The 288,358-nt window shown below is 42.0% G+C and overlaps 2 protein-coding genes and 1 long non-coding RNA gene across 3 annotated transcripts; 1 reads left to right on the top strand and 2 right to left on the bottom strand.

Moving 5' to 3' along the window:
* Positions 1-94,563: 94,563 nt before the first annotated feature.
* Positions 94,564-95,363, bottom strand: LOC134474590 (serine/threonine-protein kinase PRP4 homolog). Its single transcript, XM_063243037.1, has 2 exons — positions 95,178-95,363; positions 94,564-95,020 (listed from the first exon to the last, which is right to left on the bottom strand). Exons 1-2 carry the CDS (start codon positions 95,289-95,291, stop codon positions 94,628-94,630), a joined length of 507 nt encoding a protein of 168 aa, XP_063099107.1. The 5' UTR covers positions 95,292-95,363; the 3' UTR covers positions 94,564-94,627.
* A 38,306-nt stretch (positions 95,364-133,669) lies between these two features.
* Positions 133,670-165,954, bottom strand: LOC100736076 (pseudouridine-5'-phosphatase). Its single transcript, XM_063242749.1, is given in 5 exon segments — positions 133,670-133,845; positions 142,428-142,491; positions 142,493-142,666; positions 165,435-165,649; positions 165,945-165,954. Coding segments are annotated over 5 exon segments (639 nt in total).
* Positions 165,955-199,790: 33,836 nt separating this feature from the next.
* LOC111754799 (uncharacterized) lies at positions 199,791-269,582 on the top strand. Its single transcript, XR_010045365.1, has 5 exons — positions 199,791-200,437; positions 230,998-231,123; positions 232,295-232,581; positions 262,483-262,573; positions 266,271-269,582. It is a non-coding gene; the product is annotated as an uncharacterized LOC111754799 (long non-coding RNA).
* Positions 269,583-288,358: the final 18,776 nt, after the last annotated feature.

Below are 288,358 nucleotides of genomic sequence, written 5' to 3'. Positions count from 1 at the left end.
AGTGCCTCAGGAGCCTGTGATCCCTCCCTGCTTGCAGAGATATCCACAAACCTCCAGACAAAGGAAGGGCCTCCTGCGGGCACTCCGGATCTACCCCGCTCCTCCTCTGCACGCAGATGGCTATGCGTGGCTGGGCTCAGGCCGAGGTGCCTCAGGAACCCGGGACCCCTCCTCCTCCAGACAAAGGAAGGGGCCTCTGCAGGCGGCTCCGGATCCGCGCAGCTCCTCCTCCGCACACCGATGGCCAGGCGCGGCTGGGCACAGGCCGAGGTTCCTCAGGAACCCGGGACCCCTCCTCCTCCAGACAAAGGAAGGGGCCTCTGCAGGCGGCTCCGGATCCGCGCAGCTCCTCCTCCGCACACCGACGGCCAGGCGCGGCTGGGTACGGGCCGAGGTGCCCCAGGAACCCGGGACCCCTCCTCCTCCAGACAAAGGACGGGGCCTCTGCAGGCGGCTCCGGATCCGCGCAGCTCCTCCTCCGCACACCGACGGCCAGGCGCGGCTGGGTACGGGCCGAGGTGCCCCAGGAACCCGGGACCCCTCCTCCTCCAGACAAAGGAAGGGGCCTCTGCAGGCTCTCCGGATCCGCGCAGCTCCTCCTCCGCACACCGACGGCCAGGCGCGGCTGGGTACGGGCCGAGGTGCCCCAGGAACCCGGGACCCCTCCTCCTCCAGACAAAGGACGGGGCCTCTGCAGGCGGCTCCGGATCCGCGCAGCTCCTCCTCCGCACACCGACGGCCAGGCGCGGCTGGGTACGGGCCGAGGTGCCCCAGGAACCCGGGACCCCTCCTCCTCCAGACAAAGGACGGGGCCTCTGCAGGCGGCTCCGGATCCGCGCAGCTCCTCCTCCGCACACCGACGGCCAGGCGCGGCTGGGTACGGGCCGAGGTGCCCCAGGAACCCGGGCTAGAATCTCTTTCATTTCTTTTATCATTTCTTCTTTTATCTGGGAGATTATTTCGAGTTTGAATTTCTTTAAAGCTTCCTGGAGTTGCTTGTCAATTTCAGTGGCTATTGTGTCCGATATATGAGGTGGATGGGATATATTTTCTTCTATATACATCGCTCCTAGGGTTTCTTGAGATGGGCTGGAGGTTTGAGGTTGTAATTTGGTCTTTCGTTTTGTCATTTTCCTATATTTCTGTGTTTCAAGTGTTATTTGAAAGCTTCCTCAGGATCTGTTGAAAATCCCCTTCTATGTTTGGAGCTACTGAGACTCTGGCGCCGTGCTACCCCAAGCCAGTGGGCCTAGAGAACCAGTGGCCCTCCTGTGCCTGCTCAGAACTCCGCAGTTCCAGACAAGCTGGGCCTCAGGGACACTGTGCGCCCACCTGCCCCTTGGAAGCTCCACAGTTCTTCAATCGCAGCCGGGTTAGGGTACTCACCACAGGCCGCAGTGCCTCAGGCACCTGTGGACCCTCCCTGATTGCAGAGATATCCACGGTCCTCCAGACACATGGAGAGGCCAATGCACGCACCCCAGATCTTCCCAGTTCCTCCTCTGCAGACAGATGGCCAGGCGCGGCAGCTAAACAGGCTGGGCTAGGCTGATAGCATGGGCCCGCCCACCCGTCGGCAGCTCAGCAATTCTCCAAGTGTAACCGGAATGGGGAGGCTGATGTGGAAGCCTCAAACCCACCTCTCCCCTTCACTGCACCTGGAAGCCTGGGGGAACTCCAGCAGTCTGGGCGGAGATATCCAGAGTCCTCCAGACACGCAGAGAGGCCGGTGAGGGCACCCCAGATCTGCCCAGCTCCTCCTCTGCAGACCCATGGCCCGTGTAGAATTTTAAAATGCTGAACAATTCGTGTTTGTGGAACATACTTTTGGAGTTAAAGTCTGAGCTCCAAGATGAAAAGGATGCACATTAGCTGCAGATTCAATATATTTTATTCCAACCACTTAGAAAATTAAGAGGACCTCAAATTTTAGTCCAGCCAATAAAACTTTGAGATTTAGTGAAGATCTTTCTTAAAATCAAATTACAATCCTGGGAGTTGTGTTGATTATGAAGGCCCTGTGTGCAATACCCTGTACCATGCACCCAAAGATATTGGGAGCATAAATGGTAAACAATTAATATGTATTGACATTGGAAAGTGATTTATCAGGTGATGGTACTACTTTTCTCAGAACATTTTGTATATGGGAAATCATACACTAATATGAGGCAAACAGCCAAAATGACTAATTTAAATCAACTGAAAACACTTAAATACATTTCAAGATAAACATCTTGCAAACTCAAAAATTCACCAATTTAGAGTAGTTAGGGAAAAGACCACAGATGTCAATGTTTAGATTTGAAACAATTGTAAGCCATGCACCATTTAATTTATAAATGTGTAACTTCTCCTTTCCAACACATATCTATAAGCATGCAGATTAATGTCAGGTTGTTCACATTGTTTGTATCTGCTTACTGCTACAGTAAGTGACTTAAGTTTCTTTCCCACAGTTTATAGTAACTATACATTTATATTACCACAAGCAATAACAATTTCATGAATAATTTGTGTGAGTATCACGTCAAAAGTCAACTGAACAGTGGAGTTAAGTTTAAGACCTGTCTTTAAATGATTTTTCTAACCTTGTGTGTGATGTGCTTTTGCTGCCATATTTTGGACAAATGGAAGAATAATTTTGGAAGTGGACTGATGAACCAAAATTATGGCCCCTTTTTTGCTGCCACTGTAAGTTATATGCCTTTGCTGCCATCTTGTGGCTAAATGGAAGAACGCATTTGAATGTGAACGAGGCTTTTCCTTACTACTGTATTTGATGTGTATTCATGGCCATTTTGTGGCTAAATGAAGAATGCATTTGTGGGCTGGGGATTTAGCTTAGCAGCATAAGCGCCTGCCTTGCAAGCAGGCAATCGTGAGTTCAATCCCTGGTACTGATAAAAAAAAAAAAAGGAAAAAGGCAAAAAAAAAAAAAAGAATTCATTTGAAAGTTAATTGATAGGGAAATGGAAGAATGCCCTTGAATGTAAGTTCTTTTACTTATTACTGTATTTTATGTGCCTTTGCTGCCATGTAGCTAATTTGAAGAAAGCAAGCATTTGAATGTGGAATGGTGCTTCTGCTACCATCTTGTAGCTAAATTGAAGAATGTATTTGAATATAATCCCTTTGTTACTAAAGTAGTTTTGCTCTTCTGCTGCCATCTTGTGGCTAAATTGAAGAATCTATTTGACTGTAACAGCATTTTTCCTCATTAGAGTCCTTAAGTGCTTTTGCTGCTGTCTTGGGGCCCACTGAAAGAAAATCTTAATGTGAGTGAAACTACATGTTTTCTTCACATGGTGAAAAATATATTATTTTTAACTTTTATTCATTAAAGATAAATACATGTTCTAAAAATGAAATTTTGAGCATCAAAAAAGTGAAAAGAAATCACAATTACACATGATCTCACTTTATCATTGATTTGAGAGTGCTCTGGAGCAGGGGCCTCATAGTTCGTGGTGCTGCAGTTCTTTCATTATGAAATCAGGTTTTCTGCCACTTTGCTTAGTTCTAATGCATAATATTCTCACTTTGGTTAGTTCTAATACATAATATTTCAGTGTTTATTCAATCTTCTTCATATATACAACTATGTAGTAGTTTCAGTTTTATGTCTCTGTTGGTTTAGTTTTTACTTCATCCTCCTTTTCTTCATTTACTTTACTGTAATAAAAATGTAAGTGAGTGACAGTGATTTCAAAATTATATTGTAATTTTCATGACATACATTCTAGTCAATGCCTTGCTCAATGGTTTCACATATTTATAAATTCAATTATGTGGTCTGAGTTAGCGATATGTGCTGGGACAGTGGGGCCTGCAAGAAGACTGTGCACCTGTGCTCTGCACTTTCTCCATTGTCCCTGGGATGGTGGGGCCTGCCAGAAGAGTCTGAGTGCAGGCTCTGTGCCTCCAATTGCTCCCAGGACAGTGGGATCTGGAGAGAGTATAAGGGCTCATGCCTTTGTTGGGTGGGCTGACCAGAACCACAACACAGTAGCTGGTCCCTGGGTGCAAAGGAGCACACATGTTTTTGGAGAAAGGCATAAAATCAGCAAGACTACCAACACACAAGCATCTTATGCAGCAGCTAGGAATGATCAATTGGAATCTGGAATACTCCACCATCAGAAGACCAGTCCCAGCATCCATATGCAGAGGCCAAGATCAACTTCACACCCAGCATATTTCTGAGATCAACATGGACACTATCACAGCACCATAACCAGGAGAGGTATTTGACTACTTTTATTTTTCCTTGTTTGTCTGATTGACTATCCTTTTGCTGTCTGGCTGGAAGTTGTCTTGTTTCATTTTGTATTCTGTAAATACTTAAGCTTTTGGGATTTTTTTCTCTTTAATCTCTTTCCCTGGGCTTCTTTTTGTTTATTTTTTCTTTTTTGTTCTATTTATCTTTGTTTTCTTTTTCACTGTTTAAGTTTCTTACCTTTACCTTTTATTGTCTTCTATTGATCCTCTTTATTTCCTCAATTGCTTCTTGAAATTAAACTTTCAAGTAAGTAATCTTCTTTCTGTTCTCTCTGATTACTTTGAACTCTATTTCTTTCCTTCCCGTGTCCCACTTTCCCATAAACTTAGATGATCATCCTGTGACCTCCAACATTGACTCCACTATATCTGAACACATTCATCATTTTAGCCTATTCTTTGTCCACATTAAGGTCATCCCCTGCCCCCTCCAGAAGGGTATACTGATTCTACTACCAGAGAAGTCTCTGCATGAAAAAGCATAGCATACATTTGATTTTGTTATATCACCTTTGAGTCTGCTGCTGTGAATGGAGGTAGCAGGTTAATGGTTACCATACTTTATCAGTAGTTAAGTTGTACTCAAAACTACTGTTAATACTAACTTTACTACTTTAGCTATGATATCATACATGTTATAAACAGTTTTCCCCTGTATGATAACACTATTATGGTATAGGGTCATAATCATCACCATAGCCCAGTACCAAAGGACTAGGAGCTGGACCAAATAGTAATTTTGCATCCTTTACAAATTGGGAAGGTAGGTTCTTGAGATAGCTATAAAGAGCTGTAATATGCTATACATCTATAGCACATCCCTGAAGGGCAGAAATCTCCTAGAGAAGCCTCAATACTAGGGATAAGGCTACATATCACACGAAATAAGCAAGCATCCAACTAGAAACATAAAAAAAGAAACAGATCAACTATAAAAGAAAGACCATCAGAATTATGGCAGACCTCTCAACCCAAATCTTCAAGTCAAGAAGAGCTTGGAGTGAAGTATTTCAGGTCTTGAAAGAAACAACTTCCAATACTGATTGATGTACCCTGAAAAGCTATGTTTCAAAATTAATGGAGATAAATGATATTTCCATGAGAGAGAACAACTGGATAAGTTCATGAATCCCAAACTGACCATGAAAAGAGTACTGAAAGATAGTATAAAAAGAGATCAAACGTTCACAATTCCAAAAACAATAACAGGAAAAAAACCCACCAAGCAGGGCCAACAATTGAACGGGAGTGGAGAGGGAGAGACAGGGAACCCAAATCAGGAAAATACCGTGACAAGAGATAAACCAATACATATCAGTTACAACCACCAATGCAAATGACCTCAATGCATTGACCAAAAGAAACAGACTGGCAGAATGGATCAATAAACAAGATCCGAATATGCTACATAAAAAACACATTTAATTCAAAAATAAATGCATGGAATGAAAGTCAAAACATGGAAAACAATCTGCCAAGTTACATGAACCCACAAAAAAGCAAGGGTAGCTATTCTATGTGCAGAAAATTGGAATGTCAAACCAAGAATGATGAAAAGAGATAAAAAAGGTCACTACACAGTTATTACGGGCAAACTTCAAGACATAAGAGATAACAGTCATAAATATGTATGCATCAAATATGGGAGCACTCAAACATATCAGATAATTAATAATAGATATGAAAAATCAAAGAAGCAATACCACAATTGTAATGGGAGACCTCAATAGCCCATTGTCACAAAGAGATCGATCAATGAGACAAAAATTAACAAAGAACTATCAGAACAGAACCAATCCAGGGGCTGGGGATTTAGCTCAGCGGCATAAGTACCTGCCTTGCAAGCAGGTGGTTGTGAGTTCAATCCCCAGTACCAATAAAAAAAAAACAGAACCAATCCTATGAATAAATGCAATTAGATGTTTCATCTTTTCCACTCAACATCACCAGCATACACATTCTTTTCTGCTGCACATTGAATGTTTTCTAAAATAGACCATATACTAGACCATGGAACATGCTGAGGTCAATGCAAAGGAAAAGATGCTATCCCATGCATGTTATTTGACCATATAGTGCAATGAATTTGAAAATTAATGGCAAAGGAAAGCACAAAACCTCCATGAACACATGGAAATTAAATTATATCCCTCTAAGCAACCAATGGGTCATGGATGAAATAAAGGAAGAAATTAAACAATATCTACAACTAAATGAAAATGCAGATACAACATACCAGAACTCATGGGACACAATGAAAACAGTCCTAAGAGGAAAACTTTTAGAAGTCAATTCTCACATCAGGAAAACAGAACAAACAAAATCTAATATTACATCTCAAGCTTCTAGAAAAAGAAAAACCCAAAGCCCATAAAATGGAGGAAATTATCAAGACCAGAGCAGAAATTACCCAAATGGAGATCAAGAACTCAACAAAATGAATTAATCAACTGAAGAGTTGGTTCTTTCAAGGAATAAATAAAATTGACAAATCCTAAGCCAACCTTATGAAAGAAGAAAAATGACGCAAATTGCATAGGATGAAAAACACAGAAGAAATTGATACCTTCCTAGATACATATGAATTGCCAAAGCTGAACCAAGAAGATATCACAATTCTGAACGGTCCAATATCAGTTAATGACATTGAAAGTGTAATTAAAGATTTACCAACAAACAAAAGCCCAGCTAACATTGGATGAACGATTGAATTCCATAAGAAATTTAGAGAAGATTTAATGCCAATAACTCCTCAGATGTTTTAATGACATTGAAAGTGAGTAGGCAGCCCTTAGCTCTGTGGGCCTTGGGCCTCCTACATGCTGTGTTAGTCTTGGAAGGCTCCAGGCTCAGGATCAGTGTGAGGCAGCTCTCTTGCCTCTCAGACACCTCCCTCCCTTCTCACACACCTGCCTGTTCCCTTCTTTCCTCCCTTCATCAGAGAGAAAACACACACTCATTCACAAACACACAAAAAAACACACACACATGCTCACATTTCCCAAGAGGTTGCTTTCATTTCTACCACCACTTCAAATTGTTGATAGAAACTTTTCCCAAGTACCTCAATGGATATTTCTGGAGACACTGTGGGTAGCCATGTGTTTTCTGTCTTCTGGTCCCTGGCTTCCCAGATCACTGCTAGACTTAGGTGGAGGGCAGTCCATATACTTTGTCAGCCCTCTCCTTTCTTCCATTTACCAGAGATGGAGGGTACTCTGGGGGTGCTTTTTTCTTTGAATTCCATTGAAGGGATTTTCAAGCCTTTCCTGTTTTCTTGGGCATCTGGAAGGACATGAAGCCATCACAGGAGTAATCTGGTTTGGGGAAGATTGTGGACCAGGGAGAGGAGCAGGGGCTTCAGGAGAAGGGGTAAAGTCTGCCAAAAAGGTAGGAGTCTTGAGGAGTGTCAGAAGAACAAAGGGAGGAGCTGGGATGATCCACTCACCTTGCCCTTGAATCCAGGTGTAGGAGCCCCTCTCTTGTCCTGCACAAGTGTGCTTGGACCTGCTTGTGTGGCATCTGCACTCAGAGCTGGAGATATGAATCCAGGTGATGATGGGACTTTTCTCTCCTCTCTCATGAGAGAGCTAATAGTAGCTAGCTAATAGTAGCCATCCAAGGAGGGCCGTAGATACCACAGAGCACCATCCATTAGTGGGGAGGCAGGGAACAATGATGAGCCCAGCATGAATGTGGGAGAGGGGATGGATCTGCTCAGCATTCACTTAAATCTCTCTCACAGGAATCTTGTACCCCTCTTATCTCCCTAAACTCAATACCAGGAGATTGTGGAGCAGGAAAAGGGTGATTCCTCCACAAGACACTCCTATCAGTGGTACATTCTTTCCTTCCCTGTCTCCACTATTGCCTGAAATTCCTCCCTACTAACCTGGCCACACTTAAGACCATGTGAATATTTTCACATCCTTCCTTCCTACAAATGTCCAAAAAATGGGAATTTTTAAGGAGGCTCATAAATATGAGTCACTTGGGGTGATCTCAACAAACTGAACTCACTGGACTGAATCAACATCTCACTGTATTTGGTTCTATAGTTCTATTAGAAAATAATATCTACCTGCTCTCTCCATCCTCAAACTTCAATGAAGGGGGATCCCACCTTCCTCCCTTCTCATGCCCTCTCTTGCTGGTCCCTTCCTCCCTTGTATGCCCTTTATCTCATCATTCCTCCTTTCCTCTCCCCTCCCTCCCTTCTTTCCTCCCTTTCACCCTCAAATTTCAATAACTGAGAAGAGGATCCCACCTTCCTTTCTTCTCACACCTCTTCCTGCTGGTGGGCCTCAAACCATCTCGTTGTTCCTTTCCTTCCTTTCCTCCTTCTTTCTTGCTTCCAGCCTGCCTTCCTCCTTTTTTCCTTCCTCCCAGCCTTCTTCCCTCTTGTTTCCTTTATTTAATCCTCCTCCCTTCCTTCTTTTCTCTCCTCCTTTCCTCTCCCCCAGTCTCCATCCCTCTTCCTTCCTCAAATTCCCATCAGTGGAGGGAGGATCCCACCTTTTTGCCTGCCCACCCCCTCCTGTAGTTCCCTTCCCTCTCTCCTTTCTTCCTCCTCACTCCCAGAGAACACACCACCACACATTCACAGGTTCATGAAGGTAGATTTTATTGCCACCATCACTGGACAGTGTTGGTGTACAGTTTTGAGGCTACCTCAGTTGTTCAATTTCGGTACACAAGTTACAAGCTCAATGGAATCAGCTGATACTCAGGTTTGTAGCCTCTGCACCCATGGAGTTGTGGCATCACCTTCTGTGGGGTGGACTTCCACAGCTTTGGGCAGATCTCCTACCACCCACCCTAGAGCTCTTTCCCCTGCAGCTCCCTCTTGGACTGGCCTTTCTGCAGCAGCACACGTGGAGCTGGACTTCCTTAGCATTCCTGGGATGAACTCTTGCTCCAGGGCCCTTGGCTGGAGTTTATCTTCCTGTGGGTACCAATGACCAAACAGCGCTGACTCTTCCACTCTCTTCAGATCACCAGTGCAAGTGGGAACATCCGGGGAGACATTTTCCTGTGTGTTCAGGGGCTCTCAACCCTGTTTGACTTCTTGCTTGTCCTGAAGACACAGGGAGATCACATAGAAGCATTGGTTTGGGGGAGAGGGAAGCAGTGATGGGAACAGGACTTTCATGAGAAGGAGCACAGTCTGAGGACAGGAAAGGGTCTTGGAATGGTTGTCAAGGGGACAAGGGCAGGAGTAGGTTGGTCTACTCAGCTTGCCCTTCAATTAAGGCACTGACATCACTCTTCTTTTCCTTCTTTGGAGGGTTCTTGGTCCTGTTTTTTCAGTTGATGTAGGCAGCCTCCACCGCCCAGGCTGACATCTGGCCTTCCTTCTCAGATAAGCTCCTTCCAGCGGTTTGCGCAGGGTGGGCCTGAACCCCCTTTATATACCTGTCCCTGAGTGGCCACACCCTTGGGCTTTCTTTGGTCAGCAAGACACCAGCCAATGGTAGCCCTAGGTGGGCAGGGAGGCTTAGACATCACAAGACACCAGCTGGACAGGTCCATGGGGAAGGGACAGGGTGCGATGAGTCCAACATGGTATAGTTAGAGAAGGGAAAAATTAATTCTCAACCCTGAAAAGCTTTCCCAGGCTGGTCTCCCACCCCTTCCATCTACCTGGGCTCAGTTTTCATGGATCACATTCCAGAGAGAGGGTTTTCCTTCCACGCTCTTCCAAAGGCCACCCCCTTCAGTGGTACATTCTGTTCTGTCCCTTTTCCTACCCCCACCTAATGTGTAACTTACCTGATCTTTCCTGTTAATGGGGTCAGATCTAAGCCTATGCAGAGATGTGCACCACCCTTCCCTGACACTGATTTCTCTCATGCACTTTGAAGGTTACTTACTTCCTGACAACCTCAGTATTGTTCTGATTCACATTTCTCTAATGGCTAAAATGCCAAACATTTTTAATATATTTATTCATCCTTTACATTTCATCTGTGAATTCTCTGCTCCTTAAGATTACACACTTGACCAGGTCTTTCATTTGGGAGCAATAATGAATTTTTCAATATGTTTTTAAAACCTGAAGAGTTAGGTCTGACATGAAATGAATAAATGACATTTCTTTGAGCTGACAGCAATGGAATCATAACCTATTATTGCCCATACTTTCCATATATTGCTAATCTCTGTGGAGGTGGTACTGTTTGTGACTGGTGTTAATTTCCTTTAGGAGTGGCCTTGGTCTTTTAGTCACTCAAACATGTTATCTAATTAATTGACCATTTGAATTGGAACTAAGTGTGAAAACTTGCACAAAAGGGGATGTGACAGTTTTTAAAAATTACTATTTACTATAAAGTACTTGTTTTATGTTATTTCACCATATCTTGCTTCCAATTTTCACACTTATCTCAATTAACATTTCCCTGGAATCACCTTTGCACACAGATGTCTGGTACATGCCAGCTCTCATTTGAACACAGACTAACTACACATTCTCCTGTTTTAGTTCTCAGACCATCCTGAGCAAGACTCAAGAACTTTAGTCTCAACCAGGATAGGTGTTTCCATAACAGGAATCACAATAAACTCCTGCTCCAGAGAATTTACAGTGATTTCTATTAATTCTCTTATGTTGTTAAGTGCTTTATTTATAAACTGTTACTGCAACTTTACAAATGTCTTCTGAAGTTGATATTGTTACCCTCATAATAAAATGCACTCTTACAGGTTTAAAGACTTATCTGAGGCCACTCATAGTAGACTAGGAGCCAGAATTCCACAACAGGCTGAATTCTGTACATAACCTTATACATAGTCTGCAGTGTCACTATGTTAGGAAATGACCACTTGTGTCCTCATTATAACCCAAATTAAACATGGATGTATAGATAAAGCCCCAGGTTAATGGTACCCAAATGTTTATGTATCCATACCTGAAATTAAATTTGAGGAAAAGTGCTGTAATTGTCTGCACCATATCTTCCTAGTCTCCTGTGGCCACACAATCAGGTAACACACACACGCATTCCTGCTGGGACAAGTAAGTCCAGCAGAGGCAGAGAACCCTGTCCCAACCCAGCAGAACTCTCTTCTTCACCTGGGGGCCAGGCTCTGGCTTCCTGTCAGGACGAGTAAGCCCAGCAGAGGCAGGGAACCCCATCCCAGACAGGCAGAACTCTCTTATTCACCTGGGGGGCAGGCCCCAGCTTCCTGTCGGGACGAGTAAGTACAGCAGAGGCAGGGAACCTGGTCCCAACCCAGCAGAACTCTATTCTTCACCTGGGAGCCAGGCCCCGGCTTTCTGTCAGGACGAGTAAGTCCAGCGGAGGCAGGAAACCCGCCCCATGCCAGCAGAGCTCTCTTCCTTGCCTGGGGGCCAGGCCCTGGCTTCATGTTGGGATGAGTAAGTCCAGCAGAGGCAGGGAATGCTGCCCCAGTCCGGTGGAACTCTCTTTCTTGCCTGGGAGCCAGGTCCTGGCTTCCAGTCAGGATCAGTGAGTCAGGAGAGGGCAGTGAATTCTGTCCCAGCCTGGCTGACCTTTCCCTCACTTGGAACAACACTCGAAGCTCAAAACTATAGGAAAATGACAAAACAAAAGACCAAAATGCAATCTCAAACATCCAGCCCATCCCATGAAAGCCTAGGAGCCATGTGCTTAGAAGAACATATATACCACATACTGAAATACCTGAAGTAATAGTAACTAAAATAAAGAAGCAACTCTGGGAAGCCTTAAAAGAATTCAAACCAGAAATAATATCTCAGGTAAAAGAAGAAATGATAAAAGAAATGAAGGAGATGCTGAACATATCTAAAGAACACAGTTAAAAAATTGGAGGAACTAAACAAAAAGATAGAATCCCTGGATGAACAATATAAGAAACAAACAGAATATTAAAGCAGATGGAAACAGACATATAGGAAATCAAAAACTCCATCGAAAATTGTAAAAACTACCTCAATGAATGTGAAGATAGAATTTCAGACCTCAAAGACAAGATTGCAACAAGTGAACAGGAAAGGAAAGATCTTTTAAAAATAACGAGAAATCAGGAAATAAGAATTCAACACATGCAAGACGACACAAAGAGGAATAACATAAGGTTGATAGGGATAATGAAAAAGAAGGGGACAACATAAAGGATGTCAAGAGGATATTTAGAGAAGTAATAGCTGAAAATTTCTCAAACATGAGATTGGAAACTGATATCAAGATTAATGAAGCATGTAGAACTTCAAATGGCCATAACCAAAATAAAATTACACCCAGACACAAAATAATGGTCATCCCAGAAATCAAACAAAAGAATAGAATATTAAAAATATTAAAAGCTGTCAAAGACAAAAGACAGAATACCTATAAAGGAAAAACTATCAGAATCACAGCAGACTTCTCAGCACAAACAATAAAGTCCAGAAGAACATGGAATGAAGTATTTCAGTTCCTAAAGGAAAATGATTTCCAACCTAGATTGATGTACCCTGAAAATCTGTCCTTCAAAATGGATGGAGAAATAAGATACTTCCATGAAAAAGAACAGCTGAAAAACTACATGATCACCAAGTCAACCCTGCAAAGAATACTGAAAGACAGCCTAGATACATTTAGGAAAAAAACCACTAAACAAAGCAGACAGTTAAACAGAACCGAAAGATAAAGATGCAACAGCAGAAACATAACATGTCAACAATAAACCAATATATCACAGTTATAACCATTAATGTAAATGGTCTCAATGCACCAATTAAAAGATACCGACTGGCAGAATGGATCAAGAAACAAAATCCAACCATATGTTGTCTACAAGATACCCATCTAATACAAAAGTATACCCACAGACTGAAAGTCAAAGGATGGAAAACAATACTTCATGCAACTGGAACCAAAAAAAAAAAAAAAAATAGCGCAGGTGGCTATTCTGTTTCCAGACAGTGTGAACTTCAGGCCAAAAATGATCAGAAGGGATAAAAGAAGGTCACTATATACTGGTTAGGGGAAAACTCAAAGAGAAAGAGATAACTATCTTAAATATATATGCGCCAAATACCAAAGCACCCAGTTATATGAAACAAGTACTAACAGAAATGAAAATACAAATGAACAGTAACACAATTCTAACAGGAGATCTTAACACACTATTGACACCAATGGACCGATCAACTAGACAGAAAATCAGCAAAGAAATAAAAGAACTGAATTACACCTGTGAACAAATGGACTTAATAGACATATACAGAGTATTCCACCGAACAACAACATAATACACATTCTTCTCAGCAGTGCATGGGTCATTCTCAAAGATAGATCATATATTAATTCACAAAAAATATCTAAATAAATGCAAAAGGGTTGAAATTACCCCTTGCATGCTATCGGACCATAGCGCTTCAAAATTAGAAAGTAATGATAAAAGATACTACAAAATTCCCACAAACACATGGAAATTGAATAACACACTCTTGAGTAATCATTGAGTCAAAGAGGAAATTAAAGAAGAAATTAAACAATACCTACAAGAAAATCAAAATACAAATACAACTTACTGGAATATGTGGGATGCAATGAAAGCTGTCCTCCGAGGAAAATTTATTGCACTGAGTTCACACATCAGGCAAAAAGAATGAATACAAATAAATAACCTGATGTTACACCTCAAACAACAAGAAAAAGAAGAGCAAGTCAAGCCCAAAACCAAAAGAAGAGATTATAAAAATCAGAGGAGAAATCAATGCAATAGAGACTTAAAACAATCCAAAAAATCAATGAATCAAAGAGTTGGTTCTTTGAAAGAATAAGTAAAATTGACAAGCCCCTAGCCAACCTTATTTAAAAAAGGCAATAAAGAGCTCAAATTCATGCAATAAGGAATGAAAGAGGAGAAATCACTACTGACCTATAGAAATACATAAAATCATTCACACCTATTTCAAAAACCTCTACTCTCAAAGGTTTGATAACACAGAGGAAATGGACAGATTCCTACAAGCATACGAAGTACCAAAGCTAGGTCATGAAGATGTAACCTACTGAATAACCAACTTCTATTAATGAAATCAAAAATGAAATTAAATCCTTACTTACAAAGAAGAGCCCAGGCCCAGATGGATTCAATGCAGAATTCTACAAGAAATACAAAGAAGACCTCCTCAACACTTCAATGTAATTGAAAGACAAGAAATCCTTCCTAAATCGTTCCTAGAAGCAAATATTACTCTAGTACCAAAACCTGAAAAGGACTGAACTGAAAAAGAGAACTACAGACCAATCTCCCTAATCAACACAGATGCAAAAATCCTCAACAAAGTATTGGCAAATAGGATGTAGCAAATCATCAAGAAGATCATACACAATGACCAAGTGAGATTCATCCCAGACATGCATCCCAGGTTCAATATACGTAAATCAATAAATGTAATACACCATATCAATAGAGCCAAAGGTGCATTCTCCCCCCCCCAAAAAAAAAGTAATAAGCACTAAGGAGTAATGAAATCTAAAATGTGTGAATTTTGTTGTAAAAAAGAGAGGGGAAAAAAAAAAGAAAAAGAGCTCTAACGGATATAACAGCAAGTGTGTTTAGGGGTGTTAAATAGCTGACTGTATCAATGTTTTTGGATCATTGAACACAGCTGTTTGCAGTCTACCTGTTTGAATGTCCACCTTGTATTCTTTGATACTGTGATTTGAGGAACTATTTTCAAGATGATAATATGTAATATACTAACAGGTGATTTCTTACTGTTATGTTTTTTTTTGTTTGTTTTTTTGTTTTGTTTTGTTTTGTTTTGTTTTGTTTTGTTTTGTAGTTCTGTATTACGTGTACCCTTACACCGCTTTGGTTTGTTTTGTGTTTTCCTCTTTTTCCTCTTAAATAAAAAAAAAAATTGAAGGTGTCAAAAAAAAATCACATGATCATTTCTATAGATGCAGAAAAAGCTTTTGATAAGGTCCAACATTCATTTATGATAAGAACCCTGCAGAAAATTGGAATAGATTGTCTTTACCTCAATATAATAAAGGCTGTCTATGACAAAGCAACAGCCAATATCATACTAAATGGCCAAAAATTGAAGGCCTTTACTTTAAAATCAAGCACAAGACACGGTTGTCCCTTATCACCACTCCTATTTAATATACTACTGGAAATAATAGCCAGAGCAATTAGACAAGAGAGAGAAATAAAAGGCATAAAGATAGGAAAAGAAGAAGTTAAGCTATCATTATTTGCACTTGACAGGATACTCTATATAGAAGATCTCCAAAACTCCATTGAAAGACTCTTAGATATAATAAATAAATTCAGTAATGTAGCTGAATATAAAATCAATACTCAAAAAGCAATAGCATTCCTATAGACTAACAACAAAGTCACAGAGAGAGAAATAAGAGAAGCCACACCCTTCACACTAGCAACCAAAAAAAATGAAATATCTAGGAATTACTCTCACAAAAGAAGAGAAAGCCCTGCATAGGGAAAATTATAATACACTGAAAAATGAAATTGAAGATGGTCTCAGAAAATGGAAAAACATCCCTTGCTCATGCATAGTAAGAATAAATATTGTGAAAGTGGTCATTTTCCCAAAACTTTTATACAGATTCAATGCAATCCCGATAAAAATACCATCAACATACCTCATAGAACTTGAGAAATCACTCCTAAAATTCATCTGGAGCAAGAAGAGACCTAGAACAGCAAGGACAGTTCTAAGCAGCAAAGGCAAGGCAGGAGGCATCACAATTACTGACTTGAAGTTATACTACAAAGCAACAGTAGTAAAATCAACATCGTACTCGAATCAAAACAGAGCCGAAGATCAGTGGAATAGATTGGAAGATACAACCACAACTACAAACACACTCAACCACCTTATCTTTTATAAAGTGGCCAAACGTGTTCACTGGGAGAACGACAGTCTCTTTAATAAATGATGTTGGAAAAACTGGCTCTCCATATGCCAAAAACTAAAATTAGACCCACGCCTATCACCATGTACTAAAACAAAATCTAAATGGATCAAAGATCTGAATGTTAAAACAGAAACAATAAATCTATTGGAAGACAAATTGGGTAAAAACCTTGAAGACATAGGAGTAGGTAGAGAATTCATGAATAGGACTCAAACCGCACAGGAGACACTTCCCAGAACCAATAACTGGGATCACCTCTTATTAAAAAGTTTCTTCATGTCAAAAGAAATCTCCACCACAGTGAAAAGAAAACCCACAAACTGGGAAAAAAAGTCTTAGTGAATTGCCCCTCAGACAAAGGACTTCTGTCTAAAATGTATAAAGAATTTAAAAAAATCAGACCCCCAAAATTCAAAGACCCAATCCAAAAGTGGGCATCTGAGATGAATATACAATTCTCAGATGAAGAAATACAAACAGCAAATAAATATATGAAAAAATGTTCATGATCACTAGTCATTAGAGAAATGCAAATTAAAACCACACTGAGATTTCATCTCACTCCTGAAAGAATGGCCAAGATCAAGAAAACCACCAACAACAAATGCTGGAGAGGCTGTGGAGAAAAATGAACTCTCCTGCACTGTTGGTGGGAGTGTAGACTAGTGCAACCATTGTGGGGGTCAGTCTGGAGATTTCTCAGAAAACTGGGACTGGAAGCCCCATTTGACCCAGTTATACCATTTCTAGGCATATTCCCAGAACAACTGAAAGCAGCATACCACGGTGATATACGTGCACCATGTTTATAGCAGCACAATTTATAGTAGCCAGATCTTGGAAACAAACTAAGTGTCCATCAACTGAAGAATGGATAAAAAATTTGTGGTATTTTTACACAATGGAGTACTACTCAGCTATAAAGAATGACCACATTGAGACATTTATAAATAAATGGACACAGCTTGAGACCATACTCAAAAGTGAAATAAATCAAACTCACGTGTATAAATACCGAATAGTTTCCCTAGTGTAAGAAATGATAAGAATACATAAAAGTATGTGGTAATCATGATTCCCAATCATATTGGTTTGAAGCCATATAATGTTTTCACTCATTAATTGCAATGGTTTTAACCTGGGTTGTTAGATTTTAGTATCTGTGATAATACAAATAGCTATTTTGAAGAAAACAACACAACATAAAAGCTAGTGCTGATTCAATATCATCTTGTTTTGAAGTCGCATCAAACTGAAGTACATCTGTTTCCACTGGTTTTAACATGTTGTATCTTACTATATTTCACTATGTGCAATAGTATAAACACAATTCTTTATAGGCAAAGAGATAATATAGAAACTGTTGTTCGTTTTCTATTAGTTGGTTCTAAATTCCCTGTAATTCTTGCATTCTCTTGAATGGCTTCACACTGTCTTGATATGCTTGATGCTATAGCATACGAAGTTACCCTCAGTTTAAATAAAGAGGCACTATGGCGACTACTATTATGTTAGGTTATCTGGTGGTGAAACACAATGATGCTTAAATTGTTTGGTTCTGACCTGCATGGTCCTGTTACAATGTCCTCTCTTATCTCAATCACCCCCCCTTTTAAAATTAATCTATTTTCTCTCATTTTTTTAATTAAGGGTAAACTAAACTTAAAAATAGTGGGACATATTATAGTAACTTTCTTTGTTTTCCTATTAACCCTATTTGAACTCCAGGATTGTTCTCCCCATCTTGTTCTGTCTGATTATTCTATATTCTATTTTGTTTGATAGTATCAAGTTTGAGGGTATAGGCAACCACTTTGAAGGCAATAAGATATACGATGATGCCCATTATGGTTTGACTATTATCCTTTTTTTTGAAGTCCTGTAAGTTCTCCAGTGTAGGTTTTATTGGTCTTGTTCTGTTCTGTTTTGATCAATTCTGTTATACCTGATGATATAGGCAACTCAATTTAAAAATAGCAAGAGGCACAATGGTAACCACTTTTGATTACCTAGTATTCTATTTTTGTGTCATATACTATGCCCACCCTTCTGTTCTAACTCTGTTTTTCTTAGTCACATTTGGTTTTATTCTCTTCAAAAAAAGTAATAAGAACTGTGGGAATAATAAAACCCAAAATGTCTAATTGTTATTGTAAAAAAGAGGGGAAAGGAAGGTGGAGTAAGGGATATAACTGTAGGTATGTTCAAGTGTGTAGGATGGAAAACAATATTACTGAGCTTTTGTTGGATCATTGAATGGAACTGTCTCCAATATCACTGTATGAATGTCACTTTATATGCTTTAATTTTGTAATTTGGACAACTGTTTCTGGTAAGATAATATGTAACCTATTAACTGGTGATTTCTTACTGTATATTCTTTTTTCTTGAAATTCTGTGTTACTTGTACCCTTTTACTGCTTTGTTTTTTCATTTCCTTTCTTTTTTTCTCTTTAAATAAAAACAAATATTACTCAGCTGTAAAAAAGGATGATCTTGAGGCCTTCATAGGCAAATGGAGACAACTTGAGGTTACCTTCATTAGTGAAATAAAAAAGAATCATAATTATGTGTCACATTGTGTCTCTAATGTAATAGTAATAAGAAATGTAGGAGTAATAAAACCCAAAATGTGTAATTACCATTGTAAAAAAGAGAGGAATAGAAAGTGCTCTGAAAGATATAATTGCATGTATGTTTAAGTGTATAGGATTGATAACCATATTCCTTAGTTTTTGTTGGATAATTGAGCAGAACTGTTTGCAGTCTCACTGTTTGAATGTCCACTTTGTATGTCTCACTTTTGTAACTTGAACAGCTATTTCTAAGAGGACAATATGTAATTATCAACTAGCAATTTCTTACTGTTTATTTTTTGAGATTCTGTACTTTCTACCCTTTTTCTGCCTTGTTTTTTTTCTTTAAATAAAAAAAGATTCGTTATTTTTTTACTCAGCATAAAGTAAAAATTCAGTTAAATTGCATGTACAACTTCTATGTCTTGTTACTTAACAATGCTATGTCTTATTAACCAGAGAATGTTTCTTTTCTCTTTTTCCTTTTTTCATTGTTTAAAAAAATCCTGATACTGTGATTGCCCCCAATGATGCTGTACCACTAAGCTGATTTTTTACTCTTTGTTATAGTTTGTGTTGGGATGCCCCCAACCCCAAGCTTCATGCAGTCATGGATGCAGATGAATCCAGCATTCATGATTGGTTCGTTGTCTAGCACTGGGATTCGTAGTGTGAGGGTTATACTCCCTAGGGGCAGAGGCAGTATACAGTGTAAGGACAGGAACAAGGTATGTCTTTTCTCTTTTGTGCAGTTGGCTCTTGCTATTTTGCGGTGGTCATGAATGGCAGCCCTACCATGCCACCCTGCCTTGGAGCCAGGTGAGTAAGGACTGTAACCTCCAAAACTGTAAGAAATGAAACTTTCTTTCCCTAATTTTGGGTGTCACATAGTTTGTCTGAACAATGAGTGAAAAGTAACTGAGATACTCTTTTTTTATTTCTTTAAAGAGAAAAAAAGAAAGGACATAAAAAAACAAAGCAGTAAAAGGGTACAAGTAATACTGAATTTCAAGAAAAAAAATGTACAGTAAGAAATCACCAGTTAATAGGTTACATACTATCTTCCCAGAAACAGTTGTCCAATTTACAAAATTAAGGCATATAAAGTGGACATTCATACAGTGATATTGGAGATAGTTCCATTCAATGATCCAACAGAAGCTCAGTAATATGGTTTCCCACCCTACACACTCGAACATACCTGTGGTTATATCCCTTAGTCCACCTTCCTTTCCTCTCTTTTTTACAATAACAATTAGACTTTTTGGGTTTTATTACTCCCACAGTATTTATTACTTTTTTTGAAGAGAATAAACCAAACATGACTAAGCAAAACAGAGTCAGTTAGAACAGAAGGGTGGGCATAGTACATGATGCAAAAATAAAATAGCAGGTGATCAAAAGTGGTTACTATTGTGCCTCTTGCTATTTTTAAATTGAGTTGCCTATATCATCAGGTATAATAGAATTGATCAAAGCAGTACAGAATAAGACCAATAAAACCTACACTGGAGAACTTACAGGACTTCAAAAAAAGGATAATAGTTAAACCATAATGGGCATCATCGTATATCTTATTGCCTTCAAAGTGGTTGCCTATACCCTCAAACTTGATACTACCAAACAAAATAGAATATAGAATAATCAGACAGAACAAGATGGGGAGAACAATCCTGGAGTTCAAATCAGGTTAATAGGAAAACCAAGAAAGTTACTATAATATGTCCCACTATTTTTTAATATAGTTTACCCTTAATTTAAAAAATGAGAGAAAATAGATTAATTTTTAAAAAGGGGGGACATTGAGATAAGAGAGGACATTGTAACAGGACAACGCCCATCAGAACTGAACAATTCAAGCATCATTGGGTTTCACCACCAGATAACCTAACATAATAGTAGTTGCCATAGTGCCTCTTTCCTTGAATTATTTGAGTGTAACTTCTTATGCTATAACATCAAGCATATCAAGACAGTGTGAAGCCATTCAAAAGAATGCAAGAATTACAGGGTATTTAGTACCAGCTAATAGAAAACGAAAAATGGTTTCTATATTCTCTCTTTGCCTATAAAGAATTTTGTTTATACTATAGCATATAGTGAAATATAGTATGATACAACATGTTAAAACCAGTGGAAACAAATGTACCACAGTTTAATGGGACTTCAAAACAAGATGATATTGAATCAGCACTAGCTTTTATGTTGTGTTGTTTTCTTCAAAATAGCTATTTGTATTATCACAGATACTAAAATCAAACAACCCAGGTTAAAACCATTTCAATTAATGAGTGAAAAAATTATATGGCTTCAAACTAATATGCTTGGGAATCATGATTACCACATACTTTTATGTATTCTTATCATTTCTTACAATAGGGAAACTTTTTGGTGTTTATACATGTGAGTTTGATTTATTTCACTTTTGAGTATGGTCTCAAGCTGTGTCCATTTTTAAAAAAATTTATTTAAAAGGAAAAAGAGAAAACACAAAACAAAGTGGTGTAAGGGTACAAGTAATACAGAACTACAAAAAAAAAAACAGTAAGAAATCACCAGTTAATAGATTACACATTATCATCTTAGAGATAGTTGCTCAAGTCACAGTAGCAAAGCATACAAAGTGGACATTCAAACAGTGAGACTGCAAACAGTTGTGTTCAATGATCCAACCAAAAACATTAATATGCTCATCTATATAACACCCCTAAATACACTTGCATTTGTATCCTTTAGAGCACTTCTTTTTCCTCTCTTTTTTACAACAAAATTTACACATTTTGGGTTTTATTACTCCTTAGTTCTTATTACTTTTTTGGAAGAGAATAATGTCAAATATGGCAAAACAAAGCTGTCAGTCAAAACCAAGGATAGACATAGCATATGATGTAAAAACAGAGTACAAGGTTATCAACAATGGTTACCATAATGCCTCTTGCTTCCTTAAAAAGAATTGTCTATCCCATTAGGTATTATAAAGTTGAACAAAACAGTAGAGAACAAGACCAATAAAACCTAAATCTTGCAAACATTACAAGACTTCCAAAGAAGATAATAGTTGGGTTTCAAAAATGGAGGCTTGCTAGGGGATTGGTCGGAAAGTCTCTCTGGAGAAATCGTATTAGATGCTAGAATATGACAACATGGAGAGGGCCAGAGGAATGGATAATGATTCTTATTAACCAAGACAGCGTGGCTGGAGGATTTAAAGTCGTACTGAGACTGTGAAGGCTGATAACGGGAGGCTCCAAATCCCGCACCTTTAATGAGGTAAACTGACCAGTGGACCCAATAGAAAAGCTGTACTGGCTTTTGGTGACTGCTGGAAATTGAGACTTGGGACCCTGCGAAACAGCCAGGACTGCCCTGCTGCACCAGAGGAGATTGTGAAAAGCTCTGGAGCTCCAAAGCCGAACGCCGTGCAGTTTTCTGACCATTCCACACTGTGCTGGGAATGGAGTGAAGGCAAGTGGCATAGTATACAATAGACTCAAGAGGAAGACCTGCACTGAGCCCTGGTGAGTACTAGGGAATGGGTCCCGGGGCTGCTGTGGTTGGCCAGAAGACATCTTGCAGTTGGGCAGAGCCCACCACCACAGTGACATCAATAACACAGAGAGTCTGGTGGAAGACATCTTAGAGTTGGGCAGAACCTGTGGATCGGTGACATCAGACAGTTGCCCCTGGCGTAGAGAGGTCTGGTGGAGGACATCTTGAAATTGGAGAGAGCCTGGAACCATGTTGGCTTCAGCGTCATAGACAGAACTAGTGGAAGACATCTTGGAATTGGGCAGACCCACTGTTCTGGTGCTCCTGGCACAGAGAGGTCTGGAAGAGGACAGCTGGGATTTGGGCAGAACCCTATGCCATGGTGACAATAGTCAGCTGCTTCTGGCACAGAGAGAACTGGCAGGATCTGCTGGGGCTGAACCAAGCCTCTGCTTGGGGCCCAATAAGCAGATACAAAATAGTCGCAACTCTGTGACATCCAGAAAGTACAGCCTAATTTACAGATTGACTGGCACAGAAGCTGGAGGCTAGCCTGCACCGTCATTGCATCCCTGCCTACCCCAGATAACAGCAAATTGGGGAAGACAGCAAAAACTCAAGTCAGCATGCTTCTGAAAGGCCCTAAGAAGTGCGGAGAGGGCCAGAGACCTCCAGGACACTCCAGTCTGAAAGAATCCAGAAACATGACAAGAGATAAAAATAAAAAAAAAATCTCCAGCTGTCCAACATGAGAAAATAAGCCCAGAAGAAGTAAACACTGAAGAGAACAAGCACAGTAACCATCCAATACTGGACACAGCACCAGCTGAAATTAAAAAATACCTCCATGACCTCATAGATGAATTTAAAGCTGTACTCCTGATCCAAGTGAGGCAAGATATAAAGAGATTAACTAAAGAAATGACAAGCATCGCCCAAGAGAACACAGATGGAAGAACTGAGGAAATCAGAAAAGAAAGAGAAACTTCTGAAGAAGAATTTAAACATAACTTAGAATACATGAAACAGATCCAAAGAGATTACCAGGAAACTAAAAACTCCATTGAACACTGGCAAAATGCCTTGAGAGAAACTGAAGCCAGCCTTCTGAATCTTGAAGAGAGACTTATGACATATGATCGTGAAAGAAAAAACCTCTTAAAAATAACAAGGAACCAGAAAGAAACAATTCAAAGGCTAGAAGATGACAAAAGGATACATAACTTAAGAATAAAGAATGTGAATGAGGTAGCAGGAGCAACCAAAAATGGAATACAAAGAATATTCACAGATATATTAAAGCAAAATTTCCCATGTATGGCAAAAAGAAATGGTATCCAGATAAAAGAGGCATACAGAACACCAGCTACCTACAACCAAAACAGATCTACGCCTAAACATATAATAATCAAGATTCCAGAAATCCACCAAAAGAACAGAATATTAAAAGCAGCCAGAGAAAAGAAGCAGATTACCTACAATGGTAAAATTATCAAAATAATAACAGACTTATCAACACAAACTCATAAATCAAGAAGGGAATGGGGAGAAATATTCCAAGTCCTGAAAGAAAATAATATGCAACAAGACTCATATACCCATCAAAACTCTCTCTCAAAATTAATAGAGAAATAAGATGCTTCCAAGACAAGAAGGAACTGTGGGAGTTCATGGACACCAATCCAACCCTACAGAGAGTGCTGAAGGACATTCCAGAGAAAGAGAGGAAGAGATACCAGGATTCCAGCAACAGTGGCAGAGAGGCCTCAATGAACAGGGAAGACAGTGGAATGAGGGAATAAGGTGGACAAATTATAGCAGAAAAGTGGAGTAGCAGACATGAGGCAGAGACGGTAAGCTATAGTGTTTAGTATAGATAGCTCTGAAACACTATAAAAAAGGCAGAGGTCATTATTAATAGTGTATCAGGATTTAAAAGACACAGTAGTCTTATCATCATGTTTAGTTTGAATTTAATTTTTTCTGGTCTGGCCACTTATGTGAGATTTGAGGGCACAGACATCTGACCCAAAAATAGCATGGTTATACCATGGTAACTATCCTTAATTTCCTATTAACTTAAACTGAAATCCTGTATTACTTACATTGTCTTATGATGACTCATCTTAATTGAATCTGATTCATAAGCCCATGGTTTTGCCTTGGCTGATTTTATTTGAATTTGGTATGCTTGTTAGTATTGACCCTAAAAGTAGAGGCAACTACTCTGAAGATGACAAGATGTAAAAGATATCCATCCTGGTATTAATTATTAACAGCTCTCAAATCCTACAATGCTTTCAAAGTAGTGTTTCTATAAAATAGGTAATACTATGTTTAACTATATTAAGCAAATGATGTGGACAAATCTATTGAAAATAACAAGAGAAAACATAGTAACTACGGAAGATCACCTATATTGTGGTCTTATATGTCTTATCCATTGCATGTTTTTCTAGGAATTTGTTTTGCTGTATTGTTATGATTTGTTTTTCCCTATAATACAGAGAGGATAGATATATATGTAGAAATTCACACATGAGATTTTTTAAAAAATTATTTACAGGAACAGATTATATAAGGCAAGATGTAATGAATAGATACTCTGAAGAAGAGACACTGAGAAACCCAATGCTAATTTTGTAGCATTATGATATAAATTCTAGCAATACTATTATTCACTGATCAGAATGATATTGGTCTAGTCTCTTAAGTTCAATTTCAGCATATATAAAGATAAGGACAGCTACTATGAAGAGACTGAGAGATGTGATGATAATTATTATTGTCTTCCCCACTGTTAGTTCTTGAAGAGCTAAAAAGCCTTCATCATCCTGTAATGATTTGATTAGTTCTATAATATACAATATGTATTTAATGTATGTGAAGATGGGGACAACTATTTGTAAGAAACTGGAGACAATTCATAAGCAGGGAAGATCTCCAGTGGAAGTGCTTTGAAATCTGTATGTCTTTAAATTGTTTTTTAAACTGTTTTGATATGTTTAATCTTACCCTCTTTGAGATATAGAACAAGTATGTAGGACTGATAACCATATTACTGAGTTTTTGTTCGATCATTGAGCAGAACTGTTTGCAGTGTCACTTTTTGAATGTCATTTTACATACTTTAATTTTGTAACCTGGACAGCTATTTCTAAGATGACAATATGTAACTTATCAACAAGTGATTTCTTACCGTTTATTTTTCTGTAATTTTGTGTTATTTCTACCGTTTTATCTCCATGTATTTTTTGTTTCCTTTTCTTTAAATAAAAAAAAAACAAAGAAGATAATAGTCAAACCAGAATGAGCATCATAGTGATTCTTATTGCCTTCAAAGTAGTTGCCTATAACATCAAACTTGATACTATCATACAGAATGGAACAGAGTCTAATCAGTCAAAACAAGATAGTGAAAGTGTTACAGGACTTCAAATCAAGTCAATAGGAAATAAAAAAGTTACTATAATACATCCTGCTATTTTTTTGTATTTTTCCTCTTAATTAAAAAAATCATAAAAAATAACTAAATAATTTTTTAATGAATAAGGGAGATATTGAGATAAAAGAGGACATAACAACTTATCAATACAGGTCAAAGCATGACAGTTTCAGCAACCTAGTGATCCACCACCAAATAACCCGACTTAATAGTAGTTACAATAGTGTCTCTTTCCTTTAAATATGTGAATATAACTTCATATACTATAGCTTCAAACATATCAAGTCAGTGTAAAACCATTCAAGTGGATGAAAGCATAGTAGGGTATTTAGAACCAGCTAACAGAAAATGAACAATGGTTTCTATATTATGTCTTTGCCTATAACAATTTTTGTTTATACTATCACATATAATAAAATCCAGCAAGATACATCATGATAAAAGCAATGGAGACAGAAGAGCCATAGTTTGGTGGGGTTCCAAAACAAGATAGTAAATCAGCATCAGCTATTTTTATGACTTATTTTCTTCAAAATAGCTATTCATTTCATCACAATCAATAATATCAAGCAGCCCAGAATAAAGCCATTCCAATTAATAAGTGAAAAGTTTATAAGGCTTCCAGGCCACATAATGGGGAATCATGATTACCACATACTTTTATATATTTGAATCATTACAGAAGGGAAAGTATTTGGTATTCACATATGTGAGATTGATTTATTTCACTTATGACTATGATCTCAAGCTGCACCCATTTATTGATAAATATCTCAAGATGATCCTTATGTATAGCTGAGTAATACTCCATTGTATAGAAATACCATGACTTTTATATCCATTCCTCGGTTGATGGACACTTGGGTTGTTTCCAAGATCTGACGATTACAAATTGTGCTGCTATAAACATAGGTGCACATATATCACTGTGGTATGATGCTTTCAGTTCTTCTGGGAATATGCCTAGAAGTGGAATAGCTGGAATAAATGGGACTTCCAATCGCACCTTTTTGAGAAATCTCCAGACAGACCTCCATAAAGGTTGTACCAGCCTACACTCCCAGCAATAGTGTAAGAGAGTTCCTTATTCCCCACAGCCTCAGTGGAGCAGACCTGTGAGAGGTGTGGCTGACAAATGTGTCCTCTGAATGACCCTACGTGACTCATTGCTGGCCCAAGCCAGGGCAAGGCCATGCCTTGGAGGCTGCCCCCATCAGCCTCTATGACACTTTCCAGCTGAGAATCTGTTTCTCCATCCATGCTGCCTGTGTGTGCTAGCTAACGTACAAGGTGCTGGGCACACAAAGGCACAGGGAATATTTATACAGACTTCTAGCTCTGAAGGTAATAAATAACAGAAAAGAGAAAAAGAACATTATTCAGTAACATGTATATTCTGCGGTGGAATATTGCACAACTATTCCAATAATGCAGGTGAGGAATACCATAGAGTGACACTCAGGCACACTGTCTAGTGGATGTGTGCAATGAAGGCACAGGTCTCCTCCAGTGACATAAGTGCTCAGTAACTTGTCAAACTGAACACATTTACATCTTCACCACGGCCCTGGTGTCCCCAGTTGTCCTTTCAGATATCCACAGATGAGACACTCACAAGCCCCTTTGTGGAGAATCTCCAGACGTGGCTTTCCACTTTGACACCACTGGGCATCTTCCCTTGCCATCTTACAATTCTCCCAGTTATTCCCTTAGTTTCCTTGCAGAACTGTTTTTGGAGAAGAAAAAAAGTTTTCATTGACTAAAAAGTGAGAAAACTGCTGCATTACATGCTCTATAAAAGTTCCTGTGTTCTAAAAATAATTCTAGGAAGTTTAGAATGTCAATTAATTTATAGAGGCAAAGAAACAATATAAGAACCTTGAAGCAAAAAAATACTTAGATGATTATGCAAGACACACGTTCTTCCTTTCAAAATCATAGAATAAAATTCACATTAAAATACTTAAGAGCCCAACACTTAGCCAAGGCCTGTGATGTAGGACCCACTGTCCTAGTCTTGCCTCCAGTTCCTTTCGCTGTAAGTCACCCACCCTTGATCCCGGCTCCCTTCATCCTAGCATCCAGTCAGATCTGGAAAAAGTCACTGTGGTCACAGTTTCTTGGTCCCTGACAAGTGGCTGATGACCACAGGGTCTGTCCCACACTGCTACCCTACATGGCTTCCCAGAGCCTGCAGCAAGGTGAGCCCCAGCACCTGTGGCCATGGAGGTGAGGGCAGTGTGGCTCAGCAGGCAAGAGCAAGAATGGAGAGGGGATTGGGTAACCTGCATGTGGGGCAGTTTCTCCTTCCTCATCCTGCTGCCTTCATAGCACACAGCAATGTAGAAGCCGGGGCTCAGAGGTCCAGGAGAGGCAGGCCCATGGGATTGGGCACCAAACCCAGGAAGCAGCTAACTCCAGGGTACTAGGATTACAGCAGCCAGAGAGGAGAAGGCTGGGGCCATCCACGGCACTGGTCACCTGCCGCACGCTGGCCAGCGAAGGCTGCAGGACAGCCAGGCAAGTGGGCTGGTGTGCATCACACTTGCTGACTGCTGAGGCCCCAGGCCAGCTGGCTCCCTCCAGCAGGGCCAGGCAGAACCCAGCCAGATGGGGGCTCCTCAGTAGGGGTCTCACTCATGGGAGCCACCAGGGTGCCCAGGTGCAGTGTCTCCCCTGGGAATCACCTGTAGTAGGTGCACGTCAGCCAAGCTGTCCACTGGACCGGCCCTGTCCGGGGTGAGGATGGGCAGAGGCAGTGCAGGGAAAGGAGCCCCACATGCATCCCTGCCTGTCCAGAGCACAACCCCATTTGCTGCAGATCTGGTCACTCTGGCGCCCCTTGTCTGTGGTGTCAAGGCAGGGGCAGCGGCCATAGCAGCACAGCCAGGTGACCTGGGAGCCAACATCAGCGGCCTAGTGGTCTCTAGCTGCCACGTGAGGGTACATGCTCTGCTTCCCACACACCCTTTACGCGGAGTACCGAGGGCAAGGAGCAGAGAGTGGTCACCCAAGTGCCCTGCCAGGACAGCTGGGGGCTGAGAGCAAGGCATGGGAACCCCAGCTGTGCTCCAGGAAGGAGCCTGCCTTTCCCATGACAAGCTGTCCCAACCCAGACCTGGGAAGGGCAGAGGGAGCAGCAGGGCCAGGGGGCACTGTGTCCACGGAGACCCCTATCCCTTTGCTCCCCTGGGCCTGGCTTGTGGCAACCTATGGGGGCAGTATTGGGCGGGGCTTTGTGGGCCTTTTTGGGCAGGGCTGTTTGGGGTGGAACTTCTGTGGCAGGGCTGTTTGGGGCTGTGTGGTGTGGAACTTGTAGGGTGGGGCTATGTGGGGTTGGGCTGTGTGGGGCGGGGCTGTTTGGGGCTGGACTTGTAGGGTGGGGTTATGTGGGTTGTGGCTGTGTGGGTCTGGGCTGTTTGGGGCGGGACTTGTGGGGGGCTCTGTGGGGCAGGGCTGTTTGGGACTGGGCTGGGTGGGGTGGGGTCTGTTTGGAGGCAGCTATGTGGGATAGGGGCTGTTTGGGGAGAGCTGTGGGCTCCAGGCAGCCTGTGCTGGTAGGTGCACCTGTGACCTAGCTCCACAGGTGCACTGGGCCCTGGGCTGAATTGAGATAGACTGGGGTGTACAGGTAGGGGAGTCCTAGAGGCAGCATTCAAGGAAATGTGTGTGTGTGTGTGTGTGTGTGTGTGTGTGTAATTTGGGGTGGGGTGGACAGTAACCTCGCTGTGGCCTTCTTTGCATTCCCAGGATGTGCTCCTCTTGGAGACCACCCCTGTGCCTTCCACCTGCCCCTTGGCCCCACCCAACTGGCCTCTTCTGTTCAGGAAGCCTTGCCCTGCCAATATCTGGTTGAGATCCTTTGCCTGCAGCTGAAATTGCTGGCAATGCTAGTGACCATGCTTCGGCCCCGGTGCCCTGAGGACCAGGAGCCGACCCTGCAGCCCATGGGCCACTTTACTGTGCTGGGCAAAGTGTTCCAAGGAGAAGAGGGTCTTGCCGCTGTGGCCCTCATCAGGATCGACTTGAAGTCAGCTATGCTTTGGTCTCCAGGGAAATCCCAGGCACCAAAGGCTCCCTGAACATCGGCTTTGTGCCCCAGAGGTTGGGTGAGGAGTTTCTGGGTTCAGACTTCCACTTGCTAGAGCAACGGGGGCTGATGGCATGTGTGGCTGATTTCCCTGCATGTGAATCAGCCAGGGCTGTGCTGGCTCTGATCCATGAGTCAGGAGATCCACTTTGCCTCAGAAGGTGAGGGACAGCACTTGTGTGTGTGTCCCTGGAAGGGGCTCCTGGCCCTGGAGAAGGATCTTTAGAGGCCTGTTTAGACCACACCACTGACATGCTGCCTGTGCGGCAGGAAGGCTCAGAAAGGGAGAGCAAGAGGAGGCTGATGAAAGGCTTGCACGGGGCTCCTGGCCGAGAATCCCCCAGAACTTCCTGGCAGCCCTCATCCGGGTGATTGGAGACAATTGGCCCAGGCCAGGCCATCTGACCCAAGTGTTTCACTGCTCAGCAGCAGTCAGGTGAGCATCTCTCACCCTCCATGTTGTGCTTGAAAGTCACGCTGCAGACAAAGCCATCCCCGAAGGGCCCTGGCCCTGACCTCTGCAGAACACATGCCCTGGAGGCAGGTGCTCACCAGAGCCAAGTTGGCTGAGCCTGTGAATGCAGCTCTGATGAGGATGAGAGCAGTTGGCAGGCCTCAGACATTTCTAGAGATTCTGGGGCTCCCTAGGGAGTCTGAGGCATAGGAGGCCATTCTTGCTTGAAGCAGGAGAGCCTGGGTGAAAGACAGAGCCAGCGCCCAGGCTGGATGTGAAGCCACGGATAAGGCAGAGGAAGAGAAGTTGGAGGAGGGAGAAGAGGGGAAGGAGTAGGAATGCAGCTGGTGACAGGCTCCAGGCTGGCATGGGCTTTGCTGGCTCCCTCTTCCCATCAACCCTCACTGCCCAAGGTCCTCCAACAAGTGCCTGAGCTCATCTCTTTCAGCCCTTTGATGCCTCTGTGGTCAAGGCTCTGATCCCTGTCCCAGGTCCTGAAGGTGGGCATTCTGCTCCTTGCTGCCAGCACTGGGCTGCTCAAGACATGGCTGCCACCAACACCTCACATGCCTGTCTGTCTAGGCTGCACTTGGTGACATAGCCTCCAGTGTGTACCCCGAGAAGCTGTTCTGTGAGGACTCAGGCTGTGCCTTTTGTAGCCATGACCAGCAGGACTGGCCCCTGATCCAGGCAGTAGATGACATCCAGGAGAAGCCAAGTGACTCCCCAGTCCTCTCAGAGATATGGGGGAGACTGGGGCTCTGGCCTCAGAGCAGCCCTGCAGGCTATGACACTGGGGCATTTCTCAGAAAGAGTGTGCAGCCTGTGCATCTGGTCACCTGAGGAACTAGAGTCCCTGGTCCATGCATCTTCATCCTTTCCTTCTGCGCAGACACAGCCTCCAACCACACTTGGCTTGCTCTGCAGACCTGACTAGGGCGAGCAGAGGGAAGTAGGGGTGAGGACCCAGGGCACCTGGAAAGATACCTTGGCCTGGTGAGGGGGCTGGGGTGGCACGCCTTGTAGGATTCAGGGGCCAGGGTTCACAGAGAAGCCAGGGGATGAGCTCTGGGGGTGAGGGTGGAGTTGGTGGTGGGGATGGGGATCGAATCCACATAGAACAGCAAGGTCCTCTGTTCCTATGGTGGAGGAGAAGGACCATGAGTGTTTGGCACTGAGTGTTTGGCAGGGTTCAGGCAGGGATCCTGGAGCCTTGCCCTGTGGGGCAGACCCAAGGAGGGATGGTGGAGGATCCGCTGCATGCAGGGCGGGGAAGGTCCTTCCCACAGTCTTTTCTGCAAGTGGACCTCATGTGTGGGAATGTGGGTGGGTATTGAATGGGAAGGGAATTCGCACTGAGCTTCCAAGTGTGGAGAGCAGCCACCATCTTTGATCAGGGCTCCTTCTTGAGGGCACCCTTGTATTGTGTGTGCTCCCCTTTACTGGGTGCAACCCCAAGTACAACACCCAGATACGTGAGGGAGGAGCACAGAGCTTTTATTGTGAACACAGCCTCTCTGTGCACAGATCAAGAAGGGGAGCGGGCTCCCCTCTAGGGTGTGGCTGCAGACTTAGGAGGGGTGCAGAGCAGCTCCTTGTTGGCCCTGGATCACTTCCTCCTCCTCCTTATGCTGCTGTCTAACTCCTTTCTCTTGTGAGCATGTACATAGGGCCCACTCAGAAACTTCTTCTCAGCGCCCTGATAGTCGAGGCCCTCCAGTGCAGAGATGGAACAGATCACAGCCTCCGGTAGCAGAACCTCCAATGCAAGCCTCACCTTATCCACCTCACGCAGAGCCAGCATGGGCTCCTTCATGTGCTCATAGAGGCACTGCACATATTGCGCCACGAGGAACACCTGGTCGTCATCCTCCAGGTAGGTCTCTACGCAGGCAAAGTACTTGCGCTCTTTCAGGAAGGCCTCCAGCCAGCGGGTAGGCTTCCTACCCTGCATGATGTCTAGCAGGTGGCGGTCGCTGCCCTTGGTCTTGATGATGAATTCCACTATCTTCTGGTTGGAGAAATCACGAGAAGCCTGAGGGGCTGGGGTGCACTCAGGCAGCAGCCAGTTGTGGGTCCTGTCCCCATCTGGAGACGGGAAGACCCTCCTGCATGTCTTGTCCTCTAAGTCCTCCAGCTTGCTATGATTAAGCTAGGGGAGCAGGAGACAGCCTTTGGTTACTAGGAGTTGTGCCATGAGTAAAGGGATGTCCTTAATTAAGCAGCAGGGAACAGAATTGTGACACTGAGGGGTCAAATCAGAAAAACTTTGGGATCTCAGCCATACACACACAGGTGACAGCTCCCCACAACAAATGTGGCTTCAGGACAAGTTGGGGCTGGGGCACAATGGCTAATGGTGTCTTCCACTAGCCCTTCATGAAGAGACACCAGTGTCTCTCATGCCCAGAAGAACGGGACCCCTCCACACCTGACACAGACCACATGTGTCAGCACACACACACATACACAGGGACGGTAGCCACCTACTTGTCACAATATGATATTGCTACAATTACTCTTTGCCTCACGTCTGTCACTATCTCTGGGAAGTGTGCCTGCCTCTGGAAGGCAGGAGTGGTTTGTTGTGATCGTGATCGTCACAGAGACCAGAATGTCCATGCTGCCCGCATTCTCTGGGAACCAGGAAGCTCTGATGCAAACTGACAGGCGTGTGCTGCTCTCTGCCTCTATCAGCTGCACAGTGCCCAGCCCAGTGAGGGACAGGGAGGGAAGAACAGGATGCTCTGCTGCCCCATCTCCTGTAATGGAATTTTGGGGGTGGGTGTTGGGGATGGACTGTAAGAGGACAGCATGCTCTGCTCTTCCCTGTGATGCATATGCAGCTCGCTGGTTTGAAAAAATCCACTTTCCCCTCCCAGGCAGGACACGGGCAGCTGGCTGCATTTGTATGTGTGTCATCCAGGAGCCCTCCACATGTAAAGGCAGCCCGGGGGCTGGACATGGAAGCTGTGCCCCAGAGGAAGGCACAGTTCCAGCTAGTGTGAGGGCAGCATCAGAGGACTGGGTGTACATGGGGACCCAGGCGTGACAACGGGGTGCGGAGCACCCAGGTGTGGCTGAGAAGGGGAAGGGTTCCAGCAGGTGCATGTGCCCTGTACCTAGCTCTGTGGGGAGGGTACAAGAACCTCGCATGTGTGGGCTCTACTGGGCAGGCAAAACTGAGGGCCTGGGCCCATGCAGAACCGGATCCCAGGAAGGCCTCCTGTGGCTGGAAATCAGCAGTCACTTCCTTCCCCTCTTCCCAAAGGAACCTTTTCCGGAGCCCCTCCTGGAGGGCAGGGAATTCGCTGCCCAGTTGGGCAGCATGCACAAGGCTTGTCCCACTGCTTGGCCTGAGGGCAGTGGGCTGCAGGGCAGTTTGGAGAACCCAGGTCTGGCCTGTTCAGTGGAGCTGAAGGTGACATTCAGAAGTGCAAAGCTCTGTTCCAAGGCTCCGCATTTGCCCTGTGTTCAAGAACACCCCCCCCCCCATGGCCAAGTGACCAGAAGTAGGCTCAAAACCATAGGAAACTTTTAGAAATTCAAGGACTGCTTTAACCCCCTAAAATCACACAATATTTCTTTACACTAATGGGATAATTTAAGATTTTCAAGACGCACATGGTTGACTGAAGGGAAATTTTCACAAAGCATAAGTCACCATGGCCTCAGGAATGCCACTGTTTTGTGGACTCTTTGTTTCCACGTGCCCCTTTTCTGTTAGTCACTGCTGAATCCAGGACCCATGGGCTCCTCCGTTTTCCTCGACCCAGGCCTGGCAGCTGCTCAGACTAGAAGAGGAGACTCGAGTGCTCAGCTCTGCTTCCTGAGCTCCTCCTGAGCCCACTGCATACAAACTCAACCGTACCATATGTGACCTGGGGCATCCGGCCGTCCACCTTCCAACAGGTCCAGAGCTGTATTCCTCCCAGCAGTGAGGTATTCTGCAGTGTGGCCTCGCCATGTCTGCTTGTCCCCAGCAGGGAGTGGGATGACACATCCACTCAGAGTGCCTCCTTGTGGTGCCCTCTGTGACCTGCACTGCTGTGGCCTCCTGACCCAGGCATGTGTTCCCCTGCTCCTGGATACACTCACGGGTGTCTGTCACCTGCAGTCCATAGTTGTGCATTTTTTTTTAACTTGGTGAGCACTGCAAATGCTTCCCACAACGACTGTACTGCTTTAAATTAATGTGACAGAGTACAAGGCTCAAGCTTGTTTCACGTTCTCAGCCACTCTCGCTGCACCTTTTCTTGTGTAGACATTTGGAGGGGTTTGGATTCAACAGGAAGGATTGTACTTTTCTTTGCGTTTTCCTGACAGCTGCTGAGGTGGAGCACATGTTCTGTGCCCTCATGCGCTGCGGCAGCCTGGGCCATCATGTCCCCTCCTTGTTGATGTGTGGAACTCCTAGTCATACATCTTTGAAGGAGAAACTCTCTAAATGTCAGTTGCACCAAGGAGCCGTGCTGCACATGGACAGGGCAGACAATGGCAGAGCCATGGTGGCCAGTCTGGAGCTCAGCCTCTTGGGGTTGCTCTGTGTCTCTTCACACAGATTTCTTCAGACCAGTGGGTGCTGTGCTGCTTCCAAGTAGCTCCTCCCCAGAACATCACTGCTTTCCCAGTCTAGCTAATGTGTCTACCAAGGTAGGTGGCAGCACCCTGCGGGCCACAGCCAGCCTCCTTGTGCTTGTGCTGTCCCTCATCTGGACAAGTAGTGACTCAGGCCCAGAGCCGGCTCTACTTCCCCACCCTCTAAACCGAACACAAATGGCCCCAGAAGTCCAGTGTGGCGAGGAAGAATCAGATCTTCATCTAATTTACTAATTACACATGTTGCTCTCATTGACAGGGAAAATGTGGAGAGTTCTGACTTTGATTCTTTCCTTTTTTGGTACTGGAAATCCGACTCAGGACCTTATAATTGCAAGGCAGGTGTTTGTGCCAGTGAGCTCTATCCCTGGCCCAAAATCTGATTCACCTGAAGAATGTGGGAAGGGATTAGCAGACCTCAAATGACAGTATTAAATCTGAGGGAGTTTTGTGTAGAGATGAACTGAGATGACATCCAAGATTGACCATGATTTCCTCAAACATGGCTTAAGAATATCAGACGCTAAAAACTCTACCTTGAAAGCAAGAGGAGACTTTAACTAGAAATAAATGATTGGGATGTAGAGTGGGGATTGAGTTTGCATTTGGCTCACCAAGTCCATAAGGCCATGAAACAGTTAGATAACATAAAATACTTCCATGGTGCCATTTGCATGTACATTAGAAGGGACTGCCGTGTACTACTGTAACTCCACCCTGTGTTGTTCTGCAGTGCTAATTCAGTGTGACTTTCCTCTGGGTGGAATTTCCCATGGTTAAACTATGAGAACTGAAGACTGTTCCACGCTCTCTGTGGTCCTCGATTTAATGTTACATTTAACATTCTATGTAGTAATTGACATGTGCCAGGGCAACAGTGGACCCTCCAAAAGGACCACAGACATAAGCACCCTGGGTAAGTCTTACCTTTCCACAATGAAAGGGAAGGCATTTCCTACCACCTGTTGTGTTTAGAAAAAGCACTGGATTCATTTAGCTAAACTAATTCTACAGACTAGAATCCTGTAAACCTCAATGAATTTCCAATTGTTGTTTTCAAATATCTATATACATCGAATACCTTTTACAGTTAAAAACTGCAGCCTGTTTGGTAGATAGAATTACAAACCTTTACATTAGGAGCCAAAACCAAATCAAACATTTGGGGAATTGCAGATTGGAAGCTAACCTATATTAAATTTTCAAGAATTTTATACTTTTTTCATCAAACTATGAATGACAATGGCTGCAAATTTAATATTAAGATGCTCCCTGCACTCTCGTTCGCATGGTCCCATGCTGGTGCTCATGCATCCTGGTATCTAATAGCAAAAGAACAGTCTTGATAATCCACCTTAGTTTCCCCCATCTTTAGAAACACACATTTGAAAAACCAGATGAAATATATCTGAAGCTGTTGTGTGTGAAGGAACACTCCCCTCGTGAATGCTGCACATCCGTTTGGACTGTATATTGTGTTTGTGTATTTGTGCTTTGAGTCCCAGCAGTTGCTGTGCTAAGTAACTGAAGTAATCATCTAGTACCCAGTGTCTTATAATTATACAGAAGAAGGCCGTTTATTAGCTTCCCAGTGGAGGCTGGCACTGAATATTTATCTCACTGCTAGCACCATTGGTACAAGCAGTTCATCCCAGAGCATCTTTTTAGAATCAAAACAAAGTATAATGATCTGGGGCGTCATCACATACATCAGGTTTCATATGCTTCTAGGGGAACTGATAGGACCCACACTGATTTTACCACAAAATGGATCCAGAGTCCAGCTGGCTTTTGGTGCCACAATGGTCATAACATGAATAATTCAGTCATGATAATTCATGGAGCTAACACACCATTCACGTCTTCTGTTCTTTACTTCTTTCTTGGTTTTATTTTCACACATAAATGGTTTATTTTAAATTTTTAAGTATAGGATAAACAAACATCATCATTATAAGTATTACTTACAGAATTAACAGATTTATATTGTGTATATTTCTAAATGCAAAGAACAGGAAGCTGTCTATATGTCTATACATTGTATAAAATAAAATGAAAATGAATTCAAGCTCAAAAGATGAGGTCATTTACCTAGTTTTAAATTGTGATCATGAAGACTTCTGAACTATACACATTCATGCACACTGCACTATCTGGAAAATAAATTATTTTTAAAGGAACCCAAGGGTTGGGTCCATGGAAACTTTTCTAGCATTACCTGATGACTTGCATGGTGAGTTTTTGGCAAGCAATCTTAACACACCAACAGTCTCCCAGTCTCTAGAGAACGCAACATGGTGATGATTTTAATCACTGTTCCATTGATTTCCTTCTGTGTTGAGGAAAGGTGGAGTGGGAGGGAATTTTGTTGTCTATATCTGGTCATCTAAGCAACTATTTTGAATATAACATGCAACATTACGACCATTGCTAAATTCTTATCATCTTGTCTTGAAAACCTATCATATTACTATTTGGGGTCATTTGTTGTTCTTGTAGTTGTTTGTATATCTCTGTTGTTTGTTTTTCTTTCTTGCTTTCTTTTTTTTTTTTTTTTATACCAGGGAGTGACTGAACTCTGGACCTCTTGCTTGCCAGTCAAGTGCTTATGTTGTGGAGTGAAATCCTTGGCCCTGTTTTTCTTTTTAAAATTAAAAAAAAATCATGTTGCCCCATGCTGGGCAAGGACCCTTACAGTGTCCCAGGGACACTGACAGTGGTAACATTTTCCCACAGTCAGTAGGCTCTGATAAAGTCCATGTAGTCATAGACAAACATTGCATGGCTTCCTCAGGGCCTCCTGTGACAGTCACCCAGCCTTCTGCCAGCCTCTTCTCTTGGGATCCCTTTGTTGTTCCAGCTGCACGTCTATTGTGATGAGGAGAGTGAACTCACAGAACTATGCTGCCTCAGTCACAGGTGGTCTCTATGACCTCACTCACAATTCCCAATCCATGCTCTACCAGAGCCAGGCCTTCTTCCATCTCCCCAGCAGTTTGGCCAGTCAAGTCCCACAGTGCATTGCAGCTCCTTCTGCCTCGAGTGCCATACAATTCAAGTGGCAGGTATAATCAACAAAAACACATTTAATCAGCTGGATTCTTGCCAGAAGATTGTCATTGTCAAATGAGTTCATAAATTACAGTGTTCATGGATCATCATTTCCAAGTCTCAATATCACTCAAACAATCAGTTCTCAGGTAATCGAGTTTCTCTGTGTTTGCCTAAATATTTTACCATTTCTCTGGCTTCATTAGACAGTATAGCAATATATAGATTCCAAATATTGTGAACCATGTGCTGTGTGAAATTCCAGCTAGACTTCTACCCTAGGATCTTATGGAGAAGCAAGATATGAATGAGTTTTCCATGATATGAAATAAAGGATACCTTGGTGTCATTGTTCACAGTAGAGATGAAGACAGAATGAGTGAGTCTGTAGGACTACAGGATGTATCTATAAATACATGTTATGGGCCATGTAACAGCAGCAGTGGTGGAGGCAGCAAACTTAACCTGTGTTGAGTGTGTGCTGAAAAATGTGGTGGGTAACCCTTGTATTGCTCTGTGTGACATCAGTCAGAGGATGACAGCATTTCTGCTCCAGTTTCAGAGGTGGGGATCTGGGCAGCAGAGTGAAATAACGAGGCATGAGTGCACTGGCAGTGGCTATCTAAGGAAAACAGCTGTGCCCTGCTTGGATCAGTGAGCCCTGGCACTGCACACAACAGGAGAAGTATATGCTCCTGATATTTACAAGCTAGGATCACAGATGCTGCTGTACATCCTGCAGTGCCCCAGCATAAAAGTTGCCCCCCACCAAAACAGCCTCTGGCCCATGCCACTAGCACCAAGCATGAGAGTCATGGGCTCAGGGCAGAAGTGAGATGTTTGTAGGGTCATTTGCTCTTGCATTTTCCACAGCAGCAAGGCTAGAATCTAAACACAGCCATTTTGCTCCCAATCCACTGTGCCTCAGCCATACTGGAATTCCTTTCAAGTTTTAAATCATCTGAACTGGAGCTACTGAAGCTAACAGGAAATGCCATGTGCTTGTCTATCATGTACAGTAGTAAAAGCACAATTACTTCCACGATATGATATCATTCTACCAAAATTTTTTGGGATAATAAATGTAAAATATGTATTCACTCATTTCATTGCAATATTGGAACTCAAGCCTAGGGCCACTCTAGATCAAAGCTATACCCAGAGTCATTTTTATTTTTTTTTATTTTGAGAAATGGCCTCACTGAGTTGCCTAGGCTGACCCCAAAATTGTAAATGTCCTGCCTTAGCTTTCCTTGCTATTGGGATTCCAGATATACAATTCTGAGCCTGCCAAAACAAAGGAATTTTGTCCTAGCAATTATTGGTGGACATATTTGTAAGGCGGAAATGAATGGCAGTGTGTGTGTCCAAGTCAATATAATACATTATTCTTATTTAATTAAGAAATAGGAATACATTTTTATCATGAGTAGCCAGTTGCTTTGACATACATATAAATGGTGTAATGGCTAAGCCAAAGGAGTCATGTATATGACTGCACACTCTTAGCATATTTTTGAAAGGAAGAGTTAAATCAATGCTTACAGGAATTTTCAGGAACAATTCTTAAGACCATATTCAACATGTGCAGTGAATGTCTATTGTTTATTTCTTCTAATTAAATTTTTGTGACTTTTGACCAACATCTCCCCTAACCAAACACCATGGTAACCACTATTTTCCTCTCTAATTCTCTAAATTATAGTTTTAGATTCCACATGAACATGAGATTTTGTGGTATTTGTCTCTATATCTGGTTTACATCACCAAGTAGTAAAATTTCCTCTTGGATAATCCAAGTTACAGCAAATGGCAGAATTTCCCACACATTTAAAATTTCGGTTTTATTAGTGCATAATAATTATGACCATTGGGTTGTAACGAGGCATATTCACACACACATGACATTCCCTGATTATTTTCATCCCAGTTACTCTTCAGTCTTCTTATCATTCTACACTTCCTCCTCTCCCTCTCTCAAAACTTAGCTACTACTTCAATATGCTATGTACAGGGCTCTAATGGACTCTATTGATTGAGGAAAATGGTGGGGGTATTATATCATGACTCAAAGTATGACTGTATTCTTATACTAAGGAAGATCTTTATGTTGACGAGAATGGTGGGGAGAGATGCCTGGTTACCAGAGAGTCTGTCCTTTTCCAACATGAAACACTTTGCTTATGACTACTCAGCTCTCAAGGAACCAGGATGCCTTCAGCTGATGCAGTCTTGCCCATGAGCACCATAGTAGCACTAGCTTCAGCTGTGAACAGAAAAAAGCAGGGAATGTCTGTGTTTTATTCAGGCTTGATGGGCAGAAAGAAGACAGCCTTGGACATCCTCTCGATTCAATTTATAATCTGTGGTGCAAAAATTTACAAAGAAGAGACAGAGAGAGGCAAATTGGAGGGGGAGGCAGAGGGACTGTGCCCAGAAAGATGTTATAAACTTTTTTAAGTAAAAGTATTGTGTGGAGAATACTATAGAGATGCAGTTTCCATGCCTGTGAGAATTAAAGAAAGGATAAGTGACACAGGCTTATGCAAAGACACAGAAGATACACAATGTCTATATATGTAGACAATACATGTTGTCACCTCTAGGAAGTGGAGAGAGGACTGGGACACAGTGGGGACCCACATCCTCTTTGTCTTCTGTTGCACCTGAGAAAAATGAAGTGCTTATTACCTAAAATGACAGAAGCCAGGCAGAAAAGATCCAGTCCTGCATGTATCCCCTCACAGGGTCCCCAGAGAATGAACTCCAGAAACACACAGAAGGTGGAGGCCAGGCCTTGGAGACAGAGCAGAAGTGGACGGGGCAGTGCATGGAGACAGAGTTTCCCATGGGGAAGGTGGGAGTGTCTGGAGATGGATGGTGATGGCAGTCATGTAACCATGGGAACACACTTAGTGCCACTGAGATGTACACTGAGAATTGCTTACAAAGGCAAATTGTAGGTTATGCTTTCTATCACAATTAAAAGAACAAGTATCATGAAGTACAGGGACCCCACTAACCAGGGTAGGTTCTGTTGCAACCCAGCCATGGGGCAGCAGGGTGACCTGCTCACTGGGCCAACAGGGCAGGCAGACATGGCTCCACCCAGAATCCTCTTCAAGCTGGTCCAGGAGCCTGGAGCTCTCATCTATGAAATGGGCCAGGCTCGCAGTGCCAAGCCCTTCTTCTGCAGTTTCCATGGTGAACACTTTTTCCCCTTCCCCTGTTTCCCCTTCCCCTGCCTGCCAAATTCTGAGCTGACAGCTCACCACAACAATGACACCTGTCCTCCATATTGGCCTTGGAACTCACTGTGAACTCTGCCTCTCTGGAAGATTTGAGGACAGTATACTTACTTATGGACTAGTGAGAACCAAGCAGTAGGCTCTGGTCCGTCTCCTATTTGTTTGCCCTCAGAAACAGGTCTCCCCTCATCACATGCCTGTGCGGACATTGTAGAAAGGCACTGGCATTGTACAAATATGAGGATTATCAGAAGAGGTACCCAGCTGGACAGGATTTCCATGTGAAAGGCCACTGATGCACAACACACTGGAACAGATGCTGTTCCCTTCAGGGGAAATGAGCCCTTCTGGTTGGGCCTTGACTCACACTTGCTGCAAGAAGGTGCATGTGGTAAAGACAGGGACATCATGTGGCCAGCACCATCCTTTATTAGGCGCTGGCATGCTAAGTTTGGGGACAGAAACTTTAGAAGTAGCCTCTGTAACAAACGGAGCTGCCACAAACCAAAGGATATCAACCTAGTGTTACCTAGCACTAAATGTCACTTGAAAGTCACAATACCAGTGCAGTCCTTATGTTAATGCACTTCTCTAATGAAAAATTTCTTCCAAGCAAGAGAGCGGAGATGTGTACAGAGATTTGAGTGCCAAGTAAACAAAATGAGCTTACATCTGGGACAAAGAGGAGCATCCTAAAATGCATAGGAAGCATCCTAGGCAATACTTTTATACTCCTAAAATTGGAAGTTACACACAACCTCAAACTCATGTTGTACATTAAGAAAATAATTCACAGTTTTGCCAAGGAAAACAGAGATTTCAAAGATATGTGATTATAATAATCCTGTTTATTTTGTTTAAAATAAAACAATTGAAGAGAAATAGAAGCAGACATAAAGATGGAAGGAATGAAAGAGGAAGCAAGGATGGAGGAGTGTGGATGGATGCGGGGCACGCAGGGCTGTGAGCATTTGGGGGTGTGAATAAAGCAGGGTCCTGGGGTGGGTACATGATCCTGCCGGTGCTTGGAGATCCTCATGTCCTCAAAAGGGGCTGTGGGAGGGGGCAGGAAGATGGGAATCCAGGAAAGAGATGGGAAAGCGAAGAGGGCTATGAGAATGGTAGGAGGGTAAGCTGCAGGGAGGAAGAAACGGGAGACATGGAAAGGGCAGTGCTAAGAAGCCAGAAGGGAGGAATGAGCTCTGTTTCAGAGCCCAGAGAAAGGGTGCCTGGGATGCTCTGTTCACTCCTTGGCTTCAGCTCAGTGACACCCACACATTTCAGATTACTGGGCTTCTCAGCAGTCATTCCATAAATTAACTTTTGGAGCAGAAAAAATCCCAGAGATGCAGGAATTATCCTCTGCTCTCTGCAGCCCTGTCTGTGGTTTCAGCATACAGTAGTGCCCTGAATCCCATCCTCTGCAGACACAGGGGCTGCTGAGGTCACAGTGTGCATGGCACTTCTGTGATGCTGATCTGGGGTCCAGGCATTCACGTGCTCACTTACCACAGCGGCACATTTGCCATGACAGGAGAGACCACAAGGTTCAGAGAGTTCAGATTACCTGCTCAGGGTACACAGCTAGGAAGTGACAGAGTGGCTTTACTCTCAGCAAGGTGGCTCTGTATTAGTCAACATTGCAGCAACTGTAAACAGCCAGAAACAGACTCATTATGATTAGCATAGTCCTTTTTTACAAAGTACAAATGCAGAAATGTAAGGAAAAGGAAAACGAGACAGAAATAGTGAACAAGGATGTGTGGCTCAGAGCAGAGAGGACACTCAGATTGGCCCCTCCTTGCCCTGTGTTAGGTGCCTTGGCCTTCTCCACCTCAGTCCTGGTTGTCACCCCTACTTCCTTGGGCTGTTCCTCCTCCTCTTCTGGCCCCATCCCCTCCTCTTCTCTTCCCTCCAGCTCCAACACCCTCAGCCCCCACCTGGAGCAAAATCAGCCTTGCAGCCACCCCGCTATGACCCCACTCAGGGGCAACAGAAGTTTGGGCCCTGGTGAGAAGCTTCATCTCCTTCCCACCTCTTCTCCCTGCTGCAAGGAGTGGAAGCACCACAGTAGCTTCCTGCCAGAGCCCTGAAGTCACTACACTGCACCTTCAGTATCTGCCTTAATCAACACTGCCAGCTGTGCTGCCACCACCTCTGCTGACACAGTCACCACCACCTCCCACACTGACACCACCCCCACACACCCATTCATGCAGCTGAAGAGCTAGAGCCCATGAAAGGACCCCCCAGGAATTCAGCTGGAGGCCTAGAGGCCAGGACAATGTCTCATGCAAGCCTGTTCAGGCACCACCCCCTCTCCCCCCACCTTGCCCTGGCCCCCTAGCCCCAAACCCCAGAGCTAAGCCCAGTTGACTGCAGCCACTTCACACCCCTCCCCCTGCAGGTAGCAGCAGGGTTTGGGGCTGTGGAGATGCAGCTCTGTCTCTTCCTCACCTTCTCTCCCCACACAGGAGCAGGAGCAGCATGGCAGCTTCCTGCCAGAGCCATGAAGCCAGTGCTCTGTTCCCTTAGCCTTTGCCTCTTTTGTTTGCACAGCCTGCCATACTGCCACCACCATCTCCACTGCTGCCACCCCAACTCCATGAGTTCAACTAGAGGCCCAGAGCCCATAATATTGTCTCACACAAGTCTGTCTTAAGAATCTGCACTGGGAAGCCCCAAAGGCTGGTGGAAACAAACAGTCGGGTCTTTAAGTGGTTCACAAGGCCAGAAAAACCACTTAAAGACCGGTCTCAAACTGAACTCCACTGTGAATGGTTCAGTTCACTTTTGACATGGTAATTTCACAAAATATTCATGAAATAATAGCTTCTGATAAAATAAATTTATAGTAATTGTAAACTCTGTGAGACAAAAACCCAAGTCATTTACTGTAGCAAGCGTGACGTGCTTTTGCTGCCACACTGTGGACAAATGGAAGAATACTTTTGGATGCAGACTGGTGAGCTGCAGTTATGACCTCTTTTTGCTGCTACTGTATTTGATATGCCTTTGCTGCAATTGTGTGGGAGAATTCAAGAACGCATTTGTATGTAATCGTGTGCTTTCACTTGCATCTTGTGGCAAAGTAGAGTGCCTTTGAATATGAACAATGCTTTTCCCTACTACTGTATTTTAGGTACTTTTGTGGTCACTTTGTGGCTAAATTAAATAATTCATTTGAGTGTGAAAAATGTGTTTTATGTGCCTTTGTGGCCATTTTGTGGCTAAATGGAAGAATGCAATTGAATGTAAACCGATAATGCTTTTCCATAGTGCTGTAATTATCTGCTTTTCCGCCATCAGGTGGAGAAATGGAAGAGTGCCTTTCAATGTAAATGCTTTTACTTACTGCTGTATTTTTATGGGACTTTACTGCCATATGGCTAAATTGAAGAAATCATTTGAATGTAAATTGATAATACTTTTCCTTACTACTGTAGTTATGTGCTTCTGCTACCATTTTGTAGCTAATTTGAAGAATACATTTGAATATATACACTTTGTTACTAGTTATGATGTTCTGCTGCCATCTTGTGGCAAATTTGAAGAATGCATATGAATGTAGACACGATGCTTTTCCTTTACTCTAGTTTTGCAATTCTGCTGCCATCTTGTGGCAAATGTGAACAGCACATTGAATGTAAAATATTTATCCTTATTAGTGTCAAGTGCTTTTGCTGCTGTCTTCTGGCCTGGTGAAAGAAAAATCCGTTAATGTGAATGAAACTACAAATGTATTCATGACATAATGAATAATATATTATGTTTAACTTTGATTCACTCAAGATAAATACATGTTCTAAAAATAAAATTTTGAGCATCAAAAAAATAAAAAGAAAGCACAATTTCCCTAATTTCACTTTATCATTAATTTGAGAGTCTGGTCTGGGCAGGACCTCATTGTTCATGATGCCGTATTGTTTTCTTGATAAAATCAGGTTATCTTCTATTTGTGTACTATTGCTTTGCTTAGTTCCGATACATAAATCTCTCAGTGTTTATGTATTTGGCATTCATATATACAACTATTTCGTAGTTTGACTGAGTTTCTATGTCTTTGTTTATTTAACCTTTACTTCATCCTTCTTTTCTTCATTTGCTTTAGTGGAATAAAAGTGTAAGTGTGTGACAATGATTGCAAAATTATATGAATATATTTGTACAACATAAATTCTAGAAAATGACTTACTCAAAGGTTTCAAGTATTTATAAATTCCATTATACAGTCTGGACACATGCTGGGACAGTGGGGTCTGCACAAAGACTGTGAGTCTGTGCTCTGTAATTTCCCCATTTTCCCTCGGGTAGCAGGGCATGCCGGAAGAGTCTGAGTACACCCTTTGGGTCTCCCTTTGATCCTGGGACAGTGGGGCCTGGAGAGACTGTAAGGGCACATGCCTCTGTTGGGGAGGCAGACCAGAAAATCAAGACCAAGGAAAATAGACAGGTCCTTGGTGCATAGGAACAGACGTGCCTTTGGATTGTGGAGTAGTCTGTGAAACCAGGAGTGTGAAAGCATCTTAAATAGCAGTTAGAAGTCAGCACTTAGATTCTGGAAAACTCCACCCACAGAAGACCAATCCCAGCCCCCATATCCAAAGGCCAAGATCATCTCCATACCCAGCACACTTCTGGGTTCAACATGGACATGGTAAACACCAGAGATATTTTACTACTTTTATTCTTCCTTGTTTGTCTGGTTGGCTTTTGAGTTCCTGTCTGGATGGATGTTGTCTTGTTTTGTTTTTTATTCTGTTTATTTTTGAATTTGGGATTTTTTTCTCTCTTCTCTTTTGCTGGTCTCTTTTTTATTTCTTTCTTTTGTTTTTTACTGTTTTATTCTATGTCACTTTGTTCTTTTTCTCACTATTTGTACTTCTTAACATTTTTTTTGTTCTCTACTCTTGAGCCTCTTGTTTTATTCAACTATTTCTTGAAGTTGAATTTTAAAGTGAGCAATCATTGTTTCTCTGGAGAAATAGAATTACTTCACATTCTATTGCATTTTTTTCTTTCTGTGACCTCCAGGTTCACAAAACTCAGGTGATCATCTTTAACCTCCCAACTTGAAATCATTATATTGGAACTTATTAAGCTTTTTAGGGTATTCTTTACCCATCTTAATGTACTGCTAACCCACAGGAAGGTAAAATCATTGTACTGAGGTGGAAGTCTCTGCATGCAAGTGTGTGGTATGCATTTCATTTTGTTTCATAACATTACAGTTTGCTCCTGATGATGGAGGTAGCAGGTTAATGGTTACCATAGTCTCTCCACAGTTAAGACATGCTTGAAATTATTGTTAATAGTAAGTATAATGCTTTATCCAGGATGTCACACATATCATAAATAGCTTTTCCCCTCTATGATGACACTATTATTGTATGGGGTCAAAAGCACCACAACATCCCAGAACAAAATGATCGAGACCTGTGACAAACAGTAATTTCGCATCCTTTGGAAATTACCAAGAGATGTTCTTATAGTAGTTATAAAGAACCACCTATATCTAGAGGAAAACCCAGAAGAATAAATTTCTCCTAGGGAAGCTTTGACATTAGTGATAAGGCTATATATCATAAGCAATAGAAAAGCTTCAGCATAGAAATATAGAAAAGATCACCTATATAAGAAAGGACACCAGAACCACAGAAGACTTCTCAACACAAACCTTCAAGTCAAGAAGAGATTACAGTATTTCACGTCCTGAAAGCAAACAACATCCAATCCACATTGATGATAGTTGAAAAACTATCTCTTCAAATAGATAAAGAAGATACATCCATGACAAAAATCAGCTGAAAAATGAACCCTATAAATAGTACTAAAAATTAATCTAGAAAGAGACAAAGATGACTACAGTTCCAAGAACAACAACATAAAAAAACATGTTACAAGGGAAGGAATGAAGCAGAGGGGAAAGGCAGAAAACCAACATCATGAAAATACCATTGCAGAATAAATCAATATATATCATTATAACTGTCATTGTAAATGGCCTCAATTAATCAGGCAAAGAAACATTGGCAGAATGGATCAAAAACAAGATGCAACAGTATGCTACATGTAAAAAACACATTTAGCTCAAGAGAAAATTCATAGACCGAAATTGAAAAGATAGAAAATAATCTGCCATACAATAGGAATACATAAAAATCAGGGCTAGCTATTTTGTTCACATAAAATGTGAATGTCAAACCAAGAATGATGAAAAAAAGGTAAAGAAGATCATTACATACTTGTTAGGGAAAAACTTATATGTAAGTAATAACAATCAGTAGAAGGAAGGAGGCATGTCCATTAGACTCAGCAGGATCTAAGCAAGATTTTGAAGCCCCTGGAAGTGCAAAGAGAGATTCTAAAAATAATTAAGGGGTAGTGGGTGACTCGGGGTAGCCCCTGAGTCAGGACTCACTGTGTAGGAGGAGTAATTAAGTCCTGTGGACACATGGTGACTGCTGTCAATTCCAGAGACCTCCACAGAGAAAGGGTTTAATACAATTGAATAGTGGAAGTGATGAACTTCACTGGTTGGTGAGTTCATGAATCTGGGCATCCTACAGCAGAGGCTGATCATCCCTGAATCAAGATTCAATGCCAGACATCCAGTTTACTGAAGGCAAATGCAGGTGGCTATGAACTCGGAAAGTCTGAAAGGCACCTACCTGGCCTCTCTGAGTTGGTAACAGCAAAGCAAATTGATGAAACTCTAAAAAATCCAATCTTATATTATTTATCAAATAGCTAAAGAGGTCAGGACCACAGTTGGAAACATCCTTGGTGACTCTACACTGTATACAGATAAAATGAATAGAAGAGATTAGGAAAATGATAGAAACCATGAATGCTGAACATAGAAAGGAAATCGAATGCATAAGACAAATTGAGACAGACATACTAGAGAATAAAAATTCTCTCAATAAAAAGTGTCTGCAGCAGAATAAACCAATGTGAGAGCAAACTCTCAGACATAGAAGATGGGCTTTCTCTAGTGATTATGGAAAAAGTAAGAAATGGGAAAGGAAAGAATGTCAAATTATGTACATTTACAGATGATGGGATCCTTTACCTATGACAGTGATTCCCCAAATATTTCATACCATGGAGCAGTATCAGTGGAGAAATTGTCATCACTGAAGGGGATTCGTGCTGGAGTATACTAAATTTGGGACAATGCAAGGGCATGACTTTTTTCATATGCTATTTATATGATTTTTACAGAGTAATATGCAATAACATAATTATGCAACTCATCATAATGCAGAACCAGTAGGAATACGTATGTGTTTTCTTGCCACTGGATAGTGCCATTAGGCACAGGGAGTGACAGGGTTCAGTGAATTCCAGGATGTTGCTTATGTCCAGTCTGCATTCTAACCTTAATTTGATTGCAATTACTGCAGAGAACACTTCATTGCAAAGATAGGATTTTGCAAATGAAAGAAAGATACTCTGTAGTTTTTATGGAAATCTCAGGATACACAGTCTTCAGTTTAGTCTAGAATATAGAGACATTTGAACTAGTCTCAATTATACATTTAAGGCCACCCCCATCATTTCTGGCCCATGGAATATGACAAAATACAGCATACTGTGTTCTATAATTAACATGCACTAGTTATAAATCAATTAGAAGTGATGGAGATTCTGACATGTTTGGTAACAAGGCCAATCCAAGAGGAACATACTGGTAGGTGAAAAGAGCCAGCCACAGATAAAAAAGCACCACACAATTCCACTTGGAGGTGGACTCGAAAACATTTGAACCTATAGAAGTAGAAAGGAGAATAATGGCTACTGATAGCTGAGATGAAGTGTGATGTTGGCTAACAGGCAGACATTATTGAATAGAAGAAACTAGCTTTAGTAGTCTTTTGTAGAGGTGTCCACTATAACTAATAAGAATTATTCATGGAATTGTAAAGAGTAAATTTTAATAGCTCTTCCACAAAAGCATCCTAAGTACATGAAATATTGTTTATAATTAGTTTGAATTACTCATTCCACAAATACATATATTAAAAAACCAATTTTTACAATTTTTAATGCCCTTAAGTATGTGTTTAATTACTGAATTAAAATAAGAAAAAAATAAACTACAAAATGAATATCACACATAATTTTCAATTCATGACTTTGTGCCTGCCAGGCAGGCATTTAAGCCCCTGAGCTAAATCCCTTGGCCTAAATATTTTATTTTGTTGCATACACTGTTGCATGCTTGTATTCCAATCTCCCGGAGAGGCTCAGCTAAAGGGTTCACAAGTTGGAAGCCAGCCTAGCCAACTTACTGGACACTGTCTCTAATGATTTACAGAGGACTAGAAAAGTAATGCAGTGCTAGGATGTCCTTTGATTGTATTCCCAGAACTGCAACTATATACATAAATACTTTTTTCTTTTTGTCATTGTGTACATATATTTAGAGAAATGAAATGAAAGCATGAAGAAAACTGTGTATTTATATGATACATGATGCACATACTGGACACATTCCTCTTAGACTATGAAGGTTCATTTTGTGTTTCTTAATATCCAACTGGAATCCTAGAGTGTTTGATGCAAAGTGGACTTGGGAGCACACAGTGTCACTGTGGATGATGAAAGAGTAAATGACTTTACAAATATGTCACTTCTCCTATGGCAGCAGGCTGGTCTTTCATGCTTAGTGCTATAGAAATTTGGGGCCACATAGTTCCTTATGGTGGGGAGCCCCGAAGATGTTGAGTGGTGTCCCTACCCCTATCCACTAGGTGCCATTAGCACACATCATACTATTGGGAGCATGTAAAAGGCCTAACCTTACAAGATCCTTAGGCAAGCAGGCATACACTGCCCTCACACACTGTAGCCAGGTTCACCAGTGCTTCCTGGGGCACATAGGTGTGCCAGCGCCCTGCACCCACATCAGCATGTGGCTGGTTTCCCTCCCCAGACAGTGACACTGTACTGAAGGTTGCTTATTTCACTCTGCCTTATGATCCTCACCTGTGAACCTGGAGCAGAAATGCTGCTCTTCTCCTGTGATTGTGATGAGATGAAGTGGTACAGTGGATGTTGGGCCAGATTTCTAGGCAAAATTGAAGCACTCAAGGAAGATTAGTTTTTGCAGTTGGCACTGCAGTTTCTGGTACACAGTTCACAGATGCATTTCTGTATCCCTATGCACTTAAAAGATGTGGCTTCACTCTATGGTGAACAGTGCTGACCACACACATTTATTTCACATTTTGCTGAGTTCCCATGTGGCTTGCTTACTCATAACAATCTACACTAGAGGTCTAGTTAGGTTTCCACACAGGTTATGGAATATATTTCTTACTCTAATAGTGGAAATTCTGTATAAATAAAACAGAGAAGCTGTAACTTGATTTTGCAAAGATCAAGTTGGAAATCTCTGAATGTGACGATGAATAAATTTAAATACAGTCATCTTTCAACCAGGATGTGGTGGTCCATGTATGCCTAATAAATTCTGTGGGTAATGATGATCATCCATACCAATGTAAAGTTTTCTACCTACTGCTTTGATTGAGCTGCAAAGGAGGCAGGAACTGCATGGAATTCTGGGATGTGAGTTGCTGAACGCCTGGGGAACAGGAAGAGGGCTGGGCTGTGGTAGAGAAAGCCTTGGGAGTCATGGATGCAGGCACAGAAACTGTCTATGACTGATACAGCAGAGTCCTGTGAGGTCACTTTCCTCACCCCCCACACCAAGACTACAGCTGGGCTGTCAGAGGACCCTAGAATGGAGGCTGACAGAAAGCCCTGTGGATGTGGTAGGGAAGTCTGGAGTATCAATTCAATGGATTCTTGTGGCTGCAGGGATGGCTCCAGATCCTACTGGCTATGGACAGAAGCTGCCACTATGAGCATCCCCAGAGCACTGCCAATGCTGGGCATCAGCCCTTGCTCCTACTAGACAATCAAGATCCTTCAGGACAATGACATTTGAAATTTGCATGGAACTGTGGTTGCTACAATTCAGATAACAATTTTGTTTTTTCCCCTACTCACAGCAATGACACTGAGCACTGGTTGATCCCTCTGTCAATCAATGCTTACTAGAAAACAGATTTAATGCAAAGTATGCAAATTACCAGAATATATAAAGCCAGGCATGGTGGTACACACCTGTATTCCCAGCACTCAGGAGGCTGAGTTAGGAGGATCACTGCAAATTCAAGGCCAAGGTAGAATACATTAGTAGTTTCAATGTCAGCCTATATTACATGGTGAGAACCTATCTCAAAAAAAGAGACTATAGAAGATTGACTTACAATGGCAAGCATAGGAAAGACATGAAAGAGTACAAAATATCTGTGCCCTAGAAACTCAATGCGTCTAGTTAAGGCCTGGAGCTCAGTGTGGCATCCAGTCCCATGTGAGTTTGTATCAAGAAACAATAGTATCTGAGATGGCATCTAAATAATGTGTGCTGGAACCAGGAGGTAATGTCCAAGGTGAGGGTGTAGATGGGAGCTCCTCTGAAGTAGCAAGAGTGAACCTTCTTTCTTTGTCTCCTTTATTTCATTCAGGCTATAAGCCCAACCAACAAATCTCAGCAAATCCTGGTAAGTCCTCTCAGCCACACACAGAACTACACTCATCCAATTCAGTTGGGTGTTTTTTACTCAATCTGACACAAGCAGTTCACCGTCACTCCCAGGCCCCATATTCTTGATGTCTCAGCTCACACTTCTGTTCTCATTGGCATCACAGGTGCAGGTAGCTCAGAAAGGCTCTGCCTCAAATGAAAAAATGCCTAGAGATGACACACATTGCAAAGGCCCTAGGTTCATTTCCAAGAATGAAGAAAAAGATCAGAATCAAAACAAAAAGTGGAAATTAAAACATAGTGGAATATAATACTCTAACATGGACAGTGGGAAAAAATAGACAAAAGTGTTGAATGGACCTTTGTGTGCTTCAGCTGAGGGCTTGAGCAGTGATTCCCGATGTACCCCTGAAAACTATGAAAGAATACCACTTTCTGAAAGGATATTTGATATCTGCTATATTTACAAATGCGTGTAGCCTGTAAACAAGACCTCATTTGGAATTTATACAGCACCTAATATTTATATAATTTGAACAAGATTATAATACAAATACATTGTTTAATGAAGTAGATTAAAGGACTTGGATGACAATAAACTTAACTCTATTGAATGTAGCCACCCCACTAATGCTTTGCATGAATAAATCTTTGATCATGGATAAAAAGAGCAAGACTCAAAAATCATATTAAATCCTTTCAATGTTACTCAAAGAGCAGAAAACTTGCCTATAATACTGAGAGAAAAACAGCATTGTAAATTTTATGATTCCCTTCTAGAAAAGAACTGAGAATCTGGCGTCAATGATAAAGTGTAATTATGACTTTTTGAATTGCTTTTACTTTTTGGATGGTCTCATTTTATTTCACAAACATTTATCTATCTTTCATAATCAAAATTATATTACACAATGTAATTTTATCAATATGTAAGAACTGTGCCTTATATGTACTTTCGCTCTACATGAAAAAGCATTCTTTTGATTCCATCCAGGGTGCTGCAAGTGCACAAGGAGATTCCAAGCACATGAAGCAAGGACTGAAACATCCCTCCCAGGGGGTCAGATCACCAGAAGATGCACAGCAGTTCCCCACAGGCCTGGTTGGGCCAGGACCAGTTTCCTCCAGAACATCCCTGGATCCATAGACGAGGGAGGAGACTCCCAGCACACAGGGAAGATTTACACTTTTGCTGAAAAACTGGAAATATAGAAAAATGACAAAAAAGAACAAAATGGAGTTTCAAATCTCCAGCCCTACCCAAGCAAGCCTAAGAAACTTGTACATAGAAGAAATTGTAAGCCATATACCTGAAATCCGTGAAATGGTGACGACTGAGGTAAGGAAACAACTTTGGGAAGTGACAAAGAACTCAGATCAGAAGTAACCTTCCAGGTAAAAGAAGAGATGATATATGTAGTGAAAGAAAAGCTGAATACATCTGAAGAAGACATAGTTAAAAAATTAGAGGAACATTGCAAAAAGATGAAAATCCTGAATGGACAATGCATGAAACAAACAATGCATGAATCAGATTCAAGGAGTTATACAGGATGTCATGGTTTATGTTTGTGTCCCCCAGGCCTCATGAGTTTGCATTGTGTATTTGTGATTGGTTCGTTGTCTAGTGCTTGGATTGATGGTGTCAGTGAATGGCAGTCCAGCCATGCCTGCCTGTCTTGGAGCCAACTGAGTGTGGACTGAAACCTCCAAAAACTGTAAGAAATAAAACTTTCCTTTTCCAACTTGGGTATCAGGTATTTTGTCTCAGCAACGAGTAAAAAGTAACCAAGACAGAATTTGGTACCGAGGAGTGGGGTCCTTTGCTGTGACTATACCTGGCCATGATTTTCAAGAGGCTTTAGAAATGGCTTGTGGGTAAAGTTTGGAAAGTTTTGGACATGTTGCCTGGATGCATAGAGCTGGAGCAGCTTAGGTTGTTCTGTAGAGGAGATTCTGGTCAGAGCTCCGGAGACCAGAAGGCTGATAAATAGCCTCATGTTAAAGACCAGGCTTGGGAGATTTCTGCTGGGAAGGATGCATTGGTTGTTGGACTCCACATGATGTGTGTTATGGCTTGGAAGAAAGTTTGTCTGCATTTTGCTTCTGCCCAGAGACTTTGCCTAAGATTGAGACAAAAGGCAATGGACTGATTAATCTTGAAAAAGAAATTAAAAAGCAATCAAACATTGAGGCTATGGCCTGGCTATGATTGGGGACTTTCAGCCAGCTTTATGTTTCAAATGGAGAGCAAAGAGCCCAGAAGGATAATTTACAATGCAGAGTTTGGCCAGAAGGAAAATTCCAGGAAGGCTGTCGATTATAAAGACAGAGTTGAGATTTTGATTCCTGAAGAGAAACAGAGAGATAAGAAAGAGGGCCCTGGGGCATCCCAGGAATCAGGTCCCCACCCTGTGCAGCCTCAGAGCAAAGGAGGAAAAATTTGCTCAGGGTGAAAAGCTGCAGAGCTCCATGTTCCAGAATGGCGACAGCGGCCACATGAGGTTCCAGAATGGCGGCAACATAGAAAAGCTTTTTCTCACAATCAGGTAAACAGAGCCCTGCAATCCAGGCAACTGACCCCTACAGCCAAGAGAGAGAAAAGCCTGGCTACTGCTTCAACTAGCAGCAAACCTTGGTGGCATCCACAAGGTGCTGATTTTAGGTGCAAGGAAAGTACACGAATTCTGAGGGTAAGATGGCTTCCACCTCCATTGCTAAGGGCCTGACTGGCCAAGCAGTGTGCCCCTGAGAGGGCAATTTGTGAAGATATAAGTGTGAAACCGAAGGTACAGTGGAGACCCCAGAAGTTTGGAAAAGCCAGGAATGTGGATGATCCAAGGGAAGCTGCAAAAATTGAGCAGAGAAAATTTAAGAGAAAATCTGTGGGAGTTGAAATTGCCAGAGGAGCCCTCACCCAAGCCTTTTAGAGCTTGCAACCACATTGCTTCAGATGCTGAGTGTGGAACTCTAGGACTTAATGTTTGTCCTGCTGGATGTTGGACTTGCTTTGTTTCCAATGCTTTCTATTCCCCTATTGGTAACTTTTGGAATGGTAATGTTTATCTTGTGCCTTTGCATTTCAGAAATGTTTAACCTTGTTTCATTTGTACAGGGGCTTACAGTTAAGAGTTTGCCATAGATCTGTCTTGGAGGAGACTTGGGACTTGAACAGTTAAGCAATGCTAAAACTTAAGACTTTGAAAACTCTTGGAGGTGGACTAAATGTCTTTTGTATAAAGGATGTACATGAGTCCTGGGGGCCAGGGGTGGAATGTCATGGTTTATGTTTGTGTCCCCCAGGCCTCATGAGTTTGCATTGTGTATTTGTGATTGGTTCATTGTCTAGTGCTTGGATTGATGGTGTCAGTGCTCCACCCACCTAGGAGTGGAGCCAGGATGTGATGTAATGGCAGGAAGAAGGTATGTCTTTCTCTTTGCTGGTTCGAGCTTGCTGTCAGCAGCTGCCATGAACTGCGGTCCAGCCATGCCTGCCTGTCTTGGAGCCAAGTGAGTTTGGATTGAAACCTTCAAAAACTGTAAGAAATAAACCTTTCCTTTCCCAACTTGGAAATCAGTTATTTTGTCTCAGCGAGTAAAAAGTAACCAAGACACAGGATATCAAAAATTCCATTGAAATTTGGCAAAACTGCCTCAAAGAAAGTGAAGACTGAAATGCACCCCTTGACCACAAGATTGTAGCTAGTGAACAGGAAAGGAAAGAACTTTTAAAAATTACAGGAATCAGGAAATAACAATTCAGCAGCTTCAAGATGATGCAAATCAAAACAACATAGGATTGATAAGGATAAATGAAAATGAAGGTGACAACACAAATGATATCAACAGGGTATTAACAGAAGTAATAGCTAAAAATTTTCCAAACATGAGAATGGAAACTTACACACAGATAAGTAAAGCATGTAGAACTCCAAATAGCCATAATCAAAATAAACTACACCCAGACATATAACAATCAACATCCGAGAAATCCAAATTAAGATCAGAATATTAAAAGCTTTTAGAGAGAAGACACAGATCACCTATAAAGCAAAGCCTGTCAGAAACACAGCAAACTTCTCAACACAAACAATGAAGTCATAAGTGCATGGAGTGAAGTATATCAAATCCTAAAATAAAATGACTTTCAATCCAGACTGATATACCTTGCAAAACTGTCCTTCAAAATTGATGGAGAAATATGATATCTCCATGACAAAGAACAGCTGAAGAATTTCATGACCAATAAACCAACCCTGAAAAGCATACTGAAAGACATTCTAGACAGACATAGTATAAAACCACTAAGCAAGGAAGCAATTAAACAGAATGGAATTGTAAAGAAGCAACAGAAGAAAGACAGCATGTCAACATTAAACCAATATATATCAGTTAAGCCATTACTGTAAATGGCCTCAGTTCACAAATTAAAGGAAACAGACAGGCAGAATGTATCAAAAAACAACATCCAACTATATGCTGTATACAGAAAATCCATGTAACCCGAATGGAAACTCATACACTGAAAGTCAAAAGATGGAAAACAATACTTCAAACAATAGGAACCAAAAAAAAAAAACCCATGGGTAGCTATTCCATTTGCAGATGATATGAAATTCAAACCAAGAATAATCTAATGACATAAAGAATGTCACAGACACTAGTTAGTGCAAACGTCAAGAAGAAGAGATAACAATCTTAAGTATATATGCACAAAATTTGGGAGCAATCAGCTATACAAACCATATATTAACAGAAATGAAAAATCAAATAAGCAATAAAACAATTATAACAGGGGACCTTAACATACTATTGACATAAAGAGACAGATAAACCAGACAGAAAATGAGTAAAGAAATAACAGAACTGAATCACACCTGTGAATGCACTTATACAGAGTGTTAAACCCAAAAACTGCAGAATATATGTTCTTCTCAGCATCATATGGAACAGTCTCAAAACACACCATATACTAGTCATCAGAACCTGATTAAGTAAGTGCAAAAGAATTGAAACTATCTCATGCATGTTATCAGATCACAGTGCCATAAAACTGGGAATTAATGATAAAAGAAATTGAAAGACCCTCACAAACACAAGGAAATTGAATAATACACTCCTGAGCAAACACTGATTCATGGAGGAAATTAAAGAAAAATTAAGCAATATCTACATGCAAATGAAAATAAAAACACAACTTATGAGAATCTGTGCGATGCAATGAAAGCAATCCTCAGACAAAGATTTTTTGCAGTGAATTCGCACATCAGGAAAACAGAATGAACACAAATAGATAACCTGGTGCTACACCTCAAACATCTAGAAAAAGAAGAGCAAATCAATCCCAAAGCCAAAATAAGTGAGGAAATTACAAACATCAGAGCAGAACTTAATTGAACACAGAATAATACAATGAAGAATAAATGAATTAACGAGTTGGTTCTTTGAAAATATAAATACAATTGATTACAATTTTAAAAAAATAGGCCATAGCCATCCCTATTTTTAAAAAGTGAAGGAAAAACTCATCTTCATGCAATAAGGAATGAAAAGGGTGAAATCACCACAGACCCTAGGAAATAAAGAAGATTATCAATACCTATTTTGAAAACCTCTACTCTGATAACCTTGATAACACAAATAAATGGACAGATTTCTAAAAACATAAGAATTACCAAAGCTGGGTCAAGAAGATGTAAAACTGCTGAATAACTCAATTTGAATTAATGAACTTGAAGATGCAATTAAATCCTTACCAACAAGAAAAAGCCCAGGTCCAGATGGAATCACTGAGGAAGTGTAAAAGAAATTCAAAGGAGATTTAATGCCAACACACCTCAAATTCTTGAATGAAATTGAAAGGGAAGAAATTTTCCATAACTCTTTCCTGGAAGCAATTATTACTCTAATACCAAAACTTCAGAAATACCCAATGAAAATAGAGAACAACATAAGGCAAATCTCCCTAATGTACATAGAGGCAAAAATTCTCAATAAAGTATTGGCAAATGAAATGCAGCAAATCTTCAACAATATTATACGCCATAACCAAGTGGGATTCATCCCCCATGCAGGAATGTTTCAAAATATGCAAATCAATAAATGGAATCCATCATGTCAAAGAGACAAAAATAAGAACCATATGATCATTTTTATAGATGCAGAAAAATGTTTTGATAAGGTCCAACACTTATTCATGATAAGAACCTTACAGTAAATTGGAAAAGATGGTCTTTACCTCAATATGATAAGAGCCATCTGTGACAAACCAACAGCCAGCATCATATTAAATGGGCAAAAAGTGAAAGCCTTTACCCTAAAATCAGGAACAAGACAAGGGTGTCCATTATCACCAATCCTATTCAGTATAATAATGGAAATATGAGCCAGAGCAATTAAACAAGAAAAATAAAATGAGTAAGAATAGGAAAAGAAGAAGTTAAATTATAATTATTACAGGTGACATGATACTTAGAAGGCCCCCAAAACTCCATTGAAAGACTCCTAGGTATAATAAATAAATTCAGTAATTAAGCTGGATACCAAGTCAACATTCAAAATCCTACAGCATTCTTGTACACTAACAACAAAATCACTGAGATAGAAATAAGGGAATCCATACCCTACACAATAGCAGCCCCCAAAATGAAATACTTAGGATCAAATCTAACAAAACAAGTAACAGATCTATCCAGGGAAAATCACTAAACCCTGAAAAAGAAATCAAAGAAGTACTCAGAAAATGGAAAGTCATCCCTTGTTCTTGGATAACAAGAACAAACAATCCTGGGAAACAAGTAACCAGAGGTGATTGACCATGCACTATCCAGAGCCCAGGGATTTTGGGGCCATCGCACTGGTCAAGGAATTTCCCAGCTTCCTGCCACACTCGACTGGCTCTGCAGGTATTAAAGCTGCCTGTGCCAACTTCCCAGCTTCCTTCTGTGCTCAACTGCCTCCAGGGTGGCCTTGTGCCTTCCTGAGTCCTCAATTCTGGAAACTGAGTGGCTGGAATTTGGGCCTACCTGTTCCACACCCAGTGACCCTCTCTCAATCCTGGGAAGTGGACAGCTGGAGGTGAATGTCCATGCACCATCCTGAGCCCTGGTAGTTTGGGATCATCACACAGTTCAGGAAATTTCTCACACTTCTGCCACACTCGACTGACTGTGCAGGTCTTGGGCCTGCCTGTGCCAACTTCCCATTTTCCTGCCATGCTCGGTCAGCTCCTGGGGGTCTTGTGCCAGCCTGTGCACTTAATTCTGGAAACTGGGCAGCCAGAGGTCTTGGGCCTGCTAGTCCCACACCAAGTGACCCTCTCTCAATTCTGGGAACTGGGTGGCTGGAGGTGAGTGTCCCTGTACCATCCCAAAACCGGGGAGTTTAAGATCATCCCTCCCACTGGCCAAGGAACTTCCCAGGTTCCTGCCACACTTGACTGGCTCCAGCTGCCTGTCCCATTCCCAGTGACCCTCTCTCAATCTGGGAAACAGGGCCACCAGAGCCCCAGGAGCTGAGGGCATAGAGGATGATTTCCAACAGGCCCAAGGGAAGCCTTGGGACAACACTTGAAACACAGAAATATAAGAAACGTAAGAAAATGACAACACAAAAGACCAAAATACAATCTCAAACCACTAGCCCATCCCAAGCTATGTACATAGCAGAAAATATATGCCATACACCTGAAATAATAGCGATTGAAATAAAGAAGCAACTCTGGGAAACTTTAAAGGAATTCAAACTAGAAATAATCACACAAGTAAAAGAAGAAATAATGAAAGAAATGAAAGAGATATTGAACACTTCTAAAGAAGACACAGTTAAAAAAATACAGGAACAAAACAAAAACATTGAATCCCTGGATGAACAATATAAGAAACAAACAGAATACATGAATCAGATTCAGAGAGATGTACAGGAAATCAAAATCTCCACTGAAAGTTGCAAAAACGACCTCAAAGAAAGTGAAGACAGAATTTCAGACCTTGCAGAGAAGATTACAGCTAGTGAACAGGACAGGAAAGATCTTTTAAAAATAACAAAGAATGAGGAAATAAAAATTCAGAAGCTGCGAGATGATGCAAAGAAAATCAACATAATTTTGATAGGGATAAATGAAAAAGAAGGGGACAACACAAAGTATATCAAGAGGATATTTAGAGAAGTAAAAGTTGAAAATTTCCCAAACATGGGAATGGAAACGGACATCAGGATCAGTGAAGAATATAGAACTCCAAATAGCCATAACCAAAGTAAAACTTCACCGAGACATATAATAATCACCATCCCAGAAATCCAAAATAAGAATAGAATATTAAAAGATGTCATAGAGAAAAGACAGATTGCCTATAAAAGAAAACCTATCAGAATCACAGCAGACTTCTCAGCACAAACAAGAAAGTCTGGAAGAGCATGCAGTGAAGAATTTCAGATCCTAAATGAAAATGATTTGCAACCTAGATGGATGTACCCTGAAAAACTCCCCTTCAAAAATGATGGAGAAAAAACATATTTCCATAACAAAGAACAGCTGAAGAACTTCATGATCACCATGCCAACCCTGCAAAGAAGACTGAAAGACAGTTTATATACACTAAGGAAAAATCCACTAAGCAAAACAGACAATTAAACAGAATGGAAAGATAAGGATGCAACAGCAGAAAGATAACATGTCAACAATAAACCAAAATATAAGTTATAACCATTAAGATAAATGGTCTCAATTGAACAATTTAAAGAAACAGACAAGGAGAATGGATCAAGAAACAACATCCAAACATATGCTGCCTACCTGAAACCTGTCTAACACAAAAGGATATTCACAGACCGAAAGTCAAAGGATAGAAAACAATACTTCATGCAAAAGGAACCCACTAAAAGTGGGGTAGCTATTCTGTTTGCGGAAAATGTGAACTACAAACCAAGAATAATCAGACTAGATAAAGAAGGTCACTACACACTGGTTAGGGGAAAACTTCAAAACGAAGAGACCACAGTCTTAAATATATATGCACCAAATTCCAGAGCACCCAGTTATAAAAATCAAGTATTAAATGAAATGAAAAATCAAATTAGCAATAACACAATTATAACAGGAAACCTTAACACACCATTGACACCAAGGGACAGATCAACCAGACAGAAAGTCAGCAAAGAAATAACAAAATTGAATCACACCTGTGAACAAATTGACTTGCTAGGCATATACAGAGTTACCATCCAACAATATCAGAATACACTTTTTTCTCAGCAGTACATGTTTCTTTGAAAGAATAAGTAAAATTGATAAGCCCCTGGCCAACTTTATTTAAAAAAAGGGAAGAACAAGCTCAAATTCATGCAATAAGGAATTAAAAAGGCAAAATCACTATAGATTCTGTAGAAATATAGAGGATCATCAAGACCTATTTCAAAAACCCCTACTCTCATACGTTTGATAACACAGAAGAAATAGACAGATTCCTAGAAACATATGAAGTACCAAAGCTAGGTCAAGAAGATGTAAAACTGCTGAATAACTGAATTTCTATTACTGAAATAAAAATGTATTTAAGCCTTTACCTACAAAGGAGAGTCCAGGCCCAGACAAATTCACTGTGGAAATTGACAAGAAATACAAAGATGACTTAATACCAACACTCCTCAAACTCTTCCATGAAATTGAAAGGAAAGTAATCCTTCCTAAATCATTAATGGAAGCAAATATTACTCTAGTACCAAAACCTGAGAAAGACCCAACCAAAAAAGAGAACCACAGGCCAATGTCTCTAATGAACACAGATACAAAAGTCCTCAATAAAATATTGGTAGGTAGGATAGAGCAAGTCATCCAAAACATTATACAGGATGACCAAGTGGGGTTCATCTCAGGCCTGCTGGGATGATACAACATATGTAAATCAAAAAACGTAATCTACTATATCAATAAGGCCAAAAGTAAGAATCACATGATCATTTCTATAGATGCAGAAAAAGCTTTTGATAAGGTCAAACATTCATTCATGATAAGAAATTTACAGAAAATTGGAATAGATGGTCTTTACCTCAATATCTTAAAGGCCATCTATGAGAAACCAACAGCCAGTATTATACTAAATGGCCAACAATTGAAGGCCTTTACCTTAAAATCAGGCAGAACACAAGGATGTCCCTTATCACCACTCCCATTTAATATAGTACTGGAAATATTAGCCTGAGCAATTAGACAAGAGCGAGAAATAAAAGGCGTAAAGGTAGGAAAAAAAGAATTTAAATTATCATTATTTGTGGATGACGTGATACTCTGTATACAAGATGCCCAAAACTTCATTGACAGACTGCTAGATATAGTAAACAAATTCAGCAATGTAGCTGGACACGAAGTCAATACTCAAAAATCAATAGCATTCCTATACACTAACAATGAAATCACTGACAGAGAAATGAGAAGCCACACCCTTCACACTAGCAACCAAAAAAATGAAATAATTTGGAATTATTCTCACGAAAGAAGTAAAAGTCCTATATAGGGAAAATTAGAACACACTAAAAAAGAAACTGAAGATGATCTCAGAAAATGAAAAGACATTCTTGCTCATGGATAGAAAGAATAAATATTGTGAAAATTGCCATTCTCCCAAAACTGTTATACAGATTCAATGCAATCCCAATAAAAATACCATCATCATACCTCATAAATCTAGAGAAATCACTGCTAAAATTCATCTGGAACCAGAATATACTTAGAATAGCAAAGGGATTTCTAAGCAGCAAAGGCAGGACAGGAGGCATCACAACCCCTGACTTGAAGTTATACTACAAAGCAACTGTAGTAAAATCAACACATTACTGGAATAAAAATTGATCTGAAGACCAATGGAACAGATTAGAATATACAACTGCAACTACCAACATACTCAACCACCTTATCTTTGATAAGGGGGCCAAACATATTCACTGGAAGATCGACAGTCTCTTTAATAAATGATGTTGGAAAAACTGGCTCTCCATATGCTGAAAACTAAAACTAGACCCATGTCTATCCCCATGTCCTAAATTAAAATCTAAGTGGATCAAAGATCTGAATATTAAAACAGAAACACTAAATCTATTGGAAGATAAATTGGGCAAAAACCTTGAAGATGTAGGGGTAGGTAGATAATTGAAGAACAGGAATCAAACCTCATGGGAAATACTTCTCAGAATCAACTTGGATCATGTCTTATTAAAAATTTTATGCACTTCAAAAGGAATCTTCAGCATAGTTAAAGAAAACCCACAAACTGCGAAAATAGCTTAGTGAACTGTCAGTCAGACAAAGGACTTCTGTCTAAAACACAAAGAATTTTAAAAAATCATACCCCCAAAATTCAAAGATCTAATGCAAAAATGGGCACCTGAGATGAATACATGAATGTCAGATGAAATGCAATGGCAAATAAATACATGGAAAAATGTTCATCATCATTAATCATTACAGACATGCAAATTAAAACCACACTGAGATTCTATCTCACTCCTGAGAGAATGGCCAGGATCAAGAAAATTACCAACAACAAATGCTGGAGAAACCGTGGGGAAAATGGAACTATCCTGCACTGTTTGTGGGAGTGTAGAATGTTGCAAGCACTATGGAGGTCAGTCTGGAGAAACCTCAAAAACCTCGGATTGGAAGTCCCATTCAACCCAGTTGTTCCACTTCTGGGCATATTCCCAAAAGAACTGAAAACATCATACCACAGTGATATAGTTGCACCCATGTTTATAGCAGCACAATATGTAACAACCAGATCTTGGAAACAACCAAAGTATCCATAAACTTAGAAATGGATCAAAACCTTGTGATGTTTTTATACAATAGAGTAATACTCAGCTATAAAGAATATTCACATTGGTATATTTATTAAAAACTGGACACAGTTTGAGACCTTACTCATAAGTGAAATAAATCAAACTCACATGTATAAATACCAAATAGTCTCCCTAATGTAAGAAATGGTAAGAATACATGAAAGTATGTGGTAATTATGACTCCTCTTGAAGGCTTATAAGGTTCTCATTCATTAGTTGGAATGATTCTATTCTGGGTTGTTTGATTTTATTGTCTGTGATGGTATGAACAGCTATTTTGAAGAAAACAAGACATTATAATAGCTAGTGCTGATTTAATATCATCTTGTTTTGTAATCCAAACAAGCTTTGGTTCTTCTGTCTCCACTGTATTTATCATGTTGTATCTTATTAAATGTGACAATATAAACAAAATTTTTTATGAACTGGGAGATAATATAGTAACCATTGTTCATTTTCTGTTACTTGGTTGTGAATAGCTTGTCATACTTTCATTCTCTTGAAAGGTTTTGTACTGTTTTGTTACATTTTTTACTATAGTATATAAAGGCATATTTGAAATTTCAAGGAAAGACACTATGGAAGCTACTGTTAAATCGGTTTCTCTAGTGGTGAAACACTATGTTGTTTAAATTATTCTGTTCTGACCTGTTTCGTTGTGTCCTCTTTCATCTTAATCTTTTTTAAAAAATAAATGAAAAAATAGAACAACAAATACTGTGAAAACAGCTATTCTTCCAAAATTGGGCATCCATCACAGGTTATAGAAATCACTCTAAAATTCATCTGGAATGAGAGAAGATGTAGAATAGCAAAGGCAATTCTAAGCAACAAAGGCAAGCAACAATCACAATCCCCGACTTGAAGTTATACTGCACAGCTAATGTAACAAATCAGTATGATACTTGTATAAAAACATACCTAAATGTCAGTGGACTAGATTAGAAGATACAACTATCACCTCAAACACATTCAGCCACTTATGTTTGATAAAAAGGCCAAACATGCCCACTGGAAAGAAGATAGTCACTTTAGTAAATTGTCTGGAATAAATGATTCCCCATATGCCTAAAACTAAAATAGACCCATGAATATCACCATGTACTAAAGTCTAAATGGATCAAAGAGCTAACTATGAAAACAGAAACACTCAAATATGTTGGAATACAAAGTAAGTAGAGATCTTAAAGATATCTGAGTAGATACAGAATTCCTGAACAGGAATCAAATTGCACGTGAAATACTTCACAGAATTAGATTACATCCAATCAGAAGTAGATGACACAGAACTGGATTACACAAAACTAGATTACACAGAACTGGATTACATCCTATCAAAGAGTTTGTGCACATTGAAAGAAATCTGCAGCATAGCCAAAACAAAACTTACAAATTTGGAAAAAAATCTTAGTGAACTGTCCCTCAGACAAAGGACTTCTGTCTAGAACATATAAAGAATTTTTAAAAATCAGATCCCCAAAATTCAATGAGCCATTCCAGAAGTGGACATCTGAGATGAATACATGGCTCTCAGATGAAGAAATACAAAGGGTAAGTAAACACATGAAAAATGTTCAGCATCATTTGTCATTAGAGAAATGCAAATTAAAACAACAGTGAGATTCCATCTAACACCAGAAATAATTGCAAGGATCAAGAAAACCACCAACAACAAATGCTGGAGAGGCTATTGGGAAAAAGGAACACTTCTGCCCTGTTGGAGAGAGTGTAGACTGGTGCAACCACTGTGGAGATCAATCTGGAGATTTCTCACAAAGCTGGGATTGGCAGTTCCATTTGGCCCAGCTATTGCACTTCTGGGCATATTCCCAGAAGAACTGAAAACATCATACCATAGGGATATATGTGTACCCATGTTTATAGCAGCACAATTTGTAATAGCCAGAACTTGGAAACAACCTAAAAGCCCATCAACTGAAGAATGTATGAAAAAGATGTGGTGTTTTTATACAACGGAGCACTACTCTGCTATAAAGAATGATCACACTGAGGTATTTATTTGTAAGTGAATGCAACTCAAGACCATACTCATAAGTGAAATGAACCAAACTTACATGTGTAAATCCTGTATAGTCTCCCTAGTGTAAGAAGTGGTAAGGGTACATAAGATGCAAAAATCTCAACAATTTCAGTGAAATGATAAAAATCTGCTTAATGGAGAAAAACAATATCTGAGGGAAAATGAAGAAGAAGCAAAAGTATCTAAAAATATATAAATACGCAGCATAGCTGAGATTGTTGTCCTGCAAATTCTAAGTTCCTGGAACAAAATAGTTAAAATTCATAGCATTGGAACAATTTGCATAGTATTGTATGGTGATCTGAGGAATTCTTGCAGATCATAATGTAAAATAGCAACCCTAGCTATGCTCATACACCGTGTTTTGAAGGCCTATACTGCCAGTATTTTGGGCTTTTTGCTACTATTATTTATTGTCTTTTTTGTTTTGTGTTTTTCAAGGAATATATTTTGTCTTGCTTTCCCCCTAATACAGAAAGGATAGTTATACATATAGAGACTCATAGATGCATAGAAGCTCTCCTAAACAGTTTATGAGAATTGATTATATAATTCATGAGGAAATGAACAGCTACTTTGAAGAAAAAGAGACACTAAGGTTCCCAATGCTGATTCTGTAGTGTTATGCTGTGAAATTCAGCAGTACCATCGTTCTTTGTTCAGAGTGATTCTAGTCTGTTTTGTATTGTTTAATTTCAACATACATGAAGGTATATATAGCTATTTTAAACAGAATGAGAGACATTAGGTCAGCCATTGTTGACTTCTCTGTTGTCTGTTGTCTGGTTTTGAAGACCAAAAATGCTTTCATAAACCGTTCTGATCAGTTTAATACCATTTTGTTTTGTATGAATTCATTGTGTGTGAAGGTATGGACAATTATTTAGAAGAAAACAAGAGACAATATGATAGACAGTGAAGATCTACTGTTGTCATGCTTTGAAATCTATGTCTCTTACATTGTTTCATTCTGGCCTATTTTGCTCAATTTTGTTCTGTTTAATTTTACCCTCTTTAAAATAAAATTTTAAAAAATCAGAGTGCACTCATATGTATTTTAGACAAATTGATTTACAGTAACTTTTCACAAATTTAGATTTTGTAATTAGACTAGTCTATATTTTTTATGTGTCAATTAACAGAGATCTCTTATTAAAGAATTTGGAAAGGACAAAATATTATCTATAAGTAACATATTTTGTATTATATCTTAAGAATACTAGTAAATTATGTGTTTATTCCCTTCATTAAACTTTGTGTTTGGCTGTCTCTATACGTTCTTATCATCTATTTAGACCTTTTCTTTTGTTTTGGTTCTTACCCCCTGGCATCCTGGGTTAATTAAAGTTGGTTTTATCTTCATCCTTTTCTGTCATTTGTGGCATGGTTCCTGAGGCATCACTGTTATAGGACTGAGCACATGCTCCTGTTTTTGCATCTGCTACTTGAGAGGTGGAATCAACTACTTCTCTGGGTTCAGATACATGGTACAGTCAGACAACACACTCTGGCACAATAGGCCATTTAGTATTTCCTGAAAAAACATAGGCATAATGTCAACCCCAAAACAGCACTTAACTGTGTACTTTTATTACCCACTATGAAGATCTTTCCAAAGGATTCTTTTTGCCTTTAATTGATTGCATTATCTCTGTGCTGTGGTAGCTACATCTTTATTAGAATTTTAAAATTTTAAATGGTATACACTGTCAAGTGAAATGTATTATGAGTTGAACTCCTTTTCATTTTTTGAAATTTAATTTGTGAGCACGTTTAACTATTTTTAGACCTGAAGATTATAAGGAATTTTTGTGGCAAGGTATACAGAAAAAACTGCATCTTTTATTTAGACCCCTGGGATCTCTCTTGCCCTCATGACATGCAGGTTATGCTCTGGCCTGGAGGTGCTGCTGTTTTGGGGGATCCAAGTGCCAGTGTGGTGAAAAACATTTAATGCATAAAGCACACCAGAGCCTTGTCCCAACTCTCCGGAGCCTCGACCCACCTTCACAGCTCCAGGATGAGTACTGCAGCGCTGTCAGTGGGCCAGCTATTGAAAGGATTGGCAGGCCTCAGCAGAGTTTGCTCCTCAGCACCCAGAGATAGGACTGAGAATCCCAACTCCTTGGCACAGGTCTCAATTTACCAAGCCAGGCCAAGAGAGACCACCCCAGGGAAAGCTCTGTGTGCCTTACACCATTTATATGTACTTTTAAAGGCAAATTCTTCAATAGTTTTAGATCCTGATGACTAGAAATCAAATTTAGGGGTGTTTCTCTCACCCACTGAAGGAAGTCTCTTGCACATCCTTAAGGCTACTATTCCAAATTGGTCATAAATTTGTAACTCAAAACACGTGACAACAAAGACACTCTTTGTATCCCTCTAGGTTAACAATTTGGGAATTTTAATAGGGTGAGAAAGTTGCTCACACCCTGTAGATCTGTAATTGTCACAACTAGATGTCATGCCGTGGGTCAATAGCATTGGGCAATAGTTGAAGCATTTGTTCCAGTGTCTAAAAGCCTTTTAAATGTTTTTTCTTTAATTATCAATTTTATCTCAGAGTGATCCTGCTTAATCTATTGAACCCACTAAGTATCAGAAGACCCCAAACCATTAGATTCCCTTTCTTTATTTATAGATTTTCCAATTTTTGTCAAGGGAAGATTCAAAAATTGAGTAGTAGTAGGACCTGGGGAGATTTGAACAGTGTTTTGAGGAGATTGATTCATCACCTTGATTTCCCCTCGCATGTGAAACAAGCAACATTGTTTCTCAACCTTCCTTGTCAGTACCAAGCTCTAGCCTCAGTGGGTATCTTTGGTGCCTTCCCCCACCTGGGGTTTGTGAGAAGTAGTGAGAGGAGCAGAAAGCAGCTGTTTCTGTCTGTTAACCCTTTAAAATCTGTAGGAATCCAGCTAGATTTTTGTTGGTTTGTATTTTCCCTAGTCTTGCTCTGAACTGTTTCCCATTTCCTCCCAAGTATGTGAATTTACAATTCCTTCTTCTGGATACAAACACAAGAAATTTAACAAATGTGTCGTATGAGTGAATTGACAATTAAAGTTGAATTAAAAAAGCAAAGAGACCCAAATAAACACAGTTACTTTAATTGCGAATTTGAAACACGTATCCATGAGGTCAACAATTTTGAAAAACAATGGAATTTGAGAATTTACACTCCTGTCTATCAAGACTTAAAGTTATAGTGAGACAGCGTTATGCTGGAGCCAGCCTATTTTCAGATCGTAAAAGCCAAATATTGAACTTTTAGAAGTTTTAAAGGTTAGCTGTTGTCATATTGGTTGTTAGCCATTGTCTTTTGTGAGAGTATTTTGTGAACAAAGATCAGCAAACCACAAATCAGGACCTCATTGCCCCCCAACTGCTAGGAGCCTGCCTGGTCAACCAGCCCCCTTCCCTTTCAGGGAAGCTGTCTGAGCTGTAGCACCCTACTCTGTGGAAGGGCTGTTATAGGCCCTGTTGTAAGATTTTCTTCTGTGACAGGAAGGTCTTCCACATCACCTTTGAATTTGTACCAAGTGGCCCAGCGATGCTGTGATGTACACTTTAGACACATAGTAGAATGTTTTGCTGAAGGAACAGATAGTGGCCGTGTTGCTCTCACAAGTGCCACAGCACAAATTTTGGCAAAATGCCCCCTTCCCCCTTATGAAAGAAGTATCTTTTTTTCTTTCTTTCTTTCTTTCTTTCTTTCTTTCTTTCTTTCTTCTTTCTTCCTTTGTCTTTTTCCTTTTTTATCGGTACCAGGGATCAAACCCACAACTGCCTGCTTGCAAGGCAGGCACTTATCCTGCTGAGCTAAATCCCCAGCCCCATTTTTTCTCTTTCTTTTAGGCTGTGAACTGGTGACCTGAATGATTATAACTGATCTTGGACTATTGGGGATTCAAAGGACAGTAACAGAATAGATATTCTGGAAACCCTCCATGTACTCCTCCATCCAGCTCTCTTCTCTTAGCATCAATTTTGAGGGAGTTGGAGAAAATGGCTCTACTCCCTTAGAGGTGAAAATTTTAACCTGTGATGCAATAAAATTTCTCTGAGCTGAAAAAGCAGGGATTGATGCTTGTGACTCAGTTAAGGTTATCAAGGTGGCTGTCATTCCACCATCTTTTTCAGAACTTTGTTTTAAAGTAATGGCTGGAGCCAGTTTGATTTTGGTTGCCTCAAGAAGCTTATGATTATTAAGAACCTGTCTAATCCAGATCCACCACAAAAATGAATACTAGAATTAAGTACACAACAAACAGTTCCATATACATTTGTCATTCTTTTGAATATGTTTGTCCCATTATTAGAAAACTGATATAGTCAATAGCCTCCTTTTGGTGGTAGATTCAGATGGAGCCCTTAGTCTTCTGATACGAGAGACAGAACTGCTTAACCAATGCAGCATATTTATTTAGATACTCAGAAGCATTATGTGAATTTCAAACTTGCTGCCTAGCAACTTATTTCTTGGATTGCCTAGGGGCTTGGTGTTTTAATGGGACATAGCCAATTTTCCATGTGGATTTCCCAAGGCACTCTTAGTTTTAGGGATGGTCATGCTCTGGCTCTGCTTCATCCCTGAACATGTGGTCAATTTCCAGCTTCAGTGGCACTCAACGGACTACTCCATTGTGTCTGTCTCCAGGAAACTTTGGAGACATCAAAACTAAGAAATTTATATTCTGAAGTGAGAGTTAAGGAAAAATGTTTCTCAGGTACAGAGTTAGAAAGGGGAAAATAATACCAGAAGAAAGGTGATCAAGGGACTTTTAAACTCGTATGTAAATTTGCACTTATATTTTTCTCAATTTTTCTTCCTGTTTACTTGCTTCTGAGGTACAAGCTACTATGGTTTGTGATGAATGTAGACAGGGCTCTTTGATCTAGGATGAGGTTATGTCCCAATAAATCCATGAAGGGATGTAAATGTGTCAAAAACACGTTAACACCAAAGCTACCAAGCATCCTAGCTTAACAATACACTTCACTGTAGAGTGGCAGTTGTATTGCATGGAGATTGCATGGCTGACTGGGAACTCACTTGCCAATGCCCAGAATCGCAAGAATATAATTCCACATAGCATGAGTACAGAAAATATTTCCAGTTGGAGCTACCATTTCTACTGCATGAATACCAATTTTGCTCCTTTGTAAACTGAAGAAATTTTAAGTCGAATCATTGTAATCAGGAGTCCTCTGTACTGATTGTCTTTTAAACAGTCATACATGTATGCAAAGTTTTAAAAGCTAGAGCATGTACTGGCTAGCTCTATTGTTGACATGGGAAACAAGTGGTTTAATTACATCTTAAGCTGCTAAACATTTTATGCTGTTATAGTTTGTATCTGAATGTCTCTGCAAAGCCTCATGCAGTAATAGGTGGAGATTTTCTAAGGTGACTGGGTCTAGGGTTTGTGGTGCTGGAATTTATTTATGGTATGATGCCAGGATTAAGGATGTGAGTACTACACTCCTTAATGGGGAGATGAATTCCTGGGTGAGATACAAGGGATGTAAAGAAATGCTGCTTGTCTCTAGTTTAGTTGGTTGTTTCTTCTGCCCGTACTCTTTGTCATGGACTGTTTTTTCTTTGTGACAGTCCTCTGTCACCCCACTCTGCCTTGGAGCCCGCCAACTATGAACTGAAACCTCTACAAACTGTAATCTAAATAAACCTTTTATTCCTTAACGTTGGGTATCAGATATTTCGTCTCATCTACAAGAAAAGTAACCAAGTCACATACAATGGGGAGAGTACACAATAAGGATGGTGGGGCACCACATATCCTTCAATCAGTCCAGTGTCAACATGTGACTATAAGGAGGCCAAGTTGCAGCAGATAATTTGTAAGTGTACAGTGAAGGTGTGATACAGAAGTTATAGCCAAGGATGAATTAGAGAAAGTACACTTCACACAAGACTGCCCTTGTTTTTGACACAAATTCCAAATTCAGCAGATTCTCCCAAATGCCCTTTGGCTTAATAATTTATTTGAAGGACTTTTAGACTCACTAAAATCTTCTACATTCAGTTAGGGAAATGAAACAGATTTAAATCAATCAAGGGAGAAAGAAAGTATTAGGGAAATAAAGATTTCCCACTACTCTCTATGTGTGGAGTCATAAAGGAGTATTATTTTCTCCCTGTTTATGTGTGATCATATATATAAAGCAGTGGTGGTAAATCTATGGCATGAGTACCTCAGCAGGCACACAGAGACCCTCCTTATTGCCATGGAAACCAAAAGTTTGAGTTGTTTTCTCTAAATTAAAAGCTCAGTATTCAGGTGTAACTGCATTGTTCGTAGTTTGCAATAAAGAAGTGGTTTTGGGAATTTCTATTAGCACACTCCATCTCTAAAAGATTCACCGACCCTGGTATAGAGCAATAGAGCATTACCAATCAGGAAACTTGCCTGATTTTATAGACAGTTTTCTGTGAGACTTGGTCACATGGCACCCACATGGATAACCTTTTTTTTTTAGTCCCTACAGTGACAGAACTGAAACTACACATCCCAAAGCCTCCATTGGAAATAATAACATTAGGCTGTCTTATGATCAAAGTACTGATAGTCAAAGACATTACTTTTAATTTTTTATTTAAAAAAAGATTAAGATAAAAGAGGACATAACAAAACGGGTCAGAACAGAACAATCTGAGCAACACATTGTTTCACCACAAAACAACCTGACATAAGAGAAGCTAGCATAGTGTCCCTTTCCTTGAACTATTTGTGTATACCTTGATATACTACAGTATCAAACATAAAAAGCCAGTAAAACCATTTAAGAGAATGAAAGTATCTTAGCATATTCACAACCAACTAACAGAAAATGAACAATGGTTACTAAATTATCTCCTAGTTTATAACAAATTTTGTTTATACTATCACATATAAGAAAAATCCAATAAGATTCAATATGATAATACTGATGGAGTTAGAAGAACATAAGCTTGGTGGGATTTCAAATCAAGATGATATTAAATCAGCACTAGCTATTATATCTTGTTTTCTTCAAAATAATTGTTCATACCATCACAGACAATAAAATCAAACAACGCAGAATAAAATCATTCCAAATAATGAATGAAAATATTATAAGGCTTCAAATCAATGTAATGGGGAATCATGATTACCACATACTTTTATGTATTCTTACCATTTCTTACACTAGAGAAACTATTCATTATTTATACATGTGAGTTTGATTTATTTCACTTATGAGTATGTTCTCATCCATTTACTTATAAATATTTCAAAATGATCTTTCTTTATAGGTGAGTAGTACTCCATTGTATAAAAATACCACATCTATTTTATCCATTCCTCAGTTGATGGACACTGAGGTCTCTTCCAAGATCTGACTATTATGAGTTGTGCTGCTATAGACGTGGGTGCAAATGTATCACTGTGGTTTGATGTTTTCAGTTTTTCTGGGAATATGCCTGGAAGTAGAATAGCTGGAACAATTGGGACTTGAATCCCATCTGTCGGAGAAATCTCCAAACTGACCTCCCCAATTGTTCCACCCATCTATACTCCCACCAACAGAGCAGGAGAGATCCTTTTCCCCCACAGCCTCTCCAGCATTTGTTGTTGGTAGTTTTCTTGATCCTGACCATTATTTCAGGAGTGAGATGGAATTTCAGTGTGGTTTTAATTTACATTTCTTTAATGACTAATGATGGTGACCATTTTTTTCATGTATTTATTTGCCATTTGTATTTCTTCACCTGAGAATTTTTTTTTGTTTTTTTTTTAAATTTTATTTAAAGAAAGACTAAACAAAACAGAAAATAGGTAGAAATAATACATGCATTCAGAGAAAAAATAAACAGTAAGAAATCACTGGTTGATGTTTACATATTGTCATTTTACAAATAGTTATTCAAGATACAAAAATGGAACTTGTAAAGTGAGAATTCAAACAGCGAGACTGCAAACAGTTCTGTTCAACTGTTCAATAAAAACTTAGAAATATGGTTATCAATCCTATACACTTAAACATACATGCAGTTATCCATATCTTCAATTGTGTTGAGATAGAAAAAACCCAAGCAGGCTAATATCACTCTGAACAGAGAATAATACTATTGCTGGGTTTCACATTATGACACACCAGAATCAGCACTGGGTTCTTTAGTGACTTTTTTCCCTCAAAGTATCTGTTCATTTCATCATGTGTCATAAGATCAGCTCTCATAAACTGTTTATAGATTCTACACATGCATGAGTCTTAACATGTATTTCTGTTCTTTCTATATTAGAGGTAGAAACGAAACAAAGCAAGTCAGAACAAAACATATTCCTATAAACACATGAAACAAAAAAGACATATAAGACCATTGTGCAAGGACTTCTACCATAGTTCCTGTGTTGTCTCTTGTTATCTTCAATAGAACTGGCTATATCATCAGACATAGTATAACTGAATATATCAGTACATAACAGTATCAATAAAAACACAACTTTGTATATAGTATAGAACTTCAAAAACTGGCAGTTATCAAACCAGAATGTATATTGTAGGGTCTTGTCTTCTTCAGTGTAGTTGCCTATAATCCCAAACTTGATACTTTCAATCATATTAGTTTTTTTTATTTTATAGAATCTGAAAATGATTTTATAAGTTCATATAAATTGCACAGAATAGTGGATTACATTTTGGTGTACTGCAACTTACATATAATTTACATGGATTTTTTTTGGGGGGGGTATTGGCTTGGCTTCCCAGAGTCCTAAGTTCCAGCATGGCGTGGATCTCAGGAGACACTGCTAGTTCTCCCCCTGGAAGGGCTGCAGTGGGCTAAACTACCGCCGCTTACCAGGGAGGGGAGATGCTGGCTTGGATTCCCAGAGTCCTAAGTTCCAACATGGCGTGGATCTCAGGAGACACTGCTAGTTCTCCCCCTGGAAGGGCTGCAGCCTGCCACCCTGCCTCCACTTACAGGGAGGGGAGATGCTGGCTTGGCTTCCCAGAGTCCTAAGTTCCAACATGGCGTGGATCTCAGGAGACACTGCTAGTTCTCCCCCTGGAAGGGCTGCAGTGGGCTAAACTATTGCCGCTTACCAGGGAGGGGAGGTGCTGGCTTGGATTCCCAGAGTCCTAAGTTCCAACATGGCGTGGATCTCAGGAGACACTGCTAGTTCTCCCCCTGGAAGGGCTGAAGGCTGCCACCCTGCCTCCACTTACAGGGAGGGGAGATGCTGACTTGGCTTCCCAGAGTCCTAAGTTCCAGCATGGCGTGGATCTCAGGAGACACTGCTAGTTCTCCCCTTGGAAGGGCTGAAGGCTGCCACCCTCCCTCTGCTTACAGGGAGGGGAGATGCTGACTTGGCTTCCCAGAGTCCTAAGCTCCAACATGGCGTGGATCTCAGGAGACACTGCTAGTTCTCCCCCTGGAAGGGCTGCAGCCTGCCACCCTGCCTCCACTTACAGGGAGGGGAGGTGCTGGCTTGGCTTCCCAGAGTCCTAAGTTCCAACATGGCGTGGATCTCAGGAGACACTGCTAGTTCTCCCCCTGGAAGGGCTGCAGCCTGCCACCCTGCCTCCACTTACAGTGAGGGGAGATGCTGACTTGGCTTCCCAGAGTCCTAAGCGCCAACATGGCGTGGATCTCAGGAGACACTGCTGGTTCTTCCCCTGGAGGGCTGCAGTCTGCCACCCTGCCTCTGATTACCAGGGAGGGGAGGTGCTTCCTTGGCTTCCCAGAGTCCTAAGTTCCAGCATGGCGTGGATCTCAGGAGACACTGCCCCCTGGAAGGGCTACAGTCTGCCACCCTGCCTCTGCTTACCAGGGAGGGGAGGTGCTGGCTTGGCTTCCCAGAGTCCTAAGTTCCAACATGGCGTGGATCTCAGGAGACACTGCTAGTTCTCCCCCTGGAAGGGCTGCAGCCTGCCACCCTGCCTCCACTTACAGTGAGGGGAGATGCTGACTTGGCTTCTCAGAGTCCTAAGCTCCAACATGGCGTGGATCTCAGGAGACACTGCTAGTTCTCCTCTTCACCTGAGAATTCTGTGTGCATCTCAGATGCCCAATTTTCAATTGGATCCTTGAATTTTAGGGGTCTGATTTTTAAAAATTCTTTATGTGGTTTAGGAAGAAGTCTTTTGTCTGATGGACAGTTCACTAAGTTTTTTTCTCAGCTTTTAGGTTTTCTTTTCTCTATGCTAGAGAGTTCTTTTGACGTGCAGAAACTTTTTAATAAGACACGATCCCAGTTGTTGATTCCGGGAAGTATTTTCCGTGTGGTTTGAGTCCTGTTCATGAATGCTGTACCTTCTCCTATGTCTTCAAGGTTTTTACCCAACTTGTCTTCTAAAAGATTTAGTGTTTCTGTTTTAATATTTAGTTCTTTGACCCATTTAGATTTTAATTTAGTACATGGTGATAGGCATGGGTCTAGTTTTAGTTTTTGGCGTATGGAGGGCCACTTTTTCCAACACCATTTATTAAAGAGACTTTTGTTCTTCCAGAGAACATGCTTCAACTCTTTACCAAATATAAGGCACTTGAGTGTGTTTGTAGTTGTGATTGTATCCTCTAATCTATTCCACTGATCTTTGGCTCTGTTTTGATTCCAGTGCCATGTTGATTTTACTCCAGTTGCTTTGCAGAATAACTTCAAGTCAGGGATTATGATGCTTCCTGCCTTGCCTTTGCTGCTTAGAACTATCTTTGCTATTCTAGTTCTCTTCTCATTTCAGACGAATTTTAGGAGTGATTTCTCTAGATCTATGAGGTATGTTGATGGTATTTGTATTGGGGTTTCATTGAATCTGTATTACAGTTTTGGGAGAATGGCTATTTTCACAATATTTATTCATCCTACGCATGAGAAAGGGATGTCTTTCCATTTTCTCAGACACTCTTTATTTTTCCAGTGTATTTTAATTATCCCTGTGTAGATATTTCACTTTTTTCAAGAGAATGGTTCTTCATATTTCATTTCTTTGGTTGCTAGTGTAAAGAGTGTGGCTTGTCTTATTTCTCTCTGTGATTTTGTTGTTAGTATATTGAGATGCTATTGATTTTTGAACATTGATTTGTATCCAGCTACATTGCTGAATTTATTTATTACATCTAGGAATCATTCATTGGAGTTTTGCAGGTCTTCTATGTAGACTGTCATGTCATCCACAAATAACGATAATTTAACTTCTTTTTTTCCTAACTTTACCCTTTTATTTTTCTCTCTTGTCTGATTGCTCTGGCTAGTATTTCAAGTACTATATTAAATAGGAGTGATGCTAAGGGACATCTTTGTCTTGTGCCTGATTTTAAGGTAAAGGTCTTCAGTTTTGGGCCATTTATTATGATACTGTCAGTTGGTTTGTCATAGATGGCCTTTACTGTATTGAGGTAAAGACCATCTATTGCAATTTTCTGTAAGGTTCTTATCATGAATGAATATTGGGCCTTATCAAAAGTTTTTTCTGCATCTATAGAAATGATCATGTGATTTTTTTATTTAAGGAGAAAAAGGAAAAAAAAACAAAGAAAGGGTAAAAGCAATACAAAATTTAAAAAAATAAACAGTAAGAAATCACTAGTTAATAGATTACATATTCTCATCTTAGAAATAGTTGTTCAAGTTACAAAATTGAAGCATATAAAAGTGCACTTTCAGTGAGAGTGCAAACAGTTTTGTTCAATGATCCAAAAAACACTCAGTAATATGGTTATCTATCTTATACACTTAAAAATATATGCAGTTATAACCTTTAGAGCACTTTCTTTTGTTTTCTTTTGTACCATGACAATTACACATTTTGAGTTTTATTACTCCCACAGTTCTTATTACTTTTTTTGAAGAGAGTAAAACCAAATGCGACATATCATAACAGAGTCAGTCAAATCAAAAGGATGGACATAATAGATAACGTAAAAACCAAATATAAGGTGATCAACAATGGTTACCATACTGCCTCTTGCTATTTTAAGAAGAATTGGCAGTTATAATAAAGTTGAACTAAACAGTAAAGAATAAAACCAAAGCATTGGAGACATTACAGGATTTTAAAAGAAAATAATAGTCAACTGGAATGGGCGTCATAATGATTCTTATTGTCTTCACAGTTATGCCTATACTTTATTGATATGGTGGATTACATTTATTGATTTACATATGTTAAACCATCCCTGCATGCCTGGGATGAATCCCACTTGGTCATGGTGTGTAATCTTGATGATTTCCTGCATCCTATTTTCCAATATTTTATTGAGGATTTTTGCATTTGTGTTCATTATTGAGATTGGCCTGTAGTTCTTTTTTTTTTTAATTTCAGTCTTTCTCACATTTTGGTACGAGAGTAATTTTTGCTTCCAGGAATGACTTTGGAAGATTGGCTTCCCTTTCGATTTCATGGAAGAGTTTGAGGAGTGTCAGCATTAAGTATTCTTTGTATTTCTTGTAGAATTCTGCACTGAATCCCTCTGGGCTCGGGCTCTTTTTTGTAGGCAAGGACTTAATTACATTGTGAATTTCATTAATAGAAATTTGGTTATTCAGCAGTTTTATATCTTCTTGACATAGCCTTGATACTTCATATCTATCTAGGAATCTGTCAGTCTCTTCTGTATTATCAAACCTATGATTGCAGAGGTTTTCAAAATCAGTGTTGATGATCTTCTGTATTTCTAAAGGGTCTGTAGTGATTTCACCTTTCTCATTCCTTATTGCATGAATTTTAGCTTTTCCTTCCCTTTTATGAATAACTTTGGCTAGGGGTTTATCAATTTTATTTATTCTTTCAAAGAACCAACTCTTTGTTTCATTGATTCTTTGGATTGTTTTCTTAGTCTCTATTGCATTAATTTCTTCTCTGATTTTTATAATTTCCTCCCTTCTTTTGGCTTTGGGCTTTACTTGCTCTTCTTTTTCTAGATGTTTGAGGTGTAGCATCAGCATATTTATTTGTATTCGTTCTGTTTTCCTGAAGTGGGCATTCAGTTCAATAAATTTTCTTCTGGGGACAGCTTTCTTTGCATCCCATAGATTCTGGTAAGTTGTATTTGTATATTTGTTTGCTTGTAGGTATTGCTTAATTTCTTCTTTAATTTCCCCTGTGACCCACTGATTACTCAAGAGTGTGTTATTCAGTTTCCACATTTCTGTGAAGTTTTTGCAGTATCTTTTCTCATTAATTTCTAACTTCATGGTGTTATGATCTTATAACATGCATAGGATAATTTTAACTCTTCTGCATTTATTTATGTACACTCTGTGGGCTAATGTATGGTCTATTTTAGAGACTCTTCCATGTACTGCTGAGAAGAATGTGTATTCTGATGTTGTTGGAAGGAACACTCTGTATATGTCTATCAAGTCTTTTTTCTCACAGGTGTGGTTCAGTTCTGTTATTTCTTTGCTGATTTTCTGTCTGATTGCTCTATCTCTTGGTGTCAATAGTTTGCTAAGGTCTCCTATTATAATTGTGTTACTGCTAGTTTGGCTTTTCATTTCTCATAATACTTGCTTTATGTAACTGGGTGATCTGGAATTAGGTGCATATATATTTAAGATTGTTATCTCTTCCTCGAAGTTTTCCCCTAACCAGTATGTATTGACCTTATTTATCTCTTCTGATCATTATTGGTTTGAAGTTTACATTGTCTGCAAATAGTATTGCTATGCCCACTTTTCTTTTATGGTTTCTTGTTGCATGTAGTATTGTTTTCCATCCTTTGAGTTTTAGTCTGTGAGTATCATTTTGGGCTGGATGGGTTTCTTGTAGGCAGCACATTTTGATCCATTCTTCAAGTCTGTTTCTTTTAATTGGTGCATTGAGACCATTTACATTAATTGTTATAACTGTTGTATGTTGCTTTATTGTTCACATGTTATCTTTTTTTATTTTTTTTATTTTTATTTTTTTATTTAAGAGGAAAAAGAGAAAAACACAAAACAAACCAAAGCGGTGTAAGAGTACACGTAATACAGAACTACAAAAAAACAAAACAAAACAAAAAACAAACAAACAAAAAAAAACCATAACAGTAAGAAATCACCTGTTAGTATATTACATATTATCATCTTGAAAATAGTTCCTCAAATCACAGTATCAAAGAATACAAGGTGGACATTCAAACAGGTAGACTGAAAACAGCTGTGTTCAATGATCCAAAAACATTGATACAGTCAGCTATTTAACACCCCTAAACACACTTGCTGTTATATCCGTTAGAGCTCTTTTTCTTTTTTTTTTTCCCCTCTCTTTTTTACAACAAAATTCACGCACTTTGGATTTCATTACTCCTTAGTGCTTATTACTTTTTTTGGTGGGGGGGGGGAAGAATACAGTCAAATATGGCAAAACAAAGCTGTCAGTCAATACCAAGGATAGACATAGCACATGATGTAGAACAGAGTACAAGCTTATCAACAATGGTTATCAACGTTGCCCCTTGTTTCCTTAAAAAGAATTGTCTATCTCATTAGATATTATAAGGTTGGACAAAACAGTAGAGAACAAGACCAATAAAACTTAGGCATTGTAAACATTACAGGACTTCCAAAGAAGACAATAGTCAAACCAGAATGGGTATCTTAGTGAATCTTATTGTCTTCAAAGTAGTTGCCTATGTCTTCAAACTTGATACTACCATATAGAATGGAACAGAGTCTAATCAGTCAAAACAAGATCGTGGGAGTACTACAGGACTTCAAAACAAGTTAATAGGAAATCAAAAAGAGTTACTATTTATATATCCTAATTTTTTGAATTTTTTCTTTAATTAAGACAAACATAAGAAATTACTAAATAATTTTTTTTAAAACAATAAGGGGGAGATTGAGATAAAACAGGACATAACAATATAACAATAGAGGTCACAGCATGACTGTTTCAACAACCTAGTACTTCACCACCATATAACCTGACTTAATAGTAGTTACCATAGTGTCTTTTTCCTTGATATATTTGGATAAAACTTCATATACTCTAGCTTCAAATATTTTCAAATCAAGAAGCCCAGAATAAAGCCTTTCTAATTAATGAGTGAAAACTTTATAAGGCTCCAAGGCCACCTAATGGGGAATCATGATTACCACATATTTTTATATATTTGAATCATTACTTACATTAGGGAAACTATTCGGTATTCACACATGCGAGATTGATTTATTTCACTTATGAGTATGGTCTCAAGCTGCGCCCATTTATTGATAAATATCTCAATGTGATCCTTCTTTATAGCTGAATAATACTCCATTGTATAGAAATACCACAACTTTTTTATCCATTCCTCAGTTGATGGGCACTTGGGTTGTTTCCAAGATCTGGCGATTACAAATTGTGCTGCTATAAACATAGGTGCACATATATCACTGTGGTATGATGCTTTCAGTTCTTCTGGGAATATGCCTAGAAGTGGAATAGCTGGAATAAATGGGATTTCCAGTCCCAACTTTTTGAGAAATCTCCAGACAGATCTCCACAAAGGCTGTACCAGTCTACACTCCCACCAGCAGTGCAGGAGAGTTCCTTTTTCCCCACAGCCTCTCCAGCATTTGTTGTCGGTTTTCTTGATCCTGGCCATTCTTTCAGGAGTGAGATGGTATCTCAGTGTGGTTTTAATTTGCATTTCTCTAATGACCAATGATGATGAGCATTTTTTCATGTATTTATTTGCCATTTGCATTTCTTCATCTGAGAATTGCGTATTCATCTCAGATGCCCATTTTTGGATTGGATCTTTGAATTTTGGAGGTCTGAGTTTCTTTAATTCTTTATATGTTTTAGACAAGAGGCCCATGTCTGAGAGAGAGTTCACTAAAATCTTTTCCCAGTTTGTGGGTTTTCTTTTCACTATGCTGGAGATTTCTTTTGACATGCAGAAACTTTTTAATAAGAAGTGGTCCCAGTTATTGATTCTGGGAAGTATTTCCCGTGCGGTTTGAGTCCTGTTCATGAATTCTTTACCTACTCCTATGTCTCCAAGGTTTCTACCTAATTTGTCTTCCAATAGATTTAGTGTTTCTGTTTTAATATTCAGATCTTTGACCCATTTAGATTTTAATTTAGTACATGGTGATAGACATGGGTCTAGCTTTAGTTTTTGGCAAATGGAGAGCCAGTTTTTCCAGCACCATTTATTAAAGAGACTGTCGTTCTTCCAGTGAACCTGCTTGGCTCCTTTATCAAAGATAAGGTGGTTGAGTGTGTTCGTAGTTGTGGTTGTATCTTCTAATCTATTCCACTGATCTTCGGCTCTGTTTTGATTCCAATACCATGTTGATTTTACTACTGTTGCTTTGCAGTATAACTTCAAGTCAGGGATTGTGATGCCTCCTGCTTTGTCTTTGCTGCTTAGAATTGCCTTTGCGATTCTAGGTCTCTTCTGGTTCCAGATGAAATTTAGGAGTGATTTCTCTAGATCTATAAGGTATGTTGATGGAATTTCTATTGGGATTGCATTGAATCTGTATAAGAGTTTTGGGAGAATGGCCATTTTCACAATGTTTGTTCTTCCTATCCATGAGCAAGGGATGTCTTTCCATTTTCTGAGATCATCTTCAATTTCCTTTTTCAGTGTATTATAATTTTCACTGTATAAGTCTTTCACTTCTTTCGTAAGAGTAATTCCTAAATGTTTCATTTTTTTGCTTGCTAATGTGAATAGTCCAGTTTCTCTTATTTCCCTCTCTGTAATTTTGTTGTTCGTGTATAGGAATGCTATTGATTTCTGAGTATTGATTTTGTATCCAGCCACATTACTGAATTTATTTATTGTATCTAAGAGTATTTCAATGGAGTTTAGGGGGTCTTCTATGTAGAGTATCATGTCATCTGCAAACAATGATTATTTAACTTCTTCTTTTCCTATCTTTACCCCTTTTATTTCTCTTTCTTGCCTAATTGCTCTGGCTAGTACTTCCAGTACTATATTAAATAGGAGTGGTGATAAAGGACATCCTTGTCTTGTGCCCGATTTTAAAGTAAAGGCTTTCAATTTTTGGCCATTTAGTATGATGCTGGCTGTTGGTTTGTCATAAATGGCCTTTATTATATTGAGGTAAAGACCATTTATTCCAATTTTCTGTAAAGTTCTTATCATGAATACGTGTTGGACCTTATCGAAGGCTTTTTCTGCATCCATAGAAATGATCATGTGATTCTTATTTTTGGCTTTATTGATATGGTGGATTACATTTATTGATTTGTGTATGTTGAACCATCCTTGCTTTCCTGGGATGAATCCCACTTGGTCATGGTGTATAATCTTCTTGATGATTTGCTGGATCCTATTTGCCAATATTTTATTGAGGATTTTTGCATCTGTGTTCATTAGGGAGATCGGTCTATTGTTCTCTTTTATAGTTGGGTCTTTCTCAGGTTTTGGTACTAGAGTAATATTTGCTTCCAGGAATGACTTAGGAAGGATTGCTTCCCTTTCAATTTCATTGAATAGTTTGAGGAGTGTCGGCATTAGGTCTTCTTTATATTTCTTGTAGAATTCTGCAGTGAATCCATCTGGGCCTGGGCTCTTCTTGGTGGGTAAGGCCTTAATTACATTTTCAAGTTCATTAGCAGAGATTGGGTTATTCAACAGTTTTATATCCTCTTGATCTAGCTTTGGTACTTCATATGCTTCTAAGAATCTGTCTATTTCTTCTGTATTATCAAACTTTTGAGAGTAGAGGTTTTCGAAATAGGTGTTGATGATCCTCTGTATTTCTATTGGGTCTGTAGTGATTTCTCCTTTTTCATTTCTTATTGCATGAATTTGAGCTTTTTCTTCCCTTTTTTAAATAAGGTTGGCTAGGGGCTTATCAATTATATTTATTCTTTCAAAGAACCAACTCTTTGATTTGTTGATCTTTTGGATTGTTTTCTTAGCCTCTATTGCATTGATTTCTGCTCTGATTTTTATAATTTCCTCTCTTCTTGTGGCTTTGGGCTTGACTTGCTCTTCTTTTTCTAGCTGTTTGAGGTGTAGCATCAAGTTATTTATTTGTATTCGTTCTGTTTTCCTGATGTGGGAACTGAGTGCAATAAATTTTCCTCTCAGAACGGCTTTCATTGCATCCCACAGATTCCGGTAAGTTGTATCTGCATTTTCATTTTCTTTTAGGTATTGTTTAATTTCTTCTGTGACCCACTGATTACTCAAGAGTGTGTTATTTAGTTTCCATGTGTTTGCGGATTTTTGCAGTATCCTTTGTCATTAATTTCTAATTTCAGAGCGCTATGATCCGATAATATGCAAGGGTTGATTTCAACTCTTTTGCATTTGCTTAAATATGTTCTGTGAGCTAATATGTGGTCTATTTTAGAAAATGATCCATGTACTGCTGAGAAGAATGTGTATTCTGATGTTGTTGGGTGGAACATTCTGTATATGTCTATCAAACCCATTTGTTCACAGGTGTGATTCAGTTCTGTTATTTCTTTGCTCATTTTCTGTCTGGTTGATCTGTCCCTTGGTGTCAGTGGTGTATTAAGGTCTCCTGTTACAATTGTGTTACTGATAATTTGAGTTTTCATTTCTGTTAATAATTGTTTTATATAACTGGATGCTCTGGAGTTTGGTGCGTATATATTTAAGATAGTTATCTCTTCCTCTTGGAGTTTTCCCCTTACGAGTATGTAGTGACCTTCTTTGTCCTTTATGGTCATTGTTGGTTTAAAGTTCACGTTGTCTGCAAACAGAATGGCTACTCCTGCCTTTTTTTGGATTCCTGCTGCATGAAGAATTGTTTTCTATCCTTTGACTTTCAGTCTGTGAGTATCTTTCTGGGTTAGATGGTTTTCCTGTAAACAGCATATGGTTGGATTTTGTTTCTTGATCCATTCTGCTAGTCTGTTTCTTTTGATTGGTGCATTGAGAGCATTTACATTAATGGTTATTACTGTTAAATGCTGGTTAATTGTAGGAATGTTATCTCTCTGCTGTTGCATCTTTATCTTTCTGTTCTGTTTAATTATTTGCTTTGCTTAGTGGTTTTTTCCTTTGTGTATCTAAACTGTCTTTCAATATTTTTTGCAGGGTTGGTTTGGTGTTCATGAAGTTCTTCAGCTGTTCTTTGTCATGGAAGTATCGTATTGCACCATCTATTTTGAATGATAGTTTTGCAGGATATATCAGTCTTGGTTGGAAATCATTTTGCTTTAGGATCTGGAATACTTCACTCCATGCTCTTCTTGACTTTATCGTTTGTGCTGAGAAGTCTGCTGTGATTCTGATAGGTTTTCCTTTATAAGTGATCTGTCTTTTCTCTCTGACAGCTTTTAATAATCTATTCTTGTGTTGGATTTCTGGGATGGTGATTATTATATGTCTGGGTGTAGTTTTATTTTGGTTATGACTGTTTGGAGTTCTATATGCTTCACTGATCCTGATGTCAGTTTCTGATCCCATGCTTGGGAAATTTTCAGCTATTAAGTCTCTAAATATCCTCCTGACATCCTTCATGTTGTCTCCCTCTCTTTCATTAATCCCTATCATTCTTATGTTATTCTTCTTTGCATCGTCTTGCAGTTGTTGAATTGTTGTTTCCTGATTCCTTGTTATTTTCAAAAGATCTTTCCTTTCCTGTTCACTAGCTGCAATCCTGTCTTCAAAGTCTGAAATTCTATCTTCACTTTCATTAAGGCGGTTTTCACAACTTTCAGTGGAGTTTTTTATTTCCTGTATATCTCTGTGCATCTGCATTATGTATTCTGTTTGTTTCTTATATTGCTCGTCTAGGGATTCTATCTTTTTGTTTAGTTCCTCCAATTTTTTATCTGTGTTTTCTTTAGATATATTTAGAATCTCTTTCATTTCTTTTATCATTTCTTCTTTTATCTGGGAGATTATTTCGAGTTTGAATTTCTTTAAAGCTTCCTGGAGTTGCTTGTCAATTTCAGTGGCTATTGTGTCCGATATATGAGGTGGATGGGATATATTTTCTTCTATATACATCGCTCCTAGGGTTTCTTGAGATGGGCTGGAGGTTTGAGGTTGTAATTTGGTCTTTCGTTTTGTCATTTTCCTATATTTCTGTGTTTCAAGTGTTCTTTGAAAGCTTCCTCAGGATCTGTTGAAAATCCCCTTCTATGTTTGGAGCTACTGAGACTCTGGCGCCGTGCTACCCCAAGCCATTGGGCCTACAGAACCAGTGGCCCTCCTCTGCCTGCTCAGAACTCCGCAGTTCCAGACAAGCTGGGCCTCAGGGACACTGTGCGCCCACCTGCCCCTTGGAAGCTCCACAGTTCTTCAATCGCAGCCGGGTTAGGGTACTCACCACAGGCCACAGTGCTTCAGGAACCTGTGGACCCTCCCTGGTTGCAGAGATATCCACAGTCCTCCAGACACATGGAGAGGCCAATGCAGGCACCCCAAATCTGCCCAGCTCCTCCTCTGCAGTCCAATGGCCAGGCGCGGCAGCTAAACAGGCTGGGCTAGGCTGATAGTGTGGGCCCGCCCACCCGTTGGTAGCTCAGCAATTCTCCAAGTGTAACCGGAATGGGGAGGCTGATGTGGAAGCCTCAAACCCACCTCTCCCCTTCACTGCACCTGGAAGCCTGGGGGAACTCCAGCAGTCTGGGCGCAGATATCCAGAGTCCTCCAGACATGCAGAGAGGCCGGTGAGGGCACCCCAGATCTGCCCAGCTCCTCCTCTGCAGGCCTATGGCCAGGCGCGGCAGCTAAACAGGCTGGGCTAGGCTGGTAGTGTGGGCCAGCCCACCTATCGGGAGCTCAGCAGGTCTCCAAGTGAAGCCGGAATGGGGAGGCTGATGTGGAAGCCTCAAACCCACCTCTCTCCTTCACTGCACCTGGAAGCCTGTGTTATTTTTTTTTTTTTTTTTTTGTAGTTCTGTATTACGTGTACCCTTATACCGCTTTGTTTTGTTTTGTGTTTTTCTCTTTTTCCTCTTAAATAAAATAAAAAAAGTAAAATTGTATTTGTACATAATATATCTTTTTATTTTTTCCCATTCTCCTCTCTTCCTTCAAACTTTCTTCCCCTCTTCCTTTGTAAAACTTTGTTTCTATTGTTTTTGTTGCATTTTAAAATCTCTTTTTACCCTCATTCCCTCCCTTCTTTTTCTTCCCCTCCCTCTCCCCCTCCCTTTTTCCCCTTCCCATTTGAATATTTTCTTCCTACTTCCCAATATCTATCATCCATTTTGGTCCTTATGTACCCTTGGTGTTTCTCACACAAGACAAACAATGCCAGATTTAAACACACGTATCTGATTTATTTCACTTAAAATTTTGTTCTCAAGGTTCACCCATTTACCTAGAAATGTCTCAAGTTTAAGGGATCAGTTTTAGGTGCAACTGCTTAAATTTTATTAAGATGCTTGAAGTCTCAACTTCAGAGTCCGCTGATTTAGTGACACTGGTAAGTGGTTTAGAATTTGGGCCAAAGTTTGTCTTTTCTGAATCAACTCTATCTAGATTGGGGATGACTAATATTGGACATTTATTATACATTTTGTTCAAACTTATAAACTTATTTGTAATGCTACATAATTTTTTTTCTTTAAATACAACCTTGGAGAGCCTTTGCTAGGTGTATGGATACTGATGAACTTTAGTAGTGAAACTAAAACTTATTTGTTCTATATCATTTCTAAAAATCTGCATAAAAAGAAGTCATCTACTTTATAATGGCATATAATTTGAATACTCTTATGATTCTGATGCCCCTTCTCTTCTCTCTCTCTCTTTCTCTCCTTTCTTTTTTTCTTTCTTTCTTTCTTTCTTTCTTTCTTTCTTTCTTTCTTTCTTTTTTCCTTCTTCTTTCAGTCTTTTTAACTTGCAGTACTGGAGATTGGAGACAGTGTTTTCACACTGATCTATATACCCAGTCCTTTTAATTATTTTCATTTTGAGACAATATGCTACTAAGATGCCCAGGTTAGTCCTGAACTTGCCATTATCTTGCATCAGCATCCCGCAGTGCTAGGATTATAGACTGGGGCCACCACACCCAACTCCTTTTACTTTGAATTAACCCAGATTGGTATTGACTAGATGTTTGGAATTGCTGTATTCTTGAACTTTCTACAGCAATATAAACATTCGGGCTTATACTTATTCAAAAATATTCACCAGGAGGGAATGAAAATTGATGCAGCTGCTGTGGAAAATAGCATGAATGATCCTCAAACATTAAAAACAGAATTATAATATGATCCAGCAATCGTACTTCTGAGGACATGTCCAGAATAAGCAGAAACGTCACCTCGAAGAGACATTTGCATACTCATATCCATTCAGCACCAGTCACAGCAGCCAAGAGTTGGAAGCAAGCTAAATGCTCATTTATGGACAAATGGATAGGACAATTTGGTGCATGCATACCACAGAATATTATTTTACCAAATGTAAAGAAATCTTGTTACATGGTACGAAATAGATGAACTTTGAGGACATTATACTAGGTTGGATAAACCAGCCACGTAATGATACTGCATGATTCCATAACAGTTACATAAAGTAGAAGAATCAAAGAAGCAGGCAGCAGAATGGTGGTGAACTAGGCTGGGGGAAGGGAGAAATGAGGTATAGAATTTTGAAAGGTATAGAATTTTAATATTACAAGAAAAACAATTCTGGAGATCTATTGTGTAACAATTTAAATGTAATTAGTTATACTGATCTTAGAATAAATCTTGGAACCCATTTAGCAATAATTTAGACAGTAAATTTTGCATTTTGTACTATATTTTTTTAATGAATTAATGTTGGAAGGAACGCACCAGGCCTCTACATTATACCATCATAGAGGCTTAGGAGGCAACATGGTATAGTGAGAAGGCACCATAGATGATGGCACTGATAGACCAAGATCAAATGCAGTCCTATCACTTATAGTAAGTATCAAGTTAAAATTCTTTTCTAAAATGCAGCTCTTGTGTCTGTGGCATACTAATCTTGTAAGAGTTTTGATCAGACTAAAAGAAATCAATGCAGTGTCTAGTATTCTCAAAACATGACAGCTACACTAATGGCAATATAATGGTGATGGTGGTAGTGGTGGTGGTGGTGATGACGATGATGACGACGATGAAGACGATAGCAATCTGTTGCAAGGTGCTAAGGGAGAGAGAAAAACTGAAAGACAATTCCCAATCCTAAAGGATTATTAGTGTTTTTCACCTTCTCTATTTGTTTCCATCTAACAGGATAACCTGCATCTTGGCTTAGGATACTGAGGGTAGTCTCTGAAATACTTAGTCATGTAAAATGACAAGCCCCAAATCCACTATTGTCCCAAACTCTTCATTCATTTCTGAGGATCAAAATAACCTCAAATCCTGACCCAATCCAAGATGCTGAGGAGTTATGCAGTCCCTGGCTATGAAAGAGTATGTGCTCAAATGCCAGGAAGAGTACACTGTACACCGCACATCGCCCACGCTGTACTTGGATAAATGCATATTTGTGCTCATATATGTTAGCTGTCTTGCGGCCTGTTTTATAGTTTCTAGTTTCAGATGATAATTTCATGTATTACAGCCACTTCAGCACTGCCTGCAGTATAGATTATTTTAGGATCTTCCTTTTGAAATTTTCATTGCGGGAAAATCCTTTCACAGTGTATCATGATTTTGGCTGTAAAGAATTTTTAATATAGTGTGCTGGGTTCATATAAAATATGAATAAGTAGAAAATGAAAATGGCCAAAGAGCTTAAAAAAGAAAAGTGATGGAGTTGTTCTACCATAAACGATCAATATAAACAAATAAGGTTCTCAGACAAGTTTCAGATTTTGTTTAGGGCAAGGGCTGACAAACTATTTCTTCAAAGAGCCAGGTAGTAAATATTTCAGGATTTGCAGGCTGCACTGTCTCTGACAGAGCTATTCAACTCTCCCATTGAAACACAAAAACAGCCATACACAATACATAAATAAATTAGCATGGCTGTATTTTTGGACACTGAAATGTGAATCTCATTTCAGTTGTCATTAAACATTAATCTTCTTCTGATATTTTTGAATCTTTTGAAATATAAACATCATTCGTAGTTAGCAGACTGCACAAGCATAGGTCATAGGCCAGATCTGACCTTTGGGCTATAGTTTGCTGACAACTGATCTTGGTCAACTACTCTTTAGAATATTAGTACCAAGAGCTGCAATAAACATCCCAAAACTAAACTCCAAACGTCTTAAAGAGTATACTAAGAGACCTGTTATCTGACTCGAGTGTTTCCACCTACTACCATATTCCAGCATTCCTCTATGCAAATACACCACTTTTTCATCATTTTAAGGACTGTCATATCACCATGCATCATCTGCTCCCTTTCATCACCATTTCTACATAGTGAAAGCTCACCTATAACTTAAGGTACAACCCTAGTGCTATGTCCTTCATGAAAAATTCCTTGATACAATTTTTCCTTTGTCAGAACATATATTCCAGTCCTTCTAGTTCACTGCTCTTTTTGTATACCACGTTGGTGACGTATATTAAAGTAATCTATCCCCATTACTGTTGTCCATGTATTAATCAAATGATCATCTCTGTGAGGGCAGAAAATGTGTGTGTTCATCCAATAGCTCTATATTCATTCAAAGTCAATTCCTAATAAAATGGAGCAGGTGTTCAATGAATACCTGCTGCTGAATGGATTTATTAATGTATTCAGACATACAATCAGAGAAGCTTTGTAATATGTCCATCAACACACCTCTCTCCTTGCTTCTTTCCAAACCTGGTAGAAAGACAGAGTAAAGAAGCGTCTTATGAAACGAACAGAATTCCTGAGGAGCCACCAAATATTTGGTATTATAGTCTGAATTCTTACTCCAGCTGGTGGCAAGTGGGTATTGCTTTTGGGAGCTGCTGAAAGAAGAGTCATATCACAAGGGAGCATTTCACAGAATCTTAGCCAGTAGAAATATAGAGAAATTATACAATATCAGCATCCCTTGTGAAATGATTGGATGGGTCTCAGAGACATCACAGAACCCTCTGAAACCCCTCCTGGAGTCAAGGCTGGGACAGAGCAGCTCTGAGCCAGAACAGGTTCAGCTCCACTTGACTGAATATGCATTTTCATTCTTTGTAATAAATACCAAGAAGTGTATTCTCAGTCAAATATAGATGCGTAACTAACTTTATAAGGAAAATAAACTTTTCACAAGTCATGGTACCATTTCACATTTTCATCCCTAATGAATGAGAGATTCAGTTCCTCCCCATCCTAAACATATTTTCTGCTCAGTCCTTTTTTGCTTCACAACTAGGGGTTGATGGATGAACCTGGGGCCTTATCACTGAGCTACATTCCCAGCCTTTTTAATTTTTATTTTCAGATAGGGTCTCACTCAGTTTCTGGAATTTCAGGCATGGGAAAGCACAGCCCATCTCAGTGATTTATTTTGAACCATTCTGGTGAATCTGTAGTGGTATTTAATTGAGCATTTAATTTACATTTTCCTGAGGAACAACATGTTGAAAACTGTTTCATGTGCATACTGACCACACATTTATCATCTTTAGTGAAGTGCCTGTTCAAGGGTTTTGCCCAATGTTTATTGAATTTTTTTTAACTGGGTCATAGTTGTCCTAAATTTGCTGTATTTTAAAAAGAGCCCAGAAAATATAATTCAAATCATTTAACAAGAAGACATGTGTTCTGTTTTATAGTATTTCATTATCATTTCCCCTGTATATATTATTTTTCATTATCATTTCCCCTGTATATATTATTTTTACCTAGCATTTTACCTAGCATTATTTTTACCTACCATTTTCCCCTGTATATATTATTATTCATTATCATTTCCCCTGTATATATTATTTTTACCTAGCATCATATTCCTAAATATTGATACCACATATATTTCTTTGTTCATTAAAATAACACATACTTTCAACGTGCAGGTTCATCTCATGTTGCAGATTACTACAAAAGCTAAACTATTCCAGTCCAATATATGAAACACAGATGTGGAAGACATTAAATTTTTAAATAATGTTATGAAGCCTGCTGATTAAAAGCTACTTAATGATAAAATCCTTTCTGACTGTGGATTAGTATTTACATTCATAAGTTTTCCTATTGTAAATCAAATCAACTAACAAACAGGTCTTATACTGAGTACTCTGAGTCATTTGTACAAGATTTCACATATTAAATTCCAGTTCAAAAACCCAAATCCTAAGGGGTGAGGGGTTTAGCTCAGCAGCATAAGCACCTTCCTGGTGAATGCAATGCTGGAGTTTGATCCTCAGTACCAAAAATCAAACAAACAAAAAACCCCAAATCCTCTTTTGACCTCAATTTTATTTGCTTTCTCTTTGAAACCTGAATTAACTACTTCCATCCTTTTTGGCAGCCATATAGCCAATGAGGAAATCAAATCATTTCCTGAAAATTTAAAGCATCAAAATTCCAGTACAAGTAACTGTAGTAATAACACTAATAAACATTGGTCTTTCAAGATAATTCATAATACATCCGCACAGTTCAATTCTCTTCTGTTTCACTGATTAGGAAATGGCTTCAAGAAGTAAAGAAACACTTCTAAGGAGGGAAAGGTGGCTAAAATATTTCAGTAGCAATAGCTTCCCTACAGATTCACAAATCAACCTTTACAGTAGAAAAAGGAACCAGATGAGGGACCATAAAAAGGATGTATTGTTGAAGAAGGCAGGAAGGAAAGAGTGGGTGATGCTACCCCTCCTCCTACTCCAAGCAGTGTGAACAGAGATATCTACCACTTGGAGGAGGAAGAGGGAATTAAGTCTAGGACTTAGATTTAAAACCCAACTGAAGACCTGTCAAGGTGAACTCTGGTCCCAGCTATAGCCCCACAGCTCCCAGCCCCACACCAATATCCACAGACTGAAGGTGCTGGAGGTGCATCAGCCAGGAAACACACTGCCTCCATGCTACCTCTTCCTGTCTCAGGTAGCACTGGGGGAGCTGCACTCCAGCTGCTGGGTATCAAGACACGGAGGCCAGCACAGGAATTTTTCTGGGAGCTCAATGCTGGGCCTATTGAAGCAAGACTCAAAACCAGGCAGAAACCAAAGGCCCTGTGTGTGGGCCTGAGCAGAGACACTGAGGCCCTAGGCCTGCTTTGGCCCCCAGTGGAGAACTGCACACCAGTGGGCACACTTGAGTTTGTGCCTGAGTTACAGCCAGTCTCCGCATGGACCTGTGGTATCCCACACAGCAACAGATTGCTCAGGTAACTGCAGCAGTGAGTTTCAGGCACAGCTCACCTTAGCATCCGCCTTGGTGGCCATGGACATGTGCACCAACCTCAAGTAGCACAGCTGTCCCCAAGCCAGTGCTCACAGACACGGCCTCTGGACCTGTACCAGCACCAGGAAAAGATGGACTAGTGCCGTGGCCTGCATCAGTGTCAGCTGTGGTGTTGGCCTGTGTGACTTGTACCTGTGAGACTCAGGAATAATTCGCAAAGTTCCGTGTCAGCCTCACTGACCAAGGAACTGCCTTCACCAACACTACCTCCAGCTCAAGAAGCAGAGCCTGGAGCAAGACTCCCTTCACTGAGGCTGAGCAAGGGTAGTTAGCACAGGACTTTGCCTTAGAACTCAGTGCCAGGCTGGCAAAACCTAATGCAGGGCAGATCCTGTCGGCCTCTGTCTCCAGTGCTCATAGATACATCTCTGGAATAGCACTGGTGTCAGGAGGAGTCGTGCTGCCCCCATATCTCAAATTATTCTAGCCAGCATCAACCGTGGCTGGTTGCAGCAGCCCTGGGCCACAAGTCCACCGCAGCAGTAGGCAGCCTTTAACTCTGTGGGCCTTGGCCCTCCCACATGCTATGTCAGTCTCAGCAGGCTCTGGGTTCAGGGTGTGTTTGAGGTAGCTCTCTTGTCTCTCAGACACCTCCCTCCCTTCTCACACACCCACCTGTTCCCTTCCTTCCTCCCTTCATCCCACCCTCAGTGAGCACACAAAGACACACACACACAAATTTCCGAAGAAGTTCATTTTATTTTCTCCATCATTTCAAATTGTTCACGTGGACTTCTGCCAGCTGCTTCAGTAGCTATATCTGCGGACCTCTGGGGCAGCCTTTAAGGTTTGTGGCCGCTGGCCTCCGCTGCCCAGATTACCACGAGGTGTGGTGAGGTCTCGTACGATGCTGGTGCTCTTTTTCTTGGGTTCCCCAGAGCTGGAGCTGGTGGGCGCTCTGGGGGATGTTTTTTCCTCCAAACAGCCTTGGTTTTTTCCTCCTGCCTTCCTTGGTTTCTTGGGCATCTGCAAGGACATAAAGAGATCACAGGAGTGAACTGATTTGAGGAAGAAGGGAGACGAAGGACAGGAGCAGGGGCTTCAGGAGAAGGGGTACAGTCCGGCCAAAAGGTAGGAGTGGTCTTGAGGAGTGTCAAGGGAAGAAAGAGAGAAGCTGGGCCGATCCACTCACCTTGCTCTCGAACCCAAGTGGTGCAGAGGATTTGCGTTTTTCTTGCACACTGGTGCTCGGACCTGCTTGTGTGGTATTTGCGTGCGATGCCGATGGTGAGTATCTAGATGGTGGCACAACCTTTCTCTTCTCTCTAGTCAGGGTGCTTGGCACGGTTTTTTCAGTTTCAGCCGGAGGGACTGCTTGCTTCTGCCCCATCTTCTACCCTTGCTGCCTCCCAGTGGGCTACCCCAGGTGGGTCTGTCCTCTCTGTCTGCCTGGCCCTAGGATGGCCACACCCTCGGGCTTTATTTGGTCATGAAACCACTAGGTCATAGTAGCTATGGGGCGGGGGGCGGGGCTTAGGTACCACAAAGTGTCACCCATGGGGGAGAGGGAGGTCGCAATGATGAGCCCAGCATGTGTGGTGGAGAAGGGAGGGATGTGCCCAGGATTCACGCAAATCTCTCTCACGCTTATCTCCTACCCCTCTTCTCTCCCTAGACTCAGTACCAGTGATCAGGGATCAGGGCAGGGTGACTCCTCCACACTCTTCCCAAGGCGCCCCTTTCAGCGGTCCATTCCTTCCTTCCCTGTCTCGACCTCCAGAGAACACAGACACACAGACTGGCAGGTTCACAGAGCTAAGTTTTATTGATACCATCACTGGAAAGTGGTGCACAGTTCCAGGTCTACCTCCATTGCTCAATAGTGGTACACAGGCCACGGGCCACGCCTCAGGTTGTATGGAGTTTTGTGGCCTCTGCGCACACGGGCCTGTGGCACCACCTTCTGTGGGCCTGGGCCTCCACGGCCTCGGGCGGACCTCCTCCCGCCCACCCTGGTGCTGTTTCTCTGGCGGTCCCTGTTGACCTTGCCTTTCCGGAGCGGCACGCGAGGGGCTGGTCTTCCACGGGGTCTCACGGATGCGCTCCTGCACCGGGGCCCCGAGCGGTTGTTTTGCAGCTGGTAGGTGAAACGGGCCAAACCGCGCTGCCGCTTCCCCTGTCTTTGGGTCACCACCGTGCGTGGGAACGCCCGGGGAGATGTTCTCGCCCTTTGTTGGGGGCTCTTGGCCCTGCTCGAATTCTTGTTTGCCTGGAAGACACCGACATCACACAAGAGCACTGATTTTGGGGAGAGGGGAGCAGCGATGGGAACAGGGCCTTCGTGAGAAGGGGCACAGTCTGAGGACAGGAAAAAATCTTGGGAGGGTTGTCAAGGGACAAGGGCAGGAGTAGGATGGGCTACTCACCTTGCACTTAAATTTAGGCGCTGTCATAGCCCTTGTCTTCTGTCTCGGGAGAGATCTTGATCTTCTTTTAGTGGATCTAGGCAGTCCACGCTGCCCATGCTGATACCGCGCCATTCCTCATGGGCAAGCTCTTCCCAGCGGTCTGCCCTGCCTAGGCCTGGCCACCATTTATATACTGTCCCTGAGGTGGCCACACCCTTGGGCTTTCTTTGGTCAGCAAGTCAGCAGCCAATGGTAGTCCTGGGTGGACAGAGAGGCTTAGACATCGCAAGACACCAGCTGGACTAGTCCATGGGTCAGGGGGTGGGTGGGGTGAGTCCAATACGGTATAGTTAGAGAAGGGGAAAATTACTTCTCAACCCTGCAAACCTTTCCCAGACGGATCTCCCACCCCTTCTATATACCTGAACTCAGTTTTCATGGATCACATTCCAGGGGGAGGGTCTTTCCTCCATGCTCTTAGTAAGGCCACCCTCACTCAGTGGTACATTCTCTTCTGTCCCTTCTCCTACCCTCCCCTAATTTGTAATTTACCCAGTCTTTAATGCTAATCTGGTCATATGTAGGGCTATGCAGAGATGTGCACCATCCTTCCTTCCTACAGATGTCTCTCATGCACTTTGAAGGTTACTTACTTCTTGACTACCTCAATGTTGCACTTTTCTTCAGTGGCTAAAGTTGCTGAACATTTTTATATATTTATTGGTCATTTACATTTCACCTGTGAAGCATCTATTCATTTAGATTGCACATTTTTGATTGGGTCTTTAATTTGGGGGAGGTAATAATGAATTTTTAAATATGTTTTTAAAAACTGGAGTTGGGTTTGAAATTAAATAAACAAATGACATTTGTTTGATTTGATTGCACCTGAATAATAACCGATTATCATACATAACCTCAGTATTTCCCATATATCCCATGCCATCAGCGTTACTTCTACCCTTGTTTAAGGCACGAATACATGAGGCTTTGTCTCCCATTTGTTTAATATTTGAAATAACAGAGCCATTTCTTTTATAGGAATTTTGTTAAAAATGTATTTTTATAATGATATGTATAAATATGCAGTCCTGAGAATTCGGTAACATTGAGTTTTGTTTCAAACCTAGGTCCTTTTACACATTTTTATCAAGCATGATTAGGATAAAAATAATTATAAAATGACTTTCTAACTTCTCTGACTCTGAGGAGTCATCACTATTTGTGATTAGTGCTAGTCTCCTTTAGGAGTGGCCTTGGTCTTTTAGTGACTCAAACATGTTCCCTAATTAATTGAACATTTGAACTGGAGCTGAGTATGAAAACTTGCACATAAGGGTATGTGATAGTGTTTTTAAAATTACTGTCCACTGCAAAGTACTTGTTTTATAATTTCCACCGTATCTTGCTTCTAATTTTCACAGTTGCAAAACTGGCCAACGCTCATCTCAGTTAACTCATCGTTTCCTGGAATCACCTTTGCATACAAATTTCTAGCACACTCCAGCTCTCATTTCAATGCATATTAAATACACATTTTCCTGTTTTAGTTCTCAGAGCTTTCTGAGCAGCACTCAACCACTGTTGCCTCAACCAGGATAGGTATGTGCCTAATAGGAATCACAGTACCCTCCTCCTTCACAGAATTTATAGTGAGTACTATTAATTCCCTTATGTTGTTAAGTGCTTTATTTATAAATTCTTACTGCAGTTTTACAGTATTATTCTGAAGTTCTTATCCTCATGACAAAATGTACTCTTAGAGGTTTAAAGATTTATCTGAGGCCACTGACATAGTAGATAAGGAACCAGAATTTCATAACACTGAATTCTGCACATAATCTTATACATAGTCTCCAGTGTCACTATTTTGAGAAATGACCACTTTTGTCCTCATGATAACCCAAATTAAATATGGATACATAGATAAAGTACCAGGCTGATAGTACCCAAATGTTCACAAGTGTCCCTACCTGAAATTAAAAGTTGAGGAGAGTTCTGTGGTTACAGAAGGTGCTGTGATTGTCTGCACTGCATCTTCCTGGTCTCCTGTGGCCACACAATCAGGGTTCACACACACACACACACACACACACACACACACACACACACTCACAAGGGGTTGATTTCTGTTTCTCCCATTACCATAATCTGTTGATGTCAACTGTCCCATCTACTACTGACTTTTGCCACTGCACATATTTCTGGAGCTTTTGCGGGTACCATTGAGGTTTCCACCCTCTTCTTCCCTGGATCCTTGGCTGGCCAATCCTGGGGGTGGAGTTCCGCACCCACTCTATTTGACTCACTCTGGTGAACTTCACGGAGTGTCTTATCCAGCTGGTGACAATGTCCCAAACTTTCTGCCACCCCCTGTTCTTTGGTTATCAGGACTGTTGCAAGATCTAGGGCAATATTTTCTTTGAACCTGCTAAAGGGGTCTATTTCCTCTCTTTGCTCTCTTTGTCACCTGAAGATGCAGGGAGATCACAGAAGAGCAATGCTTTGAGGGAAGGAGGAGGAGGAACAATGGGAGCAGGGGCTTCATGAGAAGGGGCACAATCTGAGGACAGGGTAGAAGGCTTGAGCAGTGTCAAAGGGGACCAAGCAAGGAGTGTGGATGGTCTACTCACATTGACCTTAAACTCAATGGTGAAAACTGCTTTCTCTTCTCCCTCACAGGATGCTTCTTCAAGATCTCCACTTGGTGCTGGTGGTTAGAATTTAGGTGGAGAAGGAGCCCTTCTCTTCCCCGTCACTAGAATGCCTGGGTCAGCTACTTCAGTATCTGCACAGGGTGCTGCTGATTTTCAGCAAATCTTCACTTACTGCTTCCCAGTGGTCTACCTCAGGTGGGCCTGACCATCCTTTATACTCCTTTCCCAAAAATGGCCACATGCCCTTGCACATTGCGGTCAGTAAGTCATCATCCAATGGTAGCCACGGGGAGAGGGGCTTAGACATCAGGAAGCACCATCTAGACCAGAGAAAGAGAAAGGGGGTATTGTTTTAGGAATCTAATATCAAACCAAATGGAAGACTCTGTACCAAGGAGTTAAAAAGCAACTTTTATTATGCTAGTGGGATGGTGGGAATCAGTTCCAAATCAACAGCTCCAAGTCACTAAAAAGTTCAGTTAAATACGTTTTGTAATCAGTAAGTAAAAGGATGATGGAAGGTTATTATATGGTTGGTAATATGCACCGAGTCATATGTTGTCAAGCAAACTAGTTTTAATTAGATGTATATAAAATGAATGGTTTATCACAAGGTAGGAACGCTCTGGGAAGGAGGGAAGAGGATGGGAGCAGAGCAAGTAGAGCTTAATGGGTCCTTGACTGGGCCAGTCTGCCTCAGACATGAAGTTTTTGAAGCAAGTTGGAAAAACTATATATGACTTCTAAGTAGAGAAAAACGCAAGCATTACAACTGGATGTGGTCAGGCCCATCTAGTGCGTTATCAGGAAGAAGCAACTGGATGCAGAGAGTCAAGGCTGACTGAATTTAGCTGCTAATTACGTGACAGACAGCAGAATGATAGTCACATAGAAGTTTTTGATTTTTAACTTTTGCTATATGATATCTACAACCAAGCCCTTACAGTATCATGAGCAAAACGTACATGGAAGAGAAGGGAGGGATCTGCTTAGCAGCCCCACACATCTCTCCTGCACTCATCTTCCACCCCTCTTATTTCCCCATCCTCAATTACAGGGGATCAGGAATCAGGGAGGTGATTTCTCCACAGTCTTGCACATTCTCCTCCTTGCACGCCTGATCATTTTCCTAGTTTGTGTCTTACCCGAAGCACCTCCCTGCTAATCTGGCCAAATCTAAGATCATGTGAATATTTCCTCATCCTTATTCTTCTCTTCCCCAAATGCCAGAATACTGGACATTTTTAAGGAAGCTCATCAATAATCAGTGAGTCATTCCTGAGGTCTCAAAAGAGTGAGCTCACTGTGTTAAATGAACATTAAAATATCCTTATTTGATTTCATAGTTCCATTAGAAAGTAGTAAGTACTTGAATTGACCCTCAAATCTCAATCAGTTGGAAGGGCATCCCATGTTTCTCCCTTCTCACTCCCCTCCTCCTGTTCTCTTCCTTCTTTCCTATCTTCCACTCTTCCTCTCAAATTTCTATGGATGGGAAGAGGATTCCACCTTCCTCCCTTCTCACACAGCCTCCTATGGCTCCTTTCCATCTTTCCTTTCTTCCACCCCACCCCAGCGAACACACAGACACACATTCACAGGTTGGCAAGAGGGAGAGTTTATTGTCACCATCACTGCAAAGTGTTGCTGTTGAATTTTGGGATTACATTAGAGACTGGGCAGATTGCTGGCAATGTTTCAGATAGTGGAAGTTTCCACGCTGTCTAGGCTTGTGATTTCCAGATCGTTATCCATGGTCCTCAAGTTCCTGGTCATACATAAGACTTCAGTGTGTGTGTGTGTGTGGGGGGGGGATTTCCTCACCCTTTCCTCCTGCAAGCTTCTCCAATGCACTGTGAAGATTACCTGCCTCTTGCCGACAGCCAGTGTGCTCTTCCATCTCTTTTTGCAGTGTTCATGAGGTTCCCTCAGTTTTTATTTTTTCAGTATGAAATCGTGTTTCTCACCTTTTTAAAATTTTAACCATCCTTATTCCTGTTGTAATTTTTCTCTTATGTTCCTCACTTGTTTGTATTTATTGTACTTATTTTTCTTTACAGGAAATGTTTTATCAGTTTTCAAAAATATGCAGTTTGGAGCTTTACTATATATTTTTGCTCTACTGGAGATTGAACAAGGTACTTCATACTGAGTTGCATCTCCAGCCATTTTCTAAATTTTTTTTAATTCTGAGACTGTGTCTGGCTAAGTCCCTAATCTTTCCTTCTGTGGCATGATCTTGAGCTCCTCATGCTTTTGCCACCCTCACAGTTACTCTTACAAGAATTTGCCACCACTGCAGACATTGAACTACATTTAATCGAGAAATTTATTCTTTTACATTTGATAATAAAACAAATGCATTTGCTTATAAGTAGTCTTTCATGGCATTCATTGTTCTTGCCATTTCCTTCATGTTTTACACACTTTTGTTGTCTTTATCATCTCTTAGGTTTTTTCTTGTAAATATATGGTTCTGAATCATATTTTAATTGTACTTTTGATAATACACATTTTTCATCTCTTTGAATTATATTTGTAAGTATTACAATCAGAACTGTATCTACTAATATCTTCATAGGACATAGAAAATTACCATTCCTTTCACCTGTATTAATTTCATTTTAAATTTTCTGTTTCTTTTCTGTGCTTTTTGACACAATTACTCATATAAAACATCGTTTATATCACTGCTTCAAGCATCAGGCTGAAAACCCCCAAATGGCTCACATAGACAATCTCATCATTCTTGCTTTCGTCTGCTCACACCTCACCCTGCCCTGGTCTGAGTCTCAAAACCTCCTTCTCCCAGCTCCTGTAGCCCTATGCCAGCTTCACATGTAGAAAAGACGTAGTTAGTTCCACAATAATTTCTCAGCTTTGTGCCTGACCATTATTCTCTGGTGACTATATAGCATGTTCAAATTTTTTCACAAGAATTTTAATGATTTATTGATTTCTTTCTTTGGTCTTTTCACCTTCACTCTTCAAAGGTAAAGTATATCCAAACTGGATGTTGCAAGAAAACCTTCAGTATTTTATTCTATAATCTAAAGACGGAAAAACAGGTAATTACAACAACATCATTTCTCATTCTTTGCCAAAGCCAGAGGCACATTAGCATAAAAACAGTGCTATCTTTTAAAAACAGAAGTGTATTCCATCAGCGGACACAAGGGAGATGCTCATTAACGTGCACCAGATAACAATTGTACTTAATCTTCTTGGATAAAATTACACAAGATAAACTCAACCAGTTCAGATTTATGCAGCAGGGCCTTTGTGACATTTTTTAAATTAATAAGTTTGTTTTCTCTTACCGTTATTGGAAAGGTTTCTAACATAGACAAGGACTATATTGGAGGGTGATATTCTTTGCCTCCAGACAGAAATGATATTAAAATATTTCATGATTAGTCAGGCACGGGAGCAGCCCAATCAGAATCGAAGTGAGCTGTAAATAATATGTTTAGCCATTTGGGTGGGCATCAGTTGAAAGTCTTGCCCATGAGAACACTTGCTTCATGGTAGGAGACACATCCTGGGCCTCCAGCTCCTTTCAGCCTTTCAAGTCACATGATGCTCCTTCCAGCTGCTGCTCCCTCATCAACGGAAGTACTCATAAGCTTATTTAAGGAACATGTACTGAAAATATATTGGGGAACATTAGAAAAAGTAGAGCTAAAGGAAACAATTGTGAACAAGTATTTGGATTCAGTAATTTTCTGAGTGTATAATCATTATAAAACTGTACTCAAAAGTCAACATCTGGGATTAGAAAATCTACGGAAGAGTCAAACATTTGAGGTTGTGTGCAGAGATACACTAAGAAGATGAGCTACTTGAAAGTTACAGAATGTTCCACCCAACAACATCAGAATACACATTCTTCTCAGCAGTACATGGATCATTTTCTAAAACAGACCATATATTAGCTCACAGAACATATTTAAACAAATGCAAAAGAGTTGAAATCATCCCTTGCATGTTATCGGATCATAGCGCTCTGAAATTAGAAATTAATAATAAAAGATACTGCAAAAATCCCACAAACACATGGAAACTGAATAACACACTCTTGAGTAATCAGTGGGTCACAAAAGAAATTAAACAATACCTAAAAGAAAATGAAAATGCAGATGCAACTTACCGGAATCTATGGGATGCAATGAAAGCCGTCCTCAGAGGAAAATTTATTGCACTGAGTTCCCACATCAGGAAAACAGAACGAATACAAATAAATAACTTGATGCTACACCTCAAACAGCTAGAAAAAGAAGAGCAAGTCAAGCCCAAAGCCAAAAGAAGAGAGGAAATTATAAAAATCAGAGCAGAAATCAATGCAATAGAGACTAAGAAAACAATCCAAAGAATCAACGAATCAAAGAGTTGGTTCTTTGAAAGAATAAACAAAATCAATAAGCCCCTAGCCAACCTTATTTAAAAAAGGGAAGAAAAAGCTCAAATTCACGCAATAAGAAATGAAAAAGGTGAAATCACTACAGACTCTACAGAAAAACAGAAGATCATCAACACTTATTTCGAAAACCTCTACTCTCAAAGGTTTGATAACACAGAAGGAATAGACAGATTCCTAGAAGCATATGAAGTACCAAAGCTAGATCAAGAGGATGTAAAACTGCTGAATAACCCAATATCTGTTAATGAAATTGAAAATGTAATTAAGTCCTTACCTACCAAGAAGAGCCCAGGCCCAGATGGATTCAGTGCAGAATTCTACAAGAAATACAAAGAAGACCTAATGCCGACACTCCTCAAACTCTTCAATGAAATTGAAAGGGAAGCAATCCTTCCTAAGTCATTCCTGGAAGCAAATATTACTCTAGTACCAAAACCTGAGAAAGACCCAACTAAAAAAGAGAACTGTAGACCGATCTCCCTAATGAACACAGATGAAAAAATCCTCAATTAAATATTGGCAAACAGGATGCAGCAAATCATCAAGAAGATTATACATCACGACCAAGTGAGATTCATCCCAGGAATGCAGGGATGGTTCAACATGCATAAATCAATAAATGTAATCCACCATATCAATAAAGCCAAAAGTAAGAATCATAGGATCATTTCTATAGATGCAGAAAAAGCCTTCAATAAGGTCCAACATTCATTCATGATAAGAACTTTACAGAAAATTGGAATAGATTGTCTTTACCTCAATATAATAATGGCCATTTATGATAAACCAACAGCCAGCATCATACTAAATGGCCAAAAATTGAAAGCATTTACTTTAAAATCAGGCACAAGACAAGGATGTCCTTTATCACCACTCCTATTTAATATAGTACTAGAAGTACTAGCCAGAGCAATTAGACAAGAGAGAGAAATAAAAGGGGAAAAAATAGGAAAAGAAGAAGTGAAATTATCATTGTTTGAAGATGACATGATACGCTACATAGAAGACCCCCTAAACTCCATTGAAAGACTCTTAGATATAATAAATACATTCAGTAATGTAGCTGGATACAAAATCAATACTCAGAAATCAATAGCATTCCTATGCATGAACAACAAAATCACAGAGAGGGAAATAAGAGAAACCACACTCTTCATACTAGTAAGCAAAAAAACCGAAATATTTAGGAATTAATCTTATGAAAGAAATGAAAGACCTATGCAGGGAAAATTATAATACACTGAAAAAAGAAATTGAAGATTATCTCAGAAAATGGAAAGACATCCCTTGCTCATGGATAGGAGGAACAAACATTGTAAAAATGGCCATTCTCCCAAAGCTGTTATATAGATTCAAAGCAATCCCAATAAAAATACCATCAACATACCTTTATAAATCTAGAGAAATCACTCCTAAAATTCATCTGGAACCAGAAGAGATGTACAATAGCAAAGGCAATTCTAAGCAGTAAAGGCAAGGCAGGAGGCATCACAATCCCTGACTTGAAGTTATACTACAAAGCAACAGTAGTAAAATCAACATGGTACTGGAATCAAAACAGAGCTGAAGATCAATGGAATAGATTAGAAGATACAACCAGAACTACAAACACACTCAACCACCTTATCTTTGATAAAGGAGCCAAGCAGGTTCACTGGAAGTACCATAATCTCTTTAATAAATGGTGTTGTAAAAACTGACTCTCCATTTGCCAAAAACTAAAGCTAAACCTATGCCTATCACCACGTGCTAAATTGAAATCTAAATGGATCAAAGATCTGAATATTAAAACGGAAACTCTAAATCTATTGGAAGACAAATTGAATAGAAACCTTGAAGACATAGGGGTAGGTAGAGAATTCATGAACAGGACTGAAACCGCACGGGAAATACTTCCCAGAATCGATAACTGGGACCACCTCTTATTAAAAAGTTTCTGCATGTCAAAGAAATCTCCAGCATAGTGAAAAGAAAATCCACAAACTGGGAAAAGATCTTAGTGAACTCCCTCTCAGACAAGGGACTTTTGTCTAAAACATATAAACAATTAAAAAAAACTCAGACCCCCAAAATTCAAAGATCCAGTCCAAAAATGGGCATCTCAGATGAATATGCAATTATCAGATGAAGAAATACAAAAGGCAAGTAAATACATGAAAAAATGTTCATCATCGTTGGTCATTAGAGAAATGCAAATTAAAACGACGCTGAAATTCCCTCTCACTCCTGAAAGAATGGCCAGGATCAAGAAAACCAATGACAACAAATGCTGGAGAGGCTGTGGGGAAAAAGGAACTCTCCTACACTGTTGGTGGGAGTGTAGACTGGTACAACCTTTGTGGAGGTCAGTCTGGACATTTCTCAAAAAGTTGGGATTGGAAGTCCCATTTGTTCCAGCAATTCCACTTCTAGCCATATTCCCAGAAGAACTGAAAGCATCATACCACAGTGATATATGTGCACCTATGTTTATAGCCACACAATTGGTAATAGCCAGATCTTGGAAACAACCCAAGTGTCCATCAACTGAGGAATGGATAAAAAAGTTGTGGTATTTCTATGCAATGGAGTATTACTCAGCTATAAAGAATGATCACATTCAGATATTCATCAATAAATGGGCGCAGCTTATGACCATACTCATAAGTGAAATAAATGAATCTCGCATGTGTGAATACCGAATAGTTTCCCTAATGTAAGTAATGATTCAAATATATAAAAGTAGGTGGTAATCATGATTCCCCATTATATGGTCTTGAAGCCTTATAATGTTTTCACTTATTAATTGGAAAGGCTTTATTCTGGGCTGCTTGATCTTATTGCCTGTGATGAAATGAACAGCTATTTTGAAGTCATCATAATAGCTAGTGCTGATTTACTATCATCTTGTTTTGAAGCCCCACCAAACTATGGCTCTTCTGTCTCCATTGGTTTTATCATGATGTATCTTACTGGATTTTATTATGTGTGATAGTATAACCAAAAATTGTTATAGGCAAAGAGATAATATAGAAACCATTGTTTATTTTCTGTTAGTTGGTTCTATAAACCCTACAATGCTTTCATCCACTTGAATGGTTTTACACTGACTTGATATGTTTGAAGTTAAAGTATATGAAGTTATATTCAAATATTTCAAGGAAAAAGACACTATGGTAACTACTATTAAACCAGGTTATTTGGTGTTGAAGCACTAGGTTGCTGAAACTGTCATACTTTGACCTGTACTGTTATGATGTTATGTCCTCTTTTATCTCAACCTCTTCTTTATTCATTAAAAAATTATTTAGTTATTTTTTATGATTTCTTTAATTAAGGGGAAAATCAAAAAAAAATTAGCAGGATATATTATAGTAACTCATTTGATTTCCTATTAACTTGATTTGAAGTCCTGTAATACTCCCACTAACTTGTTTTGACTGATTAGACTCTGTTCTGTTCTGTATGATAGTATCAAGTTTGAAGCTATAGGCAACTACTTTGAAGGCAATGAGATTCACTAAGATACCCATTCTGGTATGACTATTACCTTCTTTGGAAGTCCTGTAGTGTTTACAAGGTTTAGGTATTGTTGGTCTTGTTCTCTACTGTTTTGTTCAGCTTATAATACCTAATGAAATAGACAATTCTTCTTAAGGAAGCAAGAGGCATTATGGTAACCATTGTTGATAACCTTGTACTCTGTTTTTACATCATGTGCTATGTCTATCCTTGATTTTCACTAACAGCTTTGTTTTGCCGTATTTGACTTTATTCTCTTCCAAAAAAAAGTAATAAGAACTAAGGAGTAATAAAACCTAAAATGTGTAAATTTTGTTGTAAATAGGAGAGGAAAAAAAAGTGCTCTAAAGGATACAACTGCAAGTGTGTTTAGGGCTGTTAAATAGATGCCCATATTAATGTTTTTGGTTGGATCACTGAACACACCTGTTTGCAGTCTATTTGAATGTCCACTTTGTATGCTTTGATACTGTGACTTGAGCAACTGTCTCTAGGATGATAATTGTAATCTATTAACTGGTGATTTCTTACTGGTTTTTTTTTTGCAGTTCTGTATTAATTGTATCCTTACACTGCTTTGTTTTGTTTTGTTTTTTTCTCTTTTTCCTTTTAAATAAAATTTAAAAAATTTTTTCCAACGTATCTATTTATACATTTATTTTAGGCCATTTCGTATTTTTCTCTGGAATGTTTTGCAAAGACTGGAGATAGAATTCACTTGTTAGGTGCTTTTCTAGCCAAGCAAGGAACCTAGAATCAACCTCAGGTATTTAAAAATAATAATATTGTATTGTTTTAAGACATATTTTCTCAAATTAATCCTGGAAGTGTCTATATTGTATGTAATTAAAATGGAGTGGACTAATTTGAATTTTTATTCATTGCTATTATAGGGAATGCTTGATTTTTCATATAATAGTCGGATATGTGTCCTGTAACTTTTAAAGTTAACTGATTAGAATTCTTTTTTTTTTTTTTTTTTTTTTTTTTTTTGGTACCAGGAATCGAACTCACGACCTTCACTTGCCAGGCAGGCGCTTATGCCACTGAGCTAAATCCCCGACCCAGAATTCTTTCTCTTACACATCACTGGGTTTTTTGACCATGTTACCTGTGCATACAAAGAGTTTTATGACTTTATTTGTAATCCGAGAGTGTTTCTGATGGATTGATTTTCCTGCAGTGGATTGAATCTCTAGGACAATATGGAATAGAAGGCTGAAAGTGGGTTTCTCCATATTGTTCTTGAACTAAGAGGGAAAGTGTTCAGTTTTTCCCCTACCAGTGACATCAGCTAGAGGCAACCTCTGTCAGCCTAGTGAAGGTCCTTTCTATTGCTACTTTGCTGTGAAGACTTTACTTCAAGGCGAGACATAGCATTTTTAAAAAATGCTTTCGCTATGAGCATATGCATATATTTTAAGTTTGCAGCTGGATAATACTATGGTTCACATTGACTAGTTTTCAGACATTTTGAAACAATACTATATAATAGCATTCTTCAGGGGCGTGATGCAGCTTGCCCTGGCTGGCTGTGAATTTTTAAGTAGATCAGAAAATCACATTTCATAATCACTCACACAACTGCATTAAAGTCTTTTGTAGCAGAACAGCTCCCAGAATTAAGTGATGGTCATGGAATTAGATAGGAGTAAATCAGCCCATGCAGAAAGGGCTGGCTGCACAATGTTAGCTATATTAGTCCAGTGTGCATCCCAGGATCTTATTCCCTATGACGATTTCTTCAGAGTGTCTTCTAAGAAGGACGATATGCAATGTAATAAAAATCTACACTGTGTTTAAAGTTTAAAAAAAACTAATATAGTAAAAGACACATTGCTATGAACCAGCCTTCAAATCCTCCTCATCCTATGATTGAATACTCTCATCCCATGATTTTTGCCGCTTTCTGCAGCAGCTCTGGGGTCCTCTTTCCCAAGTGTTTTAATGAAGTATGATCAAAAATACAGTGACTTGCTCTGAGCGCCATCTGTCAGAAAGGCCAGCTGAGAAAAACACAACACTGTGTCTTCATCTCATTTTTTTTAAAATCAGATTTGGCATCCTAAGATTTCTGGGTCTCCAAAGTCAAAATGACCATGAAAAGTCAATATTTGGAATCCATCGAGGACATGGAGGCAGCCAGGACAGTGCAGCGAAAGACCCTCAGGAAAGTGCACTCCAGAGCTGCTGCAGGAAGCAGCAAGAAACAGAGGATCAGTGTGTTCAAAACAAGGAGGGGGATTTTGAGAGGGAATTCAAGGCTGTTTGCTCTTTAATGTAATAAGTTCTTAAAATTTAAATATTCATTATAGTTTCTGCTCATATCTCATACTTCTTCCTGCTACTTAGCTCACTGACGCAGCTGTTTTTGTTTTTATTTTTTACCTAGAGAGAGCTTATCCCCTTGTCTGTGGACATCCATGGTTCACTTATACATGGGTGGCCTTCTTTGTGAATGTTAGTCTGTCCAGATTTTTGCACGGATGGATGCCATTCACCAGGACTGCCATTTTCCAAAATGCCAGTTGTGCCTCGACGTCTTCTCTAAGCAAAGGTCTTCTTGACCTAGTGACTTTGTTGATTATAACAATGCACCACGTGGCTCAGGGTTCCACATGCAGAAGGTAGCAAAGGGTCAGTGATAGGAGGATGTGGTGAAATTTAAACAGGCAATTTCTTGTAAAAACTGATTCATCTCTAGAAGACCATTAGGTATAAAGCAATCAATAGATGTTATCAATGTTGACAACAGATTCCCTACTCTTCCATGGGAAGACTTCAGATTTCTTGGGTAAGCAGAGAGCAGCTTTTGCTTTTTATACACCATGCACTGTCAATCTGCATGCTGGGAGTGATATCACTCAGTCAACAAGGAGGAGATGGTGCGCCAGGTGTAGCTCCCTCCATGGAATATCTGCTGAAGCTCCTCATTCCTTGCCTGGCTAGGTCTGTAAGCTTTTAGAGAACATAGAGAGCTATTTTTACATTGTATTGTGGAAACTGTATTGCAGATGGCATCAGAACTACCAATGAGTCTGTTTTTTCTCAGGTTGAATTGCTCTGGGCCATCCTAACTTTTGGTACCTTGACTTTGCAGGGGAAAGGGAGAGAAGAGAATCCTGGGGGGTTCCCTTGTTTGCAGTGAATGAGGGTGTAGTCCTGTTGTGAAGGACACCTATTATCTGGGAACTGTAGAGTCACAGCATCCCCTTGCTAGTCTCTCTTGGGCCTGAAACGATCTCCCACTGTGCGCATGCACACACACACAGAAGGCACAAATGCTAGCATTCTCTGAGCCTTGGCAGTGGCCTGTCTTTGTACCTGAATCATGAGGTTCTTTTTCATGGAAGCTTGGGCTTGAATCCTCCTCACAGTGTGTCAGATGTCCAGTGTCACCACTGTATTTGGGGACATGTGGAGACGACTGGGCTCACTGTTAGCTTTCCTGCATGGAGGAGGGGCTGTTGGCGTGCAGAGAGTGGAGGCCGGGGATGCTGACATACTCCCCACGGTGCAGTGCACAGACTGTCCGCACAATCCAAGATTCTCCCGTGCAATGCCGGTAGCACCCAGCTGGAAATGCCTTGGTCTTTCCAGCAAGGATGCCCCTCTCTCCTCTAGGACTGGGCTCCATCACCAGCTCTGCAGACACAGCCGGGAGGCTGAGGTCTGCTTCTTGCAGCTCTTCCTGGGGGAAGTGATGAGCCTGCTGAAGCTCAAGAGCTGGAGTTTGATTTCCTGTGTTTATTGGCTTCCTGAAAACCCTTTCCTGCGTTGCCTCAGGGATCCGTGACACACAGGCCATTGAGCATGGGGCGTATCTCTCAGGCTGATCCCTTTCCATATGGTCTTTCTTTGGCTTGTCCTCTCAGCCCCTGCTCCCTGGTCCCTGTCCCCAGCAAGACTCCCTCACCTGAGCAGGTTTCACTGAGATAAAGCTGCCGAACCTGCTAGTTTTGGAAATCATCTCAAATGCCTATTGCTTGGATCAGTGATTTTGGTCCAGAATCAACAATACAGGCAGATGCCATCAAATATTCTGCTGAATTTTTCAGAGCCTACTCTAACAAGATGTTTTCACATTTCAGTTGCAAAGAGGAAACATTATGGACATCTATCTATGATCCTACCATCTATTATTCTATAATCCTATCAATCTATCATGCATCTATGATACTATCATCTATTATTATTGATATGATTATCTATCAATGTATTCACCTTACCTTCTGCCATCTGTCATCCTGTCTATTCATCTGTCATCTATTTAGGATCCTATCTATCAATTGCCCTATGAATTCATCTGTCTACCTCCCTCATTCCCTAGCTATAACCTTCTAAAGGAGGAAGATCCATGGCTCCCTTCGACCCAAGGTGGAACCTGTAAGAATGCATTGCTCAGCAAATATATCCAAACCAGACAAGAAAATCCAAACACAGTAATGCTTCGGTTCATGAATGCTTCTGTTTGCAAATAACTCTGTTTGCAAACAAAAGCATTTGGCAAGATTTTGCTTCCATTTGCAAACTCTGTGAGAAACACAAGCATGGCCATCACCCCCACACAAACACACTCACAGCTGGCTTTCCCCTACCTCCTAAAACAAATTAAGTTCACACACTGGGGCCACCGTAGTTGGGAAGGTGTCATACACAATTATAACCACAAAATATGACTGCTTTACAATTGAATCAAACTCTGTCTAGTTCCCAAGATCATATGGCAGGCTGAGTCATGTAGGAATGATAAGAAGCAGTAGACATATTCTGGGGCAAAGCCTGGTCCAGACAAGGACCTGAGATGTCATCCTATCTAAAGACACAAGCTTGCCCAGACAGTGACAGCTGTAGAGTGCTTAGTTTTCTGGTCACAAGATCTAAATGGCACCAGCTACTCTCAGCTGTCAAATGAAATGGGTAAGGAGGGCCACTTGAAACTCACAAGGAGCCATTACTGGGAAAGTTTTGCAGGGCTGTCACCACAAAGACAGGGACCCTGCAGTGAGTGGTTAAATAATAGCAATTTATTCTCCCCCAGTCCCAGGGGTTGCAAGTCTGAGGTCAAGGCGTAGACAAGTCAAGGTGCAGTTCTCTCTGAGGCCCCTCTCCTCGATCTGCAGGCACTACATTCTCCCTGTGTACTTCTGTGGTTGTCCCTCTGTGTGGAATCTGTATCCTCCTCTCCACTTCTCATGAGGACCGCAGGACGCACCCATTCCTTTCACCTCTTTAAAGATCTGTCTTCAAGTACTATTCAACACTGTGGTCTCACAGGCCAGTGCTTTAAGGTATGAACTGCGGGGGAGAAAGTGAGCTTCATCATGGCATCCTTCTAGAGGTTGCTGCATGCTGTGGAGGCAAGGGATATGGGGGACCTGGCCAAGATCTCCAATCTCCCAAACAAGATTGCTAAATTAGGGATAAAACCCTCAATGTAAGGCTTTTTTGGAGAGTTCATATTTCAACCATGAAAACTACTTTAAATGACCAAAACTAGAAGGATAATATAGAAGTTACTCTTAGATAGATAAGTTGCTTCTCTAGGCCCAGCAAAGGGTTAAAATAAATGAGATAAGTGGTATGATTTTAGGGCTCCAGGAGGATCAAGTCCCTCTGCAGAGTTTGAGACTTTGGGGGCTAAGACAAGGAATGTCCCTGGGTGAATTGTATTTATTTAGTTTCTAAGTCAGGAAGGGGTTAGAGTGGAAAATGCAGGAAACTGAGCAGAATCTTGGGGAATAGTTTAAGGACTTTTCCAAGTAACAGATTATGTTAATGTAGTAAAAGATCTCCATGTTGCATTTCACTACAGGAGTGAATGTGGGCAACTACAGTCTTTATTTATTTAACTGGAGATGGAGCTAGGTGTCCTCATCTGTGACCTTATGTTGCCCTTTGTTCTCAGGTTGGCTATGCCTTGGCCATGCTGCCGCCCTGCACATGTATTCAATTTCCAATTTCAACGGCTCTCAACACAGGGACACCTCACCTAGGACACACAGAGACCTCAAAGTGCAGGGAGAGGGTCCTCCCAGGCATACAACCAAGAGGGCAAGATGTGGAATGGGTTAAGGGCACTCAATGGGCCCTGAGGTCATGGGGGTGATGGATGTGTGGCTCCCATGTTTGCCTGGTGACAAATTTTCATTCAGTGCTTCAGAAAAGAGGAGCTTCCTCCAGGTGCTCACATAGGGGGCAAGAAGCTCAAAGTGCTGGAGAGAAATGTACTTGTTTACTGCTGGAATTCGATGGAGCATTTTGCTGGCCACCTTCTGGGCATAACCTGTTCACTACCGTGAAGGAAATCGATAGCCTTGATTTAGGTTCTTAATTGGCAATTTCATCTCACTCAATTTACTCTGAGCTAGGTCAGCTGGAGGGACGGTGGGCTTTGGGGGACAAACTTCTGGACTGGGTTTTGAAATTGTTATTTCAACTGAGATTAATTCGAGGCACTCAAGATCTTGGAAAGATTTGTGTGTTTTGTTTTTGTTTGTGCTGTTTCTGTCTTGTTTGTCCCTCCATAAGGCTCTTGGCAGCCATTCTCAAATAAATGCTTAGATTTATTTCAGGATGTGTGTGTGGGTCTCCCATCTCCCACGTTCCTGCTGAGGGACACATTAGATTTAGAACGCACAATATTGTATTTGTTGCAACCACTGCATCACCTTTGCCCGAGCACTCCTCATTCTAGTTTCTCCTCTAGCTTTCCTCTGTCACTGGAGGCTCAGGAAAACATTCTTGGGAAATACCACTGGCTCCAGAGGTGTGGCTATCCACATGACCTACGGTAGTGTTTCATGTCATGAGGTAAAGAATGGAGGACACAAACAAGGAGAAATGAAACTCACCGCACCCACCATGTGGCGTGTTAGATTCACATGTCTCTGTGTGTGCCCCGACACTGGTCTAGTGCATGCTGTTTAGGTGTTTTGTTTTGTTTTGTTTTGTTTGAGACAGAGTCTCACTCTGCAGCTCAAACTGGCCTTGAGCTCACTTTGTAGCTCAGACTGCTCTGGACTTAGAACGATCCTCCTGCTGCAGCCTCCCGAGTGCTTGGATGACAGATGTGTTCCACCATGCCCAGATATAGCTGAACTGCACAGAACCTGACTGGCAAGTACAAGGTCGTGAGTTAGATTTCCAGTACCAAAATAAAAACAAAAACAAATCAAACAAACACAAAAACCTCACTAGGGTCCGTGTTTTAAGCTGTTTAGATTTTTGATAAGATTTTGATGCAATGGAGACAAAGAAAGGAGAAAAGAGAACTTTATTGTGGGCACAGCCCAGGAGGACTGCAGAACAGAAACAAAGGAGTCCAAGTACTTTTATCAGGTCTGGCTGGGGGAGGAGTCTGGGAGGTGGGCAAACACATATAAACAGCTGATTTGAAGGAGCATCTGCGGGTACTAACAGCAAACAGGAAGATTTACTGGGGGCAGGGGGTGGAGCACTTGGGTGGTTGCAGTCTTGGGATTGGAGAAGGTTCAGCACATACACCAAAAGGGAGAAGGAGGTTTATCTCTGGAACTAGAAGGAGAAAACAGAAGTTACTCTTAGATAGATAAGTTGCTTCTCTGGGCCCAGTACCAAGCTGGGCGGATGTCATGGTAGAGACAGCTAAGCCCCAGGCTGGCGGTCTATCACAAACTAGCTCCTGAGGAAAAGCGTTCCAGGATGAGAGTAGGTAGGAAAAGCAGAGAGGAACCATTGCTTGCATGGGGAAATCCAGGAAAACAACATGGGAGCCTCAGCCTCAGGCTCCCTCAGCTGTGTTCACAGCCCTCCTCGGGCCATCTTGTGGGGTCCATGAGGCACAGATCATGAGGTCAAGAAGAGAGGAAAGAGGAGAGGGTTCTGGCCACCAGCCCAGGGATGGTTCTGATGCACCCTCTGCAGACATCACATGAGCATCATTCATGCAGTCACTCTATAAGCTGTGTTCTTTCATTACCAAGAAACCACTGTAGGATGATTTCTTAGAGGGTTCTAATGTTTCTTTTGTTGTTGTTGTTGTTGTTGTTAGAAGAAAAAATTAATTCTGGTGAATTTGGAAGTTAACACCCACCCACTGACTTCCAAGGTAATACCATACAGAGAATTAACATGGATCTCCAGACACAAAGAAGCTGCCAGATGCTGGTGAGGGTGTGGGGCAACAGGAATGCTTCTCTGTCTTTGGTAGAAAAGGAAATGAGCCCAATCACCATGGAAATCAGTATGGAGATTCCTCAACTAAAACTAGAAATTCCACTTGACCAAGTAATCCCCTTCTAGGTATCTTCTTGAAAGGGTTAAAATACCACACGACAGTGATCCAAGGATAGTCATGTTCCCAGCAGCACAAATCAAAATGGCTAAATACTGAAAGTGGCCTATAGGTATATCAGCAGATAAAAGGATAAATGAAATATGCTGTTTACACACTCTGGAGTACTACCCTGCCATAAAGAAGGAAAATATGAGTCATTTGTAGGAACAAGAATGGACCTTGAGAATGTAGTGTTAAGTGAAGTAAATAAAACACACAAGCTTGAGTGCTACGGTTTGTCTTGTATGAGAAACTCAAAGAATAAATACAGAGCAAAACAAAAGATAGATAATGGGAAGCGGAAAGATAATCTTTCTCAAAGGGGAAGGGATCCAAGAAATGGAGCAAGATGGAGGAAGGAAAAGGAAAGGAGATGAGAAAAGTAATTAAGAGGTGTTATGAACATGCATCAGCTCCACTCAAGGAATGCAACCATTGTGTAATGCAGATGTGGATCAGTAAAAAGAAATTAAAATAGTAATAAAAAGGAAGGCAGCTGCTCTCCCATTCCATTCCAGTATGAGCATCTCACAAGTCCTAAATGTGATCTGCTTTTCTTTTCCATAGCATGAAGCCAAGCAGCTAGAAACCTGCCGGCGTGAAACTCTGTCTTTGAAAAAGTTCAGTTACATTGAATTTCCTGACCCCTGTAGGACCCACCTATGTCCCAGTGAAATTGAATTGGGGAGAAATAGATTTTTCCACAAGTGAAGTTGGAAATCCTGGGTGCTCATATGGTTAAAATGATCTCTGTCCTCTTACCACCTCTCTACATAAACAACAAACTGATATTAATTAAGATTGTGTCTAAATAGAAAACCTGAAACTGAAGTTTCTAGAATGAAATGGAAAAGTAAACAAAGTTGCCTCAGATGAAGACCTAATAATACTAGAGTCTAAAGTTTAACAGATTGCATTTCATCACAATATGAAATTCTTTAAAATAAGCAAAAAGGCAATTGATAGACTTTGAGATCAAGTATAAGTGTTCAAAAGATGTAAAGAGATCCTACAACTCAAAAGGCAAAGCAAAAATCACATGCAAAAAACAAGAAAACAGGCAAAATATTTGCACAGGCACATCCCCAAGTAAAATGTACAAGTAGCTTGGGATCCCACGGAAACATGCTCAGTATTATTGATTGTCATGGTTTATGTCAGTGCCCCGCTCCAGTCTCATGCAATCAAGCATTTTTGATCGATTCATTGTCTAGTGCTTGGATTGGTTGTGTGAGTGCTACACCTCCCCAGGGGTGGAGCCGGGTATGGAACAAAGGCAGGAAGAAAACATGCATCTCTTTTTTGTTGTTTATGCTTGCTATTTGCAGCATGAACCACTACCCATCAGCAATCTCATTTTGCCTTGGAGCCAACTGAGTATGGACTGAAACTTCCAACCTGTAAGAAATAAACCTTCCTTTCCCTGCCTTTGGGTATAAGGTATTTTGTCTCAACAATGAGAGAAAAGTAACAACATAATTGACCATCAAAGAAATGAAAAGTAAAACTACAACATATCAACTCACACACAAGAATTGAGACAATGGAACAGATGTATAAAGTGATGTAAAAGTTGGTTAGGATGTAGACAACTGGAGTTCTCATGCATTCAGGTGAGAAATTAAAATGGTACCACCACTTTCTTAACTTTCTGTTGCTGGGAGAAAATACCTAGCATAAATAACTTATGGGAAGAAAGGTTTATTTTGGCTCAGGATTCCAGAGACTTCAGTCTATGGGTGACTGAATCCAAAGCAGAAGCAGAAAAAGAATGAGAAAGCCAGAGAGGATGGGCTTGGAGACAAGAGCTAACATTTAAAGACATTCTCTGTTTAATTCCATGCAATTGTGAGCCCATCAATGGATTAATCTGTTGGTGAGGATAGCACCCTAAATACGCTAACTCTGGACACTGCTAAATTAGAGATCAAACCCTCAATATAAGACTTTTTGGGGGGGGAGTTCATATTTCAACAATGACAACTACTGACCGGATTACATCCTGGTAATCCGACTCATAGGTATGTACCAAAGAGAAATGGGAATATTTATCTATGCTCTCAAAGACCAGACATAGCCATTCACTGTTTGTAACTATGCTCTAGGCTGAGAAGAACCTGAAGTCTTGTCCATGGACCAATGGATGAACCCTACTTCTACGTAGTCACTTGAAAGAGAAAGGACTCATGGTCCAGTCTATGAATGAGTCACCAAGTGCTAAGCAGAGCCAGGAAAGAGTGAACTCAGAACACTCAGCAGGCAGCCCAGACTTAATTAAGGGCAGATGTACAGAAAAATGCTTAGAGGAACACTGAGGGATATGAGTCCACTGACCTTGGGATTGGGTGGGGAGGACAGAGGAATTTGGAGTACAGGGCAGGCTTAGGGCCAGGGATGGCAGGAAGCCAGTCCTACAGCAACCCTTCCCTTAGTGGGGGAATCCACTTCTGTACCATATCAGACCATGTGAGTCTGCCATTTTGTTCCTTGATGCTGAAGGATCCTGAACAATATGATTGGTGATGTTAATCCCGGAACCAACAGAACATGTCTTCAGGATTTGAGGTGATCCCATTTATGTACAGAAAGTTTATATTTCTATGTGTGGCTTCTCCCACCCCATAGTGATTCCCTAATGAGTTCATCTGTAAGCATCTGTGGAAAGGGACTGGAAACACAGAAAGTTATTTTCTATCCCAGAAATCAAAACATACATCTCTTAGATGTCTATATCTAACTACTGTGGAGTCTTGATGGTGTTTCTTATAGTTTCAATTTATGCAAAAATTATTTCTATATGCATCTTTCTATCATCTATGTAGTTACATACTTCTATTTTCTGTCTGTCCATCAATTTAGCTATGCATCTATCATAATATATATGTAGCAAAACTACCTCATCCATCTAATAAAGCTATAATTGATCTGTATGTCTATATCTATCATTATATCTATCCACTTAATCATCTATCATCAATTTAATCTATGTGTTACTTATCCATTTGCTTCTATTATCTATCAACCTCTATATAGCTATATATCTCTGTATCTATTTATATTTCATCTATATCTATTTATATTCTACGTATGCATGTATATACATACATATATATTTATACATAAATATACATGTATATTTATATTCTGTCTATCTCTATATCTATTTATATTCTATCTATATCTATAGCTATGTATGTATCACCATAACTATTTATATTCTATTGATATCTATTCATCTCTATATGTTTTTATATTCTATCTTTATCTATGTATCTCTATATTTATATTCTATCTATATCTACTTATATTCCATCTATCAATATCTATCTGTATATCTACTTATATTCTATATCTATTTCTACTCTACTGTATTTCTATATTTATAGTCTATCTATCTATCTATCTATCTATCTATCTATCTCTAACTCTGTCCATCTGTGCAACCATTCACCTATACATGTTTGTAGCATGTAAAGCTGAGCATGAGGCCATTCCCACTTCACTACTTTCCCTAATCTTGAAAACAAAATTTCTGGACTCAGGTTTGCAGAACACAAACTGAAGCAGCTCACGTGCGAGGGGCTGACACTGCTGCTCATGGACACCTGCGGCTGGGCTTTTCCGTTTGGACATCAGCAAGTCCAGCTCTCTGCCATCAGATGGCATTTTATTCTTATTAGGAAACAAATCCTGTAGTGTAAGGAGGTTACCAGAAATCGAAGTAAGGCAATCTCCTTGTGAATTAAAGTAGATTATGGGGAGAAGTACAGGACTTTCAGGACAATCACATATATTTTTCTTTTTGGTCTTATAACTTGGAAGAATTTTTTATTAGCACAAATTTGCTACATGTAATGAATATATTCAACTGGGGGGTTATATATATAGTAACTCCCCAGTTGAGTATATATATATATATATATATATATATATATATATATAGTAGTCCTCTTTTCATGAAAAAGTCAAATGACTTGGATTAAGGCATCAAATCTTAAGATGATACAAACTCACAGTCAAAACTTACACTTTGTTTCAGGTTCAATTAATATTGTTCATTGTATTAAAATAAGATCTAAAACTTTACAGGGCACATGTTTGCTTGAGTGGGCAGGACACTCCTTAATATTCTTGCTTTTAGAAAACACACATATCTGAAAGCACTAGGTTTCCTTGCTCTTCTTCAACATTGTTTTGAATATGAGCCTCCAGTCTTGTGTAATGGCTGATAACTTAAGTTTAGAAGCAAAGGGTACAACTGCAAGTGTGGTTAGGGGTATTAAATAGATGACCATATTAATGTTTTTGGTTGGATCATTGAACACAACTGTTTGCAGTGTCACTGTTTGAATGTCCACTTTGTATGCTTTGATACTGTGACTTGAGCAACTATCTCTAAGATGATAATGTGTAATCTATTAACTGGTGATTTCTTACTTTTTTTTGTAGTTCTGTATTACTTGTACCCTTACACTGCTTTGTTTTGTTTTGTTTTTTCACTTTTTCCTTTTATATAAAATTTAAATAAAAAAGAAGTTTAGAAGCTTAACTAAGAGACTCAGCTGGGAGCCAGGATCTTTAGTTTGTAAATATCCTCATTGTGTGCAAGAGGAGGGTGCAGAGATTTTGTGAGTGTTACACCCTTCCTTGGGAGTGGTAGCCTGCCTACAATATAAGGGAAGAAAAGGAGCTTATTCTTCCCACTTTTCCTCTTGCTGCTTTTGCTCTCTTTTGCAGCCTTGAAGTGTTGCCCCTGTGCCATGCCACCCTGCTTTACAGCCAGCTAATTATGGACTGAAACCTCCACAAACTGTGAGCTAAATAAACCTTTCCTTCCTTCCTTTTGGGTATTGGGCATTTTTTCCCAGAAAAGCCACCAAGACAGACTGCCTCCTTGACCCATCCTGTTCTGTGGCTTCCAGTTTCTCAGGCTGAGCATCTGCTAAACTCTCTGATTCTACCCAGTGCAGAGACAGCCACTGTGGAATCTTTTGCCTCTGGTCCTATAAGCCTAGCCTTTCAGTCCCTCCCCACAATTACATATATACTTTATATTGATTGTGTTTATCCAGATAATACTAATACAGATTTTGATTTACATGATTCTTTTTAACAAATGAAATGCATAAATGTTTTAATACTACATTTATTGGGATATCATGAAATTCATAGGAGTTATCTTTGTTCTCCACAATTACAAGAAGTGCTCAACATAGTGGCCATGAGCTATCCCATGGCTATTAGTTCAACAAACTGTTGCTTGCATAACCTTGTAGGATGACTTGTTGTCTACATATCCCCCTAAAGACTCATGAGGTCATGGGTAGGGTTTTCCAGACATGGCTGGAACTACAGTATGCAATGCTACATTAAATATGTGATCATGGCATTAAGTGTGTGATGCTGAGATCAAGGAGGTTTAATTGCAAAATTAGTTCACTGATTGGTTTTGCATAAAGCAAAGGCCCAAACTGGATGTGAGTCTCACTCCACTAAGGGCATGTAGCCTGTATAGAATATATGGGACAGAATATAAGGGATGAGGTCATTGCTTTCTGCTTTGCTGTTTCGTGCCTAGCTGCCTTCTGCCCATCATGGGCTGTTTTTCCTCCATGACGCTCCTCTGCCATGTCATCCTACCTTGGAGGCAGCCTACCATTCACCTCAACTTCTAAAAACCACAAGCTACAGGAAACCTTTCCTCCTTTAACTTTGGTTGTCAAGTATTTTGTCTCAGCAACAAGAAGAGTAACTAAGGCACCCTGGTCACTGAGATTGCTGCAAGTGCATTTTCAATTACTCCACTAAGGTCCACTAAGGTAGTATAATTTCTGCAATATATGACAACTCTTCAGTGCTTCATATGAGGATAATGTCATCTGATGAAAAAACATCATACTGTTTATCTTTTCCTGTAAACATTTTTTTGCAGACTCTCTGTCTATGCATGTATGTGGAGTTTTACTTAATATAAGTTTCAAAGTATCTAGTGGGAGCTTAGAATCACAATTGGAAAATCAGCATCAGTTTCTTGTCACCTTTAGCTTCAACCACATTTGCTGTTTAATTGGTCACATTACTGTCTGCACATGGTCATGGGTGTTGGCATTTATTTCCTTCTCTGTGATCATAATTTCCAGTGATTTAGCACGGTGTATCTTTTAATTGCAGGATGAACGCTTTGGACATGGCTGCTTTTGATGACTGAGGATCCAGCCTGAGTCTGTCTTCTTCATGAACACATAGTTTTTGAGTTTTGGAATTTGCCATCGAATAATTGCTATGTTTATAGCTAGAGCCTTGCACATGCACGTGTACACACACACACACAGAGCCTCATGTGCTCATGGTTGAGGATTTGAGGAAGTGACAATCATAGTTTGTGGTACTCAGCAGGGGTTTTTCCATTGGTGAGTTTACAGCTAAATGTGATGGGAAGTGAAGCCTGGTGAGAAGAGTTGATCAGTGGATGTGATCTGTAAGGTTCTCTCTGGCTCCCTCTCCCTTTATCTATCTGCTTCTTCCCACTACCATGCCATGAACTGTTTGTCACCTGCCATGCTTGGGGTCACCCACAATGGACTGAAACCTCTACAAACTGTGAACTAAAATAAACCTCTTCTTCTTCATATTGTGGGCGTCAGGAATTTTGTCTCAGAAATTAGCAAAGCACCTAAGACACTAGTTGTTTCCATATGAGAAATGCATTGTTTTAAGAAATTCTTTATCTAGTTCTTTCGAGATGCTACAGCAAAGGGTCGCTAAGTGGCTTAAACAGCAGAAATTGAATGTTTTCCAGACTCCAGAGGCTGGGAGTCCACAACCTATGTTCTCATCTCCCTTCTCTCATAAGGAGAGTTTTGAAGGATCTGATAGGAGTGGAAGTTAAGTCGGATTAATTGAAACTTCACATAATAAGAACAATAATAATTTTTCATACCTGGGTCTTTCCCATTCCATGGAAGTTACAGATGGACAAGAGATAAGACACATCTCAGGAAAGGAACCCTATAGCCCTCTGTGTGTGTCTCTGTCCTCCTCTCCTATTTGGAAGGACAGAAGTCCCACTGGAACAAAGCCAACCCCAGTGACTTCATTTTATGTTAATCGCCTCTTTAAGAAGCCACCTCCACACATGATCACATACTGAAATCATGAATATCAAGACATTGACGTGTGTGTGTGTGTGTGTGTGTGTGTGTGTGTGTGCGCGCGCGTGCTGGGGACCACAATCCAGTACTATCATAAGATACTTTCATATTACTTTTCAAAGGACTCTTTCAGTTACTGCCTTGTACCTGCCCTCCTTTTAAAAATATCCGCCATCTATCCTCCATGAGAAATAAAGGGACAGAGGACCAAACAACATTAATCCCAAAGGCATCCGGGTCCCTGAGTTAACCCGAAGTTTTTCTTTTGCTGTAAAATGCATGTGCCACCCATGCCCCAGCCAAACTGCCTGATTTCTCATTTCATAAATCCACTCTAACATAAAGGGACTAAATAATAGAATTCTGCATTCATTTCCTTCCCACCCGCATGGAGGAAGCGGATGGTCACACTCGTTTCTGTTTTGAGCATTTTTTCCATCGCACTGCATAGTGGTAAGAGGAAAATATTGCTGGTCTGGTTATGCTTTCTATTTAGTTTAAATTTACCAAGTGCTTCAAGCAATAGCATCAGTACTAACATCCTCCTCTAATCTCTCAAAGAGACACATGATTTATCCAACTTTACTTGTCTTAGATGATGCTGCATTACAGTAAAATGAAGAGCAGCCACAGTGCGCCATGCTGTGGGCTCTGGGGATAATTTGAAGAAGCCATGCAAAGCGCCTCCCACAGCTTGCTTGTGTGTAAGTCACCAAACCCAAATGAAGCCTTCTCTGCTACTTCCTTGTACAAATCTACAGTGTTTAACTCACCAAAAGCTGTTTGCACAATGACATGTAAAATTTGTACAGGAAAAATATGCCCTACAGACAAAATTGGAAGGAAAGGGAGAAAACAAAAATTGAAGTAAAAACATATCTTTACTTTACAAGGTGAACATAGCCTGCAGCCTGAGCTTTGTATTAGTAATAAAAATGAACTAACACACCCTGAATGAGTCATGCTCTTTCTGCAGTCTCTCAGAAGTGGGCAGGTGTGCCTCTCCAGAGGTTGGTGTTTGCTCAAGCAGTTAATTCAGGACAGGATGTCACCACCCAATACATCCCTGCCACAAACAGAATGCAGCTGGACATCAGCTAATCCACATTATCTGGGCACAAATAGAGATGATGCTTCCCAGGGAAGTGTCCCCAGGTATGGAATGGAAGAGCAAAGGTCTCCTCCAGTGGTTGCCACTCTTATGCTTTGATCTAAAATGCACCCTTGCCTCAAATCTCATGTGTGCAGAGGTGAGACTCATCAGAAAAGTTACTGAATCAAGAAATCTCTAACATCAGGCAGATTAATCAGCGAGTTCATTAACTGCATAGTCTTAATAGGAGGTGGGAATCTATGGGTGAAGCAGGTCACTGCAGGTGTCGCTTTGAAGAGTATATCCTGTCCCCAGACACCCTCACTTCCTGGATGCCATGAGATGAACAACTTTCCTCCCCAAAGCTCCTATGCCATAATGTTTCTTTTTTTTTTTTTAATCTTTTTATCAGTACCGGGGATCACAACCGCCTGCATGCAAGGCAGGTACTTATGCCACTGAGCTACATCCCCAGCCCCTGCCATAATGGAGCTATCCAATCATGAACTGAACCAAACTAAACCTTTCCTCCTTTATGTTCACCTTTCCAGGTATCTGCCATAGAGGTGTGTGCTGATTGTTCCACGCACAGTGGGAGCTTTGCTGAGTGTTCAGAGAGGACAGTGGACATTGAATCATGCAGGAAGAGTACATACTGGATTATGCAGTGGACATGCACTGTTTTACTATGAGGAGGGTTACTGGACACACTGTGAGCTCAGAGGGAAGTTTTCTGATGCCAGAGTGCACATAATCATTCCCTTCTCCACCCCAAAATTAAGCAGCAGAAGCTGGGGTTAGAGGCAATGATGCATGCTGAGGTTGTGCCCTTCCATGACTGGCTCCATCTTTTACTCCCCTTGTTCCACTCCCTTCTTCCTCCCCTCCGGTGACTCTCACCTGTCCATCGCCCTAAGAAGTACACACTCGAGCTCCTTCCTCTCCGACTGCACCATGCTCTCAAGCCTCATTCACTTTTTCCTTCCTTTCCTTCTGCCTCCTCTTATTTGTGTCCAAATGCGATTCTCTCTTAGAAGCAATTCTCAGCAAAAATTGTGCAGGAAGCAGGAAGACCGAATAGGCCAAGAGGAGAGAGAAGAGAGTCACTTCTTGGGAGGATTTGCATGTTTAAAAGGGGATTAATGAACACCTGTGAAGGTTTCTGAACTCCATCTCAGGACAGGGAGGGAGAGGTTTTGGATTAGAGATTATGTTTTAGGTACTTCACAGGCATAGGGCTACGACCTCAGCAGAGCCATAAACAAACATCTCTAGGCATGAGTGGGGTTCAGACAGTTACGCAGAATGGAGACCCAAGAGCTCTTTCGTTTCCTGGCTGTGTTAGCCTTGCAGAATAAGAAAGTTGAAGTCCAAGAATGATGGCACAGCTTGTGGGGACTGCCTCCCTCTGTTCTCTCTACAGGGCTAGTGTGTCAGCCTACCCTCTCCTTCTGCGTCTTATTCCATAAAGGAGAATGTTTAATGCCACCTACCTCTCACCGATCTATCTTACCTTTTGGGGAAGGCTGTGGTGGCTTTACAGGACCCTTCCCCACCAAGAGCTCAGAGGCGGCATCTCTCTGTCGAGGCTCTGGATACCTCACCCCATACTAACCTTTTGAAAAGCGCTCCTGAATTCATTCAACCCTGTAGGGAGAGCCCCATTGCTTGGCTTCTTGATTTGGCAAAACTTCTCAAAAGGTCTTCTCCATCGTGAGCTTCTCCTTTTGACTTTAAACTTCCCCAGATTGTTTCTGGTCTCCCATGAACTGGTCGTGTCCAAGCCATAGGGAACAGATAAATGGTCTCAACAAGTATCCTCCCCTTTGTCCTCGTCTCTCTGGACTTCTCAGCAGTATCTCAAAGCAGATTCTCAGTTTCGTGATGCTTCCTCCTCCTTGGCTCTTAGCTGCCATAATGTGACACTTTGTGGGGATAAGGCAAGTCTCAACGTGAAATTCATTTACTATTCATACCTACCTGATATGAGTAGCCTGAAAGTGACTTTAATACAGAATTTTAAACAATTTTATGTATAAAACAAGTTAAAAATATGTGGAATTTTCTATCAGAGGCACTGTGTGTGTGCTAAAGAATTTTGGATTTTGGATTTTAGGCTTCAGAGTTGCTTCAGAGTTGCTCATCTTGTGTAAACAAAGAAGCTCCTCCTCTTCTGCTTCATCTCCTGGTTCTGAGCAATGGTAGAGATTGCTAAGCAGGCCCCAGATACTAAAATACACACATGTGTTCTATTAGAAAATGGACTAATGGGGGCATCCCAATAATTCCAGCATCCTGGGAGGTTAAGGCAGAGGAATCATGAGTTTGAGCCCAACCTGAAAAAACTTGGTGACTCAGAAAGAATGTTTAACAAAAACAAAACAGAACAGAACAGAACAGAAACAAAACAAAACAAAACACCAGGAGAGCAACTGGAAGAGTAGCACAGTGCAAAGGCCCTGGGTTCAGTACCCAGTACTACAAAAAGAAAAGCAAATAGTGCGAGCCCATCTATGTATGTGACATATTTGCAGTCACTATTCTCCAGTTGATATGCTTATATGTGTCTTGTCAAAATTATATAAATTTTTAAAAATTCAGGAAGATGCATTTAATGGGATTAATGGCAGTCAACTCATTTGGGTGTTGGTAAAGGTAACAGTAACTTTGGACCTTGTGGCATTGCATTCTTTGACAGTGTCTTTTTTCCCCTTTGGGATTATTATTATCAACACACATGAACATCTGTATGGAAGCTTCTATGTGACTCTGTCTTCATTTCTCTTGGGTAAACAGCTAAGAAAGGAATCCAAGGTTGTGTGGTATGTGTGTGTGTTTCAACTGAGAAAATGACCAGGTCAGTTTAACTTCACTGTTTTCTAACTTTACTATTAGCTGTTTATCAGCTGTCTATCTGCTTTGCATTGTTACCACAATACGTCTGAGGATAGCAATGCACAGGAGGAGGAAAGGCTTACTTTGGTGCACAGGTGCAGAGGGTTCAGTTCATGGTCAGCAGGTCCCATCGCTTTTAGGTGGGTGTTGAGGCAGAAATTCCATGGCAGAAGTGTATGGAGGAAGAAAGCTGCTTACAGTATGGTAGTTAGGAAGGAGAGAGAGAAACAGGGTGTTCACCAGCGAGCAAGGAGCTGAGACAAAATACAGTACTCAAGGTCATGGCCCCCGGACCCACATGCTTCAAGCATGCCCCGGTCCCTAAATTCTCATCACCTCTGTATAATGTCATCAAACTATGAATTTGTCAATGACTTTATCCATTTGATGAGGCCGAAGCCCTCATGATCCAATCACCTTCCAAACCTGCCCCTCTGGACATTGCTACATTCAAAGCACATTTTAGATCCAAACCATAATACCTTCCATGCCCTTTCTGCAGTGAGAGCTCCTGCTTGATCCTGTAGGACCTGTACTGGGGGCTGACACAGAGGAACCTAGGAAGCAGGAGCACTGTCCCTTCTGCCAGCAGCCAGCACATGGATAAGGAAAGAAGATATCCCATCCTTTCCATTCAGTAAGCAACCATCTGATGGCAATAATAAAGTTTGAGATGCTAGTAATGGATGTGAAGAAAGAATTTAATGCTTGAACTGTTTAACTTCACAGACTTAAAGCAGGTAGTCCGAGCATCTATTTAGAGGATAACTATCTAACATACTAATGATTGTGGGTATCCTATTGTCTCGTTTTTGCTAATACTGTTCTCATTCTGTTTCATTTCATTTTATTGTTTTCTATTATTCCTTAACAACAACAAAAAAAAAAAAAAAAAAACAAAAAAAAACAAGACCTACACTGAATAAGGGACCACTGCTATTCTCTTCAACTCTATGGTTTTGCTTGGTAGAACAGGTAAAATTTGCCACTGTAGTTTTATGTTAGTGATCACATATTTCCCTGACCAAATTATAAATTCTGCAGGAGCAGAATGGTGTAGCTACTTTTCCACTGAGTTTCTCTTCACCCAAGCAGACCTATAAACACAGGGGATACTCAAAAAACATCAGCCAGGGGGATTGGGTATAAAACGCTTTTCACTACTCCACAATGCTTGGGAAAGGTTTTAAGCTATTCCCTCAGGGACATCCTTAATTAGAATAAGGCAGTGACTTATTCACAGATAAGCAGAAAGGAGTGGGATCACATGGATCTGCAGGTAGTTCAACAAATTCCAGACCTGTCCATTCCTGAGACCTCCATCAGGATATGGAGAAAAAATACACACAGCATGTTCAAGGCTAACTTGCATCACACTAAAGTTCATTTGGGTGTGCATTAGTAAAAAAAAATTATTATCGAGAGAAAATACTCAGCATATCCAACTTAAAGGAGAAAAGGTATCTTTTGGCTCACATTTTCAGAGGGTTCAGTCCAGGTTAGCTGTCTCCAAGGTAGGAACAACATGGCGGAAGGGGAAGAAGAAGTAAACACTCTCACATTGTTGCACCCAGGGAGGGAACAGTCATATAATCACCAAAGACACACTCTCAATAACTCACCTCCTCCACCGGGGTTACACTATCTAACTGCACATTTTGCTATGAATACTGCAAAGTCATGATCCAATCACCTTCAGAGAGTGCCACCTCTGAATGCTTGAGACTTTAGGGGGACATTTTTGATCTAAATCATAGTGCTCACTCTTTGATCTCAAGGCTGGTAATGGTGATGAGGTAGGTAGAATGGGACACTAACATTTTGGGGTAAAGAAATCAATTTGAGAAATGGAAAAAGTTAAAAATAAATCTGAAGGAGAGAAGTGATTGATGAAAAATCTCTGTTCTTAATCTTTGAGTTGACCTAAAACAACAATAACAACAACAAACTACTTGCAATAACCAGAAGGTACCCTTTAAGAAAATTGAAACAAGGCTTATCATTACTTTTTGCACTGTGGCAGAAAGCTCACGCAAATCAAGTGATCAGCATATGTAAATACTAATTAGAAGTGGTTGTTTGTGAATTTTCCATATTTCAGCAACTGTGTTATCTCTTTGCCTTTCTTCACTAGGTAAGCACTTTTCTGCAAGCTGGCAAACTTAGCGCTTTCTGGATTTGCCTTCATGGAAGACACAAAGTCTAGCTCAAGGGGAGATACAAACTGTTCTCTAGGAGTCCAGTCTTCATAGCATTCTGTCCCGTATTTGGAGTGGATGCCCTGGTCCTCGATTCTCTTGGGTCACTGCATCTCTGAATCCTGATACAGAAGACTCCTGTGAAGAGAGTATTGGTCTTCCCTTGGTTAGTAGCAGTAAGCATGGATTCTGGTACAGTTTACAAACTGAAACCTTTTTGGGTGCAAATGTACTGAATTCAAGTTTCCTGACCCCATAAGTGTTTCCATGTAGTGGCATAACCTGTAGTTGGACAAGATGTCAGATGACACAGGCTGCTTAAGAGTTCACCTTTTTGTTTCTGTTTTCTCTTTGGCTCTATGGAGATGACTCCAGAAAGAGAGCCTAGAAATACTTGTAGAGATGATGCTTTGGGCATTTATTAAAAATAGCATAGGCTCAAGAAGACCTACGATGTCAAAACAGAGAATAGGAAGAGAGAACTTTTGCCAAAGGGGATGGGATCAAGAGATGGAGGGAGGGAGGCAAGGAGGGAGAGGGATAATGAAGAAGAGAGGGGAAGGAGATAAACACATTTAGAATGTGTTTAGTCCATGCGCCAACTCCCCAGAATAAATAAGATCATTATGCACTGCAAACATCCACAACTAAAGTAACAAACTGCAAAATCAAAATCAATAAAACAAAAAGAAAAAAGAATCCATTCAAATTATTTACCATTCTATAATCTCAAAAGACAAATTGAGAGAAGCAAGCCACACTTTGGCAGATGTCTCAGGGTAATTAGAAACAGTACTTTCCAAAGTGGAATGGCGGCAGCAATTCTGATTTTCAGTGGAAACTCTTGATAATCAGGCAAGGAAACGGGATGAAAAAAACTGCTCTCAGACTACAACTCCCTACCTAGAGAAAATTCCTTTTAAAGAGGTGATGAGATAAAGATATTTTCAAACAGACAGCGCAGGAGACAGCTTGTCACCATAAGACCCACCTAGGCAAGCATGCGATGGTATTATTTATTGACGAGTCTGTGAATGATCACACGGATTGACAGTGGAAATCTGTTTTTGTTAAAGGTATGGATTCAAGTGCTTCATTCCAAGATGAATAGTGTGAACTGAGACAGAGCCCTTAAGGAAGTAATTAAGGTTGAATGAGGTTCCCAGGATGGTTCAACATCTATGCAATCTTAATTTATTAAGATGCTTCATACACACTGATTCTTTCCTATGGTGGATTTTGCTAAGTGAGTTTGCAGAATAAACAAAATCTCTGTCTTTTTGGCATGGTATTTAAATAAGAAATACATATATATATATATATATATATATATATATATATTTAAATAAGAAAATATATGTATTTAAGACATAATTTAAAATAAGAAAATATATATTTAAATAAGAAATATATTTTAAAATAAAATATATTTAAATACGATACATATTTTTAAATAAGAAAAATATACATTTAAATAAGATACATATTTTAAATAAGATATATATTTTTAAATAAGAAAAATATCTATTTAAATAAGAAATATATATTTTAAATATGAAAAATATATATTTAAATTATATATATATATATATATATATATATATATATATATATAATTGTACAGTTTCCAGGGATTTATGCTTGATAAAAGATGTTAGAGAATATTAGGATTTTCTGGATAATTTATTCTTTTATATAAACTTTGAACTCTGGAAAAGTATACCCTTTTCAGGGATCGAACTCATGACCTTGTGCTTGGCAGGCAGGCTCTTATGCCGCTGAGCTAAATTCCCTGCCTGTGTAAAAGTATACTCTTAACCTCATGGTAACTCTCTGGAAACATTTTCATGAAAAAGTATTCATTTCATCAAGAAAGTTGTGAAAAATCCATGTAGAATTTGGGAGTCACCAAAGGCAATGCTTCAGTATCAAAGCGAGAGTTTTACAGTTTCAGGACAGTGTTATGCCATAGTATTGGGCACCATAAAAAAGAGGAAATGACTTAAATCTCTGAAAACAACTTGGGTCCCAGGATGAAGGAAATAGTCTAGCTAATGTAAGTGACAATCTTACGCAGTCAGGCAGCCCAATGCCATTCCCTGGAATCTCTAGATTTTCATTTGTATCTTGTCAGTGAAATCATGGTGCTGATAAAGGCAGAGGCCTGAGAAGTAGGGGAAGCCAGCTATCCCCATCTGCAGCTGCTGATGGATGGAGTAAGATAAAGTTCCAGACTGTGTGATGTAAATGTAACCAGATTCCTCATAGTTCTGGATGGTTAGAAACCTAAGATGGAGCTGTGAGCAGGTTCAGTCTGTCCTAAAATGGCATGGACAATGCTTCTGATGTTACTCGATGGTAAGGAAAGCAGGCAAAAAGGGGGTCACACAGCACCCACTGGCGCAGGTGAATGGACCCCTTAACAGGTGATCATTGCCCAAAGACCACACAGCTGGCAACACCACATGACAGGCCAAGTTACAGTTTGCAGGTTGAACCATGGCTCCTTGGCCGCCATGTTTTTGGCCCTGTGCAGAGGCAGCACACTGGGATGGAGACCTTGGAGTGGAACAAAGTTGCTCAGCTCCTGGTGGCAGGGAGGAAAAGGAGAGGAGGAGAAGTTGGGAGCCCATAGCCCCTCCAAGGCCATGCTCCTGATACCTAATTTCCTCCCACCAGACACCCTCCAATAGAGCCATAGGCTGGGGATCAACCCTTCACCACTGCTTTAGGAATATTCCAGATCCAAACTAAGAGAACTGTCACTCACAGGGTATGTTTCCCAAGACCCACCAAGAGATGCCCAAAATTATACAGAACCCTATACATACCATGGTTTTTCTCCATGCACCTCTACCTACAAGAAAGCTTAACTTGTAAACTAGATAGAGCAAGAAAGCACAACAGCTAATAATGTAGAACAATTCTAATGATGTCCTGGAAGAGTAATTTAAAACTAATGAGTTTTTTTTAATTTCTGGAGTTATCTATGAAATATTTTGGGGGTGTGGCTGACTGGGGAAAGAGAGAATGTGAAAAGCAAATGACAGGTATTTCCTATACTTTGAAGCCCCTCGCTCCATAATATTTTCTCTTTGCAGAGATCATGGTTCTAGATCACTGGCAACAGTGTTAGGCCAGAGAGGCTTCACTGAAGACCGGGTTGTTTCCATAGCTATGTGTGCAGGAGCTGAGGGCCATGTAAACCACAGGATAATCCCTTATGGAAGTGGTCACTGCACATTTGCTGCTTAAGGTTTTGAAACCCTACTTGAAGCAAGCCAACCAGCGTTGATATCCAAATGCCATTTGCATTGAAAGAAGTGTGAACTACAGTACCCAGATTCCCCATTCCTCTTACCCAGTGGACAAAACCTCAAATGAATAGTAATTAGGTCTTTGAAGTGCTGAGCATGCTCCATGTAAGAGTGGAGGGGGAGAAGAGAGGGACCATGCCATCTGTTATGGATGAAAAACTGGTGGTCAGTTCAACTCCAGCTGAACTGAATCAGCAAGGTGCTGAGTACAGAGGGCCCACCTGAGGAAAGATGCCAGCATACAAAGCAGACGCAGAGAGGGATTGCATAGCTTTGTGGGTTCTCCTAAGGGTTCTTTGGAGCCATTGGTTCTCCTGGAGGAGTGTCATGCTGGCCTTCCTGCTATGAATTCAGCCATTATTATAGGAGGAGCTTGGAACCTTGTTGCTGAGAATGGCTGTGGTTCACTTTGGTCCTCATGTTGAACATTGCTCTCTGGGGTAAGATGTGTGTTGTTTAATCTCCAGGAGAAGCTTGCCACCCTGGCTTCCTGATATGAACTCAGCTGTTATTATTGGAGGAGCTCAGGACCTCACTGTCACTGAGGATGGCTGTGGTACTTTTCAGGGGAGTCCTGGTCCTTATTCTGAGTGTTGCTTCTTGGCTGCAGTGTAGAACCCTCAGCCTACTAACACAGATCCTGCACGCTGTTGGCACAGACTTTCTAGCTCTCACCGCTGACCTTTGGGTCTTCCCAGTTCTTATATGTAAAACAGACTTGCATGGGTCATTGTCGTGGGCTCTGGACCTCCAGTTGGACTAGTAAGAGGCACCGTCATGGGCTCCAAGTCTTTAACTGGACACATGCAGGACATCGCTGTGGGATCCAGATCCTCAAATGGATTTTCTAGGTCTTTAGTGTTGTGGACAGATTTCCTGCACTTTTTTTTTTTTTTTTTTGGTCTTTTTCGTTTTTATCGGTACCAGGGATCGAACTCACGACTGCCTGCTTCCAAGGCAGGCACTTATGCCGCTGAGCTAAATCCCCAGCCCCTTCTTGCACTTTTTAATATTTAACTCCTTGGGTGGCCATCATAAATATAAATTCTGTGTCCTGGATGTAACTTCCCCCTTGCAACTCCTGACTACAGCATCACCTCAGGAGCCTTCCTGACTCCTACGATGCATGAGCAGACATGGTCACTGGTTCGAGCTCGGACTGCCAAATGCTGCTCTGTGTGCCTGCCTAAGGGAGCATGCCTGGAGAGAACCCAGAAAGCAAGGCAACTGCTCTTTAGGCTACCAAGCCTATACCAAGAGTTCTCCTGAGGACTGCTGTACAATTCCTGTACCACCATGAACCCCAGGAGTTAATACAATCAAATAATGTCTAGAGAAGCAACCAGGCAGACGCAGAAAGAATAAAAAGAGAGCACTGGTTTATCATCAGGGTTCTCTCTCTGAACAAAAATGTAAGGATATGGCTCTGCTTGGGTTAAAACAACACACTCAGACAAGGTTTACCAAGCAGGACAATATACCCGGATGTAGACCCAGATATTGAAAATTGTACCCTGCCTTTTCAGCTCCTTCATGTAAAACAGTTAATGATTAGAAGACACCGTGGAAACACAGATGCTTTGGAAGGAAGATACCAAATAAGACAAGAGCCTGTTTCATGTGGAGTGTCTGTGCTGTAACCCAGGACACAATGGCTCACTTACTATGTACCTTTTGGGTAAGAAAAGAAATCCAATGGGCCACAATTATGTTTTGCATTTGTTACACGATTTTTATAAAGGGAAAATCGTGACTTCCACATAAACATTACACAAATGTGTACTACATGAATGTGTACAAAAGACTTTAATTCAAATAAATCAATATGTGAGGGAAGTTTTAGGATATTACCAGTGGTATGGAGGGGAATGGAAAAAACCAGACAAGAACACAGGTAACCAAGAATGCTGAAGTAAATTTAATAGACAATAGGCAGAACTGATCCTTTCCACCAAACACATGGGCTGTTATGTTTACAGTTGAAAAATAACAACAGAACGCGTCAGAGTCACCTGGAAGGGTACAACAAGGCAAAATGGCATATTTCCCTTTGTCCCCATTTTAAACCCTCCAGGATTTTCTGGTAAATGATAGCCAAGTTTCCAAGGTGGAGTGTGTCTATATAAGCAGCTGATAAATATGTGCTGGCTGATTATGCCCAAAATGTACTTCGATCTCTGTTCAAGTAGCGATTTGAGAAAACAACCTATTTCAACACACAAACAAAAAAGTTTTTAAAAAAAGACCATTCTTAAAAGAGAATTTTGGCTGAGGTAGAAAACGTTATTGGACGTGGATAACACACACATTCCAAGTACAACAACTGATGTAACAGCTCCAGGAAAGTCACTGAGCAAAGGCCAAAGAGAGATTCTCAGGGGACAGAAATTAATTTAAGACTAGTTTGGAGAATCATTTTGTTAGGTTCACCAATATCATGGGTTTCCCTACTTGGGTTTCAAAGTTAAGAGATTACCTTCTCAATTGCAAAACTGTGAAATATATATATATATATATATATATATATATATATACACACACACACACACATATACATACATAAATGCATATACATGCATGTATACATCATTTAGATTCACAAAATGTAACTTCAGAAAATCTAAGATGGAAAACGAACATAAATATAACGTCTACAGTGTCTTGGAGAAGGATATCCCTCACGTACAAATATGCACCCACATTTATGCACATTATGTTGCAGTATACACATGTGTGTGCAAACTGCTTCCCAACTTACAGATGCAGACAGAAAAGCTAGATGTTGGCTGGGGCTCCTCCCTGGGTCTTTTTTTTAGCTGGCCTTGATGATTGAATGGCCCAGGCCACTCGGGAATGCTGGAGTGGGCTACAGAGGGCACTTCTGGACTGCGGCTCCTGCTGCCCACCCTCAGCAGTGTGGGTCGTGAAAGCGAGTTGGGGCAGTACACGGGGGCCCGGCCCTCATTCGAAGGTAGGCAGGCCAAACAACTCGGGCTGCAGGTCCTAGAGGGAATGCAGCACCACGGTGGCCGTGGTGATCAAGTCGAGGCTCAGGTTTTCATCAGGAACCATGACAACCTGCATCCCCGCTGCCAGGGCAGCCTCCACCCCATTGGGAGTGTCTTCAAGATGAGACACTGTGGGAAGAAACAGAAAGCTGAGATGGCCTTGGGTGCAACCCAGCTCCCAGAGGAAGTGTGACTACCATGGTCTGGATGTCCAGGGTCTCCAGAAGGGCACACGTTCAAGGCTCTACCCCCAGGGCTGCCGTGCTCAGAGGCCACACTTTTGGAAGGTGGCTTGGCCACTTTCTCATCACTGAGACACAATACATGACCCTGGGAATGAAAAAAGGAAGTTTATTTTGGCTTGTGGTCTGCAGAAGTTTGGTGCATAGCTAAGTGGCCGAAAGGCGTGGCAGAGGAGAAACTCATGGTCTGGAGACTGAAAGCAGACAGAGATCAATGATGAAGGAAGGAAGGAGCCAGACCCCTCCAGGAAATGCCTCCAGGACCACAGCTCCTCCAAAAGTCCTAGTATGAGCAGGTGAGGCTTTGGGGGGACATCTCCATAAAATCCACAGACTACTGTATCATGAGGGCTCTGGCCTTACCATTGCAGTAATTTAACGAAGGCTTCATGTTTGAATGGACTATAGGAAGGGAAGGGAAAAAGAAAGTGGAACCCAATGGAAGGAAGTGGGTGGAAGGGGCGTAACCCCAGGGGAACCTGTCTTGTCATTGGCTCCTTTTTCTGTTTCTGCTTCCTGGCTGCCTTTCCACCATGATGTTGTCACACAACACAAGCCTAAACATACAATGGAGCCAGCTGACCAGGACTGAAAATTCTAAACTTGTGAGCCTAAATAAACCTTTCCTCTTTTATGGTAATGACTTTCTCAGATATTTGTATTGTATGGTATTTTGTCATGGTGATAGACACCTGTCTAACACAGAATGTTTAGGGTGCTTGTCACCAAGGCATTTGGGACTGTCCCCACTGGGGTGGAAGGGCCTTGTATGCTTCCTGGCTGACCAGCTGTGGTTCTGACCCATTCTTTCCCACTGGGATTTCTCGAGAGGAGACAAATTCTGTGCCTTTTAGAGCCTAACTGTGACACCACACAGCTGTGCCTCATGTTGGTATTTTTGGTATGAAACTACTTTATTTAGATCGTAACAATCTGTTCCATCAATAATTGAACATTCAGAGTGTGAGAGGAAATTGTAAAACAAAATGATCATGCTTCTTAAATGTAAAAACACTTCAGAGCTTCTTATACTTCATGTCCTGTACTTAGAGAATTAAATGGTTTGGTGCTATAGTGAAAAAATTCAGGGCCTTATGTGCTGGTGCTGGACATGAAGGCTAAACAAAACAAAATTCATGAGCACTGGATCAGGGGCAAGTGTACGTACCCTGTGGGAAGACCATGGATGGCAACCTTGACAGAACAGTGCAGGGAGGTTACTGACAAGCAGATCTGTGTAATGCACTCTATACCTCTGGGCTGCTCACACAGTGGGCTGGGTCAGCCTGCAGGTCTGCTCACTGTGCATGCCCTCCAGCTCTCACAGGCGGCCCACGTGGAGATGCCTCCCAAGCTGCTGCAGAGACATCTGTCTACTGGTGGCAAGAAGGAGCAGATCTGACTACCACTCCACCTGGGGAAAACAGGCATCCAGCCAGCTTCCCCCAGCTCCCTGGAAGGTGATCCATGAACAGTGAGAATGGGGTATCCCTCAGAAGCTCCTGGAGCACTGCCCTTCCTGCTGTCAGTTTTTTCTTTGTTTCTTTCAGATGCATTCAAATTATAAAGCAGAACAACCACTGTGTTTAGAAGCACCTATCAAAAATGTGCAGCAAGGTTTTGATGCCTTCATTAGGCTACGTGTGTTGATTCCAAAGACCAAATGTGAGTCTTTCGAGGACACCCCTTCCATCGAAAGACCACTCATCCCGGCAGGTAAAAACTGCCAGAGCAGGGCTCCTTTATCTACTGGAACCAAGTACAAATGAGGCAAAGTTACCTGGAAAGAATGCCTGCCAATCACAGGAAATGTAGGCACAAAGGACGAGAAAACAGGGTGCTCCAGCCACAGCTCACAGAGAGTAGTCAGAATATGAGCTTGTTCCCAGGCTGCAGGCCACAGAAAGTTAAGTTTTTCTATGCAAAAGCAGATCTGTCTCAGGGCCGTTTCTGTCACATGTGCTAACCGCCAGCCCTGAAAGGAACAGGAGCCGACTCTCACCCTGGCTGTGCCCTTTCTCCAAGCAGGCTCAGAGACCAGCGGCTGGTGACTGTGTTCTGCCCTGGGGCCCAGCCTGTCCTCTGTCCTTCACGGACTATCCCTTCCTAGCAGCAGATTCATGCCAAGGGCGCCTGGGAACTGAGTGTTTGCACTGTGCTATCTGGGGAGAGAAGCTGCCTTAGAAGTGAGGGGAAGCCAGCTCCTTACTGCAAACACTGCAAGCGGACCGACTCTGCCAGCCCCACTCTATTTTCTGACTTCCACAGGGCCGGGACCCAAGAGGCTGGCTGTTGGATGGGTCTGGGATGGGTTGCTCAGCTGCTGTCCCAGGCCTTTGGCCTCCTGACAGCTCCTCTGACAGCTCTCCCCACTCCTCTGCCAAGCTCTTCTCTTCTCCCTGCAGCAAGCTAAAGGCTGTGATCCATCTGGCTTCTGTCCCCAGGAGAGAAGATGGCCTTGACTCGATGGCAGTGGGAGGGAGTCATGGAGAGGGTGTGACATTTCCTGCCTGGACACCACAGCCCCTGGAGCCACTGGACCTGAGGCTCTGCACAGGCAGAAGCTCCACAGTGACCTCCCTCTCCCTCACCTGGCCAGCCTGTCAGGACCTGCCCTAGAGCAGAGGCTCCTACGCTTTAACTTTCTGAAGATCAAGGACATAAAACTAAGATGTTCCATTTTATAACTAGGGAGTGCCTCCCAGAATATCTGTCTGAGGGCCTGTGACACATTCACAGAAGTCTGGTGAGGCTGCTTCCAGCTGCACACCGAGACGGTGCCACAACTCGCTGTGTCCCTGTGTGAAGGGAGCACTTGAGGGGCCTCTGATAAGGACAGGGACCCCCATCCATGCAGCTTCACCCTCCCAATCCCATGGTCTTCCACAGGCCTCATCACCTGGCTCTTCCAACTCCAAGGTGAGCTGTCAACACACGGCCTCTGGGAGGACATAAATATTCAGTCCATCACCACGGCAGGGGGTAAACACAAATGAGTTTCAGCCCCGTGAGACTCAGTACCAGGCCAGAAACACTGATCCAGGCAACCCTGGGATATATCTGTGCTATCTTTAGGGCATCAAAGGGGCAGCAATTTCTTACAGCAGGGGTGCACAGAGCTTTCAAGATGAATCCCAATGCTAACTGCATCCCACTGGTCTGGGAGAAGCATTGGAAGTCATCTTGGAAGCTCTGTCAATATACCTAGCTTTAGACACAGTTTAAAAAAAAAAACTTTTGGAAAACAAATGTATCCTCTGGCTGTGCCAAGAGCCTTGCAGGTAACAAGGCAAGGCAAGGATTTCCTCTCAAGCCTCAACACATGATAGAGCCTCATTTCCTGCCGCCGACTGTCAGGGTTTGAGACTCAGAATGAGGTGGATGCTTAAGAAAAACTGACCAGCATCCCCAGCATCTCCAAGACCAGCTCCTCCTGGCACAGCAGATAAGCTGTCCTGTCTGGGAGAGAAGCAGGTCACAGGGAATTTGGCTAGTCCTGGGACTGCCTGATCTGCCAAGCTACAGTAGCAAAGCAAGGGTCCAATGGTGTTTTTTGGACAGGTTCAGAAGGATCCTCGTACTGTTAGAGGCCCACCTTTGGAAACCCGTGGGACCATTCACACAGTATTTGTTTGATCTCGGTAATCTGATTCACTGTTCTCTCCAAAGCACCTCATTCAGACAGGGCTTCTTCTAGCCCACTTCGTTCAGTAGTTTTTGGAAAGCCATCTCAAAGGCCTTCTTAAGAAAGGCAGGAAACAAGGAAGGTGCCCACTGAGCAGGACATAAAACAGCTCCACTGTGGAGGAGGAAGTCATAGATAATCTTAAAGGGATATGTCTTCATTGGCAGAAAGGACACCCTGCCCCGGCCACCTGGAACATCAGAGGTAGACTGTAACCTTTCAAAGTCAACACGCGAAGCTTTAGAATTATGATTTACTTGGAGACCTTTTCATTGCACAGAAGAGGGAATACATTTAAGGGTGTGGAGAACAAACAAATGAATCCAGGATAAATAAGACTCTCCCAGACTTTAGCACTGTTTAAACATACCTTCACGCCAACCTCTCATTTTATAAAGACATGAATAAGCGATACTCAGAGTCTGGTGGCGAGGAAGTGCTCCATCAATATCAGCTACAATTATGATAATGGAGATCCATCCTGCAGCTCTTATAAGACATGCACAGAGGAGTTTCATATTGCTCAAGCTGGTCATGGCACTGTGACCAGTACCTTACAGCACCATGACTCCTCTGCGAAGTGTCTCTCCCGAAGCTGAGACATTAATAAACCGCTGATTAGTGACACCTGCCTCTTCTTGTTTGCGTCTCCATGAGCTTCATCAAGCATGGACACGAAACAGCCTGTGTGTAGTAGAGGCTAATACGGGAAACCTCGAGTAATAGTGTCCTAGGTTGCTTTCTATTACTGTAACAAAAGACACAGGGCTGGGTGACCCATACTGAAAGAGGTGAGATAGCTCAGAGTTTTGGGGGTGACTTAGTTACTTTCCTCTCACTGCTGACAGAAAATACTCAACACCCCAAATGAAAGACGGAAAGGGTTATTTATTTAGCTCACAGTTTGTGGAGGTTTTGGTCCAAAATCAGCTGGCTTCAAGTCAGACAGGCATGGCTCAGGGGGAAACACTTCAAGGCACAGATAACAGCAAAATCAGCCAGAGCAAAAGGTGGGGAGAGCCAGCCTCTTCTCCTCCCTTACACTATAAGCAGGCTACCACCCCTAGGGTGGGTGTAGTGCTCACACCATCTCCCTGCCCACTCTTGCACAGGCTGAAGATGTTTACAAAGTAAAGAACCTGGCTCCCTGCTGAGTCCCTTCCCTTAAACTTCTAAGCTTCTCAAGTTGACACAACCTATCAACTGTGACAGGGGCTGTAAAGTCCAAACATTTCCTACAAATGACCACCTGGTAAGCTTCTTTTGCTTTTAGGCAGAGTGGTGCTCCACCCCTTGTTTTCTTTATCCACTCATCTGGGGACAGACAAACATCAGTTTCCTGATTGGCAATAGAAGCGCTGGCTCCTTGGTAGCAGGAAGTCTGCGTCCACTGTGGCTGACCTGAGGGCCATGCCCCCCTGGCCAGTCAGTGCTGTGAGGCCCACAGCCTTATGTTTGGCCTTTCTTGCTCTTCCACCAAGGGGGCTGAGGGAGCCCACTGCACCCTGTCCCATCCCGAAAGCACGATGCGCCAAGCCACAGGGCCCTGCTGGGGTTGGCTAAGAGTGGCCGCCTGCTGCCCAGCAGCATCAGATGCCCCCGTTCACCCTGCAAACCCCCCAATGCACCTGGGCCAAACTCACTGCTTACCCCCACTGTTTCAGCCCAGCTGAGAGCTCAAGCCAAACACCTTCCTCCCTCTGCAAGTCAGAAATGCTGGCATAAAGCCAGTGCTGGGAATCTCCAAGTACCAGGAGCACACAGGCAGGAGGCACTGGAGCTCACAGGTCCCTCAGTCAGTGACAGAGAAGGCAGCTTTCTCCACTGTGAATTACTGCCAGCTCTTTGCTCAGTGAGGGGCTGGAGGCTTAGAGGATTCACCACAATGCAAGCAGGGCGCAGCAGGTATTATCCTTAGTTAACAGTGAAGCAGAGCTTGCAAGGTTGCGCAGCTGCAGTACAGAATCGTGGATGCAGGAGCGAGGTGGTGGGTAGCAGCCTGGCAGGGTAGTGCGGAGTGAGCCGGGAGCCCAGCTTCACGGGGCGGTCACATCACCCAACAGCCGCACTCAGCATGCTGACCCTACTGGCAGCAGAGCTCCAGGTCTGCCACCAGGACAGCTGTGGCGTGTTTAGGCCGTAGTGACTGGGCTCTTCAGAAAGTATTTCTGGAGGAAATTTTGGAGGCCCCGAGTGACAGTTTGGGAGGATGTAATAAATACAGGTGGCGACTGTCATCTTTGGGTTCTGGACATCAGGGAGTGGCTGTTAAGTAAGACAGGTGACAGAAGCATTAGCAGACAGATTCAGCCAGCATGTCCTTGCTGGGGGGACATGATTTCCAAAGACTCAGGCTTTGGCATCGGTAACTATCAACCTTACACACACACACAGGCACATGTACATCATGCATGCAGAACACAGCCACTTGCATGCTTCAAAGCAGGCGCATGTTTCTGTAGCCTGGAGGGGAGGTGACAGATGTTAAAGCCTACAGTCAGCTTGCTGTCACCACCACCATCACCATCACTGCCACCACCACTTTCGGTTATGCTCTGACTCTACCTAAGTAAGTCAGGGCTCCAGGGGTATCATACATCTCTCAGGGCAACACTGGCAGAATCTCTGACCTCTAGGAGGAAGCAGACAGCAGAACTGGCGAACTCAGCTGTGTTCAAGCAGCACCCTTGGTTCTGCATGTCCCAGGCTCAAGCCAAGTGCACAGCTTGAGGGCTTCCAGAAGAGGATCCTCTGCAACCTGCCTCTCCCACTTCAACCAGCAGGGTACACTCTGGGGTGGGGCGGCTGCCACAGCCATGGTAAGGGGGACCCTGCCAGCTCTACAGGCTACAAGAGGCCACCTGCCTGGCTGTGCTACCCCCTAACCCTACTGGGTGTCTCAGGCAAATGGGCTCTCCCTTCTGTGTCTCTGAGGCATCATCCACATGGCAGGGACACCTACATTTCTGCAGCACAGTGCCTGCCAGCCAGCAGAGCCTGCAGCTGACCTTCAGGTCGCCCTGGCTGTGGAATGCTGATGGCAGCATGCAAGGGCCAGCGCTGAATCTAGTGTCCCTGCTCTGTCTGCTGCCCGCTGGCTCTGGGAACTGGATGAGGCACAGCGGTACTTTCATTTTCCTTTGTGCTTGGGGAGGGAGACTAATGACCTCCAGTAGTCTTTAACCAGGGGAAAAGGAAAACAAAAGCCACACCCCTTCCCTCCTGTGGAATTCCTGATGCAGGGGCTGGCCTGAGGGAACTTGGGAGGGAGGAACTGGGAGGGAGGCACTTATGTGTGCAGCTGGGAGCTGGTGCACTGCATGGCTCAGGGCTTGAGGGAGGAGGGAAGGGGGGAGGGAAGGAGGGAAGGAGGGAGAGAGGAAGCAGCCAGGATGGCTCATTCTGCCCAGGCCAGGCCAGGCAGTGTATGGGGCTGTGGACACAGCCCTGCTGCACAGGGATCGCCTCCTGCCTCGGCATGATGGAGGTTGAAGGACGCCTGTCCCCCTTGTTCCTGCCTTCCCAGCCGGGAGCTCCTGAAAGTGATGGAATTTCCCGAGTGAGGACCAAGCCCTTCCTGGTGAGATCTGAATCTTCCATGTTAAGGAGCTGGCCCTTGTGGTGCCCCAAGGTCATGCCAGGGTGGCGTCTGCACGTCACAGAGACTGGGATTGTCGCCAGCAGGCTTTGGTTGTGTGAACTCCAATGCAGGAACAGGACTGGAGCTGGTTAGTGACACCCTCTCACACACCTTGATCATGAGGCCCCCACATAAAAACACTTCAGGGTGGCCAGTGGGGGCCCTGAGGCCAGAGGGCACATGGGGTGAGGAAGAGACCATGGAGGAACTCAGTGCCCACTGCCACGCCTGGTATGGGCATCTGTTCAATCGGGTGGGTCCTGGGTTCTTTCCTCCACAGCAAACCAGCACATGCAACTCTGTACTGGAGTTACCCTGTCTGTCAGGAGTCGCTGAGAGGGACTCTCAAGGGTGCATGCAAGTACTGCAGCATCTGCTGCCCAGGGCGCCCGTGGCCCTGAGTGTTTCAGATAAGAAAGCCCAGGAAGGCCACTGGACTCTGGGACCACAGTGGGATCGATTGAGAACACCCCAGGTGTTCAGCTTTATTTAGAAGGCAAATGCTGGGATCTGAGTCTGGGGCTGAGACCTTCCCCATGTCTCCTGGGAGCGTGTCTCAGGCTGTGAAGAGTCAGTCTGCACCTGCACAAGTGCCTGCACCTGGCCTGCATCAGCACCTGCACCTTCCCTGAGCCTGAACCTGCACCTAGCCTGCACCTGGCCTGCCACTGCACCAAGGAGCAAGCACCACCACTCTACAGCCACAGGGGCCAGGGAATGAGGATTCCCACTGAGCAATGCCTAGGGAGCCACAGTGGCAGACCTCAAGAAGAAGCCTCGCGCGTGTCTCTAGGTGGCCTGCCCAGTCCAGTGGCGGCTGGGCAGGGGGCTGTGGGCACCGCAGGCCACAACCACAAGCTGCTACCTTCCCAGAGTCGCTGCAGCACAGAAACTCACAGGGGCTGGAAACCCACATAAGCAGACACTGCGGCCACCATGATCTCTGTATAAGTGACTGCGGAGGGAGGAAGTAAGCTCCCGGGGATTTGCGTGTGCACTGCAGGAACAGCCCTGGCCACAGGTGTCCCAAGCGGCCCCTTCAGGAAGTCTGAGGCGCATCCTTCCGATCCCTGGGTACCCTTGACAGACCCGCGCTTTGGCGCACCCGCCGCGCAATGCCGGACGCTGCTTGCCCACGCCCAACTCGCCTGCTCCAAGGGCAGCAGGTGAGAGAAACGCCTGGCACAGGCCAAGAAGATGTCGGGGGGCCGGCTTCCCGCTCTTCCCCTTGGGATCGTCCCCCAGCACGATGTGGCTGAACAAGCTGAAGAACTTCTTGTGTCGGTTGGTCTTCATCTCGAAGGGCGCACGCCCCGAGCTGGTGGCCACGGCGAAGGGGACTTCGTGCTTCCGCAAGTGGTGGATGAGCCTCTCCACACCTGGGAAGGCAGAGGGGGCCTTCAGTGTGCTGGGGGCAGTGTGGCGGGAGGGGTGCTGGCGAGGCTCAGTGCCGTAGCTGGGATGTGTGTATGTGGGGTCACTGCAAGCCTGTGTCATCTGCCCCCGGCATGGTGTGTCAGGAGGCCATGGGCTTCAGGAGGCATCCTCCCGGAGCAAAGGAGGTCTGGGGTAACAGCTGAGCCTGGAGGAGGACACCAGGAAACCAGGGTCCTCCTCCCTGTCACTGTCTCTCTCCCTGCTTCCTGCTCATATGGGAGCACACCTCTGTGTGCGGGAACACACCAGGAAGCCAGCATGCCTGTCAGCCCTCCTCCCACTCCTCTTCCTTCATTTCCTTCCTCCCTCCCATTGCTATCATTTCCTCCCTTTCTTCCTCCCTCCCTCCCTCCCTCTCTTCTTTCCTTCCCTCCAACTAGAATAGAGTAACATTTGAGATCAATAATGGGAAAGCTACAACTATCTGGATATTAAACGACACGTTTCTAGGAAGACACGGGTGAAAGAGGAAACCACAAAAGGTCATTAGATAATTCTGTGTAGAGAACAGGAACGCCTTAGCATCTATGGGGTGCAACTAAAGTGGAAGAAGCTGACAGTATTTAATGCTTGAGTAGAGAAGATGGCCTCAACTCGGTGGTCTAGCTAGTCACATTTAAAAAACATAAACTGTAAGACCAGTGATGGGCTATTCTTTCTCCTTAGAAGTCACACAGAAAGAGCAAATCAAATAAAGAAGGGAATAAAAACAGAAGAAACAACAAGAAAAAAGAGAAAACAATACAGAAAGTCGATTAAGCTAAAAGCTGGTTCTTTGAAACGATCAGGTAAATATTGGACCTGTAGCTCGACTGACCAAGAAGAAAAAGAAAAATCTAAATTTATCAATATAAAGAATGAAATGGAGCAACACTACTGATCCTAAAGTCATTAAAAAGGAAAAAAAAGTTATGAATGATTCAATATCAATTTATGTGACAACTTAGATGAAACAGATTAGTTCTTTAAAAGACAGGGAACTCAGGACACTAATAAGCTGAATGGGCCCCTAGGTAGCATGTGTAATTTACAAATCTTCCTCTATCTAAGGTCAGAGAGTCTCCGATGACTTTCCCATACACTCAAGAAATAAGTAACAGGAATTCTAACAAAATCTCAGGAAACTGGAAGGGACATTTGCTAAGTCTTCTTTTGGTATCAAGATTGCACTTCTCAGGTAGCAAAACCAGCCAAAATCCCGAGACCTCCCAAGGCATATAATTCATGAGTACGTGTACCTCCTCACATCAGCAGTTCTCAACCTGTGCAAACATATGTGTACTATGTGGAGCTTGTATGTGTGAGTTAAAAAGATTTCCATGCCTCATCATTGCATAGCTTGCAACAACTACTTCTGAAGATCAGGGTGTATTAAAAAGTATTGGCAAACTTTCAAAATAAACTTGACCTAACCAGCGTGGAGACAGCAAGAACCACTATGGAAAAGAGACTAGTGGCAGGGAGAGATGCCCAGTAGCAAAATGATTTGCACTTGCAGGGGATTTTAAAGCTAGTAGTCACATCTGCCTTTCAAAAGGCAGGACACTCTGAAAAACACCCTCCTGCTGTGGTCTGCCAGACCCGAATATTCATGCTGTGAGGGAGTTTCACTTCCTTAGGGTCACAGAGGAACTCTGCAGGGTCCCGGGACTCACAGGCCTCCTCCTAGCTGTCTCCAGCCTTGCTGCAGGCTTAGGACCCGGCTGCTTCCTGTTTGTCTGTTGTTTTGTGCAGAGGTGCATTGCAGTGTTCTCTCCCTATCCCTCTGCAGGGCAATCCTTAGCTCAGGAGCGGACCCTCTGACTCAGGCAGCAAATGCTGCTCTGAGAGGGACCTTTAAAATGGAAGGCACAGCATGGAGTTAAAACACGCCTGTCTGTCTGCTCCTTAGAAGGGATGCTGGTGACCGAGGTGGACACCCTGCTCCGGGAGTGCTGCTGGGAACTTCAGAAAGGATGCCACACTGGTCCCTGTCTCCCAGCCCAGCTACATCACACAGGGAAAGAGAGGGATTTGAGCAGTGGGGCCCAGGCAGAGAAACAGTGTGAATGGGCAGATCTGTAGTTGGAGCCATTTACAAAGAAGAGGGGAAAGCTAAAGGGTAGGTCCAACAGGTGGCCAGGATTCCACACCACAGACACTGGACAACTTCCCCTTAGAAAGGGACCAGCCCTGGAGGGCAGCGATCCACAGCGTGCTCCTTGACAAGGATTTGAACTCATGTCTTTCAAAGTCTGCATGCTTAGGCACTAAGCAACAGATGTCCCTGCCCAGGCTGTCTCAGGTGCTCTTGGCACAGGGGCAACTCCAGCTGCCAGCTGCGCCCCTGGACCTGCTGGGGAAGGGGCTGGACAGCCATGAGTCCAAAATGGGCACTGCTGTAACGCTGTGCTCCCCGCCCCACCCTGAGAACCTGGCTCCCCCTCTCTATTCTCAGTTCCCCCTGCAGAGGCACAGGCTTCCCTGCTAACTCACAGGGCTCACCTCTCCTCTCCTGCAGGCCTGAGTCACTGATGAAAACCCACGCTGACCACTTCCGCTGGAAACCGTCAAGACTGGACGTCTCCATGCACACGGAGCTCAGCTCGCAACACACAGCTTCTAAAATGGTTACAGTTCATTGGTTTATATACTGCAGAGTTCAGGAAATATGTGGGGTTGGGGATTTAGCTCAGGGGCATAAGCGCCTGCCTTGCAAGCAGGTGGCGGTCATGAGTTCGATCCCTGGTGCCGATAAAAAAAAAGTGTAAAAAAAAAAAAAAAAGAGAATTCAAGAAATGCGAATAAGCATAGATTTTTCATTTTTGTAAGTTTTATGCATTTATCCTTTAAGATGGAGCCATCCTGTAAAAACCCACCAAGTAGCATAAGCACCTAGTGAAGAGTTCCGGATGGCTTTGGCCCCTGTGACCTGCCGGGTTTCTTAAAGGTTTAATTCTCAATCTGGCTAGTCCCTGCTGCTGAGACTCCACCTGTGTCTTAGCACAGCTGGTTTGGGCAGGGCTCCTCCCTCCTTTGTCTGGGCATGTGTGTGAATTCTGAGCTCCTCTGGAAAGGTGTCTGAGGTGCCTGGCTACTGGGGCAGGCTCTTGACCATGGTGATCAGATGCTCCGGAATAATGTACCAGGGGCCCCTAACAGTGGAACCCAGTCACTGAACTGCATCATGGAGCCACACAGTGCCCCGCAGTGGGGGAGAAATGAGGGAGAGAGGGATTGGGCTGGGGGCAGAGGCCTGAGACCCCAGCAAGACCGGAAGCTCCCGTATGTTCCAGGGAACTCACACCTGTGGCTGATGCTGGCACCCAGCTCAGGGCAGTATGATATTTGGGGGTGTCACAGGTCACTTTCTTGTGGCTCAGCCACAATATCTGACACCCATGACTTAAATGGGGCAGGGTTTATTTTGGCTCCCAGCTGAGTTCCAGGCTGGCAGACGGCAGAAGGAAAGTACAGAGGGAGGGTCTAGGGGAAGGTTGTTGCTCACTACCTGGTGGCCAGGAAGTAGGGAGGAGGGTGGCGGGAGGGAGCGGCACTCCTCCCAGTCATGCTCCAGTACATGTCCGGGTGGAGGCAGGACAGCTGGGGTGGGACATACTCTGATGACCGCAGTGGCTTTAGGCTGAACCTGGAATATGCAGAGGGTTGGCTCACCCGCCCCAGGTGCTTCTGGAAAGTTAGAAGGTGGGACCTTGCACAAGGAAGTCAGGTCACTGGGTTTTGACCCTGAAGGTGACCCTGGGTCTTAAATCCAATGAGTTACCTCTTTGTAGGAGACAAGGGGTCTGGTGGGGTGGGGAAACACACAGGGAAGTGAGGTCTGTGAAGGGGGTGCAGAGGTGAGGAGAAGGGAGCACAAAGCCCAGCAGCTCCAGGGATGCAGGCGGCCACCAGGAACGGCCAGGTGAGAGCCCCGTTCTGCCTTCTCCTCCAGCTCTGAGGTACCCTGCTGCTGCAGGCTCACAGGAAAGGAGGCCTCCGGAGTGCAACCCCAGCTCCGTTCTCCTTTCACATCCTATCGGGGCATGGCGGAGCCAAAGGGTTCCAGGAGACGGATCTGTTTTTAAAAGCAGGCCCAAGCTGTCCTCAGAGCCCGGCAGCTCAACCAGGGAACGTGCTGGCTGCCCCAGGACGGCCGGACAGCGGGTGGGTGGTGATGGCGAGCATGAGAATGAACCAGTGTCCCACAAGTGAGGTGACCTCAGAGGGCACTGTTTCTCCTGGTCGCACAGTGTGTACATCTGCTTCCGTCCTTGACAAACCCTAAGCACTGACAGAAGCCAGTAGGCAGAAGGTAAACACAGAGGGGTTCCTTTGCCATCTGCAAAACACAGTCCAGAGACAGTCCGGTTTGTGAGCATCTGGTCGGCTGGTCCCTGGCAGCCCCAGGACCCAGCTCCAAGTTCTCCCCACAGAGTAAGCTGCTGCTTCTGGAACAGCTGGCTTGGCCTCACCACACGCTCTGGCACCTGCCTGGATAATCTCAATCTCCACCAAGACCACAGGGGCTGCAGCAGTGATTTCCGTCCACCTTCACCCCCACAAGTGATAGCCGAATAAAATAAGTGTAGGACGGGGGCAGCCATGGAAAGGGATTTCTCATCTCTCCCACTCCTTTCCTCAACAGGAGGATTGTTTGCTAGTTGTGGTGGTCTAGAACCCCAGTCCTCAGGAGAGCAGCCTGGGCAGCCATGGAGTTCAACACTAACCTGATCATGTAGTTTGTTTTTGTCTCAAAAAGCAAAACAAAACACCCAAAAAAAGGAATCTGAGGCAAGTGTGCTCCTTCCAAGTGTCTTCATGCTATAGCTGCCCCTAAACTTCTTTCTGCAGCAGATTTGCCTCTGGGAACAATGTAAACAAATTCGCCTCTGGACTCTACTACGGTTCACTGATCTTCATCTTTCTTTTTTGTATAGTGACTGTGCTAAGAATGCAAACAAAACACATCTAATTAATAGTACAGGGGTTTATTATTGGTATATAGTAATTTCTTGGGGGCTCAGAAAATGGTACCCCCAATTATGATGCTTGAACCTGGTGCCTGGGCTCAAAGAAAGGATGCCAGCAAGGGGCAGAAGTAGTCCATGACCCCAGCTGGTCACTATCTGTGGCAGATTAATAACTGGTGATCCACTTGTAACACCCAGCTGACCCGAATCAGGTGGTTCTGGGTGTGGAGGGTCCCCCTGGGGATTGTCACCAACCGTATAAAAGGAGAACTGGGAGGAAGTGATGTGGGCTCTCCTGAAGCAGCTTGCTGAGCTTCCCTCCTGATATGAACTCAGCTGTTATCATCGGAGGAGCTCGGGACTTTATTGTCACTGAGGATGGGAATGGTTCACTTTGGGAGGCTCTGGTCCCTACTCTGAGCATCGCTTCCTGGCTCCAGTGCAGCTCCCTCAGCCTGCTGGTACTGATCCCTCACCCTTTCTGGCTTCCCCTCTTACTTTTGGGCTTTCCCAGTGCAGACACATCAAACAGACTTGTAGGAGACATTGTTGTGGGCTCTGGGTCTTCGACTGGACTCATGCAGAGTGTTGCCATGGCCTCCAGGCCCTCAGCTTGATTCTCTGCATCTTGGTGAGTGCACAGATTTCCTGCACATTTTTTGTATTGGACTCTTTGGGTGACTGTTACAAAATCATACTATACATTAGGCATCCTGTAGTACATTGTTTTCTTTGCAAACCCTGACTACAGTTGCCCCTCTTGCATATTTACCTCCCCGACAATGAGACGCAGGAGCTCTAACCCCTGCTCCCCGGGCCCTGCAGTAACTGCAGTCTCTCTCCCCCAGAACTAGCTGGAGAACCTAGCACAGCTCCTCTCCTGCCCCTGTCCCGGGTGTTTGCTTCTGAGGGCCCCAGTCCACTGCACAACTCTGACCTGGCAGCTTCCTTGGACTTCTCTCTCGTTACCTGGTCTTTCCTTGCAGGCGCATGGAAGAGGAAAGAGACTGCAGCTTCAGGACCACGTCCTTAATCTGGGAATTTGTCTACAGTTTCTGCACCCAATGCCCTTGCACTGTATGTGGCACGGGGAACTGACCCTGGATTCCGGTTTCCTCTTTCCCAGGGTGACAAATGCAAGAGCTCGGAATGAAGCCAGCTCATTAATCCCGCGGAGAGGCTGCATCTCCCCTGCAGAGTCCCCCTGCACAGATGCCCCTGTGTGCTGTCCTCGGATTTTAGGTGGGGTACTGACCTCTCGTCCCCAGCAATCTTCCCTTTAGACAGTGGCTATCCACAGAGAGTACAGCACCATGTCAGTGAAAAGTACAAGGAATCCTCAGGGAGCAGGGAGAAGAATGCAGATGGAGGGCTGCCCAGAGAGGTTGAGGGGCCCTGGGGAATGGGCTCCAGACCTGGCCTCCGTGGCCAATCACTGGTGACCCCGCCTCTCTCTTACTGTCTCCAAACACAGACGGCATCTTCCTGGCTGTTCAGAGCTGCATTCTACATGTAGAGGATGGAGATTTGGGGCTCAATTGCTTCACATCTGAGGCTTCACCTCATCTTGCTCAGTGTTTTTAGCCCTTGGTTTTATCCTGCATTCTTTAAAACACATATCTACGCTACCTACTCACTTCTCAATGGAAAGAGAAAAAAGAAGATTCATTGCTGAATCACTGGAGATGAGGTCTCCCTGTGTGCCCAGGCAGACCCTGAAGTCCTAGACTCATGTGAACTGCCTGGCTTGGCCTGCTCAGTAACTATGATTTCAGCTACAGCTGAAGAGTTTCTTGTGCCAGGGGTTTAGCTCAGGGGTGTAAGCACCTGTCTGGTGACCGGCGCAGTCCCAATGAAACAGGAGACGCTCTTGTGGGCGACAGTTAACTGCTGCTTTATTTACATGGGCTCTGGTTTATATATTTGGCCGTGACCAATCACAGGCTGCCACGAGGAAGCAGGGCGGGAACGGGACGCAGGCTTTGGCTACTATATCCAGCTTTGGCCAATCAGGAGTTGCCACAGAGTATGGAGTGAGCACGAAGTGCGCACGGGTTGGCTAATTTAAAGAGGGACGTAGCGCATTGCGGAAGCTGGCGTGGTCCTTAGTCCTGGGTGGGGTATGGTATGTTGAGTGCCTGTGCCCAACATCTCCCCCTTTCTTTATAACTGACGCAGGGTCTCCAGAGGTCGGTGCCCCTCGTGAGGTGTCACGCTGCAGTCATGACAATGCCTCACTACTCGTTGGTGCTCTTTTGGAGGGGGCAGGAGTATTGTTTTATGAGCCCAACCCGCATGCTCACCGACATGGGGACCGGGGTGTCTCCTGGCCAAGGACGACACCCCCTGCGATGCTTTGCTCCACACCTGCGTCACAGCATGGCGAGCCATGCTGCCGGGCTTTGACCAGATTCTACCGCCAGCAATGCTTGTTTGATAATTGCTCTGTCCCTATTCCTTTGTCTGCGAATCCGACAGAGCAGAAGTAGATTGCCGAATGCGGCAAATGTAGTCATGGTAGCCAGAGCCCCTGTTCCTGCCCATTCCTTTATGAAAGCCAGTTGGAGAGTTGGCCCGAGCTGGATCACAGGAAACTCGTCTGAGTCTGCCATAACTGGAACCGGTGCGAACTGGAGTACCTGCATAACCACAGCTGAAAGTGTACTGTTATCCCAACATTATAACATATAACAGGTTGCGGTGGAGCAATTTAGAAAAATCATATTTGTGGTGTTTATGGTGGCCAGGGAGAATCCCCATAATATCTCCTGGGAGTATCCATCCAGGGGGTCACAGGTGGTAAACTGGAGGACCCTTGCCCAGATAGGGGTGCAGAAGGATCCCCGGGGCCTCCGAGCTGGCGTGCCCTTAATCGCGGCGGGCTCGACTTGGACCCCCTGCAAGATGCGGGTCGGGAGGTAGAGCCGTAGGTCTTATACGGGGCGGCCCTGGGATCCCGTACTCGCTTTCATTGACCCATTTACTCTGAGAAATCCTGCGTTGCAGCTCATTTATGGCCTCAGAGTAGGGCCCTCTCAACTGCGTGTGTGTGACTTCCCTCTTTCGGTGGTGTCTGCATCTGCCATTTTGTATACTTCTTCCTCCTCCCCCTCATTATCTGACGAGTCCTCTGTTTCTGGGTTGGGTGTGGTCGCCTCGCCTGTGGCACTGGGCTCGCAAGATTGCTCGCGGGAGGATTCTGCCTGATGGTAACCAAGCGCCATGGCGCCAGCCCTTATATGGTCACGACAAGAGGTGTCTGCGAGGCAGCTTCTCACTACTGCCCAAAGGGGTCTGACTCCTGGCTCCAGGAGGCCATTTTCTGCTGCAAAGTCAAGATCTCTCCCTAATTTATCCCAGCTGGGGATGGTAACAGACCCCGTGGGACCAAACCAAGGTGGTACCTTATTGACCTGATCGAGGAAGTTTTGAATTTGTTCTTGTTTCATTTGTAATCCCTTTTCTCTCAGTAAGTCGCCCAAAGCGACCGACAGCGGCTGAGTAGCGGTGTTACCCATGTTAACCAGAATTTCAAGAGTTTCTTTTTATTTTTATTTTTATTTTTTTAAATTTTTTATTTTTTTTCCTTTTTCCTTTTTTTTTTTTTGTAACAGGGACAGCTTAGTCCCCGTGCCCCTTTACGGCGCCCCCAAAACCTGCCTCTTTACGGCACCGGGAACTCTCTTTACGAGTTCCTCGACCCTTGCGACGCGTCCGCCCAAGGTTGCCCGATAGCCCCCGCCACCCAGCCTGGCAGCCCCCGCTGCCTGTTGCGTAGCCCCCGCTACCAACGTTGAGCAGTTTAACCTGTCAGCCCCCGCCCGCCGAGTAGCCCCCGCTATTGGCGCTTGACGGTTTTACCTGTTAACGTCTCTGTTCCGTCGGAGAGAGAGTCTCGTTCCCCGTACTGTCAGAGAGAGGGTCTCATCGCTCCGGGAGAGAGGGTCTCAGCACTCCAGGAGAGAGGGTCTCAGTGCTCCCTGTACTGTTGGAGAGAGGGTCTCAGCGCTCCGGGAGAGAGGGTCTCAGCACTCCCCGTATGGGCCACCAGTTGACCGGCGCAGCCCCAATGAAACAGGAGACGCTCTTGTGGGCGACAGTTAACTGCTGCTTTATTTACGTGGGCTCTGGTTTATGTATTTGGCGGTGACCAATCACAGGCTGCCATGAGGAAGCAGGGCGGGAATGGGACGCAGGCTCTGGCTACTATATCCAGCTGTGGCCAATCAGGAGTTGCCACAGAGTATGGAGTGAGCATGAAGTGCGCACGGGTTGGCTAATTTAAAGAGGGATGTAGCGCATTGCGGGAGCTGGCGTGGTCCTTAGTCCCGGGTGGGGTATGGTATGTTGAGCGCCTGCGCCCAACAGCCTGGCAATCATGTAAGGTTGTGAGTTCAATCTCCATTAGCGAAAGAAAGAAAGAAAGAAAGAAAGAAAGAAAGAAAGAAAGGAAGACAGAAAGAGTTTCCTATGACATGTGGAAATGAGAATTTCATTCCATCAGGCAGTTTTTGTGGAGCAGAGCCATACCCACTGTCTGTGTATAGTTTCTTGCTCAAATGGCAAAGCTGAGGCAGGAGGGTTACTGGGGAGTTTGAGACCAGCCTGGGCTACAAAATGAGTTCAAGGGCAGCCTGAACTGCATAGTGAGACCCTGTCTCAAAAAGACCAAAAAGAAAAGAAAAAGAAAGAAAAACAGAAAATAAAAGAAACAAAGAAGGCAAAGCTGGAAATTGAGACAGATACTATATGGTCTGTAAAACTAAGGACAAAGATATTATCCTTACTATGATTACCACTGTAGAAAAGGAATCCTCCTCTAGTCTGTCTTCTTCCATCATACAAGTAATTCTCCTCTGGTAATGCTAGGGCTTTAGAGCAAATGTGAGCCCACTACCCAACTGAGGCTGGGAAATTAGAGTAGATACAGTGTACACATATTCCACTGTATAATGAAACCTAACAGCTCATGGAAGAACACACAGCATCCCAGTTTATCAAGGTCTACCAAAAGCTAATGCTGTATTCTTGTACTACCCAGCTACGCCTCATTAGAGCTATTTGTTGGTTTACATATATATGGAACTTTTAACCACCTGCACAATGCCTCGGTGTAACCAGAAACGGGTAGGATTTTCACATTTTCTAACAGTTTCTTAGTTTCATGAGATGCGGCCCACGGCATGTCCAATGACAGAAAAGCCTGCAGACGAGAATTAAATCAATGTGATACCCAACATGCTCGAGACTGCCCTTCCCAAGGTACTCAAAGAACAGAGAAGCAAGGCTTTCCTGACTGAGCTCCACAGGCACAGATGCTCACCTAGTGGGAGGAGGTCCCTTAGCTGCTAGAGTGAGGGACATTTGGGACATGTCCATTTTCCTGCCTTGCTCATCGCGTCTGATGCCTTCCATCTCATTTCTACTTTTCAGGGTCATTCATTTTGGTCCAGGAAGTCCCTGGGTTCAGAAGGAAATGGTGGAGCTTTTCAAGGGATCTGGGCCAGATCTCCTGTCTGCCCCCAGGGTCAAGGCTACCTGCTGGGTACAGGTCCCCATTCAGCTAGGAGTCAGCTACAGACTGGATCCCAGAGCAGGGTGCCTCTGCTTCCAAAGCGAGGATCCGTTAGCTGCCTGTGAGGCTGACAGAGGCAGCAACGAGGGAGGACCCAGCCAAGCTGCACTGTGACAAGGATCAGCAGGGCAGAGGACCTGGCATTCTGTCCCATCAGAAGGGACAGGAGAGCCTCCTTGGTTCCGCCCCATTCCAGAAAGCCCTCAAAACGCAAATCCTTAGGATTTGAAGAGGCTGAGCCTTTCGAAACACTAACAGTTTGGGGAAACACAGTATGACTCTTTCTGGGGCTTCCCTGAGTTTCTGCAAAGCCGCTTTGAGTCACTTTAGAATTGTGGAGTCTAAGGAAAATTACTCCAAATGTCGATGTACAAAATGGCTATTTCAATAGCTTATGATTACCAGATGAAGAGGAAAGCGTGAATTAGAAAACATTAGCTCATTGGATTTTTCAGATTCTGTGATGGCCCCACAGATGACATAACAACGTAATTTAGTCTCCCTGAATAAGCCCTCAGAGTGCTGTAAAACCAAATCTAAAATAAGCCGTTTAATGCACCATAGAGAATGCCCTGGTTCACGCTCAGTATCTGCAATAACCGTGGGTTGGTACATACCCTCCAAGGCCAAGTTTGTGGTCCCGCCTTCTTTCTGTTCCCACCAATGAATCGCAGATCGGACCTAGTCTGCCTCACAGACTCAGGATAAAACTCCCCAGGAAATGAAGATTTCAATTTCCAATTCCCACACAGAAACAGAAATGAGATAATGGGAAGGAGAAGTGTGTTCTCCTTTCAAATAACTCACATTAAAAAACAAGATTCCTTTTAAGCTAGGCATTCAACAATAAGACAAAGATGACTCTGTAACTCACTATGGCAATTCCGAACTAACTTAAAAAGTGTTAGCCCAATTTTGTGAACTCCTACTGTAAAACACAAGGATTTCCCAGTGTTCACTGTGGGTTTTTTTTTTTTTTTTCCTGGTACCGGGGATCAAACTCATGACCTCACATTTGCCAGGCAGGCACTTACGCTGCTGAGCTAAACCCCTGACCCTTTCACTGTGGTTTCTTGTTGGCATTCTACAGAAATTTTAAATCTGGCCAGAATTTTGATTGATGCCGTTACGCCAATAATCTCTAACCTAACACTATTGTGAGTTCATTGCTGTGGCTGAAAAATCCTTATGAGAACTGCTGTCCATTTAGAAACAGATATTGTAGTTCTGTAACTTGAGGAAACTGTGAGAGATGCGGGTGTTTTAATATGTAGGAGCACTGGAAGCAAAGATTTGTATCTGTTTCCTTAGCTAGGATGTCTTCATTAGAGTCCACTAAATGACAGTGAGGCACGAGCAGTCTTTGAATGCAGAAATATCTAAACCAGAAAATACCGCATTACTCACACAGCCCTCACCCTGGGGCTCAGAGCTCTGACTGTGCCAGCTGGAGGAGACCCCATCATCACAGCCTGTGAATGGCCAGTGAGTGGGCCAGTCCTGCAGCCCTGGACGCACTGCCCATAAAACAAACAGGCAAGAGCAAGCATTTTCATGGGTGAGGCTGAGCATACAGTCCCGAAGGGAGACGTAAGACTGTGACCAAGGCCAATAGAAGAACCACAACTCCATGAGCAGATGGACTTGAACACTAGCCCTGAGACCTGAGGGCAGAACACAGGGACACGTCTGGTTCCGGTGGACCCAAGCCCCACACTAGCCACATAAGCTGCCAGGCACACTCCCACATCCCAGTGGGCAGATGTGGCCCAGAGGCTGCATGGCTCCTTGGAAGCATTACGTGAATGTGGCCTTGGTCTGCACTGGGATTCCCCCAGAGCATCCCACCCCCCCTCTAAGAACCTCTGCCTGGAGGAGTGGGAAGGCAAGGGAAAGGAACCCAGGGCTGCAGCTCCTCTGCTGGGTTCCTGTGTAAGCCGAATCCCGAACCTAACAGGTCAGACAGGCAGCTGCCCACCGGGCCACTTGAGGATGAGCGGGAGACCAGTCTAAGGCTGCCAGTGGGCACTGCTGTGCTGTCACCAAGCAGAGGACCAGAAGCTCAGTTCCTGGGCCTCTGGCAGCTGCATCCGCCATGAGATCTGTGTCCCTGCTAAAGCAGATCAAGTGTTCCTTCAGCTGCTCTGGGCACTGGACTGTCTCTGTGCCTGCTGAGGGACCCTCCGTGTCTCCAGGAGCCACTGGGGCCATGCCTGATGTCTAGGGAAAATGAGCCCCCGCTTGCCTTACTTCTGCTGTTTACAAAAACAGGGCTTGCTCGTAAGTAAGCTGAGCCAGGGGTGATGGGGCAGGCCTGTAATCCCAGCACGCAGGAGGCTGAGGCAGGAGGATGGTTGTAAATTCGTGACCAGCCTGGGCTGCAAAGTGAGCTCAATGCCAGCCTGAATTGTGTAATGAGACCTTTTCTCAACCACAAACCAAGCAAAACTAAACTAAAAACAAGAAAATAAAAAACAAAAGTAAGCTGAAGTTGTGCCCTATTCACCCTATCTACGACCTGCTATGAGCTCTGAAGACCACCACGAGCTGCCTCATTCACAAAGACGCAGCATGTGCATGTGTGTGCACACGTGTGTATCCATGCATGCCTGTGTATGCATCTGCAACACATGAGCATCAGGAGAGCGAGGCTGGCCAGAGGCTCCCACCAATGAGCGAGCTGCGATTATGGGGAAGGGGGGCTTCCAGTCTGTGCCATCTCCACCTCAATATTGTATGGACTTGCACAGGGGAGGAAGGATCATATCCTGCTACAAAGGGGTTTCCCCTCTACTTGCTGCCTTACTTTCCCAGCCACAGTGATGAGTATCACGATGGGACAGAGTGTGTATCCCTGGACGACCACCTCCTGACCCTGTGTTGTGGGTGGGAGGGAATCTGAGATTCTCTAGTTCTGCCCCTTTGCAGCCCCTATGCTCACCCTGTGGTTTTGCTACCTCTGCTCTGCTGCAGGCTTCGTGGGTGAGTTGTGATCTAGGCCAGAATCACGCCAGGTGGTGCATGGAATCTGTTGGTCGTCCACGTGTGGACTGAAGGGGAGATTATACACACTGGTGCAGCTTATCAGCCTGCAGAGGGCCAGACTCCACTAACTGTGTGCACACAGCCGTTCTGATAACAGGGACTCCACTGCTGCAGAGGCCAAGATCACTCATCATCCTTGCCCGCTACCTGTACCCAGGAGCCCAAGGGGTCAGTGAGGGCCCAGCCCCATTCTGAAGGCCTGAGTGCCAGGGAGCCAGGCAGGACAAGGAGGTGGGGTGCTGCAGCTCATGCAGGGAGACAGGACTAAAGAGAGGCAGCCTTTCCCCCACCATCTCCCTGTCCTGTTTGGGAGCTCAGGGACGCCAAGGCAGGAAGCCCACTTGTAAGGGGCAGAGTAAGACTCTGGGAAGTGGCTCTGATCAGGCGTTTCCTGAACCCTGGGGCACCCCCTTTTGGTAGGTGCTAAGGATGCCATGATCATTAGCAGCCAGAACACCTGTTTTGTTCCCAGGTCCCCAAATTGGGGAGTCTGGCTTTGCTCACTAGAGAAGAGTGCTGCTTGCCTACTGGAACCTTGCAGGAGTTCTAGCTTCTGCACAAGCTGCCCCCTCTCTTCTGCTTGCACCATTCCTTGTCCCACAGGTCCTGCTGTCCCCAGCTCCTCTTCAGCTTTCCAGCAGGCTCTGTCAGAAGGCTCCACCCTAACCCCGGGCAAGGGCACCATCCTCACCACTGAGGCCCCAACTCTTGGTTGGGTTGACCACTTTTCAGCCCATGAACTCTGAGGTGCACTAGAAGACATCGAGGGGTTTTTGGGGGGAGCCAGGCCGGCTGAGGAGCACAGGGAGGGCTCAGGGGCCACCCTTGCTCCTGCCCTCTGTGCTCGGTCAGGATGGTCACTGTCCAGGCCACTGGACACTGGCCTGCCTCTCCTGCTGCGTGGTGCCCCATAATCTTACGGATGAGGAAAATGTGAGGAGAGAGTCAGAGCACGGGACTGGAGTCCTGATGCAGGAGGGAGGTGGAGGCATCATGTAGGACTGGGCTTGGCCACCTCCCAGTCAAGGACGGGAGGACAGAGTCAGGACAACAGGAAATCCAGGGAATGCCCTGCAGCGATGAGAGCATCTGCCTGGCTACTTCTGGTCCACAAAGCCTACCCGAAACGATTCCACAAAGAACCACATCCCCCGACCCACAGGATGGGTTTCCGTCAGGATCTGCCCAAAATACATAGTGGCAGGGCACAGATTTCATGGGCCGGATTTGTGAAAAAATCGTCTGATCTCATACATCAAGATTTAAAAAAAAAAAAAAGGGGTTGTAATGCTGTCCTGATTGGAAAACTCAGATGTTTCTGAAACAGAAGGGGCTCAAGAGATGGAGGGAGGAGAAAAAAGAGATCCAAAGAGGATGGAGAAGGAAAGAGACACGGGATGGATGTGGACCGGTTTCACGCTAGGCATCGCAGCACCTACTCATTAAAAGGAAATCCTAGGAAACTACTACTTTTCTGGAGGTCGAAAAGCCTGTCCACAGTTCGAAAGTGGTAGGTGTGGGGGCTGCTGCAGTTCACACATAGCCGTAAATGGGCAGGGAATGCCCTCCAGATTCCCCACCCCATAAGATCCCCTCTCTCGAAGGACACCCTCATGGGTCTGTGCTTTCCCAGAGGGTGGCTAGGCAGCTGACGCCAGTGGGGGCGGCCTGTCTGCTGGGGCCTCTAAGCCCCTCCCTGTCCGGTTTGCCCGGGGGCTGGACCAGTGGAGGAAGAGCTTCCTCTGGCATCGGTCAGCAGAAGACACACCTTCGCAGCCCAGTGGGTAGACACACAACCCCTGCAGCAGAGTTAGGCCAAGACAAGTCCCCACATCATAATTGGACATGATTTCCATGGCCACTGGTCCAAGCACACACTTCCCCATTGCCTCACAATCAGGCAGAGATAGGCCATGACTCTGCAGCAGAGTAATCAGGGGTCCTTCCCTGTGACAGGCCCTGTGGCCAGACAGGTCACAGCACTGTACTGGGATGGGGTAGGGTCCCCAGGGAACCTGCCACTGTGGCAGCTCTTCTGGTGACAGAGCCTTACACCACAGTGAATCAGCCCAGCCCTCCTAGCCTAGTCCAAGACTGCTCCGTCTTGCCCTGGGAAATACCATTGCCGCTGGACTGCAACTGATCCCTGCTGGGAGGCTGTAGGGGTGGCTTCAAGGAGGAAAGGAAGGACCAACAGTGAATGGATAACATGCCCTTCTTCCTGGGCGGCTGCTCCTGCGGACTCCTACAGCCACCACCAGGAGAGATTTTTCAGGAAGAAAACAACACATGGACCCAGGGATCCTATTCTCCCTCACAGCCAAAGAAGTCAAAGTAGTAAGTGAGCACAATCATCCCCATGCCAGGATGAGGACCAGGGTCACAGGAAGAGGGACAGAGAGGGCTGCCTGTGCAGGAGTGGGCAGGCCTGTCTCAGACAGAGGAGGACACAGGAGGGACTGACACAAAATCTCAAGGCGAGCCCTGTGAGAACCCCAAGCCGGGACTGTTTTGTTACTCCCATTGTGCGTACTCTACAACAAGAACCCCAGGGAAAGGGCGTTTCTGGGTCACAAGGTTTGGACGGCCTTTTGTTTCCACTCCTGGTGTTTGAGCCTGCACTTTCCTTGTGTTCCTCCCCAGCTCTGGGGGGGAATGTTGATTCCCGATCATCTGCCCCATCCTTACTCCCCTGAGCGTGTTGCAGGGGCATCTCTGGAACCCTGGCTCTGGGTGACCCAGCATCTCCCTTGTGACTTTGAGTTTCTCCTCCCCAGGGTTATCATGGCTTTTCCCCCAGAACCCTGGCTCTCTGCATGTTACAATCACATTCCTATCTAAATACACACCGCTAAGCAAGCGGTTGCATAGATATGATCACGCCATTGTTTTCCAAGGCAGACCTGCTATCTTTGCTAAGTACTAACTCCCAGGTGGGAAGCTAGTTAAAAGTTAAATACACACACACACACACACACACACACACACACACACACACACACAAATAAACTTGTTTAAAAATACGATCTATAGATTAAAAAAAAAGAATGAAATAAGTTGTCATGGTTTGTGTCTGTGGCCCCAGGCCTCATGAGTTTGCATTGTTCATTTGTGATGGTTCACTGTATAGTGCTTGGATTGATGGTGTCAGTGCTCCACCCACATAGGGGTGGAGCCAGGATGTGATGTAGTGGCAGGAAGAAGGTATGTCTTGCTCTTTGCCAGTTCCTTTTTGCTGTTTGCAGACACCATGAAAGGCAGCCCAGCCATGCCTGCCTGTCTTGGAGCCAACTGAGTGTGGACTGAAACCTCCAAAAACTGTAAGAAATAAACCTTTCTTTTCCCAAATTTGGGCTTCAGGTATTTTGTCTCAGCGACAAGTAAAAAGTAACTAAGACATAAGTCCTTTAACCTGTTGACCTGGAAGAGGTTAAAATAAGTGGTAGAGGCCCAGAGAGTGAAGTAAGGGAGTTGTGCAGGACCATGCTGTCTTTGAAGACTGGCTCTGGGCTAGGAGTTGCTCATGTTCTAGGATTTTCGATGACTGGTTCCTTTAAATGAGGTCATCACACCTCCAAGAGAAGTCCATAAAATATACTCATTTAGCAACCTGCTCGATGAGGCTGGACTAGCCAAGTGCAGCGTGGTGGACTTTCAAAACTGAGACTTATGTCTCAGGACACAGGGCAAGAACTGTACAAAGAAAACCAGTACAAGACCTGAGAGCAAAGGACATTTGTACATCCAGTACATTAAGCGTGCTTTGCACGCTGAAAAGCCTGAAAAGGACTCTAGGTCACAAAGTAAGCACGTTACTTGAAAAAAAAAAAAAAGGAAGATGACACAGGTAATTAAAATTAGAAATAAAAAGGAGAAATTACAAGCAGTACCACAGAAACAAGGCTTACAGTGCCATTTCGGGGCAGAATGGGTGCCCTCAAAATGGGTCACTTCCTAAGGCTGAACCATAAAGAAGCAGAGGATCCAAAGAAAGCTTGAAGCCCTAAGATTTAATGATGATAACGGTGATTTTTTTTGTCTTTTTCATTTTTATCGGTACCAGGGATCGAACTCACGACTGCCTGCTTGCAAGGCAGGCACTTATGCCACTTAGCTAAATCCCCAGCCCCGATAACGGTAATGTTTTGATGTTTTAGTTATTTTAGTTTTTCATTTTCTGGATCTACTGAGATGACAATGCACTTAGCAAACAAGGAATCGAAGTAAAGTAATAAAGGTCATATATACAAAGTTCACAGCTTACATCCTACTTAATGGAGAGACTAAAAGCTTTTCTCTAAGATTAGGAACAAGGTGAGATGTTCTGACCCAGTATTAGAAGTCCTCACTAGCAAAATTAGGCAAGAGAGATGATTTTATATCAGATCACACACCGGACTGTAAATCTAAAAAAGCAGTTTAGAAAAGTTAAAAGGAAAATTAAAAATCAGATGCATTTTTATACACAAAAAAATATAAATTTTCAAAGTAATTAACTGACATGATTCCACTCAAAATTACATAAAAAACTAATGTAGTATCTAGGCATAAACATATAAGAACTGAAAGATCTCTGAATTGAGATCACAAAAGATTGCTGCAAGAATCCAAAGAAGACACACGTAAAACAGAATAGAATATAAACAATAAAAACAATGAATGCAATAAGGAAAGTACAGAAAGGCGATAAAACAAAAATGTTCAAAATGTACAATAAATTGTGACATTACATAACATTAATTATCACAATGTAAATTACTTATTTTCACATTGTATGAAATCAGTCCCCAGACTCAATTGCTGATGCAGATAACAAAGCACATAAACATCAAGGAAAAAAATAGATTCCTATAAATGGAAAGACATCCTGCATCCGTGAGATTGCAAATCATAGTACTAGTAAGATCTTCACAGCATATGTTGCAGTCAGGCATTGTGAGGAGAACAATTACATTCAGGACACAATTTGTAATATTATTTTATGATGATCACCCAGAATTAAACAAAAGAAAGTGCAAGAAATCTGTCCACAACACTAAAGACCTAGAAAATTGAGCTGAGGGCCTGGATCCCACAGCAATGTCCTACAAGAGTCCAGCTGGGGGGCTGGAGGTTTAGCTCAGCGGCATAAGTGCCTGACTTGCAAGCAGGCAGTCGTGAGTTCGATCCCCAGTACCAATAAAAAGGAAAAAGACAAAAAAAAAGAGTCCAGCTGAAGTCCTGCAGCCCATCACAATGCCTCCCTTGAATTCTACTGGAGGCCTAGAGCCCAAGACGATGACTCATGCAAGGCAGTTTTATGGATCTGAACTGGGAAGGCCCAAAGGTCAGAGGTGGAACCTAGAAAGTCTATGCCAGTCAGGGGAAGAATCTGTGCCATTAGGTTGAGGGTTCTACACTGGAGCCAAGAAGCACACTCAGAATACAGACTAGGATTCCCCTGAAATCCATCCCGAGCCATCCCGAGCTCCTCCAATAATAATGGCCAAGTTCATGTCAGGGAAGCCAGGGTGACAAGCTCCTTGGAGAGAACCAATGGCTCCAAACAACAGCACCACTTAGGAAAATCTACGCCTTGCTCTTCTTCTCCACATCGCCTTTTATGCCCGAATCTTTCCTCAGGTGGGCCAGCCATACTCAGCACCACTCTGATTCAGTTCAGCTGACGCTAAGTTGACCCCCAGTTTTAATCCGTAACAGCATGTAAGGCAAACTATAAACTCAAGCAGTATGTATCAATGTCTCAGTAGAATTTTGATCAGATACAGTCAATTCTGTCTTGAAATTCATAGGGACTCCATCTACGGACAAGTGAAAACTGACAAGGAGCCCAAGACCACTTCAGTGTTTACAACAGAAAGTTTCTGCAAACTCTATAAAAAAAAAAGAAAGAAAAAGGCAGAGGTCATTGTTAATGGTGTATAAGGATTTAAAAGACATAGTAGTCTTATTGACATATTTAGTTTGAATTTAATATATACTGGTCTGCCCACTCATGCCAGATTTGAGGGCACAGACATCTTGACCCAAAAATAGCAGATTATACCATCGTAACTATCCTTACTTTCCTATTAACTTAAACTGAAATCCTACAATACTTATATTGTCTTACTGTGACTGATCTTAATTGAATCTGAATCATAAGACTATGGGTTGGCCATGGCTGATTTTATTTGAAATTGGTATGCTTGTTAGTATCAACCCTAAAAGTAGAGGCAACTACTCTGAGGATGACAAGATGTAAAGGATATCCATACTGGTATTAATTAGTAACAGCTCTCAAATCCTACAATGCTGTCAAAGTTAAGTTTTTATAAAAATAGGTGATACTATATTTAACTATAATAAGCCAGTATGGTGGTCAAATCTATAGAAAATAACAGAGAAAACATAGTAACTACAGAAGATCATCCATATTGTGGTCTTATATGTCTTATCCATTGCATGTTTTGCTAGGAAATTGTTTTGCTGTCTTGCTATGACTTGGTATTCCCTATAATACAGAGAGGATAGAAATATATGTAGAAATTCACACATGGGTTTTTTTTTTCTTCTTTTTAATTATTTACGGGAACAGATTATATAATGCAAGATGTAATGAACAGATACTCTGAGGAAGAGACGCTAAGAAACCCAAGGCTAATTTTGTAGCATTATGATAGAAATTCTAGCAATACTATTGTTCTCTGATTAGAATGACATTGGACTGGTTTCTTGAGTTCAATTTCAGCATATGTAGAGATGGGGACAGCTACCACAAAGAGAATGAGAGATGCGATGGTAGTTACTATTGTCTTCCCTAATTTGGAACTTGAGGACCTAAAAAGCCTCCAAGGATTTGGTTAGTTCTATAATATACAATAAGTATATAAGGTGGGTGAAGATGGGGACAATATTTGTAAGTAACTAGAGACAATTAGATAGACAATGAAGATCTCCAGTGGGCTTGCTGCGAAATCTGTATTTCTTTAAATTGTTTTTTTAACTGCTTTGTTCTGTTTTGATATGTTTAATCTTACCCTCTTTGAGATGTAAAACAAATGTGTAGGACTGATAACCATATTACTGAGCTCTTGTTCGATCATAGAGCAGAAGGGTTTGTAGTGTCACTTTATGAATGTCATTCTAAATACTTTAATTCTATAACATGAACAGCTATTTCTAAGATGACAATGTGTAACTTATCAACCAGCAATTTCTTACCGTTTGTTTTTCTGCAAGTTTGTATTATTTCTACCCTTTTTTATCTCCATGTATTCTTTTGTTTCCTTTTCTTTAAATAAAAAAAAAAAAAGAAAGTTTCTGCAAGTCAAAAGATCAATCACGGGACTGAAAAAAGTGACCTAGTGAATGTGCGATGGTGTTCCTAAATGACATTTCAAAACCATAAAGAGCCAGGCATGGTGGGACACACTGGTAACCCTAGCACTTTGTAAGCAGGGATAGGAGAACCATGAGCCTGAGACACACAGTGAGTGCTGAGGCCTAACAGGCACTGATGAGAAAAGGGAGAAACGAGCACTGCTAAGCTCTGCTACACACCAAATGGTGCAGGAGCTGCTGAGGTGGTGGGCCTCGGAGGTTTCTTCCAAAAGGTGTTTTTTTAACTCCAAGAGTTCAGGAGAACTGCTGTGTAACCACGCGAACTGAGTCAACACTCACAAACTCCTGCACGTTTAAATCAGGATGACGATGTTACGCTTGATGGGAAACATTTTGTTCTTATTTTACTGAAACCACAATTAAAACTGTATGAAGGGTCTGGCTGTGTTTCAATCAAGAGTCGCCATGACAACTTCCTGTGCAGACCCTGTGGATAGATAAAGGCATATAGATAAAGGTGCAGAGGGCGGTGTACCATGGAGCTGGTACTCACTGAGCCTGCGATGGAGACCTTGGGTTGTAGCAGATACAGAGAGAATAATCACAAGCTCTCTCTCTCTCTCTCTCTCTCTCTCTCTCTCTCTATCTCTTTCTGTGTGTGTGTGTGTGTGTGTGTGTGTGACATCCAAGGACAGACCGTGTGAAGCTCTTGCAGGAAAACTCTAATTCCCAGGAGCATTCACCTGGCAGGTTTGGAGATAATCGCTATCTACGTATAACTATAAATAATAACATGCATTTCAAAATTGTGTGTGCACAATATTAATATAATTTAAAACTAAAATTACCATTGTGAAGCACTGGTTTTTCCTCCCTGGGTATCAGGAATTCTAAAGACAGAAGACAGTATTCTCATTGTCATCCTAGGGGTGTATTTGAGAGCCCATTTTGAGTACTGTCTGACCTGAAGTGCAGGATGTCTGTCTTTCTCACTTTTAGCAGGAAGTATACTTTCTAATGGAACCAGGGTGAATCAGACTGCAGGAACGGAGCAGCTTCTCGGAGGAGACAACAGATACTGAGACAGGCATATTCCATGCAGGACTGGGGCAGTGAGGGTAGCTCAGTGGTAAGCTACTGCCCACCCTGTGTGAGACCTGGGTTCACTCTTCAGCACCCCCAAATAAATAGACAGACACAAAAACACTAAGCTGGTTATCTATGTGATACACAGGCATACTGAAAATAAACTAGGGCTGCAATGTTTTTTTATAATTAAACTCATATGGGGAGCTTTAGCTCCTTATCAATTTATTAAAGTTTGAATAACTGCTGGAATTTTAATTCTGTGTCTGATTTTGCAGAGGAAGAGGTGAAGCCACTTACTAGAGTGCCATATGAAGCAATTGTGACCTGAGTCCAATCTTCATCAAAAGTAAATATAGGGCTGTGGTGTGGCTCAGTAGTGGAGTGCCAGCCAGGGCTGGATTTGACCCCTTGTACCACAAAAACAAAAATCTACATTAAATAAAGTTCAGGTGATTTTTTCACCCCAGACATCTGTGCAACTGAAGTCTGTTCCTTTAAGCTGGTGGATTGAATCTTCATCCCCCAGGGCCAATGGAGATCTCACAGGTGCAGTCCTGAGACTTAGCAAGATGCAACAAGATAAACCACGCATTCTGGATTTTAAGAGATGTACAACACTCCAAATGCTGAGGCACGGGATGTGACAGAGGGAAGAAGAAGAGGAAGGAGGAAGGAGGGAGGAGGCAGGAGGAAGGGCAGGGAAGGGACAGAGGGCACAGAAAATATCTGGCATGAGCTCAGCGGTGGGGAACAGTGCCTGTAACTTCCCATGGCACTCCTCCACCAGCTCCTCCTTGCACATGGGGAGCTGCAGGTCGTCCATGATGACCTGGGAAGCTTCTAACACTGTCTTCCCCATCACCAGTGACTTCACGTCCCAGCCATACTGCTTCCCATAGCGACCGCAGATTTCTTGACACACCACTGAATACAGCCGCTCAGTATCTGCAGAGACAAAAACCAAGCACAAAAGATGAAGAGATTTTTAGAATACGGATCATACATAAAGTCTGTGTTAAGGCAGCATAAAATATATGGGGTAGTCTCTGGTCAGGAATGTGGAACATGTTTAAAGGTCCTGTTTGCTGAAAGGTGCCTAGGCCACCGCCTCCAGGAGGCTGGAATTCAAGTCTCTGCACCAATGACCTAGAAAAGTAGCCATCAGGAGAAAAATGAGATGTGGATGACTGTTCTTCTGTTCACATGAACATAATGGCCACGTGCACTTGAGATCACTGACTGCAACCCATGGCATTTGGCATCATCTTGAATTTGCAGGCAAGCTCAAGAAGATGCACCCAGGGTCTGGGGTGGCACCCACGTGATGACACCCAACTGCGAGGTGCTGGGACACGCACAGAGCTATGGCTTCCAGGTACGAAGACCGCACATGTACTATCACCATCACAGAAAGGCGCCAGGCTGGGCTGACGATGGGTTCCCAGCTTGGGTCACATGAGGAGGATATGTATGGTTTCCACAATATGGCTAACATGTCTGGGCTCCACTCTCCACATCCCCACAAGGTGCATACGCACAGCGCTAATACGACAACTGTGCAGAGAATTAAAGTCCAGGCAGTGCCCAGGGTCAGTCCTTCCAGTCTGGCTGACTAGTGGCAATCAACCAACCACGCATCAGTGTTGGAAACAAGTTGTGGAGACACTATTTCATGGTGTTCCACCCTAGCCATCACAGTTTACTATGGAGCACTGGCACCAGTATTACCAGTTATGGTTAATACTTCAGTCAGCATTAGTGACCCCTGAACAGCACTGGACGTGTATGTGTACAGCTGCCCATTTGGGTCACTCTAAGAAAGATTCCTGGAAAGGCATTGGGCAAGCAGTGTATGCCCATGAGATGCTAGTGTTTTATCTTCCACCTTCAGCATGGCTCTACAAGGTCAGCCCACCAAAAAGCTACCCAAGTGGCCAGCGAGAAGGCAAGACAAGTGACCAGTGAACACAGCAGCTTCAAGACCAGGTAAGCAGCGTGGAGCTGACCATGATCTCAAGGGCCCAGTGAAGGCACAAAGCTTGTGTGTGGAAGCCTCCTATCCAGGGTCTTTCCTGATGTTGGTTTCCTGGAGGCCCTGTCGTGGGCATTCTGCATACCCCAAAAGCAGAGGTGGGGTGGGTCACACACAACTAATGACAGAGTCACTGTACTTGTGTGATGGACACCCAACTCCTGCTCTGATTCTGTTCTAGCTTTGGCATTGAGGCCTTGACTTGGGTCAAGGACCCCCTTGTGGGATGGGTTGTGGAGCTACCCAGCTGGACCCCATGGTTCTCCAAAGAACTGAGTGACTTTGATGGCTTCCAACTGGACTTTCCAAGATGACATGGAAAAATGCAACAAGGGGTGTCTATAGCCTATCTTCTTTCTACACTCAGAGATGCAGTACGGACTCACACAGAGAAACCGTGGGCACTGTATATGCATGCTGTATATGCACATGAGGCATAGAAGCAGACTGGAGTTATTTATCAATATTCTATCAGCATTATGACGTTAATGGTATTGCCTCCAAGTTAACTTCAGTAGGTGGAGGTATATAAATGCAGACCATGCCTGTGTATGCATACAAGCATATATTTGAACCTATGTATTTACATGCTATAGACACATGTACTTAAGCACACGCATGAATGTACAGTATATTCATATGCATAATATGCACATAAACAATGGTGTTTACCTAGAAGTGCCTAAGTCCATTGTGGAAGTTGTCAAGAGTGCAGACCCTTATGGACAGAGACATGGTTTCAGCAGGTGTGAACCCTAAGACACCTGCTCTCCGCAGAGGCCAGTGCTGGGGGCCGTGTGGACCAGATGCAGGTACCAAGTGTCCAGTCCTCTCTAGTCCCTGGGATTCTGGTGCTGCTTGCTGGCCTGTGTGCTTGACCCTTTGCATCTTTCACACAGAAGGGTGAGGACACAGCAGGCTCTGATCATTGCCCTGTTTCCCATCCACTATTTTTTGCTGCTGTTGTGATTTTTGGGTTTGCAAATCCCTGCAGGAACCCAGGTGTAGGCAGTTTTGGCAAGTGGAGCTCTTCTGTACAGCCCTACACCTCTATCATCTGTGCATTTGAGGGGTGGGCTTGGGGTTCCTGCTTTGTTCCTGCCACCTCATACCTCAGGCATGGGGACACCCATATACAACAAACTGTGCTGGCTGAGCCCCTGGAGGGCAGAGCGCCCCATGCTGGTCTTGAGGCACGCTGCACCTGCTGCGGGATCTCTCCAGCTTTCCATTGGGAAGTGGGGCTGAGGCTGCCTCTTGGCCCCCCATCCCTGGTCACCTCAGCCCCTAGACACCTAGCCTGTCAAATGGACGTGTGTGTTCTGCAGTCACAGCAACAGAAAGACAGAAAGCTTTTCTTCTTTCCTGTGCATTTCATGGTGTGGTGCAAGTGCCAGCGGCTGCCTTGTCACGTCAATTTCGTCTTCAGCATTTTGACTATCTTCTTGTGTCTCTGCCACAGAGGCTGTATTTTACTGCAGGGCTGTAAATGAAGGACATCTCAGCCTCTCTACCCTTCTGGATCTTGGAAATTTTGACAGCGTGATTGTGATTGACAGGTTGGAGAAATCAATGACCTTTTATTGAGTACAAGAGACAGGGAGCCCAGGCTTGAAGAGGAGGCCTCCTGGGGTGGTGCGGAGCAGAAGCCGCTGTATGGATCGCAACCCGAGTAATGGGAGGTTTGCTGGGCCCACCCTGCACTCGGCTTCACTAGAGGACTCATCTCTTCTCTTCTGCAGTAGCAGGAGGGCTGAAAGAGCAGGCATACAGGGACGATCACCCACTAATGGGCACCGCTTTTAGTTCCCTCCTCGCGGAGAGGCAGAGAAATGGAGAAGGGCTCTCGGGGCAAGGAGACAGGCAGATTGGCAGCCAGGCAGTGCATTTTCCTTCCTCCAGCAGGTGAGGCAGAAGTGAGTGAGAAAAGCAAAGGAAGGATGAGGGGGGCCAGGTGGGAAGGCAGAGCAACGTAAAGGGAGGGAGAAGGGCGCCGAAGGAACCCCAGCTCCAAAGACACAAAAATAGCTGCATCCTTTAAGATGATTTAAATAGTGTTTATTTAAAGCTTAGAATGTCAGGGAGCTTTTAATTTAAAACAGAGCCGGAGGATTAAAAATCTGTAGGGGGACTACACAGACAGCTGCTTTTCCTCACCATTTAGATGGAAATCACCGAAAATCCTCCTTAGAATAAGGAAGGATCTAAACAGTAATTAAATTCCTCAGACCCAGTGACACAACAGAGCTGGTGGCGGCATACTGGAAATTAAAGGCACCATCTTTCCAAAGGGGGCGCGGAGCTGAAATAAAATACAAGGGCGCAAAAGTGCTGGGCAGATCTAGCCCATGTATATATATATGCCTTCTTCCCTGCTGAGCTTAAAGCCTTCATAAATTGCTTCTGTTTGCTCCACCAGGAAACCCAGATTTTGTTTTTGATAGGGTGTAGCGGGGGAAACCACGATGGACCTCAGGTGAGGACAGAAACCTGCGTGAAGGCAGAACTGCTTCTTGGCTGGCATGTGCGGGGCGCAGGTGGGTGCCTGGGGGGACCAGGTGAACCGTGGTGGTGGGAGGAGCCAGGAGGGAGGTGGAGGGGAAGGTAGGCACAGAACACTGCAGCCAGAGGCCAGGAAGCAACCACACATGATCAACACGAGTGGCAGGTGTGCCTCCAGGTGGATGACACATGTTCCAGATGCAGTGACTCCCTGCCCTGGAGGAACACTGGAGACCAATGCAACACACTCAGTGATGTCTTCTGCAGACTATCAACAGGTGCTGTCAGTGTGGATGCAACCAGGGACAGGCTGGGAAAAAGACACTGTCCTGCCCTGGGCGATTTTTTTGCTATGATTTTTCCCACATCGTGACTATTTACCTAGCATTTCAACCCTGTTAGGTGCTGATTTAGACAGGATTTAAAGGCCACTCCAGGAGGGAGTGCACTCTTTACATGGAAATACTATGCCCACATAAGAGGCTTGAGCGTCCCTGGACTGGGGTCTCCAAGGGGATCCTGGAACCAAGGGTGCATAGATAGTGAAGGAGGACCAGCAAGGGGGGCATTCCTAAAATGCTTGTTGAAGCTGCACTACAAATAAAACCAACACCCACAGTGTGTTTTGATGCACCTGAGCCTGCCCTTTTTCTAAGAGTTTCCAAAGAGCAGGTAGTAGGTAACGGGGAAGTGTGGGATAGAGGAGAACCAATACCCCAGGCTGCTCCTGCCAGGTGGTCCCCACTTCTGTTTCTCCCAGTGTGGAGGGGGCACAGCTATCAGCACACCCTGAGGTGGGAAGCGAGGTCCAATGCCTTGGGACCGAGATCTACAGAACCAGAGACTGGGCCGGACACAGGTGCTATGTGCCCTGCCCAAATGTCCAGAAAAGTGCAGGAAAGAGATCCGCTGAGCCAGGTGTGTCTCTCCTGCACACCCCAACATTCTGGACCCAGTGAGTTAATACACAGAAAAACGCTAACTAACCCCCAACTAAACCCACAGTTTCAATTTAATGTCCAGATTCACGAGTAGAAATAAAAACAACTGAGATGTCGCACTCACCCTGATTTTTACATGTTCCTTTACACCACATCCCATTATCACACACACACACACACACACACACACACACACACTCCTTTCCCATTTCCTCAACCCTGAATCAAATTTACGTTCATGTATTTGTGGTGAAAGCAAAATTTCTTAAATAAGAAAGCATAAAGTTGTCCCTTCCTTTCTAAAGTTAATTGCAATGAATGATTCCAATTAATTGGAGTTCTCAGTTAACCAAGATTAAGTAATGCTGCATCCAAAGAGATGTGAATCACAATCAGAGTTCCACGTGCTCATGGCCACAGGAATACCACTCCTTGGAAACAGATCCCAGTAAGATGGTTTCCATTTCAGAAAGGCGCCTTGGAAGATAAGCAGTAATACATTAATGGAACATACCTTAATGGAACATACTGTCTTTAAAGGGCTGGAGGACTGCTCCATCTCACTTAGACTCAAGGAAAGGAACATCTTCTTAGATCTGGGATCATTAGACCTGAAACAGTCGTGGCCCTTGGTGGCCTTGCTGGGAACTGGGAAGTTCACATACCTGCCATCTATGCATGGTCTCACATGGGATCCTCTTTCGCAGCTCCCTTTCGAACAGATACAAAGGGAAAATAAAGGCCCAGTTTTGAAACTTGATTGGTCAGTGACACAGCCATGTTGATAAGGGAAGTTTGGTTTATAGGAAATGGGAGCCTGGGCCTTGGCTGGAGAAAGGTTTGTGCTTTCCAAACAGATCTGTGGGCTGCTCTGCCTGACCTTTCCACAGCAGCTGGGGTTGTTTCTCAGCTCCCCCAACCCCAAAGGAAGCCAGAGTTTTGAAGGTCACCCTGAGCCACAGTCCTTAAGCATTGCTCCTTGCCCTCCTGACCCCATGTGGCTAGAGGTGGGAAGGCTTGATGTGCCTGCTAGTGTGGCAAAGGTGAGTCACCTACCTGGAGGACCCTGAGAGGCAGGTGGCCTCAAGGGGATGAAAGGCCTGACATCCGGCGCACCTTGACTATGGGGGTGCTGCTCTCAGGGAGCTGAAAGAACTGGCCGACAAAGCAGGGCACCCACACAGCTGGCTTGTGGAACACACGCGATTGTCTATCACAGGCCCTGAGTGGGAAGTGGACAGGAAAATGGGGTAGGTGGTAGGGCTGACCGAGTTCTGACTGGTGATGGCAGCAGGTGTGGCACCCTGGTCTCCTGCCCACAGGAAAGGCCGATGTCTGTATCCCAGCTTTTACTCATCTGCCTGCTCAGGGCCACGTCCCCTCTCAGGTTCCCAGTTCTGCCTGCGAGTCTGGCCAGGGCAGCTCAGGGTGCTGTATGAAGAAGCATGTCTTGTCCAGTGGCCCTGGCCTCTCCCTCCTAGGACACAAAAGATGTACAAAGCCAGGGCCACACTGGCTTGCAGGTCTGTGGCATTCAGGTTGAGTCAGGACCCGGAGCACTAGCTGTACCAGCCAGAAGCATAAGTCCTTAACTTGCCTCCTGGTCTCTTCTTGCCACTCACGACTCACAAGCAAAGCCTTGGCATGGTCCCAGCCGAGCCCAGGTTCCCCTGCTGCCACACCTGGCTGGGCACTGTCCAGGTGAGAAGTCCTCACTATCTGTTCCTAACCCTCCCTTGGTGCTGGCCATTCAGGAGGTGCTATGCTCACAGTACCCACTTATGAAAACTTGGTTATGGGGGCAGGGAATGGGAAGGCAGAGGACCTACTTTCCTGGGGAAATGTCAGGACAGTTTAGAGAACTGTCATCCTGAGGGGGACTGAGATGCCCACAGCCTTGGGTGGTACCCTGTGGCCCTTTCTTGGGGCCTGCCACCTGAGCTCATTCATGTAGTCTGCAGTTTTGGATCCTGACAGGTCACTAGGCAATGACTTATATAAAGCAGAATACGAACCCACCAAAATTTTAATTTTCCCCTGAATTAAAATTCATTCCAAGTTTCTAATGGCTGAGCACAGAGGCTGCACTAGGGCATATTTATAGACTGGGGAATCTTTTGGGTCATCAAGGTATGTGGAGACCTTACTACTGATAAGAATCACAGAGGAAGTCTGTGGGGAGGCAGGTATCAACCTCAGAAACACAGAAATGGCACGTGACTGCCATGCAATGACACTCATGAGCCGGGTGACCGGGGTGCTAGGCACACAGAAGACTGCAGAGCGGGGACCCAACAGCCCTTGCAAGACCAAATCAAGCAGTCATCAGAAATGAAAAGCTCAATATGATTTCCTCAAAACAATACAGGGACACCCAGACCCTTGCATGGTGCATAATTAAGAAAATGCCAATCTAGACATTGGAATGCTGCCCTGATGGGGGACCACGGATATGGGATGTGGGGCCAAGGAGGATGACCAATCATCCAACAACTTCCCTCTGATATTTGAAGTCAGGCGGAAGCTATGGTAGCAACAAAACACAAAACACAGATTCCCAGTAAGTACTAAGCAGAGGACAAGGCAGTAAGAATGGAAGAGGAAGAGAAGGGTAATGGTCCACATTTTCAGCAGACACCACAAGCTCCAAACAGGCTGGCAGCACTTTTCCTGCAGCCAGCTACATCCTTTGTGCTGTACCTGACATAACAAAAGGACACACACAGTCCTTGACTGTTTTATCTTTAAAATTCAGCTTTGCCATTTAGCCTTTAAAACTCAGCTTGCACACAAGGTGTCCTGTTTGGGTTTAGGAGTTTTAGACTGAAATGCAGGATCGATGAGCATGGAATTAAGTGTGTCTGTAATACATGCTTCAAATTAGAGGCCAGCTCTTAGAGAAAAGTATGCAAGGATGGCCCCAGCATGGCCCAGCAGCAGTGGGACAGTTTCCCAAGGGCCCTACAGAGCCAGCAGGAAAAATCAATCTACTGGGGGAAACTCATTGCTTGTACACATTCCTGGTAAATGTTGGACCTTATTATTGTACCTGTAGAGCTCGCTCCTATGGTTAAAGGAGCCAAATTAATAGTTCCCATCTTGGTCAGCTGTCAGGCTGTGCTAATGTTATTGTTACTGTTAATGGTACTACTTCAGCCATGATATCACATATACTGTAATCAGTTTTTCTCTCTTGTATGACCAACACTGTGATTACCTGAGATAACAACCATCACCACAGTCCAGTATGAAAGGCAGATTGTAGAGCCAAATAGATAGCAATCTCCCATCCTTAATATATTGGGAAGGTAGGTTCTTGGGACAGACCTCAAGACTAAGAATCACCTGCACCTATAAGACATTGCTGAGCAATACTAGTGATAAGGCTACCTACCATGATAAACCTATAAGTACCAACATAGAAAACAGAACGAAAAATAGAAAACAGAAAATGACAAGACACAAATGCAAAATGCAACCCCAGGCCTCCAGCCCACGCAGGACACAGAGTACAGTGAGATGGAAGAAATGGGAAGCTACACGCAGGAGTTTTCAGAAATGAGAGCAGAAATAAAAAAAACAAAAACAAAAACAAAACAAATGATGGTGGCTACAGGAAATATAATCTCATGTTAAAAAAAGAAAATGATGATCAAGATGAAAGGTAAGCCCAACAAATCTACAGCACACGCACATTACACAAATAGGGTAGCTTAGGAAATGATACAAACGGTCTGCAACCTCAGAAGGCACACGGTTCTGTCGGTACTTTGTGTTTAAACCCTGAGATGGCAGACCTCTGGCTTCCAGCACTGAGACAGGAAGCCCTAGTTTCAATCACTAGGTATGCAGCAACTTTTTAAAAATTTTTTTTAATTTAAAAGGAAAAAAAAAGAAAAAACAACACAAGTTAAAAGAGTGTAAGGGTACAAGTAACACAGAATTACAAAAAAAAAACAGTAAGAAATCACTGGTTAATAGATTACATATTGTCATCTTAGAAACAGCTGTTCAAGTTACAGGAATAAAGCATACAAAGTGGACATTCAAACAGTGAGACTGCAAACAGCTGTGTTCATTGTAATATGGTCATCTGTCACATGTAAACACACTTGCAGTTGTTTCCTTTAGAGCACTTTTCTTCCTCTCTTTTTTACAACAAAATTTACACATTTTGGGTTTTATTACTCTCATAGTTCTTATTACTTTTTTGGTCAAATATGACAAAACAGCTGTCAGTGACAACCAAGGATAGACACAGTACATGATGTAAAAACAGAATACAAGGTTATCAACAATGGTTACCATAATGCCTCTTGTTTCCTCAAAAAGAATTGTCTATATCAAAGTTGAACAAAACAATACAGAACAAGACCAATAAAACCTAAACATTGGAAACATTACAGGACTTCAAAAGAAGATAATAGTCAAACCAGAATGGGCATCATAGTGAATTTGCCTATACCTTCAAACTTAATAGTATCAAACAAGGGAACAGAATCTAATCAGTCAAAACAAGATAGTGGGAATAATACAGGGCTTCAAATCAAGGTAATAGGAAATCAAAAAAGTTACTATAATATATCCTGCTAATTTATTTTTATTTTCCCCTTAATTAAAAAATTCATAAAAAAATAAATTTTTTAATGAATAAGGGGGAGATTGAGATAAAAGAGGATATAACAACATAACAATACAAGTCAAAGCTTGACAATTTCAGCAACATAACGCTTCACCACCAAATAACCCGACTTAATAGTAGTTACCATAGTGTCTTTTTCCTTGAAATATTTGAATATAACTTGGTATACTATAGTTTCAAACCTATCAAGACAGTGTGAAACCATTCAAGTGGATGAAAGTATTACAAGGTATTTAGAACTAGCTAACAGAAAACAAACAATGGTTTCTATATCATCTCTTTGTCTATAAAAATTTTTGTTTATACTATCACATACAATAAAATCCAGTAAGATACAACATGAGAAAACCAATGGAGACAGAAGACGAACAGTTGGGTGGGGCTTCAAAACAAAATGATAGTAAATCAGCACTAGCTATTATGATGTCTTGTTTTCTTCAAAATAGCTGTTCATTTCATCACAGGCAATAATATCAAGCAGCCCAGAATAAAGCCATTCCAATTAATGCGTGAAAACTTTATAAGGCTTCAAGGCCACATAATGGGGAATTCATGATTACCACATACTTTTATATATTTGAATCATTTCTTACACTAGGGAAACTATTAGGTATTCACACATGTGAGTTTGATTTATCTCACTTATGAGTATGGTCTCAAGCTGCGCCCATTTATTGATAAATATCTCAATGTAAACCTTTTTTATAGCCAAGTAATACTCCATTTTACAGAAATACCACTACTTTTTTATCCATTCCTCAGTTGATTGACACTTGGGTTGTTTCCAAGTTCTAGCAATTGAAAATTGTGCTGCTATAAACACAGGTGCACATATATCACTGTGGTATGATGCTTTCAGTTCTTCTGGGAATATGCCTAGAAGTGGAATTGCTGGAACAAATGGGACTTCTAATCCCAGCTTTTTGAGAAATCTCCAGACTGACCTCTACAATGGTTTGCCAGTCTACACTCCCACCAACAATGTAGGAGAGTTCCTTTTTCCCCACAGCCTCTCCAGCATTTGTTGTTGGTTTTCTTGATCCTGGCCATTCTTTCAGGAGTGAGATAGAACTTCAGTGTGGTTTTAATTTGCATTTCTCTAATGACTAACGATGATGAACATTTTTTCATGTATTTATTTGCCATTTGTATTCCTTCATCTGAGAAGTGTGTATTCATCTCAGATGCCCATTTTTGGATTGGATCTTTGAATTTTGGGGGTCTGAGTCTTTTTTTTTAATTCTTTATGTTTTAGACAAAAGTCCCTTGTCTGAGGGGGAGTTCACTAAGGTTTTTTCCCAGTTTGTGGGTTTTCTTTTCACTATGCTGGAGATTTTTTTTTGACATGCAGGAACTTTTTTAATAAGAGCTGGTCCCAGTTCTTGATTCTGGGAAGTATTTCCCGTGCGGTTTGAGTCCTGTTCATGAATTCTCTACCTACCCCTATGACTTCAAAGTTTCTACCCAATTTTCTTCCAATAGATTTAATGTTTCTGTTTTAATATTCAGATCTTTGATCCATTTAGATTTTAATTTAATACATGTTGATAGGCATCGGTCTAGTTTTATTTTTGGCAAATGGAGAGCCAGTTTTTCCAACACCATTTATTAAAGAGACTGTCATTCTTCCAGTGAATCTGTTTGACTCCTTTATCAAAGACAAGGTGATTGAGTGTGTTTGTAGTTGTGGTTGTATCTTCTAATCTGTTCCATTGATCTTCGGCTCTGTTTTGATTCCAGTACCATGTTGATTTTACTACTGTTGCTTTGTAGTATAACTTCAAGTCAGGGATTGTGATGCCTCCTTCCTTGTCTTTGTTGCTTAGAACTGTCTTTGCTATTCTAGGTCTCTTCTCACTCCAGATGAATTTTAGGAGTGATTTGTCTAGATCTATGAGGTATGTTGATGGTATTTTTTTAATCAGAATTGCATTGAATCTGTATAACAGTTTTGGGAGAATGGCCATTTTCACAATGTTTATTCTTCCTCTCCATGAATGAGCAAGGGATGTCTTTCCATTTTCTGAGATCATCTTCAATTTCTTTTTTCAGTGTATTATAGTTTTTCCTGTATAGGTCGTTCACTTCTTTTGTGAGAGTACTTCCTAAATATTTCATTTTTTTGGTGGCTAGTGTGAAGAGTGTGGCTTCTATTCTTTATCTCTCTGTGATTTTGTTGTCAGTGTATAGGAATGCTATTGATTTTTGAGTATTGATTTTGTATCCAGCTACATTACTGAATTTATTTACTGTATCTAAGAGTCTTTCAATGGAGTTTAGGGGGTCTTCTATGTAGATTATCATGTCATCTGCAAACAATGATAATTTAACTTCTTCTTTTCCTAACTTTACCCCTTTTATTTCTCTCTCTTGTCTAATTGCTCTGGCTAGTACTTCTAGTACTATATTAAATAGGAGTGGTGATAAAGGACATCCTTATCTTGTGCCTGATTTTAAACTAAAGGCTTTCAATTTTTGGCCATTTAGTATGATACTGGCTGTTGGTTTTTCATAGATGGCCTTTCTTATATTGACGTAAAGAACATCTATTCCAATTTTCTGTAATGTTCTTATCATGAATAAATGTTGGAAATTATTGAAAGCTTTTTATGCATCTATAGAAATGATCATGTGATTACTTTTGGCTTTATTGATATGGTGGATTACATTTATTGATTTACATATGTTGAACCATTCCTGCATGCCTGGGATGAATCCCACTTGGTCATGGTGTATAATCTTCTTGATGATTTGCTGCATCCTATTTGCCAATATTTTATTGAGGATTTTTGCTTCTGTGTTCATTAGGGAGATTGGTCTATAGTTCTCTTTTATAGTTGAGTGTTTCTTAGGTTTGGTACTAGAGTAATATTTGCTTCCAGGAATGACTTAGGAAGGATTGCTTCCCTTTCAATTTCATTGAATAGTTTGAAGAGTGTCGGCATTAGGTCTTCTTTGTATTTCTTGTAGAATTCTGCAGTGAATCCATCTGGGCCTGGGCTCTTCTTTGTAGGTAAGGACTTAATTACATTTTCAATTTCATTAACAGAGATTGGGTTATTCAGCAGTTTTACATCCTCTTGATCTAGCTTTGGTACTTCATATGTTTCTAGGAATCTGACTATTTCTTCTGTGCTATCAAACCTTTGAGAGTAGAGGTTTTCGAAATAGGTGTTGATGATCTTCTGTATTTCTGTAGAATCTGTAGTGATTCCACCTTTTTCAATTCTTATTGCATGAATTTGAGCTTTTCCTTCCTTTTTTAAATAAGGTTGGCTAGGGGCTTATTGATTTTATTTATTCTTTCAAAAAACCAACTCTTTGATTCGTTGATTCTTTGGAGTGTTTTCTTAGTCTCTACTGCATTAATTTCTGCTCTGATTTTTATAATTTCTTCTCTTCTTTTGCCTTTGAGATTGACTTTCTCTTCTTCTTCTAGCTGTGTGAGGTGTAGCAGCAGGTTATTTATTTGTATTCGTTCTGTTTTCCTGATGTGGGAAATCAGTGCGATAAATTTTCCTCTGAGGACAGGTTTGATTGAATCCCACAGATTCTGGTAAGTTGTATCTGTATTTTCATTTTCTTGTAGATATTCTTTAATTTCTTCTTTAATTTACCCTGTGACCCACTGATTACTCAAGAGTGTGTTATTTAGTTTCCATGTGTTTGTGGGATTTTTGCAGTATCTTTTATCATTAATTTCTAATTTCAAATCGCTATGATTTGATAACATTCAAGGGATAATTTCAACTCTTTTGCATTTTTAAAAATACGTTCTGTGATCTAATATGTGGTCTATTTTAGAGAATGATTCATGTATTGCTGAGAAGAATGTGTATTTTCATGTTGTTGGAAGGAACACTCTGTATATGTCTATCAAGTCCATTTGTTCACAGGTGTGATTCAGTTCTGTTATGTCTTTGCTGATTTTCTGTCCGGTTGATCTGTCCCTTGGTGTCAATGTTGTGTTAAGGTCTTCTGTTACAATTTTGTTACTGATAATTTGATTTTTCATTTCTGTTAATACTTGCTTTATATAACTGGGTTCTCTGGAATTTGGTGCATATATATTTAAGATAGGTATCTCTTCCTCTTGAAGTTTTCCCCTAATGAGTATGTAGTGACCTTCTTTGTCTTTTCTGATCATTGTTGGCTTAAAGTTCACAATGTGTGCAAACAGAATGGCTACTCCTGCTTTTTATTATTATTATTATTATTATTATTATTATTATTATTATTTTGAATTCCTGTTGTGTGAAGTATTGTTTTCCATTCTTTGACTTTCAGTCTGTGAATATCTTTCTGGGTTAGATGAGTTCCCTGTAAACAGCATATGGTTGGATTTTGCTTCTTGATCCATTCTGCTAGTCTGTTTCTTTTAATTGGTGCACTGAGACAATTTACATTACTGGTTATAACTGTTTTATTTTGGTTTACTCTTGACATGTTGTCTTTGCATTTTTATCTTTCTGTTCCATTTAATTATTTCCTTTGCTTAGTGGTTTTTTCCTTTGTGTATTTAAACTGTCTTTCAATATTTTTTGCAGGGTTGGCTTGGTGATCATGAAGTTCTTCAGCTGTTCTTTGTCATGGAAGTATCTTATTTCACCATCGATTTTGAATGATAGTTTTTCAGGGTACATCAGTCTAGGTTGGAAACCATTTTGCTTTAGGATCTGGAATACTTCACTCCATGCTCCTCTTGACTTTATTGTTTGTGCTGAGAAGTCTGCTGTGATCCTGATAGGTTTTCCTTTATAAGTGATCTGTCTTTTCTCTCTGGCAGCTTTTAATAATCTATTCTTATGCTGGATTTCTGGAATGGTGATTATTATATGTCTGGGTGGTTTTATTTTCGTTATGACTATTTGGATTTCTATATGCTTCACTGAACCTGATGTTGGTTTCTGATCTTATGCTTGGGAAATTTTCAGCTATTACTTCTCTAAATATCCTCTTGACATCCTTTATGTTGTCCCCTTCTTTTTCATTAATCCCTATCAATCTTATGTTGTTTTTCTTTGAGTCATCTTGTAGTTGTTGAATTGTTATTTCCTGATTCCTTGTTATTTTTTAAAAATCTTTCCTTTCCTTTTCACTAGCTGCAATCTTGTCTTCAAGGTCTGAAATTCTATCCCCACTTTCACTGAGGCGGTTTTCACAGCTTTCAGTGGAGTGTTTGATTTTCTGTATATCTCTGTGCATCTGCTTTATGTATCCTGTTTTTTTTCTTATATTTCTCATCTAGGGATTGTATCTTTTTGTTTAGTTCCTCCAATTTTTAAACTGTGTTTTCTTTAAATATGTTCAGCATCTCTTTCATTTCTTTTATCATTTATTCTTTTACCTGGGAGATTATTTCGAGTTTAAATTCCTTTAAAGCTTCCCGGAGTTGCTTATTTCAGTTGCTATTATGTCTGATATTTGAGGTGTATAGCACATATTTTCTTCTATATACATCACTCCTAGGGTTTCTTGAGATGGGCTGGAGGTTTGAGGTTGTAATTTGGTCTTTCATTTTGTCATTTTCCCATATTTCTGTGTTTCAAGTGTTATTTGAAAGCTTCCTCAGAGTAGGTTGGAATTCCACTTCTATGCTCACAGTTTCTGGGACTCTGGCACCCAGTTCCCCCAGGCCACCAGGCCTCTGGATCCCGTGGTGCTAGCCTGCTTACTTAGAACTCCACAGTCCCAAATAAGCTGGGCTCCAGGGACAGAGGGCGCCCACCTGTTTGCTTAGAACTGCAGGTAGAACTGCACAGTTCCCTGAGTGCAGCTGGAAAGAGGAGACAGATGTAGGAGCCTCTGACATGCCTAGTCATTCCACTGCACCCAGATGGTGTGAAGTTCCCAAACAGGCTGGGTTCCAGGGATAGTGGGTGCCCGCCTGCTTGATTAGAACTCCACAGTTCTCTGAGTGCAGCCAGAAAGTGGAGGTGGATGCAGGAGCCTCAGACATGCCTAGCCGATCCAATGCATCCTGATGGTGCGAGGGTCCTGAACAAGCTGGGCTCCGGGGAGAGTGCACGGGGCACTTACCCAAGGACGCTGAGCCCCTGGAACTGGTGATGCTCACCTGCTTGTGTAGAAATCCACAGTCCTCCAGACACACAGGAAGGCAAATGCAGGAGCCCCAGACCCACCTAGCTGTTCCACTGCACCCAGATGGTATGAGGGTCACAAGCAGGCTCTATGCAGCAACTTTTTACAGCACAGGTAAGAGGCTCCCATGTAACACAACACCGAAAGCGCATCTGCAGTTTCTTGAAACATTCGGTCTACAACTGCTATTAAGCAGTAGGAGAGTTGCTGTTGTCCCAGGCTGTTAGTCAGCTTTCTGTCCATGTAACACATACCAGAGGTAAGTCAATATAAAAAGGAGGAAGGTTTATTTAGGCTCAGTTTCAGGTTTAGTCCATGACCAATGATTGGCTTCTCTGCTTTGGAGGAAACACCTCAGAGCTGGAAATCAAGACCTCTGGGACCCAAAGTTCTCATTGAAGATACCCAAAATGACCCAAAGAACTGTTAGTAGACTTCACTTCTTAAAGGTTCCTCCAACCCAAATAGCACCAAGCTAGGAACCAAACCTTGAAGCTATACGTGTATGAGGACCCCCAAGACCCCATGAGTGTTAGCCAATAGAAAAGAAAGCATTTGTTCACATCGGGACCTATGCATAGATATTCATGGTGGCAGCTTCCTCTGGAATAGCTAAAGCCTGAAAAGGGCTCAGAAGTGCTTGGGCAGGAAAGTGGATATTCAAACTGTTGTGTCTTCACACAACGAGCTGCTCCTTAGCAGTGAGACAGAAAGCTGTGGCAGGAACACATGGGACTGGGCTCCTTAGTGCAAGAGAGCAGATGAAAACAAGGCAACAGGCCACCATGGGAACGCCAGAGGCCAAATGAAGTACAAATGGGAGAGGTCCATTTTGTTCATGCTATGGAGGTTCAGGAGCATAGTGCCTTGTGAGATCAGCTCAGATGAGAGGATCACAAAGCCAGGACATCCTATATGTATGTTGAGTGCCTTGGGGGAGGTGATGCATTGCTGCAAGCACCCTATCTCCTGGGAACAAGCCAGTGCCAGCATCTTGAGCCAAACATGAAAGAGCGCATTCCCAGCAACCTTACTCCTTTATGCTCTTTTTAAGGTTCTGTCACCTCAACACTGTGACGCTGCAGGGGGCGGCCAGGCTTGTACCCCTAGGGTTGTCTCTGGGGAGGGGGGTGTCACCTGTGGTGAGAAGCAGGGCACAACCCCAATACAGCCACAGGGTGTCTTAAGGTCCACATTCCATGCCCACACCTTCCCAGATAAAAGCAGGTTCCACCTTGCTTCCTGTATAATTATGGGGGAGGTGGGAGAGAAAGGGGTCATTTAAAGAGAAAAGCCAGTGAGGTACCCTGGCTCCCAGTGGGTGACAGCACACCCTGGACCTGGAGATTGGGGGCTCCTCCGAGAGAAGACACTGTAGGTAAGGGGCTCCTGGCTTGCTTAGTGGCAGGAGGTGTGCCGGGGCTGCCCTGTGGCTTCAACCAAACACTTGTGGGGATCAAGAGTGTCGGATCCAGGTGTGCACAGTCGAGAGGGTCCAAGATGTGTACCTTGGTCTATGCAAGGGAGCATAGTTCAGGAACCTGGCAGGTATGGAATGAAAGGACTGTTTATTCACCTGTAGGAGAAGCTGGCAGGCATAACTAAGAGACAAGAGCTTAGGATGCACTACTGGAGGGTGCCACTGTTGGGGGCATAAGGGTACGCACTCTCTCCGATCCTCTGACAAAGCTTTTTGAATGAAATGCTTTCCTGATCAGATAAGGCTCACCTCATTCTTATGTCTCTCTTCCTTATTGGGCCTCCCTGGAATCTTACACAGCAGAGTGGCAGAAGGTGGAGGAGCCTGCTTATGTGTGTCCTTTAAGGAGGCAGCAGCTATTGCGATAGTGTGCCCGCCTCCTTCTGCATTGCGAGGGGCAGCAGAGAGGCTTCTCCTCATGCAGTCCTGGCAGGCTCCAGGACCAGTCCCGGGCAGCACCTCAAGCCTATGGGGTGTTCCTGCTATGCTCACAGGATGCACTAGGATCTGGAGTCCCTCCCCACTGACATGAAACACTCTAGGAAAAGGTTTGCCTCCCAAGATGGATTCCCTGGAAACTATCACCAGACTCGGACCCTTCCCTTTATATCTTTTAAACTTTCATCAGTCCCTGTTGGTGGCACATAAGGATGACGTCACTGTCATTCATCACGGGGTCATGGTATGCCTAGGTACCTCATCCTCATTCTTTTTACTTCCCAGGTCTTCTCACTACTTCTAGGCCTCCTTCCTGTTTGCAGAAGATCAATCTCCCCAGTTCCTATTATCGAGCTTCTGTTTTTTCTCCTATTTAAATAGACCCTACTGACCCACCCCCCAAAAAAGTTGTAACTTGAAGGTATCACCCCATCAAGATTCGTTACAGACTTTGGGGTGCTGGGGGCATAACTTCATTGTAGAGCACATGATTACTATGTGCAAGACCAGGGTCGATGAGCAGCAGGCCCAAAGTTGGAAGAGGTCTTATCAATTTTAACTTTTGCTTTTTGTTTTGGAAAATACCATCAAGCCAGGTTTGAAAATGCTTTAAAACATAATTCCTTCGGCACATAACTATTTTAGGGGTTTCATTATCCAGCAGCCACATCAAAACAATTTCTGGCATCTTTTGAGTTTTGCTAAGTTACTTACAAAGAATGGCGATGCTATAATTTCCTTCCTTCCTTCATCTTCCTCTTCTTCCTTTACCATCCCCCATCTCTCTTCTTCTCCCTCTCCTTTCCCTCTGGGCCCTAAAGCATTGATTCCCAGCTATGAGTTGATTTTGCCCCTCGAGAGACACCCTATAGAGCACTGTAAATGTGTTTTTAATGAAACTTTTTTTCTATGGGATTTAAAAGAAAAGTGCATGACGTAATGATTGCTAACCTCTATGATGAAGAGGAAAGATGTCATTTCCAAGTCAAGAGCAAAAAGGACAGATGGGAGAAGGATCTTAAGTTACTGCAAGGGGTCTGTGGGGTATTTAAATTAACTGGTACTAATGCAAACTACTCTGCTATAAATGGAGCTGTTTATTGTAATTTGCAGAACCACCGCTAAGCAAGAGTTTCAGAAATACCTAGCAAAAGAACAGCCCAGTGTGAAGGGTCTGGATTTAATCTCCAGTAACACACACCAAAAAAAAGCATTCTGTTAAAACCCTACTGCATCCCCTTTTCTCGCTCTCTCTCTCTCTTTTGCAATTTTTATTTTAAAGAGAATAAAACCAAGCAAAATAAACAGAATAAAGCCAATCAAAACTAAACAGTGTGACACAGAACTTCAAAACAAGGTAATAGGTAACCAACAACAGTTACCATAATGCCTCGTACTGTCTTCAAAACAGCTGCCCAAACCTTCAGACATAGTCAAATCAAACAAAACAGGACAGAACCAATAAAAACAAAACAATGAACACAATAAACAGCTTCAAAACAAGGTAACAGTACATCCAAAATGGCTAGCACAATGTATTTGGTCATCTTTGAAATAGCTGTCCATACCATCAATCGGGCCAAAACAGAATAAAACCAAACCAAACCAAACAATGAAAAAGATATAGGAATTCAAAATATTGAAGGCAATCCCCCATAGCTGTTACACTGCGTATTGTTATCCTCTGAACAGATGATCAGACTACCAGCTTTAGGCCTGCAAAGTCTGCAAAACACTAAACACTACAAGCATGAATTTGTGTTTTACCTCAATAGCTATCATCAAGCCTGTGATTCTCCAGACTGGCCAGTCGCTTAGGGTAGGGGAGAGGACCTTGGCTCTTCTTGTCTCCCAGCCCACACATTTGCGGACTGCTGGGCTGTTGAACAAGAAGCTAGCAAGAAGCCAAGCCCTCTCTGTGAGGTACCACAGTAATCTTTTCTTCATGCAGTAATCTTTTCTTCATTGGGGTTCAGAGCTGGAAGTCCAGGGGGGCAGCAGATAGTTGTTAGCCATTGTTAGAAACAACTCAACAGAGGTGGGGAAGAAATAGCATGCTCAGGCCTCACCATTTCTGCAGAGTAACCTGATAAAGATGAACTCCACTCTTAGCGGATTACCTGGTGAAGAAGGGTTTCTTTCTTTGCATTTTACCCTGTCATGCTATGATGCCTCCAATGTGGGCGATGTGGATCATTTTTGAATTTTAGAAAAGTCTAATCGCAGAACTCCACAGGGATGTGGCCCTGCCCAAAGCCTCTTCTTCAGAGCTACTTTCCAGAGGCCACCACACCTGGCTGGGGGGACCATCCTTTTACTACTACTGATGCAGTCACAACCCCATCTACCAGAGGCCTGTGAGAAGGAACGCAGGGCAGCACATTCAGTGCAGACGTTGCATTTTAAGAAAGGATCGGACTGGGGCTGGGGATTTAGCTCAGTGGCATAAGCACCTGCCTTGCAAGCAGGCGGTCATGAGTTCGATCCCTGGTACTGATAAAAAAAAAAAAAAAAAAAAAGAAAGAAAAAAAATATCTCGGCAAGAAAGGATTGGAAAATGTACATCACTGTGAACCTGGAAAGCATGTGGAGAATGGAAACTGTACTATGCTCCTCTTCTAAGAATGCATCCCAGGCTGCCGCACTGCGTTTTCTGTTGCCAGGGGCGGAGGGATGTCGGAGAGCTCCTGGCAAAGGAGGCAGGTTCCCTTGGGCTGTGCACACACAGTCACTCACTGCCTCCTGCTGGGAGGGAAATGCCAGTAAAGCCTTGTTCCCTATGGATTCAGGCATGTGTTGGCGATGCTTCTCGGTGAGGGCAAACTGACCTCAAACTCAGGGAAGTAAACAATAAAACCAATTCTCTCCCAGTCCAGGAGGCTGAAGCTCCAGGTCCAGGCATGGGCCCGCTCCTTCCTGAGTCCCTCCCCTGGATTTGCAGACATTGACTTTTCCCTGCTATGTGTCTGTGTCCTCCCCTCCTCTCTCCTCTATAAGCGTGCTAGTCCTAGTGGGTCAGGACTTAGTCCCGACCTGACTGCACCTTGATTGCCTCTTTAACAACCCCATCTGCAAAGATAGCCAATGCTGATAGCCCTGGGAGCCTGACCTTTGAAATAGGAATTCCTGACGACCACAGGGCAGCCCACAACTCTGGGCTGTAGACCTTAACCTGCACAGCACCTCTTTCTTAAAAGCACAGGACAGGCGTTGTTTCTTATCACCAAGGGACGGATAAAGGAAATGACAGAAGGAGCAAGGTCCCTCTGCAAACGGCTGTACATTTGCACACTAGGCATTGCTTTGCATGGCTCTGACTTTTAACTAATTGCACCTAAGACTTCTTGAGGGATTCGCAGAGCCTTAAGGGGTGGTTTCCTGCTATGTACATCACTCCACTCAGAAGCAGTCAAGTGGGAGCTGGAAAGATGGGGAGTATGGGGTGAAAACCACAGCTCCCAGCCCCAGGCTTGCACATGAGACACCGCAGCAGGGGCTCAGGAATACCCACTCGCCTTCTCCAGGAGCCCCTGACTTGACTGCATGCTCAGACGGCTGGGGGGGGCAGCCCTTGGGGGATGCCTTGCCCTGGATGGAAGGGCTCAGCAGATGTGTGATCAAGGCAGGTGCTGGTTTGTTTTCAAACCTGTGCCGGCAGTGGGACGGCCTTACACCATGTTTGTGTATGTCAGGAGGATTAAGCTTGTGGGTTATCTGGGGTGCAAACAGACAGTGTGTTTAACAGCTGTCTCTAGGACACGTGCAAGTCTGGAAGTACAAGGAAAGACCGGAAAGCTGTGTGGAGCTCACATGTCCTTGGATTTAGGGGGTACGCTACTTACACAAGCTAAGAAGGGAAAAGATCCAGTCACTAGGACAAGAGCTCGGAGCTTCTCAAGTGGGCGATGCGGCTGCACCTAACAGGAGCACTGTTTGCTTCAACTCCTCACCAGAGAAGCGACCGACCAGCCAAGCATGGTGTTGCATGCCTGTCATTCCAGCATCCTGGCAGGCTGAGGTAGCAGGACTGCAAGCACCAGCCAAGCCTGGGGAACTCAGCGAGTTAGCGAGACTTGTCTCAAAATAATAAACCAAAAAAAAGAGAGGTGGTGTGCTGGCGATGTAGCTCACTGCATAAGCCAGTACCACCGAAAAGACAAACAGAAAAGATGGCCTAATAATGTTCTTTTGTGCTTTTATTTTATGACTTATACTTATGTTATGCTCAGTGTGGGATATGAGGGTAGTAACACTGCAAATGAACTGCTAGATGCCTAACTGAACTATGTGTCCTTGCATTTAAGAATGCATTACCGCACCTATTCAAACAGTTAGAAATCAGCTTGGCTGTTCTTCCGAACCTCACTGAAGAGACTTAGACAGCCACTGACCAGGGTCCGTTGGACAATTCAGGTCACTGTGGGACTTCCTGCAGCCTGGATTCCCATCCCCTCAATGCGCATCCCATGTGTTGAGGGCCTCGTCCCCAGAGTGTGTTGCTATCCGGAGATGACAAGACCTTTTAAGAGGCAGGGACCAGACACAAGTTTCGAGGTCACTGGGACTGTTCCCCGGAGTAGATAAGAGGACCCCCAATCTTTCTGCTTCTTCATTTGCATCGTGGCTGTGGTGTGACTGGCTCTGCGCACCTACACACTCTCACCCTCACGGGCCAACCATGGAAGTACTGGAAATCCCAAAGATGAGAGCCTGTGTAAATAAACTGGTCCTCTTCAGATCTGTGCCACACAGATGGAAAGCTATCTAGGTGCTAAGGAGAAAACAGTACACAAGCTTTACAGGTGTGGCCCAATAGACTAAGGCGGGGATGTTTCCAGTTACAGCCTCTTGAAAATGCCTGCTAACACAGGATAGGTTTGCAAGGAGGATAAGCAAGAAGTAGAAGTTAAAAGGGGAGAGTTCTTGTTTTTTTTAGGAGGGTTACTGAGGATGGAACTCAACTTTGGGTTTGCCAGGCATGCACGCATACTGTTGAGCTAAACCCCAGCCATAAAGGGGAGAGTTTTGAATCTTCAACTTGTGCTTTATATCTTTTTAAAAACCCAAAGTGAACAGAAGTAAACTGAGAACATGAGAAGCCCCACCAGTGGCCTTAGGGCTGGTAATCTGCCACACCAGCTCTCCTGCAGGTCAGAGCTTCTCAGCAGAGTAGACAACACAAAAGAGCCGGAACCCAGGGACCCTGGTAGGAGTGTTGGTGCTGGGGAATGGAATTGTGTTTGTGGAGTGCCAAGCTGGTCCCCAAATGAGATTTCCCATCACAGACACCAGGTGGTCAGGAACAGCCAGGAGAAAAGCCGATGGCAGGTATAGGAAAGTTTTTTGAATAGGGCTGTGTATTTCTTTTTTTTTTTTTAATTTCTTTTTTTATTTAAAGAGAAAAACAAAACTAAATGAAGCAAAACAGTAAAAGGCTAGAATACAGAATTTCAAGAGAAAAAATATACAGTAAGAATTCACCACTTAATAGGTCACATATTGTCATCTTAGAAACAGTTGTCCAGATTACAAAATTAAAGCATACAAAGTGGAGATTAATACAGTGAGATTGCAGTCAGTTCTGTTCAATGATCCAAGAAAAACTCAGCAATATGGTACTCTATCCTACACATTTAAATATACTTGCAGTTATATCCTTTAGATCACTTTTTTTCCTCTCTTTTTTACGCTAACAATCACACATTTTAGTTTCCATTGCTCTCACAGTTTTTATAACTTTTTCTTTGAAGAGAAAAAGAAAAAAGATTTTTAAAAAGCCAAAAAAACAAAAAACAAAACAAGATGGACCAAAGAAAAACCCAATGTGACAAAGCAAAACAGAGTTAGTTAGATCAGGAGGATGGACATAGTATACAATGAAAAAAAAAAAGATTACTAGGTGATCAACAATGGTTACCATTATGCTTCTTGTTATCCTAAAAAAAGTAGCTTATATCAGCTGGTATAAAAGAATTGAACAAAACTGTACAGAAGACCAATAAAACCCACATTGGAGAGCTTACAGGATTCCAAAGAAGATAATAGTCAAACAATAACGGGCATCGTAGAATATCTGGTTGCCTTCCAAATGGTTGCTTATACCCTCAAACTTGATACTATTAAGCAAAACAGAATATAATAAAATCAGTCAGAACAAGATGTAGAGAACAATACAGGGGTTCAAATCAGGTTAATAGGGAAACAAAAAAGTTACTATAATCTATCGCACTATCTTTAATTTAGTTTTCCCTTAGTTAAAAGATACTAAGAAATAAATTAGTTTTTAAAAAAGGAAAGAAAAAGGGGGGGATTGAGTTAAAAAAAAAAGAACAAAGCAATAGAACAACACCGGTCAGAACCGAAAAATTTAAGCATCATTGTGTTTTACCCCCAGATAGCTTGACATTAATAGTAGTTACCATAGTGACTCTTTCCTTGAAATATTTGAGTCTAACTTCGTATACTATAGCATCAAACTTATCAAGACAGTGTGAAACCGTTCAAGAGAATGAAATTATTCCAGGGTATTTAGAACCAGCTAGCAGAAACCGAACATCAATTTCTATATTATCTCTTTGTCTATAAAAAATTTGCTTATACTATTGCATACATTAAGATATAGGCAACTACTTTGAAGGCAATAAGATTCACTAAGATGCCCACTCTGGTTTGACTATTGTCTCCTTTGGAAGTCCTGTAATGTTTACAATGTCTAAGTTTTATTGGTCTTGTTCTCTACTGTTTTGTCCAACTTTATAATATCTAATGAGATAGACAATTCTTTTTAAGGAAACAAGAGACAACGTTGATAACTATTGTTGATAACCTTGTACTCTGTTCTACACCATGTGCTATGTCTATCTTTAGTTTTGACTGACAGCTTTGTTTTGCCATATTTGACTGTATTCTCTCCCCCCCCAAAAAAGTAATAAGAACTAAGGAGTAATAAAATCCAAAAAAAAGATATAATAATATACAACATGTTAGAACCAATGGAAACAAATGAACAACAACTTGATGGGGCGTCAAATCAGGATGATATTAAATCAGGCTAGCTATTACGCTCTTATTTTCTTCAAAATAGTTATTTGTAGTATCACAGACAATAAAATAAAACAACCCGAATTAAAACCATTCCAATTAATAAGTGAAAACATATGGCTTCAAAACAGTGTGACTGAAGGCTGTGGGTATTTCACTTCCTCTTCTGATATCTCCATCTAGGGAAATGTGAGTCCTAACTAGCCAGGCACGGCCCGTGGACATGAGTTGGAGGCCTCCTTTGTTTACACTCTAGCATGGACTCTGATGAATGACATGATCAGATGAAGCCACGGACCCAAGTGATCCATGCATGAACTGGCGAAAACGCATGTGCACGCATAGGAATATAGAGGTGGCTCTGTATGAATATAAATGCCAACTCCCCAGCTTGCCCTTGGCTGTGCTGACAGCTGCAACTCCGGACGTAATGAGAGGATACAGGGACACGGGAAGGGGCAGCATATCCCCAGTACCCTCTCAGCATTTCATTAACGACATGTAATGAATGACACCTGCAGATCACAGGGCACACAGAACCCGAGAGCTTCCTTGTGGGTGACAATCTCACACTCGCCACAGCGCCCTGAAAGGAGGGCTGGAGAGACGGGGGCCAGCTGCTAGGGCTCTGTGGGAGCACCAGTGTTTGTGCACACACTCACACAGGTGTTTCTGCAGTGTTGCTTTCCTGTCAAGGTGCACACCGGGGCGGTGGCATGCCAAGGGCTAAGGCACTTGGACCACACTGTGGAACCAAGGTTCGTCATAGAATTCGTCTTCAACCCCAGAGCGTGAGGGTCTGCTATGTACCCAGCATTCTACATCCCTCCCAAAAAGAAGCCTGGGAGCCCTGCACCTGCTGAGCCAGCAGCTGGGACCTCTGCAGGCGGGGCATCGACTAGATATGGCACAGCACCTAGGATCAACTTTGCCCAAGGCCAAGGAGGAGGATCAACTCTGCCCAAGGCCAAAGAGGAGGATCAACTCTGCCCAAGGCCAAGGAGGAGGATCAACTCTGCCCAAGGCCAAGGAGGATCCCATCCGATGTCTTTCCCACTGATCCTTCATGTCCCTTGGGTATGACGGACATCACCTGGAGGTGGTGAAACCTTTATAGGAAGAAAACTGGGGGTTTAATGTTTAGCACAGAGCTTATCCATGGAGAGAGCTCTCATCCAAGAATACCCTAGGAGGAAGGGGAGGAGGAGGAGGAAGAAGAGGAACAGAAGGAAGAAGAGGAAGAAGAGAAGGAGGAAGAGGAGGAGGAACAAAAGGAAGAGGAGAAGAAGAATGAAGAGGAGGAGGAGGAGGAGAAGGAGAAGGAGGAGAAGGAAAACAGTCATCATCATCTCAAGGTGCGGGACACAAGTTCCAATGGCTGACCTTCCTTCGGGACCCTTCCCAGGCAGCTGCCCAGCTCCAGGTGCTGGGTGCGGGTGCCCACCATCTCCCCTGGCCTCTACTCCAGTCTGCCAGAACTCTCCCTCCATCTCTGTGTAATCGGCCGTCAACTCTGCAGCCAGAGTCAGGCTTTGCATCTTCTCCTGTCAGCCCAGAGGACCTCAGAGCAGGTCAAGGAGCTCTCTGCTCACCTCCCAACTGCCACCACCTTGTTTGGAAAAAGGGTCTTCCCTGATAGGATGAAGTCACAGACCTGGAGCTGAGGTCATTTTGTGTCATCTAAGCGAGGCTCTGGCCGGATGGCGAGAGGCCTGATAAGAGAAGAGCTGGAGACGATGGACGTGCCTGTAACTGAAGCTACAGTGGCAGGCTGAAGCAGGAGGATGGTGTGTTTGAGACCAGCCCAGGCAACTCATAAGATCTTGTCTCCAACTGGGATGGCAAGGGCTGGGGAGAGGACATCCTTGAGCTCCCAGGGCTCCATCCCCAGTGCTCTGCCGGTGGAGAGCGGCCTGCAGACGCTGGAGGCAGGAAGCCAAAGGCCAAAGAGGAAGCCTCATGCAAGGTCTTTTGAGGAACTCTGCCCAGCCTATATTTTGGTTTTGGACTTCAGGCCTCCAGAACTGCAGCCAATGTCCTGGGAGGTACCAGGCTTTGTCTGCGATGCGTCAGGAACCAGAAGGTGGGGAGCAAGCAGGACTCTGGGGGCCTGGGGATAGGGTATCTACCAAGTGGGTACAGAGAGAGACAGGAGACCATGGAGCAGGCATCACTTAAACACGGTTGATGGACACCTACTCTCCATGAATTATTAATGAGGTGAACTCTGCTCTGCAGTGTCACTTTGCCAAAAGCTCTGCATTGGTACCATGCCCTGGGAGGGTCTGCTGAGGCTGTCCCCTGTGCCTACACTTGACATGCATCTCAATGAATGGGACCAGGACAGCTCATAGCAGCCACCGAGCTGGTCCTCTGGAATAAGAGGTAAAAGTGCTGGTTTCCATGGCCTTTTCCAACCAGCTCCCCAGGTGGAGGTGTCAGGGTCTGCTCCCACTCAACTCCAAATCCCAAATCCGATTAGGACCGGGCCCTGGAAAACTTTTGTGATCTCAGGAATGCCATGTTAAAGCTGATAGGTACTCAGGAAAATGTCCACACCAGCAGAGAGTTGAGAAAGGGAATAACTTGACTGGACTCTGATGTTTACCTGCATGTAGGTACTAGTTGTACAAAAGTCTGTGTGTGTGTGTCTGTAAACCTTACTTAACTGTTCTGTGCTGTTACCGGCTTATGCCTAGATGTTCCCTGAAAACCTCATGGGCTCACAGGAGAGGGTTAAAGGGCTTGACAGCTGACTGGCTGTCAGGAGGGTTCTAGACAGCAGAAGCGTGTGCAAAGGAGCGCAAGCTGCAAGGGTTCCTCTCCCTCCCCAGGGCCTCTCCTCATGCCCTGAGCAGCTCTCTTCCACTTTGTCCCCTGACAGCCTGTCCTGCCTTGCAGCCACTCAAATATGGACTGAAGAGAAGTCAGGTACGCAGCCCTTCCTGTAACCCACAGAGGTCAGGTACTGGGTCCAGGGATGAGTACGTGACTAAGACATTAAGATCCATGAGGGAAATAAGGGCACAGAAAACAAATGAGAGTGCACTTAAGGGTTGTACTGAAATCAGTAAAATGTTCGCTTCCTAACGAAAGCCATGCTTATTTGTGGCTGGAACAAAATACAAATAACAGTTTCCTGTTCGCTTTCCATCACAAGGACACACCTGAGGTAACTTCTTTATAGAGAAGAGGTGTGTTTGAGTGTTTTAGAAGTTCCTGTACATGAGCAGGGAGACAGACTGGTGTACCAAAGTCCAGGCACAGGAGAAGACAGGGCTAGGGTCCCACCGCCTGCATGAGGGGCAGGACCCCGATGACCTGAAGACCCCTGACAAGGCCCCAAAGGGGTCCACTACTTCCCGATAGTACCTGGCTTTTGTCCTGGGGTCATTCCACATCCAAGTACAGCAATGTAGCTTCACAAAATGTTTAGTGATGATCAAGCAATTTAAACAAAATGAAACCGAGCAAAGCCTGAAACTCTGCTAAAGCGATGGAAACTGTATCACACACATAGCGAACCCCCAGCACCCTAAGGACAGTGACAAAACAGGGTACCTGATGACACAGGCCCGAGCTGGCATCACCCTGGGAACTGAACATGGGGAGCTCCACGCTCCTCACTTTAGACAAAACCCAAAGCTTGACCCAAGAGTTTTGCTCCTTAAAGGCTCAGGCGTGAGCACACACCTTACGTGGGGCACACTGACTCTATCACAACCTCTTCCAAACCACAGGCCTCTACCCTTACTTCTTCTGACGATCTTTGCACACTTGAGAAACTCCAGGCCAGGTCACTCCGTAGACAGGCACAGACCCTGGAGGCGTCTGACCGCCTCTACCTCTCTTACGTGACACCCAAAGGCTCACCAAGGTTCAAGTCACCTGTGGCTGGTAGCCCTTCAAGAGTTCGCAGGACACGCTGCCCCACTCTCTAGTTTTTAAACAGAACGTCATCAAGCACAGGAGAGTGTGTGCCTTGGTCCAAGTACCAGAACTCATAGAATAAAGAGAGTCAAGGGGTGTCAGGAGCAACCCTGTACACCCAGTGTCAAACAAAAGCCCTAAACTTGATCACTGCTGATGGGCATCGTGGGTCACACCGAGGGAGGGCAGAGGGTAAAGAGCATGGGAAGGGAGGCAGTGACCTACTGTTATGGGCTAGATCTTATGTATCCTGGCAAAGCTCTTATGCTGAAGACTTGGTCCCCACCTGACAGGGCTTTCGGGAGATGGTGGGATCTTGAGGAGATGGAGCCCATGGAGGAGGCTAGCTAACCCTTAACCTTCTCCTTGTCTCTCTGATTCCTGTTCACCAGAAGGGAGCAGCTTTCCACCTTGGGGAAAGCAACCAAGACTGAAGCCACTGGAACTGTGAACCCAAACAAAGGTCCCCTCCTCCTATGGGAATTATGGTAGTCTTTTTGTCCTGCAGAGACCAACACATCTACCCAGCAAACTTTGCTCACAGCAGGCTCATATGATAGCCCACCTGTTCACAGACTGGGCAAAAAAACATACCTCTCTTACTGCATCTGTTACTACTTTCCAAGAAAATCATCAATAGCAACATTAGGGGCACTTTTCTACCTTAAATACTTGTACAAAAACACAAATCCAACCCCACCTCCTTGGCTTTAAAACCCTAAAAGATTGTGACATGTTAAAGGCTGCATTTATTCTCACTGGTAAGCACTTATACTTGATGCGGGAATTTTATATTCAAATTCATCTCAGTGAGGTACACCCCCTTGCCTCCTGCCTACATACAGGCTGTTGTCTTACTTCAGGCTTCTGCTACAATAAAGAGTCTGAGACTAGGTCATCTGCAGACAACAGAAATGAATTGCTTATAGTTCTGCAGGTGGGGAAGCCGCAATCAATGTGGCAGGACCCTCTCTCTCTACTTCATACTTGCTACCTCCTCGCTGGGCCCTGGCATGGCACAAGGACACGCCAGGTTCCACAGGATTCTCTTAAGAGGAAACTCTTCCTATATGTAAGGACACAGCTATCATAAAGAAGCTGCATACTTTTTACCAACCCTGGACTGGGGATCAGGGTTCAGTATACGAGTTTGGAGGAGACACCAGTCATAGAAACCATGCATCGCTTTTTGAGTATCTCATGGAAAGACCTGACAAGTAACCATAACCAGGAAATTTATACGCCTGTATCTAGAAGGAGACTGCTTTGTACAAATTGCTTTAAATCTCTGTCTAGCCCTGACAAATGACAGAGTAACTGATACTCAAATGATATGGAAGAAAAGAATCAGAATAAAGCTCAATCAAGCATAAAAAGGAGACCAGTAAAATCCTCTCCCACCCAGCCTTTCAAGGAGACAAAAGAACAAAGTACTTGCTCCAAAAATAACAAACAAGAAAGTGATGACCACTCTCCTCTGATTCCACCCAGTTTGCATGGCTCAGATTCCAAATAAAGCCACACCAAGAAGAACAGGAAAGCAGGACAAAGAAAAGAAAGAACAAGTATTTCACACCTGCACTCTAAAATCTGCTGACCGTTTCAGTCTCACCCTTTCTCGATCACTGGAAAGACAAGAAGGGTGGTCCTGGGCCACGAATGGCTAACTAGAGGAACACACTTCAGGTTGAAATGGTCCTGGTCCGTGAGAAGACAGAATCCCAAGGATGCCGAGCCCTGCAGGCAAAGCCTTTTCATTCACATAAAACAGCAGCTTGTCCTCTACCTCAAAACTTTCTAGTTTGGGAAACAACACTGCTACTCATTGACCGGTCTATAAGGAGAGGACGCTTTGGATGCCTCTGTTCCAAGTCTGGCCTCTCCGTCTCACTGATCCAGGTAAAATAAAGCCAAGGGAACAGTTAGCTGCCAGGAGAGCAAGAGTAAAGGCAGAATGAGAACCAACCAGGGCTGCTGCCTTGATTTGCAGACCAGGTGCCACAATACAGGCTGGTGTGGGGCTGGGATTTCTCTGAAATCAAGAGCATGTGATTACTGTGTTGCCTTCTACCAGCATTTCTGCAAGATCCCAGGCTGAAAGATCATTCAATGCCTCTTTGACACTTGCCTGCCCGAGAGATACACCAAGATTCTAAAGAGCCCAGCCTGGAATTAACAGCATGATGACATGAGGTGACCAGAACTAACTAATTTGAGCAATACCTCATCTCCATGCTTAAACCTCAGAGGTAGCAGAGGGGTTCAAAGAACGCAGGTGCCTGCTCTTCCCAAAATTCACCCAGGGCTTGGCTGATGTTAAGGAAAGTGACACGATTTGGGTCTTCGCTTTATGATGTCTGGAGGTTGAAAGCAATAGCCTAGGCTAAGTTAAGCGAGCGTGCTCGTGGGGGACCATGCTCACACTCAACCTCTCAGGGCCGGGCACCCTGTCCACTGCATACACCATGTCTCTGGGCCCTCAAGGTGTCTCACACAACCCGCAAGGTGTGGCAGGCTCTTCTATACTATCCAGAGTGCCCACACTAAGCAAGAAGGCAGCTATGTGCCAGCGGAGGGCAGAGAACAGGGCTCAAGCTCACTGTAGGATGCAGAGACAGAACCCTTGGCCAATTACTGCCACGCTGTATTCAGATACCGCATTCCATGGCGAAGCTCCAAATATTACTTCTGCTCCCAGATTTTTCTTATTATGGAACTCAGGACCCTGCACTTGGCAGCCAGGTGCAGTGCCCCTGAGCTATACCCCCCACCTCTATTTTCTGATGATTGTAAAAGGATTTTAAGTAACTGTATCAGACTCCTAAAAAACACACATCTGATGCACACCACAGGTGACATGTATCCAAACTGCAAATTATGAGTATTCATGAAACACCCATCCCACCTCCATCCACCACCCTCGTACTATGGCCATTATGGCATAGATTAGGATTCATGCCCCCCATATTTAAATGTGGCAACTCATCAGATGTGGTGACAGAATACCTGAGATGATGTGCTTCAAGGAGAGCTATGCTAACACCATAAAAAACTGTTTGAGGATCCAGTTATCTAAAACAGGGGTGAAAATTGCATCATTTTTTTTAATCGGTACTGAGGATCGAACTCACGACCGCCTGCTTGGAAAGCAGGCGCTTATGTTGCTGAGCTAAATCCCCAGCCCCAACTCCATCATTTTTTTAACTATGGGCCAGAAAACAGATTTCCGGGAACATTAGGTTAAACTACATCAAACCCATTTCATCTGAATGCTTTTGGCTTTTATATTCACTCTGGACGACTAAGGTCTCTTTTAAAGAAAAACAGCCCATCTTTTGTCGTTTCAGTGACATATAGATTAGCTAATTTTTCCAATCTGGATATTCAGATATTGAAATATCCATCATCTTTTTTCTTCCTTTGAGATCCTGTCACCTTTTTAAATTTCAGTTCCCTTTTCCCACTCTCTGAATGACACTTGAGACACAAAACAGAGAATTCACAGCTGGTTAATTGATACCTTGTGTGAAGTTTAAAAAAAAATAAAGATGACTCTGAGCTGGGTTAGGAGGTGCGTCCCTGTAATCCCAGCCGTTCAGGATGCTGAGGCAGGAAGATCACTATTTCTAGGCCAGCATGGGCAGCCTAGGAAGACCCAGTCCCAAAATAAAAACTGAAAAGTCGGTGGTATAGAGCTCAGGGAGAAATGCTAGTCTAGAATGTGGGAGGCCTGGGGTTAGATCCTGGGCGCAAACCCAAAGATTGAAAAACAAACAAACAAACAAACAAACAAACAAAAAAACCCTGAATCCCAAAGTGTCTTTTCTGTTTAAAAGTAAAATTACTGGCATCATCTATTTCCAAAGCGCTGTGAAGTGCCCAGTATTTTCCTCAACAGGTCTGCTAAAATACCCATTTTACTTCCTCATTTTTATCTGATTAATCGACTTTCCCCTGTAATGTAAATATTTCCCTGTGAAACTATTTTATTTTCAAGTTCACTTCCCTGAGATGCAGGGGGCTGAGGCTATACTGGCCATGACACTGATCTGGGTAAAGGTAATAAAGGTTCCAAAACAAAAGAGAGGGTGCTGAGAAAGAACTCATTAGAAACTGTTAATCTATTGCTATCTAAACAATAGATGCACAGAAGCGCTGGCACACATTGGTCAGTGAAACAAAATAGTGTGTGTTTAGAAAGCTATGTTTTACAGGAGACATTCTGTGCCACAGAGGTTGCAAAGATAAACTTCTGGGGAAGTTCTGTGAGATCTGATCCTTTAACAGGTGCCTAAGGGGTAAGGAAGGAGAAATAAGACAGAAAACAAGGGAACGAGAAAAAAAAAAAAAAAAAAAAAAAGAGGGCCATAGTTTTCTGCCTTATTTTTGCTAGTTGTTTTTTTTTTTTTTTTTTTTCCCCAAATGGCATGAATCAGTTCTGGGACAAGATGAGAGGAAATGGCTAACATTAGTTTCCTGCTTTATCAACCAACCAACCTACTTCAACTGCCCAAAAGACCCTGGCTGGTAGTGACTCCTAAGAAACTCAATGCCAGTTAAGGTCCTCTCTCAAGGGCTTGGCTACATGTGTGTGAAACCCAGGGTCAGGATTCTCCATCAAGCTCGTCTACAACTTTGAAAAATTTACTTGTAATGAGTCATCGAGGTTTGTATTAAAATTCATGAACCTCTTGGAGCAGGTTATCTGGACTCTTCCTCAGTGACTAAGAAATTTATTTGACAATTAAACTTCTTGCCCACCTGAGTAAGAAAATTCACATCTACAGCTCTGCTTATGAATCCCAGCAGCTTTTCAAATTTCAAATTTTGTACCTCCATTAATTGCTCATCCTAATGAGTGATTTCTGTGAGGATTTGTTTTTCCTGCTTGGGAATTAATCTGTTTTTATCTGTATTCTTAAAAGAAAGGAAGAGGCTAGTTTTTGTGTGCCATTAAAAAAATCAGTCTCATTACAGCTGAACAATTTGGAAATGTGATTTTGGAGTCCAAGGTCACATTCACAAATTAAGATGAGCAGATCATTTATTCTTAGCTCTAAATGGCTTTAGAATCACTTCCAGACTATCTTCCTCATTAAGTGCTAGACTTTGGACAAACAGCTTTACAAACTCTCCTGAGTCGCAATCTTTTGTTTTTCATTAGTCAAGTAAAAATATTTCCTCCTACCTAGCAGGGCTGTAGGAGATGAAGCAATCACAGTCATGTCAACAGTGTATAAACAAAGTAGGGAGTCTTGTTTACAGATTCAGGAAGTCTTCCAGTAAAGAGTGAAAGGGTTGCTGACCCAGACCAACACTGTAGCCAGAAAAAGCCTCAGCCAGAATTAGGGAGCTCCTGCCTCCCCCGCCCCTAGAGATTTACGTGTAACTGTATACCCCCCACCCTTTGGAACCTGCCCCTGGCGCCAAACTTGTGCCAATGAAATACCTGTGCATCTCTAATGGCCTTAGGGCACTGCCCTAAGCTTAGGCTACTTATATTCCCACGCCCCTGTTCCCCTGAGAGAGATCGCCAGATTCTAGCGGCCAGGGCGCCAATCCTCTCTCCCCATGTTCTCAGAATAAAGGCCTCTGTTGTTTTATACTCCTCATCTTTTGCAAGTATTTTTCATCCTCTGGAAATAATCCTATCAAAGAGGACGTGAGAACATATGTTTTGAGGCATTTATTCTGTAGAGGCTTTGGGCTGAGATCAACACTTTTGTCTCAGGAGTTTTTCAACTGAGTGTCTTTAATTCTTTGAATTCTGCGTGGATCCCCTTTTCTGGTAAAGTACTTTCCTGCTAGAAGTGATTGAGCTGTGGGGTACATCACTAGGAATCCGTAGAGATCAGTGTTTCTCAAACTTTCAGCCACTTGGATTACAACGCAGATTGGGACTCTGCAGGTTTGGGGATGGGGTGTCCTTTGGGCTAAAACTAAGCAAGGGTTTCTCAATTTCTGCCCTTCTAGGACTGGCTGAATTCCGCTCTTGGCTTCCAGGGCTGAATTTTGCAAACACTCGGACTTCCCTACTTTGGCAGTAACCCCACCTCCTGAGTCCAGCTGTGACCCTGACAATGTTTCCAATCTTGCGCTCCCAGGAGGAAGGCCAAGTCTGCAGCAGGGGTGATAAGGTCAATTGAGAAGAACCCTCTCAGCAAAGGATGCTGCAACCCTCATCCCCCCCCCCACTCCCCCGCAGCAGCACTGGAGCCAGCAGACAGGTAGCCCTGACTCTATTTTGCAGCCGGGGAAACTGAGGCAGTGCACGGATCCCGGTGGTCCCCCGGGTTGGCGGAAAAGGAGCGCGAACCACCGCGAGCGCGGAGAAAAGTTGGGGGGAGAAAGAGGGGGAAGAGGGAAGGCGGCACTGGTACTCTGCAGTGCACGGTGGTCCCCTGGGACAGCTCCCTCAAGCGCTCCCGCCCCACCGGAAGCGAGTGCCGGGGCCGCGTGGAGGCGACATCCACTGGCCGGCGGGAACATGGGACCGAGGGCGCTCCGGGATGCCGCCCCTCCGTGGCCCCCCAGTCCTGAATGCCCACATCCCCGATCTCGCGCCCTCCCGAGAACGCTATCACTAGGGACCACCCACCCAGAAGCAATCCATGTCAAAGAGGAGGTGAGTGGCACGCCACGGCGGGGGCGCGGGCGCGGGCGCCGCCATAATGCCGGAGCTCTGTCACGGTGGGGGCGAGCGAAGAGGCACGCGCACCCGCATCCCCCCCATCAGTTTTGCTCACGCGCAGTCTTCCACCCTGAAGTTACGCGCACGCCAGCTCTTCCGCAAACCCGATATGCGCACGCGCACTTTACCCAGCGCGGCGTATGCGCGCTCCACGGGAGTCTGTGCGCGCCCGCAACGTGCTGCGCACGCGTACTCCTCCCCGTTGGTATTCCCGCGCGTGCCTGGCGAAACTGGGCACGCGCGTCCTTGGGTTTTGGTTGGAGCCACAGAGCTGAGCTGAATTAAGTCGCGGGAGGCGCCAAATAGGCGTCTGCTGGGTTTCACCCACACACCCCTCCTTCCTTTCATGTTCCTTGCTGTGCCGCTCAGCGAAGTGCCTCGGGGAATCTAGTCGTGTACTCTATTTTGGATAACAATAGATTACCGGTTTCTAATGAGTCCTTTCTCATGAATTGGGGAAGCGCGACCGTAAGGAAGGTGCAAGGGGGTTATGGAGTGGATACGAGTTTGCAAAGATGTTCAAAAGTGGCATCACTACGAGCCACCGCTTTGCAGCCAAAAGATCTCCGTCACCTCTAGGAAGGGTTCGTCCAAGCCCCAGGCGCCAGGCCCCGGGCTAATTTCCATTTCAGTTTTGCCCACCGCTTCGCTGCGGCTCTGGACCAAAACCTGCGGGGGAGGGGGAGAAGGTCTCGCTATGCATGCGCAGTAGCTGGCCCGCGTCTGCATCCCTGAGCTTCAAGTACCCTGAGTTGAGCCAACCTGATTGCAAAGGTGGTGGAGAGAGCTGCAATGATTGCGCTCTTCAAAGTGCTCTACCCTTGTTTCCTCGATCTTTCTGGCCGCTCCCTTTTTATTTTTTTAAAAATTTTTCCCACTTTTCCACACCTACCAGAGTACAACCTGCAAACTTTTAAGCATAAAGGTGCAACCTTTGGAGAAGCTAGCATAAAGAAGTTGCAGGGACTCGGGTGCTTTGTGGGTGTATTTTTTGATTAAGGGCCCTGAGATCCGATGAGGACATCCCTGTGTTGTGTAGAAATTCATCTTAGCATCTGTGATCCAGGGTGAATCTGTGGGACTGTTTTTTCTGCATGTGAAATGAACTTCTTAAAGACAGTTAGGCAAGATAGGTGCTTGGTCTTAGGGCATAGTACGTGTCTGATAAAGTTAGGGCTTTTTAGAGCCATTGCAATAAAAGGTTTTTTTTTTTTTGTTTGTTTGTTTTGTTTTTTGTTTTTTGAGACAGGGTCTCACTATGGGCTCACTTTGTTGCCCAGACTGGTCTCGAATTTGCAAACTATTTTCTACCCTCCCAAATGCTGGAATTACAGGCGTGCACTAGCACACCTGGCGATTAGAAATGCTGGACCTTAAGGAAGACAGTTCATGAACAAGGAAACTGTCACCCCAGTGTAGCCATTAGCGGGTTCTACGTTAGTTTACTGAGGCTGCTGTTAGCAACATGCCCCAAACTGGGTGACCTAAATAAAAGAAAGGGATTGGCTCCTACTTGTAGAGGGCACAATCCCTAGATTGAGATGACTGCAGGATTAATTCCCCTGAAAGGCTGTCTGAAAATGGTCTATTCCAGGTCTCTGCCCTTTGCTGGTGTGTGATTGTCTTTAACGTGTATCTAGTCCTATCTTTGCCTTGATTGTCTAAAGAACACTGTCATGTTGAGTTAGGGTTACCTAAAGACCACCCTTCAGCATACAGACCGCAAAAGGTCACGTTCGGAGGTGCTGACAGCTGAGAACTCCAGCAGTGCTTCTCTGGGGGATCCATTTGGATCTGTACCAGGTTCATTCCAGACACATTTGCAGGGGTTCTTACAGTGTGCTGGTATGCTCTAGCTGATGTTTTTAGAATTCTGTTCTCTGGATACACAGATGAGGAGAGAGTTCTTTTTGCATTCTTCCATAACAGTACAGCCTTGCTTATTTGTCAGACAAACAGAGGTTCCAAAAGGGATGCCAAGATGAAAACTAAAAGTCACTGTGGTCACCTATGTGCTGGAATTGACACCCATGTCAAGGATGCCTGGTGCCTGAGACAGAGCATAGGAAGTTGCTTGACTTTCAAAACTTCCTACAGAAATAAGTGAATGCATGGGAGTGAATGATATGATAGAGATATCAGATTTCCAGTATTAGAGATAGTTGGAGAGGGCTACCCTTGCATATTTTATCCATTGCAGCTCAGGGGAGGACTCTTGGGAGAAAATTCACGTTGCTCCCCTTGCCAGGAGTCAAAGTACTGACAAGGGAATTTCCATTAACTGCAGCTGAAATGGCAAAACCACATGGCAGTTGCAGGAGAGAACAGAGAGTGTTCTCCTGGGCTTCGGCTCGTCACAGGCATGAAAACCTGAATCACATCACCATATTGAAGGCTCGGTTCCCACATTCTTCCAAAACATCTCTTGTGTGTACGCGATGGAAGACATTTCTTCTCTTAAAAATAAAACAAACCTGAATATATGAGGTGTCTTGGTTATGAGTTGGATTGGAAAAACATGATACTGTTCCCGTGATATGATTCGTATGCAAGTGACAAGTTATTCTTTAGTCCTTTTGCCTGGTTAATCTTCACTACCACTTGGATTGGCCTGAGAGATGCCTAAGGGATTAGGAAATCACACTACTGTGTGTGTCTGGTTGGGTCTTAGGTTGTAAGTTGGGGTTGTATCTTTTCCCTGGCCACTCCTTGTCCAGCTCCTCCTTCCTCTCTCTGCTTCCTGGCTGATATGAGTCGAGCAGGTGTCCTCCGCCAGATCCTTCCAACATGCTGTTTCTACCTTGGAGCCAGCTGACCACAGATTGAAAATCCCTGCAATGAGCCCACACACACCTGCCCTGCTTTGAGATGTGCCGGTCTCACAGGTGATCCCAGCTATGACTAAGGCAGCCTTTCGCGATTCCCCATCACAGCCAAATATGGGCAGATCCTTCAAAGGAGTAGGATGCATTCCTGCCCACAGAGGTCTTAGATTGTTTTCCCTGATTGTGTTTTCTCCTTAGCACAATAGCATAGTTGTTCTGACGATTCTAAACTGGAAGACAGAAGATCCAGAAAACTGAAGTACAGTGATGTCAAAGAATGTTAACATCACGCTACATTGTTTCTTTCTTTTTTTTTAAATTTTATTTAAAAGGAAAAAGAGAAAAACACAAAACAAAACAAAGCGGTGTAAGGGTACAATACAGAACTACAAAAAAAAAAAAAAAACAGTAAGAAATTGCCAGTTAATAGATTACATATTATCATCTTAGAAATAGTTGCTCAAATCACAGTATCAAAGAATACAAAGTGGACATTCATAAAGTGAGACTGCAAACAGTTGTGTTAAATGATCCAACCAAAAACATTAATATGGTCAGCTATTTAACACCCCTAAACACACTTGCTGTTGTATCCTTTAGAGCTCTGTTTTTTCCCTCTCTTTTTTACAACAAAATTTACACATTTTGGGTTTTATTACTCCTTAGTTCTTATTACATTTTGGGGGGGGAGAGACTAAAGTCAAATATGGCAAAACAAAGCTGTCAGTCAAAACCAAGGATAGACATAGAACATGATGTAAAACAGAGTACAAGCTTATCAACAATGGTTATTAACGATGTCTCTTGTTTCTTTAAAAAGAATTGTCTATCTCATTAGATATTATAGAGTTGAACAAAACAGTAGAGAACAAGACCAATAAAAGTTAAGCATTGTAAACATTACAGGACTTCCAAAGGAGACAATAGTCAAACCAGCATGGGCATCTTAGTGAATCTTATTGACTTCAAAGTAGTTGCCTATACCCTCAAACTTGATACTATCATACAGAACGGAACAGAGTCTAATCAGTCAAAACAAGATCGTGGGAGTATTACAGGACTTCAAAACAAGTTAATAGGAAATCAAAAGAAGTTACTATTATATATCCTGCTAATTTTTTTAAAATTTTTCCCCTTAATTAAAACAAACATAAGAAATAACTAAATAATTTTTTTAAAGAATAAGGGAGAGATTGAGATAAAACAGGACATAACAATATAACAATAGAGGTCAAAGCATGACTGTTTCAGCAACCTAGTGCTTCACGACCAAATAATCCGACTTAATAGTAGTTACCATAGTGTCTGTCTTTTTTCTTGAAATATTTGAATAAAACTTCATATACTATAGCTTCAAATATTTCCATATCAAGAAGCCCAGAATAAAGCCTTTCCAATTAATAAGTGAAAACTTTATAAGGCTTCAAGGCCACATAATGGGGAATCATGATTACCACATATTTTTATATATTTGAATCATTACTTACATTAGGGAAACTATTCGGTATTCACACATGCGAGATTGATTTATTTCACTTATGAGTATGGTCTCAAGCTGCGCCCATTTATTGAAAAATATCTCAATGTGATCCTTCTTTATAGCTGAATAATACTCCATTGTATAGAAATACCACTACTTTTTTATCCATTCCTCAGTTGATGGAAACTTGGGTTATTTCCAAGATCTGGTGATTACAAATTGTGCTGCTATAAACATAGGTGCACATATATCACTGTGGTATGATGCTTTCAGTTCTTCTGGGAATATGCCTAGAAGTGGAATAGCTGAAATAAATGGGACTTCCATCCCAGCTTTTTGAGAAATCTCCAGAATGACCTCCACAAAGGCTGCACCAGTCTACACTCCCACCAACAGTGCAGGAGAGTTCCTTTTTCCCCACAGCCTCTCCAGCATTTGTTGTTGTTGGTTTTCTTGATCCTGGCCATTTTTTCAGGAGTGAGATGGTATCTCAGTGTGGTTTTAAATTGCATTTCTCTAATGACCAATGATGATGAACATTTTTTCATGTATTTATTTGCCATTTGCATTTCTTCATCTGAGAATTGCGTATTCATCTCAGATGCCCATTTTTGGATTGGATTTTTGAATTTTGGGGGTCTGAGTTTTTTTTAATTCTTTACATGTTTTAGACAAGAGTCCCTTGTCTGAGAGAGAGTTCACTAAAATCTTTTCCCAGTTTGTGGGTTTTCTTTTCATTATGATGGAGATTTCTTTTGACATGCAGAAACTTTTTAATAAGAAGTGGTCCCAGTTCTTGATTCTGGGAAGTATTTCCTGTGCGGTTTGAGTCCTGTTCATGCATTCTCTACCTACTCCTATGTCTTCAAGGTTTCTACCCAATTTGTCTTCCAATAGATTTAGTGTTTCTGTTTTAATATTCAGATCTTTGACCCACTTAGATTTTAATTTAGTACATGGTGATAGACATGGGTATAGCTTTAGTTTTCGGCGAATGGAGAGCCAGTTTTTCCAGCACCATTTATTAAAGAGACTGTCATTCTTCCAGTGAACCTGCTTGGTTCCTTTATCAAAGATAAGGTGGTTGAGTATCTTTGTAGTTGTGGTTGTATCTTCTAATCTATTCCATTGATTTCGGCTCTGTTTTGATTCCAATACCATGTTGATTTTACTACTGTTGCTTTGTAGTATAACTTCAAGTCAGGGATTGTGATGCCTCCTGCTTTGTCTTTGCTGCTTAGAATTGCCTTTGCGATTCTAGGTCTCTTCCGGTTCCAGATGAAATTTAGGAGTGATTTCTCTAGATCTATAAGGTATGTTGACAGTATTTCTATTGGGATTGCATTGAATCTGTACAACAGTTTTGGGAGAATGGCCATCTTCACAATGTTTGTTCTTCCTATCCATGAGCAAGGGATGTCTTTCCATTTTCTGAGATCATCCTCAATTTCCTTTTTCAATGTATTATAATTTTCACTGTATAAGTTGTTCACTTCTTTCATAAGAGTAATTCCTAAATATTTCATTTTTTTGCTTGCTAATGTGAAGAGTGCAGTTTCTCTTATTTCCCTCTCTGTGATTTTGTTGTTTGAGTATAGGAATGCTATTGATTTCTGAGTATTGATTTTGTATCCAGCTTCATTACTGAATTTATTTATTGTATCCAAGAGTCTTTCAATGGAGTTTAGGTGGTCTTCTATGTAGAGTATCATGTCATCAGCAAATAATGATAATTTAACTTCTTCTTTTGCTATCTTTACCCCTTTTATTTCTCTATCTTGCCTAATTGCTCTGGCTAGTAGTTCCAGTACTATATTAAATAGGAGTGGTGATAAAGGACCTCCTTGTCTTGTGCCTGATTTTAAAGTAGAGGCTTTGAATTTTTGGCCTTTTAGTATGATGCTGGCTGTTGGTATGTCATAAATGGCCTTTATTGTATTGAGGTAAAGACCATCTATTCCAATTTTCTGTAAAGTTCTTATCATGAGTAAATGTTCGATCTTATCGAAGGCTTTTTCTGCATCTATATAAATGATCATGTGATTCTTATTTTTGGCTTTGTTGATATGGTGGATTACATTTATTGATTTCCATATGTTGAACCATCCTTGCATTCCTTGGCTGAATCCCACTTGGTCATGGTGTATAATCTTCTTGATGATTTGCTGCATCCTATTTGCCAATATTTTATTGAGGATTTTTGCATCTGTGTTCATTAGGGAGTTCGGTCTATAGTTCTCGTTTTTAGTTGGGTCTTTCTCAGGTTTTGGTACTAGAGTAATATTTGCTTCCAGGAATGACTTAGGAAGGATTGCTTCCCTTTCAATTTCATTGAATAGTTTGAGGAGTGTCGGCATTAGGTCTTCTTTGTATTTCTTGTAGAATTCTGCAGTAAATCCATCTGGGCCTGGGCTCTTCTTGGTGGGTAAGGACTTAATTACATTTTCAATTTCATTAACAGCGATTGGGTTATTCAACAGTTTTACATCCTCCTGATCTAGCTTTGGTACTTCATATGTTTCTAAGAATCTGTCTATTTCTTCTGTGTTATCACACTTTTGAGAGTAAAGGTTTTCGAAACAGGTGTTGATAATCTTCTGTATTTCTATTGGGTATGTAGTGATTTCACCTGTTTCATTTCTTATTGCATGAATTTGAGCTTTTTCTTCCCTTTTTTAAATAAGGTTGGCTAGGGGCTTATCGATTTTATTTATTCTTTCAAAGAACCAGCTCTTTGATTCGTTGATTCTTTGGATTGTTTTCTTAGTCTGTATTGCATTGATTTCTGCTCTGATTTTTATAATTTCCTCTCTTCTTTTGGCTTTGGGCTTGACTTGCTCTTCTTTTTCTAGCTGTTTGAGGTGTAGCATCAAGTTATTTATTTGTATTCGTTCTGTTTTCCTGATGTGAGAACTCAGTGCAATAAATTTTCCTTTGAGGACAGCTTTCATTGCATCCCACAAATTCTGGTAAGTTGTATCTGCATTTTCATTTTCTTTTAGGTATTGTTTAATTTCTTCTGTGACCCACTGATTACTCAAGAGTGTGTTATTCAGTTTCCATGTGTTTATGGGATTTTTGCAATATCTTTTATCATTAATTTCTAATTTCAGAGCACTATGATCCAATAACATACAAGGGATGATTTCAACTCTTTTGCATTTGTTGAAATATGTTCTGTGAGCTAATATATGGTCTATTTTAGAGAATGATTCATGTATTGCTGAGAAGAATGTGTATTCTGATGTTGTTGCTTGGAACATTCTGTATATGTCTATCAAATCCATTTGTTCACAGGTGTGATTCAGTTCTGTTATTTCTTTGCTCATTTTCTGTCTGGTTGATCTGTCCCTTGGTGTCCATGGCATATTAAGTTCTCCTGTTACAATTGTGTTACTGATAATTTGAGTTTTCATTTCTGTTAATAGTTGTTTTGTATAACTGTGTGCTCTGGAGTTTGGTGCGTATATATTTAGGATAGTTATCTCTTCCTCTTGGAGTTTTCCCCTTACGAGTATGTAGTGACATTCTTTGTCCTTCATGGTCATTATTGGTTTAAAGTTCACATTGTCTGCAAACAGAATGGCTACTCCTGCCTCTTTTTGGATTCCTGCTGCATGAAGTATTGTTTTCCATCCTTTTACTTTCAGTCTGTGAGTATCCTTCTGGGTTAGATCGGTTTCCTGTAAACAGCATATGGTTGGATTTGGTTCTTGATCCATTCTGCTAGTCTGTTTCTTTTGATTGGTGCATTGAGACCATTTACAGTAATGGTTATTACTGTTAAATGCTGGTTTATTGTTGACATGTTACCTCTCTGCTGTTGCATCTTTATCTTTCTGTTCTCTTTAATTATTTACTTTGCTTATTGATTTTTTCCTTTGTGTATCTAACTGTCTTTCAATATTTTTTTGCAAGGTTGGGTTGGTGTTCTTGAAGTTCTTCAGCTGTTCTTTGTCATGGAAGTATCTTATTTCAACATTGATTTTGAATGATAGTTTTGCAGGTTATATCAGTCTAGGTTGGAAATCATTTTGCTTTAGGATCTGGAATACTTCACTCCATGCTCTTCTTGACTTTATTTTTTGTGCTGAGAAGTCTGCTGTCATTCTGATAGGTTTTCCTTTATAAGTGATCTTTCTTTTCTCTCTGACAGCTTTTAATAATCTATTCTTGTGTTGGATTTCTGGGATGGTGATTATTATATGTCTAGGTGTAGTTTTACTTTGGTTATGACTATTTGGAGTTCTATATGCTTCACTGATCCTGATGTCATTTTCTGATCTCATGCTTGGGAAATTTTCAGCTATTACTTCTCTAAATATCCTCTTGACATCCTTTATGTTGTCTCCTTCTTTTTCATTAATCCCTATCATTCTTATGTTATTCTTCTTTGCATCGTCTTGCAGTTGTTGAATTGTTGTTTCCTGATTCCTTGTTATTTTTAAAAGATCTTTCCTTTCCTGTTCACTAGCTGTAATCATGTCTTCAAGGTCTGAAATTCTATCTTCATTTTCATTAAGGCGTTTTTTACAATTTTCAGTGGAATTTTTTATATCCTGTACATCTCTGTGCATCTGCATTATGTATTCTGTTTGTTTCTTATATTGCTCGTCTAGGGATTCTATCTTTTTGTTTAGTTCCTCCAATTTTTTATCTGTGTTTCCTTTAGATATATTTAGAATCTCTTTCATTTCATTTATCATTTCTTCTTTTATCTGGCAGATAATTTCAAGTTTGAATTTCTTTAAAGCTTCCTGGAGTTGCTTGTTAATTTCAGTAGCTATTGTGTCTGATATTTGAGGTGAATGACATATATTTTCTTCTATATACATTGCTCCTAGTGTTTCTTGAGATGGGCTGGAGTTTTGAGGTTGTAATTTGGTCTTTTGTTTTGTCATTTTCCTATATTTCTGTGTTTCAAGTGTTATTTGAAAGCTTCCTCAGGATCTGTTGAAAATCCCCTTCTATGTTTGCAGCTACTGAGACTCTGGCACCACGCTACCCCAAGCCTCTGTGCCTGCCGAACCAATGGCCCTCCTCTGCCTGCTCAGAACTCTGCAGTTCCAGACAAGCTGGGCCTCAGGGACACTGTGCGCCCACCTGCCCCTTGGAAGCTCCACACCTCTCCAATCACAGCCGGGATGTGGAGGCAGATGTAGACGCCTCAAACCTACCTCTCCACTTTACTGCACATGGAAGCCTGGAGGGACTCAAACAGTCTGGGCTCTGGCTAGAGTGTGCTGAGCGCTCACTGCAGGGCCTCCGGAACCCGCGATGCTCCACCACCTGCAGAGACATCCACAGTCCTCCAGACACACAGGGAGGCCAATACAGGCACCCCAGATCCACCCAGCCCCTCCTCTGCACACCGATGGCTAGGTGCAGGAGGCCCAAACAGGCTGGGTTCCTGGGATAGTGTGGGCCCACCCACCCATTGGAAGCTCAGCAGTTCTCCAAGTGCAGCCGGGATGGGGAGGTGGATGTAGAGGCCTCAAACCCACTTCTCCACTTCACTGCACCCAGAAGCCTGGAGGGTCCCAAACAGTCTGGGATTTGGGCAGAGTGCGCTGAGCACTCACCCTTGGCCGTGGTGCCTCTGGAACCTGTGATCCTCCCCTGCTTGCTGAGATATCCACAGTCCTCCAGACACACGGGGAGGCCGATGCAGGCACCCCAGATCTGCCCAGCCCCTCCTCTCGCTACATTGTTTCTAATGCTCCACTTAAACTGAAACGTGTGTGGCCTGAGGGGAATTTTGATAGCTCTTCTAACCTGACCAGCACCTTTTGGATCTCTCAACTTTCCCTGCCTTGGTTCTGACTTCTCTGTGTATCTGTCCTCTCTTATGCTCGTTAAGCTGCTCCCCTGCCCATGTTAACTCTGAAGTTCATTAGCAAGCACTTGGAAACTTTCTCTAGCCCAGCAGATTTTCTCTGGCCCAGCTTCCAGGAAGTGGGGAGAAATGACAGCAAGCCATGCCAGGCAGTCTGTCACTGGATCACAAAGAGAAGCAAGGGGGCCTATAGGCCCAGCCTGCTTTGCCAAGCTGGCATGCTCTGGGAGCAGTGTGGGACCAGTGCAAGATGATTCAGCACATTTTCTGTCTAGGGTTGATTTTTCAGGGGGTCAGTGTAGGAACATCTTGGGGTTCCATGGTGGTGGGGAAGACTTCATTATTCTTGATTCTCTTTACTATGTGAGTATAATCTAAAGGACCATCCTCCTCCTCTCCACTCCCCTCCTCTATTCTCTCTACCCCTCTCTTCTCCTCTGTATTCCCTTTGCTCCCCTCTCCTCTCTATCCCCTCTCCTCCCCTCTCTATCCCCTCACCTCTCCTGTCTCTTCTCTCTATCCAGTGTGCCCTCCTCTCCCCTGTCCTCCTCTCCCTTCCCCTCCTCTCATCTCCTATCTTTTCCTCTCTTCCCCTCTCTTCTCCTCTTTATCTCCTCTCCTCTCCTCTCCTCTCCTCTCCTCTCCTCTCCTCTCCTCTCTTCTCCTCTCTTCTCCTCTCCTCTCCTCTCATCCCCTTTCTTACCACCTACTCTTTCCTTTCCTCTCCCCCACCTGTATCTCTGTCTCTCTTTTTTTCAGTCTGGGGGTGGCTCAGTTTCAGGGTCTTGGGCTACTAGGCAAACACTTTCCCACTGAGCTCCATCATACTATTTAAGTTTTATTTTTATTCATTTGTTTATTTTTGAGACAAGGTCTTACTATGTAGTGCAGGCTGGCCTTGAACTGGCTGATGTAGCCTAGGCTGGTCTGGAACTCATGGCAATCCTCCTGCCTCAGCCTCCCAAGTACTGAGATTCCAGGTGTGTGCCACCAAGTCTGGCTTTTGCTTTTTAAGTTTTAAACTCACCCTGAGCAAGTGAGATACATGGTATCAGAAATTCCTTCAAAAATAATCAACTGCAGATTTGAGGTCATGACAGGAAACTTTTGGTACCAGGTTGATAGCTTTCATATTTCCACAATGGCAATATTTTTATTAAATTTTTTTTCTGTGATGAAGGAGCAGACTCTGAAAATATGAGGGAATGAGTGAGGCAGGTGCTGAACCCGTGCTCTGTAATACCCATTTCCTCCTGGGGGTTCTCCTTCACTAGGTTAAAACTCAAGGCCTTTGCCTAGGGACTCAGGACCTTGGCATGCAATTCCTACTACCTCTGCATAGCTTCAGAGGCTGAGCAGCTGCTTCTCTCCTTGCTCCCTCTCTTCTCTCCCACCCACTCCCTCTCCTTGCTCTCATCTTTTCCTGTCTTCCTCAATGTTTCCCTGACTCCTGGCCCCCCTTCCTTTCCTCCCTCCCTCTTGGATCTGTTATGGACAGTGGTGCCCACGATGGTCATGATGAATGGAGATTTGGGGATCTTTTCTGTCTCCTTCTCCATTCTGAGAAGCAGAGGAGCTGTGCAGTCTGTGGGCTGAATCTTCCTTCCTTGGCTACTTGCTTGGGCACAGTCACCCGGCACCATCCTTCTTCTGAGTGGACTCTGTGCTCCCCTGAAAGGCTCTGATCCCAGGTGGCCGGTTACAGCCCTGAAGTAGCTGGGCCATAGGTTTTTGGAAGTACCTCAAAGATCATGGGCCAAATTAAAGTATCCAGCATTAAAGTATGATGGGTCATTTGTGATTAAAATTCTCTCCTTGCCTCATAACCAATCATAGCCTTCAGCTCACAAGTAGTACCAGAAATACTCACTTCCTTAGAAATGATCTCTGGTTCCCTCTTCACCACAACTTTGCAAAGTAGGAAGTACATACTTGGTACAGAAGTAAGAAAATGGGGCTAGCTTCAAGAAATCAGGCAGTCTGCCTTAGCACAGACCTCTGAAAATACACAGAAGAGACGGTGGAACATTAGTTAATTTTGTTTCCTCTGGAGCTATTATTATCTCTTTCTATATGTTTAAATTTTTTTCTGATATTTTTGGTAGGTCTTCCAAACTGCAGCATGCAAAGGCAAGTATTAGGAAAGTAAAATACAATATTGATTGTGCAAATAAAGGAAAATGTATTCTAGCAGCATTGGCAAAAAAACTATAAGGAAAACAAAACCTCCCATAAAAGAACAGCAAGAAGAAAACAAAAGCTCTTATACATGAACGGCAAGAGGAAACCTTTTTTCTTTCTTCTGTAGTTCAGATAATGATCTAGCAACCAGGTGGTTCAAGCAGTTTGTTCTGGAATGTTTTTTGTTTATTACACTTGAACCCAAATCCTATGAGTGGAAGAGCAGAAAGCTAATTACACATCCTTAATCTCTAGTTTGAACCAGACCACAAACCCGGAAAGAATTCCATTCCCTTCTAAATGGAAAGGGTAGATTAAAACTCCCATGATCTTGTGATCATGTTTATAGAGGTGGAAATTTCCTCTCCTTACTGGGGACCACCAAATGGCTTCTTGAAAAGAAAAAGTAATATATATTAATATCCCATTGAGCTGAGATCTTAACACCCACTTTACAAATACCTGGTATGTCTTGTGCTGAGGAACCTTCCTGATTTTCAGATTTGGTCTCACCATCAACTGTCACCCTTCAGAAGGAATCAGGGTTTGTGTGTGTGGGGAGAAGTGGCCAAGTCAACAGAACATGGAACACACTGAAATAGCGGGATTTACCTTGTAAAATTCACAGATTCAGAACCTTTTTAAGCACCTCAAACAGTTGAGACTTTAAGAATGGCTATGGATGCATGTAAATATATCCGTCCCGAAGCACACATGTAGAATATATAATTAATTGGGGTAGGTGAATTTAAGAAATATAAAATCCTAGTCCCCTTGCGAGGATGCAGCAAAAGAATCTTAAGTTCAAGCCCAGCATTGGAAAGTTTAGCACATTTATGAGACTCGCAAAATAAGAAATATAAAATTGACTAGAGATATAGTTCAGTACAAGCAATCTGGATTCAATTCTCAAAAAATTGTCTTACATATAATTTAATTTAAATACATTTATTTGCCTATACACACCATGGTACATGGTATATATTAAAAAATTAATGTATGTGCTATCAAGAAATTGAGAACAGTTGTCATTAGGTGTAACTTAGTGTACTTACTTCGCATAGTTTTGCTCAAAGAATTCTATCCTGCTACTTCCCCTAGAAGTTGAAAATATTTTAAGTAAAAAATGCACTCATGGATGGCTGAAGATTTAGCCCAGCAGCACAAGCACCTGCCTGCCAAGTACAAGGTTTTGAGTTTGATTCTTGGTACGCCCCCTGCAAAAAAAAAAAAAATACATTCATTGCACATAATCCACTGAGCATGATAGCTTACTTGAACCTGCCTTAAATGTAGTGAGGGAACGTGTGTTACTAACAGTTGAGCAAAATCAATTTTCTAATAAAGTACTGGCTATTTCCTGTGCTCTCACAGACACAGTATGTAGTCATGCTGGGATATAAATACACAAGACACAGGATGCCAAATAATGCTTGCAACATACCACTGTGTAAAGTGTGGGTTGCTTCCGCCTGTGATCGTGCAGCTGCCGGCTGGGAGCTGCCCAGTACTGTGTGTCAGAGTATAGTACCATGTGTCTCTCCTTTGGGAGAAGACCAAAGCTCAGTCTTCAAAGTATAGTTTTTCCTGAATGTCTCTCACTTTTGTGCCATTGTAACACAAGAAGAACAACATAAAACCTGCAAAAACTTTAACTTTATCTGTTGCATGTGTCATAGTTGTTTTCTCATCTCTGAGACACAATACCCGCGACTCTAAGATAGAGAGGTTTATTTGGGCACATTGTTTGCAGAGGTTTCACCCCCATAGCTGGCTGGCTCCAATGCAGGACAGTATCACACAGAAGAGCAGCTGATGGCTGTGAGCCGCAGAGAGGGATCAAGGGAGGAGGCGGGAGCTAGACCCTGCCAGACCACGCGGCCAGTGACCCACTGTCATGGTTTACATTAGAGGACTCCAAGCCTCATGAATTATGGACTGGATCAAATCTAGCATTTGTGACTGGTTCATTGTCTAGTGCTTGGATTGCTGGTGAAATCTTTCACCCACCCAGGGGTGGAGCCAGGATATGATGTAATGGCTGGAAGAAGGTGTGTCTTTCTCCTTTGCTGGTTTGTTCCTTGCTGTTTTCAACCACCATGAATGGCTGCCCCACCATGCCATGCTGCCTTGGAGCCAACTGAGTATAGACTGAAACCTCCAAGAACTGTAAGAAATAAACCTTTACTTCCCTAATTTTGGGTGTCAAATATTTTGTACCAGCAACCAGTAAAAAGTGACTAAGACACCCACCTCCTCCAACCAGGCTTCACCTTCCAGCATCACATTTAGCTGTAACCTCATCACAAACACATGATCCAGAAACCTCCCAAAAGCCCCACTAGGACCGAATGGGGGTTTGGGGGGACAGCTGGATATAGACCATAACAACATGTCAGGGATGGTCTGTATGTAGATAAACGCTCGTGATTTTAAGAAACCTTAAAGGTTTTTGTGTATATGGTGTGTGTATGCATTTATACACAATTGCATTGATTTGAGAGTTGCATACCAGGTTAAATAAAATAGATAGATCAGACAGGCACAGTGAATGTATTTTTGTTGTTCTTTTGTGGGCACATTGCAACTGAATATATGTGTTGGCTGTTGTGGTAGTAATGTGAAAGGAATAACATTTAAAAACCATATATTTCAGCTCAGTTTCCTAGGGCTATTTAAAATGCTTCAAAAGAATATTAGAGGCAATTAATTTCCATGGCTTTTTCCTCCCAGAGTAAACTAGAATGCCATTTAAAGAAAAGTAATTTACTAGGACTCAGTTTTTGGTTTAAGAATAAAGTTATAACTTCAGACTCTGAGATGTACTTGATCAAGGAGCAAACATGAATAACCCTGCTCAGAAGAAGAGGAAGGGGAAAAAGAATCATTAAAACTCACAAATACCCAAAAGAATTTAGGCTCAAAGTACTCAGAATTTTCCATCTTCCTTCTTTGAGCTGATTCCGCTCATATTAAATGTAGGACATGAAACAGTAACTCTGAGGAGTTTTACCATGTGCTTTTTACTCTGTGCCACCCTGTAACTTTCATTTGTAATCATCAAAGATGGTCCCAAGACCCAAGATAGAACAACATGGCATGTTGTGTTAGTTTCTCCTCATTATAGCAAAGACTGGAGAAAATCGGTTTAGATGGAGAAAAGTTGTGCCCATGGCTTCAGAAGTTTCTGTTGCTTTATCAGTTGACCCTTTTTCTTTGGACTCGGGGCGGGACAGCACATCATGATGAGATTCTCTAGGGAGCACCATTCTGGGAAGTTCCAAACTGCGCCAGATGTGTTTCCATTTCTGAACTCAAGGATGAAGTCGCGTGGCCTGGTGGAGGATGGTTGTGTGTTCCTCACTGCTGAGCTTGTGTCATTGTGGGTGACACACAAGAGGAATCTGTCCACTGGTTTCTGCAGCCCTGGGTTTCCTCTTCCTGCTATGGGTCAGGGTAGAAGCCTTGCCTGAGTACCTTCTTGCTTTGCTCACTGTTGCCTCATTTGCATGGAACTCTTTGTCCCTTGATTCCGGGCCATAATTACCAAGCCCTCTTGGTCTTATCTTATGGCTTGGCTGCGTGTTCGGTCTTGGAGACTCAAGCCTCTGCTTACTGAGCCAAGAAGGATTGCATGCTCCTCTCCCACTATCAGATTTTAGGATTTTCCATCAGCAATGTCTATGTGGGCCTCTTTCTGGGTAAAAGTTCAAATCAGAAAGGCACGCAGGCTGAATCCCAGGTAGGGTCATGGTCACCATGAAAATGCAAACCGTTGGATAGTTTCAACCACAAGCAGGTGCTTAGATCACATGCACTGGTTCACAGATCAAAACCCCTGTTTTTGAAGGTCTCAAAACATAGTGTGTTTCATAACACCTGGAAGCAAACATTTTCTGTACTCTGAAAATTGCCAAAAAACTAATATCTGTTTCCTGGCCAGATCTGAAGACTTGCACCATTATTTCCAATCAATAATCCTGCTTGGAATGTATTCTTCTACCTGCTTATGATAAAAAGGCTGGTACCCCAGGAGGTTAAGCCACATTTCTAAGAGCACTCAGGTAGCAAGCATCAGAATCAAGATGAGGTTCTGGTCTACCTTGGTTCCAGGTGCTCTTTTCAGTAGTAAATATATATATATATATATGAACAAGATACTAAATGGACATAAGAAATGATGTGCTGTGAAAGTATTCTATGTAGGAAATCTCCTATATGGATCTTTGGTCCTGCATAACGGGTATTTAGAAAGGGAGGATGGAGTTTGAGAACACATCTCTGTACCACCAGTTCCCTTACCCCCTTTTTTTGGTGGGTGTTGTGTGATTCTTTTCCCCTCTGGCCAGTAACAAGGCTATCATGAGGGCCTCAGAGAAGTTACCATCTGATCTTGTATTTTTTAGGGCACGGTGATTGAGTGGAAACTTTGTTCTCAATCAAGAGCAGCACAGAATATTAAGAGAGGAGGCCACTAGATAAGAAAGTTTAATGAGGGAGCACGGAGGGCGTCACCACCAAGAAGGCTGTGGTGGCTCTCTGCAGACAAAGGGCAGGTTCTGCCTGATATAGGCTCGGATAGGGGAAGGGCTCTGAGACTTATGTGAGCTGATTTATTTCATGAGAGTGTAAGGGATTGGGTAAACCTTCCATGCATGAGCTTTGGCAGAGACTTTTGGGAGGGAGAATCCACAGGGGCTTCTTGGAAGAAGGAGGGGTGCATTATCAGGACACAGCTTTGAACTTTTGCCATGATGGTTGTGCTGTCTTGGGGGCGGTGTGGTGGGGGATGGGACCTAACAAGAGAAGAGCTGGTATTTCGCTTAGGTCTGATGCAGCTATCATCAGTAGGATCCGGGCTATGGGAATGTTTTGGTATAGACTGCACCCCTAGAATTGTTAAAGAAGTACATGATCCAATGACTGCTGTGCCTGCATGGAGTCTAAAGGGAGGTGTGGTCTGTAGCCCCATGTACTTTGGTTCAGCAAGATGTCCTAGGATGAGGAAGAGGAAAGGGTTAATGGCTGAGAAGGACCACTGTGAGGACAGGGAGAGAGGGATGAAACTGCTTGTATCTCAGGAATTGCTCAGGGGGAAATGCTGCAGGGTGACTTCTAAGAACCTTAAGAAAATGTCACTCCAAGGAAGGGCCAGCTTCTGCTTTGCTGAAAGCATTTCCTGACCAGGCATTGGAGCGCAGAACTTTCTGATCTTTTTCTCTTTCTTTATCTTATGCTCCATCTTGGCCCCTGGGGGACTCAGAGCTATGAGAGACTGCAGAGAGGGCTGAATGCTGGTTTCTGCAAGCCCTCCCTCCTGGGGCTCCCCAAACCATGCCCTCCCTGGAGTGGAGTGAGGAGGAGAAGAACAAATCTTTCGTGAGAATTAGTACTGCAGAGATATGATATTACTATAGACATTTCGTTTTGAACTTTAAAGCATTCAGTGCGTAGCAATCTCTTGAGACATGCTCGTATTTGGACCGCTAGCAGGTATAGGACATTTCTGGAAAGAATAAATTCTATGGAGAAGAGCCTGGGAAGTCAAATGTTGCCTTTGGGTGATGTTTTGGGGCTGGATATCTGGATCATCTTAATTCCTGTTCAAATACATGTCAGGCTTCAGTGTACTCACTACGAAGAATGGGACAGAGGTTAATAGTGGCTACGTTACACATTCATGATGTGGGTGCCTGCACATACCAGGGGCACCCACAATAATGAAAAAGAATCCCAGTGTTGTTGGTAGGAGTCATGCAAACGAAAGTGGAGTTAGGCCGTCTGTTTTTCTTTTGTTCTCCTTTACTTTTTATGTGTACATCTTCGTGAAATCATCAGCTGACACAGAAAGGGTGAGAGTACATAAATCAACAGGTGGAGAGTGAGTTTGTCCTCTGATTTTCCTGCAGGTGTGAGGCTGGAGGGGGGGTGCCCTCCTTCTATATTTCATCGATGTTTCTAAGATACCTCCCCCTCTCCACTCCCCAGAGTCAGCATGGGAGCCCTGGCATTGCTCAATGCCAAGGTGTGGGCCCACAGAATGAATTCCTGGGGGCTGTTTGTACTGCCCTATATGCGTAACTCACTGGGCAAGCAGCCTGACTGGGCTTAGCTGCTTCAGAATGCAGACAGATGATTGCAAACAGCACCCTCCTTGTTACAGCCCTAAGCTACATCCATGGATGTTCTTGATCAAGAGAACAAAAAACAAAGAAAGAAAGAAAGAAAGAAAGAAAGAAAGAAAGAAAGAAAGAGAGAGAGAAAGAGAGAAAGAAAAGGGAAAGAAAGCAAAAGAAAACAAAAAAGAAATAAAGAAAATAAATCGTCATCCCATTGTCCTCCCATTGTAAAGCTCTCCCTCATTGGTGGATGCTACTGTTTCTTTGCTATGTGTGTGTTGGGAATTGCTGAAGTCGACTGCAAACAGGGAAGGCTCCTAAGTGAATGTGTGTCTGTGTGTGTCTGTGTGTTTTTCCAGATCACAAAGTCACCAGGTCAGTAAAGATTAGCATAAAGTATTCAGGACCGGCACACGCGGATCTAGCAGTGTGATTACTGGGTTCTGGCAGGAGAACTTATCTCTGATTGATATCTGAAGCATGTGGGGCATAGGAGAGGGTCAAGTGCGGGTGTACAAGTGCTGAAATAACTTTTTCATGATAGATGCTGCTATGACCCAGTGATAACTCTGCTGGCCACAATGGTTGGTTAAAACTGCTCAGATTCTTCAGGTTTTATCCACACGCCATGAGCTTTCAGGCTAGGGTGTTATCCCATGGGACAAAGGGACTTCTTTCTAAGCTCCTGAAGAGAAAGAAAAGAGTATCCTAGCCTCCCAGCAAACAGCCCTGTCTCAAAGCCATACAAGGACTGGTGAGTGGGATCATTGGTATTACTGTTTTGCTTTTCAGCAGGTCAGATACTGAGATAGGACAGAAAACACCTACTGAGGAGGTCTATCTGAGCTGACGGTGTCAAAACAAATCTAAACGTTTTTACTTCTTTCTGTTTTGCAGTAGCAAACTAGCAACTGGGGTAAGAGTTCATGGAAGCAGCTGGGGTAAGAGCTACTTCTTAGCTATGGGAGGTGAACTCAGACATACCTGGAAAAATGCTTTATCTAGCGGGTTTTTTTTTTTTATTTAGTCTTCTGCCCAGAACCAAAATAATCTTTAGAGAGAAGAAAGCATTTGCCAAATGTTCTTTGTTCTTTTCTGCACTGAAACAGGGAATTGAAAATGTAAACTGAAGACAGAGAGAGAGGGAGAATGAGAGGGACAGAGAGAGAGAGAGAGAGAGAGAGAGAGAGAGAGAGAGAGAGAAAGGAAGAGCTTTAGACTTAAGGAAATGATCAAATAAAAAGTTACAGTGTGGCATAACTGTTGTACTGTAGGAAAAAATAGCTTCATTATATGTGTATTATAACAAAACCTATAATGCGGGCTTACTGTATGTGTTTTCCTTTTCCCCCTGGATGACCTAATTGATATGTTAATCATTGCTCTTCTCTGTAAAGAATTGTAAAACCTTACCTAATTGATATGCTAACCATTGTTGCCCTCTACACAACAGAAGTGGTGCTAAAACAAGCTAACAAGGGTTGTTAATCACTCTTAGGCACCTCTGACCTGCCAGGCCATCTAAGGTCCCCCTGCTTCGACTCACTGGAGACGCAGTCACACTGAGGTCAGGGATTGGCCAGCCAAATGGAGAGCTGAGCTGGCGGGGAGCTTGCATCGACCTGTGGGGAGTGATGGCAGTGGAGCCATTCCACAAAAAGGGGGTTCTGGCAGATGACATTCTGGGACTAGGCAGGACTGGCAAGTACAAGGGCAGCAGTGATTTCAGTCAGTTGTTCCCTTCCTGAACAGAATTGGTGGAGTGAGCTAGGCCTGGGTCACATGACCTGGCTGAGACCCAATAGGTTATCTGAAATCAATTCCCTACAGTGGCGGTGCACACTAACACAGTGAAGCCTCAGAAGTTTGACTGACCCGGAGGGGAGGCGGTGCACAGTAATACACTGCAGGTCCCAGCAGCTTGACTGATCCAGAGGGACAGGGCCAGCATATGCTGCCCCTGTTTGCAGCACCTAGCCACCTAGCCACCTAGGTGGAAAGGGCCACCTAGCCAGCGTGCTTAAAAACCAAACCTTAATGTTAGGTTAAGAAGGAAAGACCTCCTCAAGAGAAGTTAAAGTGGGTAGCTCAAAGACACATTGTTTTAAGGAATATTGAAGGAAAGTCCATGGAGAGTCAAAAGAAATCTCTAAAAGAGATGATGTAGACAAAGATTTGGGTCCACAAACATTTAGTGGTGTGGTTGGTCCAGAGCTGCATGGTTTGTGGTTCAGTAACCCACTGTCCATGGCTGAGAACCCCACCAGTCACTTGGTGGGACACAGCCCCACACCATCATCAAGAGCAGATGTCACACCTGAGGTTGCTGGTTGAGATGCCTCTGGCCTCCAATATCAGCATCTGCCTTAGAAACTTCCTGTTGAAAGCTGACCTGGTTGCTTCACTGCTCTGTGGGCTGATGCTGAAAAAGTGGCCTTAAAAACAAAAAGCATTTCCTTTTATTGGTTATAACATGATTGTATTTTCCAAGGCTCCCCTTTTATTGGCTTTATCTATCAGCCCAATAACTTCTTATGATGGGTCTCTAAAATTCTCATGCACGATAATTGTCCCTATTTATAATGTGCTGTGTGATAATTCAATACGCCTAAGCAGTGTTTAATAGATCGAGATAATTGGCATTTCTAGCTCTTTGAGCATTTACTATTGCTTTATGTTGCGGACCTTTGAACTCTCCTCCAGTTCCCATAAAATGCCATTTTTGCTATCTGTAATCACTCTAATGTGCTGTAGAATATGAGAATATTTTTCTCTCTAATAAATGTTAATGAAGCAGGGGCATTTAGACCCCACATCTAAGGGTTACATATGCAATATTTCAGCTACTGTGGATGGCACATCCCTGAAACAGAAATGGCACTATTGCCTGTGTGTAGAATGTTGGTAGGCCTCTACCCAACATGGGCAGGCTTTTATTCTTCCTCATGGTCATGCTATAAATTATACAATATAACAGTTACTTATATAGCTTTTGCCTTATAGTGTTAACATTTAGTTGAACAGAAGACACACAGTTGTGTACAACTGGCTGCCTACTGGGATTGCAACCTCAAGCACTCTGTGGTGGACTTCATGGAGTCCTACCCTGCTGACCCTGCTAATGAGGGATGCTTGCCCCAGGTTGCCTTTAACCATGCGGGAGTCCTTAGCTATGGCATAGCTTTTGGAATAGCAGCAGGAATGATTCCAGCGCTAGCTCTGATCATGATACCAGCAGAGCTTTCTTTGTAATGGGAAGACAGTCTTTTCACAAACGCAACCTGTTCCTGGAAAGTTGGACAAAACATTGGACAGGAGAGTTGTCCGGAAAACAAATACCTGCATGTGACCTTTATACACTTCCTGGCATTCATTGTGGGTCTTTGTTTGAGACAGGAAGGACAGAAAACATCGCTGACAATGTTTGCTCCAGTTCTTCATTTTTTTTTTTTATTGGTACCGGGGATTGAATTCACAACAGCCTGCTTGCAAGACAGGTGCTTATGCCGCTGAGCTAAATCCCCAGCCCCTAGTTCTTTGGTTCCTGTGGGATGAACGGGAAGCCCCTATCTAATTTTCCAGAAGCCACGGGCCTTGAGTTCAATATTGCCTCACCACCACCACTCAGGAAAAATCAATGTCATTCTTAGAACCTCAAAACGCAACCTGTTTGGAAACAGAGTTGTTGGGTGTGTAAGTTGTTGGGTAGTTAAATTTCAGCGAGGTCATGCGGGAGTATGCTGGACCTCTGACTCATTCTGTTCCCTGTTATTAAGAACAAAGCAACTTATAGGAATGAAAACATGTATTTTGGCTGACGGGTCTAGAAACTGAAGGTTGGGAGTCCTTATTTGATAGGACTCCAAAGGCAGAGATAAGGTGTGTGTGTGTGTGTGTGTGTGTGTGTGTGTGTGTGTGGTGACCTAACCCAGCTGGCCTTTACAACAGTTCTATTTCCGAGATAAAACACTAAGCTAGTAATCCATTAATCTGTTAATAGGAGGAATGCATTAATCTCTTCCGAGGGCAGAGCCCTAGTACGTCACGATGGCTTCACCCTGTAATATCCCAAGGTGGGAAGTATATTTCAACATGTGCTTTTGCAGGGATTAACTGTTATCAAGGCACGGCAGATGTGAAGTTATGGAAGGGTCGTCATGGAGTGAGGTGGGTCCTTCAGCCTGTAGGACAGTGTTCTTGTGAGAAGGAGAAATTGAGTCTCTGGGGCCAGTACCCACAAAGGCGATGAAGACCTGCAGAGAGAATAGCATAGTTCAACAGAGGCCAAGGTGACAGTAGGGCACCTGTGAACCAAAGAATCCCAAAGAGAACCAGCTGCCACACAGAAGCTTATGTTTTACTCGATCTTTTTTCCCATTTCTGTCCATGTTAAAATTCGATATTTACACTGATAGAATTTATGAATTCATGTTAATTCATAGAATTTTAACTTTTACAGAACTCATAGAATTTTACTTTTGTAGAACTCTTCATTGGTATGTCTGGGTAACTTAAGCCCGAGGTCATTTCCTTGTCCCCTCCAGAACTCACGGCACAACAAACTGAAACAGTCACCCTATGAAACGTTTCATGATACTTACTTCGATGATGTGCCAAAGCTTTGGGGATCATAGAAATAAAATGACAACATGGCATACATGCAAAGAATTACACTTTGGGGAGACACACGCTAAATCACTCCCCTAAGATTACACCTCGAAGTTTGAACTTTGCCAGTTCAACCTAGGGTTACCTACTTGCCGTGGCTTGTCATGTGACATTATAATTGCATCACCAGTGCAAACGAATTTGCAAATGAAGACATCCATTTGCTTCCTATGAAGAAGGATTACTCAGTGTTATGAATAATCTTTCATTTTTAGTTTTGAAATATGGTATCCCCAAGTGACATGCAATGCCCTTAGCATAAATGGGAGTGGCTAACAACAATCATATCTTGAGCGAGCCAAGTGAGTAGGTCCCTAAGTAAACACAAGACTGTTCCTTTGGCACATGTTTAATGAAGCCCCTGGGAAGGGAAAACGACAGGAAAATTCTGTGGTGGAATTTTTTTTCCTCTTCAGTGGTTCAGCATCCAAGTTTAGAATTTCTTTCTCTTTCTTTTTCTATTTTTCCCTCCCATGTCGGAGTCTTATACTTAGAGCCTTGCACCGAGCTGTATCCCTTTCTATATTTATTTCTTCTTTTGAGACAGTCTCTTCCTAAATTGCTCAGGTTGGCCTTGAACTTGTGATCTTCCTACATCAGCCATCTAAGGAACTGGCAGGACAGTATGCACAACCACACCTGGTTTAGGAATTTTTTAATGAGTCATAAGATTGAGGACACAAAAAATCGAGTCCAGGTCTGTTTCAACCCTCGGTACTGTTTTATAATCAAGCTCAGATACTGAAAACGCTTGCAAGTTCTCCTATGACTTCGTAATCATGCCGGCTTTCCTTCCTACCACAAGATTGTATCTCCACTGAGAAATGAAGAAATGTCACATGGAATTTTTTTTTTCTTTCTCATCTGCAACTGCCAGTCAAAAAGTAGATCCTGTTAAAAAGTGGCATCTAATAGTTAGGAAGAGTTGCTCTTCCTGTATAGAGTGACACCTTGACACTCACTTTGATGAAATTCACCAGATTTCCACAGTTTCCACAATCCTGGATTTTGTCATCTATTGGATTTTGTCATCTATTGAATATTGATAGGAATATTGTTGGTAGACCAAGGATACCCTGGCTACTTCCGATTCATTATTAAAATGTCAGCTGCAAGAAAAATTCAATGAAAGTTAGATTCAATAAAAATTAATAAATACCAGTTTACATTAAGTTCATGACCCTTATACATACCCGTGGTATGCATTATGTTTGTGACCTCTGCATGTTTAAATACCTTTGAGAAGACAGCATATCAGGATCAGCCTACCTATCAGATTATCATACCTGAAAATGTGTCAGGGAACACATTTTCCAAGGATGCATGGTAATGTGACAAAGGACCATTTAGAAGACTTCATCTATTGAGAGATGCCTGCTGGTCTCAAGAATAAGAGGTTATGACAATTAACAGATCTTTTCATTTAGGTCAGCTGTAGAGAAACATTTTCTGCCCAGGTAGTAAAATAATTTCTTTTTATTACAGATTGTACAACCAACTCTGTAACTGTAGTGCAAAAGTTCCCAGAGAGTGGGGGTGGCCACGACTGTCTTGTAGTAAAACTTTATTGACAAAGACAGACAGTAACCGTAGTTGGTGATTCCTGTGGTATGAGATGTACTGAGAATTCCATCATTAATACTATTGCTGTAATCCTCATGCCCCTCAGTACATTGCAAACACAACAATATAGAATTGCTCTTCATGGAGTATTAAATGTCTTAAACAAGCATATTATCAGTTTCATTTGAGAAAAAGAACATTACATTTCAAAGAAGGAGGAGAATCAGAAAGAGGAGAATGAGGAGAAGTAGCAGAAGAAGAGGAAGAGAGGAGGAAAGATGGAGGAGGAAGATGTGGAGGAGGAAGAGGAAGTGATATAAGGAAGGAGAGTATGACAGAAACTCTGTGATTGAATGCTTTTGAGTCCTGGTTGCGTGCTATTTAATGACATGCTGGTGATCAATTTCCTCAGAAACTACTTGTGATAGCTAACTGATTATGTCTGTTTGAGTAAGAAACACCCAACTAAATTGGATCAGCATAGTTTCGAATGTGCCTGAGGGAATTTACCGAACACAGAAGTCCTATGCTAGGGTAGCTGTCAGCTTAATGGTGTAAAGGGGAAGAAAAGAAGGAAGGCTTACTATGTCTGTTTATTTGGAGGAGCTCACATCAGTCTTGGCCTTCACCTCGGACATCATCTTTGAGTTTCAAGTGCAGACTCTTCAGCCTTCTGATTCAGACTGGCATGGGACGCTGTAGTGAGCTCCAGGCTTTGACTGGAACCTTTGGTCTCCAGTGTGTGGACAGACTCTCTACTCTCCTGCACCTGACTGGAGACAGCCACTATAAGCCAATCTTCTACCTTCTTACATATGTGTATATCTCTCACTAAATGGTTTTCTCTAGTGATCCTTGATTAATAAGACTACATTTTTGGCACATTGTTAGATAGGTGTAATGAATTCTTATTTCTGGCATCTTGCATGTTGGCTTTTCCCAGTTCCTGACAACTCATCTATCTTGCATTTGCTGGAAGCCTTGACCCACTATTGATATTTCAGCCCACCTTTGAATCCCGTCTCCCTGCCCAAATCTGAATTTTTGTTATTTTTCTAGAATAGTAGCTGTGTGGATCAGGTAGACTATATCTTTGTAACTAAGGTTTTCTGTGGTTGTTCTTTTTGCCCTCTCTCTCTTTTCTTTGTTTTTAATCAGATAGTAGCTTATATTGACCCCTAGAGAACAGATTCTGAAATGAAAGCTATTCTCAAGGGGTCTTCTCTTGGCATTTACTCTTAGGATGGGCATTTATAGAGGAGTAGAGTAAGAAGAACGAGCCAAGGCAGTAGTTTAATTGCCACCAATGGTCGCACACTGACCAAATGGCCATTTCCAAGGAAACTCTAAAGCCAGGAAAGTCCCTCTGTCCCTTTTTGAGGAAAGAGAGATGTAACTTTTATGATTATCCCTTGTCTTTAGGCTGCCCAATAGGAAAGATAATTCCACTTTAGGAGAGGCTACTGTCCTTGGCCAAAAGACACTGTCCAGGGAGATATGTGGCTGTCTGCTAGCCAGCCATGAATGTGACCGGAAGCGAGGTGGAGGGGACAATAACTTAACTCAGCGTAGGTCTTGCTCACGCCACAGCATCCACTAGGGATGTTCTCCGTGCAGATTCTACATGGAATATTCTGGAATGCAGGTTCTACATGGAATATTCTGGAATGCAGGTTCTCCATGGAATATTCTGGAATGCAAGTTCTCCATGAATATTCTGGAATGCAGGTTCTCCATGGAATATTCTGGGATGCAGGTTCTCCATGGAATATTCTGGAATCTTTCACGAATAAATAGGGGGTCCAACTCATCCCATATGCCTGGGGCTATCCCAGCTTGGAAACTGGAACTCATCAGTTCTAGACAAACCAGGATTATTGGCTGTTTCACAACAGTTCAACCTGTTGGAAATACATTCAACCTGTTATCTTTCTGTTTCCTTCCTGTCTTCCTGTACCATTGGCTACATCTGTAGTCACTAACTATGCATTCTGGGCTCTTGCCCATGAATTTGTTTTCCCTTCTTTAGGCAGTTACTCATGGGATGTTGTTACCTTTCCATTTTCACATTTTCCAAGTATATTTGGATTTAAAGTCATACACACAAAAAGCAACACAATACAATGTTCCCTCCATATCTCTTTTTGTGGTTTGGTTCGTGGATTCTCCCTGTCTTGGATACCAAAATCCCAGGCATAATGTTTACATGAAACCTACTTAGACTTTCCTCCTGTATGACTTGAATCAGTTCTCAATGACTTAAAATGGCCCATACAATATAGGTACTGTGAAAATATTCCCTAAACTGTGTTCTGTAGGGAAGAATGAAAAGAGAATTCAGTAGAGATACAACTTGTTCCTTTTGTGCACGTTGATGTGCTAAAAAGGAACACGTGGCTACTGAGTTAACAGTTGGTAGAGCTGGTGGCTAAGGCCTGACTCAGGTTGGCTTTGGTTGGCCAGTTAAACAAAATGGAAATTGCAAAGGTCGTGTGATCCTCAGAGGTCTTTGCATCCTGGAATACTGGACAAAGGCCAGGAGATTCCAACACTACCCTTAGGTCATTATCTTCTTCAGTGATGATGTACACCTGCAACCTTATTTAGAGAAGGGAACGAGAAAATGGTGGAGACTGAAAAATGTGACCAAGCAAATGAAGATAATAGACAAACAGGCTCTGGAAAGGAGATTGGAAAATTGTGTTTATTTATTTATTTATTTATTTATTTATTTATTTATTTATTGGTACCAGGAATCAAACTCATGCCCCACATTTGCCAGGCAGGCGCTATGCCGCTGAGCTACATCCCTGTCCCAAATAGTGGTTATTTTTATTTTTGCTTTTAATTTTTAAATGTTTTTGGTACTGGGAATCAAACTCATGGAAGCATGCTTGCTAGGCAGGCACTGTGCCTTTGAGCTACATCCCTGGCCCAGTAAGTTGTTATTTTGGAGGTCATAAATACATTCAAATGGAAGTTCCTCCTAATAGAAAAGAGTTAACATCTTGGTATTCTTCAGTCACATGGATGAGACAATAATTAGGGTTATTAATTTTTATTTAAATTAAATATAATGTGTTAAAGTCACAGAGCAACCAGCATGAACGTTTGCTATCTGCGATTGTCCAATAAAACAGATGCAGTAACCTGCCACCCACCTCATGTCCAAGTGTGTGTGCTGGGTCTCTTCATGGATATGAATTGGATCACTGGTCTGATGCAGAATTATTAACTTTTGTATCATGGGCATTTGGGAAGAGATGTCACATTGTCAGGCATGGGGGCTGGGCTGGTTTGTGTCTGTCCAGGACTCCTGTGCATCATAGCAATATCCCTGACATCTACCCACTCACAGGCTGCTATTAGAGCTTGCCCAGAGGTGACACCAGAAATATTTGTCCCCAAGGGGCAATATTGCCCTTGGATGAGGACCTCTCAGATCCTGTTTTCGAATGCTGGCAAGGCTGTGAGAAAAATTAGTAAATTACTTGATAAATTAATGTAATTAGTACAACCACGGAGATCACAATGGAGATAAAGAAAAAAACCCTCAAACAATAAATTCCACTTGACCTGGCCATTCCCCTTCTAAGTATTTTCTAAAAGAGTTAAAGTTACTGTATTGTTATAGTTAAGTAGTGCTTGCACGCCCATGTGAATAACATCACAATTCATATTAGCTAGATCTTGGAAACAGCCTATCAGCAGATGTGAATAAAGAAAATGTGGTATTCATACCCAATGGCATCCTATCCTGCCATAAAGAACGATCAGTATCAATCATTTGTAGGCAAATGGACTCACCTTGAGAGCAGGATGTTAAATGAAACATATCAGGCACACAGCTTAATTATCACATGGTTTTCCGTAATGAGAAACCCAAAATGTAACTAAAAAGCAAAATCAAGGATAACAGGAAGAAAGGAAATGGGACTTTCTCAAAGTGGTTGGGGATTAAGAGGTGGAAGAAGGGGAAGGGGATGGAGAAAAAGTTAAGGTATGTTATATGCATGCATGAACTTCATGCAAGGAGTGTATATATTGTGTCCTGCAAACAAGTAAAATAAAAGATGAAAAATAATGTCCTCCTAGCATGGGACATTAGACTTTGCCACTGTGCTGTTCGGTAAACGCAGACTCTCAACAGTGATCACACTGCGATATGTTTCAACTTTTCTCTTTCTCTTCATTCCTTGGTGGTGGGTAGCTCGCTGAGAGTCAAGCTGATGTCTTTCAGTCTCTGCCAATCCAAAGCGTGGGCAAAAGAATTGAATACAATGATCTGTACCTGCCTTGATGTAAGCACTTGGTGGCTCAGATCAGATCCATGGCCCCCGTACCATCCATGACTTTCCAAGGCATTTCAGGGTGATGGAGAGAAAAGAAGCGACCTCCCCCAGGGGTACTGTCATTCCTACAGAGAGAGGGTCAGGAGCAAGGTCAACTGTACAGGGTTCCATGTGTACGAGGCTCTAACATGAAAAGCCATGCTTCAAGATTGATTAATTAACAGTTTCAAATGTCATCTCTGGGGAGCGGGAGATAGCATTTCCGGGATAATGACTGAACCTCAGAAATTACTGCTGGAAAGTTACTTTCAGGCAAGCGCATAGGCAAGTGAGCCAAATCCCCGGTACCTTGAAACTTAACTTCAATAAAGCAAGAGCTCCATTTACAAAAATCTATGCAGACATCATGGTTTTCTCCTGGATATGTTTTACCAAGTAGGATTACGGTTCACATTTTAAAACGCAAATAGTAGGTTTGTATGTTAGTGAATTGTGAAAGACAGATACTAGTTTGTGATCTGAATGTCAGCAACTGAAACAGAAATGTCTTCCATAAGTTGAACTGTATCTCTTTGGCTTTCTTCTGAACTCACCTTCAATTCGTATGTAGGGTTCTGTATGTCACAGGTCAGACAACTCTTTCTCCAAAGGGGAAAACGTAAATAATTTGCGGGTTTTGGGGGCCAAGGGACGTGTTTCACAGTCTACTTGGTTTTGACTTGGCGACCCCAAAACTATCCACGCGTCAAATGAAGGTAAATACATATGATTTTGTGCAATTAGGCTTCGTTCATAGACACTGAAATGTTTTTTTGCATGCATCAAAGATACTCTTTTTTAAATGTTTGAACATGAAACAGTGTTGACTGATACAAAAACAAGAGGTGAGCCATAACTGTGACCCCAAGTCTATTCAGAAGGTGGCTATTGGAGCTGGAATGAAGCTTAGTAGTAGAACACTTGGTTAGCATGCTGGTGGGCCTGGGGGTAATCCAGTCCCCCAAATGTTTGAGAGCTTGATGTGTGTAACGAATGAGCTGTGGGCCTGTACTTGTGCTTTTTGAACCTGTCGGAGGCTGTGATGTAGGCCAGGGATCAGTATTCCCTTAGCACAGGAGGCTCTGGGTTCCATCAGCAGCATGGCCAAAGGGAAACCAAAATGCTGGTTGGTTGGAAAAAAATCTACATAATATAGTTGGTAATATATGCAGATACAGGACACAAAGACAAGGAAACAAGGCATCGTGCAAATAAAAGTCCAATGAAAAAGAGAGGGGGGAGCTCAAGGGAAAAATGATCCTATGATATGATACTTAACAATGGGAAAATCTGATTCATATGGAACCTTTATGAGAGCTTCTCAGAGTCTTGAGATAGCCAGCAGAGACTTAATTATCTGAGTTAAGTACAGTGGAAAGAAGCAATTTCTGAAGGGGAATCTCCCAGTGTAAGAAAGAGCTCTTCTCATACAAGTCCATCTTCATGTGGTTCTCCACCATCCAACTCTTCTCCTTTTGCATGAATTCACAGGGTGAGCCTGTCCCCTCTGGTGCTCATCTGCTGAGAGCTTCCTTTCTACATCTGCACATAGTGATCCCTATCACAGAAGGCCCACATCAGGATAACTGCTGGCAGTTGTATTAAACTGACGTCAGGGTAAGTGTCCATTTGTGGGGTTGTGCTTTGGATGTAGCGTGGCTCTTTAGGAAAATGTTTCACTCACCTGGAACCTGAGTTGTGATTTTTGCATTGAACGGTGGCCTTGCAACTGGAGTTCTATAATGTTCTGATGATTACAGACATGAACATGTGGAACTATCCTCTCTGTCCCTTTTGCCCAAAGAACTTTCCAGTGAAAGATCCCATTTGCCAAAGGGAAGTGCTGTTGGAACAATGCCAGTTTGTAAGAGACAGGGTATACAGAGGTCTTCTGGGAAGAATGGCCACAGTGTGATAAATGGAAGCAGATGGCATGTTTGTTAGGTTTCTATCGCTGTTACAAAATACCTGAGCATGTATACATTTAAAAGAGGAAAGGTTTCTTTTGGTTCACAGCTTCAGAGGGTACAGTCCATGGCTATGTGCCTACAGTGTTTTGAAGCAGGACATCTTGCAGTAGAACTGAACTGGTTTCCTTGGGGTGACTAAGAAGCAAAAATAAAAAGAGGATGGAGCCAGGTAGGACATTTGCCCTTCCAGGACATGTTCCCAGTGACGTACAATCTCCATTTAGACCCAGCTGCTAAAGTTGACACCTTTTCCCAGTAGCCCATTAAGTTACGAATCCATCATCACATTGATGAGACCATATCCCTGGTGATCCAGTCATCTCCCCTCCCCCTGCAGTTCTGAACCCCGTTGTGAGGGAGGTCAATCTTTGAGTACAGGAATATCAGGAGAAACATTCCAGATCCAAATCTAAATGATACAGCGTATAGGAAGTCTTGAGAAGTGATCAATGGATCTCATGCGCCTTTGAGGGAGTTTTGTTGGAAGAAAGCAGCACAGTTGGGATGCAGAGGAAATGCTCATGTCACCAGTGGGTTCCATCTACTGCTTTTCTGCTGCAACCCATCAATGCCTCAGCAACAGAGCCAGCTAGCTCACTTGCAGAAAGAGTTCCTCTTCTGGTGAAAGTAGATATGTGTGGTGTCTGCTCATCCTTTGAGAAGTTTCCAGCACCCCTGGGGCCCTCAATGTGGAGCTCAGGAGTAGAGCCCAGGCTAAAGCTAGGGGACTCTGGGGTTCATCCCCAGCACTTAACATTTAAAAAGCACACATAGAAAGATGAACAAAAGTCTCCTGACCAGAATCCTTGTGCCTACAGCTTTTCTAGGACGGAGCCTGATCCTATGAAGTCGTGTCATTATGACGTCATGCCATTGTGACGTAGAGGGAGGCAGCTGTGGCCATTCAGAGTGGCCCCAACAGGCGCAACGAAGAGGACAGGAAGTGGGCTCACAGGAGATGCTTGGTTCAGATCCACACTCAGAGGCTCTGGAAGACGACACCATTCATGCATGCCACCTTGCCATGTGGGATCCAGCTCTCCACTTCCACTTCTGGGCTATCAGGAAGCTGTTTCCACTTTCCGCTCCTCAGTTGGCTTCTCAGGTAAAGATGCTGATCAATAACGGTGACCATTCCCTAGGACCATTCTAGAAAGTAAGGAAATCCCATTTTTAAATTTATGAGTGCATGTTTGCTGTACTGGGTGTTTATATCCCTTGTGTGAAGTTGGTGCCTGCACGTAACACATCTTAATTTCTTGTCTCATCTCTTTCCCTCCCTTCATATCTCTTGATCCCTATCCCTTGGACAAAGAACCATCCCCCTACTTCCTTTAAGTTGTCTTTTTATTTTGCTCTTTAATTATACTGTGGTTTTCTCATTATGAGAATCCATGAGACATTTACATCTGAAACTGTCTGAAACCTTCTGTGCTATTGATGGAAATGTACGTGAGTGCAGCCACCATGGAGACCAGTATGGAGATTCTTCAAAAAGCTAAAGCCAGTCATGTGATCCAGCCATTTCCCTTCCGCATATTTTCCGCCAAAGAGTTAAAGACATTGTATAACAGTGGTCCATGTGTATTTACACTGATAACGGCACAATTCACGACAGCTAAACCTTGGAAGTCGCCTCTTTGGCTATCAGCAGATGAATCTTTGAAGCAAATTTGGTGTTTATACACAATGGATTGCTACTCTTCCATAGAGAAGGACAAAGGACAAATTTCAGGGTTTTTTTTTTTGTTTGTTTTGTTTTTTGGTCATTTAGAGACAGGGTCTTGCTATGCAGTTCAGGCTGGCCTTGAGCTCACTTTGCAGCCCAGGCTGGTCTCAAACTCACAGTAATCCTCCTGCCTCAGCCTCCCAAGTGCTGGAATGACAGGATAAAATTTGACTTGCTTGTAGGCAAATGGCTATACCTTGAGGCCATAGCAATGTTAAGTGAAATAAGCCAGAGACTCAGGCTTAAGGCTGGTTTTAATAACTAAACACAGCTTTGGAGTAGGAGGTTACATCTAGATGTATCATAGCTCTTCCTGCCCCAGGATGGCTTCTGCTCTCTGCACAGAATCTGGCGTGACCTGGAAACCTTTCTGATCATCAGACTATGGCTCAGAATGGGTGGAGGGGAGGGAAGGTACTATGCCACCTCTATGCATTGGCAGCACCAGCAAACCCCAAGCGTCAGGAGGGCTAAAGGGGGGCAAGCCTGCTCTCCACGCTGTGGAGCTGACTTAGTCTCCTTCTCCCTGCCATAGTCACTGGGGTTAGAATGAGAACTAAAGAGGAAAAAAGACACAAAAACAATGACCTTTTCAGGTTTTGTTTTGTTTTTGTCTTCTGTTAAATTTAAAGCTCTTGGCAGACAGTCCTTTTCCAAGAAGAATCTTTTCCATGCAGACCTAAAACCATAGCTTGTACCCCCTATTGACACTGAGTGGCTTTGCAAATTCATACGCCGTTCTGATTTCCATAATTTGTCCTTTAAAGAGTGCCTGTGTTCCTTTGCTTAGTGTTGGAAACAAACTTTTCAGCTGCCTTCAAGACCAATTTGTGGTTCCAAAGTCTTTGATAATGCCGGAGCTAGGTTTCATTATACTTCTGTCTTCCAGCCTTCAACACCTGCTAAATAGTTTTATTTGTAGCCATCTGGAAAACAACTGTACATGTAGCAGGGAAATGTTTTAAGTAATTTTTTTGGCCATTTATTCCTATTGGAGATTGATAGTCTTTCAACCCAGCTAGAACAGTGCTAAAAAAAAAAAATTGATAGACCGAGTAGCTAATTAAAAGTAGGTGTCTGCAAAGGCTCATGATTAATTCATGATAAATGTACTCTGCATTCATTATTTTTTCTTAATTTTCTGATAAAAAGTGGGAGTCTTTCAGTGGGAACTGAAATATCTGTTCCTAAATACCTAATAACAATATCCATTATGTTTCTGCAACATAAAGCCGTCCTCCTGAGGGTACTGTAATGTCTAAACATCTCAGAATTCAGCATATTAAACTCTTTCCTCCCCTAAGTGGAAGAAGAGTTTGGGGGTAATGAAGAAAACTCTCTTATCTGGTGTCTGGATACCCTAATTTATTCCCCTTCAAAAGAAAAGAGCTTAATGATATTTTGTTTTGTTTTGTTTTTTTCTTTTTTATCAGTACCTGGGATCAAACTAATGACTGCCTGCTTTCAAGGCAGGTGCTTATGCCGCTGAGCTAAACCCCCAGCACAGAGCTTAATGATATTAACAGATATCTTTATTAGAAAACAAAAGAAAATGTCATTTTTCTAAGATGCCATTTTATTTGGAGAAATCTGTCAGGACTCTCTTGGCTTATTAGCCTTAAATATCCTAAGGCAATTGTGGTTTTTTTAATCTTTTCATAGCTCCATATAAAAATAAACTTCTATAAGGTTACTGGATGGAGCAAATCCCCATGGAGAGGAACATTTTAGTTTCAATATATTGATCCCAAGTACAAAACTTAAGGTTAATAGCCAGGGGGCTGGGGATTTAGCTCAGCCGCATAAGCGCCTGCCTTGTAAGCAGTCAGTTGTGAGTTCAATCCCTGGTACCAATAAAAACAAAAAAGGTTAATAGCCAGACATGGTAGTGCATGCCTGTAATCCCAGTAATGGGGAGGCTGAGACAGGAGGATTGCCATGAGTTTGAGGCAAGCCTGAACGTGAGACCCTGTCTCAAGAAAGGTTAAATAAATAAATAAATAAATAAATAAATAAATAAATAAAGTTATTGTGTGGTTGTGTCTCAGAAAAATGAAAGATGAAGGGGGAAAAGCAGGCAAATAGCAAGAGAAAAATAGAGCAACTACTGTTACTATCAAGGTGTCTTGTGCCCTTGTACTTGCTGTGAGGTTGTAGGAGCGATACAGAAAATCTACATAGTGCCTGTTATTTTGTTCAGTTTGAATCTTATCCTAGGAAATATCATACATATCCCTAACACAGAGCATTATGTAAAAACAACTGTGCAGGATTCTTCTAGAAGAATCAATGTCATGAAAGGTAGAAGAAAAAAAAAAGATCCTGAAATGATGCAGGATTCTTTCAGATTTGAAAAGATTTAAGAAATAGAACAACTGTACCCTAATCTTGACTGGATCCTAGGTTGAAAAAAGAACAGCTTGAGTAATTATGTGGGGACTCTGTGGGAGTTTACTGAATCTATGTTCATTTTACAGTGGTTACACTGGTAATATATTTACCAAAAAGTCTAGGAGTCCTATGCTAAAGTATTGGGCGCAGGAACGGAAATATAATTTATGCAACTTTGTATAAAACATCACAAGTACTGAGGGAATAGAGCTCAGTGATAGAGCACCTGCCTACTATTCTATAATTCTGAATTTGATCCCCAGCACAACTAACCAAACACCCAATCAACAAAAGAAAATCCATTATGACACACATGCAAATATGTGCCTTAGTTTTCTGTGGTGGACTGATGTAGAGAAAGGTGGTATATAGATGTATTTTCCTGAGCATGTACACACACAAGTACCTGTAACTGTTGGCAGAAGGAAAGAAGGGAGGGAGGGACATGGGCAGACTGGAGGAGGAGGGAGGAAGGAAGGAAGGTGAGAGGGAAGAAATAAAGTTTCCTGTATGTCTTTGAGGTGTTGCCTGGGATGGAATATTGGGGATGGAGAGAGAGACAGAGAGACAGAGAGAGAGAGAGAGAGAGAGAGAGAGAGAGAGAGAGACAGACAGAGACAGAGACAGAGAGACAGACAGAGAGAGAGAGAGACTGAGAGAGACAGAGACAGAGAGACAGAGAGTGAGAGAGAAAGACTGAGAGAGATAGAGACAGAGACAGACAGACAGAGAGAGACAGAGACAGAGGCAGAGAGAGACTGAGAGAGAGACAGAGACAGAGAGACAGAGAGAGACAGACAGAGAGACAGACAGAGAGAGACAGGGACAAAGAGACACAGAGAGAGACAGAGACAGAGAGAGACAGAGACATAAAGCGAGAGAGACAGAGACAGAGTCAGACAGAGACAGAGAGAGACAGAGACAGACACAGAGACAGAGAGAGACAGAGAGACAGACAGAGAGACAGACAGAGAGACAGAGAGAGATAGACAAAGACAGAGACAGACAGAGACAGAGACAGAGAGAGACAGAGAGACTGAGAGAGACAAAGACAGACGGACATAGAGAGACAGACAGAGACAGAGAGACAGACAGAGAGAGAGAGTGGGAGAGAACGGGAGAGAGAAGAAGGAAAGAAAGGCAAAGACAGTTTATCCTGGGAAAGGGCAGCAAATCTCCAACTCTGTGCCATCTTTTGACAGAAGGAAGGGTGTGGCCAGGTTGAGCTATGAGGAAGTAGATAAGGAGGTAGATAGATCAAAGAGTGTACAGATAGATACATAAGTAGGTAGATAAATAGATAGATAGATAAATAGATAGGGTAGATGGGATTAGGTACGTAGGGGAATAGGTAGATGGATAGTTGGGTGGACAGATGGGCAATTGTATGATTGGGTGGACAGATAGGATAGATGAGTAAGTAGATACAAAAATAATAGATGATAAATTGGTAATGTCAGTTGAGGAAATACATGGATAAGTGGTTAGGTGGATGAGTGAATAGGCAGAGTGAAAGAGTATAGATCAGTAGATAGATGAGAAAGAGAGGCACAGATGGACAGATGACTGACTGATGTGCACTTAGGACAGAATAGATGGATAAGCAGGTAAATAAATGATAGGTCAATGAATGGATAGACAGATACTTCTTCTGTATCCTTGTAGTTTCCATGACACAAGTGTTCAAGAGGCAGCAGTGTTTATGCTGAAGTTATCTGCACCAATACCAAAGGCTTTTCTTCAAGAATACTGTCAACATAAGGAGTCAAACCAGTTCTGTGGGATTTTGTTCCTCAGACTGTCTGTCATCTACAGGCATTTTTATTGTCATATTTTGTTGCTGTTACATGCATCATCATAACACCTACTGTGACGAATCAGAATGCTTTTCATTCTGGTAAAGATTCACCTTCATCTCCACTCTCCTGGTTGTGCTGTGGGAAGAAGTTTCTTCTCTGAACCCCCTCCGTTCCCCATCATGATCCATCCAAGAATTGCCAGTACACCATGATGCTTGGTTATGGTATTACTGGCACTGTCACTGTCTTTGAAGGACTGTGGTGAGGGTTTTATGCATTGGTCTCTGAAGATTGACTTCAGTGCTTCCCATCCCTGGTGGATGAGTTTCAGAGACATAGGACACCTACAATATAATGAAATGACAGGGAAGAGGTTAGAGACATAATCTTAAATTCACATCTAGATAAATGCATGTCAGAGTACCCGGATGAAAGGAGCCCCTGCGGTCATGACTGGTTCTACTTTTCTTGAATTTCCCCTGGATCTATTTTTCTTGATTTCCCCCATAATCACCAGAAACCTGGGTGCTCCTTTTGTTCTGATTCCAGCTAAGGAAATCAAACTATTGATAAAGATCCCAAGAGTATGCCAGCTCCAAGCGTTTGGGTCTGTGGTGTACTTTTCAGCGTCAACCAGACTTTCTTACCCAACAGAGAAACTGACAAGATGGGAAATCTGCAGTTAATTCATTTCTCTGCAAGTATTTAGTAGGCCTTTACTGTGTGCCCAAAGAATAAGGGAACTCAGAGAATTTGTCTAAAAAGAGAACCTTATCATTATTTCTTTCTTCTGACTATGTGACAAGGACCAGCTGCACAGAGATTAGTGCTCACTAAAATGAAGTTGTCTAAAATAGAGTCTCTCCAGGCCAACTGTAAGCCAGGGTTCAATTTTCTTTTTATTCCCATTAGTACAAATTACCATGTTTGTGGAGCTTCTTAAATGTCACAGTGATAATGCCCTCCTCTGTCTTCGGAAATACAATATGACTAAATGGTACACTACAGTCGCTCTTCTGATTATGAAAACAAGGAAAACTTTTGATAAAAACAAGAACATATAGCATGAAGAATTAGAAAATCTACAGATGGTCCAGATGTTCGCAAACTAAAGAGAAACAGAGTCATGGCATGTTTCCTGTCAGTCATTTAGATGCTTGATGACAAGTGTCTGTACTGAAAACATGCATACCTATATTCATACATGTATAGTTTTTTTTAAAAAAATAGTTTTATAATCATGTTGCCATTATATAGTGCTGGCTTTTCCCTTTTCTGCATGAAAATCATGCCACACAGTTTTTCTACATGGTGAAATCAAGAATATAAAGGCTGCATTATGTCATATCTGGTAATTGACTTACCAGAAGTCTCAGCTCTCCACCGATTTTCTAAGCCATGTATGACTATCCTGAGGAGGGGATGGGTGTGTGTTTCTCAGCATAGTCATAGGATAAATTGCTAAAAATGGGAACCCTCTGATTCCATGAGTGCACACATGTTGAGATTCTTCGTGGTCATTCTCAAAGAACTTCCCCAAACTCCGTCCACATTTGCGTTTTTGTGAGTATGGGGCAAGAGTGTCTGTTTCTGCCTTTGCCAAATTGATAGTTTATGTCTGGAGATTTCTCAAAAAGTTGGGACTGGAAATCCCATTTATTTCAGCTATTCCACTTCTAGGCATATTCCCAGAAGAACTGAAAGCATCATACCACAGTGATATATGTGCACCTATGTTTATAGCAGCACAATTTGTAATCGCCAGATCTTGGAAACAACCCAAGTGTCCATCAACTGAGGAATGGATAAAAAAGTTGTGGTATTTCTATACAATGGAGTATTATTCAGCTATAAAGAAGGATCACATTGAGATATTTATCAATAAATGGGCGCAGCTTGAGACCATACTCATAAGTGAAATAAATCAATCTCGCATGTGTGAATACCGAATAGTTTCCCTAATGTAAGTAATGATTCAAATATGTGGTAATCATGATTCCCCATTAGGTGGCCTTGAAGCCTTATAAAGTTTTCACTCATTAATTAGAAAGGCTTTATTCTGGGCTTCTTGATATGGAAATATTTGAAGCTAGAGTATATGAAGTTTTATCCAAGTATTTCAAGGAAAAAGACAGACAGTATGGTAACTACTATTAAGTCAGGTTATATGGTGGTGAAGTACTAGGTTGCTGAAACAGTCATGCTTTGACCTCTATTGTTATATTGTTATGTCCTGTTTTATCTCAATCTCCCCCTTATTCTTTAAAAAAAATTATTTAGTCATTTCTTATGTTTGTCTTAATTAAAGAAAAAATTTAAAAAATTAAAAAGAGAAAGAAACAAAATAAAAGCATGGAAAAAAAGGGTAGAAATAATACAGAATTACAGAAAAATAAACAGTAGAAATCACCAGTTGATAAATTACATATTGTCATCTTAGAAATACTTGTTCAGGTTACAAACTTAAAGCATATAAAGTGACATTCAAATAGTGACACTGCAAACAGTTCTGCTCAGTGATCCAACAAAAACTTAGTAATATGGTTATCAGTCCTGCACACTTGTTTTTTTATCTTAAAGGGGGTAAGATTAAACATATCAAAACAGAACAAGACAGTTCAAAAAGAAACAATTTAAAGAAATACAGATTTCAAAGCAGGTCCACTGGAGATCTTCACAGTCTCTCTAAGTGTCTCTAGTTTTCTTCCAAATAGTTGCCCCCCTCCTCACACACATTGAATAAATACTATATGTTATAGAACTAATCAAATAATTACAGGATGATGAATGCTTTTTAGGTCTTCAAGATCTGACATTGGGGAAGACAATGACTATCATAGTGTCTCTCATTGTCTTCGTAGTAGCTTCCCTTATCTTCACGTATGCTGAAATTGAACTTAAGAGACTAGACTAGCATCACTCTGAACAGTGAATAATAGTATTGCTAGACTTTATATCATAATGCTATAGAATTAGCACTGGGTTTGTTAGTGTCTCTTCTTCAGAGTATCTGTTCATTACATCTTGCGTTATATAATCTGTTCCCTTAAATAGTTTAAAAAATTATTCCCATGTGTGAATTTCTACATGTATATCTATCTTCTCTGTATTAAGTTGATAGTTTAAAAATAACATTTTTATAGCCTGTCAGTTTTTAATTTTAATCCCTCAAGGGGTTGAGCAGTTTGCATACTTATAGTAATTTAAATCGCTTATTCATAGTTTTCCTGCTGTTTAAAAATATTAGAGGTTTGAGTTTTTCCTCATCAATTTGTCCTTTCTACCTGCCCACCAGGCTCCTCTTTCCTTCCTCCTGCCTTCTCTCTCAGCCTCCTTCCTTTTTGTCTTCCTTCCTCTTTAGTTTCTTATAACATTCTTCTCCAGTTTATGTTTAAGAATAATAGGGATGAAAAATAAATTGAGATTTTGGGACTCCTGAACCTCACCATCTGTGTGCAGAGGAAGGGCTGGGCGGATCTGGGGCACCTGCATCCGCCTCCCTGTGTATCTGGAGGACTGTGGATATCTCAGCAAGCAGGGGAGCCTTGCAGGTTCCAGAGGCCTCATGGCCTGCAGTAAGTGCTCAGTGCACTCTGCCCAAAGCCCAGACTATTTGTGACCCTCCAGGCTTCTGGGTACAGTGAAGTGGATAAGTGGGTTTGAGAGATCTACATCCGCCTCTCCATTCCGGCTGTGCTTGGAGAACTGTGGAGCTTCCAACAAGCAGGGGGGCGCACAGTGTCCCTGAAGCCCAGCTTATCTGGAACTATGGAGTTCTATTGGTTCTACAGGCCTAGGGGCTTGGGATAACTGGGTGCCAGAGTCTCAGGAGCTGCGAACGGAGAAGAAGATTTCAAATAGACCATGAGGAAGCTTTCAAATTTCTGAAACACAGAAATACAGGAAAATGACAAAATGAAAGACCAAATTACAACCTCAAGTCTCCAGCCCATCTCAAGAAACTCTAGGAGCAATGTATATAGAAGAAAATATATGCCATTCATCTCAAATATCAGACATAATAGCTACTGAAATTAACAAGAATCTTCAGGAAGCTTTAAAGGAATTCAAATTTGAAATAATCTCCCAGGTAAAAGAAGAAATGATAAAAGAAATGAAAGAGATTCTGAACATATCTAAAGAAAACACAGTTAAAAAAATGGAGGAACTAAACAAAAAGATAGAATCCCTCGATAAGCAATATAAGAAACAAACAGAATACATAATGCAGATGCATAGAGATATACAGGAAATGAAAAAACTCCACTGAAAGTTGTAAAAACTGCCTCAATGAAAGTGAAGATAGAATTTCAGACTTTGAAGACAGGATTGCAGCTAGTGAACAGGAAAGGAAAGATCTTTTAAAAATAACAAGGGATCAGGAAACAACAATTCAACAACTGCAAGAGGATTCAAAGAAAAATAACATAAGAATGATACGGATTAATGAAAAAGAAGGGGACAACATAAAGGATATCAAGAGGATATTTAGAGAAGTAATAGCTGAAAATTTCCCAAGCATGAGATCAGAAACTGACATCAGGATCAGTGAAGCATATAGAATTCCAAATAGTCATAACCAAAATAAAACTACACCCAGGCATATAATAATCACCATCCCAGAAATCCAACACAAGAATAGATTATTAAAAGCTGTCAGAGAGAAAAGACAGATCACTTATAAAGGAAAACCTATCAGAATCACAGCAGACTTCTCATCACAAACAATAAAGTCAAGAAGAGCATGGAGTGAAGTATTCCAGATCCTAAAGCAAAACGATTTCCAACCTAGACTGATGTATCCTGCAAAACTATCATTCAAAATTGATGGTGAAATAAGATACTTCCATGACAAAGAACAGCTGAAGAACTTCATGAACACCAAGCCAACCTGGCAAAAAATATTGAGAGACCGTTTAGATACACAAAGGAAAAAATCACTAAGCAAAGCAGATAATTAAACTGAACAGAAAGATAAAGATGCAACAGCAGAGAGATAACATGTCAACAATAAACCAGCATTTAACAGTAATAACCATTAATGTAAATGGTCTCAATGCACCAATCAAAAGAAACAGACTAGCAGAATGGATCAAGAAACAAAATCCAACCATGTGCTGTTTACAGGAAACTCATCTAACCCAGAAGGATACTCACAGACTGAAAGTCAGAGGATGGAAAACAATACTTCATGCAGCAGGAATCCAAAAAAGGCAGGAGTAGCCATTCTGTTTGCAGACAACATGAACTTTAAACCAACAATGTCCAAAAAGGACAAAGAAGGTCACTACATACTCGTAAGGGGAAAACTCCAAGAGGAAGAGATAACTATCTTAAATATATATGCACCAAACTCTGGAGCACCCAGTTATATAAAACAACTATTAACAGAAATGAAACCTCAAATTATCAGAAACACAACTGTAACAGGAGACCTTAATACGCCATTGACACCAAGGGATAGATCAACCAGATAGAACATGAGCGAAGAAATAACAGAACTGAATCACACCTACAAGCAAATGGATTTGATAGACATATACAGAATGTTCCACCCAATAACATCAGAATACACATTCTTCTCAGCAGTACATGGATCATTCTCTAATATAGACCATATATTAGCTCACAGAACATATTTAAACAAATGCAAAAGAGTTGAAATCATCCCTTGCATGTTATCCAATCATAGTGCTCTGAAATTAGAAATTAATGATAAAAGATACTGCAAAAATCCCACAAACACATGGAAACTGAATAACACACTCGTGAGTGATCAGTGGGTCACAGAAGAAATTAAATAAGAAATTAAACAATACCTGTAGAAAATGAAAATGCAGATACAACTTACCGGAATCTGTGGGATGCAATGAAAGCCGTCCTCAGAGGAAAATTTATTGCACTGAGTTCCCACATCAGGAAAACAGAACGAATACAAATAAATAACAGCTAGAAAAAGAAGAGCAAGTCAAGCCCAAAGCCAAAAGAAGAGAGCAAATTATAAAAATCAGAGCAGAAATCAATGCAATAGAGACTAAGAAAACAATCCAAAGAATCAACGAATCAAAGAGTTGGTTCTTTGAAAGAATAAATGAAATCGATAAGCCCCTAGCCAACTTTATTTTAAAAAGGAAAGAAAAAGCTCAAATTCATGCAATAAGAAATGAAAAAGGTGAAATCACTTCAGACCCAATAGAAATAGAGAAGAAAGAAAATGGCCATTCTCCCAAAACTCTTATACAGATTCAATGAAATCCCAATAAAAATACCATCAACATACCTTATAGATCTAGAGAAATCTCTCCTAAAATTCATCTGGAACCAGAAGAGACCTAGAACAGCAAAGGCAATTCTAAGCAGCAAAGGCAAGGCAGGAGGCATCACAATCCCTGACTTGAAGTTATACTACAAAGCAACAGTAGTAAAATCAACATGGTATTGGAATCAAAACAGAGCTGAAGATCAGTGGAATAGATTAGAAGAAACAACCACAACTACAAACACTCAACCACCTTATCTTTGATAAAGGAGCCAAGCAGGTTCACTGGAAGAGCAACAGTCTCTTTAATAAATGGTGCTGGAAAAACTGGCTCTTCATTTGCCGAAAACTAAAGCTAGATCCATGTCTATCACCATGTACTAAATTAAAATCTAAATGGGTCAAAGATCTGAATATTAAAACAGAAACACTAAATCTATTGGAAGACAAATTGGGTAGAAACCTTGAAGACATAGGATTAGATAGAGAATTCATGAACAGGACTCAAACAGCACGGGAAATACTTCCCAAAATCAATAACTGGGACCACTTCTTATTAAAAAGTTTCTGCATGTCAAAAGAAATCTCCATCATAGTGAAAAGAAAACCCATAAACTGGGAAAAGATTTTAGTGAACTCTCTCTCAGATAAGGGACTCTTGTCTAAAACATATAAATAATTCAAAAAACTCAGACCCCCAAAATTCAAAGATCCAATCCAAAAATGGGCATCTGAGATGAATATGGACTTCTCAGATGAAGAAATACAACTGGCAAATAAATATATGAAAAAATGTTCATCATCATTGGTGATTAGAGAAATGCAAATTAAAACCACACTGAGATGCCATCTCACTCCTGAAAGAAGGGCCACGATTAAGAAAACCAACAACAACAAATGCTGGAGAGGCTGTGGGGAAAAAGGAACTCTCCTACACTGTTGGTGGGAGTGTAGACTGGTACAACCTTTGTGGAGGTCATTCTGGGGATTTCTCAAAAAGCTGGGATGGAAGTCCCATTTATTTCAGCTATTCCACTTCTAGGCATAGTCCCAGAAGAACAGAAAGCATCATACCACAGTGATATATGTGCACCTGTGTTTATAGCAGCACAATTTGTAATTGCCAGATCTTGGAAACAACCCAAGTGTCCATCAACTGAGGAATGGATAAAAAAGTTGTGGTATTTCTATACAATGGAGTATTACTCAGCTATAAGGAAGGATCACATTGAGATATTTATCAATAATTGGGCGCAGCTTGAGACCATAGTCATAAGTGATATAAATCAATCTCGCATGTGTGAATACCGAATAGTTTCCCTAATGTAAGTAATGATTCAAAAATATAAAAGTATGTGGTAATCGTGATTACCCATTACGTGGCCTTGAAGCCTTATAAAGTTTTCACTAATTAATTGGGAGGGCTTTATTCGGGGCTTCTTGATATGGAAATATTTGAAGCTATAGTATATGAAGTTATATTCTAATATTTTAAGGAAAAAGACAAACACTATGGTAACTACTATTAAATTGAGTTATTTGGTGGAGAAGCACTAGGTTGCTGAAACAGTCATGGTTTGACCTGTATTGTTATGTTGTTATGTTCTCTTTTATCTCAATCTCTCCCTTATTCATTAAAAATATTATTTAGTTATTTTTTTGTGTTTTTTTTAATTAAGGGGAAAAATTTTAAAAAGCAGGATATATTATAGTTACATTTTTTGATTTCCTATTAACTTGTTTTGAAGTCCTGTAATACTCCCACTATCATGTTTTGACTGATTAGACTCTGTTCTATTCTGTATGATAGTATCAAGTTTGAAGGTATAGGAAACTACTTTGAAGGCATTAAGATTCACTAAGGTGCCCATTCTGGTTTGACTATTATCTCCTTTGGACATCCTGTAATGTTTAAGTTTTATTGGTCTTGTTCTCTACTGTTTTACCTAATACCTAATGAGATAGACAATTCTTTTTAAGGAAACAAGAGACATTATGGTAACCATTGTTGATAACCTTGTACTCTGTTCTCATATCAGGTACTATGTCTATCCTTGGTTTTGACTGACAGCTTTCTTTTGCCATATTTGACTTTATTCTCTTCAAAAAAAAGGTAATAAGAACTAAGGGAGTAATAATACCCCAAATATGTAAATTTTGTTGTAAAAAAGAGAGGGAAAAAAAGTGCTCTAAAGGATACAACTGCAAGTGTGTTTAGGGGTGTTAAATAGATGACCATATTAATGTTTTTGGTTGGATCATTGAACACAACTGTTTGCAGTCTCTCTGTTTGATTATTCACTTTCCATTCTTTGATACTGTGACTTGAGCAACTATCTCTAAGAAGATAATGTGTAATCTTTTAACTGGTGATTTCTTACTTTTTTTTTGTAGTTCTGTATTACTTGTACCCTTACACTGCTTTGTTTTGTTTTGTTTTTTCTCTTTTTCCTTTTAAATAAAATTTTAAAAAAAGAAAAATAACTTGCGATCATAGGTTTTAAAAGAACACAGATGAGACACTTAATACATTCACCAAGCCTTATCTCGCCACAAAAGAAAGACCTCTCTAGCTTTGGGTAGCAAATGGTTTGCTTTTATACCCACTGTGTTCATTTTCTATTGTTGCATAACACGCAAGGGCTTATAAGGTACACACCACAATGTTGTCTTCCTGCCCATGTGGGTAAGAAGTCTGTGCAAGGGGTGACTGGGATGCCCTGCTCATGGAGTCTCCAGGCAGAAATCAGAGTCTCAGGAAGTTCCCATGTTCCCCTGAGTTTCCAAGTGTGCCTCCAAGTCCAGCAGCTACAGGTAGGATTCAGTTGCTTATGATCATGGGCTAGAGGTAGTATCTTGAGGTCAGTTGCATAATTTTCCACTTGACCGCACACAGGCTTGCTTTTGCAGCATTCTTGCTACTGAAGCCTTGGGCCCCTTTCAGCTTCTCCAGAGCCACTCATGACTCCTTGGTCAGCACCTCCAAGGGAACCACTTCCTTTATAGCTGCAGACTTCTTAGATGCCATCTGGAGGTTATCTCTATGAGTTTATGAAGTGATGCATAACTTCGAAGCGCTCATCTGATCACATCAGAGCCCAGATAAATAATCAATGAATACAAAATCAACTGAAGAATCAAGTGATTAGAGAAATGGACTCCACTATATCCCAGGTGCAGCCACTGGTGGATTTTAGAGGATGCATAGAGAGGGCCACCATATTGCTTGCAATATCTCAGTCTTATGTGCTGTACTACTTAGAACTTTTTGGGGTGGTTTCCCCTGCCCTTTGGCAGCAAGTGGTTCTGGCTGCTGTTTTACTATGTCACAACATAGGCATGTCTTCAGGTCATTCCAGTTTCTCTGTTCTCCAGCGACACTATCTTTTTTGTTAATGTTTGTGCGTTTCTTTTTAAGTCTCCTTTACACTTTAGAATATTTGCATGATGGTGTCATTTGGGAGATGGACCTGATGGGTACACAGGAAATGGCTTCGTTTTGTGGGTCCTTGGTAGACACACCCCAAGGGTAACTTTATGCTGTGTGTGTAGTGAGCATGTGTGTTGACTGAGGTCACCTGCATAATCTTCTACTTGGCCACATGCAGGTCTGCTTTTGTAACACTTGGATTTTTGATTGTTGGATTCAAGTTGCTCAACCTGCTTGCTTTTGATTTTGCACTTTCTTGATCTAACGGTTAGTTGTTCTAAACAGATAACTCATCTGCTAATCCGGCAGGTAATCCCCCTGACGTAGCCAGAGTGTTATCTGTTTATCTGTATGTGCACGAATGCACGGTAATGATTTCCTTTTTTGCTGCAAATGCCAAGGAAGTGTACTAAACCGATAGATCCCTTGCTAACAAGTGCTGTGACTTAATGAATCACGTGATTGAACTGTGACCGTCATTAAGTGAAACACTTGCTGATAAAGTACCTGTGCATGCGGTTGCTCTTGCACATGATACCATGGGAAATCGTTTTGAATGGCGTCCTGCTTTGTTAATGGTGTGTGTGTGTGTGTAAAACTGTTACCCATCTCTTATCTTAGAAAATGTTATGGATTAAAAACTGGTGGTCAACTTAACGCCAGAAGAATTAAATTACCATGGTGCTGAGTGTAGATGCTCCACCTGAGGAAAAGTTGCCAGCATAAATAGAGACTTGGAGAAGGAGAAGCGAGGCATTGAGGCATTGTGGGTTCTCCTACGAGTTGCTGTTTGAGCCGTTGGTTCTGCTGGAGAAGCTCTAGTCTTCAGATTGAGCATTGCTTCCTGGTTCCAAAGGGGCAGATATGTGCTGCTTAGTCTCCAGGGTGAGCTCATCATGTTGGTTTCCTGGCATGTACCTGACTGTGCTTATAGTCAGGGGCGCTCCGGACCTCTGTGTCGCTGAGGATGGCTGGGGTGCTTTTCAGGGCACTCCTGGTCTTTGTTGTGAGTGTGGCTTCTCGGCTCCAGTGTAGAACCCTCAACCTTCCAGCACAGCTCCTTCACTCCGCTGGCATAGACTTTCTGGCTTCCACTGATGACCTTTGGGCCTTCCCAGCACAGATTCACAAAAAAGACTGGCATGAGTCCTTCTTGTGGGCTCTAGACCTCCAATTGGACTCATGGGAGGTGTTATCATGTGCTCTGGGTCTTCATCTGGACTCATGTGGGACAATGCTCTGGGATTCAGGCCCTTGACTAAATATTCTGTCTTTAGTGTTGTGGATAGATTTCCTGCATTTCTTTGTGTTAACTGTGGGTGACCATTATAAAAATAATATTCTACCCTCCATGTCCTGATTCTAATTGTTTTCTGCACAATCCCCGACTACAGCAGGAAATAAGCTACTTACCACCACCCATCCTCCCAGGCAGCTCCTTCCATTTTTGTGTGCCTTATCTAGCTTTTGCCCTTTTCATTAAGCGAAATGCTTGCAGGTCAATGATTGTCAGCTCAGGTGGTGGTTGGTGACCTTAGCACCTTGTGTTCTTATTGTGTAAGAGATGCACCCAGTCCTACATCATAGACTGTAGGGTGATTGGAGACTGGGACAGCACAGAAGAGGCTGACATGCAGGCATGACTAGGTTAGTTACCAATGCACTACTTCCCACCTGCACTGGCTTTTCATTCCTTTGACGTCCTTCTCCTTCTTCTAAATCCCCTTCTGGTTCTGCTCTTTTACATGTGCCTTTTCTTTTGTGGCAAGAGTGCTGTTTCAGATGCTAGAGACTTCTTGGCACGTCTACCGCCATACTACCCTGAATGTGCCTGATCTCATTTCATCTCAGAAGCTAAGCAGGGTCGGGCCTGGTTAGTACTAGGATGGGAGACTTCTTGGCACCACTGGGAAAGTGGCGGCTCATTCAGAGATGGCTAACATGCTCACGGCAGAGGAACCACAGCTGGTGATTCTGGGTCATGCATGTAACAGACCCATGGAAATCTGTTTCTCCGTCAGGCTGGTTCAGGTGTATTTACCACTGTGACAGAGTAATAGCTGGAATTGTCTGCCTTACAACCTAGCAATTAAGCAACTCCTATCTTGAGGGAGGAATCTGCTCACGCCTGTACCGGTTTTATCAAAATATTGTTGTTTGAGTGCATCTGGCCTCCCAACATGCAGCACAGCCCCAGTGCAGGACCCAGAGCTGGGATCCGGCCATCCTTAGGGTATCTTTCAGGAAAGTAAGTTTTATCTCATGGGCATATAAAACTCGACAGGGGTTCCAGCTCTGTGAGTCTGCATGTGTCCCCAGCACCCAGACTGTCCTGGTGAGTTCAGTAACAAAAGCCGAAATGAGACACCTAAATGGGTTAAGGCATTTTTTTGCAAGGCAGGCAATGCCCTGAGTTTAAGGGCTGTGAGCTTCTGCACAGTTGGACGGGAAAGGGTTTTCTTTTAGGGGAGTAAACAAGGCTAGGAAAAGTGGAGTGTGGGGCAGAAGGATGAAAGTGAGACCTCAGGAGACAACAGGTCAGAGGTGTTCCCGAGGACAGCCTGTTACTGCATCTCATCACCCTAAGGATCCTCCAGGCTCAGAGTCCTGGAGGAAAGAGAGGAAGAGACACAGCCTCCGACCCTGGGGGGATCAGGGTTTCAGCAAATCACTTAGGAGACAAAGAATGAGAATGTGAACCTGAATTATCTTGGTACTGAGTAGACAGGGGACACTGAAGGACATTTCCTTAGCTACATGACAGTTGTTTTTTGCAGTCAGCATCTTTGCAGGACACACAGGGTGAGAGATGGTAAGGGTGAAGTGTCTTAGTGTCACTTGTAAAGCATCAGAATGAAGACTACTCAGGACCATCACCATAGGTTGGGGACCACTGCAAAAGGTTTTGGAGTGGGAGGGAGATACGGGCCTCAGTTCCAAACACAGAATGAGCAGGTGAAGATTCATAAGCAAGGAGCAGGTGGGATCTGTGGGTGGAAAATTCCTAAGTAGAAGCATCAGGTGTGAGGGAGAGTCCAGCAGAACCAACCCAACAGGATTCATCCTGAAGATAACAAAGCAAAGTCATCAGACATGGCCCGGAGAGGAAGTCATCAGTTATTTGTGGTGATTGAACTTCCACCGTGGGCCACAGTGGAGGATAAGGAATTAATAGTGGGGTGATCATTGTGGAGGGCGAGACATGTGGCCAGGGGCTGGACTGATCAGCCATGTGAGGTGTGTGTCTGGGAAGTTGTTCTTACTAAATTCAACAAGCTCTCTAGAATGTGTTTTGCACTGATGTGTGCAAAAGGAGAAAACTTAGGAACGTGATGTTTGGTGAAGCAAATGTTTGTCAAAGGGGTTTCTCAGTGTTCACTGTTTTCCAAAGTCCGAGTGGGCTGGTGAAATTTAACCACGCCTGTGCTGTGATGTCCACGGCAGGGTGTATTTTTCTCTTGGTGTTGGTTATGGATGAGCCTTAAGAGAGAAAATGCTCAAGAAGGTCAGCTGAAGACGGATGCTTAGGCTACTGTGGTTACGGGGAAGCGACACCTCCTGGCCATGAGATTAAGGAGAGCTGTAAGGCCCATACCTGTATCTGTGGTCAGTCACTGATGCAGGAGAGTTTCTCACCATGGTCTGGAGATTTCCAGATGACACAGCCACCTCAGCTCACATGCAACTTTTGTAAGTCTTAAGACAAACTGCACTGTTGCCAGAATGTACTGTCTGTATGAAAGAGAAATATGGTAACTGCTGAGGCTAAATATATGTATAGGAAGAGGAAATGAATCCTCTAGACCCCTGTGCAGCCTGGCATCTGTCCCTTAACTGCATCTGTCTCATCCTGCTCTTAATCTGTCTTGTAAGAGCACAGACAAAATAAAAGTATCTCATTCTCATCTTTCATGCAAATTGGACCCAAAGGGAAGGATGACCCCTGAGGAATTTGGTTCATGTGACAGTCCAAATCTTGTGAACCAACAGCTGAGTAAAACACAGTTTGTCCTCACATGATGAGCTCTAGGCAGGGTGAGGAAGGTACGATGCATGTCTTTGGGCAGGCTTGCTTCCAGTGGCAAGGCTCCTCGCAGGAATGTGTTGAGACATTCTCACTGGTGCAGATACTATGGACAGAGGGGAAAGAAATTAGCTCTTAGTTAATATCTTCTGCATCGTTAGATCTCTTTCCCCAGCAATACTGGTGGAAGCTGAAAATGACTTAAGTTAAGAAAATGTATTCTAAACTTGTTTTTTGTATATGGATAGCTGACTGAATGGATGGATGGATGGATGGATGGATGGATGGATGGATGGATATATAAATAGATGAGAAACAGGATAGAGGGATGGATAGATAGATAATTAGATGATGAATATGGATGGTTGTAGGATGAATATAGGATGGATGGATACATAGAAAATAGTATGTAGACAGAAGAGAAATAGAAGTTGAAGAGATAAAATATGAGAAATGTGGATAGATAGATGGCTGATGGATGGATGATAGATGGATGGATGGATGATAGATGGATGGATGATGGACGGATGGATGATGGATGGATGGATGATAGATCAATGATGGATGAATACATAGATAAGAAATAGAAATATGAGGAATGTGGATGGATGGATGGATGGATGGATGGATGCTGGATGAATGAATACATAGAAAGATAAATATGTAGGTAGATGAAAAATAGAAATAGAGATACAAGAATGAGAAATGTGGGTGGATGGATGATGGATGGATGGATAGGTAAATGAATATGTAGATATATGAGAAACAGAATAGATAGATTGAAAGGATGGATTAATGTATACATAATGAAGTAAACATAGGTGATAGATGATATATAAATAGTGATATATGGTTGACAGATGGCATGATAGAAAAATAGAGGTAGTGTGGTGGATAAATGAGAAATACATATAAAAACAGAAATAAAAATATATATAAATGATAGTGGATATGCTAGAAGATGGATAATTTGATAGGTAAGTAGATACTAAGAAAATGAAAGCTATAGATGGCATATTTATGACGATTGTAGAAATGTTATGTGATGGGGAAGGTTACAAGTAGATAAATAATACTTTTGATAGCTGAATAGAATATAGATAGTAAATAATGATTGACAGATGAAAGAAATACTGATAGCAGATACAGCTGAAAGAGATGGTAGCGCTTTTTGTAGATTGATGGGTACTGATTTATCCATGCCGAGAAAAGACTGTTGAGGGCACCCTTCTGGAGGCTCGGGGTCAGGATGGCTTGGCCCTGATGTGGTTCCCAGGCCTGGTGACCTCTTGGTGGTTGTGTGAGAGGGCACCAGTACCCTTTATCCCTGAAGCCAGAGCTGCTGCATGGAAACCCAGAAGAAATGGAACTGGGAAGAGTGGGAGAGCTGGCCCCAGTGGCCACGTGTTCTTCCAATGTATGTCATCCCGTACTGCTTCCTTTAATCTGTTGCTTGGTAATTTCCATTGATTATAATGATTTTCTGCAATGCCTGGCAGGAGAAGGTTTAGAAGGGGTTATAAATAGGGCTCATTAGGAAGATGCATGTGGCTTTTGTGGCTGTTTCAAAACATTTCAGTGACCCCTAATTCCATTATGTTGCCGAATCATCTTCCTGTCAGATCTGTTTACTCTGGAGAGCTCCCACACAGCCGGATGGGTAAACCAGAAAGCCAAGAAGTGTCTCTAGAATCTTGGCAGTGAAGGACAGTTATGCATGTTGGCTTGGGGGGCTGCGTGTTTTGCTGGTGTTCTTTCTTCCCAGGTACCCTGGTGTTTCCATTTGTGCTTCATGCTATCTTAGATGTTTAATTTGGATCAGTTGTGGTCAGAGAGCTCTCGTGAGATCTTGGTCTCAGTTCTGGGCAGTGACTTACTCTGGCCTCTGAGGTGACCACAGAATCCTTTCTGAATTTTACAGATAGACATTTGATTGTGTTCAAAAACAAACAAGCAAAATCCCTCAGGTTTAGACACCTCTCGTGGTGTTTTCTTCTTCGGGTAAATTGTGTCTAATTCTGGAGTAACTAACTGTATCTGTAAAACTGCCCTTGTGGGATTGGGGATTGAACTCGGGGCCTTTGCACCGCATTACGTAGGATTTGTATCAACTATTTTTTGCGTGCTTTTTATTTAGAACGTTGTACTTGCCTTTGATGTTTGTGTCTAGTGAAAGCTAATAACGAGCGTTCATTATTTTCATTTGCTAATTTGTGTTTGGGAAAAATAACCTCTCATTCTCTGCTACAGTTGATTAAAAACTGTTAGTGTAAGTACATGACATGTAATTTTTGTACTTCTCCAAGACTCAGTGATTTTTTTTTTTTTACAATATAAAATGAACACATTGGAGTCACTGAAGCTGAACAGGAAGGAAGTGTTCAAAGATCTGCAAAAGAAAAAGCCAAAAAAGGGAAAAATGTTTGCATAGCAGAGGGGAAAAGTCTATGTCATGAAATGAAAAAATAAAAAAGACCTCTCCTTACTGTCAATTATTCACAATACAGAAACGACAGAACTTTTAAAACAGCAACAAACCTAAAAAAAGTATAACAGTGGTCAGCAATGGCAGTAATTCTGTGGGAAGTGGTAGCAAAATCCAGAGATATCTAACAAGCGATCCTATAATCAAAAAGCAAAGAACCAGTAGCATTATAAAACACTGATGCACTTTCTGAAGCAAACGCTATGATGTTATTTTTTCAAAACAAACTGGTTCCAAAAGTCATTTACAATTTAGATGAGGTCTAATAGACTAAATAATTGGAAAATAACGGTAGTCAAATACCAAGTAAGATATTCATCATCACCGTCTACACCATTACGTTTAGTGGGTAGGTAGTGTATTGAAATTATACCACCCACTGAAAAAAAGGAAAAACACTCTATGATAGTGTAAAGTGCGTGGTTCAAAAAAGACAGTCATGCAAAAAAAAAAAATTGCAAAGAGACTAGATATGACTGTCCAGATTCTAACACTGAGTTGTGTGTTGACTGTTTTAAAAAATACGTACACATAAACTAAGTTAGTAAATTTGATTTAAAAAAATCGCCATTTTTATATTCCCTGTTACCTTATAAAACTGAATGAAGAAGACACAGTCTTTGGTTGCACTCTGTTTAAGTAACTGGTCTGCAAGTGGTTACACTTTAAGACAGTTTTGCTGAGTCATCCAATGCAAGCTTGAGTTCCTCAGCCTACTGTAAATCTGAGATTACAGGAATGCTGTGCCCCCATACCCCCCCCACTCTGCATGTGTGTTATTTGCTTTCCTACTTTGCTATGCCAGTGACTCTGTTTCTCTCCAATAGCAGGACCCAAAGTTTTTCCAACACTGCTTTGATTCATCTTCCTTGTCTTTTAAGTGCCTCCCTTTTAATGGGTGCAAAATAGCATTTAAGTATAGCCTTCTAAGTCATTCCGTGTTCAACTAGCCAAACTTAGTCTACATTTGATTAAAATGTACACACAGCTTCCAATTAGACCACATCATCACATTAGCGTCGCTGAATTACCAGGAATGCTTGTTAAATATCCATCCACTCACTGTATTTAATTTGCATAGTTTCCATGGTCTTCCTGAACCTCCTTTTTTTCTTCCAGAGCGTGTGTTATCCTCCACATGTTGGATAAATATTCCAATCGTCCTTCTGTGTAAATCACTGATATCAGTTATTGAACAGAGCACAGATAGCAAATGTCAAAATCCTTTGCAGATGGGACTCTGAAACCAACTCTCCTGTACAGCCATAGTTTTAGACAAGTATATTACAACATAGAGACTATACCAAAAGACTGTCAAATTCCACCCTCCAATGACTGCATCCACCAGATGCTACAAGGAGAGAGAAGTCTGGTAGCATTACCTTAAAATATAAAAGCCTAGAGAAAGTCTTTTCTGGAAATCTCAGGATGATGCTCACTAATTCCCAATTTTCTTTCTACCTGCATACTAACCATCCATAGAAATATTAACTCTGAAATCTCATGCATGCAAGGCAGTGGAGTTAAATACTCTGTCATTTCTGACATCTTCCCTTATTTATTCAAGACAGTATGGTTATTTATAAATGGGATCCTCACTACACTAGTTGGGAAATGTTTCCTTGGCTAGTTACTTAAGGAACACAGCAGGGCCTATGTCTATATTAGGCATCATTACTTTGCATTTGCATAAGTACTAGTTAAGTGTGAATATCCCCCCCCCCCAATTCTTCACTCCCAAAGTGCTTCTGTTAGGAGGTGGGCGTTCTGGGAGATGATGATGTCCTGAGGGTGAAACCTCATGGGTGAGATCTGTGTCCTTCCCAAAGGGACCTCAGAGAGCTCCCTGCCTTTCCCACCATGTGAGCACACAGGAAGAAGACACCATCTATATGACCCAGGAAGCAGCTGGCACCAGACACAAAATCTGCCATGCTCCGATCTTGGACATCAACCTTTAGGATAGGGCTCCCAAGGCCTGCTGTCTGTAAGCTGCCCAGGCTGTGGGATTGCATATGGGAGCCTGAGCTGACTGATTCAGTGATACACCATTCCTTTCGCCAGTACAGTGAGCTCAGTGTCTATGCCCACACTCTTACAGTGAACTCTTGTGCCCAAGGTGGTGGCCGCAGGTCTGGGGGCTCTTGGAGATGATGGGATCATGAGGGCAAAGCCTCCTGGAAGGGATCTCTTTCCTTACCAAAGAGACCCCAGGGAGCTCCCTTTCCCTTCCACCCTGTGAAAACAATGAGAAGGCACCATCTGCAACCCGCTGAACAGAGCTCAGCAGCCATGGAATCTGCCACGGTTAGACCTAGAACATTAAGCCTCCATGACAGCAGAGTGTTGTTTATAATCCAGCTGATCTATGGTATTTTGTTATAGCAACCAATACGCACTAATAATTTTCACAAATATAGAGCTGGCACCAGCTGAGTAAGTACATTTCTGTCTAATGTCAGTATAACTGTGTTGTTTGAACTTGGATCTTCTTGGTGTGTTACTGCTAAACCTGTACGTCCATGAGTGGAAATACTTAAAGCTTGGGCTCACTCAGATTTTGACAACTCTTGCCAAGGGCATCTCTACTTGTAGAAGATCTTCTAATAAAGTACCCATCTGAGGATTGAGCACAAAAAGCAGAACTGTATGTGCAGAAGTTTTGAATCAATTTTTAGAATTATGTTAACGCTGCACAGTTACTGTCACTGGGTTTTTTTGGATTATGTAGATCTTTGTGATACAGTGCATCTCAGCACAGTGAATATTTCCTTCATAGGTGGACTTGAAACTCTTGTGCCTTTCATATCTGCATTCCTTTAGCTCGGGAATCACTTTTTGCACTTTTAATCCCAAAGGTTAAATTTGGTTATACATTTATATCATAATTGCTTTGCTTTAGAAGGTAATTTTTTAACAGTTTAAACAATCCTAGTGAATGACTGATGAAGTCTACACATTTTCTTTATCCAGAGTATCCTGCTGATGGAAGATAATTAACAGGCTTAAACACTGTGATTACTTTTCTTCATTTTTAAAAGAAATGTATTTGCTGCAGTCCTGAGGGGAGAATGACCATCCCATTTAGCTTGTAATGGGGGATGATACCAATATAAGAGCGTTTACCGCTAAAAACAGGATAGTTTAGGAGAGCCAAGGAAGGGAATGACCAATATCCCAACACTTTTTATCCTAAGCTTTTTATTTTTTATCATACATATCTGTTTATACTGAATTACCTTTTTTAAAAAATGTAAGATAATGAGAGTGCACATGCCTCCAAACTAAGAGAAAAGGACTCTTTGGAGCAAGAGAAAGGATTTGAAAAATATCAGTGTTGTAAGTGATAAACTCAACTGATTACTAAATACTTTTTCTAAGGAAAAGAAAAGGCTGATGCCATCATTTTCATCCTCCAAGTTTTATTACCCTAAGTTTTATAGGAATGTAGAGTGGTATACAGAATTGAACTCTAGCTAGGAAGAAAATCTGTGGTTAAAAATTATGCTATGTAATGATATTTGATGTTTTCATAGTAATTTGTATCTTTTAAATGATTATGTTCTTCACCTTGATTTTTCTCCACTGCTCCTGACGAGAAATTTACTTGGAAAACATGAAACATAGCAGATGACAATAAATTGTGCAGATGTTTACCTTCTACTCTTTCTCTGTCTTGGAAATGCTCAGAGAACTTGAGCACTGTGATGATCCAGGACAGAAGAGGGTAAGAGTTGGTGGAGACAGAATGAGAAAGAACAAGGGTATTGGTTAACTTTTCACTGCTGTGACCAAACATTTGAGAAAACCAGTCTAGAGGAGGAACAGTTTATTGAAGCTCATGGTTTCAGAGCTTTCACACCATGCTTGTCTGGCTCCAAGGGAGAAACATCATGGCAGAAAGGCATGGCATAGTGGGAACTCCTCACCTCATGATGCTGGGGAGGCAGAGCTGAGAAGCTGCGCCAGAGGAAGGTGCTAAGGATGACATGTACACTTCTGCTCACACTCCTGGAAATCTGCTCCCTCCACTTGGATCCCACCTTCCAGTAACCATGATTCAGTCACTTTCTCAGAGTCCATCAGCACACAAGCCCTCAAAATGATGAACCTTTTGAGGAGACGCAGTGAATCCCAACCACAATAAGTTCTGTTCGCTGACCACTGACGCATGGTAGCTACAGGGACTTTCCATGTCTTGTGGTCCATGGGACCAGTGGTGGTTTGATTTTGGGAGAGGATGTTCTCTACCTCTTAGAATATCTCCGTTGCTGTCTAGTGTTATGTTGCTAATTCTGGATCTCTTGGCTGACTTTTGTTGTGTTCCGTGCTGTCTACATTTGGAAAATGCTGCAGTAATCATGGAAGTTGAAGTATCTCGGACACCTCCTGATTACAGTTGCTTGGATGTGTGCCTAGTGTTGTGATGAGAGGGTTCCATGAGTCACCTGGTAGTTCTGTGTTTAATTTCCTGTTTCAGTTCGGCCCATGTCACCAAATGAGTGCAAGTATTTTCCCACATCCTCACCAGCATCTGTTACTCTTTTGGTTGTAGTACCCATTCTGACAGGTGTGAGATGATCTCTCATGGTGAGTTTGATACACGTGTCCTGACAGTTACTGATGTCAAACATCCTTTCACATGTTTCTGAGACATTTGTGTATCTTTGTAGGACAAATGCTAATGAAACCTTCTACCTAGCTTTATTCAGTTTATCTGCTCTTTTGTTATTGAGTTGTAAGAGGCACTTATGATTTACCCATTAAGCCATGAATCATGTGGATGGATTAATCAGTTCATTAAGTCAGAATGCAAATCCTTTTTAAAAACCCTTACCTGGTGCCTCCTCTAACATCTCACAATGGAGACTAAATTTCCTGAGCGGGTACAAACCATAGCAGGTGAGATGGAGACCCTGTGGTGTTTTGCAAGAATGTTGGGAAGACACAGCTATGCTAATGTCTTCAGGAAAATCCTGCTCCTTTTTTAGTTGGTACCTGAGCATCCCGTTATTTGCAAAACTGACCTCATCAGCCAGAGTAACATTTTCAATATCTTCTGTAACCTGCATCCTTAAAAACCTCAGTATGTCTTTGCTGTGTACTCTAGACATCTCTTGAACATTTTCTAAGGCCACACAGAGTGAATCTGTTGTGAATATGTAAGAAAATACAGATCTGTTAGCTCAACAGGAAAGAAAATAAAACCACAGAAACACAAAAGGCATAAGGCTGCAGCAGAGGGTACAGGCAGGAGGAGAAGGTGACTGAAGAGGAGAAGTCTTCTGTAGACAGAGTTCACTCTGTGGTTTTAAGCTAACTGTGATCCTCCACACAGTATCCTGGATTTTTGTTTTCTTTAATCAATCAGCCTTTCTGTCCTGGAATCTGGGAGCTAATCGGTAACTCTGAATCTCAGCAATGCTTCAGCACATCATTAAACACACGAACAAAATGTGTGATCCATTGTTTTGCTCTTGAGCTTATCATCATCGGAGAAGTCAGAGAGAAAGGCAGAGTTGCAAATTCACCATGTGTTAAATATCAAACCTTCAGTGTGTACTGCTGTGTATTTTCTGATAAAACCCTTCTGTTATTTATTGTTACCAGTAAAGAGACTGAGGCCATCTCGTTCTGGCCTCCTCATCTTTTCTTTTACATCCCATCCTGCTGAGCATCTGTTCTTTGCTGTCTGGTACCAAGACTTCCTCAAATATGGTGAATTCATCACAATCGTGAGAACAGTGTTAGATGGTTGCATCACCAAGGATGCTGAGGGCACCGTATGGAAGACACTCGTTATGAAATTTAGTAAATTTGAAATTGAAGAAAGCCTTAGGAAAGTTCCGATGACTGGAAAATGGCCAAGTTTTTTTTCATTTGGAGGTTGAATAGAGCTCCTAGACAAAGGGAAAGAGAAATGGCTCCCTGCCCCATGATAAATTTTGTGGTGTACCCTTCATATCTGAAAGCACCCATGGGGGCCAGGGGTGTTGCTGAGTGGTAGAGCTCTTGCCTTCTATTTATGAGGTCCTGGGTTCAATCCCCAGCTCAACCATCACCAATTAAAAAAAGAAGAAGAAGTAGTAGGAGGAGGAGAAGAGGAAGGAGAAGAAGGAATAGAAGAAGGAGGAGGAGGAAGAGAAAAAGAGGAGGAGGAAGAGAAGAAGAAGAAGAGAAGGAAAAAGGAGGAGAAGAAGAAGGAAGAGAAGAAGGAGAAGGAAGAGAAGAAGGAGGAGGAAGAGAAGAAGAAGGAAGAGGAGGAGGAGGAAAAGAAGAGGAAGAGGAAGAAGAAGAAAGCAAAAGCACCCATGCCATCTTGACATCTTGCCAAAGTAGTTAAAACTAAAACCAGGATAGGAGGATTCCAACTAGAAACTCACTGTAATACACTCTAACTGTAGTGGGAGGATTGATGTGTAACAGGCTGATACACATCATCATGTTAACTGCAGCCCATTTTATCCATGGTGGCATCACTTCCATGTGGGATGTCAAATCAGGTTATATGAAAACTCTTTAGACTTCTGAAGCATAGACACATTCAAGAAACCTGAAATGCTAACGTATGAACCCAGTATAGGTTCCTGTGTCAGAGACCCTTGCGGTGAACTCCAGTCTCCTGCCTGGAGATATTGTGCATGGGGGAAAGAGAACAAGAGGCAAATTAGGATTGCAGCAAGGAGCTGCGATGACCAGTTGTTTGCGAGGAACAAAAAACCATGAGGTGACTAGAGTCTTCTTGTTTATTTATTATATCTGAGTCACAGACAATGGGTGAAGGACAGAGTGTTTCCAGGAACAGTAATGGTGACCATGGTGGGCTCGTGAGAAGAACCAAGCATTCTTGTGAGGACAAGGAGGACACGGGATTGAGGGAGTGAAGGGACAAGGAAACTAGTTTCCCCAGGTGCCTTGTCCTCCCCAGTGGGTTTTATCTTGCTCTGTGAATATCACAGCTCCACAGTCTCTAGCTCTTGGACTTTTAGCTGTAGCCAGAAAATAGCAGGGAATTCTCACATTGCAATCTGGCTCAAAAGGCAGGGCAGATATCGCTGTGACATGACATTTCAATTCTTCTGGGAAGATACTCAAAAAGGGAATAGCTGGATTGAATGGAACTTCCAGCCCTAGTTTTGTGAGGAATCTTCACACTGGTTTCCACAGTGGCTGCACCAGTCTACACTCCCACCAACAGTGGAGAACAGTTTCTTTTTCCCCTCCGCCCCGGCAGCATTTGTGTCAGTTGATTTCTTGATAACAACCATTCTTTTTGGGGTGTGATGGAGTCTCAGTGTTGTTTCAGTTTGCATCTCTTGAATGACAACTGATGTTTAATATTTCTTCATGTATTTATTTGCCATTTGTATTTTTTCATCTGATAACACATGTTCAACTCAGACGCCCATTGTTGTTTATAGCAGCACAATTTATAATAGCTAAATCTTGGGAACAACCCAAATGCCCATCAATCTGCAAATTGAATAAAAAAGATGTGGTATTTTTACACAATGGAATAGTACTCAGGTAAAAAGAAAGGTAATCTTGAGGCTTTTATACATAGATGAAGGCAACTTGAGACCATAATCTTAAATGAAATAAATCAAACTCACATTTGTAAATATTGTGTTGTCTCCCTAGTATAAAAATTTAAAAAACTGAAAGAGTAATAAGACCCAAAATGAACAATAAATACTGTGATAATGAAAGGGAAAGAAAGTGCTCAAAAGAACAGAACAACTTAAATAGGGGAAACAACAAAGGGAAGAAGGAAAAGATTTTATATATATATATATATATATATATATATATATATTTATATAATCTTTGTGGGTTCCTCAAAGAGCACATTTTGTACTGTCATTGTTTGATCTTTGATCATTTTTATGCCTAAATCTTTTAGCCTGAACAACTACTTCTAAGATAACAATATGCAATGTATTCCCTAGTCTTTTTTTTTTTTTTTAAATCAGTACCAGAGATCAAACTTGCAACCGTCTGCTTGCATGGCAGGTGCTTATGCCGCTCAGCTAAATTCCCAGCCCCATATTACCTAGTCTTAATTCCCTACTGTCTTCTTTTTTGAAATTCTGTGTCATTTCTATCCTTTTTTCTGTTGCTTTTTAAAATTATAAAAACAAGCAGGACAATGACAGCCTTGGATGTCCCCTAGACTCAGTTTATAATTTGTGGCTCCCACCATTCCCCCTGCTGTTTATTTGATTGCAGAATTTGAATCAGATTGAGGTGTGACAGCAGAGCCTTTAAATATTAGTGGCTTTCAGATGAGTGCAGCAGAGGAAAACTACAACCAGAAGACATAAAAAGAAATCATTGTGAGTATAGCCACATAAAACCATGAGTGAGCCTTGAGATATTTGAAAGCATTCAGCTGGCTGAGGGCATCAGAAAATGTATCCCAATCCTGTGTTTGTTCATCAAAATGTTGAGTTTTCTGTGAGACAAGGACAATAGTTCTTGATGTAACACACCTAGGTCCAATCATCTCTAAAGTGAGCTGTCTGGATGAAGGGACCGTCACAATGGAAACAGCATCATTAAAGAGACTATTCCGGCAATAATCAGGCCAATCATTCTTTTAATGCCACATGCAAGATGATTCAGTGTCACATCAGAGTGTGTAACCAAAGCTGAGTTAGATTACCAGTGATCCACACCTTGGCATATATCCCAGGACCATGAAACTTTTAGCAATAACTTCTCCTGCTTGCATGCAATGATTTGCAGCATATTCTGTTCATGAAAAGGAAGTTTCTTGTAAGGATTGTACATGTGTATTGAAGTTCTTTGGCTGTCATCTGTTTAGCTCTTTTAGTAACAGTGCTGTTGTGGGGTGCATATTGTGACCCACCTTTATTTCTCCCACAGCATAGGGCAGGGCAAGTTTCTGGACAGGAGTTTGGTGAGATTTGCCATTAAGCAAAGCCTGAGGGATGTGATAAATCCAGCACCCTCCCAGGTAAGCTCCCCTTGATGAAGGGTTTGTATGGCCGACATGTTAACCCATTTTCCCAATGCCTCACGCCAATTAGAAATATTGTTACCTCTTATAGAGATCCTCTAGATCCCCAATCTATAAAATTATATTGGCCCATAGACATTTTCCATCCCTTTTACTCTTGCAGAGTCCCCAAGGAGCAGGGGTAACTTTTGCAAAATTAATCCTCCAATAAGTGCAGTACAATAACATACAAGCCACACTCCCATCTGCCCACACTAAAAAATTGCATAACACTGTCAGAAAAAAAAGTCTTTTCACAGAAAGGGACATTATAGGTAAAGGAATCAATCTGTTCACCCATGACACAGATTGAACCAAGGATCAAAAGAATTAATTAATCATGATTATGTATCAGCCAATCTTGGGCACCCACAGGCAGGCAATAATTGGTCTGTATTGTCTAATATTCTGCACACAGTGGGGAGGTAAGTGAAATTATAGCTATATATATATATATATATATAAAGACATATATATATGTCTTTTTAAGTTAATATTATAACATTTGTTAATGCAATGGGTTAATAGAAACAGCAGAGAACCAAAGAATTAAAATGCAAGCTATATAAAATCCCAACTAAAACCCAAAACTGTTTCATGTATTCATTCACTAGCTAGCTAAAAGCCAAAAAAAGACAAGATACCCAGTATAATAAAATACTGCAAAACAATGGCCAATTTTAAGTTATCAAAATCATGAATTTTGTATTTTGTATCCTTTTCTCAATCAAGCAGAGAATTATTTTTGAATGTTATATAACATACATATAAAAATGTTATAAACTTGTAACAATGGCTGTAAATACATTATCTTACGTGTTACTCATAGGCAATGGGTTGATTATGGTATATTCATAGCATGAAATCACTACACTAATAAAGAATAGACAAAAAATACATGTCAGCAGTACAGTAACATATAAGCGACACTGCCATCTGCCCACACTAAAAAGTTGCATAATACTGTCAGGAAAAAGTTTAAAAACTACATACCTTAATAAGAAATAAATTCAATAAATAATGATAATACTGAGAACCTAGGCAGAGATTTCAAAAGTCATGCATTTTTGTTTCGTTAATCCAAAAAAATTGTCAACCAAGTTTTCAAAGGCTTGTTCTGAGCCAACATTACTTATAAATGTCCCACACTTATTATTTAATACATTTGCTTTCTTCCCTATAAAAGACCTTTGATAATCATCTAAAAATATCCAGGTTTAACACAGTTGAAATGAAGCTGTTTCAAACAGTGGTTTTGTTTTTAACTATCACCTCAAGTATTGGATTGTTTGCAAATTTATTCAGCCAACCAAACATAATAAAATCAAAATTGCACAGCATCCACTATAAATAAATAAAAAACAATTGTATGTGTAATAGAAAGACAAAGCAGTGACACATTAAACCAAGAGTAGTAGAGTCCAAAGAATGGCTGTCTGTTGCATAATAAATAAACTGAAAACAGTTCCAAGTGAAACAACAAAGAGGTCACCGTGAAGGTGCAGACCACGTTTCCTGCTGACCTGTCCTGTGAAGCTGTGAAGATATGGAGAGGGAAGGAATTGATGAACTGGAAGTCCACTACCACTGGAGATTTGCCATGCCTGGTACTGAACAGTTCACGATTATTTCCTCAAGTGTTTAGATATAGGTTTTGTGCAAAAACTGTTTCAATTATAAAACTGATTGACCATCGTGAGAAATCGGAAGCTTAAATTTTTTGTCTTCCTGAGACAAGATTTCACTATGCATTGTAGGCTGGCCTTGAACTCACTGTGTACCCCGGGCTGGTTTCAAACTCCTAACAATGCTCCTGCCTCAGCCTCCAGAGTACTGGGGTTACAGGTGTGCACCTCCATGCCTGGCTATGAGAGCTATAACTTATGACACCTTACTCTGCATCTCTAATGATGATGGACCAGGTACTGAATCAACCTGACTGTGATACACTTGTGATTTATGATAGATTTCAGGAGGAATGATGAGCCATGTAATGGGTCTGAGCAGGGATGGCTTAGGCACAATATGCCCAGTACTGTTTCCTGTCACAGGACTTATTTATGCAGTGCAGGCTATGATATCCACATAGCGGTGAACACATTTTCAGGGGTACGTGGTGTCACCAGCATCCTCGCGTCTGTGCTGTCTCCGTCAGTTGCCTTGGATCACTGGGCTCACATCCAGAGCAGAGACAGCTTGGCAGTAGTTGGGGCCTCTCCCAGTGTCACACAGGCAAAGCACTGTCATCAGTGGGTTGACTGATGGCCTTGCTTGTAGGTACCACCATGTTCTCATTCTGTGTCTCATTTCTGTAACTACCTATGGTGATAAAGCACATCCTCCTTCCCGTGCTACTAGCATGGTGGGGCCATTAACTGGACCTATCTGAAGACCATGCCTTGGGACTCTAAGGAGGGCTGGTACCTTCAGCTGAAAAGAAGACTGTTGCCAGTGAAGCATAGCAGAGGATGATGAGGATCCAGGAGCTGACTTCAAGGCATTTAAAACCTAAGTCACTGAATCTATTTGCATCTCTGATGACACCTCGGTTCCCCCTTTTGATTTGCTTAATTATCATTTTAAAGTCAAATGATTTTTTTTTCAGTAATCACTTTTCCCTGGGGGCTATAGGGAATTCTGATTATGCACTTAATTCCCCAAAGCTGCAAAAATTTTTGAGTGGATCTGCTAATATAACCTGGTGCATTATCTGTTTCTGTGGTCTTAGGCAAAGACCAATGAGCAGTGTTGGATATGTTGGACCTTTGATCCTTTGTAACCTAAGGAACACATTGTAGCAGGAGCAGGAAATTTAATTGTTATAATTTTATTTGGATGTCAAGTACATTGAAATATGAAGTATAGGCAGAAGACTGGTATTCCTGACCAACCATTGTTGACCTAATTGCTTCCCTATTTGTTGCCCTTTAATGCGATGTCACTGAAGAAATTCGTGACATTGTCTGGACTTCTTAATGCCTAAGCATCTCTAAGTGTAATAACACATGTGTAGCAAACATCACAGAAGCCTTTTTTGAAAGAATTAGTCTCATATAGGATTGACATACACCTTTTATTATACATAGCAGGAGCACACAAGAAAGGCAGATATCTGAATCTAAAAGAAAACACCCAGTTTTACATTATAGGAAACCTGTACGTCAGGCAGGTGTGAATACATTTAATATGTTATATTTACCAGTAATGAATTACCATAGCTGTACAAAACCTTTGGCTTCTTAATTTAGTTTCAAGCCAAAGGCATATTTTAATGAGAAAACCTTATAATTTTAATTACAAAAAAATCTTTGGTCAATCAAAGTAATGTGTTTAACAGACTTTACTGGGGTGTCATCCATAAGGCTAGGGCACCCTGGGTCTTCCAGGCTGGCCTAGAAATTCCACCCTCAAAATCTGAGGTCAGGTAGCAGAAATCTTAGGCTGAGTAATAGTAGATGAGGTGTTGATTAACGTTGTGTTGGAAACTTTGTTCTCAGGGTCTAAAGGACCCTCAGCCTCAGTGATAGGGGATGCCTTAAGGACTGGAGGTGTCTGATTTTCCTGTGACTCACAATTACATCTGAACTGAAGGAAAGTTTTTTTTTTTTCTTTTTTTAGTGCAGGAGGCTATTTTGACCATTGTTTTCTCTTACAGTACAATTTCAGTTGTGGAACAGCATCACAGTTACTATTTTCTTTGCATCAACAGTCATGTTTAAAGAAGGAAACATTACTTAGCCCTAATCCATTCTTTAGCAGTTCTTTAAGAAAAGGCACTAAATGGTTCCAGGAGAACATGGCGGATAGATAACAGCAGCTACGGAGGCTCTCCGTAGCTTAGAATTCAGGAATGGTGCAGTGTGAGGAGTCCTAAGCAAGGGGAGATATACCCTGACCCAGGAACGAACTAAGCTGAGAGAAACCAACTGGAAATGCAATCCTGGTGCTATAACTGGAACATAAAATCTCAGTGCGGAAGCTGGAACTTGCACCTCTGGAAACTGTGATTTGAATCTCCTGCCACTGCTGCTGCGTCGGAATCAGCAGAGCAAGGAGAGAGACATGCAAAAGCTCTGAGAGCGGGAGTCAGCGAATGTAGTTGAGAGCAGGACTGGCGGGGAGCCCTGCATCGAACTGTGGTGAGTGAGAGGAATGGGGACCTTCCATAGACTAGGAGGCTCCAACAGAGGACATTCTGGGAACCAGGCAGACTAGGTGAAACAGGAACGCTACAGTAACTTTAGTTGCATATTCTTCTCTCAAGCGGGATTGGTGGGGAGCGCTTGGCCTGGGGGATGCCACGGACTAAGACCCAGTAGGCTAGCCCAAACCAGGTCCCAGCACATGGTGGTGCACCCTAGCAGTGAAGCCTTCAGTAGGTTGACCTGAAGGGGTGGGCCCAGCAGAGGCTACCCAGGTCTGTGTCTCCCTAGTACACTGCAGTGGGCAGGAACACCTAGCCAGTGGATTCAAACAAACTGTAATCAACAAAGAAAGAAACTGGGCCTCCTATATATGCTTGTATGGAAGGAACAAAAAGTATGGGAAGAGGGAGCATCAAGAAAGAGTCCTCGGCCCCCAATCCTGAGAACACTGATCCAGGAAAGGTAAATGCAAATTAGAATGAGGACAGAAAACATGCAATATCAGACATGGCACCAATAGACATAAAGTGATGTCTCCAGAGCCTCATAGACGAGTTCAAAAGTGAAGTATTTAACGACCTAAAGCAAGATGTAAGTAGAATAGTTAGAGAAATGCTAAGCACCTCCCAAGAAAAAACAGATGGTGGAATGGAAGAACAGAAAAAAAGGGGAGAATTGTTTGATGGGGAAAATAGAGAAAACATAGAATACGTGAAGCAGGTTCAAAGAGATTACCAGGAAACTAAAATCTCTACTGAAAGCTGGCATAACAGCTTGTAAGAAACTAACGATAGATTATCTGAACTGGAGGACAGATTTGTAATGTGGGAGCATGAAATGAAAAACTTCTTAAAAATAATAAGGAAACAAACAGCAATAATACAAAGACTAGAAGATGATAAGAGGATCTATAACTTAAGAATTAAGGACATAAAAGAAGAAGTAGGGACACAAACAAATGAACTAAAAGGCTATTCACAGAAATAATCCAGGAGATTTTCCCTAATGTAGCAAAAGGTAAAGATACTCAGATGTATGAGGCATACAGGATGCCAGCCACCTACAACCCAAACAGAGCTACACTGAAGCATATAATAATTCCAGAAATGCAATATAAGAACAAAATATTAAAAGCTGTCAGACACAAGAAACAGATCACTTACAAGGGAACACCCATCAGAATTACAGCAGACTTCTTGGCACAAACCAAGTCACGAAGAGCATGGGAGGAAATAATTCAAGCTTTGAAAGATAATAACCTCCAGCCAAGATTGATATATCCTGCACAACTGTCCCTAGAAATGGATGGAAAAACAAGGTGCTTCCAGGATAAAGAGGAACTAGGGGAATTTGCAACCACCAACTCAATTCTACAGAGAATACTGCAGGATAATCTAAAAAAATAAAAATACTAAGATTCCAGAAACGAGTGGCAGAGAGGCCACAATGAATGGAGCAGAAAGTGAAATGAAGAACACAAACTGACAACTAATGACAGAAAAGGAGCTCAACAGAAATGAGGCAGAGAAGGTTGGATGGTAGGGACAGCTATTTTGGAGAAAAGATACAAAATAGCTAGTGCTGATTTAATACCATCTTGTATTGAAGTCCCATCAAGCTTTTGTTCTTCTGTCTCCATAGGTCTTAACATGTTGTATATTATTGGATTTTATTATATGTGATAATATAAATAATAACTTTTATAGACAAGGAGATTATACAGAACCATTGTTCATTTTCTGTTAGCTGATTCTAAATACCCTGTAATACTGTCATTCTCTTGAATGGTTTTACATTGTCTTGATATGTTTGATGCTACAGGTTATGAAGTTATACTCAAAGATATCAAGAAAAGAGACACTATGGAAACTACTTTTATGTTGGGATATCTTGGGGTGAAACACTATTTTGCTTAACTGGTTATGTTTGACCTGCGCTGTTTTGTTGTTATGCCCTCTTTTATCTCAATCTCCTTTTTTGATCATTTACTTTTTTATTTTTAGCTTTTTAACTATGGGAAAAATAAATTAAAAATAGCAAAATATATTACATTAACCTACTTTGATTTCCTATTAACTTTGAAACCCTGTATTGCTCTCACCATCTTGTTTTGACTGATTTTCCTCTATTCTGTTTTGCTTGATATTACCAAGTTTGAAAGTATAGGCAACAGCTGTGAAGACAATAAGATTCATTATGATGCCCATTCTGGTTGACTATTATCTTCCTTTGAAGTCCCGAAATGTCTCCAATGTTTTGGTTTTATTGGTTTTGTTCTTTACTGTTTTGTTCAATTTTATTATAACTGATGATATAGGCAATTCTTTTTAAGATAGCAAGAGGCATTATGGTAACCATTGTTGATCACCTTGCATTTTGTTTTTGCATTATGTATTGTGTCCATCCTTTTGATTTGACTGACTCTGTTTTGTTATATCACAGTTGGTTTTACTGTCTTCAAAAAAAGTAATAAGAACTGTGGGAGTAATAAAACCCAAAAGTGTAATTGTCAGTGTACAAAAGAGAGGAAAAGAAAGTGTTCTAAAGGATATAACTGCATGCATATTTAAGTGTATAAGATAGATAACCATATTACTGAGTTTTGTTGGATTATTGAACAGAATGGTTTGCAGTCTCACTGTTTGAAGGTCTGCTTTATATGCTTTAATTTTATAACTTGAACAATGATTTCTAAGATGACAATATGTAATTATTAACTAGTGATTTCCTCCTGTTTATTTTTTCTGAAATTCTGTATAACTTGTACCCTTTTTCTGTTTTTTTTTCTTTTTCTCCTTAAATAAAATTGAAAAAAAAGAGAAGGCACTAATTGTCCATTTTTTCTTTATCTTGACACCAATGATTGTAACATTTGCTACTTCTCCTTACTTAGGGGCCACAGCTTAACCCATATCAGTTGGATAACTTTCCACTGGATTTCATTTTGCTTATCACCTGATCACTCTAATAAGTACTGCAAAACTGAAATCAGCTTTTCAGCATTAAGCATTTTGTTTTGCACGTTGTCTCGATTTTCAGTATCCAAAATTTCTGCCTACAGAAGCTAAGGATTGTATTTAATTATTTTCTGGAGAGGTAATACTGCTTGCTCGCACTGTGCAGTGTACATTCTTTGAAAGAGACTTTAAAGAGATTTGTTTTTTGTACCAGAGATCAAATTCACAACCTCACACTTAGGCAGGTCCTTATGTTACTGAGCTAAATCTCCAACCCCTTAAAGAAGGAGATCTTACAGAGAGAGATTTCTTTTTAAAGAAAGAGATTACCCTTGTTTTAATCCTAGCATAATTATTACCTCTCCTCACAAAGCATTTATCTTAGTTCTGCACTGGCTGTCTGCAGAGCTGTCTCATGAGATCTGAATGCTGGGGAAATACCCCTATTATATCCACCAGGCAGAGGTTCAGCCACATTGGGTGCCAGCTATTGGAGAACCCTGCAGTGGATGGACTCCAGTCTCCTGCCATGTGCATGGAACGTGGGGTGCAGCGGGGATTTAGGATGATCAGTTGTTCATGAGGAACCAAAGCCCACAAGGCACCTAGACCCTTGGTATTTATTGATTTTCTTTCTGTCAAGGACAATGAATGAAGGGCTGAGGTTATTTCTGCGAATACCAATGGTGACCTCAGTGGAAGTAATGAGAACAAAGGATTCTTTGGAGCATAGGCAGCAATAAGGGAACTGTGGTTTTCCCATGTGCCTTATGTCTTCAGCAGATCTTATGTTGCCCTGTGAGTGTCACAGCAGATGGATTCTCTGGATAGTGTGATCTCATTGGAAAGTGCATTTCACTGTTTGATTTGAGGAAGAAAGAAAGAGTGAGAGAGAGAAGGAGGGAGGGAGGGAGAGACAGACAGAAAGAGAAAAAAAGAAAGATTCAGTTTATACTTCAGATGATCTCTCATCTTAAAAGACAGTCCTCTCATTAGAAAATATACTGCTGGCAAACTGACACTTTATCAAAGCTCCATGACTTCACATATTTTCTAGGGAGTATGATAATGTGATTAAATATTTGCTTGATCTAGTTATGAATTATTATGTGGGGGCTGGGTAAAATGCTAATCTTCTTTGGCTTTAGAAGGAGGCCATGTGGAATGAACACCTCACTTCATAAGATTCAGCCATGGAGAAGGGAAATCATGCATCAGCAGTAGTACAATTTTTTGTAACATTTGGAAACATTGAAATTTAACATTTATGAAGCACTGATAATTCATAAATATTAGAAATAGTAGGGTAAGTTCATATGTATATGTCCATGGGCATAATCTATATATATTTATCAGTTTCCATCTGTGTTTATGAACAAAGATATTTATATAGTTTGCCATATGCTACTATATATATATATGTATATAGTATAGTTTATATATATGTATATTTCTCTACAAACACTTATGCATAAACTACTATATATGTATATATGTATATTGTATAGTTATATATATATATATATAGTTCTTTACAAACACTTATGTCCAAAGTACATTTTTTCAGTTATTTAACAATTCAGTGAAAAGTTACATGATGAATAAAAGTTTCATTTGTGGTATTAATCAACAGAAAGGTCTTATATTCAGGACTAAAGGCAGTGAAATAGAGCTGAGAATCACCAAACATGTTATTACCATGTGTATTTGTTTAAAAATTCTTACAGATTTCAATCCTGAAAAAAACAATGGTAGAATGAGGATCAGAAGTCCCAGACTAGAGTTAATATCAGGTTACTGTCTGGCATCTCAGTTTGTACAATTGGTCTTTAAGAATTACATAATTAATCTTCATTTGTCATAGTAAATATTACTCATGGTGAGCATGATAAATTATGCATTTTTCTCTCACTGTTCCCACAACGTAGAGATGAACACAATAAGCGAAACCTGTATAGCTATGTATTCCCTTGTACCTTTTCCAAGGCACACCTTCTGGCTACTCCTGTCTCAGCTATTTCTTTGACAGGTCTTAGAGAACAACAGAACTGCCCTACTATGGAGATCCATCTTTTTCCATCCTTGGCATGGACTGGGAAGTTTAATCTCATGGTAATGTTATCAGAATTCTAGATAGTTAATTCCGGTCTTCCTTTTCCAGTGCAACCCACAGTGAGGATAAAGACACTAAGACAAATTTATAATTATGGGACACCAAGGGGTCCTCGGTCCAACTACGATAAAGGTTTATCAGAACAAAGGCCTCGACCTAGGGCTTAACCCGGATTTAATTCATTTGTGAAGAAGGGAGTGGCTGGTGGCTGAGTGGCCATGGGAATGGTGGCAATTATGTGAGTGTTGTGAGCTGGGTTAGGTGGGAGGCTAGAAAGCACCTCTGCCATGTGCAGAGAGAAGGAAATGCAGAAAAATCAATCTGTATAGCACAACTGAGACAGCATTTAATGTCTTGCAGACTGGTGCTTCAGTTTCTGATGTGCAGACTTTTCCACCATGGGAAATCATCGCCTCTTATCTCAAGGTTCCAGCCCAGTTGACACTCCGCCATCCCACTTGGCTCAAGCATGTTAGTGGGGTGAAACAGTGACTGTCAGCTAGCTTCAGAGATTATGCATCAACACCTCAGCTAGCCTTTGGGTGAACTGAAGAGAAAAGCAAATAGCTGAGCCAGCTCTATCAGTACATGGAGCCAAGGCTAGGTTTAACCAGTGTGGAGGTAATTGGTCTTTACTGAAGAATTGCCCAGGTAGTCTTCCGTACACTACAACCCTCATTTTATCATTCACTTGCCGTGAATTGTTAAACACGTGATCACACCTTGCCTCCTCACTTCCCTCATCTGTGAAATAGAATGCCAGCCAAGGCCGCCATATTGGTCACTGCATGTGAATCTAACATGCGCAGCTCTGTGGGTTACCTCTGCTGTTGACTTTGCTTTTATTTCCTTTACTACCCTGGGTCAGCTCTGGGGCCTTGTTTTCTTCTCATCTCTGCTCTTTGGACAGAGATTGAAGTTGTATGTGGATGTTCTCTAGAACCCAGGAGAGGGACCCCTTTCAGATACTTCGCCTGGTTGGGTGCATAGGAAGTCACCAAACACTTAGGGAATTGGAGAAGTTCCCCAGCTCCTGGACTAGGCTGAAAGGCGAATTCAGTGAAATCTGTGCCATCATTGTTTGGAGCGTAAATGGGTCATCGCTCCCCGATTCTGAATCAATAACTGAGCATGCAGCTTTTTTCAAACTTTGCCTAATACTTACTGCAGAGGGATCTGCCCTAAAAAAAAACATGGAGGATGTTTTTTGTCAGATACTTAATGGGTGACTTTTAAAGTACTCATTGACTGATGTTTTCATAAGTGTGGAATAGTTTTTCTGTGTTGATTGTTGCACAACTTGCTCCTGGTTAGAAAACAAGAGTTGGTTCCAGGTGAGCCTAGAGGAGTGGCATCAGATTATGGACCTATAATCCCTGAAGGTTTGGGGGATGTGATAGGAGCCCTTTGATTGTTCGGTTGCAGAAACTGAGACCCACTGATACTGACCTGATGTGTTCAGATGCTGCAGGCCAATTCCTGGGAGTGCTGGGGTGGGCATTACTGTCTCTGCACTTTGCTAGCTGTCCTCTCTTCCTATCTCAGGAGGCATGAGCTGAGCAAATGCAAAATATGGAGAGCAGGTGAGGAGCCCAGGAGAATCTTCAAGTATGCAGAACTGAGGGTTTCCACAGCCCTCCTGATGACCTTGAAGATAAACAAAGAAAAGGAGCCTGACTTAATTTTTAAATGTATTTCTCTACTAATCCTCTGCAAATATTCTTACAGTAACATAATTAGCTGAGCAGAACTGACTGTATTTAAGAATACAGAGACTATGGTGGCACAAACTGATAGCCCAGAGCCATTCAAAACCCGAGCTGGCCAAATCAGTATGATGTGGGCATTTATTTTACAAAAACCACGTGATTTCTTTGACAGCTCTTGAAAACAAGCTTTTGCTATCTCCCTGTCAGACTGATTTTCTTTATTGATGTAAGAGAAGAGCTAGCTGAGCAGGGTGGCACATGCTTATAATCTATGATACTCAGGAGGATAATGCAGGAGGATCATGAGTTCCAGGACACCTTGTGCAGTGTGGTGAGAACTGGTCTCAAAAATACAACAAATGAAAAGGAGCCGAGCATGTGGCTGCATTAGGTGTTAATGAATGAATATACTGAATGAATGAATCAATGAATGAAGGAATGGATAAAACAAAATGAGACCTGCATTACATAATGTTATGATTTATGTCTGTGTCCCCCAGGCCTCATGAGCACTCTAGGAGGCTGAGGCAAGAGGATCACAAGTTTGAGCTTTGCCTGCATCATTTAGCTAATCTCAATCTCCAAATGTGAAACAAAAAGAAAAAATTATTTTTCAAGGCTTGGGATGTGGCTCAATGCAAGTGCCTGGTGCAACACCCAGTAATGCAAAAAGAAATTTTAAAAAACAAGAATAAATAAAGCCAGCAAGCGGTAGAGTTTGCAAAAAAGATGGAAATTGCATTGTCTTGTGACTTAATCACTTGGCAATTTCTCCATGTTCTTTTCACTGGAAATAAATGGTTCTATCTTCCTCTCCATTAATGCAATTTTTATGTTCCATAATATATTCATGCTAATAATGACTACCAGGGAGAAATGCTGGGCCCTTAGTATGATGCTCTTATTGAATCCGAGTTCTAAGTGTGGGATTTAATTGTCCCAATGATACTTACCAGGGATTGTTTTCATTATTCACACCACAGAAAGCTCTTGGGCTAAAGGAAACAGCTTGCATTGTCACAGCTAGCTGGTAGGGAGTAATCCTTGCACCCTTACCTTGCAAAAACCACATTTCTCAGCCCACTGCCTCTTGGATGGTTCTTGGAGAACACTCTTAGATGTTTATGTTACCTTCACTTCCATTGTAAATACAGGTTTAAGTTTCATGTGCCAAAAGTAGGGGTCATTCATGTTAACTTTTCCCTTGTTTCTCTTTCTGGACCATATCCAAATAGCTAAGCTCACAGAGGGTGAGGTCTACCAGTAGCCAGAGATAAGAGCACACAAACAAAGATAAGACCACACAGTTAAGACCTCACAAACAGAGCTAAGACCTCACCTGCTCCTTAAAAATGGCATCTGTCCAGTCTCTGGCCTCTGAATCTCCATTCTCCCACAGATAACGTTCTTCAAGGCTCTGCCCCTGAGCCTGCAGTAACCCTGTTTCTCCTTATAGGGTGCCGTGGGTCTCTCCCCATCTGTATCTCTCTGTTCTTGACTCTTAATTCTTGCCACGTGTGATGCAAAACACAGGACCTACCCTTCTGGCTCGGGACACCTCTTTGCCTCTTTGGCCTGGGGTCTGTAAAGTAAAACACTTTGCCCTGGTGTCCTTCTCTGGTGGTATTTAAAATTTGCTGCTTCCTCCAGAAGAGCTGCAGGTGCCCCCCAGACTAATTTTCCAGGACACCAGGAAGAAGCAGAGGTCATCAAACAGGCATAAATTGGGCACAGGACAAACAAGAGCCACAGGACTCATCTACTGGTGTCCTGGGAATCCAAGAGGTCCTAAAACTATAGAGTTTCTGGTCCTTCTTTGGGTCCTTGATGGAAGACTTCAGATAAGATATGTAGACTTTATCAAATAGAGTATAGCTAGAGTTTGCTGTAAAATGATGGAATAGAGAGAGAGGAGGAGGGAAGGAAGAAGGTAAAGAGGCAAAAGGAGAAAGAAACAGAAGAGAGAGAGAGTGAGAGAGAGAGAGAGAGAGAGAGAGAGAGAGAGAGAGAGAATACCTTCAAGCATAAAGATTGAAGATGGACTGAATAGGATCCCAGGTTACTTTCTTAGAGACTGACAGTATTTCCAAATCTCCATTCCATCCTGAAAGGATCATTGTTCTTGCGCAAATCACATGGTCAGTTGCCTGACTCCTAAGAAAAGGAGTTCCCTCTTTAATCTTTAGCTAAGTGTCTCCTTCTAGTTAGTTTTGAGACCCTGAGATTTTTTCTAACCCCTCACCCCCGGTCAGGGCTTCATTATGGGATCCAGTCCTCATGGGCACACTTAAGAGATGTTACGTTCTATTGAGCTGAACTTAGAAGCTACAGCTTGTGTGAAATCTACCTGTAGTTAATGATTATCAAGGAAGCGTCTGGGGGGGGGGCGGGGAGTTGCATCTGCTTTTCTTTGGAGTTGCACAGGCATCCTGTCACCAGGCATACTGATGATTTTCTGTCTAACAGCAGTGTAGCAAGTTTCTTGAAATACTTATCCCAAAGAAGGGTCACAGTAAGATTCCGCTTCATTTCTGAGGTCTGCAGTTGTGCTTGTAACAGAGTCCTGGATAAGCCGGGGCCTCTCACAACAGGTCTGTGTCTAGATCTTCCCTCCTTGGCCCAATCAGAGGTAAGCCAGGTGATCCCTTGTCTTATCTGACCGCAAGCCTGTCTGCTATGGTGGTTGTTTCCAGGTTGGTCTCCATCAGCATTTAGATGAATCGCCTTGGGTTCGGTTGCATTGTGGAAAAATTGCTTTGCTTGAGTTGCAAAGGTAAAGATCAGACTGTTCCTAGCAACTGACGTCTGTGTACCACTTTGTCACTTGCAAGCTTTTTTAGATTCGGTATTCTGAGGGACCTTCCTGTAGTCCTGGGGTCACTGGTGGGGGTGTCTTGGTCCTCAGTGGAGAGGAGTAATTTGGTCACAGGAGCAGAGTTCATGGGCAAACTCTGTTAGTTGGTGGTTGAAGATGAAGCAAGACCCACTCCTCTTAATTCTGTTTCTGCTCCACTGGCTCCTCAGAAACGGAAGCACCAGCCCCTGCAGAGAGAGAGAGAGAGAGCGGGGTGGGGAAGGAGAGAGGGGCCGTGGCAATACTGCTCTGCATTTTTGTGGCCGCTGAAATTAGACTTGTTTTCTTGATTTCTCCCTCAGACAGCTCTCTGCTGATAGGTACACATGCAACTGATATTTCTGTGTTGACTTTGTATGCTGCAACTTTACTGAACAAGTTTATTGGTTCAAACATTTTTTTTGGTGGGGAGAGTAGAGTCTTTAGGATTTTTAATGTACAAGATTATGTCACCTGCAGTCCAGGGTTGTTTGATATTCCCCTCCCCAATTTGCGTGTCTTGTTACCCCAGCTACAAATGTACAATAATGTCTTATGTATCTCAGACTGGAAGGTACTATTTTGAATTTACTCTTTGTAATGAACTGCTAAATGTCCAAGGAGATAGATGCACTCATTATGAAGCAGATTATTTTCCAACACACACCTGCATCAAAACATCATATGACACTGATAAATATCTATAAATGCTGGTGCCACTAATGGTCATAAAAAACGGATCCATGAAAAAGAATGACAAACTTCTTGCCACATTTTCTTGCCTGATTATTTTTAAAGGATAGGCATCCTAGAGGGTTGAATTCACTTGTAATACAAACTGAAGATCTTTATAAGAGAGTGAGATAAAAGAGGAGAGAGAGAGAGAGAGAGAGAGAGAGAGAGAGAGAGAGAGAGAGAGGTGGCCCATGTGTGGGAGAACAGATTCTTTCATCTGGGTTGAAACACAGAAGGGGTGGATTGCCTGTTTGGGGGAGAATAACTCCTAATAATAATAAAACAGCAAGTGGGAAAAAGATTACTACATTAACAAGCAATACAGATACATCACACTAAATGCAAGGGTACAAGGACTGCTTGGAGCATGGTGAGTTTCCTGGCTTTTGTTTTTGTTTTTCATTTTGCTTTTGCTTTTAAGAGGCTACTTTGAAAAAACTCCCTCAGTGGACAGGAGTCTAAGAGCCACTAGAACATGCTATACCTCCAAATCATGCCCTATTTTGAAGGTGCCCTTGCGGGAGCAAAGCAAACATATGTGACCCTGCAATTCTATGGCATTCCTGAGTCTGTTGTAGATGGCAAGTTCTCTGCCTGAGAGAGCAAAGGAAGTGAACTGTAACTTGCTGTGCAAAAGGGGATGATGTCCAGGATACTGTGCCACTGTTAACACTGTGGCTGTCAACTGAGGGCGACTTTCCCCTGGAAGATATCTGGCAACTACTAGAGGCACACTTGGTTTTATGCTTGAGGAGAATGGGAAAGGTGTTTTGGTTGGCGTGCTGGTCATGCCCAGTGTATCAGCCCAGTGATGCTGCTAAACATCCTGCAATGAGCAGCCTAGTCCCCACCACAACCAACTGTTCCATTATACAAAAACAAAAACATATTCCAGGGTGACATGCTGAAGGAGTTAATAAATGGCTGTGAAATTACAGTGAGAGTGGGAGAAGACTGTTCTCATGTTCTGTAGCACTGCAGGGTGCTAATTCCTGATTATAATTTGTTGTATACATTAAAGTAGCTAGAAGAAAAGAATTTGGGTGTTCTCACCACAAGGGATGACCATTGGAGTAGATGGGTATACCAGTTGTCCTGATGCTATTATTACACATTGGATACACACTGTATTCACAGTATGTACATCACATTATGTTCCATCGGTATTATAATTATTAAATATCAAAAGATAGGTAAAGTATATACATTGTCCTTTGCATTGTGTTTACTCAAGAAGCTGTAGCTTTAAATGAAAATAATTTTTTTATCTCAAGCAAAATATGCAGATGACAATGAAGTTTCACCTGTGAAGCATGTGATCCTTTATCCATGTGCTCATTCTCAGGGGGTCAGCAGGCAGCCGTTGGAGGTCTTTAGATGCATAATAAGAATTTTAAGAGGGGGTTTTATTTCTGTCCTCTTTCTAACAAGAGAACAGGAAAAGCCTCTACCAGTGACTAAATCCTTTGCTCCCAGGCTTTGTGTATGGTTTATGTGAACTGAATGTCTTAAACTATCAATAAAACACAAGGGTGTCATGTAGCAGAACTTCATGAGAATAGCAGTGGTTAATCAAGATGAGTCATCTAAGACCATCACTATTTATCATGTGCAAACAGTCCCCTCTGTCCTTGAAAGTGAATGTGACACACATACATACACTCGGTGTCCAGACTCCACCTCATGAGCAATTTTTCCTAAAGTGAATCACTGAGAGCAATTAGCAAACTGACTCTTTCCTTCATTTATATGTTAAGAAACTGTATACTGTAATGGTTTAGGTCTCAAACATCCTGCAGTCTCATGTGTTCAGTGGTGGTTCTCTCAGAAAAAGACTGGATTCTAACGGCTCTTATTTCATAAATGGATGGATCCACTGATTCATTTGTAATCTCACAAGCCATAGTAGGAGGAACCGGGTCACAGGGACATAATTTGGGGAACTGTATCTTGTTCCTGGTTCCTTCCTCTATAACCCACTCCATTCCTGGCCTCCATGAGGTGAGCATCTTTGCCTCACTGTGCAGGTCTGCTGTGATATTTCTGCCTCATCAGAGACCTTGAATCACTCTAGCTTCATCACCATGGACAGAAGCTTCTTTAAGGGGCTGGGAGCTTTGCTTAGGGGCTCCAGTGCTTGCCTGATAAGCACAAAGTTGTGAGTTTGATTCCTGGTGTCAAAAAATAAAAAAGAAACTTCTTTAAATCCTGAGACCAAAGAAACTTTTCTTCCTTTAAGTTGTTTGCATAAAGTGACTCAAAGCAAACTAACATTCATTCTTAATCGCTTTACGAAGTGTGAGGATGTAACAATCAAAGTGCCACGAAAAAAATAGGAAATTAGCACTAGTAAATATTTTGCCTATTGTTATCTTAACAGTAGTTGTTCAGATGACAAGATTTAGGCATGAAAAAAGTGATCAAACAATCAAGCAAGTTTCCACCCTTGTTAAAACAAAATTTAAAGATGATGACAATACTCAATGTATTACTTATTGATACTACTATTTTGTTATGAAGTTTTATTTTACTTTGCTTTCATAAAATAAGAAAAGTTTCTTTCTTTTTTTTTTTTTAAGTACCAGCCGGGTCAAATAAGATGAAACATTCCCTAAGAGATTGGAGAGGGATGTGTGTTTCTCTATGATTCTGCAAGTATATGTGAAGGAAATAGTTCCATATTTGTCCTCATAGAGTATCTTGCATTTACCATTTTGCTTTTAAAAAGATTGAATGGTTTTTATTTTACTTTATATAATATTTCATCATTTAGGTATTTCATAGTGATGCCCTGATTTCTTTTTTTAAAAATTTTATTTAAAAGGAAAAAGAGAAAAAACAAAACAAAACAAAGCAGTGTAAGGGTAAAAGTAATACAGAACTACAAAAAAAAACCACTAAGAAATCATCAGTTAATAGATTACACATTATCATCTTAGAGATAGTTGCTCAAGTCACAGTATCAAAGCATACAAAGTGGACATTTAAACAGTGAGACTGCAAACAGTTGTGTTCAATGATCCAACCAAAAACATTAATATGGTCAGCTATTTAACACCCCTAAACACACTTGCAGTTGTATCCTTTAGCGCACTTTTTTCCCCTCTATTTTTTACAATAAAATTTACACATTTTGGGTTTTATTACTCCTTAGTTCTTATTACTTTTTTTTGGAAGAGAATAAAGTCAAATATGGCAAAACAAAGCTGTCAGTCAAAACCAAGGATAGACAAAGCACACGATGTAAAAACAGAGTACCAGGTTATCAACAATGGTTACCATAATGCCTCTTGCTTCCTTAAAAAGAATTGTATATCTCATTAGGTATTATAAAGTTGAACAAAACAGTAGACAACAAGACCAATAAAACCTAAACCTTGTAAACATTACAGGACTTCCAAAGGAGATAATAGTCAAATCAGAATGGCATCATAGTGAATCTTATTGCCTTCAAAGTAGTTGCCTATACATTCAAACTTACTACTATCATACAGAATGGAACATAGTCTATTCAGTCAAAACAAGATAGTGGGAGTATTACAGGACTACAAATCAAGTTAATAGGAAACCAAAAAAGTTACTATAATATTACCTGCTATTTTTTAAAATTTTTCCCCTTAATTAAAACATGATAAAAAATAACTAAATAATTTTTTAATGAATAAGGGAGAGATTGAGATAAAAGAGGACATAACAACATAACAACACAGGTCAAAGCATGACTGTTTCAACAACCTAGTGCTTCACCACCAAATAACCCGATTTGAAAGTAGTTACCATAGTGTCTGTCTTTTTGCTTGAAATATTTGAAAATAACTTCATATACTATAGCTTCAAATATTTCCATATCAAGAAGCCCAGAACAAAGCCATTCCAATTAATAAGTGAAAACTTTATAAGGCTTCAAGGCCACATAATGGGGAATCATGATTACCACATACTTTTATATATTTGAATCATTACTTACATTAGGGAAAATATTCGGTATTCACACATGCGAGATTGATTTATTTCACTTATGAGTATGGTCTCAAGCTGCAGCCATTGATTGATAAATATCTCAATGTGATCCTTCTTAACAGCTGAGTAATACTCCATTGTATAGACATTCCACCACTTTTTTATCCATTCCTCAGTTGATGGAAACTTGGGTTGTTTCCAAGATCAGGCAATTACAAATTGTGCTGCTATAAACATAGGTGCACATATATCACTGTGGTATGATGTTTTCAGTTCTTCTGGGAATATGCCTAGAAGTGGAAAAGCTGGAACAAATGGGACTTCCAGTGCCAGCTTTTTGAGAAATCTCCAGCCTGACCTGCACAAAGGTTGTACCAGTCTACACTCCCACCAACAGTGTAGGAGAGTTCCTTTTTCCCCACAGCCTCTCCAACATTTGTTGTTGTTGGTTTTCTTGATCCTGGCCATTCTTTCAGGAGTCAGATGGTATCTCAGTGTGGTTTTAAGTTGCATTTTTCTAATGAACAATGATGATGAACATTTTTTAATGTGTTTATTTGCCATTTGTATTTCTTCATCTGAGAAGTGCGTATGCATCTTAGATGCCCATTTTTGGAATGCATGTTTGAATTTTGGGGATCTGAGCTTTTTTAATTCTTTATATGTTTAGACAAAAGTCCCTTGTCTGAGGGGGAGTTCACTAAAATCTTTTCCCAGTTTGTGGGTTTTCTTTTCACTATGCTGGAGATTTCTTTTGACATGCAAAAACTTTTTAATAAAAGGTGGTTCAAATTCTTGATTCTGGGAAGTGTTTCCCATGCAGTTTGAGTCTTGTTCATCAATTCTCTACCTACCCCTATGCCTTCAAGATTTCTATCCAATTTGGCTTCCAATAGATTTAGTGTTTCTATTTTAATTTTCAGATCTTTGATCCATTTAGATTTTAATTTAGTACATGGTGATAGACATGGGTCTAGCTTTAGTATTTGGCAAATGGAGAGCCAGTTTTTCCAGCACCATTTATTAAAGAGACTGTCATTTTTCCAGTGAACCTCCTTGGCTCCTTTATCAAAGATAAGGTGGTTGAGTGTGTTTGTAGTTGTGGTTAAACCTTCTATTCTATTCCATTGATCTTAATCTCTGTTTTGATTTCAGTACCATGTTGATTTTACAACTGTTGCTTTGTAGTATAACTTCAAGTCAGGGATTGTGATGCCTCCTGCCTTGCCTTTGCTGCATAGAATTGCCTTTATTATTCTAGGTCTCTTCTAGTTCCAGATGAATTGTAGGAGTTATTTCTCTAGATTTATAATGTATGTTGATTGTATTTTTATTGGGATTTCATTGAAGCTGTATAGCAGTTTTGGGAGAATGGCCGTTTTCACAATGTCTGTTCTTCCTATCCATGAGCAAGGGATGTCCTTCCAGTTTCTGAGATCATCTTCAATTTCTTTTTTCAGTGTATTATAATTTTCCCTGTATAGTTCTTTCACTTCTTTCATGAGAATAATTCCTAAATATTTCATTTTTTTGCTTACTAGTGTGAAGAGTGTGGTTTCTCTTACTTCCCTCTCTGTGATTTTGTTGTTCGTGTATAGGAATGCTATTGGTTTCTGAATATTGATTTTGTATCCAGCTGTATTACTGAATTTATTATATCTAAGAATCTTTCAATGGAGTTTAGGGGGTCTTCTATGTAGAGTATCATGTCATCTGCAAATAGTGATAATTTAACTTCTTCTTTTCCTATCATTACCCATTTTATTTCTCTCTCTTGTCTAATTGCTCTGACTAGTACTTCCACTACTATATTAAAAAGGAGTGGTGATAAAGGACATCCTTGTCTTGTGCCTGATTTAAAGTAAAGGCTTTCAATTTTTGGCCATTTAGTATGATGCTGGCTGTTGGTTTGTCATAAATGGCCTTTATTATATTGAGGTAAAGACCATCTATTGCAATTTTCTGTAAAGTTCTTATCATGAATAAATGTTGGACCTTATTGAACGCTTTTTCTGCATCTATAGAAATAATCATGTGATTCTTACTTTTGGCTTTATTGATATGGTGGATTACATTTATTGAATAACATATGTTTAACCATTCCTGCATTTCTTGGATGAATCCCACTTGGTCATGGTGAATAACCTTCTTGATGATTTGCTGCATCCTATTTGCCAATATTTCATTGAGGATTTTTGCATCTGTGTTCATTAGGGAGATCGGTCTATAGTTCTCTTTTTTATTTGGGTCTTTCTCAGGTTTTGGTACTAGAGTGATATTTGCTTCCAGGAATGACTTAGGAAGGATTGCTTCCCATTCAGTTTCACTGAATAGTTTGAGGAGTGTCAGCATTAGATCTTCTTTGTATTTCTTGTAGAATTCTGCAGTGAATCCATCTGGGCCTGGGCTCTTCTTTGCAGGTAAGGACTTAATTTCATTTTCAATTTCATTAACAGAGATTGGGTTATTCATCAGTTTTACATCCTCTTGATCTAGCTTTGGTACTTCATATGTTTCTAAGAATCTGTCTATTTCTTCTGTGTTATCAATCCTTTGAGAGTAGAGGTTTTCGAAATAGGTGTTGATAATCTTCTGTATTTCTGTAGTGTCTGTAGTGATTTCTCCTTTTTCATTTCTTATTGCATGAATTTGAGCTTTTTCTTCCCTTTTTGTGAATAAGGTTGGCTAGGGGCTTATTGATTTCATTTATTCTTTCAAAGAACCAACTCTTTGATTCGTTGATTCTTTGGATTGTTTTCTTAGTCTCTATTGCATTGATTTCTGCTCTGATTTTTATAATTTCCTCTCTTCTTTTGGCTTTGGACTTGACCTGCTCTTCTTTTTCTAGCTGTTTGAGGTGTAGCATCTTTATTTATTTGTATTTGTTCTGTTTTCCTGATGTGGGAACTCAGTGCAATAAATTTTCCTCTCAGGACGGCTTTCATTGCATCCCACAGATTCCGGTAAGTTGTATCTGCATTTTCATTTTCTTGTAGGTATTGTTTAATTTCTTATTTAATTTCTTCTGTGACCCACTGATTACTCAATCAGTGTTATTCAGTTTCCATGTGTTTGTGGGATTTTTGCAGTAACTTTTATCATTAATTTTTAATTTCAGTGCGCTTTGATCCGATAACATGCAAGGGATGATTTCAACTATTTTGCATTTGTTTAAATATGTTCTGTGAGCTAAAATATGGTCTATTTTAGAGAATGACCCATGTACTGCTGAGAAGAATGTGTATTCTGATGTTATTGGGTGGAACATTATGTATATGTCTATCAAGTCTATTTGTTCACAGTTGTGATTCAATTCTGTTATTTCTTTACTTATATTCGGTCTGGTTGATCTGTCTCTTGGTTTCAATGGAGTGTTAAGGTATCCCGTTACAATTGTGTTACTGATAATTTGAGTTTTCATTTCTATTAATAGCTGTTTTATATAACTGGGTGCTCTGGAGTTTCCTGCATATATATTCAAGGTAGTTATCTCTTCCTCTTGGAGTTTTCCCCTAACAAGTATGTAGTGACCTTCTTTGTCCATTATGGTCATTTTTTGTTTAAAGTTCACATTATCTACAAACAGAATGGCTACTCCTGCTTTCTTTTGGATTCCTGCTTAGTGAAGTATTGTTTTCCACCCTTTGATTGTCCGTCTGTGAGTATCCTTCTGGGTTAGATGGGTTTCCTGTAAACAGCATAAGGTTTGATTTTGTTTCTTGATCCATTCTGCTAGTCTGTTTCTTTTGATTGGTGCATTGAGACCATTTACATTAATGGTTATAATTGTTATATGATGGTTTATTTTTGACATGTTATCTCTCTGCTGTTGCATCATAATCTTTCTGTTCTGTTTAATTATCTGCTTTACTTAGTGGTTTTTTTCTTTGTGTATCTAAACTGTCTCTCAATATTTTTTGCAGGCTTGGCTTGGTGTTCATGAAGTTCTTCAGCTGTTATTTGTCATGGAATTATCATATTTCACCATCAATTTTGAATGATAGTTTTGCAAGATACATCAGTCTAGGTTGGAAATCATTTTGCTTTAGGATCTGAAATACTTCACTCCATGCTGTTCTTGACTTTATTGTTTGTGCTGTGAAGTGTGCTGTGATTCTGATACGTTTTCCTTTATAAGTGATCTGTCTTTTCTCTCTGTCTGCTTTTAATAATCTATTTTTGTGTTAGATTTCTGGGACAGTGATTATTATATGTCTGGGTTTGGTTTAATTTTGCTTATGACTATTTGGAATTCTATATGCTTCACTGATCCTGATGTCTGTTTCTGATCTCATACTTGGGAAATTTTCAGATATTACTTCTCTAAATATCCTCTTGACATCCTTTATGTTGTCCCCTTCTTTTTCATTAATCCCTATCAATCTTATGTTATTTTTCTTTGCATCATCTTGCAGTTGTTGAATTGTTATTTCGTGATTCTTGTATTTTTTAAAAGATCTTTCATTTCCTGTTCACTAGCTGCAGTCCTATCTTCAAGGTCTGAAATTCTGTCTTCACTTTCATTGAGGCAGTTTTTATAGCTTTCATTGGAGTTTTTTATTTCCTGTATATCTCTGTGCATCTGCTTTATGTATTCTGTTTGTTTCTTATATTTCTCATCTAGGGATTCTATCTTTTTGTTTATTTCCTCCAATTTTTAACTGTTTTCTTTAGATATATTCAGAATCTCTTTCATTTCTTTTATCATTTCTTCTTTTACCTTGGAGACTATTTCAAGTTTGAATTCCTTTAAAGCTTCCTGGAGTTGCTTGTTTATTTCAGTAGCTATTATGTCCAATATTTGAGGTGTATGGCATATATTTTCTTCTATATACATTGCTCCTAGGGTTTCTTTAGATGGGCTGGAGTTTTGAGGTTGTAATTTGGTCTTTCATTTTGTCATTTTCCTATATTTCTGTGTTTCCAGTGTTATTTGAAAGCTTCCTCAGGGTCTGTTGGAAATCCACTTCTATATTCGCAGCTCCTGGGACTCTGGCTCCCAGTTTCCCCAGGCCGCTGGGCCTCTAGAACCAGTGGCCCTCTTCTGCCTATTTAGAACTCCATAGTTCCAGACAACTGGGCTCCAGGGACACTATGCTCCTGCCTGCTTGCTGGAAACTCCACAGTTCTCCAAGCATAGCCAGAATGGGAAGGTGGATGTAAGCGCCCACTTAGCCACTTCACTGCACTCGGAAGTCTGGAGGGTTCCGAACAGTCTGGGCTTGGGGCAGAGTTTACTGGGCACTTACCACAGGCCACAGGGCCTCTGGAACTGGTGATGCTTGCCTGTTTGCTGAGAAATCCACAGTCCTCCAGACAACCGGGGAAGCGGATGCAGGTGCCCCAGATCTGCCCAGCCCTTGCTCTGCACCCAGATGGTGCAAGAGTCCCAAATAAGCTGGGCTCTGAGGGTAATGTGCACCTGCCTGCTTGTTGGAAACTCCACAGTTCTCTGAGAACAGCCGGAATGGGGAGGCGGTTGTAGATGCCTCAGACTCACTTAGCCACTTCACTGCACCCAGAAGCCAGGAGGGTTCCGAACTGTCTGGGCTTGGAGCAGAGTGCCCTGGGCACTTACTGCAGGCTGCGGGGCCTCTGGACCTGGTGATGCTCACCTGCTCCCTGAGAAATTCACAGTCCTCCAGACAGCCGGGGAGTTGGATGCAGGTGCCCCAGATCCGCCCAACCCTTGCTCTGCACCCGGAAGGTGCGAGAGTCCTAAAAAGGCTGGGTTCCAGGGATAGTGTGCGCCTCTCTGCTTGCTGGAAATTCTACAGTTCTCCAATGCCCTGATTTCTAAAGGAAAGAAAAGCTCCTGCTTCTCACAATAATTTCCATTCAGAGAGTCAGGGTGGAGCAATTTGGATGGGATGATTGGATGATCCCATGGCCTAAGAAGAGATGCTACTCTTAGAACTCAGAGGAAAGTAGTTGGTGGAGAGTCCTTCCTTGGATTCAAGCATTTGATCTCTCAGGGAAGCTTCTTGTTTTGGTGTGGTGGGATTATACTCAGTAGAGTGCGGGTTTTGCTGTTCTGGGCTTCGAGGATGGCTCGTAGGGTCCAGAGGCACCTTTGGCTATCAAGGTCCAGTGGAGGCACACTGCTGACCTCTAGTATGAGGAGGCCAGTGATGCCTCTCAGCTTCCTGGAGTGTCCAGGACAACTGCTCCTAGAATGGACCATCCATCTCAAAAGACAGCAGTGCAGAAGTTAAGAAATCTTGCTTACATGCACTCCAGAGACCTGAAATGGAACTCATTACCTTCGCTGTCTAATTGGTATGTAGGGACTCCTTCACGGAGGCTCAATTAAACAATATTAGTGAGTATCTAAGCACAGGTTCATAGAGGAGAGTTACAGAAGGACATTGACTATGGCTTCGGCATGGAGGGCTGATAAATAATTAATGTGGAAGTTGAGGAAGCATGCATAAAACCCAAAAGTTCTGCCTCAGAAACAGAATGGATGGTGGCCATAGGCTGCCTTGGATGGGCAGCCTTTACTCTGCCGCTGTTTCTGGTAGGAAACCACAGGAGCAGAGGCCCACTGCAGAGCTCTAGAAAATGACAGTGTCACTCAAGAGAACCATTGCAAGGAATTTGAAAGGTCGCCCTTGACCCAGATCCAGTGGGATTCCAAGAATTCCCTCTGATGCTAAAACAGCTTGTATTCCCAGCAAGTGACACAGGGGTTCTTTCTTGGAGAAACAGCCTCCTGAAAGAGGCGCCGGGTTGTGACATCTGCAGATAATGCAGGGCATGGCGATGCATGCCTATAATCACAGCTCCTCTACAGCTGAGGCAAAGGGGTGGCAAGTTTGTGACCAGCCTTAGCAACTTAGTGAGACAGTATCTCAAAAGAAAAAGGGTTGGGCCTATAGCTCAATGGTAACGAACTTGCTTAGCATGTGGGAGAGCCCTGTTTTGTTTTTATATTCCCACTACTTAAGCAGAAAAAGCAAAGAGAGAAAGGGAAGGTGATGGGAAGCTAAGAGAGGAAAAGTAAGTGGAGACACTCGCAAAAGAGGTTTGACTTTATTGTTTGTGCTGTGAACTACTTCATCCTCTGCCTCTCTTTAGTAAGGACCTCGGATTGCATTGGTCCAACTGGATAATCCAAAAAAAATTCCTTATCTCAGTATCTTTACTCCCACCTGCATAATTCCAAAAATTGGCACATAAGCCAACATACCAGGTGCAAAGTATCATGAGAAATGTTTAAATTGTAAAAATGGATAAAAGACACCCTGCCGTGAGGACCCGCAGGACCCTCCCCCTGGCTTGGCACACA

The sequence above is a fragment of the Cavia porcellus genome, unplaced genomic scaffold (assembly GCF_034190915.1).
Source record: "Cavia porcellus strain 051 isolate PalLab524CR breed Dunkin Hartley unplaced genomic scaffold, mCavPor4.1 scaffold_33, whole genome shotgun sequence".
Classification (NCBI taxonomy): Eukaryota; Metazoa; Chordata; class Mammalia; order Rodentia; family Caviidae; genus Cavia; species Cavia porcellus.
The sequence above is the reverse complement of the archived record's forward strand: the minus strand, read 5'-3'. Positions and strand labels throughout refer to the sequence as shown.

Bases quoted from the DNA above. Each gene is read 5' to 3' on its own strand.
- LOC134474590 (XM_063243037.1), bottom strand. From the start codon at position 95,291: ATGGCGCGGTATCAGCATGGGCAGCGTGGACTGCCTAGATCCACTAAA. The intron at 95,021-95,177 runs GTGAGTAGCCCA...GGTGTCTTCCAG, and splicing joins CGCCTAAATTTAAGTGCAAG to GCAAACAAGAATTCGAGCAG.